This window comes from Meles meles, chromosome X (genome assembly GCF_922984935.1).
Source record: "Meles meles chromosome X, mMelMel3.1 paternal haplotype, whole genome shotgun sequence".
Classification (NCBI taxonomy): domain Eukaryota; kingdom Metazoa; phylum Chordata; class Mammalia; order Carnivora; family Mustelidae; genus Meles; species Meles meles.
In genome coordinates this window covers 71,007,293-71,295,650 of record NC_060087.1, presented here as the reverse complement: position 1 = coordinate 71,295,650, position 288,358 = coordinate 71,007,293, and the positions used below count along the sequence as shown (strand labels likewise).

At 37.6% G+C, this 288,358-nt stretch overlaps 1 protein-coding gene across 1 annotated transcript; it reads left to right on the top strand.

The window, feature by feature from the left end:
* The first annotated feature begins 104,665 nt into the window (after positions 1-104,665).
* On the top strand, positions 104,666-275,624 carry RPS6KA6 (ribosomal protein S6 kinase A6). Its single transcript, XM_045995522.1, has 22 exons — positions 104,666-105,085; positions 172,195-172,254; positions 184,890-185,006; positions 196,300-196,381; positions 197,055-197,135; positions 198,606-198,685; positions 230,497-230,603; positions 230,916-230,953; positions 238,086-238,228; positions 241,281-241,351; positions 241,587-241,675; positions 242,536-242,594; positions 245,358-245,460; positions 246,315-246,445; positions 247,261-247,383; positions 248,075-248,164; positions 249,179-249,337; positions 253,071-253,232; positions 257,326-257,402; positions 259,251-259,368; positions 273,694-273,834; positions 275,499-275,624. Exons 1-22 carry the CDS (start codon positions 105,008-105,010, stop codon positions 275,622-275,624), a joined length of 2,235 nt encoding a protein of 744 aa, XP_045851478.1. The 5' UTR covers positions 104,666-105,007.
* Positions 275,625-288,358: the final 12,734 nt, after the last annotated feature.

Here is a 288,358-nt window from a genome sequence, read left to right as displayed (position 1 = left end):
GGCATGATGGCAGAGAAGTAGGATACCTAAATATTGTGGGGTCCCAGGAGTTCAGCTATATAGTTGTCAAACCATTCAGAACACCTACAAACTCAACAGAAGGTCAAAGAGAAGAAGAGCAGCAATTCTAGGAAGAGAAAAATGACCACTTTCTGGAAGGTAGGATGTGTGGAGAAGTTAATCTGAAGTAATACATGGGAAGATAGACCACTGGGGGAGGGGCCTGTTTCTGGGAAGTGGTAGAGCAGCAGAGCACAAAGGTCTCTTTTAGACTTTTAGAAGTTTGTTCCACTGAGGGACATCACTCCAGAGGCTGAGCAGGGGTTGGAGCCCTTGCCCGGACAGTGTGGCTTCAGGATGCACAGGGTCACAAAAAGACCATGGTGGGTATCTGAGTGTGGCAGAGCTCCCAGTTATCGAGCGGGGAAGGCAGCTGCAGAGACAGAGCCCAGGAGTGGGCTCTCAGCTCAGGGTTACCTTAAACCATGATCTGAGGCACAGTCAGGCCGCTGCTCCTTGAGCAGGGATCCCACAAGTGGCAGGTCTGTGGAGACACCCTCCTTTCTCCTCTGGGAAGAGTGGCACAGGAGCACACTGCAAGAATCTGCTGAGTATGGAGACTCCAAATGAGGCCATGCACCAGATAGAAATACTCGGTCACAGGCTGGGTGAGCACGGAGCCAGAGACCAGGGAGAAGGGAGTGACTGACTGCTTTTCTCTGAGGGTGCACTGAAGAGTGGGGTCCTGAGCTCTCAGCTCCTATAGGGCCAGAGGTTGGGAGCCACCATTTTCATTCTTGTCTTCCAAAGCTGTACGGAAAGTTTTCAGGAAAAAAAGTCACCAAGAGCAAAACCGAGAAGATTACTTAGCCTGGCCCCTGGCAAAGGTGATGTAATTCCTCCTTGGGCAAAAACATTTGAGCATTACTGCAAAAGGCCCTCCCCCAGAAGATTAGCAAGAACATCCAGCTAAGACCAAGTTCACTAATCAATGAGAACTGTGGAACTCCAGAGCTAGGGGAAAGCAACACATAGTATTCCTGGCTTTTTTCTGCATGATTCTTTATTCATCATCATTCAAAGTTAAATATCTTTTTTTTTTTTTTTTAAAGATTTTATTTATTTACTTGACAGAAAGAGGTCACAAGTAGGCAGAGAGGCAGGCAGAGAGAGAGAGAGGGAAGCAGGCTCCCTGCTGAGCAGAGAGCCCGATGCGGGACTCGATCCCAGAACCCTGAGATCATGACCTGAGCCGAAGGCAGCGGCTTAACCCACTGAGCCACCCAGGCGCCCCTCAAAGTTAAATATCTTTAAATTTTATTTTTTCTTATTCTATTTTTTTAAATTTTCCCTCTCTCCTATTATAACCTTTTTAAACTATTTTATCTTATCAATACCTCTTTAAAAAATCTTTTTAAAATTTTTTCCCCCAAATTTTATGGTATTTTTTCAGTGCTTCAAGATTCATGTTTATGTACCACACTCAGGGCTCCATGCAATTTGTGCCCTGCATAATGCCCACCACCAAGCTCACCCATCCCCAACCCCCTCCCCTCTAAAACCTTCAGTTTGTTTCTTGGAGTCCACAATCTCTCATGGTTCATCTCTTCCTCTGATTTCCCCCACTTCACTTTTCCTTTCCCTCTTCTAATGTCCTCCATGTTATTCCTTATGTTCCACAGGTAAGTGAAATCATATGATAATTGACTTTCTTTTTTTTTTTTAAAGATTTTATTTATTTATTTCACAGAGAGAAATCACAAGAGAGGCAGGCAGAGAGAGAGGAAGAGAAGCAGGCTCTCCGCTGAGCAGAGAGCCTGATGTGGGACTCGATCCCAGGACCCTGAGATCATCACCTGAGCTGAAGGCAGCAGCTTAACCCACTGAGCCACCCAGGCGCCTGATAATTGACTTTCTTTTCTTGACTTATTTCACTCAAGATAAACTCCTCCAGTCCTGTCTATATTGATACAAAAATTAGGTATTCATACTTTCTGATGGCTAAGTAATATTCCATTGTATATATGGACCACATCTTCTTTATCCATTTGTTTAAGGGCATCTTGGCTCTTTCCACAGTTTGGCCATCGTGGACATTGCTGCTATGAACATTGGGGTACATATGGCCCTCATTTTCACTAAATCTGTATCTTTGTGGTAAATAACCAGTAGTGCAATTATAGGTCCATAGGAAAATCTTTTTTAGTTTTCATTTTTGTAGTCATATTCTATCCCTTCATTGTATTTAACCTAATTTTTTTGTGTGTGTATATGTATGTATATGTATGTATATGTATGTGTGTGTGTGTGTGTGTGTGTGTGTGTGTGCGTGTGTGTGTGTGTGTCTTTAAAATTTTGGGATACGGTTTCTTCTATTGGGTCAAAATATACCATAAATCTAGTATGTAGCTTTGTTGTAGTCTCCAGACTGATCACATTCTTTCCCCTTTTTTTCTTTTTTCAACCAACTTATTATCTTATCAATTCCTTTTTAAGAATCTTTTTAAATGTTCATCTTTACATTCACAATCCATCCCTTCATCATGTTTACCCTTATTTTTGTATATACATAAGTTTTTCTTCCTTTAAAATTTGGGAGGCAGTTTCTTCTAACAGACCAAGGTACATCCAAAATCAAGTGTGTGGCTCTGTTCTATTCAACAGCATATATATGTATATATATATATACACACACACACACACACATATATATATATATATATATATATATATATATAATGTTCTTTTCTTCTCACTTCCCCCTGTCCCCTGGTTTTGGGTCTCTTCTGATTTGACTAGTGTATATTTTTCTGGGGTCATTTCTACCCTTTTAGTATTTTAGTATTTATTTTTTAAAGATTTATTTATTTATTTATTTGACAGACAGAAATCACAAGTAGGCAGAGAGGCAGGCAGAGAGGGAGAGGGGAGGAAGCAGGCTCACCACCCAACAGAGAGCCCAATGCAGGGCTCGATCCCAGGACCCTGAGATCATGACCTGAGCCGAAGGTAGAGGCTTTAAACCACTGAGCCAGCCAGGCATCCCAGTATTTTAGTATTTAGTATTTTGTTCTCTCACGCATCAAATTACAAATTACAAGGTAGAAAAACTCACTTCAAAAAAAATAGAGAAAAAAAAGAAAAAGAGGCAATATAATGGCTAGGGACCTAATCAATATGGACATTACTAAGATGTCAGAACCAGAGTTCAGTATGACAATTATCAAGGTGATAGCTAGGCTCAAAAAAAGCATGGAAGATACTAGAGAATCCCTTTCTGAAGAAATAAAAGAACTAAAATCTAACCAACTTGAAATAAAAAAAAAGTTTTAATGAAGTGCAATCAAAAATGGAGACTCTTACTGCTAGGATAAATGAGGTAGAAGAGAGAATTAGTGATAAAGAAGACCAAATGATGGAGAATAATGAAGCTGAGAAAAAGAGAGATAAACAACTACTGGACCACAGCGGGGATAATTTGAGAGATAAGTGATACCATAAAATGAAACAATATTAGAAAAATTGAGGTCTCAAAAGAGGAAGAAAGAGAGAGGGAGGCAGAAGGTATATTGGAGCAAATTATAGAAGAGAACTTCTCTAATTTGGGGAAGGAAACAACCATCAAAATCCAGGAGGTACAGATAACTCCTTCAAAATCAATAAAGCCAGGTCAACAACCCATCATCAAATAATAAAACTTACAAGTCTCAGTGACAAGGAGAAAATCCTGAAAGCAGCTCGGACAAGAGGTCTGTAACATACAATGGTAGAAATATTAGATTGGCAGCAGACCAATCCACAGAGACCTGGTGGGCCAGAAAGGACTGGCATGATTTATTCAGAGTACTAAACAAGAAAACTATGCATCAAGAATCCTATATTCAGCTAGGCTGTCATTGAAAAGAGAAGGAGAGATAAAAAGCTTCCAGGACAAATAAAAACTAAAAGAATTTAAAAACACCAAACTAGCCCTGCAAGAAATAGCGAAAGGGGTCCTCTAAGCAAAGAGAAGGCCTAAAAGAAACAGACCAGAAAGGAACAGACAATGGACAGTAACAGTCACCTCACAGACAATACAATGGCACTAAATTCATATCTCTCAATAGTTACCCTGAATGTAAATGGGCTAAATGCCCCAATCAAAAGACTCAGGGTATCAGAATGGATAAAAAAACAAAACCCATCTATATGTTGCCTACAAGAAACTCATTTTACACACGAAGACACCTCCAGATTTAAAGTGACGGGGTAGAAAACAATTTACCATGCTAATGGACATCAAAAGAAAACTGGGGTGGCAAACCTTATATCAGATAAGTTAGATTTTAAACAAAAGACTATAATAAGAGATGAGGAAGGACACTATTTAATACTTAAAAGGTTTGTCTAAAAGAAGATCTAGCAATTTTAAATATCTATGCTCCTAAAATGGGAGCAGCCAATTATATAAACCAGTTAATAACAAAATCAAAGAAACACATCAACAATAATACAATAATAGTAGGGGACTGTAACACCCCCTCACTGAAAAGGACAGATCATCTAGTGAAAGGTCAACAAGGAAATAAACCTTTATTTTTTAAAGATTTTATTTAATTATTTTACAGACAGAGATCATAAGTAGGCAGAAAGGCAGGCAGAGAAAGAGGAAGGGAAACAGGCTCCCTGTTGATCAAAAAGCCCAATGTGGGGCTCAGTCTCAGGACCCTGGGATCATGACCTGAGCCAAAGGCAGAGGTTTTAACCCACTGAGTCACCCAGGTGCCCCGGAAATAAAGGCTTTAAATGACACACTGGAACAGATGGACATCACAGATATATTCAGAACATTCCATCCCAAAGCAACAGAATACACATTCTTCTCTAGTGCACATGGAGCATTCTCCAGAATAGATTACATCCTGGGTCACAAATCTGGTCTCAACTGGAACCAAAAGATTGGGATCATTCCCTGCATATTTTTAGATCACCATGCTCTGAAACTAGAACTCAGCCATAAGAGGAAAGTTGGAAAGAACTCAAATACATGGAGGCTAAAGAGCATCCTTCTAAAGAATGAATGGGTCAACCAGGAAATTAAGAATTAAAACAAATCATGGAAACAAATGAAAATGAAAACACAACTGTTCAAAATCCTTGGAACTCAGGAAAGGCAGTACTGAGAGGAAAGTATATAACAATACAAGACTTTCTCAAGAAACAAGGTCTCAAGTACACAACCTAATCCTACACCTAAGGGAACCAAGAAAGAACAACCAAAAAAGCCTAAAGCCAGGAGGAGAAGAGAAACAATAAAGATCAGAGCAGAAATCAATGCACTAAAAACCAAAAGAACTGTAAAACAAATCAACAACTAGGAACTGGTTCTTTGAAAGAATTAATAATATTAATAAACCCCTGGCCACACTTATCAAAAAGAAATGCAATATGACCCAAATTAATAAAATCATGAGTGAAAGAGTAGAAATCACAACCAGCACCAGGAAATAGAAACAATTTTAAGAACATGTTATGAGTAACAATACACCAGCAAATTTGACAATCTGGAAGAAATGGATGCATCCCTAGAGACATATAAACTACCCATACTGAACCAGGAAGAAACAGAAAATCTAAGCAAACCCATAACCAGTAAGGAGATTGAAGCTGCCATCATAAGTCTCCCAACAAACAAGAACCCAGGGGCGATTGGCTTCCCAAGGGAATTCTACCATACATTTACAGAAAAATTAATATCTATTCTGAAACTGTTTCAAAAAATAGAGTTGGAAAGAAAACTTCCAATCTCATTTTATGAGGACAGCATGACCTTGATCACAAAACCAGACAAAGACCCCATTAAAAAGGAGAATTACAGATCAATATCATTGAAGAACACAGATGTAAAAATCCTCACCAAAATACTAGCCAATAGGATCCAACAGTACATTAAAAGGATTATTCACCACAACCAAGTGGAATTTATTCCTGTGCTGCAAGATTGATTCAACATCCACAAATCTGTAAATGTGATACAGTATATTAATAAAAGAAAGAAAAAGAACCAACTGATGCTCTCAATAGATGTTGAAAAAGTGTTTGACAAAGTACAGCATCCTTTCTTGATCAAAACTCTTCACAGTGTTGGGATAGGGGGTACATACCTTGATATCATAAAAGCCATCTATGAAAAACCCACATTGAATATCATTCTCAATGGGGAAAAACTGAGAGCTTTTCCCCTAAGGCCAGGAACATGGGAAGGATGTCCACTATCAACACTGCTATTCAACATAGTAGTAGAAGTCCTAACCTCAGAAACCACACAACAAAAAGAAATAAAAAGCATCCAAATTGGCAAAGAAGAAGTCAAACTCTCACTCTTTGCAGATGATATATACTTTATGTGGAAAACCTAAAAGACTGCACTCCAAAACTGCTAGAACTCATACAGGAATTCAGTAAAGTGTCAGGATACAAAATCAATGCACAGAAATCAGCTGCATTTCTATACACCAACAGCAAGATAGAAGAAAGAAATTAAGGAGTCAATCCCATTTACAATTGCACCCCAAACCACAAGATAACTAGGAATAAACCTAACCAAAGAGGCAAAGAATATGTACTCAGAAATCTATAAAGTACTCATGAAAGAAATTGAAGAAGACAAAAAAAATGGAGAAATATTCCATACTCATGGTTTTGAAGCATGTGAACATTGTGAAAATGTCTATACTACCTAGAGCAATCTACACATTTAATGCAATCTCTATCAAAATACCATCAACTTTTTTTCAGAGAAATGGAACAAGTAATCCTAAAATTTATATGGAACCAGAAAAGACCCTGAATAGACAGAGGAATGTTGAAAAAGAAAACCAAAGTTGGCAGCATCACAATTCCAGACTTCAAGCTCTATTACAAAGCTGTAATTATCAAGACAGTATGGTATTGTCACAAAAACAGACACATAGATCAATGGAACAGGATAGAGAGCCCAGAAATGGACCCTCAACTCTATGGTCAACTAATCTTTGACAAAACTGGAAAGAATGTCCAATGGAACAAAGACAGTCCCTTTAACAAATAGTGTTAGGAAAATTGGACAGCCACATGCAAAAGAATGAAACTAGACCATTTCCTTACACCACATACAAAAATCGACTCAAAATGGATGAAAGAATTCCATGTGAAATAGGAATCCATCAAAATTCTTGAACACAGGCAGCAGCCTCTTCAAACTCAGCTGCAGAAAATTCTTCTTAGAAACATTGTCAAAGGCAAGGGAAGTAAGAGCAAAAATGAACTACTGGGACTTCATAAGATAAAAAGATTTTGCACAGAAAATAGTCAACAGAACCAAAAGACAACTGACAGAGAAGATATTTGCAAATGATATATCAGATAAAGGGCTAGTATCCCAAATCTATGAAGAACTTACCCAACTCAATAGCCAAAGAACAAATAATACACTCAACAAATGTGCAGAACACATGAAAAACATTTCTGCAAAGAAGACATCCAAATGACCAATAGACACCTGAAAAAGTGCTCATCACTCAGTCTCAGGGAAATACAAATCAAAATCACAGTGAGATACCACCTCACACCAGTCAGAATGGCTAAAATTAACAAGTCAGAAAATGACAGATTTTGGCGAGGATGTGGATAAAGTGGAACCTTCTTACACTTTTGGTGGGAATGCAGGCTGGTGCAGCCACTGTGGAAAACAGTATGGACATTCCTCAAAAAGGTGAAAATAGAGTTACCTTATGATCTAGTGGTCGCAGTACTGAGTATTTACCCTAAAGATACAAATGTAGTGACCAGAAGGGGCAAGTGCACCCACATGTTAATAGCAGCAATGTCCACAACAGCCAAACTATGGAAAGAACCTAGATGTTCATCACTGGACGAATGGATAAAGAAGATGTGGTGTATATATGTGATGGAATACTATGCTGCCATAAAAAAACCCCAAATCTTGCCTTTTGCCGTGATGTGGATGGAACTAGAGGGTATTATGCTAAGTGAAATAAGTCAATCAGAGAAAGACAATTATCAGGTAATCTCTCTGATATGAGAAATTTGAGACACAGGACAGAGAGTCATGGGAGCAAGAGAGGGGAAAGAATGAAACAAGATGGGACTGGGGAGGGAGACAAACCATATGAGACTCAATCTCATGAAACAAACTGAGGGTTGCTGGGGATTGGGCGGGGCAGAGATAGGGTGGCTGGGTTTTGGATATTGGGGAGGGTATGTGTTGTGATGAGTGCTGTGAATTTTGTAAGACTGATGATTCACATACCTCTACCCCTGAAGAAAATAATACATTATATGTTAGTTTTAAAAAGAAGTGAAAGGGTGAGATTCCCACCAAGAGTGTAAGAACATTCCCTTTTTCCACATCCTTGCCAACATTTGTTATTTCCTGTCTTATTAATTTTAGCCATTCTGACTAGTGTAAGGCGTTATCTCACTGTGATTTTAATTTGCATTTCCCTGATGACAAGTGATGTGGAGAATTTTTCCATTTGTCTGTTGACCATTTGTATGCCTTCTTGCATAAATGTCTGTTTGTGTCTTCTGCCCATTTCTTGACTGGAGTCTTTGTTTTTTGGGTGTTGAGTTTGATTAAGTTCCTTGTAGATTGTTGGACTCTAGTCCTTTATCTGATATGTCATTTGCAAAAAAGTATCTTCTCCCATTTAATAGGTTATCTTTTAGTTCTGTTGATTGTTTGCTGTGCAAAAGCTTTTTATCTTGATGAAGTAACAACAGTTCATTTTTGTTTTTGTTTTCCTTGCCTTTGGAGACATGTCTAGGAAGAAGTTGTTGCAGCCAAGGATGAATGGGTTGCTGCCTGTGTTCTCTCTCAAGATTTTGATAGATTCTTGTCTCATGTTCAGGTCTTTCATATATTTAGAGTTTATCTTTGAACATGGTGTAAGGATATGGTCCAGTTTTATTCTTCTGTATGTGGCTGTCCAATTTTTCCAACACCATTTATTGAAGAGATTGTCATTTTTCCACTGGACATTCTTTTCTGCTTTGTTGTAATTGATCATAGAGTTGAGGTTCCATTTCTGGGTTCTCTATTCTGTTCCATTGATCTATGTGTCTGTTTTTGTGCAAGACACAAAATTTTGTGATGATTGCAGCTTTGTAATGTAGCTTGATGTCTGTCATTGTGATGCCACTGGCTCTGGTTTTCTTTTTCAACTACCTCTGGCTATTCGGGGTACTTTTTGGTTCCATACAAATTTTAGGATTATTTGTTTGCATTCTGTGAAAAATTTCAATGATTTTGTTGGGGATTGAATTGACTGTATAGCTTTCTCTGCATAGCATAGACATTTTAACAATGTTTATTCTTCCAATCCATGAACATGGAATGTTTTTCCATTTCTTGGTGTCTTCCTCAATTACTTTCATAAGTGTTTTGTAGTTTTTAGAGTATAGATCTTGTACCTCTTTGGTTAGATTTATTCTGGGGTATCTTATGGTGTTTGTTGCAACTGTAAATTGTATCAATTCTTCATAGCCACTGTGGAAAACAGAATGGAGTTTCCTCAAGAAGTTAAAATAGAACTACCCTACAATCCAGCTATTGCACTAATAAGTATTTACTCCAATGATACAAATGCCGTGATCACAGGGAGCACATATACCCCAGTGTTCATAGCAGCCATGTCTACAATTGCCAAAAGTGGAAAGAGTTGAGATGTCCAGTGACAGAAGAATGGATAAAGAAGCTGTGGTATATATGTACAGAGGAATATGACTCGGTCATCAGAAAGGGTGAATACTTACCATTTACATCAACATGGATGGAACAGGAGGGTATTATGCTGAGTGAAATAAGTCAATCAGAGAAAGACTATCATATGGTTTCACTCATATGTGTAGTATAAGAAACAGCACAGAGGATCATAGGGGAATGGAAGGAAAATGACTGGGAAGTCATCTGAGAGGGAGACAAACCATGAGAGACTCTTAACTATAGGGAAAAAGCTGAAGTTTTCTGGAGGAGAGGTGGATGGGAGGATGGAGCAATTGGATTATGGGCTTTGAGGAGGGCACATGATATGATGAGCACTGGGTGTTAATGCAACTGATAAATTATTGAACACTATATCTGAAACAAATGATGTACTATATGCTGGCTAACTGAATTTGAATTAAAAAATTCTCTACTACCCAATGCAATCTACATATTTAATTCAACCTTACCACAGAATTAGAATGGAGCAAAAGTTGTATGGAGCAAAAAGAGACCCCCGAATAGCCAATGGAAGATTTAAAAAGAAAGCAAGACTGAAGGTATAGCAATTCCAGAGTTCAAGTTATATGAAAACTGCAGTAATCAAACAGTATGGTAGTGGCACAAAAGTATACATATAGATTAATAGAACAAAATAGAAAATTCAGAAATAAACCTACAACTATATGGTCACTTTGACAAAGCAGAAAAGAATATCCAATGGGAAAAAGATAGTCTCTTCAGCAAATGTTGTTGGGAAACTGGACAGCTACATGCAAAAGAATGAAATGTACCAATTTCCTACACCATACACAAAATAAACTCAGCATAGATTAAAGCCTTATATGTGAGACCTGAAACCACAAAAATCCTAGAATAGAATGCAAGCAGTATCTTCTTTGGCATGGGCCATAGTGGCTTCTTTTTCTATATGTCTCTTAAGGCAAGGGAAACAAGAGGAAAAATAATCTATTGGAACTTCAAAATAAAATATCAAAATCAAATAAAAATATCAAAATAAAAAAATAAAAATATTCTGCACAGCAAGGAAACACACACACACACACACACACACACACACACACACACTACAAGGTAATCTATAGTGTGGGATAAGATATTTCCAAATGCCATATCATTTGCACCCAAAATCTATTAAAAACATATTAAACTTAACACAAAACACAGATAATCCAATTTAAAATGTGCAGATGTTATGAACAGACGTTTTTCCAGAGAAGATGTGGAGATATCTCACAGACATATGAACAGATATTCATCATCCCTTACCATCTGGGAAATGCAAATCAAAACTACAATGAGATATCATCTCAGACTCATCAGAATCCCAAAAATCAGCAAGACATGAAACAATAGGTTTGTTAAGGATGTGGAGAAAGGTCACCCCTCCTGCACTGTTGGGAATGCAAACTGGCAGAGCCTCTGTGGAAAATAACATGGAAGGTCCTCAAATTGTTAAAAATAGAACTGCTCTATGCTCCAGAAATTGCACTGCTTACTATTTACTGAAAGAATACAAGAACACTAATTAAAGTGATGTTTGCACCCCTATGTTTATTGCAACATTATTTACAATAGTCAAGATATGGAAACAACCTAACTGTCCATTGACAGATGAGTGAATAAAAGAGAAGTGGTAAAAGAATGAATACTGTTACGCTGAAAAAATAAATCAAATGGGAAAAAAAATAAAAAAAAAAGAGAGAAGTGGTATATACCTATAATGGAATATTATTCAGTAATGAAAATGAATGAAACCTTGCCATTTGTAACAACATGTGTGGATCTAGCAAATATGGTGCTAAGATAAATATGTCAGAGAAAGAGAAATACCATTTGATTTCACTCATGTGTGTAATTTAAGAAACAAAACAAATTAGTGGGTGAGGCAGAGGGAGTGGGAGAGAAAGAATCTCAAACAGACTCCACTTTCAGCAGGGGGCCTGACACAGGGCTCAATCCCAGGATGCTGAGATCACAACTAGAGCCAAAACCAAGAGTCAGATGCTGAACCCACTGCATCGCACATGGAACCCCTTCAAAGACCTTTCTTTGGGCTGATGGCAATGAAGACATAGAGGAGGAATGTATTGGAAAAAAATACCAGACACAAATGATAAGACTTGACAAGTAATTATTTGTAGGTAGCAAGAAAGAGAAAAACTGAAAGAAGTCACCCTGCCCAGGTTTTGACTTGAAGGAGTAGACTATAATGTCAATAACTGACAGTGGGACATCAGGAGAAACTAGTTTAGAGAAGAAAATCCATTATTTCAGAACATGTTGAACTTGAGGTACTAGAAAGATACCTAAGTGAAGTATGCCTAGGGCTTCAAATGCATCTAACATTATCACCACTGTGTGCCAGATGCTGGATGTAGTTACATTCATTTACAGAAGTTAAGAGATAAATATTTAGGATTTGTCAGTCTGGAAGTAATGATGTTTGAGAATGGAAAAGAAGGGACAAATATGAAAGATCCCACGAGGGAAGAAACTATTAGATTAATAAGTGCCTGGATTTGGAGAAATACTCCAAAGTCCCAGGCCTAAGTGCCTGGGTAAACAATGGTGCTATTGACATTGACAAAGAAAAATACTACTACTTTATATTTGCACTTGTCCTTATAGATGTCAAAGCACTTTTCTCACTTTAGTTGGGGCTAGCTTGAAACAGAAGATTATGAATCTGATTAGATGTTTGATAGGTTTAAAGTGGTGTCAGAAAGTTGTGGAAATGTCCAGGAAGGAGCTATGATACAGAGTTGGAGTTAGTGTGATAGGATAGGACTGCAGATATAGATTTGGGAGTTGTCCAGAGAGATGTGATAGTTGAAGCTACATTAGTGGGCAAGGTCTTAAAAGTAGAGAATGTAAAGGGAGAATGGCTCCCAAAATAATCCTTGTCTTCACCAGTGCTCCCTGCTTTTGTGGTATATTAGCCAAAGTCATGAAATTCTCTTCTGGAATATTTTTCTCTGGTAGTAATTTGTTATTTATGACCCTGAAATTAATATACCCAAGTGTTTCGTACTTGAAAGTCAAGACTTGCTCAATTCTCAGTAGATTTAGAGCTTCTTTATACACTGTTATTTGTTACTAATTTTTACAGAGCTGGCCTCCCCTAGCTATTGGAAGATAATGCCCATTTTACCCCTGGAAAATTTATTAGATCTGAAGCTATGTGTTTCTACTAGTCTTTAGTTTCACTTTTTTTTTTAAAAGATTTTTTTAATTCATTTGAGACAGAGAGAGAGAGAAAGAGCATGAGAGAGAGAGAACGAGTGGGGAGGTAGGGGCAAAGGGTGAGGGATAGGGAGAAGCCAGCTCTGCTGAACAGGGAGTCCAACACAGGGCTCGATCTCAGGACCACAGGATCATAACCTGAGTTGAAGTCAGACTCTTAACTGACTGAGCCACCAGGTGCCCCTAGTCCTCAGTTTCCTGATAGAAATACTAGGCTCTTCTCTCCCTCTGACCTATGGCTCAAAAGCTATTGATGCTATACATTCCTCCTTCTTCCTAATGTTGCTAAGAAAAAAACATTGGCAAGACATTGTCCTTTCCATTTGTGAAAGAACTGACATGGATTTTTTGGTTCTGTTAACATAGAGCTAAAACAGAATATAGAGGTTAATCCAAAACCCTTACTTTTATGAATGTGAGAACTAAGGTTTGATAAAATGTTTAAAGCAGTAACATTTCATTCTGCTTAAAAGTATATTCTCTGGAGTCAGATGGACCTGAGTTTGTACGCTGGTTCTAATACTTACTAGCTCCTTGTACTTCAGTTCTGAAACCCTGTAAACCCCTTAGACTATACGCAACTTTGAACAATTTTTTCAACCTTCCTGAGCTTCAGTTATCAAAACTGAAAAGTGATGATTATAACTATTTTTATCTCTATTATAGGGCTGTTGTAAATATTAAATGTGATAGGGCATATATAGTGTTTCTTTCATTCTTGGAACATGGTAAATAATAAACTGTTGTTGTTGTTGTTGTTGTTGTTGTTGTTTTTATATACTGGGGGAGAAGAAAAACTTGCCCAAAGTTACACAGGAATTGAGCGACACATCTGGGACTAGAATGCAGATATCAACTCCTAGTTCAGTGTTCTTTTCTCTACACCAGGCTGTTCCTCCACCAGGAGTTTCTCCAAGGAATCCCCAAGTCCTCCCCAACACAATTGCATTATAGTAGTCAATGTTGTTTTTATTATATAGAACATTCTAAGTGTAGACAGTTCTTACCATATGGTAGATAAAATATGGAAGAAGGCATACCTTTCACGCCTCCATGATGCACAATTGAAACAAAGAAAAACACCATTAAAAACTAGGAAATCTAGAAAAATAGTAAAAGAGAAGGTGGAGATTTTTTTTCTCAGTATTTGGATTTGATCTTGATTCTGTCCAGTCTTTCCTGTCAACTTGGTATTTTTGGGTTTACAAATGAACTATGGTCAAGGGCATCCTGAAAGATCCAGGTTGAAAATGACTTTAGAGAAAGTGAGTAGCTGTAGATCTGTGAGGCCAATCAAATTTTCAGGGAGCTAAGGCAAGGGCAAGAAATAGGGAATGAAGATTGGGCAGGAGGGGAGGAATAGTAAAACAGGGAAAGAGAAACTTCAGCATGGAAAATTCAGCAAACAGCAAAATAGAAAGAGTGGGCTCTGCAAAGAGAGAGCCAAAGGTTTGGCAAAAAGATGGGGAAGACCTTTAAGTAACTACTCTTTTCACTTTCAGAGATGGGACTTGATGATGAAAAGGTATGGGAGTGATTCTACCGTGTCTCTATCCTTGGCTTTCCGGTAAGGGCAGAATTTACCTACAGCCTTCTTAATTTGTTCTGGATATGATCTACACCTGTAAAACCACACCCAGCAAATAGGTTAAAATCTAGCAGAAACAAATAGATGCTGTCCTCAGATTAAAGCTAATGGACCCTGCACATCTTTGATCCTCTTGACAACTGTTAGACCTCTAAGACTCTAGACCCTGTTTTCCTCCAGAACCAGCCTATGCCCTAAAATAGGCCTGCACATTTCTCTAGCATCTTCTTTTGCTTCCAGAAGCAAGACATATTTAAAAATTGGAATATTGCTGATTGGGAAAGGAGCTTAAGTTGAATTGAATCAAGGGAATTTAGAGAAATAATCATTGACTTTAGAAACCCATGGATATACCCCCTCTTTTTTTTAGCCATTTTTTTTATAAAAACAACTTTTATAGTCACATTAACAAGTTGAGGTATAGTTCTGTTCCAGTTTAAAAAGCTTTGATTTATTTCCACATTTGATTGGTTGATTTCTGCTTTCCTCAATTGCCCTCTAATCTCAGTGGGTCTTAGATGGTTTCCCCATTATGCTGTAGAAAATAGTTGTATATAACTGATGCTTTAAATTATAAGAGAGAAAAGTTAAATATCAGCTATATAAAATTACTTCTGAAAGTAGTTGATTCAGTATAAGAAGAACTTTACTACCTTACACCCTTAAATTCCACATAGGAGGAAAATTATATGACATTTTTCTTTCTCTGACATTTTTTACTTAGCATGATACTCTCTAGCTCCATCCATCTCATTGCAAATTTTAAGATTTAATTCATTTTTATGGCTGAGTAATATTCCATTGTATAATATGTACCATTTCTTCTTTACTCATTCATCAGTCGATGGACATTTGGGCTGTTTCTGTAATTTGGCTATTGTTGATAATACTGTTATAAACATTGGGGTGATTGTATTCCTTTGAATTAGTGTTTTTTTATGCTTTGAGTAAATACCTAATACTATGATTGCTGAATATTGGGTAGTTTTATTTTTAACTTTTTACAGAACCTCCATACTGTTTTCCAGAGTGGCTTTAACAGCTTGCATTCCCACCAAGTGTGTAAGGAGGGGGGGGATGCCTGGGTGGCTCAGTGGGTTAAAGCCTCTGCCTTTGGCTCAGGTCATGATCTCAGGGTCCTGGGATCGAGCCCCGCATCGGGCTCTCTGCTCCGCGGGGAGACTGCTTCCTCCTCTCTCTCTGCCTGCCTCTCTGCCTAGTTGTGATTTCTCTCTGTCAAATAAATAAAATATTTAAAAAAAAAAAGAGTGTAAGAGGGTTCCCCTATTTCCACATCATTGTCAACATATGTTGTTTCATATGATCTTAATTTCAGCTATTCTGACAGGTGTGAGGTAGTGGTTCATTGTAGTTTTGATTTGTATTTCCCTGGTGATAAGTGATGGTAAGCATATTTTCATGTGTCTGTTAGCCATTTGGATGTCTTCTTTGGAAAAATGTCTATTCATGTCTTCTGCCCATTGCTTAACTGTATTAGTTTGGGGGGGTGTTGAGTTTGATAAGATTCTTATATATTTTGGATACTAACCTTTTATTAGATACACCATTTTCAAGTATCTTCTCCCATTCTGTAGACTGCTTTTTAGTTTTGTTGATTGTTTCCTTTGTTGTGAAGATTTTTACTTTGATGTAGTCTCAAAAGTTTTGGTTTTTTTTCCCCTCTTGTTTCCCTTGCCTAGGAGACATATCTAGAAAAAAAAAATGTTGCTATGGCCAATGTCAGAGAAATTACTGCCTGTGTTCTCTTTTAAGATTTTTATGGTTTCAGGTCTCACATTTAGGTCTTTCATCCATTTTGAGATGTTTGTTTTTGTATTATGAAAGTGGTCCACTTCAGTTTTCCCAACACCATTTGTTGCAGAGACTGTCTTATTCCCATTGGATATTCTTTTCTGCTTTGTCAAAAATAAATTGACCATATAGTTGTGGATTTATTTCTGAGTTTTCTATTCTGTTCTATTGATCTATATGTCAACTTTTGTGCTGCTACCATACTGTTTTGGTTACTACAGTTTTCTAATATAACTGAAGTCCAGAATTGTGATACCTCCAGCATTCTTTTTTCAAAATTACTTGGGTTATTCAGGGTTTTTTCCTTTTCCGCTTCCATACAAATTTTAGGACTATTTTTTCTAGATCTGTGAAAAATGCTGTTGATATTTTGATAGAGATTACATTAAATGTGTGCATTGCATTGAGAAGTGTAGATATTTTAACCATATTTTTTATTCCAATCCATGAGCATAGAGAGTTTTTTTCATTTCTTTGTTTTGTCTTCAATTTATATAGTATTATGCCTTCTGCAGATAATGAAAGTTTTACCTCTTCCTTACAGATTTGGATAGCTTTATTTCTTTTCTTCTCTGATTGATATAGCAAGAATTTCCAGTACTATGTTGAATAAAAGTGGTGAGAATGGATATCCTTGTTGTTTTCCTGACTTTATGGGAAAAGCTCTGTTTTTCCTATTGAGGATGATGTTCTCTGTGTTTTTTTCATAGATGACCTTTATTATGTTGAGGTATGTTCCTTCTGAACTTACTTTTTTGAGGGCTTTTATTGTGAATTGATCATGTAATTTGTCAAATGCCTTTTCTGCTTCTTTTGAGATGACCATATGGCTTTGTATCCTTTCTTTTACTGATACGATGTTATCATTTTGAGTGATTTGCAAATATTGAAGCACACTTGTATCCCAGAAAAAAAATCCCATTTGATGATAGTGAATATTTTTTTCCATTTTATTTATTTTTTTTCAGCGTAACAGTATTCATTCTTTTTGCACAACACCCAGTGCTCCATGCAAAACGTGCCCTCCCCATTACCCACCACCTGTTCCCCCAACCTCCCACCCCTGACCCTTCAAAACCCTCAGGTTGTTTTTCAGAGTCCATAGTCTCTTATGGTTCGCCTCCCCTTCCAAATTTTTTTTTTAATAAACATATAATGTATTTTTATCCCCAGGGATACAGGTCTGTGAATCGCCAGGTTTACACACTTCACAGCACTCATGATAGCACTTACCCTCCCCAAGGAGGATAGTGAATAATTTTTAAAGTATTGTTAGATTCTTTTTGCTAGTATTTTGTTACAGATTTTTGCATTTATACTCAACAGAGATATTGGCCTCTAGTTCTCTTTTGTGGTGTGCTAATCTGATTTTGGTATCAAAGTGATACCTGCCTCATAAAATGAATTTGGAAGTTTACCTTCTTCTATTTATTTAAATAGTTTGAGAAGAATAGGTATTAACTCTTTTAAATATCTGTTAGAATTTGCCTTTGAATCCATCTTGTCCTGGACTTTTGTTTATTGGGAGTTTTTTTTTTAATTAATTAATTTATTTTTATTTGCTTATTTACAGCATAACAGTGTTCATTGTTTTGGCATCACACCCAGTGCTCCATGCAGTACGTGCCCTCCCTATTACCCACCACCTGGTTGAGGGAGTTTTTGATTACTGATTCAGTCTCCTTGTTGGTGATCGGTCTGCTCAAATGTTCTGTTTCTTCCTGCTTCAGTTTTGGTAGATGATGTATATCTAGGACTTTATCCATTTCCTCTATGTTGCTTAATTTGTTGGCATACAGTTTTTCATAATATTCTCTTACAATTATTTGTATTTCTGTGGTGTTGTCTATTTTTCCCCTTTCATTGGTGCATTCATCTATTTGAGTCCTTTCTGTTCTCCCCCCCCTTTTGTTTTGTTTTGTTTGTTTGATGAGTCTGGATAGAGGATTGTCAATTTTGTTGATCTTTTCGAAGAACCAACTCCTGATCATTGATGTGTTCTATTGCTATTCTATTGCTTTGAGGTTTGTTTCTGTTTCTGTTTGCTTGTGAGGTTTTTTTTTTTAAGTTTTCTATATAATTTATTTCTTCTCTAATCTTTATTATGTCCTTTGATAGTTTTGGGTTTTGTTCATTGTTATTTCTTAACTCCTTTAGGTGTAATGTTAGGTTTATTTAAGTTTGTTTTGCTTTGTTCTGTGTTTTTTTGTTTGTTTGTTTTGCTTCATAAGGTAAGCCTGTATTTCTATAATCTTCCCTTTTAGAATATCTTCCACTGTATCCCAGAGGTTTGGGACCATTGTGTTTTCAGTTTTGTTTGTCTTCACACACTTTTTGATTTCTTCTTCATTTTCTTTTTACCTACTCATTGTTTAGTAGCATGTTATTTAACCTCCATGTATTTGTGGCCTTCCTGGATTTTTTTCTTGTGGTTGATTTCTAGTTTCATAGCATTGTGATTGAAACATGATTTTGATCTCTTTTAATTTATTGAAGCTTATTTTGTGGCCTAATATGTGATCTATTCTGGAAAATGTCAATATACACTTTAACCAAATGGAGGGTTACAGAAGGGAGGGGTATAGGGATGGGGTAAGTGCATGATGGGTATTAGGGAGGGCATATGTGGTGATGAGCACTGGGTGTTATACACAACTGATGAATTGCTGAACACTATACCAAAAACTAATGATGTACTATATGCTAACTAAACATAATTATAAAAAAAAGAAAAAGAAAATAAAATAAACATGTATTTGGCTGTTTTAGGATGGAATGTTCTAAATATATCTGTTATATCCATGTGGTCTAGTGTGTCATTCAAATCCAGTTTCCTTGTTGATTTTCTGTTTGGATCATCTGTCTATCAAGGTAAGTGGGGTGTTAATGTCCCCTAATACTTTGTATTACTATAGATTATTTCTTTTATGTTTGTTATTAACTGTTTCATGTATTTTGGTGCTCCCATGTTCAATTCACATATATTTACAATTGTTATATCTTCTTGTTGGATTGTCCCCTTTACCATTATATAATATCCTCTTTGACTTTTTCTACAGACTTTGTTTTTTTATATTTTTTATTAACATATAATGTATTATTAGCCCCAGGGGTACAGATCTGTGAATTGCCAGGTTTACACACTTCATAGCATTCACCATAGCACATACTTTCTCCAATGTCCATAACTCAATCACCCTCTCCCTAACCCCTTCCCCCAGCAATCCTCAGTTTGTTTTGTGAGATTAAGAGTCTCTTATGGTTTGTCTCCCTCCCAATCTATCTTGTTTCATTTATTCATTTCCGACCCCCAGACTTTGTTTTAAAGTCTATTTTGTCTGGTATAAGTATTGCTACCCTGACTTTCTTTTTCTTTCTCTTTTTCTTTTTTAATTTAATTTCTTTTTTTCCAGTGTAAATTCATTGTTTAGGCACCACACCCAGAGTTCCATGCAATACATGCCCTCCATCATACCCACCACCAGGCTCACCCAACCCCCACCCCCCTCCCCTCCAAAACCCTCAGTTTGTTTCTTAGAGACCACGGTTTCTCATGGTTTGTCTCCCCCTCCGATTTCCCCCAACTCACCTCTAGACAACCATTTGCATGATAAATATTTCTCTTTCCCTTTAGTCTACAATCTGTAGACTGTAGATTGTAGATTGTAGAACCCACAATCTGTAGGTGTCTTTAGCTCTGAAATGAGTCTCTTATAAGCAGCATATAGATGGGTCTGAACTTTTTATGCACTCTGTCACCCTATGTCTTTTGATGAAGTATTTTCTCCATTAACATTCAATGTAATTATTTATAGATATGTATTTATTACCATTTTGTTACTTGTTTTGTGGTTGTTTTTGTAGTTTTTCTCCAATTGTTTCTTCTTTCTCTCTTTCATGGTTTGCTAGTTTCTTTAGTGATATACCTGGATTCTTTGCTCTTTATTTTTTGCATATCCATTACTCTTATTTGATTTGTGGTTACCATTCCATTTATATGTAACATTTTCTGCATATACCTGTCTATATTAAGCTGATGGTCATTTATTTTTGAATTCATTCTTTACTCCTTTCCCCACCACATTTCAGATATTTGGAATCATCTTTTACATCCTTTTATTTTACCTTCTTATTTTTCATACTCTTACTTATGTTTTTTCTTATTATGTTCAGTTAGCCACTTTATAGTACATCATTAGTTTTCAATGATTCATTAGTTACATATAACACCCAGTGCTCATTACGACATGTGCCCTCTTTAATACCCATCACCCTGCCCTCAACCCCTCCCCTCTGAAATCATCAGTTTGTTTTCCAGGGTCCATAGTCAATCATAGTTCATCTCCTTCTCTGATGTCTTCTTCTTCATATTTCCCTCCTTTCCCCTATTGTCCTCCATGCTATTGCTTATGTTCCACATGTCAGTGAAACTATATGATAATTGTCTTTCACTGCTTGACTTACTTCACTTAGCATAATTCCCTCCAGATCCATCCATGTTGATGCAAATGGTGGGTATTCATCCTTTCTGATGGCTGAATAATATTCCATTTTATATATGTACCACACCTTTTTTATCCATTCATCTGTTGAAGGGCATCTTGGCTCCTTCCACACTTTGGCTATTGTGGACATTACTGCTATGAACATTGGTGTGCATATGCCTCTTCTTTTCACTACATCTGTATCTTTGGGTTAAATACCTAGTAGTGCAATTTCTGGGTCATAGGATAGCTCTATTTTTAACAGCTTGAGGAAACTCCATACTATTTTGCAGAGTGGCTGTACCAGCTTGTGTTCCCACCAACAATGTAAGAGGGTTCCCCTTTCTCCAGATCCTTGTTAATATTTGTTGTTTCCTGCCTTGTTAGTTTTGTCATTATAACTGATGTAAGGTGGTAGCTCATTGTGGTTTTGATTTGTATTTCCCTGATGGCTAATGAAGTTGAGAATTTTTCATGTGTCTGTTAGCCATTTGTATGTCTTCTTTGGAAAAGTGTTCATGTCTTCTGCCAGTTTTTTCACTGGGTTATTAGTTTTTATGGATCTTGGTTAGTTTTATGGATCTTGGATACCACCCCTTTATCTGTAATGTCATTTTTAAGTACCTTCTCCCATTCCATGGGCTACCTCTTAGTTTTGTTGACTGTTTCTTTCACAGTGCAAAAGGCTTTTATCTTGATGAAGTCCAAAAAGTTCAATTTTGTTTTTGTTTCTCTTGTCTTTGTAGACATGTCTTGAAAGAAGACATGTTGCTGTGGCTGATGTCAAAGAAGTTACTGCTTATGATGTTCTCTAGGATTTTGACTGATTTCTGTCTCACATTGAGGTCTTTCATCCATTTTTAGTTTATCTTTGTGTAGTATGTAAGAGAATGGTCCAGTTTCATTCTTCTATATGTAGCTGTCCAATTTTCCCAGAACCACATACTGAAGAGACTGTCTTTTTTCCATTGGATTTTTTTCCTGATTTGTCAAAGATTGGTTGACTATAGAGGTGAGGGTCCATTTCTGGAGTCTCTATTCTCTTTCATTGGTCTATGTGTCTGTTTTTGTGCCAATCCCATGCTGTCTTGGTTATCACAGCTTTGTAATATAGCTTGAAGTGTGATGTGATGCTCCCAGCTTTGTTTTTCTTTTTCATCATTCCCTTGGCATTTTGGGGTCTTTTCTGGTTCCATAAAAATTTACTTGTTGTTTTTATTTTCCACTCACAGAGTACCCCTTATCATTTCTTGTAGGGCTGGTTTAGTGGTCATAAATTATTTTAACTTTAATTGTCTTCATCTCTCTTTCTATTCTGAATGATAGCCTTGTTGGGTAAAGTATTCTTGGCTGCAGATTTGTTTCTTTCATCTTTTTGAATTCATGACACCACTCCCTTTTGGCCTGTAAATTTTCTTTGAACAATCAGCTGATAGCTTAATGGGGTTTCCTTTGTATATGTCTTGTTTTCTCCTACAGTTTTAAAAATTCTTTTTTTATCAGGTTTTTTTTTTCCTATTTTAATCACTGTGTGTCTTGGTGTAGACCTGATTGTGTTTAATTTGTTTGAGGATTTTTGTGCCTTCTGAATCTGGATCTCTCTTTCCTTCCAGGAAGGAGAAACTTCTCAGGAAGTTTCTAGCAATTATTTCTTCAAATACATTGTCTTCCCTCCTTTCTCTCTCTTCTCCTTCTGGGATCCCTATAATGAGAATGTTTTTCTGTTGATGGAATCACTGAGTTCTCTAAATCTATTTTCATTATGTACTATTTGTCTCTCTCTTGTTCAACTTGATTGCTTTGCATTACTGTGTTCTCTAGGTCACTGATATATTCAACGAATTCCTGTAGCCTACTATTTATTCTTTTTATTACATTTTCAAATTTTATATAATGAGTTATTCTCTGGTATGTTATTTTTTTAACTCTTTGTCAGGGATCTCACTGATGTCTTTCACCCTTTTCTGAAATCCAATGGTTATCTTTATGATCATTACTTTATTTTTTCTTTTTTCTTTTTTTTTTATTTTCAGCATAAAAGTATTCATTGTTTTTGCACCATACCCAGTGCTCCATGCAATAGGTACCCTCCCTATTACCCACCACCTGGTTCCCCAACCTCCCACCCACCACCCCTTCAAAACCCTCACGTTGATTTTCAGAGTCCATAGTCTCTCATGGTTCATCTCCCCTTCCAATTTCCCTCAGCTCCCTTCTCCTCTCCATCTCCCCATGTCCTCCATGTTCTTTGTTATGCTCCACAAATAAGTGAAACCATATGATACTTGACTCTCTCTGCTTGACTTATTTCACTCAGCATCATCTCTTCCAGTCCCACCCATGTTGATACAAAAGTTGGGTATTCATCCTTTCTGATGGAGGCATGATACTCCATCGTGTATATGGACCACATCTTCCTTATCCATTCGTCTGTTGAAGGGCATCTTGGTTCTTTCCACAGTTTGGCGACCGTGGCTATTGTTGCTATAAACATTGGGGTACAGATGGCTCTTCATTTCACTACATCTGTATATTTGGGGTAAATACCCAGCAGTGCAATTGTGGGGTCATAGGGAAGATCCATTCTTAATTTCTTGAGGAATCACCACACTGTTCTCCAGACAATTAGCTGCACCAACTTGCATTCCCACCAACAGTGTAAGAGGGTTCCCCTTTCTACACATCCTCTCCAACACACATTGTTTCCTGTCTTCCTAATTTTGGCCATTCTAACTAATATGAGGTGATATCTCAATGTAGTTTTATTTTGAATCTCCCTGATGGCTAGTGATGATGAGCATTTTTTCATGTGTCTGATAGCCATTTGTATGTCTTCATTGGAGAAGTGTCTGTTCATATCTTCTGCCCATTTTTTGATATGATTATCTGTTTTGTGTGTGTTGAGTTTGAGGAGTTCTTTATAGATCCTAGATATCAACCTTTTGTCTGTACTGTCATTTGCAAATATCTTCTCCCATTCCGTGGGTTGCCTTTTTGTTTTGTTGACTGTTTCCTTTGCTGTGCAGAAGCTTTTGATCTTGATGCAGTCCCAAAAGTTCATTTTCGCTTTTGTTTCCTTTGCCTGTGGAGACATATCCTGAAAGAAGTTGCTGTGGCTGGGGGCACCTGGGTGGCTCAGTGGTTTAAGCCTCTGCCTTTGGCTTAGGTCATGATCTCAGGGTCCTGGGATTGAGCCCCACATCGGGCTCTCTGCTCAGTGGGGAGCCTGTTTCTCCCTCTCTCTCTGCCTGCCTCTCTGCCTACTTGTGACCTCTCTCTCTGTCAAAAAAAGAAATAAATTTAATTTAATTTAAAAAAAAGAAGTTGCTATGGCTGATATTGAAGAGTTTACTACCTATGTTCTCCTCTAGGATTCTGATGGATTCCTGTCTCATGTTGAGGTCTTTTATCCATTTCGAGTTTATCTTTGTGTATGGTGTAAGAGAATGGTCGAGTTTCATTCTTCTACATATAGCTGTCCTGTTTTCCCAGCACCATGTATTGAAGAGACTGTGTTTTTTCCATTGTATATTTTCTCCTGTTTTGTCAAAGATTATTTGACCATAGAGTTGAGGGTCCATATCTGGGCTGTCTACTCTGCTCCACTGGTCTATGTGTCTGTTTTTGTGCCAGTACCATGCTGTCTTGGTGACCACAGCTTTGTAGTAAAGTTTGAAATCAGGTAACGTGATGCCGCCAATTTTGTTTTTGTTTTTCAATATTTCCTTAGCAATTCAGGGACTCTTCTGATTCCATACAAATTTTAGGATTATTTTCTCCAAAAATACCGGTGGAATTTTGATGAGAATGGCATTAAAAGTATAGATTGCTCTAGGCAGTATAGACATTTTAACACTGTTTATTCTTCCGATCCAAGAGCATGGAAGGGTCTTCCATCTTTTTGTGTCTTCTTCAATTTCTTTCATGAGTGTTCTGTAGTTCCTGGAGTACAGATCCTTTACCTCTTTGGTTAGGTTTATTCCGAGGTATCTTATGGTTCTTGGTGCTATAGTAAATGGAATCGATTCTCTAATTTCCCTTTCTGTATTTTCATTGCTGGTGTATAAGAAAGCCACTGATTTCTGTACATTGACTTTATATCCTGCCACATTACTGAATTGCTGTATGAGTTCTAGTAGTTTGGGTGTGGAGTCTTGTTCACAGTGTTAAGGCAGAACTGAAAGCCAACAGGGGTGATGTTCAAAATGCTCTCAATGAATTTCAATCCAATCTAAATTCTCTAAAAGCTAGGGTAACTGAGACAGAAGATGGAATTAGTGATCTGGAGGACAAACAGATAGAGAGGATTAAGAGGAAGCCTGGAACAAACAGCTCAGAAACCATGAAAACAGAATCAGGGAAATAAATGATGCCCTGAAACATTCCAACATCAGAATTATTGGAGTCCCTGAAGGGGAGGAAAAAGAAAGAAATCTAGAAGATATAGTGGAAGAAGTTGTCTATGAAAATTTTCCCAATCTCACGAATGGAAAAAATGTTCATGTACTAGAGGCAGAACGGTTTCCCCCCAAGATTTTAGATTCTTGAAAGTCCTCACAACACCTGATAGTTAGAATGAAGAATTACAATTCTAGACAGACCCTCTTGAAAGAAGCTAGGACAAAGAAGCTCCTTACATGCAGAGGAAAACCCATTAGAATAACGTCAGACCTGTCCACAGAGACCTGGCAAACCAGGAAGGGCTGGCAAAATATATTCAGAGTACTAAATGAGGAGAACATGCAGCCAAGAATACTTTATCCAGCAAGACTGACATTCAAAATGGATGGAGAGATAAAGAGTTTCCAAGACCAGCAAGGCTTAAAAGACTATGCAACCACCAAGCCGACACTGCAGGAAATATTAAGGGGGGGTCCTATAAAAGAGAAAAAATCCTAAGAATATCATTGAACAGAAATATAGAAACAATCTACAGACAGAAAGACTTCAAAGGCAACACGATGTCAATCAAAAACTATCTATCAATGATCACTCTCGATGTGAATGGCCTAAAAGCGTCCATAAAACAACACAGGGTTGCAGATTTGATAAAATGACAGGCCCCATCCATATGTTGTCTACAAGAGACCTATTTTGAACCTAAGGATACACCCAGACTGAAAGCGAAGGGATGGAGAAGCATCTTTCATGCCAATGGGTCTCAAAAGAAGGCCGGGGTAGTGATTCTCATATCAGATACATTAGATTTTAAACTAAAGACTATAGTCAGAGATACAGAAGGACACTACATAATTCTTTATTTTTTTGTGTTTTTTTTTTGTTTTTTTCCCTAGAATCCATTTCCCATTTTTTTTAAATTTATTTTTTTTTCAGCGTAACAGTATTCATTGTTTTTGCACAACACCCAGTGCTCCATGCAATACTTGCCCTCCCTATTACCCACCACCTGTTCCGCCAACCTCCGGCCCCTGCCCCTTCAAAACCCTCAGGTTGTTTTTCAGAGTCCATAGTCTCTTATGGTTCTCCTCCCCTTCCAATTTTTTTTTTATAAACATATAATGTATTTTTATCCCCAGGGGTACAGGTTTGTGAATCGCCAGGTTTACACACTTCACAGCACTCACCATAGCACATACCCTCCCCAATGTCCATAACCCCCTCCCCCTCTCCCAACCCCACCTCCCCCCAGCAACCCCCAGTTTGTTTTGTGAGATTAAGAGTCATTTATAGTTTGTCTCCCTCCCAATCCCATCTTGTTTCATTTATTCTTCTCCTATCCCGCTAATCGCCATGTTGCATCTCCATGTCCTCATATCAGGGAGATCATATGATAGTTGTATTTCTCTGATTGACTTATTTCACTAAGCATGATACCCTCTAATTCCATCCACGTCGTCGCAAATGGCAAGCTTTCATTACTTTTGATGGCTGCATAGTATTCCATTGTGTATATGTACCACATCTTCTTTATCCATTCATCTGTTGATGGACATCTAGGTTCTTTCCATAGTTTGGCTATTGTAGACATTGCTGCTATAAACATTAGGGTACACGTGCCCTTTTGGATCACTGCGTTTGTATCTTTAGGGTAAATACCCAGTAGTGCAATTGCTGGGTCATAGGGTAGTTCTATTTTCAACATTTTGAGGAACCTCAATGCTGTTTTCCAGAGTGGTTGCACCAGCTTGCATTCCCACCAACAGTGTTGGAGGGTTCCCCTTTCTCCGCATCCTCGCCAGCATCTCTCATTTCCTGACTTGTTAATTTTAGCCATTCTGACTGGTGTGAGGTGATATCTCATTGTGGTTTTGATTTGTATTTCCCTGATGCCGAGTGATGTGGAGCCCTTTTTCATGTGTCTGTTGTCCATCTGGATGTCTTCTTTGCAGAAATGTCTGTTCATGTCCTCTGCCCATTTCTTGATTGGATTGTTTGTTCTTTGGGTGTTGAGTTTGCTAAGTTCCTTGTAGATTTTGGATACTAGCCCTTTATCTGATATGTCGTTTGCAAATATCTTCTCCCATTCTGTCACTTGTCTTTTGGTTTTGTTAACTGTTTCCTTTGCTGTGCAAAAGCTTTTGATCTTGATGAAATCCCAATAGTTCATTTTTGCCCTTGCTTCCCTTGCCTTTGGTGATGTTTCTAGGAAGATATTGCTATGGCTGAGGTCGAAGAGGTTGCTGCCTGTGTTCTCCTCAAGGATCTTGATGGATTCCTTTCTCACATTGAAGTCCTTCATCCATTTTGAGTCTATTTTCGTGTGTGGTGTAAGGAAGTGGTCCAATTTCATTTTTCTGCATGTGGCTGTCCAATTTTCCCAGCATCATTTATTGAAGAGGCTGTCTTTTTTCCATTGGACATTCTTTCCTGCTTTGTCAAAGATTAGTTGACCATAGAGTTGAGGGTCTATTTCTGGGCTTTCTATTCTGTTCCATTGATCTATGAGGACACTACATAATTCTTAAAGCGACTATCCACCAAGATGATCTAACAATTGTAAATATCTACGCCCCCAATATGGGAGCAGCCAATTACATAAGAAAACTATTAATCAAGATAAAGAGTCATATTGATATGAATACAGTAATAGTAGGAGATCTTAATACACCTCTCTCAGTAATAGACAGATCATCAAAGCAGAAAATCAATAAAGAAATAAGAGCATTGAATGAAACATTGGACCAAATGGACCTTATAGACATATACAGAACATTCCACCCTAAAACAACAGAATACTCATTCTTCTCAAGTGCGCATGGAAACTTCTCCAGAATAGACCACATACTGGGTCACAAAGCAGGACTCAACCGATACCAAAAGACTGAGATGATTCCCTGCATATTCTCCGATCACAATGCTTTGAAACTGGAACTCAATCACAAGGAAAAGTTCAGAAGGAACTCAAACGCCTGGAAGCTAAAGACCACCTTGCTTAAGAATGCTTGCATCAACCAGGAGATCACAGAAGAACTTAATTCATGGAAACCAATGAGAATGAAACACTTCAGCCCAAAACCTATGGGATACAGCAAAGGCAGCTCTCAGGGGGAAATACATAGCCATCCAAGCCTCCCTCAAAAAAATGGAAAAATCCAGAATACACCAGCTCTCTCTACACATTAAAGAACTGGAGAATCAACAACAAATCAAACCAACTCCACATGCAAGAAGGGAAATAATCAAGATTAGAGCAGAGATCAATGAGGTAGAAACCAGAGATACAGTAGAACGTATCAATGAAACTAGAAGCTGGTTTTTTGAAAGAATCAATAAGATCAATAAACCATTGGCCACACTAATCCAAAAGAAAAGAGAGAAAGCCCAAATTAATAAAATTATGAATGAAAAGAGAGAGATCACAACTAACACCAAGGAAATAGAAACAATCATCAGAAATTATTACCAACAGTTCTATGCCAATAAGCTAAGCAACCTAGATGAAATGGATGCATTCCTGGAAAACTATAAACTCCCAAAATTGAACCAAGAAGAAATTGACAACCTGAATAGACCGATATCTAGTAACGAGATTGAAGCAGTGATCAAAAACCACCCAAAAAACAAGAGCCCAGGACCTGACGGATTCCCTCAGGAATTCTACCAAACTTTCAAAGAAGAAATAATACCAATTCTCCTGAAGCTGCTTCAATTAGCAGAAGGAAAACTTCCAGACTCTTTTTATGAAGCCAGCATTACCCTGATCCCCAAACCAGGCAAAGACCCTACCAAAAAGGAAAATTTCAGACCAATATCACTGATGAATATGGATGCTAAGATTCTCAACAAGATCCTAGCAAACAGGATCCAACAGCACATTAAAAAGATTATCCACCATGACCAGGTGGGATTCATTTCTGGGTTACAAGGATGGCTCAACATTTGCAAATCAATCAATGTGATAGAACAAATCAATAAGAAAAGAGAGAAGAACCACATGGTCCTCTCAATGGATGCAGAAAAGGTATTTGACAAAATCCAGCATCCATTCCTGATTAAAACGCTTCAAAGTATAGGTATAGAGGGAACATTCCTGAACTTCATAAAATCTATCTATGAAAGACCCACAGCAAATATCATCCTCAATGGGAAAAAGCTTGCAGCCTTCCCGTTGAGATCAGGAACACGACAAGGATGCCCACTCTCACCACTCTTTTTCAACATAGTATTCGAAGTCCTAGCAATGGCAATCAGACAACAAAGAGAAATAAAAGGTATCCAAATTGGCAATGAAGAAGTCAAACTCTCTCTCTTCGCAGATGACATGATTCTTTATATGGAAAATCCCAAAGACTCAACCCCCAAACTACTAGAACTATGACCATTACTTTAAATTTTGTATCAGATATATTATTTCTCTTTTGCTTAGATCTCCTGCTATGGCTTTGTCTTGTACATTCATTTGGGATATATTTCTCCATTTTCTCATTTTGTCACCTCTCTGTTTCTGTTTCTGTGTGTTAGGAAGGTGAACCATGTCTTCTGCTCTTGAAAATAGTGGCTTTATGAAAAACAGGTCTTGTAATGCCCTGTAGTGCAGAGTCCCTTGTTCACCAGAACCTGGCATTTCAGAGGAGTCTCCTATGGGTGTTGCTTGTGTCTGAGTTGCTTTTTCTTTCATTTCAGAAGTCTGCATCGATCATTTGCCTATTTTTGGCTATGCTTGCTCTCTATGATGTTAGTGAGATCTGGGCAGGCAGACTCTGAGGCAGCATGACAGCTGATGGGCCCAAATTTGCATTGAGCCACTAGTCCCAGGCTGATTTCCCTCAAAGTGGCAGAAGCCCAGGGCATAGTGCACATCAGGAGTAGAGGGCATGGGCTTGTGGTGTCTGTGGGAAGGGCAGCTGAGCCTGGTGTCTGGGGGTCAAGCATGGTGGCTGGGCAGGGTATGTATAGTGATAGCAAGATTTGCACTGAGCCACGAGTCTACAAAATGACACTGAACCCAGGGCAGAAGCCAGCAGACCTGGAGTGGGCAAACCCTCAGAACTTGTGGATGGGCACACTATTAGCTGGTTAGGTAGTAAGTGTCTGGGCAGCTCCACCTCCAAGAGGTGGCTCTGTGTTTATGCTTGAGGGTGGGAGGGGGAGAAAAGTGGTGAAGGCTAGCTCCTTTGTTCCCAGAGAATTCCCCCAACAGGCTCTGACATCAGCATAAACATATCTCCCTCCCTCCTGTGGGAACTGTGGCTTTTATGTTGCTTCTCTTTGGGCTATTGTATCTTTAAGGGCTGAGACCCAGGTATCACTTGCCCTTCTAGCTTGCCCAGCACGGAGTCACCTGACTTTTAAAGCTCCAGGCTCCAAGTCCTGCTGGTTATACAAATTCAGGGAATTCAGCCCCTCCGGTTTTCAAGGCCAGACATTGTTAGGAGGATGTGTGTGCTCCCTGGTGCTTCCCCTTTCCACCACTGCAGTTCCCTCCTTCCTGCACACAGCTGCCAACCACCACTCTGTCTTTTCAAACTTCTCAGAGGCAGCTTCTTCTCCAGAGTCAGTGGTAGAGTTTGTTCTATCAGTATTTGGATCACTCTCAGGTTTATTGACATAGATGTCAGTGATATCTTGTTGTAAACATGGGAAAGGATGAGCTGATACTCCTCCTACTCCACAATCTTCCCAGCACCCCTCTGTCTTGCTGCTTTAGTGTAGAACTTATGATTCATACATTCAAAACCATTTATCAAATGCCTACTATGTGCCAGGTTTAGAGCTAAATACGTTTTATACCAGTTACTACGAAGAAAACTTCATGTGGGGATTAATTTCAGATGGAGTCACTTGAGAACAGACTAGTTATCTTCCCGTGATTCTCTTTAAACAATCTATTCCATCATCTGTCATCATTTCAGAATTTCAACCCTTGGTACAGTATCTTGTTACCACCTGGGCCTTACTCTGCCAAGTGCTCTTTACCTCTTCTCACTTCCATGAAGAATAGGGAGGCTTATAGTTGTTTTTGTGAATGAGAAGCATGGTCTCAAACAAATATAGTCCCTAGAAACCTCTGGTAGATACCAGTTTTGCCATGGAAAATCCTTCCAAGAGTTAACATAATTTTTCTTGCTGTTTCTGTTTCCTATGGCCATTGACATGCAGTGAGGAGTAAACTTAGCATAGCAGACCTCTTTCCTGGCATAGTATAGCAATTCCTGAGTTATATTTTGAAACAAACTATCTTAAAAACTTAGAATAAGTTTGAAAGTAAATGGACAAGAAATAGTAGAGAGAATAAAGGAAGGAGAAGGGAAGTATCTTCCTTATAAGCCATCCAGGACTGAAGATGAATTGAGATACCCTAATATTTAAACCAAAAAGGCAATTTATATTCTAATTAGATAGGGCATTTTCTCCAAACTTAGTGAGATTCAGTATAGTAATCCAGAGCCCTTTTCACTGCTTGAGCTTCAACTCTGAAGCCTTATATGGTTCTACCTCCTTCTCCAAAGTCCTTATTGTGGAGGTCAAGAAAAGCAAGGCTGTACCCATCTCGAGTCTAGCCCTGACGTAAGTGCAGCCATCTTGAAACCCCTGGACTTGGCTGCCTCTGACTTTCATAACTCTCCTATACATTCCCCAACTGATCAATGCTGACCCGAGTAGGTAGGGACAACTCTACACCCCTACTCAGCAGGAAGAAGTTACAGAAGATGAGACCTTCCACCTTCAACAACCTTAAAGATTTAAGGGTCAGAATTGTTCAGGGGGAAATGTGAAGGCCGAGAAAATTAAGGCTATCCCACCTCAGGTTTAGCTTTAGCAGAAGTACAGCCATCTTGGCAAAGCAAAAGCTGGCACCTTGCACCCCCTCTCCACCCACTCCCCTCCCCTCGGTAGTATGTGTGACATTCCTCAGCCACCCCTGGCTGCCCTAGGGGAAAAGTAAATAGTTAACTTGCAAAGATCACAATCCTGCAAGGCAGGAGTCTCCCTTGGTTTACAAATGTCCTAGAGATTTACAACAAAGAAGCTATCTTAACAATAGCCCAATTTCCAGAAGCAAATAACTCAGTTCCTCAAGCCCTAAATAAAGTTAAATTTCTCCTAACCTAAATCTCACTAACAAGGACACTTGATAGGAGAAATGTGAAACTTTATCTCTAAACCTCCAAGATAGTGTCAGCGATCATTCCCAAGCATATGGCCCACTGATATACATCTAAAGGGTCTCACAAGAAGATTTTTATTATTGGTAATGAATAACCTTTTCCCCAGACAACAGCTAGCCCCTCAAGGTCCTGGAGACCTGCTTCCAAAATTCCTTAGAGACTTACATCATCCATAACCCCCTTTGTCCTTACCCACTGCAGAGTCCACCCCTCCTCTGCCTTTAAAAACTCTGACTGTAATCTGGCTCGGGGCCCAAGTACTACTCCGCTGTGTCGAGTATACTTGGGCTCAAGCTTAAGCTTGTCAAATAAACCCTCATGTGATTGCATTGGTGCTTGGCTCCTTGGTGGTCTCTCAGACGCGAAAACTCGGGCACAATACTTATTTTTCTATACCAGGTGACATGCTGAAAAGTTGGTACTCTCAGCCTAAGAATTTCAGACATACTATGACTTCTGTACTCTAGGGGTATATTTGAGTGTACCAGAACTTAGGGCACTATTCTTGGGCTCTATACCTGAGCCTGTTTTACCCATGTATCTTATCTTTAGACTCTATTTCTATCCACACTAGTTGGGATGTTGAGTTACCAAATTCTGCTTGAATGTTACGACACTGCTTTGGTATGTGCTCTTGTGCCAAGCCTGGAACTGTAAGGGTTAAAACCAATGTCTATTGGGGTGCCTGGGTGGCTCAGTGGGTTAAGCCGCTGCCTTCAGCTCAGGTCATGATCTCGGGGTCCTGGGATCGAGTCCCACATCGGGCTCTCTGCTCAGCGGAGAGCCTGCTTCCCTTCCTCTCTCTCTGCCTGCCTCTCTTGTGATTTCTCTCTGTTAAATAAATAAATCTTAAAAAAAAAAAAAACCAAAACCAATGTCTATTTTAATTGTGTCCATATCCTATTCCCTCTGTTTTAATGTGACTGATGTTAGTTTTTCCTTTTGGAGCCATTATACAGCTGAACCCCTTGTTTTGTAGGATTTGACCTCTCCTCTATTCTCCTCATGTTGCTTATGAGTAAGATTTGTTCTCCAAAGTATTCTTTCTGCCTTACTGGCACACATAATTGTCTGTGAGAACTGGGGGACCCAGGTACAGGATCTGGACAGCAGGCATGAAATAAGAGCTTCTTAATTTTGAGGCTAGGTCCTCTCCCCAGTTAGGAAGTCAATAACACTCATAGTGTTTAATCAGACATGACCAAAAATTTGAGAATTCTAACTTATGATTGGTAGGGACAAAGATTCTGGAGTACTGCCACTCCCAGAGTCTATAAATGGGCAGCACTGAATTAGAATCTTCACAGGTGGTAGAGAGAAGACAAACTCAGAGTGGCCAACGCAGGCCCAGGAACAGGGAGCAGAAATCAGGTAAGTTTTCTGATTGCTACATATGCTAGTCCATACAGTATATGGACTAACTTGAATTAGTGCATGTGTGTGTGTGTGTGCGTGCACGTGCATGCTGCAATTACTGAAAGCCTGTCAAGCAAGTTTTACTCAAATCACAGATTTCTCCCTTGGACCTCTACATTGCTCCAGCTTTCTCTCTTCCTTGCTTGACACTTACCACATGAGTAGACTATGCCTGGTCTTTGGTGTTTATAGAAGGGAAGAGTCTTCCTGAGGAAGACTGGATCTCTCGGGGAGAGACTAGAGTTGATGAAAAATAACTATGTTCATCTGGCCTCATTAAGGAGGCAGCTGGCAAGAAACGGGAGGGTGCAAGCTCCTGTTTCCATGCCAATAGGATTTGGAGGGAGCAATCAAGGAGCTGGGAATCCTGCATTAAAGTGGAGGAGGCCTTGAAGCTGCTATCAGAAAGGTTGGCATATGATACTTGACTCTCTCTGCTTGACTTATTTCACTCAGCATAATCTCTTCCAGTCCCATCCATGTTGCTACAAAAGTTGGGTATTCATCCTTTCTGATTGGAAGGGGAGATGAACCATGAGACACTATGGACTCTGAAAAACAACCTGAGGGTTTTGAAGGGGCGGGGGGTGGGGGGTTGGGGAACCAGGTGGTGGGTAATAAGGAGGGCACATATTGCATGGAGCACTGGGTGTGGTGCAAAAACAATGAATGCTGTTACGCTGAAAAGAAATTTTTAAAAAGTGAAAAAAAAAGAAAGGTTGACATAAAATCTATTTTAATAATAATCCCTCACACATGTGCAGTACTCTTTGCTTTGCAAAGTACTTCCATGTCTGTGATTTCACTGGGTTCTTGTAGCACCAGTCAGATTTGGGAGGGGAAGGAACTTGCTCAAGATCACAAAACAAGTCAGTGGCAGAGGTGGAACTAAAAACCAGGGTTCCTGCTTCCTTGTTCTGTGCCCTTCCACTGGAGAAGACTGGACACCTCTGAATGCATATAAAGGACCAACTCTGTGGTGGGTAGTTTTTCAAGAGTGTTTTAGAATAGGCTAGTAAGCCCCAGAGTGAAGGATTAACTTGTCACTGTTTATCCTGGGGATTGGGACTCCTTTGTTTCAGTATAATTGAAGAGCTTTCAGAATTTGTTTTCTTTACCAGTCATTCTCTTCCCTCTTTTCTAACAGATAGTTGCTGGTTATTGCTTTCTTAAATAAGAAAATGTTGATTTCTGCTGTTCAAGCTAATAATCTTGCTGAATTCATTGATTTTTCTTCTTGCAGAGCACTGGAGAGAAATAGCTGGGAATTATACTCTAGAGGAATTGACTGACATTACCCCATTTACATGGGTCTCATGTTTCAGTTATTAAAACACTGAAAGTGCTTTTGACTGATGATTTAGATATTTGCCTTATCAAAATGAGAATAAATCCATCTATATTTCACAGACTTTAAAACTTCTGAAAGTTTCTACTAGGTATACAATCCTCTTCCCCACCTCCTAGAGTTCTTAAAGATGATTTTCTGCCTTTGTTTACATAAAATGTGTGGATGTCCTTCTCCAAACATGCCCCCTCCAATATTTACACACTGGATATATTATGATCATTCAGAGAACTGTGTAACAGTTTGATCTGGACACTGTACTATTTTAAATGGCATTAGCCTTGTTTTAAATTGCATGGCCTTTGTTTTTTTTTTGTGGTGAAGTTCTTTTTTTTTTTTCCCTTAGCAGCCATCTTACACTACTGGCTTATTGTGCTTATGATCAACAACAACAACAACAAACTTCCAGTAACTACTTTATGTATACTGTTTTTAAGGAATGTGTTCTTTTAGTTAATTTTATGAACTAAATTAAGATATTCTTCATTAATACTTTTTACATCTCTTGTGGCCAGATTTTACCCATCCTCTCAGATTGGCACAGACTGGGGTGTTCTTCCTTCTCATTTTGTCATCTACCAATTTAAAAATTATTCCATTTCTATTTTTATTTGAGATCCTGATAACAATATGAATAAAGTAGGAGAGACTTATAATTTTCCACTGTTGTCAATGACAAATTAATTAACACATTTGGTAGCATGATAAGTTAACCTCACTATAAATCTTCCTGTTACTTCAGGCCACATTTTGTCTGTCCTAACAATGGAAGACTGTTTGTTCAATTCAGATATGCTAGCTATAAGGTAGTCAGTCATCTGATCTTTCAAGCTATTCACACTATCACAAAAGGAAATGAGGCTAGTTTGGCCTGACTTGTTATCTGTGAACCCATGCTAACTTACTGAAGATGAAATGGTCTTGGGCATGCCAGTTGAAGTTATCTTGACTCAACAAAATAAATTACATGCTCTCACACTTCAGAGCCCATGTACTGGGCTGACCAACTCTAAAAGTGGAACTCAAATTCCAACTGACAGAACTCTTGTTTCAGAAACAGCCATTTTTAACACAAGTCTGGCCCAGAAATTAGTAAAGTAGGCATAAATAAAAGCTGGAAAAATTGAGAGATAGAAAAGGATCTTTGTTAGGATAGAAAAGGAAATAAACAAGAGAAATATCAGTCTGCCACTTTTTCTATTCATTTTAAGCAATCTTGTTTCTTTCATCCTTGCAGTTTGTATTAGAGACCAGGTAGAAATTTAAAGAATGTGTGTTGATAGAGTATTGAAGCAGCCTTGTAACAAGCAAAAGGATTTAAAGCAACTGTGGTAGAATAAAAGAGAATATTTGAAGTAAAAGACTGGACTCAAATCTGAGCTTTCTAGCACATATTGGCTAAGTAACATTGGGTAAGTCATTTAATTCCTTTGAGCCCTGGTTCCTGGGTTTTTGCTTTTTTTTTTTTTTTTTTTTTTTTCCAGATTGATGTTACCTGATGAAGTTGTAGTGAAGGTTAAAATTCTTCCTTCACAAAATATAAAATCAAAGAAAAATCTTGCTTAACAGGGATTCAATTTCCTGCTGTTCTACTTTGGGGGATGGTCTATTTTAAGAGGTTTTAATCTGCTATTTTGTGAAGTTTCCTTAGTGCAGTGTGGACATGGAAACTGTCAAGTATATTGGCCTCTCCCTACCCTTTGAATGATGCTAAAGCTATAAAGATAGGGATTTGTTAATTATGGGCAATTTACTATTGTTTTTTTTTTAACCTTAGAAATACCAAGTGTGTTTTCCCCTATAACCTGAATTCCTTATCACTAACTTGGGTCAGACAAATCACTATTCTTTCTTCATTTTTCCAAACAGAATGACAAGGTGTATCTAAATTGCTTAGATAAGTGGTCTCCAACATGGACTGTGCAAAACAAGCTATTATAGTATGGGAAGGAAAATAGTATAACTATTTATAATTACTTTTAACTCATTCTTTTACATTTTCTACTTTTTGTGTATATTTTATTATATATGTAATTAAATTGATACATTAATATAGTTGACCTACAAATACTGAGGACACATATCCAAAATTTACAATAAGGGTCACAAAGTTTAGGTATTGCTGGTTTGGAGGATGACAGAAATAGGATAGAGGACTTTTGTTAGAAATTTATCATGCCTGAAATCAAATGCCTTACTTTCCCCTGTGAAGCTGTTCTTCCTTTTGACCTATTTCTGTGAATGATATTATCATTCTCCTAGTCACCCAAACTGGGAACTTGGGAGTCATTCTTTGCCTTCTCTGGTTCATCATATGACATTCGTTGCCAAGTCCATTTGTTCTAAAACATCTTTTGTATATGTCTCTCCCTTTGTAATTCTATTGCCACCACACTAACTTATGCTTTAATTTTTTTAATTAAAGATTTATTTATTTTGGAGAAAGAGAGAAAGCATAAGCAGGAGGGGCAGAGGGAATGGGAGAGAGAATCTCAAGCAGATTCCATGTTGAGCATGAAGCGCAATGCAAGACTTGATTTCACAACCCTGAGATCAGAACCTGAGCCAAAACTAAAAGTCAGATGCTTAACAAACTGTGCCACTGAGATGCCCTTATGCTTTAAGGTTTTAAGATGGGTTACCATAGTATTGTAAGAGCTTCCTAACTGCCTCTTTTCTCTTGACTCAATTTAACCTACCTAATTTTTTTAAATGTATGCACATATTTTTCCTACCGTTGATAAGAATATGGGCTACTTAAAGGCAAGCAGGCATGAGCACTGTCTTTTATCTCTCTATCGTGCCTTACATATAGTAGGCACTCAAATATTTATAAGCGGATAACATTATATTAAGATTTGCTTTTCTGTCTGGAATCGAGACTTAGAGTTCAGGCCTTGGGGCCTAAAGCTCACGAAATTCTTTCTAATTTCTGGAATCAAGTAAGATTAGAGTTAATCTGGTAAGTCTAAAATCGGATTCCTAAATTTGTAGTCAGGTATTAATTTATTCTTATTAGCTACTCTGTAGAATCTCACTTTATCTGAGAAAAGTGTTTCATGAAGAAACTTATATTGTGGTGAAATGCCACTCTCTTTTTTCCTAAAACATGTTTCACAGACATGCTCACAGGGAGCATTCTCTCTCATTCTTTTTCTTTGCCTTGGGAGTCAGAGTTGAATTCTCGGCTGTATTTTAACACCAACTTCCTATGATTACTGCTGTGAATTGTTACAAGTCATATAAGCTTGCTCTGTCTATAGAAATAATCAGGCCTGCCATTCCCCTTTCCCTACCTCTTCCTACCTACCTTTGGCTACTTCATAGAGATGGAACAGATGTGATCCTACATCTGACCTAATTTAGGATTCTTAGAAAAAAAAAAACCTTTATAAATTTAGGGCAATGATATAAAGTTGCCTCTTGGGAAGAGAGGGGAATTAAACTAAGATCTAACTGGCTTATTCCCATATAATTATAGACTTGTATTGTTAGCTTGTTCAAAGACCTTCTGAAATGATGTGTATCAGGTAGTCTCGAAGCAAAGGGCTTACTGAATGACTAGATAGCACCATCACGATTCTCTTATGTATGTTACGAATATATTCTCTCTCCTCTTCCTCCACCTATCCAGCTACCAGCTCTAGCATTTTCCTTTGAGTTCCCCATGACAATTCCAAGTCACTTCTCTATGGTATTTAGAATATAAATCATGTTTTTCTACAAATCTTTCCTGTTTTTATCTTAAGAACCAAGTCACCAACATATTTAATATACACATAATTCATTCCTAGCTGTGCGTTTCAAGTCCCAAGGCTTCTTTTTAGTTTTATCAGAATGTGTCAGCACCATAGAAACTCACCACTTAAAAAAAAATTTTATTTATCTATTTGACACAGAGAGAGTATAAGCAAGGGGAGCAGCGGGCAGAGGGAGAAGAAGTTTCCCTGCTGAGCAAGGAGTCCGAGGTAGGGCTGGATCCCAGGACGCTGGGGTCATGACCTGAGGTGAAGGTAGACACTTAACCGATTGAGTCAACCAGTACCCTGAAACTGACCACTTAATGCTGATATTGGCACCAGTGGCTTCTCCATGTTTTAGGCTGATTATAGTCAATCCTTTTAGTATGACAAAGAGGCTGCTAACATCCCCATTGATTGCTGTTTCTCCCATGCCAAAGCAATCTGTTAAATCAGTGCAACTTGAAGCTGCAGGGATGCAATTTGTATCTAAGTTGCACATCAATTGGATACTTAAAAAGTCGTTAGTGAACCTAGCTGTAATTCATGGAGGTGCCACCCATGTGATTAGATGATATGTTCTATCTACGTACATTTTTATCTTGAGGGCCATATAAACATGTGCAGAATTTTAAAATGCAGGGAATTATACCACACTGTGTGGGCTACTTTATGTAGATTACTTGTGAATCACCCCAAAGCAGTTACTAAATCAAATTTCTAAGAAATGCTAAACTGTTGGAGAGGATATGTTCTTTTGATCATTTCAGGCTGAAAAAAAATCCCGGAGACTTTTTTTTTTTTGAACAAGCTTCTAGTTTGGTGATTACATTGGCGTTGATCTACTACTTTTAGTAGTTCCAATTGAGTGAGATATTATTCCCTGGGGTCCTTAGGGCCTCTATAATTATCTCCATTCCACATTTCCTTTTTTATTCCCCATTCCACATTTTCTATCCAGGCTTATTATATCAGGTTTTCTGAACTTCAACTCTGTCAAAGGTAATCCAATGCAGAACTAAATTTGTTACAAAGATATATGAACAAATTTTTACAAGTGTCATGGTTTTTCTGTTTTTTTAATTTTTTTAAATTTTTTACAAGTGTCATTGTTTTTTAAAGAGTTCTTGATTCCGGGAAACAACTGAGGGTTGTAGAAGGGAGAGGGTGGGGAGTGTGGTAACTGGGTGATGGACATTAAGGAGGGCACATGATATGATGAGCACTGGGTGTTACATGGAACTAATGAATCACTGAACACTACATCAAAAACTATGATGTAGTATATGTTGGCTAATTGAATTTAAGTAAAACGCACACACAAACACACAAGGGTTTTGAGGCTTTGGAGTGTACAAATATCTTCATAATATTGAGAAGGATGGGATTTCAGTTTCTTTTAAGTACTGAGATTTTATGAAACTGTAATTCTTGTTGGAAATAGGGATTTACTTCTTCATACAGATTTTCCATGTGTATATGCAGGGGAAATTGGAAAGATTCATATGATGGTAAACTAACAAACAAAAAATTTCAGAAAACTAGGGGACAAAATTAATTTATTCCAAAACTTGACCCCAAAATCTTATGAGAGCAGACCCAGCTTTACGTGAGGCTGGTTTTTGAAAATATTAAACTTAACTAATGACAGAAAAGTGCACAAATTGGTCCTGATTGACATTCCATCCTACTCTTGTTCTCATGACCTGCATGGGTTCTTAAAGCAGAGGCCTTGTTTAAGGCTCCCATACTTCATGTTCTCTTCAGATCAATTATACTCATTGCCACTACGTTCACAAGGAGAGGGAGCACCTTAGTTCTGCCTCTCCTACCTTGTCTCTATGCTCAATGGGGTGTCTCTTCTCCAATCCACTAAGAATTAATTTCATAAAAGTAATAAATTAATCAATTAAGAGTTAATTTTATATCCCCCCAAAAGAGTTAATTTTATAAAAAATGACATATTACATGGAAGGTATTTTAATCTAAGTTACAGCCATTTATCCACACTATAATTCCCTTTTTACAGTCACAAATCCCTAAGGTCCCAAATTAATAAAAGGCAGAATTGTTATTGGAGCCTGTGGTTCCCTTGAATTATGACTGATAAGACTCAAAGAACTTACCTCTATTTGGACCCAAATACAAGCACCCAAAAAGAAGGCATGTCCTAAGAGATGCTTTTGATTACTGCTAATCTGGTGTGAGTTCTTCATAACATGAAATCAGTTGTCCAGTATTCTTATAGTGATTTGCTTTTGGATTAGAAATATCCTGATTAACTTGAAATAGTGTCCATAAATGCTACCTTGTACATTGTCACTGGGACAATGATCTATAACCAGGATTTGTCAACCCTCTCTAGTTACCAAGCTGTTGCCTGGAAATTTCTCTCCCCATTTGCCAAAGCTACATCCTTTAATTACCTGGTCTATGCAAGATTTTTAAAAATGTACCTATTGGAGACAACTATGGAACAACAGAGTGAGAGGGACTTAGAACCTGAAGGTCAGGTTTCACATTCTGGCTCTGTTCCTGACTTGGACAACCTACTTAGTTTATGGGAAACTAATCTTAAATGGGTGATTGTGATGACTTGCCACTTCCTGATGGCACACAGGAGAAGAATGAGGCACAAACAAGCCAGCTACAACAGAAAGAGACCAGGGGTCGACAGTAGAAAAGACGGTCACCCTGAACAACTCCTCAGTGTCATATTTATTGGAAAGTAGGTAACAACCAGCAAAGAAGCAGGAGTAGGTTACACATTGACCATGAGTCTTACAGATATGTAAGAAGAAAGGCAAAACGTGTCTGGTTGTGTAGTCCATGACCTGTAGCGAGCAAGCCCTAATTAGCCCCCGGTGGTCTCTGGAGTAGGGGCGATAACAGAAAAAAGAAGCAGGCGGCATTCGCCCTAAGCAGGCTGGTTGTTCCCAGCTGCTTGGCTTCAAGGACGTGTATCGTCCTCTCCCCCAGAGGCCGGTTGCCGGTACCTGTTCTTAAGGCTACATCTAAGCATGCTTGGTAACTAGTATAAATTCTCATGGGTTATATTTTAAGCAGCACGTTGTTCTGAGGGACGGTTACAAGGACTAATAGAGACAGTGTTTGTGAAAGGCTTTGTAAACTGAAAGCATATAAAATTTAGACTGCAAGCATAATAGCTACCACTGAATGTTTCACTGTGTTAGAGGATTTGCTTAATGACCCAATTCTTCATCTTCTGGACAGACTTTGTTGGTTTGGTGTAATAGTTTCTTTTCAGTGGGTCTTATGCTGATGACTGAAAATAGCCATAAAATTATTTAGTCAGCTTTGAGAGCTAATTGCTGCTGAACCAAATGTGGAGACATCTTACCACTTGTTTTACATCAACTCTGTTTCTCATGTGTCAGTCATTCTTAATTTTCTGGTGAATCCTAGGACCATTGCTCTTATGTTGACCAAATATAACTTATGAATTGCCACATATATTTCCTATTTAAATATATACCTCAATCACTCTACCTTTTAAAAACAAAATGGTATTTTTTAGTTTTCTAAATAATGTATAGTATTTTGTTTTTCATGAATTTCCTGAGAAATTGACCCAAGTGTTATTTTTTTTTACATTTAAATTCAATTAGCCAATCACCAAACCCTTCAGCACCACTGAGCAAGCTATGTTTTTGACCTTAAGCTAATTTAATGTTTTAGTTTAAAACCCTTGGCTAACCCAATATAACTCAGAGTAGTGAAACCCAATTTTCATGGCTGATTTTACTATTAGGTTGTTATGGTATAATCAAGGAACAAGAATGCCAGCTCTTATTTTTCATTTTAGCCATATAGTGCTAGTCATTTCCCTGATACTCTTATACAGATATGATCATACTCTAAAAGGTTTACTCCAATTGTGGCAGTTTGGGGGAATTTAAATTTTCAGTATTAATTGTTCCTCTTTTCTGTCTCCATGTGAAAAACCTATGGTTCAATTGAAGGTTTCAGGTGAGATACATGATATTTTGTCATTAGTATTCCAACCCTTTTTTTTGTTCATTCCTGTAACTAGGTAGTCAAGTGTCACCAGAAGAAGTTGAGATTCTTTATAAACCTCTCTCACATTTTGAAATGATTACTAGTATCCTTAAGTCCTAAATTCAAACTTTGCCCTTATATCTTTCCATTTCAGTAGTCTTTTTATTGACATTGCCCAGTAAATGTTTGTGTAAATGAGACATGTCTCTTCTCTCCACCTCATATCTCTATCTTTCCAGTCTCATTTTCTCACATCCTCTTCTGTTTATAGAATAAGTATCCTTTGTTTACATTGCTAACCCCTAGTACCCATGTCTTTAATTCTTTTTTTTAATTCAAATTCAATTAGACAACACATAGTACCTCATTCGTTTCAGATGTTGTGTTCAGCGATTAATCAGTTGTGTATAAAGCCCAGTGCTCATCGCTTCACATGCCCTCCCTAATGCTCGTGCCTTTCCTTCTACACTTATTCTATCTTTACAGGAATTTTTCTTCATCTGATGTTCAAGTCTATAGACAGGACCTACATTTGGACCAAAAACAAATAACGTAAGCAAAGTTTTTCTTCCCCTTTACTTTATTTTAACATCTTCTCTGGCTATAATCTAGCTCTAGAGACCCTTTCCACCATATAGTGTACTTCTCTCAAGTAGTGGTCATATATGCAAATGCCCTCATCAGTTTGAGCGAGTATTCTCTAGAATTATTTGGTATGTGCAAATGTATCCATGGTGGAATTTAAAGCAAGTATGGCTAACGCTGAATTTTACCACTTACTAAGAAATATTTAGCAGTAGTTCCGGGTATTGGCATGAGCATCTTGTATTAAAAATTCTGCAGCAGTTCAAAGCCCAGTACTTTCAGATGGCTAATGGGATTTGAATAATAAACTTTTGTCCAGATAGTCTAGTTGGTAATATTTGAATAATTTTCTGATGAATAGTTTCCTATTTTGTTTAAAGTATGTTGTTTCAGTGCTATTATATTTTGTTGATTTCCAAATGCTTGCCTAAAATTCCAAAATCTTCTGTTGAGTGCCCATCCTCCTAACATTCAACTTGGAGCAATTATGATAAGGATAATTTATATTTTAGTTCTTTTGGAAATCCTTATTAAATTTATCATATAAATATCTTTTTGAACAGGTGACTTGTCTTCTTCTGCCCAGCTTAGTTCCTACTCTTTGAGGCTGGAGCTTGTGTAAAATCTTAATTTTCATGAAAAATTTGTTAGTACACATCTTGTAAACAGTGTTGTGATGTCCATAATCTCTACTATTATGAAACACAGCTTTTCATATGTGGGCTTTAGGCTAGGCTGTTCTTCTTTTTGTATTGACATAACCTTTAAATAAATACTTAAACACGGAATAACTAGAGTTCAAAATAAATTCACTTTGCTTTCTTTAGAATACTTCTTATACGCAACACATTTGATGATAGGAAGTGTATCACTGGAATTCTACCCAATGGAGTTTTAGTATCTTTAAACAAATTCATGATAACATTAAGATGGTTTTCTATTATGTCAAACATTTATAGATTCATTCATTTGCAGGCACCGTTTGCTCTTTGTTCATCTTTCATCATCTCAAGCAATGGCTTTATCTTTTGATTCATCAGCTGTAGGAGCCCCTTCATTTGTTGTTTAAGCCCCCACTCTCCTGGTTAATGACATTGATGTTAGCTGCAGTTGACACATTTTTGTCCACAATGGCCTGCTACCAATCTATAATATTTTGTTCATTTTACCTACTTGACTTTTCTGAATGAAAGTGCAAAGCAGGGGGTTCCAGGGAGCTTTAGGGGTCCATCCTTGCTGGCCTATCCTCTGTTTTGTCAGTTTCCATTTGAGTGGTTTAATAAGAAGAGCAAAATTCTACTTCTTTTGTTTAGTTAAAGTGAGTCCTGGGAAATGTGACTGAGTGATTGGTTGAAATACAAGTCAATCAATCACCCAGTATTTCCCAAACCTCTCTGAGACTATTGTCTTGGTGGCCTTTGAAATCTTTTGTAGTGCCTAATCACTGTGTAAGAATAATATTTCCACTATCTACAATTTGAGATGGACTTTTGGTGAAAACAATGACCTTCACTTTTGCTTTACCTTATTTTTTTGGTCACAGTTATCAAGACTTCAATGAATGAGCCCTCAACATATTAATTTTAGTTACTATCTTTTAAGATTTTCAATAATTGTAAAAGGAATATAATGACAACCATTTCTTGAGGTAGAGCGATTTGTATTTAACTGATGTTGTGTGATTGTTGCAAGACTGCAGGGGAACATGAGTTGCTAAGTTAAAGGAGTAGTTTTCCCCTGTACCACATTGTTGCATGACATTTTCCTACACTGGACCTTAGAGAGGAACATGTAATTGGGAAAGCTGCCCTACATGTCACCTTTCAACCTTTGAGCTGCGTGGCTTGGAGACCACAGAAGGAAGACTTTGAGATCTACCAGTAAATCATTATCTAATTGTTGGGGGACAGCTAACCTAGGCTGATTGAACCATAAGATGTCATACTTTGAATGAACTGTTAACTAGTGGTATTATTAATGACTAAGAATCCCACTAAGAAAGAAAAAGCAGAAGGAAAAGGCCATTAGGGAATTTAAAAAGGGGCATATTGACTCGTTCTGTTCTACTCCATCTGCTCTTCATAAGGGATTGTGACTGATGATACAAAATAAATGGTATAATATAACTCTGTAAATGTTGACTAAGATAATATCTCTAGAAACCTTTATCATTCTCTTTCTAACCAGGGATTCAGCCAAAACTTACTAAAAAAATTTTTAAAGTACTTTAAAAATCGTCTTTGCTTTCTTTTTTTTAAAAATTAGTTCTTATTTCAACCAAATGAGTTTGCCTACATTATGTCAGCAAAGGAGTCATGAAACTCCTGAGTTTTGATAAACCATCAAAGCTTGACATTACAGATAATAAAATGTGTAGTTTGCTTTTCTTGTGATGCTTTTGTTTGGCTTTGTTATCTGGGTAATAATTGGTCTTATGGAATGAATTGGTAAATCTCCTAGATGTTGCACTCTTTTGGAAGTGTTTCTGAAGGTTTGATATAAAATTTTTATTAAATATTTGGTAGCATTCACCAGTGGAAAAAAAAAACCTAGGAGGATTACAAGGGTGGGAAAAATAAGAAATAGAAAGGATTGTTGCAGAAAAATGTAAAGATAAATAATAAGGTTTCTAAGAACAACAAAGAGAATGATTGTCTGTAGGGGAAATATAGATAGACATTTATTGCCAGTTAGAGATTTCTAAATAAATACATAGATATAGATATAGATACAGATAAATATATAGAATATAATATATGTAACACAATATATTTATATATAAAAATATTTAGAGAGAAAGAGAAAGAGTTTAAAGAAGAGAGAGAAGAAAATAAAATATCGATGTTTTCTCTCTATTTATCCCTCCTCCTCCAAGTAATTTTTTTTTCTGGAAGAAAGGAGAAAAGAAATCTTTATTCAAAAAGAGAAAAAAGGAAATGAAATCTCAAAGCTGTTAGAATTCAAGGATTATGGACTAAATTGCAAAGGGACTTTGCAAGCTTTTATTTGAATGAGAAGAAATTAAAATTGAAAATCAACCTGGGCTAAATGAGTGATGGGAATTCAGGAGAGCACTTGTGATGGACACCACTCGTTAAATGTAAGTGACGAATTACTCAATTCTACTCCTTAAACCAACATTAAGCTATGTGCTAACTGAAAAAAACAAAAACGAAAATCAAAAAGGGTGTGAGAGATATTAAAACTAAGGGACAGCAAATGGAGTGGATGGAAAGCTATGGTAGTGCCATGTCTTGGGGCAACACTGTTCAAGAGGAGAGTGAACAAGAGAAAAAATAATAGCTTCAAAGTTATTATTAGACAGGATGAATTTTTATAACATCTGAAATCTTTGGGCTCAATGCAAAACTTTACACTGCTTAAAAACTCATCAAAACTAACTACTTCTGAGGTTTTGAACTTTTTATTTAGGCTCACAAGAAAAATAAATTCTCAATTAGAATCTTAGTTAAGAGCAATTTACTCGCCTGCACAGCATTCACTTAGCATAGCATAGCCCTGAACAAGCATTGAATATGTGTTGAGTAGCCCTGGTTTTCTACTGACTCAACCACTGGTAGTAAAAGTGTGCCCTTTTTAATGACTGCCTTAAGTGATGAATAATAAACTGCTTTGTCTACCTCTCTCTATACCTTCAAATCTGGTCACGACAAACTGTGCTTTTAGGCATATCCAGAAACAAGGGATTCTGGCTTGGGGACTGCTTTATCCTTAACCCTCTTGCTACTGTTCCTTTACAAGTATGAAACATTTTATTTTTCCTAAAGTCCTAGAGGGTGGACTCTATTTGTAATTTGAGAAGACAAAGCTAGAGGGGCAACATGGCCATGTGAGGATTCATTTTGGAACTCGTGATTTCCTTTGAAAATTGGCACTGTTGTCACATAATTATTGAACACTTAATGCAGACTGGACTTTTTAAAAAGTGTTTGGTTAAGACGTGGAATATTTTCTTCTTTTGCCGGTTTATAGAATGTGAAGTAGCAAGCATAGTGCAGTTTAGTGATTTTCTTTCATTACTCTGCAAACAGAGGAGAAGAGGTAGGAGGTAGGGGTTGTGAGTGAATCTGGTTTTCCTGTTTTCAAATATTTCCTACGGTGCCTCTCTGTTTCTCACTTCAGAATCCTGCCTTTTTTTAAAAAAATATTTTATTTATTTGACAGAGAGAGGGAGAGAGCGAGAGAGGGAAGACAAGCAGGGAAAGTGAGAGAGGGAGAAGCAGGCTTCCCGCTCAGCAGGGAGCCCCATGCAGGGCTGGATCCCAGGACCCTGAGGTCATGACCTGAGCCAAAGGCAGATGCTTAAGGACTGAACCACCCAGGCACCCCCAGAATCCTTTTAAGTTAAAAGCTTTTAAGTTAACCCAGGGACTACAGTCATAGAAACAATAAATAAATAAAAATAACAATAAATACATAGAAACCAATTAAACATTACATCTATCCCTCAAATAACTGTTCCTTCTGAAACCACAACAATCTCTGGCAGCCTGGATGCTCAAAGCCTCCAGATAAAAGGCAAACGTGAAACTTACCTGTTACTCAAATAGAGAAAATCTTGGAGTACATGTTTGTGTATGCACTGAACCAATTGGGTTAAAAGTTTGAGTCATGCAATCTATAGGTTTTGTAAAGTATTTGTCAATTCAGAGCTTACATCAAGTTTTTAATTTTGATTGGAATCTAAGAGATTTTACAGTTGTATGAATATTTCTTAAAGGGAGACAATAACATTTACATTCATGACCAAAATCTTCCCCAGGAGTGTTGAATAGGTTATTAATTTTAAAGAATATTTAGTTTTAAATCAGTACATATATCAGTAAATGATTCCACAGAGCCTGACTTGGTATATACTCTTCAGAGGGAAAAAAAATTTTTTTTACTCATTTGTGCATTAGAATTTTCATTTTTACTGCAGTGATACAATATTTCTTTTTCTTGGTACTGAGAAATGATGCTGCAAAATGTACTCTTGATCTCAGGTAAAAACCTGCATCAGTAAATGATCCCACATAGCCTGAGTCAGTGTATGCTGTTCAGAGGGGGAAAAAAAAAACCCAAAAACATTACCCATGGGTGCATTAGCATTTTTAATTTTACTGCAGTGATCCCATATTTCTTTTTCTGGATACTGAGAAATGTTGCTGCAAAATGCACTCTGGATCTCAGGTAAAAACCCACAGCTGGCCTTTTAAGAAGCTGCTCATTTAGACACGAATACCAACTAAAAGCCAAGGACAATATGATTAATCATTTCCTGCCACTTTCTTCAGACTCTCTCAAGAGAATTGACACCTTCTGCTTCTTCTGTATTATTACTTATTACAATTTCTGATGCAATGGTTGACCGATAATTGGGCAGATGGGAAGGAATGGTTTTAGAACATCTAGCTGACACTAATGACTCAGAAAAAACAACTGTCATTTGTTACTGCAGCTGCAAATAATGACCATTTAGTCTTTGACAGTGTGGACTATGAAAGAATGTGTAGGTGTGAGTGTGAGGGAAGAAAGGGACCTAGAGACAGAAAGGGAAATGGAGAGCTCATAGTGACTCATGGCAAGTATAAAGACAGAAATAATATTAAAAGCAATGGTTTGTAAAATAAGCCCATTTGGGATGCCTGGTTGGCTCAGTTGGTTAAGCCGCTGCCTTCGGCTCAGGTCATGATCTCAGGGTCCCAGGATCCAGTTCTGCACTGGGCTTCTTGCTCAGTGGAGAGCCTGCTTCTCCCTCTGCCTCTGCCTGCTGCTCTGCCTACTTGTGTTGTCTCTCTCTTTCTCTCTCTCTCACAAATAAATAAAATCTTTAAAAAAAAATAAAATAAGCCCATTTAATTCATCACTAAGGAGAAATCATTGTGCTTAATGCTACCAAATATTTTTCCTTCAAAAACCCTGTTTGGATGATTTATATGATTTTTTGTTTTAGAATTTTTTGATAAGTATCACGTAAGCCAGAGCTCAACCCAGATAAACCTTGAGTGAGGTAATAAAAAAATAAAAATAAATTTTAAAACATTTTCGCATCCACTGTTTTTATTAATAACATCAAGGAGAAAATGAATTTTCTTCACTTGAAATAAAAAGAGCTTTCAGAATTGTGTTTATCGGAAATAATTAAACATACTTTGAACTTAAGTGCTTTCAGTTGAGAATATGAGTTCTCCAATGGGTTTGGATTTTCCCATGGTATTAACATTCTAAAATGCCATCCCTAGCATGTATTTAAGTAAGTCACAGAGTGTAACCTGACAGTATAACCTAAAAACCTGCAAGAGCTACACAGAGACCCGGCTAGGCACGTTCCCATTTGGCCTTTCCTTGCAATGTACAAGCCTAATTATTTATAGCCAGGAATGTGGGATTGAAAGGGGCACTGAACCCAGAGTGTCTATTTGCCCCAAATACTAACCAAGATGGTCCTTTTACTGGTTAACTTGTTTCAGTTTATAAAAAGAGCCTATTGCAGAGGCCCCTGCATGCATATATGTCACTAATTAACACAGGCTTCTTCGTCCAGGCACTTAAACACTTGATAAACCGGGGAAAATCACAATATTAATGAGGGGGAGAAAATGAGATATCTCTTTAGACAACATTTGATCAACTATAGAGGTCCTTTATTTTCACTGATTATATCTCATAGGAAATTGGGGTTTGATAGTTAAGAAAAAAAGTGAGAAAGAGAGAGAAAGGAAACTAATAGAAGCTCAAAGGATTCTGATTGGCATCAATGGGATGACCTAAGGGGGCGTGGAAATGGCCACAAATCTATCTCTGCGACATCTTACACAGTGCCTGAAAGTAACTTTGGTTAAGAAGATATGCAAAGCTCTTACTCTTTTTGGTGTTTAAATCGTTTCTGTTGCTCTATTGCAGAATGACTTTGAGGTTAGACAAGAAGATAATGTTTAAAAGAATTTCCTTTGTGGGGCGCCTGGATGTCTCAGTGGGTTAAGCCTCTGCCTTCGGCGCAGGTCATGATCCCAGGGTCCTGGGATTGAGCCCCACATTGGGCTCTCTGCTCAGCAGGGAGCCTGCTTCCCCTCCCTCTCTCTGCCTCTCTGCTACTTGTGATCTCTGCCTCTCTCCATCAAATAAATAAATAAAATCTTTAAAAATAAAAAAGAATTTCCTTTGTAAAGTTTTGTTCTTGTGGCAGAAAGCTGAAGGCTTGGTTTGGGGGGTGTGCATGTGCGTGTGTGTGATCATGAATGCACAGCTAAAAAGACCCTCCGTGCTACGTTCTTGGGCGGCAGAGGTGACTGTCTTAGCTGACTGGACGTTAAGTTAGAAACGAGAGCCCTTCCTGGGAGAGCATTATGAAGAAACAGTCAGTGTCAAACACTGGCTAATGGATTATGCAATCTTATACTGACATCTATTAATTTCCTTTGTTTTCCCTATGTTTACAGTTCTGAGGATTGCCTCTTTAGAGCGAGGTTTCTCGGTGAGAATTCTCCTGTGTGCCTGCTGCAGGGAATCCAAGCACATCTTTGTTCCTCTTCCACTGAGTAATTTGTGAATTTTCTGCTTAGGGGTCTGGGCGATGGTGTATTTGTGTTTACTTTTCTAAGATTGTGACTAGCAGCCCCTGTTTTTGCATCAGAGTAACTGCTGTTTGATTTAATTGCAGAGTTTGTACGATTGCTGTAATAAAGTTTGGTTTGCTTTTACAGTCATATGCAGGGATGCCCGTTGTTCTCTGTGCTGTGACTGCTGTAAAAAGGTTTATAGGAGACTTAAAGTCTTGATATTGTGAAGCAGAGGTTATTTTGTCAAAAGAGTGAAAGGATTTTGTTGGCATCTGGTTTCATATTGTGTGTGTATAGGTGAAGTTGAGCAGAGGGACAATGATGTTAGTGCTGTAACTGCAACAAAGATACCTTCCTGATAACATTTATAAGTACTTTATATTTTACATAATAGCATGTTTCATTGTGATTAAAAGCTACCAAAGGAATTTTGATCATGGTAGAAGTGTTTAAAGCATTTTTTCCTTGGGATATACCAAGTTTATATAATTTAATTTTGTGCTATATCATTAAAAATGTCTCCCTTTTTGAAACATGTGTGTTTAAAATATGACATATTGAGTAATATTCCATTGTATATATATGAATCTTGGAACACTGGAAAAATAAAATAAAACTTAAAAAATATGACATCTTATGGGTTTCCATATGAAAATCTTCACCCTTGAAGTATCATTATTTCTATATTTGTAAATTTCATTTGTCAGTTCTATAATATGTGATCTGTAAGACCAAATAGAATTCTGCTCCTTTTTTTAAAAGATTTTATATATTTATTTATTTGGCAGAGAGAGAGATCACAAGTAGGCAGAGAGGCAGACAGAGAGAGAGGAGGAAGCAGGCTACCTGCTGAACAGAGACCCGATGTGGGGCTTGATCCCAGGACCCTGAGATCATGACCTGAGCTGAAGGCAGAGGCATAACCCACTGAGCCACCCACGCGCCCCTAGATTTCTACTTCTTAAATTTTACATTCATTGTCTCTAGAAATTGTTAACCTTGGAATTTAATGTAGATTTAACTCTGAATAAAATTAGTTTAATTGCCCTTAAAAAAAGAAAAGATGTGAAAGGCTCTTATCACAGTCCTTTCTTTTTCTTTCTTTCTTTCTTTCTTTTTTTTTAACCTCAGAGCAGAAACCCATTAGGCTTTTGTCATCTATTAATATCTTAACATAGGTTATTTCCTCAGATCAGTTTCAATCACATAACAAGTCCTTGAGATGAAAAAACACAATATAACTGAGAATTGTTAGTAAGAAACAAGAGGAGGAAAATTCAGAGCATGGATGGCTACTCTAGCCAAACGGCTTTTTGTGGAGGAACTTGAGTAGTTGAGGGGATAATATAAAGACCATAGAGGCCTGGTTATCACATGGACAGGGGCTGGAAGAGAAGAGGTAGAGAAACAAGACTTAAGTACAAAGCCAAAAAAAACTCCTCTCCCTCTTATAGCTTAACTGAGGCACTAGCCTAGTTTAATGCACTGTCCCCTGTCTATGGCATCTATTTTTTTTAGGCTTTGTTGGGCAGAAAATAGCCATGATAGTGAAAGAAGACATTTAATAACCACAGGTCTCCTCTTCTACCTCTTTGGTCTTTTCCTTTCCAGGTTCACAAACAAGGAAGAAAAAGATAAAGCAGCTTGGCTTACAGAAATCTGGGATATTGTACTTCCCTACAGACCATGAGTATAAAGCTAAGGAAAAAATTCTTGAGAAAGAGTGAAGTATAATATCAGTTAAGATTTTGGGGCTGGTGAAGAGACTTTTTCGTAAAAAGCCATGTATGAAAGTTTGTGAAGTTATGGAAAATTTTTGTCTCTATGGTATATAGGTGGCTATGAAAGTTAAGGAAAAAATGTCAGTGTCAACCCAGTAAAGTGAGTCAGTAGGAAATCAGTCAGTTTGCAGAAATTTCTTATTATTACTCTTTAAAATGTTGTCTTCACATGGAATCTGGCTTTGAAGAAGAAGTCCTTGTTAAAGAGCTAGAAATTGTATACCATGAATAATTAAGTAGTGGGTTTTTTGTTTGTTTTTTAAACCATTGAACACCTTCATTTTCAGGCATGACTTAGTAAGAAAAAAATGAAGACTGTGGTTCTAAATAGAGGATTGGAAATGATAAGCATTCCTGATGTTCTGTTAAAAATGCAGGTTTGCATCCTCTAAGCTAGATATCTCTTTTATTACTATGAAATTGGTCTTTAGCTTAATCACTTTTTGGAAATAGCATTTTATGCGGTTTAGGACTGTAAAACACTGGAGGCACTGTCTAGAAAATGAACCCAAATAATCAACAGGATGGAGGCTAGGCCTTAACTCAATTAAAACTATTCTGTCTGGAGAAGAGAAGAGTAAGGGATAATGTAATTTCTGTCTACAAGAAAATGAAGGGGGCTTATGTAGAGAAAAGGGAGATGCTAATTACCTATCTTCTATGACCTTGAAATAGTTTGCCAAGGAAAATAAATCTGAATTTTAAACAGAACACATTTTAGTTGGCGAGAAACAACTTTTTGAACCTTAGGTTAAAAAAATCCATGGTAATGAAGACTATGTGAGAAAATTTGGGGAGTCTCTAAGAGTTCTTGAAGAATAATAATCATGGACATATAGAAATTCCCTATAAAATCTTTGCAACTTTTTGTTATAAAGATAATTTAAAATAATAAGAAAGAATAATGACATCATTATAGAAGATTATTTTCTTTTTTTTTTATTGTGGTCTGTTAGTCACCATACAGTTCATCATTAGTTTTTGATATAGTGTTCCATGATTCATTGTTGGCATGTTACATCCAGTGCTCCATGCAAGACATGCCCTCCTTAATACCCATCACCATGCTCACTCATCTCCCCACCCCCTGCCTTCTAAAACCCTCCATTCATTTCCTGGAGCCCATAGTCTCTCATGCTTCATCTCCCACTCCGATTTCATTTTTCCTTTCCTTTTCCTAATGTCCTCCATGCTGTTCCTGATGTTCTACAAATAATATGATAGTTGACTTTCTCTGCTTGGCTTATTTCACTCAGCATAAGCTCCTCCAGTCCCATTCATGTTGACACAAAAGTTAGGTATTCATTCTTTCTGATGTCTGAGTAATATTCCATTGTGTATACGAACCACATCTTCTTTATCTATTTGTCTGTTGAAGATCATCTCGGCTCTTTCCACAGTTTGGCTATTGTGGACATTGTTACTATGAACATTGAGGTATTGTTCCCTTTTTTATTATCATTATTTCTTTTCAGCATAACAGTGTTCATTGTTTTTGCACCACACCCAGTGCTACATGCAACACATGCCCTCACTAATACCCACCACCTTGTTCCCCCAACCTCCCACCCCCCGCCCCTTCAAAACCCTCAGGTTGTTTTTCAGAGTCCATAGTCTCTCATGGTTCATCTCCTCTTCTAATTTCCCTCAACTCCCTTCTCCTTTCCATCTCCCCATGTCCTCCATGTTAATTTGTTATGCTCCACAAATAAGTGAAACCATATGAAAATTGATTCTCTCTGCTTGACTTATTTCACTGAGCATAATCTCTTCCAGTCCCGTCCATATTGCTACAAAAGTTGGGTATTATCTTTTCTGATGTAGGCATTATACTCCATAGTGTATATGGACCACATCTTCCTTATCCATTCGTCTGATGAAGGGCATCTTGGTTCTTTCCACAGTTTGGCAACCATGGCCATTGCTGCTTGTTCCCTTTTAAAAAAAAAAAAATCTGTATTTTCTGATAATCCTAAGTGAAGACTATATTTTTATAATCAGATGAAAAGTGATTAAAAAGTGTTAAACCATGAGAGACTCTGGACTCGGGGAAACAAATGAGGCTTACAGAAGGAATGGGGTGGGGGTGGGATAATGCGTGATAGGTATTAAGGAGGATGTGTGTTGTGAAGAGCATGGCAGAAAATTTAAGGGGTTCTCATAAGATGGTTTTGAATGTCACTACACAACAGAAAGTGACATTATCTGAAGAGACTTTGGAACAATGGGGAGCTACTGCTTAATGGGTACAGACTGGGGGGATAAAAAATTCTGGGAAAGGTGGTGATAGTTGTACAACATTGTAAATGTACTTAATGCCACTTAATTGTACACTTAAAGATATACAGTGGTTAAAAAACTCAAAAAAGGAAACTATGGAGCAGAGGGCTGTTTGTGGTTGGTGAGTAAAAAAGGTTTGAGATGCCTATTAAAAGAGAGGGAGATAAGAGGATGACGATGGCATTGAAAGCAAGTAGAGATTAAAGAACAAGAATTTGCATTAGACCAATTTACAGTTTTCTCTAAGAACACCCAGGAGTTCAATATAGTAAGGCCAAAGAGGAAGACATTTGGACTCATATATCTTTGGAATTTATCATGTGGATGCTACCTAAGGACAATAAATAAGAAAGGTGATGGAGGGGCGCCTGGGTGGCTCAGTGGGTTAAAGCCTCTGCCTTCGGCTCGGGTCATGATCCCGGGGTTCCAGGATCGAGCCCCGCGTCGGGCTCTCCGCTCAGCGGCGAGCCTGCTTCACCCCTCTCACTCTGTCTGCCTCTCTGCCTACTTGTCATCTCTCTGTCAAATAAATAAAAAAAATCTTTAAAAAAAAAAAGGTGATGGAATTGGCAAGAGAACAATTGAAGTGAATGAAATGAAATCTAGGCTGAATTGAGCAGTTAAGACAGGGATAGTCTCTTGACTACTCTGCTTTTCTCCTCATTGTATTTTCAGGGGAGTTGTAGTTCAAAAAAGCAGACAGGCAGTGGAATTATGCAGTTTCTATATTCTTAAAATATGTCAAAACATTAGTAATGTTTATTGCATAGCATAGCCACTGGACATGCTGTATAGTCTTATTGTAAGAACTAAGAAAGAAATTATGTCTTGGAAAGAAATGAATATTATACCTAAAACACTACACCTTCAAAACTAAGACTTTAATGGGAAGGGCTTAGCAAATAGCAAATAAGAGTGGTTGATATGCAACAATCTTGTATAACAGAGTAAGTATTATAGCAAAAGCATGATATTTAGACGTAAATTCCTGAGACCTGAGACAAAATGCTGGTGGTAGTTTTGTATGTCGTTCAAGCTCTGGCTTGGCTGGGTATGTCCAGTTGACATAAAGGCATATGAACATTAGGAAGAGTAGAATTTGATAGGACTTGGTGGGAGATATAATAAAATGGGTCGAAGAAAGTAATGATTCATAAATGGAAGAATGTTACAATTGAGAGAGAGAGAGAGAGAGGGCAAAAGATAGGGAAGTAGGGGCACCTGGGTGGCTCAGTGGGTTAGGCCTCTGCTTTCGGCTCAGATCATGATCTCAGGGTCCTGGGATCGAGCCCCACATCAGGCTCTCTGCTCAGTGGGGAGCCTGCTTCCTCCTCTCTCTCTGCCTGCCTCTCTGCTTACTCGTGATCTATCTCTGTCAAATAAATAAATAAATAAATCTTTAAAAAAAAGATAGGGAAGTAGAGTTATGGGGAAAATATGTGAGTTCTGTTTTGGAATCTTGTAGTAATGATTAACAATCATGCAAACATTTCAGTAATAACTTGGGAACTAGTTGTTGCCTGAAGATCTCACTTTAGCTATCATCAACAGAGATGTGATAGAAGCCATGAAAATCCTTGAAATTTCTAAGGTGAAGAATGAGAAAAAGACCTGGGGCACTAAAAATTAAAGTCCACAGAAAGATTTAGAAAAAAGAATAGCCAGTGAAGTAAATAAAGAATGAATATATAAGGAAAGACAAGGAATCAAAATAGATACTGTTATGAAGGTAAGGGAAAAAGACTCTCGAGGAGGTGATGGGCTACAATGTGCTGTGGAGAGACAATGCGGATTTCCTAAAAATTGAACCTTGAGAAAGTAGTTGCCCTAATGAAGTAGAGTGCAAGTAAAAATTGAAGCGTTATAATAGTGTTAATAGTGTTATTCCTATATAGGGAAGAGATTGCTTAGAAAAAGGAAAAAGCTTGCATGGACCATTTGAAAAGTTCGAAGATGAATGGAGAAAAAAGAGATGGTATTTGCTGTGAGCTTTTCATAGATGTTTTTATGATATTGAGGAATGCTCCTTCTATCCCTGTATTCTGAAGTTTTAACCTGGGACAGGTGTTGTATTTTGTCAAATGCTTTTTCTGTATCAATTGAGAGGATCATATGGTTCTTGTCTTTTCTTTTATTGATGTGCTCTACCATGTTGATTGATTTGCAAATATTGAACCACCCTTGCATCCCAGGCATAAAACCCACTTGGTGTGGTGAATAATCCTTTCAATGTACTGTTGGGTCCTATTGGCTATTATCTTGTTGAGTATTTTGGCATCTATGTTCATCAGGGATATTGGTCTGTAATTCTCTCTTTTGTTGGGGTCTTTGCCTCGTTTTGGGATCAGGGTAATTCTGGTCTTATAGAAGGAGTTTGGAAGTTTTCCTTCTGTTTCTATTTTTCAGAATGAATTCTGTAGGATAGGTATTATTTCTTCTTTAAATGTTTGGTCGAATTCTCCTGGGAAATCATCTGGCCCTGGATTTCTGTTTTTTGGAAAGTTTTTGATTACAGCTTCAATTTTGTTACGGTTATTGGTCTATTCAGATTGTCTATTTCAGTCTTGGTAGTTTGTAAGTTTCCAGGAAGGCATCCATTTCTTCCAGGTTGCTTAATTTGTTGGCATATAGTTGCTGGTAATAATTTCTAATAATTGTTTCTATTTCCTTGGTGTTAACTCATGATTTCTCCCCTTTTATTCATGATTTTATTAATGTGAGTCCTTTCTCTTTTCTTTTGGATAAGTCTGGCCAGTGGTTTTTCAATTTTTTTAATTCCTTCAAAGAACCAGCTTCTAGTTTCTCTTAAGATCAGGAACACAACATAGATGCCCATTCACTTCTCCAAAGAAGTGCCCAGACACTTCTCCAAAGAAAACATACAAATGCCTAACAGACACATGAAAAAATGCTCAACATCACTAACCATCAGGGAAATACAAATCAAAACCACAATGAAATACCACCTTATACCAGTTATAATGGCAAAAACTAACAAATCAGGAAAAAACAAATGTTGGTGGGGATGTGGAGAAAGGGGAACTCTATTACACTGTTGGTGGGAATGCAAGCTGGTGCAGACACTCTGGAAAACAGTATGGAAGTTCTTCAAGACATTAAAAATAAAGCTACCCTATGACCCAGGAATTGCGCTACTATGTATTTACCCCAAAGATACAGGCAGAGTGACAAGAAGGAGCATGTGTACCCCAATGTTCATAGCAGCAATGGCCACAATAGCCAAATAGTGGAAGGAGCTGAGATGTCCTTCAACAGATGAATGGATAAAGAAGATGTGGTACATATATACATTGGAATATTATTCAGGCATCTGAAAGGCTGAATACCCACCATTTGCATCAACATGGATGGAACTGGAGGCGATTATGTTAAGTGAAATAAGCGAAGAAGAGAAAGACAATTATCATATGCTTTCAGGCATATGTGGAACATAAGCAATAGCATGGAGGACCATAGGGGAAGGGAGGGAAATCCAAAGAGGGGGAGATCAGAGAAGGAGATGAACCATGAGAAACTATGGACTATGAGAAACAATCTGGGGGTTTCAGAGGGAAGGAGGGTGTGAGAGGGGGTAATAGGGTAATGGATATTGAGGAGGCCACATGCTGTGATGAGCACTGGGTGTTATACTTAACTAATGAATTGTTGAACACTACATTAAAAACTAACAGTGGCTAACTGAACATAATAAAAATAAAATAAAATAAAATGTTAACTATTCAATAAAAAAAGAGAGATTGTGGGTAGAGGGAGCAATAGGATTATATAATAGTTGTTTTCCAGGTTGAGTTTACTTATGCTTCCAGAAATTTGCTAAAGAATAAAATATTTGATTATTATTACATGCATGTTCTGCTTATAAAATCTAGTTATTCACTAAATTCGTCAAGCCATCAACCAATGTACAAAGCCAATAGATCTTCAGTTGGTTGTGCATTACTACTAGAATACTAGTGCTACAGACATGTCTGTTGATGTTTTATCATTTATAATATATTCTGACAATATTTTTCCTTAATTGGATTTTTAGAATAGATTTGCAAGAGTTTAAATGGCAGTGTAAATGATTAGATTATAAACACACAGACTAAGTTTGAGCATTTGAAATATGAATGGTATTTAATGCTTAGAAATAACCGCTCCAAGGCTTAATTCACAGAATTCATTTTACTGACCCTAATTTCTGAACCCAGGAAAGCAAAAATCTGCATTAATTTTTATAAACATAGTTTATTGAGACATAGTTCAGCTCTGTAAATATATTTTGGAACTGAATAGTGAAACCGTATTTTCCCCTTATTGTTCAGTCAGAGTAGAGTAGGGGAGAAAGTGATGAGTAGCTGCTCTGTTGGAATTCAGCTTTTGTTTTTGTCTCATTCTTCATTGTGTTTTTCCTGTACCAGAGTAATGGGTAGTGGAAAAGGCACAGTCTTTGGGCTCAGATTTCAATTCCAGTGTGAGCTGTGCTGTTATTTAGTGGGGGACTTCACTTCTGTAAACTTGTTTTCTTACCTGCAAAATAGGAATGACATTTATTTTACAGAATTGTGAGTATTTAATGAGGTAACTTATGTAAAACATCTAACTCATTGCCTGCCCTCTATTTTTTTCTTTTCTCCTTACATATTCTTCTTCAAACCTAACTACTCTTGTCTATAAAATTGGTACTATTTTCATTGTTTTACTCATATCAGATATAATGCTTATCACTAATTTTTAATCCAGTCCAAGGTCACTAAAAATCATGAATTTGAGGGTCTTGGTAATTGTTTTTTTAAAGATTTTATTTTTTTATTTGTCAGAGAGAGAGAGAGAGAGAGAGGGAGAGAGGGATCACAGGCAGACAGAGTGGCAGGCAGAGTCAGAAGGAGAAGCAGGCTCCCTGCTGAACAAGAAGCCTGATGTGGGACTCGATCCCAGGACACTGGGATCATGACCTGAGCGGAAGGCAGCTGCTTAACCAACTGAGTCACCCAGGCATCCCTTGGTAATTGATTTTAACAGCTAATATAAAGAAATGTTTTGAAAGTGTACCTTTGAAGAATAAGAAAAAAGGACAACATCATATGGTATTCATAATATTTACTTCTAATAAGGTAAAATCTATTTTTTTCTAGCATATTACACTGTTGGAGTAGGTTGAAAGGGAAAGAGGTAGAGACACATTAGGTTGTTGGAGAAGAATGTTCTGTCACCTACCCATTCTTTAAAATAAAGATCTGCCCTTTTCAGTAATACACTTTGCAATACTCTTCATCAGTAAATGTTTCTTTTTAAAAAGGATAAAGCCTGTTTCAATCTACTTATTTATGGGCATTTAAGTAAAAATAAAAATAGAACATTTTTTCAAAGATTTTATTTATTTATTTGACAGAGAGAGATCACAGGTAGATAGAGAGGCAGGCAGAGAGAGAGAGAGGGAAGCAGGCTCCCTGCCGAGCAGAGAGCCCGATGCGGGACTCGATCCCAGGACCTGAGATCATGACCTGAGCCGAAGGCAGCGGCTTAACCCACTGAGCCACCCAGGCGCCCAAAATAGAACATTTTTAAATATTTGAATGAAATTCTTTTATAATAATTGGTGATAGCCCAAAATCTTTTTTAGAAGTGGACTATAAATTTAAATAAATAAAATAAAATTTCAATTCCAGGTATCCTCTGTCCTATATAAATCCAAGTGCTTAAAATTGCAAATTAACTTTACCTGCATCTATACTAATGAAACTAAAGTACTAAGTCTCTTTTCTATTGGCAAATATTTTAATCTTCCCCAACCCTTAATACTTTGGTGTAATCTATTTTAAGTTTCACAAGCTTACATTAACATAGCAATACACTGGTTTATTATAACTTAATATGTATTGAATGTTAGCAGCATAATAGATGCTGTCGACTTAGTTCACAGTCCAAGTTAATTACTTAAGTTGATATTTGTAGCATCTAAATTTTGTATAATTAGAGACTATCTAATTATTGATAGAAAGGTTATGACCAGTTGGCTGGTGGCCCAGAAGGTCTGAATTGAGGTAAAAGAGTATCTTTATACCAGTAACTGCCCATGGATTAAAAAAAAAAAAAGTTCTGAAATGGGAATGCCAGGAATTTAAGTGAGAACAAGTAAGTGAAGATCCTAGGAGAATATAAAGGAAAAGAGAATAACTCAGACTATTTTCTCCTTCCATACCTGAGGGATATGTGAAGCTTAGGTTTCGCAGGGTGTGGGGACTCTCTACCTTTGTTCTACATCCTCTTCCTTGTGTCCAAGAAAAATATTTGATCTAAAATTTCCATTATTTTTTAAAATTATTGTTGCAGTCAGTGTAATTTGCAGTGAATGCAGTCAGTTTCAGCCTGCATTCCAAGAGAGCTAGAGTGAAGGTAAGATCTATTCTGGGAAGCTTTTCCCCCATTCCTTCCCCTCCTCATCCCCATTTATTGAATTACCATATTTTCCTGCTCCACCATTGTTCCACCTCAAGTCATGTGCTTTTCGTTTTTTGTTTTTTTTCAGGCTATACTCCAGGCATAACACACTTAGAAACAGCTTCCATTGTGAGGCATAATGAATTCTAGAAGGACACAGTGTAGAGCATGTGGCTGTAGGGACAACTCCAATTTAAGCCTGTGTTGTTGACTTTCATTCTTCAAACATCAGCAGAGATCTGAGAATAAGGTAAGAGCTTCTAGTAACAAGTCTTTGGGTTTTATTATGCTATGATTAAGGGGCAGAGGAGTGGGAAATGTTGAAAGTCTTAGTGTCTTGACTGTGGGCGGATCTACTAAATAGGTGTATCTTGTTTGAAGCTTTCTCTAAGAGATTATACCAGTCCAAAGAATTCTGCCTTTGTTCATGTGGCTGATTAGGGAGGTGGGATAGGATTGGGCATTCCGAACAACTTTGACAAATTGAAGTTGGTAAAAATAATGAACAAGACTAGATCTATTAAAGGCAAGTTGACTTACAGATGAATATCAGATTACAGAAATGAGAACAAGGTGGCACTAGATTGGTTATGTATAAGTATAGCAAATAAATGCCTTGGGACTGTGGGAGTCATAGGTCAAAAATGCCTGTAATAGAATGCCATATGGTTGAAAATGGTAAACATTAACTCATATATAGACATAAATAGATAGGTATAGATATATTAACAGCATTAAGAGACTGAGATATAATCTTCTTGGTATATTCTGAATTAGTTAGGTTTTTATCATGTCTTCCATGTGGAATAGTATATTATTTCATTATCTATGACTTAAATGAGATGTAGAGTATTTAGAGAAGGGTCAGGGTAATCTAGCCAAAGTGATTCTTTTGAAAGATGTAGAAAATTGCCCTATAAAAGAAACCTTAAGAGAACTGAGGGTTAATTTAACCACAAGTCTAAAATAGCTGGCAAGATACCATAGAAGAAGCTGAAGGAGTGGATAAGGCAGCTGTTCAATATATCCACTCAAGTCAAAACAGGAAGAGATGAGATTTAATTATAGTGGGGCAAATCAGAAATTTGTTTTCATGTAACCCTTCTCTTCACTCTACAGTACTGACAAGTAACATTCTTTAGAAATAAAGATAGAATTAAAATTTTCCCTTTAACATTTCTCTGAATAGGGCAAATAGCTGACTTTATGAAATGACTATTTCAGATTGCCCACAGGGCAAATGAATATATTAGCAGATTTTTATAAAGCATTTTAAATAATAGAAATCTGTTAAAGTTTATTCACCTTGGTTTCAACAGTTCAAAGAGGAAAATTGGATTCCTAAACATCCATTTTGTTTCTCATTATAATTATGATAACATTTGCCTCAGGGCTATCTTAGTTTCATAGATGTTATGATTTCCCAGACCTCTTTTCCCAACCTTTTTTTCCAGTTCTCAGTATGCTTACACATTTGTCATTTATTTATTCTGATCTCCTAGCCTGTGTGCTAGCAACAAAAAAATTGTATATGTGAAAAATATTGTGTTTAATCATATTTCTAGTTAATCAGATTATTCTAGTTATCACTTAGTTTCTACCCTTAGAATTTCTCTCCATGCCCAAAAGTAGATGTTTGTGACAATTGGCTGAAATGAAGTGAGATGCTAAGCTGCCCCTCAACTCATTTTTTATTATGTAATTACATAAATTCTCATAACACAAACTTATTTAAAGAGATAAAATGAGATATTGGAGAAAAGTAAGAATTTTTTTTATATTTTATTTATTTATTTGACACAGAGAGAGTTAACAAGTAGGCAGAGAAGCAGGCAGAGAGGGGGAAGCAGGCTCCCTGCTAAGCAGAGAGCCCGATGTGGGGCTCGATCCCAGGATCCCGAGACATTGACCCGAGCCGAAGGCAGAGGCTGAAAAGTAAGAATTTTTAATGTGCTCCTGACTCACTGAGTATATCCGATTGGACACTGTGGTAGGCCCGCTCAAGGAATATTTCTTTTTCCTTACTCTAATTTTACCACAGCTTTATCTAAGTGCACCAAGGTTGGATAACCAAATAACTTGTAATCTCAGGCAATTAGCAACTTGTTTGGAATTAAATATACTTAACACTGTTTTTTTAATTTAATTTTATTTTTTATTAATATATCACAGCACTCACCATAGCACATACCTTCCCCCATGTCCATAACCCAACCACCCTCTCCCTACCTCCCTCCCCGCCAACAAGCCTCAGTTTGTTTTCTGAGATTAAGAGTCTCTTATGGTTTGTCCCCCTCCTGATCCCATTTTGGTTCATTTTGTCCTTCCCTACCCCCCAAACCCCCCACATTGCCTCTCAACTTCCTCATATCAGGGAGATCATATGATAATTGTCTTTCTCTGATTGACTTAATTCATTCAGCGTAATATCCTCTAGTTACATCCACATTGTCACAAACGGCAAGATTTCATTTCTTTTGATGGCTGCATAGTATTCCATTGTATATATAAACCACATCTTTCTTATCCATTCATCTAGGTTCTTTCCATAATTTGGCTATTGTGGACATTGCTGCTATAAATATTTGGGTGTTAACACTGGTTTTGCTTAAATTTTTTCACTGAAATTTTCAGTGGCAATTTTAATTAATTCATTTCCTCATCCAATGTGGAGAATTGGAGCAATTATCCATATGATTTAAACAAAAAGATGACCTCTTTGACTTCAATTATAGTACCTGAATGTTTTAAACAAGATGTGAATTTTGCTTGAAAACTGGAAAGAGAGTGGTGTTAAATATTTGCAAAATGTAATGTTTGTTCAGAAAGCTGCCTAGACGGGGCACCTGGGTGGCTCAATGGGTTAGCCTCTGCCTTTGGCTTGGGTCATGATCTCAGGGTCCTTGGATTAAGCCCCACATCAGGCTCTCTGCTCAGTGGGGAGCCTGCTTCCCCCCTCTCTCTGCCTGCCTCTCTGCCTACTTGTGATCACTCTCCCTCTGTCAAATAAATGATTAAAAGCTTAAAAAAAAGAAAGCTGCCTAGATAGTAAACTTCTGAGTTGATTTATATGTGTTTGAAAAGTAATTACAGTAGTGCTAATTAATGCAGTACATAGTGTACTGATCCCTGACTAGAAAGTCATTGTTTGAAGACAAATACAAATCTAAATTATACTTGTGAAAACAAGTTTATTAGGAAAGGAGAAAAGATGATAGAGATCCTAAGCTGTCTCTCATAGTTACGGGTGTGGTATTATACAAAAACTGTGTAGTAAGGAAAACAGAGATTCTAAAATTCATATTTGAAGTAGCAACAAGTCAAATAATGCAAAGAATACTAAAAAGTGGCTACAAACACTGGTGGCTGAATAGTTAGAGAATCTTTTCTCCTCTACAAATACTCATCTTAATTCCTACATCAGTTAATTAAAACTATGAGCAGAAGCAAGGTAACAATAATCTTTTATTGCTGAACAGTGCTTTAAAGTGATAGAAAATGCCACATAATTAATCATCATTATTTAGTAAGTCAGGAAAACAGGAAAGCAAATCAACCTAGGTAGTGTGACTATGAACTTGTAGATTCAACAAATTTGGAATTTTGAAATTGAAGGTATCTGTATAATCACAAAACACAGACCATAAGACTATTTGAATTCTGTTTCAGTGTGATTAATATAAATTAATAACAGAATAGATATACATTGCAATAATTAACTATTAATATGGCACCCTCCATCCCCATCTCCCCCAACTCCAAATCCTAGTAGGCATTTTCATACATTATCTTCTATAATCCTCACAACTACTCTACCAGACAGGTTTAATTTCATAAATTTAAAAATTGAGGAAATGGAAGAGAGTTTAAGTTACTTTCCCAAGGTCACAAAGCTAACATTTAGTACAAGCCATGATTAAAATCCAAGTCTGTAAGATGGTATATCACACTGTTACTTGTTGGTGAGTGCAAAGATATATAGAGAAGTAACCATTAAAACAATTCTTGGTGAATATATGTCATGTTTACAAATACATTTATTGTGTTATGAAGGTTTATTTGGAATCCAATTGTAATATTGTTAGCCGAATGACTTCAGGCAAGTCATTTTAATCTGGGCCCACTTTTCATCATTTATAGAAAAAAAATGTAAAACTATTAAGCCTTTCCTTGACACTTCCATGGATATAATGTGTGTGATTTAATCAAAGCCTTTCTGCTTTCAAGATAGCAAGAGGCAGGGGTGCCTGGGTGGCTCAGTGGATTGGGGCCTCTGCCTTCAGCTCAGGTCATGATCCTGGGGTCCTGGGATTGAGCCCCGCATCAGGCTCTCTGCTCAGAGGGGAGCCTGCTTCCTCCCCTCTCTCTGCGTGCCTCTCTGCCTACTTGTGATCTCTGTCTCTCAAATAAATAAAATCTTTTAAAAAAAAGATAGCAAGAGGAATATACATGTACACAGATAAGTACAATAAAAGAGTTATGGGTAAGGTAATGATGTAACACAAGGGATCAGTATTTATTCATCTGAACATTTACTGAGGAGGTGTTATATACTGGGCACTGTGCTGGATGATAGTGATATACAGTGGTGAGATAAAACAGACATGGTTATGCCATTTTATAGCTTGAATTTTAGTGGGAGAATCAGATAATAATAAAATAATCCCACAATAAATGTATGTATACGAGTATAAGTGCTATGAATCAAAGGTATGTGATGTTATCAAAACAAAAATAGGAAGAATTTGATCTAATCTGTTAAGAAGGCTTCGGAGAGAGGGGGTTGTTTCAGTAAGCTATGACAGAAACTTAGGGATCATTGAGTAGCTAAGGAGGGGAAGTGGGAAGTACAGAAATGGCTTATACACATAAGTTTAAGCAACATGGCATAGGAGAAATATAAAACATAAATGGGAAATTATCAGAAGATGAGGCTAGAGAGATATAACACTACCAGTTTATTGAAGGTCTTTAATACTAAATTTAGATTTAATTCTGAATGTAATGGGCAGTCACTGGAGACTTTTAAGCCAGAAGATGACAGAATTATGTATATGTGTTTGGAAGATCATCTCACTTTTCCTTCAAGGCCCAACTTAAATCTTAAATTCTAAGAAGGTTTCTTTGGTTTTCTCATGTTCTAGTAAGAATGCATCTTTTCGTTTTCCATACTGACAGCATAAAATCTATTTTCTATTAATATTACTGACCTATGAGTCTGTCTCCCCACATTACCTTGCAAGCTTCTGAAGATCAGGAATTGTCTTGGTCTTCTCTCTAACACATCTGGCATGGGGAGATGCATGTGGGGAGGCAGAGAGAGAATAAAAAAGAAAATTCTCAGAAGACTTACAAGCTAACTTCCCTGCACAGATTCAGAAAGCAAGTTAAGACTACTTGAAGGCTCTTAAAATGATCTAGATGGGAAAAAAAACCAACATTGAGTAATGGAATTGGAACCAGTAAAAGGAGGAATAGAAAGGAAGGAACACATCTAAGAGATTCATTCATACATGCATTAGTTCTTTCACAAATATTTACTGAGCACCTTCTATGTGCCAGAAACCAGTTTAGCTACTGAACATACAACATTGAACAAGGCAGGTATAGTTCCTGTCCCAAAGAAGTTGGATACAGTATAATAATGTGGTTCAAAGCACTGGCTCTGTAATTGTCCACATTTGAACCCAGGTTCTACACTTCCTTAGTTGTATGACCTAGGACAAGTTACTTAACCTTTCAAAGTTTCCTTATCTATTATATAGAGATACAAATGTCACCTGTCTTATAGCAATTTCTCAACAGATATCAGTAAAATTATGCTAGTAAAAATTATTATTAATAACTGATAGAAAAGTAAAATATAGTGCTTTGAAAGTGCTTTGGACATGTCAGGAGATTCTAATAGTGGAAGGAGTGGAGTCAGAAAAAGGCTTTTTAAGGAAAGGAAGGAGGCAATTACATTGGGAACCCACAGATGAATAGAAATTAGCTAAGCAAAATTTGATACATGGGGAAGAAGGTGGGGAAAAGATCAGTGTGGCTAGAATTTGGTAGTAAAATGAAGCCAGAGGGGATACATAAAATCTGATAGACCACTGAAAGGCATTTGGATTTTATTTTAAGGACATTGAAGGTCCAGTGAAATTTTATCAAGAAGAGAGATAGGTCTCATTTGCACAAAACTGACAAAACCAATCTTGACACCTGGATGTGGGAAATGAGGACAGTGAAGGAGTTAAAACAACTACAATGTTCCTAGCACAAATGACTATGCAAGATGAGATCATTAACATAGCTAGAGTACACAAGACCAATAGTAGGATTTTTATGATGGTGAGAAGTAATGAATTTGGTTTGTGACATATTGAATTTGAGGTGACTGAGGAATTTTATGCAAAGATGTTTAGCAGGCATTGAGAGATTATTTTTAGAGGCCAGAACAGTGGCCTGACTGAGGCTATTGATTTAGAAGTAGCAACATCTTCCTAGGAACAATGGCAAAGGCAAGGGAAGCAAGGGCAAAAATGAACTGTTGGGATTTCATCAAGATCAAAAGCTTTTGCACAGCAAAGGAAACAGTTAACAAAACCAAAAGACAACTGACAGAATGGGAGAAGATATTTGCAAACGACATATCAGATAAAGGGCTAGTATCCAAAATCTATAAGGAACTTAGCAAACTCAACACCCAAAGAACAAACAATCCAATCAAGAAATGGGCAGAGGACATGAACAGACATTTCTGCAAAGAAGACATTCAGATGGCCAACAGACACATGAAAAAGTGCTCCACGTCACTCGCCATCAGGGAAATACAAATCAAAACCACAATGAGATATCACCTCACACCAGTCAGAATGGCTAAAATGAACAAGTCAGGAAATGACAGATGCTGGCGAGGATGTGGAGAAAGGGGAACCCTCCTCCACTGTTGGTGGGAATGCAAGCTGGTGCAACCACTCTGGAAAACAGCATGGAGGTTCCTCAAAATGTTGAAAATAGAACTACCCTATGACCCAGCAATTGCACTACTGGGTATTTACCCTAAAGATACAAACATAGTGATCCGAAGGGGCACGTGTACCCGAATGTTTATAGCAGCAATGTCTACAATAGCCAGACTATGGAAAGAACCTAGATGTCCATCAACAGATGAATGGATCAAGAAGATGTGGTATATATACACAATGGAATACTATGCAGCCATCAAAAGAAATGAAATCTTGCCATTTGCGACGACGTGGATGGAACTAGAGCGTATCATGCTTAGTGAAATAAGTCAATCGGAGAAAGACAACTATCATATGATCTCCCTGATGTGAGGACATGGAGAAGCAACATGGGGGGGTAGGAGATAGGAGAAGAATAAATGAAACAAGATGGGATTGGGAGGGAGACAAACCATAAATGACTCTTAATCTCACAAAACAAACTGGGGGTTGCTGCGGGGAGGTGGGATTGGGGGAGGGGGAGCGGGCTATGGACATTGGGGAGGGGAAGCGAACCATAAGAGACTATGGACTCTGAAAAACAACCTGAGGGTTTTGAAGGGTCAGGGGTGGGAGGTTGGGGCAACCTGAGGGTTTTGAAGGGTCAGGGGTGGGAGGTTGGGGGAACAGGTGGTGGGTAATGGAGAGGGCACGTTTTGCATGGAGCACTGGGTGTTGTGCAAAAAGAATGAATACTGTTATGCTGAAAAAATAAATAAAATGAGAAAAAAAAAAAAAGAAGTTATCAATGTATAATAGGATGGTCAAAGCCATAGAAGTAGATGATCAATGGAGATTGATAGAGAAAGAGAGGGAAATGAAAGGGAAAATGCCGTCTTTGAGAGGTTCTCAGAAAAAGAACTCAGTCTTCTCAGAGAAGACTGAAGAAAGGTCAGAAGTCTATAAGGGAACCTAAAGGGTATATTGGGAGAGAAGCTAAGATGAAATATAATAAAGCATAAACATGTTTTAGAGCCTTCAGACATAATCTGAAATGGATTATCCTATGAATGTTCTGTGTGAGCATTTTCACATAAACATTTATAATACATTTTATCCTGATGAAATCTGTAATTTCCAGCTGTCTTTCAAAAGTCGGATCAACTCCAAACTCAACTTTCATTTGTTCTATTCTGGGAAATTGCCATTAATTCTTGAGAAAATAATTTTTCTCAATTGAGTGCTAAGTATTGCTAGTCTCTATAATTTAACTACCTGGATAATTATATGTGGATGGAATAACACAGGGGAAGGATAGAACAGGAGACCTACCAAAGAAAATAGTCAAATTGTCAGAGTAGATTTAATGGACAGAAGCAATGGCATACTTTTTAGAAACATTATGTACAATGCATGAAAAGCATGCATGCATATACATACAAAGTCAACTTTTGCTCCAATACAAAGAAACTATATTTAGTTTCTGCAAAGCAACAGGATTTCTCATCCCTAAGGAATTTTGCACATGTTGTTCCCTTTGCCTAGAATATCCTTATCTCCACTAATTTTCCTCTCTTCCTCCTCTCTCTCCTTCATACTCAGGTCACACACACACACACCATGTCATGCAAATCCCCATTTCCTCTTAAAGACTTATCTCTTGGGTGGAGGAGTTAAAACGGTGGAGTAATAGGGGGAACCTGGGCTTGCCTCATACCTCGAACATAGCCAGAAAAACATCAAATCATTTTGAATAACTAAGAAATTGATCTGAAGATTAAGAAAACAGTATGCACAATTGGAGGGAGACAATGTTGCAGATGTGAGGTTTGGAGATGTGAATTGGGGGAAAGAAATACTGTTGCTATGGAGGGGAGGGAGCCAATGGTGTGGAGCAAAGTCAGGGAGAAAAAGAGTGGGAGAGAGAGTAACATACGTTTCATGCAAGAGGCCATGGTGTGGGGACCCCCAGGTCACACTGGGAGAGAATGCTCCCCTTCCTGGAGTACATTTGGAAGAGGGTATGTTGCCTCTCCATAAATGAAAAGCCCACCGGACCACATTGAATGGCCATTCAACAGCAGGAGACAGAGGCACATGCAAAGAGTAGATAACCTGATCACAGCTTTTCACTGTACTTCACCATAGACTCCTGGCACCTGCATGGCTGTATGACTGCTTTTTGGGACAGAACTGTGCCAGACTCACTGCTGCAAGGCTCTCCTCCAGGGAAGGGGAGGGGGTCCACAACTTGCCAGTCCTTAAAGATTTGGTGTTTTGAATCAGAGCTACCAGCCAGAGATAAAACACAGGAGAACTGTGGCGCTGGTGTGCCAGTTGCCTGGACACAGACAGGTTGAGGGTAGAGATCTGACAAAAGTCTGGGCCACAGGAGGGGAGATTGTTTGCATTTCTGTAAAAGCCTCCTGAACAGCAGCGGCCACAAGGTCCATTCTCTGGGGACAAGAGGACAGGATGATGCCATCTTCCAACTCCCAGCCCCCCAACTCCCTACCCACCAGCACAGTTGGCCTTCAGAGAGAAACACAATACATGCAGTGGAAGCTGGAGTCACTTACACGGGAACCACCCTCCTGTGCCCTGAGGGAACATCTTTATGAGGGCAGGTCTGACCGAGAGCCACTGCAGCAGGCCTCTTCCTCAGAAGACCAACACAGGCCCCCTGCATGCACCAAGTCTACGGATCATAGAGTGCTCCAAAGGGTCAACTTCAGTTCTGGTGGAAATAGGACTTATTTTATTTATTTTATTTTATTTTAAAAAATCTTTTTCTTGGATCAGGCTTATAGTTTCTTGTACATTTGTTGTTTCTTCTTTTTTTCCTTTTCTTGTTTTTTGGATCAAGCTTTTTTTTTTTTTTTTTTTTTTGCTTTCATTCATTTTCTTCTCTTTTTCTTTAGAATTAGGCTTATAGGTTTTTGTTTGGTTTGATGTCTTGTTCCTTTTCCTTTTCTCTTTTCTTGAATCAGGGTTTAAAAAATCAGGTTTATCTTAACAAAAAAAATCAAGACACACCTAGCTCAAGGTCCAAACACTCCCCACTAAAAGCAAGGAGAAAATCTACAGAGGAAAGGCTTCTGGGAAAGAGCAGCTATAACACAACAGCAGAGTACACACTGCATACACTAGAAACACTTCCTGAAGTGCCAGACCGTGGACAGGGTATGAGCACTTCTTTTCTATTTTTTAAATTTTATTTTTTTTTTTGGAAATTAAGTTTCTTTTTATTGGTATATATATTTTTAATTTAATTTAATTTTATCAGTGTTCTAAGATTCATTGTTTATGCACCACACCCACTACTCCATGCAATACATGCCCTCCTTAATGCCCACCACCAGACTCACCCAACCCCCTAATGCCCTCCCCTCCAAACCCTTAGTTTGTTTCTCAGAATCCACAGTCTCTCATGGTTTATCTCCCCCTCCAAAAGTGAATTGGGGTAAATCAGAGGGGGAGATGAACCATGAGAGACTATGGACTCTGAGAAACAAACTGAGGCTTTTTTTAATATTTAAAATAGACTTTTGGGGCACCTGGGTGGCTCAGTTGGTTAGCATCCCACTCTTGTTTTCATCTCAAGTCATGATCTCATGGGTCCTGAGATTGAGCTCCACATCAGTCAGTGGTCAATGGGGAGTCTGCTTGATATTTCTCTCCCTGTACCCCTCCCTAACTCATGTTTGTGCTCTCTTTCCAAAATAAATAATAAATAAATCTTTAAAAAATTTTAAAAATGGAGGAGGGGCAAGATGGTGGAAAAGTAGGAGACTCTGTTTCAACTGGTCCCCTAAAGGTAGCTAAATATCTACCAGAACACTCTGAACACCTATGAAATCATCCTGAGATGTAAGATTATACACTTCTGGATCTCTACAGGAACAGAAGATGCCAGTGTACAGGTGAAGACACCAGTGGACAGATAAACCGGAGTGGAAATGCTCAGACTGATATTGAAGGATAAACAGAAGGGGGAGGGAGCCACCAGAAGTGACCCATTGGAAAGTAATATCCCAATGTGAAAGTGTCCTGTGTTTGGGGACCAGCGTTAACTTGGAGTCTGGTTAAACACACTTGAAAAAAGCAAAAGATCTCAAGGGGCAACTGGTGGAGTCGGATGGTCACAGTCACGGGACCAAGTCCATGAACCCAGGATGGCCACTGCCGGTGACCATCCATGCCAGAGAGAGTGTGGCAAAGCTCCAGGCCATGGTCCCTGAACCCCCGGCTTTCCACTGCTTGCACCAGCTTTGGGCTAGGCACACTCCCGCTGGCGCACATGAGGGAGTCTGGTGTGGATGCCAGCCTGTGCTCTCTAGAACTACAGCCTTTTGTGTTCTACACACACTGAGTGACCAGGGTCTGACCCACTCCTCACCTGCACCTGAGAGAGCTCTGTGTGGCCACTAGCTGGCAGTCTCTAGGGCCTGCCAAGGGTCTGGATACTCCCAGCCCTAGCCTGAAGGAACTCAGCGCCATCTCTGGTCAGGACAACTGTGAGGTCTGGACCACAGATAGCTGTTCTGGCAAAGGCAGCCACAGGAAGGGAGCTCCTTGGATCAATATTGCTTGCGGTTTTAGTGGCACAGGGGTGCAGAGAAAAGCAGGGCCTGGGGCTATCACTGAGATGGTGGCTAGGGATGTGCACTGTCTGTGCGAGGTCGACGGCTCAGCGGAGGTAGCAGAGGGGAAGTCTGTGTGTTCTGGACCGCCCAGAGGGGAGCAGACTGAGGCTTCTCTCTGAAGCAGAGGTCTGGGCGCAGTTTGCTTTCCACTAACCTCCAAAAATCCACAAAAGGCCACCAAAGAACAAAACCTCCAGAGAACAAAAGCCTGAAAAACCAGTTTCCACAGAGCCCAGCTCCTTGATAAGGAGCAGGAAGACTCAACCTGAGCAAGACTGACTGAAAAAAAAAATGTGGCAGATCCCTCCAGACAACCAGCCAAAAGAATGAGAGGACAACCACCACAGGGTCCCCATAAAACTATAAAACTCCAATGTAGGGGAAAAGAAGATATTAAATCCCAGTATTATCCTAAAGCCTGAATATTTCATAGATACAACTTTTATTTTTAATTCGATCTCACTATTCTTGTTCTTTTTAATTTTTTTAACCTACTTACCATTACAACTAGAGGTTTAATATAACAAATTCCATAATAACCTTTTATTTTTTTTATTTTTTTTATTTGTTTATTTACAGCATAACAGTGTTCATTGTTTTGGCATCACACCCAGTGCTCCATGCAGTACGTGCCCTCCCTATTACCCACCTCCTGGTTCCTCAACCTCCCACCCCCCCGCCCCTTCAAAACACTCTGGTTGTTTTTCAGAGTCCATAGTCTCTCATGGTTCATCTCCCCTTCCAGTTTCCCTCAACTCCCTCTCCTCTCCATCTCCCCATGTCCTCCATGTTATTTGTTATGCTCCACAAATAAGTGAGACCATATGATACTTGACTCTCTCTGCTTGACTTATTTCGCTCAGCATAATCTCTTCCAGTCCCGTCCATGTTGCTACAAAAGTTGGGTATTCATCCTTTCTGATGGAGGCATAATACTCCATTGTGTATATGGACCACATCTTCCTTATCCATTCATCCGTTGAAGGGCATCTTGGTTCTTTCCACAGTTTGGCGACCGTAGCCATTGCTGCAATAAACATTGGGGTACAGATACACTACATCTGTATCTTTGGGGTAAATACCCAGCAGTGCAATAGCAGGGTCATAGGGAAACTCTATTCTTAATTTCTTGAGGAATCTCCAGACTGTTCTCCAAAGTGGCTGCACTAACTTGCATTCCCACCAACAGTGTAAGAGGGTTCCCCTTTCTCCACATCCTCTCCAACACACGTTGTTTCCTGTCTTGCTAATTTTGGCCATTCTAACTGGTGTCAGGTGGTATCTCAATGTGAGGAACGGATGCTGGATTTTGTCAGATGCATTTCTGCATCAATTGAGAGGACCATGTGGTTCTTCTCTCTTCTCTTATTGATTTGTTCTATCACATTGATTGATTTGCAAATGTTGAACCAACCTTGCAACCCAGGGATGAATCCCACCTGGTCATGGTGGATAATCTTTTTAATGTGCTGCTGGATCCTGTTTGCTAGGATCTTGTTGAGAATCTTTGCATCCATATTCATCAGTGATATTGGTCTGAAATTCTCCTTTTTGGTAGGGTCTTTGCCTGGTTTGGGGATCAGGGTAATGCTGGCTTCATAAAAAGAGTCTGGAAGTTTTCCTTCTGCTTCAATTTTTTGAAGCAGCTTCAGGAGAATTGGTATTATTTCTTCTTTGAAAGTTTGGTAGAATTCCTGAGGGAATCCGTCAGGTCCTGGGCTCTTGTTTTTTGGGAGGTTTTTGATCACTGCTTCAATCTCGTTACTAGATATCGGTCTATTCAGGTTGTCAATTTCTTCCTGGTTCAATTTTGGGAGTTTGTAGCTTTCCAGGAATGCATCCATTTCAGCTAGGTTGCTTAGCTTATTGGCATAGAACTGTTGGTAATAATTTCTGATGTTTGTTTCTATTTCCTTGGTGTTAGTTGTGATCTCTCCCTTTTCATTCATAATTTTATTAATTTGGGCTTTCTCTCTTTTCTTTTGGATTAGCGTGGCCAGTGGTATATCTATCTTATTGATTCTTTCAAAAAACCAGCTTCTAGTTTCATTGATAGGTTCTACTGTATCTCTCCTTTCTACCTCAGTGATCTCTGCTCTAATCTTGATTATTTCCCTTCTTGCATGTGGAGTTGGTTTGATTTGTTGTTGATTCTCCAGTTCTTTAAGGTGTAGAGACAGCTGGTGTATTCTGGATTTTTCAATGTTTTTGAGGGAGGCTTGGATGGCTATGTATTTCCCCCTTAGAACCGCCTTTGCTGCATCCCATAGGTTTTGGACCAAAGTGTCTTCATTCTCATTGATTTCCATGAATTGTTTAAGTTCATCTTTGATCTCCTGGTTGATGCAAGCATTCTTAAGCAAGGTGGTCTTTAGCTTCCAGGTGTTTGAGTTCCTTCTGAACTTTTCCTTGTGATTGAGTTCCAGTTTCAAAGCATTGTGATCTGAGAATATGCAGGGAATAATGTCAGTCCTTTGGTATCGGTTGAGTCCTGCTTTGTGACCCAGTATGTGGTCTATTCTGGAGAAGGTTCCATGTGTACTTGAGAAGAATGAGTATTCTGTTGTTTTAGGGTGGAATGTTCTGTATATGTCTATGAGGTCCATCTGGTCCAATGTTTCATTCAATGCTCTTATTTCTTTATTAATTTTCTGCTTCGATGATCTGTCTATTTCTGAGAGAGGTGTATTAAGATCTCCTACTATTATTGTATTCATATCAATATGACTCTTTATCTTGATTAATAGTTTTCTTATGTAATTGGCTGCTCCCATATTGGGGGCATAGATATTCACAATTGTTAGATCATCTTGGCAGATAGTCCCTTTAAGAATTATGTAGTGTCTTTCTGTATCTCTGACTACAGTCTTTAGTTTAAAATCTAATTTATCTGATATGAGAATTGCTACCCCGGCCTTCTTTTGAGGCCCATTGGCATGAAAGATGTTTCTCCATCCCTTCACTTTCAGTCTGGGTGTATCCTTAGGTTCAAAATGGGTCTCTTGTAGACAACATATGGATGGGTCCTGTCGTTTTATCCAATCTGCAACCCTGTGTCATTTTGTGGGCGCATTTAGGCCATTCACATTGAGAGTGATTATTGAGAGAGAGGTTTTTATTGACATCGTGTTGGCTTTGAAGTCTTTCTGTCTGTAGATTGTTTCTATATTTCTGTTCAATGATATTCTTGGGATTTTTTTCTCTTCTATAGGACCCCCCTTAATATTTCCTGCAGTGTCAGCTTGGTGGTTGCATAGTCTTTTAAGCCTTGCCGGTCTTGGAAACTCTTTATCTCTCCATCCATTTTAAGTGTCAGTCTTGCTGGATAGAGTATTCTTGGTTGCACATTCTTCTCATTTAGTACTCTGAATATATTTTGCCAGCCCTTCCTGGCTTGCCAGGTCTCTGTGGAAAGGTCTGACGTTATTCTAATGGGCTTTCCTCTGTATGTAAGGAGCCTCTTTGTCCTAGCTGCTTTTAAGAGGGTCTCTCTTGAAACATAATTCCTCATTCTAACTATAAGGTGTCATGAGGACTTTCGAGAATTTAAAATCTTGGGAGGAAATCTTTCTGCCTCTAGTACATGAACGTTGTTTCCATTCGTGAGATTGGGAAAATTTTCATCGACAACTTCTTCCACTATATCTTCTAGACTTCTTTCTTTTTCCTCCCCTTCAGGGATTCCAATAATTCTGACGTTGGGACATTTCATGGCATCATTTATTTCCCTGATTCTGTTTTCGTGGCTTCTGAGCTGTTTGTTCCAGGCTTCCTCCTGATCCTTTCTCTCTATCAGTTTGTCCTCCAGATTACTAATTCTATCTTCTGTCTCAGTTACCCTAGCTTTTAGAGACTTTAGATTAGATTGGAACTCATTGAGAGCATTTTGAACATCATCCCTGGTGGCTTTCAGTTCTGCCCTAACATTGTGAACATCATCCCTGGTGGCTTTCAGTTTTGCCCTAATCAATTCTGTTTGGTCATCCATGGCTTTCTCCAACCTAGCTATTGCCTGGATAATTGTTAGTCTGAATTCCTTTTCTGACATATTGTCTATGTCGATAGCCATTAGCTCTGTTGCAGAAGGCCCATCCTCTGTATTTTTCTTCTGTTGGGTATTCCTCCTCCTAGTCATTTTGGTAAGAGATGACTGAACAGATGCAGCTGGACTTATCGATTGTGGTGCAGTCAAGGTGCACCCTGGAACTCTTCTGTGCAGTCAGGATTCCCCACCCAAATGAGAGAAAAAAGAAAAGAAAAAGAAATAGAGAAGAAGAAAGAAAAAAAGGGGGAAAGAAAAAAGGAAAAAAAAAGAGAGAGAGAGAGAGATAGGAAAAAAAGGGAAAATAAAAGAGAAGGCTCAGCCCAAATGGGCCTCAAGGTAAGATTTGTGAAGTAGACAAACAAAAAGAGTGATAAAAGTATATGACAAGAGAAAAAAATATGTATATATAAGCAAAAAAAAAAAAAAAAGGGAAGAACCTCATCAGAAAGAACCCCAAGTATAAGATTTATATGTTATCAGGACAAACACAAATTCACAGAAACACTGACAGAAGGAAAAATTGGGAGAGTGGTTATAAATTCTCAGTGTGGGTGAGGAAGGTTATTTTGATTCTTCCTGAAGGGATCTTGATGTTTTTGTTAAGGGACTCAACTTTCCTAAGTTACAGGGGGATTAGAAACTGGTTTGCCTATAGGGGTAGCATTGATTGGGGAAAGGGGATTACCTTGAAGTTTAACTCTATATGTATAGTAGAAAATAAAAATTAAAAAAGAATAAACTAGACTAAACTAAGTTAAAATTAAAAAAGAATTTAAAAAATAGAAAAGCAAAAGAAAAACACCGGTGTATGTATCAAAAAGTTCAGGTTAGAAGGTTATTAAAGAATTTGATGTACTGGACATCTCAGTGTGATGGTAAATAGGTTAAAAAATTATCTGTATGTATAAAAAAAAAAGAACCAGAATATTGGTAAAGAGTTAAAAATAAAAGTTTTATTTATGAAGTAGTGGTGGTTGTTTTCTTGTAGTCTTTTTTTTTTTTCTTCCTTCCTGGTTGGTTTTCTGGGGGAGGGGTCTGCCCCGTGGGTTTTCAGACAATGATGTTCCCTGAGTTAGGTCCTCCAGCTCCCCTCAAGGGAGGTGAGCTCTGAGGAAACTGTTTTTTTCAGCCTTTTGTTCTCTGGGGGTTTTTATGTTCTTTCATCTGCTTTCTCTCGCCTTGACAGCTTTTGATGGTTTTTGGAGGTTTAGAGGAGAGCAAACTGCACCCCGACCTCCCTCTTAGAGAGAAGCCTCAGAATGTTTTGCAAAAGCTGCTGGCAGAATCAGTTCTGAGTCACTGTCCCTGGGGATGCAGGAGCTCCTCGTTGTACCCAAAACCAGGGCAGCTGTGGCTGTCTAGGCAGCTCCAGACCGCCAGAGAGGTTCCGAGCAGAGATCGCACACTGAGCTTTAGGCTAGGGCCTATAAGCACCTGTCTCAAGGGAGGGTGTGGGACGCGCGCGTTTCAGGATTGCCGTCTGGCCAGGCTCCCAGCCCCTCCTGGGAGCCAGACCCCACTCTTTCTCGGGTGCGCTGGCGTTCAGGTGCACTGGCGTCTCAGGGACGGAGACCTGATTTCTCCTCAGCACTCTCTCTGGCTCAGCGCCAGGGGAGGCTGTCCTGGGTCCGGGGACTTGGTTCCCTGACCCTAACCGCCCAGGTTCCCACTATTACCCCCCGCGATCCTTTGCTCTTTGTTTTTTGAGTGCTTTCAACCAGACTCCAAGTTAATGCTGGTCCCCAGACGCAGAGCACTCTCGCGTTGGGGTATTACTTTCCAATCGGTCACCTCTGGTGGCTTCCTCCCCCTTTTGTTTATCTTCCGATATCAGTCTGATGCTCCCTGTCTGCTTTACCTGCCACTGGCGTCTTCTGCTCCTGTAGAGATCCAGACGTGTATAATTCTGATCTCAGGCTGATTTCATGGGTGGTCGGAGTTCTTTGGTAGGTAATCAGCTCACTTTAGGGTACAGGTTGAAATGGTGCCTCCTCCTACTTCCCCGCCATCTTGACTCCCCATAATAACCTTTTAATTTGAACTTTTTTCATACAAGTACCTGTGTTTTTCTTTTTCTTTTCTAATTTTTAAATATGCATACAGCTATAAGCTTCAAGGTAATCCTCTTTCCCTAATCAATACTGCCCCTATATATAAAGCAGTTTTAATCTCCCCTTATCTCTGGAAAGTTGAGTCCTTTAACAGTGTTATCAAGATACACCCAGGAAGAATCAAAATAACCTTCCTGGCCCACACTGAGGATTTATAACCACCCTCCCATCTTTTTCTTCTGTCAATGTTTCTGTGTATTTGTTTTTGTTCTGGTATTACATAAATCTTATTCTTGGGATTCATTTTGGTGGGGTTCTTTTTTTTTCTTGTCATTTACTTTTGTTGGTCTGTTTGTTTGTCTGGTTTTGTTTATACATCTTATAGATATTACCTTTGAGGCCCACTCTGGCTGGGTCATCTCAATTTTTTTTCCCCTGTCTCTCTCTTTCTCTCTCTCTTTTCTTCTTCTTCCATTCTTTTTGGTGGGGACTCCCAATTGCTCAGAAGTGTTCCAGGGTGCACCTTGCCCAGACTGAGGTTAATACATTCAACTACACATTCCCTCAGCCATCTCTCACCAAAATGACCAGGAGGAGGAATGCTCAAAATTCAGAGGAAAAATTCAGAGACTGTGCCCTTTCCCAGAGCTATTGGATATGGACATAAACAGTATGTCGGAAAGGAATTCAGAGTAACAATTATCCAGGCAATGACTACGTTGGAGAAAACCATTAGTGACAACATGGAATCTCTAAAGGCAGAAGTGAAAGCCACCCAAGAAAAAGTTAAAAATGCTATCAATGAAATCCAATCTAACCTAAATACTCTAACAGCTAGGGTAACTGATGCAGAAGATAGAATTAGTGATCTAGGGGACAAACTGATAGAGAAAAAGGATCAGGAGGAGGCCTGGAACAAACAGCTTAGAAGACATGAAAACAGACTTAGGGAAATAAATGGCACCATGAAACATTCCAATATCAGAATTATTGGGATCCCTGAGGGGAGGAGAAAGAAAGAAGACTAGAAGATACAGCTGAACAAATTCTCCATGAAAGTTTTCCCAATCTCAGAAATGGAATCAGTGTTCATGTCCTAGAGGTAGAAAGACCACCCCCAAAACCATGAATCTAGAAAAACCTCAAAACACTTGATTATGAGACTGAGGAATCATAATGTTAGACAAGAGCTCCTGAGGGCAACTAGGGGGAAGAGATTCCTTACGTACAGAGAAAGGACCATCAGAATAACATCAGACCTGTGCACAGAAACCTGGCAAGCCAGAAAGGGCTGGCAAGACATATTCAGGGTACTAAATGAGAAGAACATACAGGCAAGAATACTTTATCCAGCAAGGTTGACATTCAGAATGGAAGGTGATATAAAGAGCTCCCAAGACTGGCAAGGTTTCAAAGAGTATGTGACCACCAAGCTGGCACTACAAGAAATATTAAGGGGGGAGTTTCTATAAATGAAGAAAAACCCAAGAGTAACATGGAACAGAAATTTACAGAGGCAATTGATAGAAACAAGGACTTCACAAGCAACATAATGCCAATAAAAATACATTTTTCAATAATTATTCTCAACATGAATGGCCTAAATCCTCCCATAAAACAACACAGTGTTGCATATTGGATAAAATGACAGGACCCGGCCATATGCTGTCTACAAGAAACCCATTTGGAACCTAAAGATACATCCAGACTGAAAGTGAAGGGAGGAAGAAGCATCTTTCATGCCAGTGGCACTCAAAAGAAAGCTATGGTAGTGATTCTCCAATCAGATAAATTAGATTTTAAACTAAAGACTGTAGTCAGAGATAAAGAAGTACACTACATCATTCTTAAAGGGTCTATCCACCAAGAAGATCTAACAATTGCAAATATTTATGCCCCCAATATGGGAGCGACCAACTACAAAAGCCAATTGTTAATCAATATAAAAAGTCATAGTGATATGAGTACATTAATAGCAGGGGATCTTAACATACCACTCTCAGTAACAGAGCATCCAAGCCAAAAATCAATAAAGAAACAAGAGCTTTGAATGACACATTGGAGCAGAGCTCATAGATATATACAGAACATTCCACCCTAAAACAACAGAATACTCATTCTTCTTGAGTGCACATGGAACTTTCTCCAGAGTAGACTACATACTGGGTCACAGATCAGGGCCCAACTGACACCAAACGATTGAGATTATTCCCTACATATTCTCAAACCACAATGCTTTGAAACTGGAAATCAACCACATGAAAAAGTATGGAAGGAATTCAAACACTTGGAAGCTAAAGACCACCCTGCTTAACAATGTTTGGATCAACCAGGAAATCAAAGAAGAACTTAATTCATGGAAACCAATGAGAATGAAGACATTTCAGTACAAAACCTATGGGATATGGCAAAGGTGGTCCTAAGAGGGAAATACATAGCCATCCAAGCCTCACCCTGAAAAATTGAAAAATCCTGAATACACCACCTCTCTTTACACCTTAAAGAACTGGAGAAACAACAACAAATTAAGCCAACCTCACACACAATAAGGGAAACAATCAAGATTAGAGCAAAGACCAATGAGTTAGAAACTAGAGATACAGTAGAACACATCAACAAAACCAGAAGCTGGTTCTTTGAAAGAATCAGTAAGATTGATAAACCACTGGCCAAACTAATCCAAAAGAAAAGAGAAAGGACACAAAATAATAAAATTATGAGTGAAAAGGGAGAGTTCACGACTAACACCAAGTAAATAGAAATAATCATCAGAAATTATTATCAGCAATTATATGCAAATAAGTTAAGTAACCTAGACAAAATGGATACATTCCTGGAAATTTATAAACTTCCAAAACTGAATTAGGAAGAAATTGACAACCTGAATAAACCGATGTCTAGTAACGAGATTGAAGCAGTGATCAAAAATCTCCCATAAAACAAGAGCCCAGGTCCCGACAGATTCCATGGAGAATTCCACCAAACATTCAAAGAAGAAATAATACTTATTCTCCTGATGCTGTTTCAAAAGATAGAAACAGAAGGAAAACTTCCAGGCTCTTTCTATGAAGCCAACATTACCCTGATCCTCAAACCAGGCAAAGACCACACCAAAAAGGAGAATTTCAGACCAATATCCCAGATGAATAAGGGTGCCAAGATTCTCAACAAGACCCTAGCTAATAGGATCCAACAGTACATTAAAAAGATCATCCACCATGACCAGAAGGGATTTATCTCTGAGATGCAAGGGTGGTTCAACATTCCAAATCAATCAATGCAATAGAATGAATCAATAAGAGAAGAGAGAAGAACCACATGGTCCTCTCAATTGATGCAGAAAAAGCATTTGACATGATATAACATCATTCCTGATTAAAACCCTTCAAAGTGTAGGGATATAGGAACATTCCTCAACTTCATAAAATCTACCTATGTAAAACCCACACCAAATATCATTCTCAATGGGGAAAAGCTGAGAGCTGTTCCTTTGAGATCAGGAACACAACAAGGATGCCCACTCTCGCCACTGTTGTTCAACATAGTACTAGAAGTCCTAGAAACAGCAATCAGACAACAAAAAGAAATAAAAAGTGTTCAGATTGGCAAAGAAGAAGTCAAACTCTCTTTGCAGATGATATGATACTTTATATGGAAAACCCAAAAGACCCCATCCCCAAACTACTAGAACTCATACAGCAATTCAGTAATGTGGCAGGATACAAAATCAATGTTCAGAATTAGTTGCTTTCTTATACACTAACAATGAAAATATAGAAAGGGAAATTAGGTGGTACATATACACAATGGAGTATTATGCCTCCATCAGAAAGGATGAATACCCAACTTTTGTAGCAACATGGATGGGACTGGAAGAGATTATGCTGAGCGAAATAAGTCAAGCAGAGAGAGTCAAGTATCACATGGTCTCACTTATTTGTGGAGCATAACAAATAACATGGAGGACATGGGGAGATGGAGAGGAGAGGGAGTTGAGGGAAACTGGAAGGGGAGATGAACCATGAGAGACTATGGACTCTGAAAAATAACCAGAGGGTTTTGAAGGGGCGGGGGGGGGGGGAGGTTGAGAAACCAGGAGGTGGGTAATAGGGAGGGCACGTACTGCATGGAGCACTGGGTGTGATGCCAAAACAATGAACACTGTTATGCTGTAAATAAACAAATAAAAAAAAAAGAAAGGGAAATTAGGGAATCAATTCCATTTACTATAGCACCAAGAACCATAAGATACCTGGGAATAAACCTAACCAAAGAGGTAAATGATCTGTAATTGAGGAACTACAGAACACTCATGAAAGAAATTGAAGAAGACACATAAAGATGGAAGAGCATTCCATGCTCTTGGATCAGAAGAATAAACATTGTTAAAATGTCTATACTGCCTAGAGCAATCTATACTTTCAATGCCATTCCAATCAAGATTCCACCAGCATTTTTCAGAGCTGGAACAAACAATGCTAAAATTTGTATGGAACCAGAAGAGACCCCGAATTGCTAAGGAAATGTTGAAAAACAAAAACAAAACTGGGGATCACGTTCCCTGATTTCAAGCTTTACTACAAAGCTGTGATCACCAAGACAACATGGTACTGGCACAAAAACAGACACATAGGCCAGTGGAAGAGAGTAGAGATACCAGATATGGACCCTCAACTCTATGGCCAAGTAATTTTTGACAAAGCAGGAAAAATATCCAATGGAAAAAAGATAATCTCTTAAATAAACAGTGCTGGGAAAATTGGACAGCTATGTGTAGAAGAATGAAACTCAACCACTCTCTTACACCATACACAAAGATAAACTCAAAATGGATTATAAGGCAGAAATCCATCAGAATCCTAGGGGATAACATAGGCAATAACCTCTTCGACATCAGTCACAGCAACTTCTTTCAAGATATGTCACCAAAGGCAAAGGAAAGAAAAGCAAAAATGAACTTTTGGGACTTCATCAAGATCAAAAGCTGCTGTACAGCAAAGGAAACAGTCCACAAAACAAAAAGGCAACCCATGGAATGGGAGAAGATGTTTGCAAATGATACTACAGACAAAGGGCTGATATCTAAGATCTATACAGAACTCCTCAAACTCAACACCCACAAAACAGATAATCATGTTAAAAAATGGGCAGAAGACATGAACAGACACTTCTCCAAAGAAGACATACAAATGGCTAACAGACACATGAAAAAATGTTCATCATCACTAGCGATCAGGGAGATTCAAATCAAAACCACATTGAGATACCACCTTACACCAGTTAGAATGGCCAAAATCAACAAGACAGTAAACAACAAGTGTTGGAGAGGATGTGGAGAAAGGGGGAACCCTCTTACACTGTTGGTGGGAATGCAAGTTGGTGCAGCCACTTTGGAAAACAGTGTGGACATTCCTTCAGAAATTAAAAATAGAGATACCCTATAACCCAGCAATTGTACTACTAGGTATTTACCCCAAAGGTACTAATGTAGTAAAAAGAAAGGCCATCTGTACCCCAGTGTTCATAACAGCATGGCCACAATATCTCCAAACTGTGGAAAGAGCCAAGGTGCCCTTCAATGGATGGATGGATACAGAAGATATGGTCCATATACACAATGGAGTATTAGGCCTTCATCAGAAAGGATGAATACCCAACTTTTGTATCAACAGGGACAGGGCTGGTGGAGATTATGCTGAGTGAAATGAGTCAAGCAGAGAGTCAATTATCATATGGTTTCACTTACTTGTAGAGCATAAGGAATAACATGGAGGACATTAGGAGAAAGGAAAAGTAAATTGGGGAAAATCGGAGGGGGAGATGAAGCATAAGAGACTGTGGACTCTGAGAAACACACAGGGTTTTGGGGGGAAGGGGGTGGGATGGGCCTGGCGGTGGGTATTAAGGAGGGCATGTATTGCATGGAGCACTGGGTGAGGTGCATAATCGATGAATTTTGGAACACACAAAAAATTAAATTAATTTTAAAAAGTAAAGTACTTTTTATAGCAGTTGTAAGTTCACTGCATAGTTAAACAGGAAATACAAAGTTCCTGTATATTTCTTGCCTGTACAGGTACAGCTTTCCCTACTATCAACATCTCACACAAGTTTGTACACTTTTTATAATCAGTGAATCTTTTTAAATTCCTGTGTATTTAATAGATAATGTTATATTAGTTTCAGGTATACAATATATTGATTAATATTTCCATATATTCCTCAGTGCTCATCAAAATAAATACACTCTTGATCCCCTTCACCTATTTCACCCATCCTCCCACCCACCTCCTGTCTGGTAACCATCTATTTTCTACAGTTAAGAGTCTGGTTTTTTTCCCTTTTTTGGGGGGGGTCATTTTGTTTCTTAAATTCTGCACATGAGTAAAATCACTTGAAATTTGTCTTTCCCTGACTGACTTATTTCACTTACCATTATATTCTCTGGTCTAATCCATAAACTTAACCAAAGAGGTAAAATATCTGTACTCTAAATACTATAAAAGACTGATGAAAGGAATTCAAGATGATATAAAGAACTGGAAAGACATTCTATGCTCACGGATTGGAAGAACAAATATTTTTTAAAATTTAAAATTTTGTATTACACAAAACAATCCACACATATAATGCAATCCCTACTGAAGTACTAACAGTGTTTTTCAAAGAACTAGAATAAAAATTCTTAAATTTATAGAGAACAAAAAAAGACCGTGAATTTCCAAAGCAGTCTTGAAAAAGAAAAGCGAAGAGGCATCACAGTTCTAAACTTCAAGCTATATTACAAAACTGTATTCATTATTAATTGGATCCTTTTTTGTTGAAGATATGGAATTCTTTACATATTCTGGGTACAAGGCCTCTGTCATATATGTGATTTCCAAATATTTTCCCTAATTTTAGTTTATATTTTCATACTCGTGATAGGATCTTTGCAGAACAAAATATTTTAATTTTGATGAGATCTAATTTATCAATTCATTATTGCATGGATCATGGCTTTGGTTTCATATTTAAGAAATCTTCACCTAAGACTTATGATGCTAAGTCAAAGATGTTTCCTGTCTACTTTTTAAAGTTTTACAGTTTTTAGTTGTATTTTATTTTTAAAGTTTTTATTTACTTAGAGAAAGAGATAGTGAGCAGGGGACAGGGAAAGAGGAGAGGGAGAGAGAGTAGCTCAAGCAGATTCTGCCCTGGATATGGGGGCTCAATTCCATGATCCTGAGATTGTGACCTGAGCCAAAATCAAGACCACCCAGGTGCCCCTATAGTTTTTTCATTGTATAATAAGATTTATGATCAATTACTTTTCTGTCTCTTTTTATTTAGTACATGCTAGCATGGTAGTGTGACAAGGATGTTTCTCTTCTGTCCCAATTCAGCTTCAGTTTTAGGTAGTCTTCTGTCCCTGGTTTTCCAGAATGTTTTCTCAGTGATACTGCCTCTCCTCTACGCGGCAGTCAAATTTTATCTTATATCTTTGTGAGTCTTTGAGGGAATTATTTCACCCATTCCCATTGGTAAGAAGGCTCTAATTATCAATTATCTGTGTCTAGGATGGTTTTCTTTCCCTCTCCTAAGAAATAGAAAATTTTTTTTCTTTTACCCTTCCTTGGAAGCAGTGGGTGTTTACAAGATTCCTTAGAGGCAACCATGTGTGCTACCCCATTCTCCCACCTCCAATCAGTGACATTTGTGCAGTGTTTTGCTTTTCCAGCAATAATGGCTGTCCTCCTCTTCCAGGCCTGTGATGTTTGGGGAGACTTTATCTGATATTTTGCCCTGCCATCCTTCTTTCCCATGATCAACAGATGTAAGTCTGTGGAGTAAAGCCCGAGAGTGGAATGCCGACTTCCCTTGTCTTTGCAACTCCACGAAGTTCTATGATGTCATGCTATTCTACATTTGGCTCTAGGCAATTCATTAAAATATTTATCTCAATTCTCCTTACTGCTTTTTTGCACCTTATGTCTTGTACCCTGGTGTTCTGCTATAGGGGAACCAATTTGTATTCTGTCTGTCTTTGGAAATTTTGTCTTTGTATTTGAGACTATTTTGCTGCCCTTTGACATCAACTCTTATGGGTTCAAGAAATGTTATGATTTTATTCCTTATTTGCCTAAAGTGATGCTCTTTCCATCTTTTCTATATCCTAGGTTGAAGTGGAACTTTGATTGATATCTTTTAAGTAATAAATTTTGCTTAAAGAATAGTGAAGGAGAGGATATATATGAGTTTCCTTTGGTATCATACTTCCTTGTATATAAGCACAATTATTTATTCTAGGTCTAAGGTGTATTGCAATGTTAGTATTTTATTATTTTTAAGAAGCTGAAAAATCTCCCCAATTTAATTTATAGTATTTGTGTTTTTAATATGTTTTTCTCATTTATATGTCATAGATATATAACAAGGTGTATTTAGGATATTGTATTAGAGTCAGTTTGAATACTATCTGTTTAAGACTAACTTATTTTCTTCAAATGGACTAAAATTCATAAGATAAGAAATACCACTGATGGACCTTCAAGTAAGCATAGAGTTCTAAAAATAGAACTACCACATGATCCAGCAAGTTCTTTTCAGGATATATACCCAAAAGAAATGAATTCAGTACTTTGAAGAGATATCTGCCTTCCCATATTCATTGCAGCATTATTCATAATAACCAAAATATAGAAATAGCCTGTCAATCAGTGAATGAATAAAGAAAATGGGATATTTGAATATTATCTAATTATGAAAAAGAAGGAAATCCTGCTATTTGTTTTGACATAGATCAAGTTGTTGGAAATTGTGCTAAGTGAAATAAGCCAGACACAAAAGAAAATACTGGGTGTTCTTACATGTGGAATCTAAAAAGTCTAATACAAAGAAGCAGAAAGTTGATTGGTATTTACCAAGGACAAGGAGGCAAAAGAAATGAGGAGATACTGAGTGAAGAATGCAAAGTTACAGTTATATAGGATGCATAAATCTAGAGATTATCTACAGCATGACTATTGTTAATAATACTCTATTTGATACTGCAAATTTGCCAAGAGAATAGATTTCAGGTGCTCTCATAACACAAAAAAATGGTAACTGTGAGGAAATGATATGTTAATCAGCTTGACTATAGTAATCCATATATATCTATATCTATATCTATATCTATATCTATATCTATATCTATATCTATATATATACAAACACACACACACATATATATACCAAATCATATTGCACACATTAAGCATGCACAATTTTTTGTTTAAAATAGGTTTTAATCTTGCTTTAATTAAATTTCTATTTAAATATACTAGAAGTTGTAAAAAGCAGAGAAGTTAGGTAGATGCTATGTTGCCTTTAAGAACTTCCAGTGTTTATATAGGCTGTGTTTTCTAGGAACATGTTAAGAAGTTGTAAGACCAGGGGGCGCCTGGGTGGCTCAGCGGGTTAAGCCGCTGCCTTCGGCTCAGGTCATGATCTTGGGGTCCTGGGATCGAGTCCTGCATCGGGCTCTCTGCTCGGCAGGGAGCCTGCTTCCCTCTCTCTCTCTCTCTCTCTGCCTGCCTCTCTATCTACTTGTGATCTCTCTGTCAAATAAATAAAAATCTTTAAAAAAAAAAAAGAAGTTGTAAGACCAGGGGAGCCTGGGTGACTCAGTGGGTTAAAGCCTCTGCCTTCGGCTCAGGTCATGATCCCAGGGTCCTGGGATCCAGCCCCGCATTGGGATCTCTGCTCCATAGAGAGCCTGCTTCCTTCTCTCTCTCTTCCTGCCTCTCTGCCTAGTCGTGATTTCTCTCTGTCAAATGAAAAAAATATTAAAAAAAAAAAGAAGTTGTAAGACCATTTTGTATTGTATTCACTGTGAAAACCTATTGAGGGGTGCCTGGGTGGCTCAGTGGATTAAAGCCTCTGCCTTCGGCTCAGGTCATGATCCAGGGTCTCTCTGCTCAGCAGGGAGCCTGCTTCCTTCCTCTCTCTCTCTATGCCTGCCTCTCTGCCTCCTTGTGATCTCTCCCTGTCAAATAAATAAATAAAATCTTAAAAAAAAAAAAAGAAAACCCATTGAGACTACATTTTAGGTCAGTTCAATAAATAATTTAGGAGTGAAATGAACTCTGAATCACTAAATACAGGAAGGAAATAATGAAAATGATTCTTAATTTCAGGATGAAACCCAATTCTTAATTTGAACTGTCTTGTTTTATCTACATGTGTCTAGACCCTTACATAGATCTCCTTGGGATTATGGCTGTTTTTGTTACTTCATCTGATAGGGAGGCCAAATATTACTTAGGAAATTTAAACAATCCTCCACCCCCTAGTACATAGGGACTAAACATTATTCAAATAAGTGGCCTCCTTGAACATTCAGAATTCTAACAAGGAGTGGGGTGCTAAGTAGAAAAGAGGCTTACTTAGGTAAGATTAGGCTTAGACTCAAAACAACTCTTCCAAGGAACTATCCAGGGTACTACATCACATCTACTGAAGTTGGCTTGATCCTTTTCTTCCGTAGCCATCTTAAAATTTCCCATTTTCCTACTTGACTACCTAAAACAGGGCATCAGTCAAAAGCCACTTTTTATTATAATCAACTCTGTACACTGTATTAACATGCCAAATGTTTTTTTTTTTTATATGGTCTTAAAATGTCTCAATAAGGTTTGTAACTTCAATAGGTTCTCCTTTGGAAATTTTCCAGAGTGGTTGCACCAGCTTGCATTCCCACCAACAGTGGAGGAGGGTTCCCCTTTCTCTGCATCCTCGCCAGCATCTGTCATTTCCTGGCTTGTTAATTTTAGCCATTCAGACTGGTGTGAGGTGATATCTCCTGGTGGTTTTTATTTGTATTTCCCTGATGCCGAGTGACGTGGAGCCCTTTTTCATGTGTCTATTGGCCATCTGGATGTCTTCTTTGCAGAAATGTCTGTTCATGTCCTCTGCCCATTTCTTGATTGGACTGTTTGTTCTTTGGGTGTTGAGTTTGCTAAGTTCCTTATAGATTTTGGATACTAGCCCTTTATCTGATATGTCATTTGCAAATATCTTCTCCCATTCTGTCAGTTGTCTTTTGGTTTTGTTAACTGTTTCCTTTGCTGTGCAAAAGCTTTTGATCTTGATGAAATCCCAATAGTTCATTTTTGCCCTTGCTTCCCTTGCCTTTGCCGTTGTGCCTAGGAAGATGTTGCTGCGGCTGAGGTCGAAGAGGTTGCTGCCTGTGTTCTCCTCAAGGATTTTGATGGAATCCTTTCTCCCATTGAGGCCCTTCATCCATTTTGAGTCTATTTTTGTGTGTGGTAAGGAAGTGGTCCAATTTCATTTTTCTGCATGTGGCTGTCCAATTTTCCCAGCACCATTTATTGAAGAGGCTGTCTTTTTTCCATTGGACATTCTTTCCTGCTTTGTCAAAGATTAGTTGACCATAGAGTTGAGGGTCTATTTCTGGGCTCTCTATTCTGTTCCACTGATCGATGTGTCTGTTTTTGTGCCAGTGCCATGCTGTCTTGATGACGACAGCTTTGTAATAGAGCTTGAAGTCCGGAATTGTGATGCCACCAACTTTGGCTTTCTTTTTCAATATTCCTTTGGCTATTTGAGGTCTTTTCTGGTTCCATATAAATTTTAGGATTATTTGTTCCATTTCTTTGAAAAAATGGATGGTATTTTGATAGGGATTGCATTAAATGTGTAGATTGCTTTAGGTAGCATAGACATTTTCACAATATTTATTCTTCCAATCCAAGAGCATGGAACATTTTTCCATTTCTTTGTGTCTTCCTCAATTTCTTTCATGAGTACTTTATAGTTTTCTGCATATAGATTCTTAGCCTCTTTGGTTAGGTTTATTCCTAGGTATCTTATAGTTTTGGGTGCAATTGTAAATGGGATTGACTCCTTAATTTCTCTTTCTTCTGTCTTGTTGGTGTACAGAAATGCAACTGATTTCTGTGCATTGATTTTAGATCCTGACACTTTACTGAATTCTTGTACAAGTTCTAGCAGTTTTGGAGTGGAGTCTTTTGGGTTTTCCACATATAGTATCATATCATCTGCAAAGAGTGATAGTTTGACTTCTTCTTTGCCAATTTGGATGTCTTTAATTTCCTTTTGTTGTCTGATTGCTGAGGCTAGGACTTCTAGCACTATGTTGAATAGCAGTGGTGATAATGGACATCCCTGTCGTGTTCCTGATCTTAGCGGAAAAGCTTTCAGTTTTTCTCCATTGAGAATGATATTTGCGGTGGGTTTTTCATAGATAGCTTTGATAATATTGAGGTATGTGCCCTCTATCCCTACACTTTGAAGAGTTTTCATCAGGAAGGGATGCTGTACTTTGTCAAATGCTTTTTCAGCATCTATGGAGAGTATCATATGGTTCTTGTTCTTTCTTTTATTAATGGGTTGTATCACATTGGTTGATTTGCGGATGTTGAACCAACCCTGCAGCCCTGGAATAAATCCCACTTGATCGTGGTGAATAATCCTTTTAATGTACTGTTGAATCCTATTGGCTAGTATTTTGGTGAGAATTTTTGCATCTGTGTTCATCAAGGATATTGGTCTGTAGTTCTCTTTTTTGGTGGGTTCCTTGTCTGGTTTTGGGATCAAGGTGATGCTGGCCTCATAAAATGAGTTTGGAAGTTTTCCTTCCATTTCTATTTTTTGGAACAGTTTCAGGAGAATAGGAACTAGTTCTTATTTCAATGTTTGGTAGAATTCCCCTGGGAAGCCGTCTGGCCCTGGGCTTTTGTTTGTTTGGAGATTCTTGATGACTGTTTCAATCTCCTTACTGGTTATGGGCCTGATCAGGTTTTCTATTTCTTCCTGGTTCAGTTGTGGTAGTTTATATGTCTCTAGGAATGCATCCATTTCTTCCAGATCATCAAATTTGTTGGCGTAGAGTTGGTCATAGTATGTTCTTATAATTGTCTGTATTTCTTTGGTGTTAGTTGTGATCTCTCCTCTTTCATTCATGATTTTATTGATTTGGGTCCTTTCTCTTTTCTTTTTGATGAGTCTGGCCAGGGGTTTATCAATCTTATTGATTCTTTCAAAGAACCAGCTCCTAGTTTCATTGATTTTTTCTATTGTTTTTTTGGTTTCTATTTCATTGATTTCTGCTCTGATCTTTATGATTTCTCTTCTCCTGCTGGGTTTAGGGTTTCTTTCTTATTCTTTCTCCAGCTCCTTTACGTGTAGGGTTAGGTTGTTTACTTGAGACCTTTCTTGTTTCTTGAGAAAGGCTTGTACCACTATATATTTTCCTCTCAGGACTGCCTTTGCTGTGTCCCACAGATTTTGAACCGTTGTGTTTTCATTATCATTTGTTTCCATGAATTTTTTCAGTTCTTCTTTAATTTCCTGGTTGACCCATTCATTCTTTAGAAGGATGCTGTTTAGTCTCTATGTATTTGGGTTCTTTCCAGCTTTCCTCTTGTGATTGAGTTCTAGCTTCAGGGCACTGTGGTCTGAAAATATGCAGGGAATGATCCTAATCTTTTGATACCGGGTGAGACCTGATTTGTGACCCAGGATGTGATCTATTCTGGAGAAGGTTCCATGTGCACTAGAGAAGAATGTGTATTCTGTTGCTTTGGGATGCAATGTTCTGAATAGATCTGTGATGTCCATCTGGTCCAGTGTGTCATTTAAGGCCTTTATTTCCTTGTTGATCTTTTGCTTGGATGATCTGTCCATTTCAGGGAGGGGAGTGTAAAGTCCCCTACTATTATTGTATTATTATTGATGTGTTTCTTTGATTTTGTTATTAATTGGTTGATATAGTTGGCTGCTCCCATGATAGGGGCATAGATATTTAAAATTGTTAGATCTTCTTGTTGGACAGACCCTTTGAGTAGGATATAGTGTCCTTCCTCATCTCTTATTATAGTTTTTGGCTTAAAATCTAATTGATCTGATATAAGGATTGCCACCCCAGCTTTCTTCTGATGCCCATTAGCATGGTACATTGTTTTCCACCCCCTCACTTTAAATCTGGAGGTGTCTTCGCGTCTAAAATGAGTTTCTTGTAGGCAACATATAGATGGGTTTTGTTTTTTTATCCATTCTGATACCCTGTGTCTTTTGATTGGGGCATTTAGCCCATTTACATTCAGGGTAACTATTGAGAGATATGAATTTAGTGCCATTATTAGCCTGTAAGGTGACTGTTACTGTATATTGTCTCTGTACCTTTCTGATCTACTACTTTTAGGCTCTCTCTTTGCTTAGAGGACCCCTTTCAATATTTCCTGTAGAGCTGGTTTGGTGTTTGCAAATTCTTTCAGGTTTTGTTTGTCCTGGAAGCTTTTTATCTCTCCTTCTATTTTCAATGATAGCCTAGCTGGATAGAGTATTCTTGGCTGCATGTTTTTCTCGTTGAGTGCTCTGAATATATCATGCCAGCTCTTCCTGGCCTGCCAGGTCTCTGTGGATAAGTTTGCTGCCAATCTAATATTTTTACCATTGTATGTTACAGACTTCTTTTCTCGGGCTGCTTTCAGGATTTTCTCTTTGTCACTAAGACTTGTAAATTTTACTATTAGGTGACGGGGTGTGGACCTATTCTTGTTGACTTTGAGGGGGGTTCTCTGCATCTCCTGGATTTTGATGCTTGTTCCCTTTGCCATATTAGGGAAATTCTCTCCAATAATTCTCTCCAATAGACCTTCTGCTCCCCTCTCTGTTTCTTCTTCTTCTGGAATCCCAATTATTCTAATGTTGTTTCGTCTTATGGTGTCACTTATCTCTCGAATTCTCCCCTCGTGGTCCAGTAGCTGTTTGTCCCTCTTTTGCTTGGCTTCTTTATTCTCTGTCATTTGGTCTTCTATTTCACTAATTCTTTCTTCTGCCTCATTTATCCTAGCAGTGAGAGCCTCCATTTTTGATTGCACCTCATTAATAGCTTTTTTGATTTCTACTTGGTTAGATTTTAGTTCGTTAATTTCTCCAGAAAGGGCTTTTATATCTCCAGAGAGGGTGTCTCTAATATCTTCCATGCCTTTTTTGAGCCCGGCTAGAATGTTCAGAATCGTCATTCTGAACTCTTGATCTGACATATTACCAATGTCTGTGTTGATTAGGTCCCTAGCCTTCGGTACTGGCTCTTGTTCTTTTGTTTGTGGTGATTTTTTCCGCCTTGTCATTTTGTCCAGATAAGAGGATATGAAGGAGCAAATAAAATACTAAAAGGGTGGCAAAGACCCCAGAAAAATGCGCTGTAACCAAATCAGAAGAGACCCCAAATTGTGGGGGGGGAGAAAGGGGATAAAAAGAGGTTCAGAAAAAAAAAGAAAAAAATTTTAAAAATAAAACAAATAAAGAAAAAATATAAAAAAGAAAAAATATACATATTTAGGTAAACTAGTCTAAAAACGTTAAAAAAGAAAAGGGTAAAAGTTTTTAAAAATTTAGGAGAAGAAGAAAAAAGAAAAAAAAGAAAAAAAATTGAAAAAAAAAAAATTGAATTAGCCGCAAGACTAATGAATCATGGAGAGAAAGCCATGAGTTCCGTGCTTTGCTTTCTCCTCCCCTGGAATTCCGCTGCTGTCTTAGGAATTGAACCTGCTTTCCTTGATAGATGAACTTCGTCCTGGCTGGATATTTTGTTGATCTTCTGGGGGAGGGGCCTGTTGTAGTGACTCTCAAGTGTCTTTGCCCGAGGCGGGATTGCACCGCCCTTACGGGCGGCTTGACTAAGTAATAGGCTCGGGTTCGCTTTTGGGAGCTTCTGTTCCCTGAACGCTTTCCGTAGAGTTCTGGAGGACGGGAATGAAAATGGCAGCCTCCTGGTCTCTGGCCTGGAGGAGCCAAGAGCCCAGGGCCCCACTCCTCAGTGCGCCCCCAGAGGACAGCACCCAATCACTCCCGTATCCCCAGCCTCCAGCTGCGCTCCGAGCTCACCAAGGCCGCGACCAGTTCAAGGTAACCCCGAGCTGAGAGTTCAGTCCTTGGCTCTGTCTCTGTAGCCGGCTTCTCTGCTCTAATACCTGCGAGCTCTGTGACACTCCGACACCCCCGATCCTTCTGTGACCCTGTGGGACCTGGGGCCACGCTGACCCCGCATGGGCTTCACCCTGGTTTAGCCTCTGGAGCAATGTCCCTCAGTGGAACAGACTTTTAAAAGTCCTGATTTTGTGCTCCTTTCCTCCGCCGCTTGCTGGGAGCCGGCCCCTCCCCCCGCAGTCTATCTTCCCGTCGTTTTAGATTCACTTCTCCGCCAGTCCTACCTTTCAGAAAGTGGTTGATTTTCTGTTTCTAGAGTTGCTGTTCTTCTTCTCTTCGATCTCCTGTTGGATTTGTAGTTGTTTGCAATGTTTAGATAAGCTATCAAGCTGATCTCCTGTTACCTGATGTAGTCTCAGCCTGCTACTTTTCTGCCATCTTGACTCCTCCGCCCTTTCTTTTTATTTCTAAATCTCTTCAAACATGTCAACATATTTGGTTATAATGCTATTTTCTGCGGGGGGTGGGGGGGGACCATTGATCTTACTAGTGGGTTTGCCAAGATGATGGAATGACAGGAAATTAATTCCAAGGCTGATGTAAATAAATATTACAACCAATCAGAGTTGACAAAATGGATATTTTTATAAACCAAAGGAATATGCCACTTGTAAAGGCAATCTGGCTGCTAATGTCCTTCACAGCATTGTTCACAAAAGTCAAGTTAGCTGATCTGACAAGTTATTTGATGTTTCTTCACTAACTCACAATTTTCCACTGGGTCCCTAACGAATCTTGGAAGCTTGTTGAGGAGAGTTCCTTCTGAGATAAAGTGAGCATTCACAGATTAAGAATATGGGAGTAGCCACAGGACGCATACAAACTTCAAACATGCTCACTTGCTCATAAATCTGTAAAGCAATTAAAATATATAAATGTGTGCAACTACCAATTTAATTACCTTCAGGGTGTCCTTTGCATATAATTCACAAAATTGTTTTCACCTACAATAAAATATGTGAAGTAATGATAAAAGGTTTCCCTTGGCCCAGCCATACCTGTTTACTAGGTTCTCCACATATTTAAGGTTTCTAAATAAAATTTATATTTTACCAGATAATTTTAGGCTTATCGTCATGGTCTCATTAACCGCACACTCTTTAGTCACTGGTAAGTATGCATCAGAATTTTCTGCAGGGCTTTGTCAAAACACAGATTGCTGACCTCCAGTGTTTCCAGAGTGAAAAACAAAAACAATACTGGCGGCATCACGTTACCCGATTTCAAGCTTTACTACAAAGCTGTGATCACCAAGACAGCGTGGTACTGGCATAAAAACAGACACATAGACCAGTGGAACAGAGTGGAGAGCCCAGATATGGACCCTCAACTCTATGGTCAAATAATCTTCGACAAAACAGGAAAAAATATTCAATGGAAAAAAGACAGTCTCTTCAATAAATGGTGCTGGGAAAACTGGACAGCGGTATGTAGAAGAATGAAACTCGACCATTCTCTTACACTGTACACAAAGATAAACTCGAAATGGATAAAAGACCTCAACGTGAGACAGGAATCTATCAGAATCCTAGAGGAGAACATAGGCAGTAAGCTCTTCGATATCAGCCACAGCAACTTCTTTCAAGATATGTCTCCAAAGGCCAAGGAAACAAAAGCGAAAATGAACTTTTGGGACTTCATCAAGATCAAAAGCTTCTGCACAGCAAAGGAAACAGTCAACAAAACAAAGAGGCAACCCACGGAATGGGAGAAGATATTTGCAAATGACAGTACAGACAAACGGTTGATATCCAGGATCTATAAAGAACTTCTCAAACTCAACACACACAAAACAGATAATCATATCAAAAAATGGGCAGAAGATATGAACAGACACTTCTCCAACGAAGACATATAAATGGCTATCAGACACATGAAAAAATGTTCATCATCACTAGCGATCAGGGAGATTCAAATTAGAACAACATTGAGATACCACCTAACACCAGTTAGAATGGCCAAAATTAGCAAGACAGGAAACAACGTGTGTTGGAGAGGATGTGGAGAAAGGGGAACCCTCTTACACTGTTGGTGGGAATGCAAGTTAGTGCAGCCACTTTGGAGAACAGTGTGGAGATTCCTCAAGAAATTAAGAATAGAGCTTCCCTATGACCCTGCAATTGCACTGCTGGGTATTTACCCCAAAGATACAGATGTAGTGAAAAGAAGGGCCATTTGTACCCCAATGTTTATTGCAGCAATGGCTATGGTCGCCAAACTGTGGAAAGAACCAAGATGCCCTTCAACGGATGAATGGATAAGGAAGATGTGGTCCATATACACAATGGAGTATTATGCCTCCATCAGAAAGGACGAATACCCAACTTTTATAGCAACATGGACGGGACTGGAAGAAATTATGCTGAGCGAAATAAGTCAAGCAGAGAGAGTCAAGTATCATATGGTCTCACTTATTTGAGGAGCATAACAAATAACATGGAGGACATGGGGAGATGGAGAGGAGAGGGAGTTGAGGGAAACTGGAAGGGGAGATGAACCATGAGAGACTATGGACTCTGAAAAACAACCAGAGGGTTATGAAGGGGCGGCGGGGGTGGGGGGGAGGTTGAGGAACCAGGTGGTGGGTAATAGGGAGGGCACGTACTGCATGGAGCACTGGGTGTGATGCCAAAACAATGAACACTGTTATGCTGTAAATAAAAAAATTAAAAAAAATAAATTAATTAAAAAAAAAAAAACAGCATGGAGGTTCCTCAAAATGTTGAAAATAGAACTACCCTATGACCCAGCAATTGCACTACTGGGTATTTACCCTAAAGATACAAACATAGTGATCCGAAGGGGCACGTGTACCCGAATGTTTATAGCAGCAATGTCTACAATAGCCAAACTATGGAAAGAACCTAGATGTCCATCAACAGATTAATGGATAAAGAATATGTGGTACATATACACAATGGAATACTATGCAGCCATCAAAAGAAATGAAATCTTGCCATTTGCGATGATGTGGATGGAACTAGAGGGTATCATGCTTAGTGAAATAAATCAGTCGGAGAAAGACAACTATCATATGATCTCCCTGATATGAGGACATGGAGAAGCAACATGGGGGGTTAGGGGGATAGGAGAAGAATAAATGAAACAAGATGGGATTGGGAGGGAGACAAACCATAAATGACTCTCAGTCTCACAAAACAAACTGGGGTTTGCTGGGGGAAGGTGGGATTGGGAGAGCGGGAGGGGGTTATGGACATTGGGTAGGGTATGTGCTATCATGAGTGCTGTGAACTGTGTAAACCAGGCGATTCACAGACCTGTACCCCTGGGGAGAAAAATATATTATATGTTTAAAAAAAAATTGGAAGGGGAGACTATGGACTCTGAAAAACAACCTGAGGGTTTTGAAGGGTCAGGGGTGGGAGGTTGGGGGAACAGGTGGTGGGTAATAGGGAGGGCATGTATTGCATGGAGCACTGGGTGTTGTGCAAAAACAATGTATACTGTTACACTGAAAAAATAAATAAATTAAAAAAAAAGAAATAAAAAGAAAATAAATTTTACTACTTGATATTTTCCTTATATGTGATACAGTGGAATGCCTTTGTAACCTATACCCTTATAACAATTTAATGAGTTGAAGTTAAATCATGAAGTGTAAATACCTTTCATAAATATCTTGAGTTAGACTACAAATGATGGTTACTACTCTTCCTAGTGTCTAGTATTATTAAGGGATTTCACTTTTCATGTACTATAAAATTTGTTACTGTTCAAAGAAGAACAACTATTAAACTATGATCATATTTATCATTTATTTATTGCTTAATCTCATTAATTTCAACAAAAAGGGAATAATGAGCTTACATTTGATAAGTATAATTTGTTTCCCTTTTGAAATTGATTTGTAGAAGGCCTTAAGTTATTTATTATCTATAGAGAATGAAAGTTCTCTGGCACTCCTAAGGAATTATCTAAAGATTATAAGTATTTATTAAAAGTTAAACACTTAAAACTTTCCTATTTGTGTACATGAATCCATTTTTATAATTTATGTTTGAACACCTTCAAAACAAATGTTTGAATATTTTCCTGATAGTGATTTTATGTTCTTTGTTGGCTTACCATTTTCCAGCTATTTGGGTTATAAACTTTGGGGAAATAAGCATAGAATACTGAGTGATTAAGTGTCTCTTTCTATAATTATACACTATATAAGCATTACTTTGTAAATGCTGCAGTTTAGAAATCAAAACCATAGTGTAGAATCTGTGGGTGGTCTGTGATCTGCTGATCAAAGGATCTTAGTTCATATTTTACATCCCTTTAGTGGGGTCAAGAAGGTTTTTATCTCCATATGGGTCAGTTAACTTTATTCAGTTAAATTACACGACCATTTATTTTCCCTTTGACCCTGGTAATCCAATGTATATCATTTATCACAGGGTAAATAAGTCACTTTGAACGTTTAAGTGTACCTTTTCCTTAGTCCTGAAAATACTCAGGACACATGTTCCTAATGGTGGTGGAGCCCAACTCATTACCTTTTGTGATGAACAATATATTATATAGAAACTGAGTATAGTACATCCCAGCTCAGAGCCACCAAAATATTACTAAATCTTGTGTAAACTTCTAATGTCACGCTCCAATAATTGGAAATCCAGAGATACATAGGCATACAGAAAATTTCAGGCTAAAAATTTCCTAAAGACTAAAGAGAAAGCAAGAATCTCTGCTATGTATACTTTGCAGAAGACTGAAACTTGAGTCCTCCTTAATACCTGTCTTTGTGCTGAAGTAAGTCATCATGTTTTTCACCAAGAATCTAAGGACCTCTGAGCTTGTCAAAATTGTGTATATTAGTTTCTGGTCACTAGTAACTTAAAATCAGACACTATGTCTTTGATAAAGGGAATCAACATTAAAAGTCTGCAGAGTTAAGTACTGTCATACATTTTTATATTAGCCCACAGCTTTAAGACAGTGTCTGGCTAGAGTAGAAAAATATTTTTTGTCCATCCAACGTATTGAGCACCAGACATATGCTGTGCGCACAGAGATTAATAAGTTAATTCACTAACATCAAAATCTCAAAGTTTATTAGTAAAGAAAATTAAAGAAGTGTTGAAATAAGGATATGGAAAATATTTTATGGAAGTAAATTGAAATGGGTGGCTAATTTTCCCCAGAGATGAGTGTAAGGAGGGTATGGAGAGGGGAGGGTAATATCAGAGGGCTTTCACAGAACAGTGGGTTAGAAGTTTTGGCATCAGGCAGAAGTAGTTTTAATTCTAGAATTTCCATTTAATATCTTTGAGATCTTGGTAAAATCACTGAACCTTTTCTAGGGTCCGTTTCCTCATCTGCAAAATACAGATAATATAAATTTTTACAAATTGTTATAAGGGCTAAATGAATTCATGAAGAGCATATGCTTGGAGCATAGTGGGCTCTCAGTAAATAGTAGTTATTAATGACCGCTATTAAAAATAAGTTGCTTAGGAAGAGTAGGATGGGGAAGACACAATAAGATGTGCATAGATCTTACTGGAATATGAGGTGGTAGATGAAGCTGGAAAGATAGTTAGAGGCCAGTTGGTGAGAACATTTGCATTCAGAGCTAACAAGTACGGATATTTTACTAGAGAATATGGAGTATCATTGAGGAATTTTTATTCCTGGGCTGCCAGAGAGGAAGATGGACTGGAGAAAGAGTATAAATTTAGAGTGAGAAAGACAAAATAAGAAGAATCGTTAGTATCACTAGTTCATATTCTATGAGCTAAACTGAGGCAATGACAGTGGGGGGAGATGGAGCAGACATTTAAAAAATATTTGAGAATGGGGCGCCTGGGTGGCTCAGTTGTTAAGCGTCTGCCTGCAGCTCAGGTCATGATCCCAGGGTACTGGTATCGAGCCCCACATCGGGCTCCCTGCTCAGCAGGAAGCTCAGTTCTCCCTCTCCTACTTCCCCTGCTTGTGTTCCCTCTCTCGCTGTGTCTCTCTGTCAAATAAATAAATAAATAAAATATTTGAGATAGACATCAAGGGACATGTTAACTGAAAGAACTGAGAAACAGGAATTTATTAAAATCCTTAAGTTGAGGGAAGGGTTTTGATTTTTTTTAAATGAGAGCGGTGTATGCATGTTTGTAAGCTAAGAAGAATGTAGAATGAACATTTATGAAGTCTAAATTTAATACAGAAGCAAATACATTCATAGTGAAATATTACTCATCCATAAAAAGATGGAGAGGAGAAGGAAGTTGAGGGAAATTGGAAGGGGAGGCGAACCATAAGAGACTATGGACTCTGAAAAACAACCTGAGGGTTTTGAAGGGGCGGGGAAACCAGGTGGTAGGTAATCGGGAGGGCAGGTATTGCATGGAGCACTGGGTGTTGTGCAAAAACAATGAATACTGTTACGCTGAAAAAATAAATTAATTAATTAAAAAAAATAAAAAGAATGGAATCTTGCCATTTGCAACAACATGAATGGAACTAGAGAGTATAATGGTAGATGAAATAAGTCAGCCAGAGAAAGACAGATACCACATGACTTCATTCATATGTGGAATTAAAAAAAAATGAACATAGGGGAGAAAAGAGACAAACGAAGAACAGACTCTCAACTAGAGAACAGATGGAGGGTAACTGGAGGAGAGGATGGGTTAATAGGTGATGGGTATTAAGGAGGGCCCTTGTTGGGATGAGCACTGGGTGTTGTATGTAAGTGATGCATCATGAAATTCTGCACCTGAAACTAATATTACACTGTATGTTAACTAACTGGAATTTAAACAAAAATTTGGAAAAAGAAAAAAAAGAAATACATTCACAGTGAGGAAGCTTCTTGATATAGTTGATGTGGTGTATTTATCAAATGCACAAAACAATAATAACAAAGAACATATTAATTCATTCAGCAAATATTTACTGAGCTCCATTTTGTTCCTGAGAGTATGCTAGGTGCTGGCATACTCTCTGGAACATTTACTTATGGGAATAATGAAACAAATATAGACCATATGTTGATTGCCGTTATGAAGAAAAAGCAGGGAGAAGTTAGAGAGTTATGGGAATTGTGTTGTAGAAAGGACAGTCATAGAAGCACTCTGAAGTGATATTTGAGCAGCAAGCTAGGTGGACAGTAGAGGTCATTAATTGCCTGGAGAAGTCGAGACAAGGAGCACATTGGTTGGGGTTGAATCAAGAACTCAGTTTTGAATAGATTGAGTTTGAGATACCTATTAGATCTGAGTAAAATAGGCAGTTGCATGTACAAGTCTTGACTTCAAGAGTTTGTGGCTGGAAATAAAATTTGAGCTCTCAGCAAACAGGTGATATTTCAAGCCATGGAACTGGATGGGTTATGGAAATACCTAGGCTGTTGGGAAAGATAGGGGTGGAGAATGGAACCCCAAAGTTTCTACTTCTAGAGACTGGGGAAATGAGGGATTGTCCAGCAAAGGGCACTGGGAAGAAATGGCCAGTGATGTAGGAGGAAAATGAACAGTTTTGTTCTGGAGAACGAGTGAAGAAAATGTTTAAAGAAAGAGGGGGTCAGGGACGCCTGGGTGGCTCAGTTGGTTGAGCAGCTGCCTTCGGCTCAGGTCATGATCCCAGCGTCCTGGGATCGAGTCCCACGTTGGGCTCCTTGCTTGGCGGGGAGCCTGCTTCTCCCTCTGCCTCTGCCTGCCACTCTGTCTGCTTGTGCTCACTCTCGCTCCTCTCTCTCTCTGACAAATAAATAAAATCTTAAAAAAAAAAAAAAAAAAATTTAAAAAAAAAAAGAAAGAGGGGGTCATAAAAAAAAAAAAGGAATCATGAACTGCATCAAATGTGAATGAGCGGTTCAGCAAGTTAAGGTCAGTAACAATGCCTTTTGGGTGATGGGAACGGCCCAGTAGAGGAACAAAGATATTTGATTCTAAAGGGGTGGTAGTGGAGAATTGTAGAACAGAGTCTTTGGGCTGCAAGAGGGGATGAGATCCAATGCTCAAAATGGTGGGCCTTATTTAAGAACGCTGCCAGTTCAGCCAAACAGGAATTTGTGCAAGTGTGTGTACATGCACATTTTCACAGTTTATAGCTCCATGCACCTTCCACTTTGAAAGTTTTCACCTTCACAGAATCGTATTTACAAAGTTCACTCTTTTCTCTGGAGTTTCAAGCAGTGTATGTGGGAGGGCACATTTAGTGATCCTTGTTTGCAATTCAGTGCCAACCTCTGGTGTGCTTTTTACTCACATAGTGCTGGACTGCAGATGGGGAAATGAATGGAGGGCATAGTTCAGTGTTTCCTCGGGCGCAACACAGCAGCACTGGGTGTAGTACTGGGGAAAGTACGCTTGTGTTTTACGTTGACTGCTAGAAACCTCTCCAAAGTACTGAGCCACCTTGTCGCCGTGACCTTTGCTATTTTAAGTCTCTTTGAAGTGTCAAAGGTGGAATCACTTTTTTACGATGTGTGCCGAAGTGTTTCGATAAAGATCTTGATCATCACCCGGGTATGAGACTGTATTTATCTCAGTTATATCGCTAGCTCCTACTACAGTGAGTGGCTCGGAGTAGGAAGGCAGTACAGATTCCACTGGAAGAAGACAGAAAAATGATTATTACTTTCACTACAGGCCCAATATCTTCAGAGCGGAGTGGGGGGTGAAATTAGCTTCATACATTCTGCCTTCAGTGTCACAAGTAGAGTCCAAAACGTGGCACATTTGTGTGCATGTGTGTGTGTGAACACTAGAAACACTGCGTGTCACCAGTACTATGGAAACGCTGAGAGGGATGGGGCTGGAAGAGTTAAGAAGTTCAGGCGTACTAGTTTGTTTTAAATGCATTTTCGTCAGGCTTCCAGCTTTTAGAAACCCAGTGTACACTGGACTGAAATCCCGGCCCCACTATTCATCACTATACACAAATGGGTGTGGCTCGGTGTATAGGACGCCTGCTTTTGTGAGCCCTGCAAGCAGATATTCCTGGAGTCCTCCCCTGACACTGACTCCTCCAACGCTATAGAGCGTTTCCAGTTGCCACATTCGTTTTGGGAATCTTTCTGCCGGTAAGCCGGCTTCGCAGACTTGAGAGGGCCTGCTGAGCCTGTGTGAAGGCGACGCGCATGCTCCGTGTAGTGGGCAGGTTTACCGCAGCGCAGGGGCTTTTACTACTCCTCTCCCGCCCCCCTCGCCCTGCGCGTCTTCATCCTCTGTCACACAACCCCCAACCACGCGGTTCTCCGTGTTCACCCCGCTCTTCCCCACCCCACACCCCTCCTTTAACCCAGGCTGGGGAATCTCCGTTGACGTTCGGGTGACGCTCCCGTGCTGCCGCCGCTGGGCAGGGAGGGGGGGGTTCCCGGCGCCGCACAGGTATCGCCGCCGCTGCCGCCATATTGACGGAGCTGGGTACGCGGAGGGAGCCCTCGGAAACCGGGTGGGGGACGGAGGCAACGTCGAACTACTGTCCCGCGGGCGGCAGTGTGAGCACCAGCCGTGCGGAGCCCTCCGCGCGGCAGCACAGTTTTGTCGTCTAAGGGGAGCCGCTGCTCACGGCGGCGATCCTTCTCTCCCAGCTGCTGAGGGCACCCTGCAGCTAGGGCAGCGGTTGCTGAAGGAGGGGCTGGGGGTTCCGCGGGTGGTGGCGGCGGCTGGCGAGCTCCAAGGACGGGATGCGCGGCTGGGCCAGTGGCCGGCAGCTCCTGCTCAAGTGCTCCTGAAGGGGCGATGCTACCGTTCTCGCCTCAGGACGAGCTCTGGAATCGAGAAATGGAGGTTTTCCGAGGCGGCGCGAGCAGCGGCGAGGTTAGTGCGGTGGCCGAGTGCTGGAGCCACTCCCCTCCTTCCTTCAGGACCCTGGCTGGAGGCCGGACGGAGAGGGTCGTGGGGCTGACGGGCGGGGTGCCCAGGCGGGTTCGCTGGGCGGCGAAGCACGCGCTGCCCCAACTGTGCTTTCGCTCGGGAGACAGCGGGCTGGGGCGTGGGGAGTCGGACCCGCCTGGGCCCGGGCTCGGTCTCAGAAGGAGCTCCCGCCTCTTGGGACATACTGGAACTGTGATATAAGTTCCTTCACTCTGAGACCTGAAGTGAGACTGGGGAACGCGCTGGTGCTGCGCCAGGTTTGCTCTCTTGGACCACTTTCGCAGACAGGGCTGACTCCAGCTAGCTGCTGAACCCGGGCGCTTTTGGAACCTAGCGCAACAAAAACACGCCTCGGTGACAGAGTAACTCTGGGGACATTGGCTTATAGGGATGTGTACTCCTTACTTAGTTTTCTAGTTTCTTCATGACATGTTGTGGGTTTTGTAACAACCCCAGTGGAGATTAACTGGCGCCCAGGTTTCTTTGTTGACATTAAGGTGGTGGTCTGGGGTCACCTCAATTCTACTATCCTCTTCCTCCTGTTCTTCTTTCCCCAACTGCTGTCCCCACCCTCCCCCGTTGGTCGGTAAAAGAAAACAGAGTAAACCCTAGCCCGTACAAGATAAATCTTTGGAAGACTTTGAGATTCAACCAGAATATTCTGGTTCTCCTTTCTTCCCGCTCTTCTGAGATTGTTCTGGTTGGACTTAGGTCAGCGGTGCGGTGAAAACTTAGATGTGTACAGGTATTCTGTTTCAAGTGTTATTACTGTTGTTGTTAGAAGCGGGCAACATTTAAACTCTAAAAATGAGCCTTTTGGGAAAGTCAGATCCTTTTTTTGATAACTTAATGGATGGACAGCTTTCTACTCCAGTGGAGGCCCACAGTAGACCTCATAAAAAGTCTGAATGCCAAACTAATTGGCATTTTTAGGTAGACTGGCAATCCCAATCCTCCACCTCTCAAGATGCTAATTTGTGTTCAAGTACTTGCTCCATCTTTTAAAAAAATTCTTTTTTCTTTTCAATGTTCAACTAAATTGGGGTTAAAATTCCATGCCAGGATAACATTTAATAAAAAATGTAAAAGAAAAATTCAGAAGGAGTCTAAAGTTGAATCCTCTCCACTGTAGTAAATATTTTACTAGTAAACTAAGCAGTTCCAAAATGTATTTTAATATTCTACATCTCTTAAAAATAGGATAAGTAAAGAAAGCTAAATTTCTTCTTGGACTATAGGGATGTTTCATACTTGCAAGAATTTTCTAGCAAGACCATTCGGAGGGAGAGGTATTTTATTTTATTCACATATGTAATTGGTTGACATAGTTTCACGTATATGGTATATAAAAACAGTTACATGCTTGTATATAAGGATGGGGTGGGAGATGGAGAGCCTTTTACATGCTTCCCATTTTATTATTTTTGTTAAATTAGAATGGAGAAATGTTTTGAATCATAATTACCACATAGGGTGTTTTATTGTTTGCAGTATATTTTAGGTATAATAGAGATTTAACAATGCATCTCTCTAACTCATCAATTTGGAAAAATACTCAAATGTAAATTCTTAAATCTTGTAAAACAAACGGTGACTGTTAATGTGAAGATGGTATTGCTGCTGCCTTTGTCTGAAATAGTTAGGATCAACGAGATTTGACTATGATGCTTCAAGTGACTTACTTAAAAATATTCTAGGTGAAAACTAAATACTACATTTGAACAGAGACCTGTTTAACAGGTAAAAGAGGTTCTTTTTTCACAAGAAGGAAACAAGTTTACTGCTCAGACTATATTTTTAAAGTTTTTTTAAAGATTTATTTGAGAGAGAGAGAGAGAGAGAGCGCACGTGAGCACAAGCTACAACGGGGCAGAGGGAGTGAATCTCAAGTAGATTTCCTGCTGAGCACGGAGCCTGGCTTGGAGCTATCTCATGACCCAGAGATCATGACCTGAGCCAAAACCAAGAAGCGGACATTCAACCAACTGAGCCACCAGGGGCCCCCTCCCAGACTTACTTACTTTTTTTTTCTTTTTTTTTTTTAAATTTTTTATTTCAGAGTTAGAATTTAGTGATTCATCATTACATATAATAGTGTACCTTACGTCAACTGCCTTCCATTTTAATCTCCCATCACCCAGTTACCCTATCCCCGTATCCACCTCCCCTCCAGCAACCCTCAGTTTGTTTCCTATAGTTTAGAGTCTCTTATAGTTTGTCTCCCCGTGTGATTTTCTCTTATTTTACTTTTCCTTCCCTTCCCCTATGTTCATCTTTTTGTTTCTTAAATTCCACATGTGAGTGAAATCATAGATTTGTCTTTCTCCAACTGACTTTTAATTACATGTTTGTTGATATTGGCTTTAGAAATGTTAACCCTTCAGCATGAACTTTGCAGCCCCAATCATGATAGTTTTTAGGACTAAGAGTGTTTTCATTGTAGAATATGTTTTTTGAAAATGTGTTGGAATCCTTAAAATGTGAGTGAGAATGTGTAACTTTAATGTCAAAGAAAGTAATTTCCGTCAGTTTTTGTGTGTGTTGAATCCTGGTAAAATTAAAGATTATGTGCACTATTAAATACTGTGGAGTCTTTTTCAGTATCTATCTTTTACTTGTCTTATTTCATGGGCGATTGTTAACCTCTGAATTATCATTCAGAAGTACGAGGATTATTTGTTTGAGACTCTGATCGTGCTTTCTCACAGTTACTGAGAGTTACATTTTTAGACCAAGACACAATAGGGAGTTATAATGATGCAGAGCCTTACCCTGTTTGTAAAATTGTCCTGTGAGAAATGTGTTGGAGGTTTGAAATAAGAATTAGCTTTGTTCCACTGAGAGGTAGAAAATGGGCCGTAAAAGGGGAAATATGAGTTCTTTTGGCTACTGGGAAGAAGGTTCTTGAGGGCGGGAAATAAGGAAGAGGCTTTGGCTGTGAGAGCCCTTGCAGGAACTGTCTCGAATAGGTATACTAGGAATAGGGCCTTCAAAGAGCATTGCCCCGCAGGAAGAAACGATTTTAGCTCTTGACTGGATTTTGTCAGGCTGAGGAAAGAGGTGTTACTTGAGATGTTACTGGGTATTGGGCATTCCTGGATAAGGGTTGTAAAGAACAGCCTGATGTATTAAAGTGAACTTCTCATGAGTTAACTGCTCTGTGCCTTACAGTATGCATTTGGTTAGTTGGTTGGTTTTTTGGTGAGAGAGTACTTGCTTCCTGAAGGAGGAATTGATTATAGTTTTCAAATTGCATGTTATAGCCCATCAAATTATATTGTAATTGGTACTTTTATTTGTTCATTTTTCTCCCAAATTTTTAAATTCCAATTACTTAACATTCAGTGTATTATTAGTTTCAGGTATAGAATTTAGTGATTTAGCACTTACGTGCAACACCCTGCACTCATGCCAAGTGCCTTCCTTAATCCCCATCAGCTATTTAACCTGTTGCTCCACCCACTGTCCCTCCGGTTTATTCTCAGTTTATCAGTTTATTCTTAATAGTTAAGATTCTGTTTCTTGGTTTTCCTCTCCTTTTTACCCCCATATTTGTTTGTTTCTTAAATTCCACATGAGTGAAATCATATGGTATCTGACTGATTTCACTTAGCATAATACTCTCTAGCTCCATCCTTGTCCTTCCAAATTCTTTTTATAGCTGATAAATATTTTTATAATGTTTTATATTTTATAATATTTTGTAGCTGAGAAATATTCTAATATATCTACATATATATGTATATATATTATCCACTCATCATTCAGTGGATATTTGGGCTGTTTCCATAATTTGGCTCGTGTAGATAATGCAGCTATAAACATCAAGATTCATGTATCCCTTTGAATTAGTATTTTTGTATCCTTTGTGTGAATACGTAGTAGTGTAATTGCTGGATCATAGGGTAGTTCTATTTTTAAGTTTTTGAGGAGCCTCCATACTGTTTTCCAGACTGGCTGCACCACTTTGCATTCCCACCAGCAGTGTAAGAGGGCTCCCCTTTCTATGCAGCCTCACCAACATCTGTTGTTTCCTGTGTTGTTGATTTTAGCCATTCTGAATGGTGTGAGGTCATAGCTCATTGTGGTTTTGATTTGTATTTCCCTGATGATCAGTGATGTTGAGCATCTTTTCTGGGTGTCTGTTGGCCATCTCTATGTCTCCTTTGCAAAAACGTGTATTTATAAAAAAAAAAGTCTTATTTGTGTTTTCTGCTCATTTTTTAACTGGATTATTTGTTTTCTTGGTATTTAGGTTTATAACTTCTTTTTTAAAAAGTATTTTTATTTATTTATTCGACAGAGAGAGAAATCACAAGTAGGCAGAGAGGCAGGCAGAGAGAGAGAGGGAAGCAGGCTCCCCGCTGAGCCGAGAGCCCAATGCAGGGGCTCGATCCCAGGACCCTGAGATCATGACCTGAGCTGAAGGCAGAGGCTTAACCCACTGAGCCACCCAGGCGCCCCCAAGTTTTTTTTTATTTTTTAAAGGTTTTGTTTATTTATTTGACACAGAGAGAGAGAGATCACAAGTAGGCCGAGAGGCAGGCAGAGACAGAGGGGGAAGCAGGATCCCTGCTGAGCAGAGATCCTGATGCGGGGCTCGATTCCAGGACCCTGAGACCATGACCTGAGCCGAAGGCAGAGGCTTAACCCACTGAGCAACCCAGGCACCCCTATAAGTACTTTATATATTTTAGATACTAACCCTTTATCAAGTACACCATTTGCAGATATCTTCTCCCATTCCCTAGGTTGCCTTTTAGTTTTGTTGCTTATTTCCTTCATTGTGCAGGAGCTTTTTATTTTGATGACATCCCAATTGTTTTTTTCATTTGTTTCCCTTGCCCAAGGAGACTTATCTAAGTAAGAAGTTACTACAGCTGATGTCAAAGAGGTGACTGCCTATGTTCTCCTCTAGGATTTTAGAGGTTGCCTGCCTCACAATTAGGTCTTTAATCCATTTTGAATTTTCTTTTTGTATGTGGTGGAAGTAAGTGATACAGTTTCATTCTTCTGCATGTTGCCCAGTTTTTCCAACCCCATTTGTTGAAGAGACAATCTTTTGCCCATTGGATATTCTTCCCCGCTTTGTCAAAGATCAGTTGACTATGTAGTTGTGGGTTCAGTTCGGGGTTTTCTATTTTGTCCCATTGATCTGTGTCTGTTTTTGTGCCAGTACCATATACTGTTCTTGATCCCTACAGCTTTGTCATATGACTTGAAGTCTGGAATTGTGATGCCTCCAGCTTTGCTTTCCTTTTTCAAGATTGCTTTGGCTATTCGGGGTCTTTTGGGGTTCCATACAAATTTTAGGATTGTTTATTCTCCCTCCATGAAAAATGTTGGTATTTCAATTAAGATTGTATTAAATGTGTAGATTCCTTTGCCTCGTATAGACATTTTAGCAGTGTTTGTTCTTCAAACCCATGAGCATGGAATGTTTTTCCATTTCTTTATGTCCTCTTTGGTTTCTTTCATCACTGTTTCATAGTTTTCAGAGTACAGGTCTTTTGCTTCTTTGGTTAGGTTTACTCCTGGCCATCTTACGGTTTTTGGTGCAATTGTGAGTGGGATTGATTTCTTGATTTCTCTTTCTGGTGCTTCATTATTGGTGTATAGAAATGCAACAATTTGCTGTATATTGATTTTGTTTCCCATGACTTCACTGAAGTCCTGTATCCATTCTAGCAATTTTTTTTTGGAGTCTTTCAGGTTTTCTGTACAGAGTATAATGTCATCTGCATGTAGTGAAATTCTGAATTCTTCTTTGCCAAGTGGGATGCTTTTTTATTTCTTTTTGTTGTCTGATTGCTGTGGATAGGACTTCTAGTAACATGTTAAATAACAATGGTAAGAGTAGACATCCCTGTCTTGTTCCTAACCATAGAGGAAGAGCTCTCAGTTGTTCCTATATGACCTTTATTATGTTATGTTCCCTCTAACCCAACTTTTTTGAGGGTTTTTATCAATGTATGTTGTACTTTGTCCATTGCTTTTCCTGTATCTATTGAAAGGATCATATGGTTCTTATCATTTCTTTTATTAATGTGGTGTCTTACGTTGATTAATTTATGAGTATTAAATGATCCTTGCAGTCCAGGAATAAATCCCACTTGATTGTGGTGAATAATTCTTTTAGTGTACTATTTAATTCAATTTGCTAGTATTTTATTGAGAATTTTGCAACCATTTTCATCAAGAATATTGGCCTGGAGTTTTTAGTGGAGTCTTTGGTTTAGGAATTAGTATAATGCCAGTCTCATGGAATGAATTTGGTAGTTTTCCTTCCATTTCTATTTTTCGGGATAGCTTGAGAAGAATAGGTATTGATTCCTTTAGCATTTGATAGAATATTCCTGTGAAGCCATCTGGTCCTGGATTTCTGTTTGTTGGGAGATTTTTGATTTCTGATTCAATTTCTATGCTGGTTATTGGTCTGTTCAGTTTTCTACTTCTTTCTGCTTCAGTTTTGGTAGTTTATATGTCTCTATGAAGTTAACCATTTCTTCCACGTTGTCCAATTTTGGCATATAATTCTTCATAATATTCCCTTGTAATTGTTTGTCTTTCTGTGGTATTTCTTATTATTTCTCTTCTGTCAATTGTAATTTTATTTATTTGGTCCCTTTCTCTGTTCTTTTTTATAAAGTCTGACTAGATATTTATCAATTTTACTAAATTTTTTTTATTTATTTTTATTTGTTTATTTACAGCATAACAGTGTTCATTGTTTTGGCATCACACCCAGTGCTCCATGCAGTACGTGCCCTCCCTATTACCCACCTCCTGGTTCCTCAAACTCCCACCCCCACCCCCCGCCGCCCCTTCATAACCCTCTGGTTGTTTTTCAGAGTCCATAGTCTCTCATGGTTCATCTCCCCTTCCAGTTTCCCTCAACTCCCTCTCCTCTCCATCTCCCCATGTCCTCCATGTTATTTGTTATGCTCCTCAAATAAGTGAGACCATATGATACTTGACTCTCTCTGCTTGACTTATTTCGCTCAGCATAATTTCTTCCAGTCCCGTCCATGTTGCTATAAAAGTTGGGTATTCGTCCTTTCTGATGGAGGCATAATACTCCATTGTGTATATGGACCACATCTTCCTTATCCATTCATCCGTTGAAGGGCATCTTGGTTCTTTCCACAGTTTGGCGACCGTAGCCATTGCTGCAATAAACATTGGGGTACAAATGGCCCCTCTTTTCACTACATCTGTATCTTTGGGGTAAATACCCAGCAGTGCAATTGCAGGGTCATAGGGAAGCTCTATTCTTAATTTCTTGAGGAATCTCCACACTGTTCTCCAAAGTGGCTGCACTAACTTGCATTCCCACCAACAGTGTAAGAGGGTTCCCCTTTCTCCACATCCTCTCCAACACACGTTGTTTCCTGTCTTGCTAATTTTGGCCATTCTAACTGGTGTTAGGTGGTATCTCAATGTTGTTTTAATTTGAATCTCCCTGATCGCTAGTGATGATGAACATTTTTTCATGTGTCTGATAGCCATTTGTATGTCTTCGTTGGAGAAGTGTCTGTTCATATCTTCTGCCCATTTTTTGATGTGATTATCGGTTTTGTGTGTGTTGAGTTTGAGAAGTTCTTTATAGATCCTGGATATCAACCTTTTGTCTGTACTGTCATTTGCAAATATCTTCTCCCATTCCGTGGGTTGCCTCTTTGTTTTGTTGACTGTTTCCTTTGCTGTGCAGAAGCTTTTGATCTTGATGAAGTCCCAAAAGTTCATTTTTGCTTTTGTTTCCTTGGCCTTTGGAGACATATCTTGAAAGAAGTTGCTGTGGCTGATATCGAAGAGGTTACTGCCTATGTTCTCCTCTAGGATTCTGATAGATTCCTGTCTCACGTTGAGGTCTTTTATCTATTTCCAGTTTATCTTTGTGTACGGTGTAAGAGAATGGTCGAGTTTCATTCTTCTACATATCGCTGTCCAGTTTTCCCAGCACCATTTATTGAAGAGACTGTCTTTTTTCCATTGAATATTTTTTCCTGTTTTGTCGAAGATTATTTCACCATAGAATTGAGGGTCCATATCTGGGCTCTCCACTCTGTTCCACTGGTCTATGTGTCTGTTTTTATGCCAGTACCACTCTGTCTTGGTGATCACAGCTTTGTAGTAAAGCTTGAAATCGGGTAATGTGATGCCGCCAGTTTTGTTTTTGTTTTTCAACATTTCCTTAGCAATTCGGGGTCTCTTCTGATTCCATACACATTTTAGGATTATTTGCTCCAGCTCTTTGAAAAATATCGGTGGAATTTTGATATTTATCAATTTTACTAATTTTTAAAAAGAACTAGCTCCTGATTTCTTTTATCTGTTTTATCATTTTCTTAGTTGCTATATCATTTATTTCTCCTCTAATTTTTATTTCCCTCCTTCTGCTTGCTTTGGGCTTCATTCATTTTTCTTTTTCTAGCTCATTTCTGTGTAGGTTAGGTTGTCTACTTGAGATTTTTCTTCCTTTTTGATGTAGGCCTGTACTGCTATATGCTTCCCTCTTACAACTGTTTTTCCTGCATCCCAGAGCTTTTGGAACATTGCATTTTCATTTTCATTTGTTTCCATGTATTGTTGTTGTTGTTCTCATTGTTTTTTGATTCCCTGTTTCACCCATTCATTCTTTGGTAGCATATTTTTTACCTCTGTGTATTTGTTGCCTTTCCAGATTTTTTCTTGTGGTTGACTTCTAGGATCATAGTGTTGTGGTCAGAGAACATGCATGGTATTATCTCAAACATATTTTTTTGAGGCCTGTTTTGTGACATAATATGTGATCTAGTCTGTAGAATGTCCCATGTACACTTGAAGACAATGTATACTCTGCTGTTTTAGGATGAAATGTTCTGGATATATCTGTTAAGTACATCTGGTCTACTGTGTCTTTCAAAGCCATTGTTTCCCTGTTGATTTTCTGCTTAGATGATTTGTTTATTGATGTAAGTAGAATGTTAAAGTCTTCTACTATTATATTATTATTATCAATGAGTTCCTTTAAGTTTGCTACTAATTATTTTATATATTTGAGGTACTCCCATGTTTGGGGCATAGTTATTTTTTTTATTTTTATTTTTTTAAGATTTCTTATTTATTTATTTGACAGAGAGAGATCACAAGTAGGCAGAGAGGCAGGCAGAGAGAGTGAGAGGGAAGCAGGCTCCCTGCCGAGCAGAGAGCCCGATGCGGGACTCGATCCCAGGACCCTGAGATCGGCTCGGGGCATAATTATTTTTAATTGTTAGTTCTTTTGGTTGGATAGTCCCCTTTATTATGATATAGTGCCTTTCTTTATCTTTGGTTATAGTCTTTGCTTTAAAATCTAGTTTGTCAGATAGAAGTATTATTACTCTAGCTTTCTTTTGACATCCATTTGCATGATAACTATTTTTCCATCCTCTTATTTTGAGTCTGCTGGTATCCTTAGGTCTATAATGATTATTTTGTAGGCAGCATATAGATGTGTCTTGTTTTTTTCATCTGTTTTAATAATTCTTGAAGGCTGGTTTAGTGGTTATGAACTCCTTTTGGTTTTGTTTGTCTGAGAAACGTTTATCTCTCCTATTGTGAATTAGAGCCTTGCTGGATAGAGTATTCTTGGCTGCAGATTCTTCCAATTCAGCACTTTTTTTTTCCCCTTTTTATTAATTTTTTCAGCGTAACAGTATTCATTCTTTTTGCACAACACCCAGTGCTCCATGCAAAACGTGCCCTCCCCATCACCCACCACCTGTTCCCCCATCCTCCCACCCCTGACCCTTCAAAACCCTCAGGTTGTTTTTCAGAGTCCATAGTCTCTTATGGTTCGCCTCCCCTCCCCAATGTCCATAGCCCGCTCCCCCTCTCCCAATCCCACCTCCCCCCAGCAACCCCCAGTTTGTTTTGTGAGATTAAGAGTCATTTATGGTTTGTCTCCCTCCCAATTTTGAATATATCATGCCACTATCTTCTGGCTTCCCAAGTTTCTTTTGTGAGACCTGCAACTAGGCTAATGGGTCTTCCTTTGTAATTTAGACACTGCTTTTGTTTTGCTGCTTTTAGAATTTTGTCTTTATCATATTTTGTAAATTTAATCACATTATGTCTTGGTGTTGGCTTGTTCTTGTTGATTTTGATGGGCATTCTCTGTGTCTCCGATCTCTGGATATCTATTTCCTTTCCCAATTTAGGGAAGTTTTTACTTTATTTTATTTTTTTCAGTGTTCCAAGATTCATTGTTTATGCACCATACCTCGTGCTCCATGCATACATGCCCTTCATAATACCTACCACCAGACTCAACCATCTCTCACCCCTTTCCCCTCCAAAACCCTGTTTGTTTCTCAGAGTCCACAGTCTCTTATGCTTCATTTCCCCCTCCGATTTTCCCCAATTTACTTTTCCTTTCTCCCAATGTCCTCCATGTTATTGCTTATGCTCTACAAGTAAGTGAAACCATATGATAATTGACTCTCTGCTTGACTCATTTCACTCAGCATAATCTCCACCAGTCCTGTCCATGTTGATACAAAAGTTGGGTATTCATCCTTTCTGATGGAGGCATAATACTCCGTAGTATATATGGACCATATCTTCTTTGTCCATTCGTCCATTGAAGGGCACCTTGGCTCTTTCCACAGTTTGGTGATTGTGGCCATTGCTGCTATGAAAATTGGGGTACAGATGGCCCTTCTTTTCACTACATCTGTATCTTTGGGGTAAATATCCAGTAGCGCAATTGCAGGGTCATAGGGTAGCTCTATTTTTAATTTCTTAAGGAATGTCCACACTGTTTTCCAAAGTGGCTGCACCAACTTGCATTCCCACCAATAGTGTAAGAGGGTTCCCCTTTCTCCACATCCTGTCCAACACTTGTTTACTGCCTTGTTGATTTTGGCTATTCTAACTGGCGTAAGGTGGTATCTCAATGTGGTTTTGATTTGAATCTCCCTGATGACTAATGATGATGAACATTTTTTCATGTGTCTGTTAGCCATTTGTATGTCTTCTTTGGAGAAGTGTCTGTCCATGTCTCCTGCCCATTTTTTGATGTGGTTATCTGTTTTTTGAGTATTGAGTTTGAGGAGTTCTTTATAGATCTTGGATATCAGCCCTTTGTCTATAGTGTCATTTGTGAATAATTATACCATTCTGTGTGTTGCCTCCTTGTTTTGTTGACTGTTTCCTTTGCTGTGCAGAGGAAACAGGTTTTTTATTAATTTTAAAAAATTTTTTATTAATTAATTTTTTATTATTTTTTATTATTTTTTATTAATTTTTTAAAAGATTTTTTTAAAGATTTTTTTTCATTTATTTGACAGACAGAGATCACAAATAGGCAGAGCGGCAGACATAGGGGTGGGGAAGAAGGCTGCCTGCTGAACAGAGAGCCCGATAGAGGGCTTGATCGCGGGACCCTGAGATTGTGACCTCAGCCAAAGGCAAAGGCTTAACCCACTGAGCCACCTAGGCAACCCAGAAGCTTTTTATCTTGATGAAGTCCCAAAAGTTCATTTTCGCTTTTGTTTCCTTTGCCTTTTGAGACATGTCTTGAAAGAAGTTGCAGTGGCCGATGTCAAAGAGGTTACTGCCTATGTTCTCCTTTAGGATTTTGGTAGATTCCTGTCTCACGTTGAGGTCTTTTATTCATTTTGAGTTTATCTTTGTTTATGGTGTAAGAGAATGTTCAAGTTTCATTCTTCTATACATAGCTGTCCAATTTTCCCAGCACCGTTTATTGAAGAGACTTTTTTCCATTGTGTATTTTTTCCTGCTTTGTCGAAGATTATTTGATCATAGAGATGAGGGTCCATATCTGGGATCACTACTCTTTTTCACTGGTCTATGTGTCTGTTTTTGTGCCAGTACCATGCTGTCTTGGTGATCACAGCTTTGTAATAGAGCTTGAAATTGGGTAACGTGATGCCGCCGGTTTTATTTTTCTTTTTCAACATTTTCTTAGCAATTCGGGGTCTCTTCTGATTTCATACAAATTTTAGGATTGTTTGCTCCATCACTTTGAAAAATGCCGGTGGAATTTGGTCAGGATGGCATTGAAAATATAGATTGCTCTGGGCAGTACAGACATTTTAACAATGTTTATTATTCTGATCCATGAGCTTGGATGCTCTTCCATCTTTTTGTGTCTTCTTCAGTTTCTTTCATGAGTTTTCTGTAGTTCCTCGAGTGCAGATCCTTTACCTCTTTGGCTAGGTTTATTCCCAAGTATCTTATGGTTCTTGGTGCTTTAGTAAATGGAATATATTCTCTAATTTCCCTTTCTATATTTTCATTGTTAGTGTATAAGAATGCTGCTGATTTCTGTGCATTGATTTTGTATCCTGCCACATTACTGAATTGCTGTATGAGTTCTAGTAGTTTGGGGGTGGAGTCTTTTGGGTTTTCCATATAAAGTATCATATCATCTGTGAAGAGAGAAAGTTTGAATTCTTCTTTGCCTACTTGAAAACCTTTAATTTCTTTTTGTTATCTGATTGCTATTGCTAGGTCTTCTAGTACTATGTTGAACAACAGTGGTGAGAGTGGGCATCCTTATTGTGTTCTTGATCTCAAAGGGAAGGCTCTCAGCTTTTCCCCATTGAGAATCATATTTGCTGTGGGTTTTTCATAGATAGATTTTATGAAGTTGAGGAATGTTCCCTCTAGCCCTATACTTTGATGAGTTTTAATCAGGAACAGATGCTATATCTTGTCAAATGCTTTTTCTGCATCAGTTGAGAGAACCACGTGGTTCTTCTCTCTTCTCTGACTGATTTGTGCTGCCGCATTGATTGATTTGCGAATGTTGAACCACCCTTGAATCCTATGGATATATCCCACCTGGTCATGGTCGATAATCTTTTTAATGTACTGTTGGATCCCATTAGCTAGGATCTTGTTGAGAATCTTGGCATCTATATTCATCTGGGATATTGGTCTGAAATTCTCCTTTTTGGTTGGGTATTTTCCTGGTTTGGGGATTAGGGTAATGCTGGCTTCATAGAAAGAGTCTGGGAGTTTTCCTTCTATTTTTATTTTTGAAACAGCTTCAGGAGAATAGCTATTATTTCTTCTTTGAATTTTTGGTAGAATTCCCCAGGGAATCTGGCAGGTCCTGGGCTCTTGTTTTTTGGGGGGTTTTTGATCACTGCTTCAATCACGTTACTAGATATTGGTCTATTCAGGTTGTCATTTTCTTCTGATGCAGTCTTGGAAGTTTATAGGTTTCCAGGAATGCATCTATTTCTTCTAGGTTGCTTAACTTATTGGCTTATAGCTGTTGATAATAATTTCTTATGATTGTTTCTATTTCCATGGTGTTAGTCTTGATCTCTCCCCTTTCATTCATAATTTTATTAATTTGCATCCTCTCTCTTTTCTTTTGGGTTTGTTTGGCCAGTGGTTGATTGATCTTATTGATTCTTTCAAAAAACCACCTTATCGTTTCGTCGGTGTGTTCTACTGTATCTCCAGTTTCTAACTCATTGATCTCTGTTGTAATCTTGATTTCCCTTCTTGTGTGTGAGGTTGGCTTAATTTGTTGTTGATTTTCCAGTTCTTTAAGGTGTTACGAGTACTGGTGTGTTTGGGATTTTTCAGTTTTTTTGGGTGAGGCATGGTTGGCTATGTATTTCCCCTTAGTACTGCCTTTGCTGTATCCCAGAGGTTTTGTGCCAATGTGTCTTCATTCTCATTGGTTTCCATGAACTATTTAAGTTCTTCTTTGATTTCCTGGTTGACCCAAACATTCTTGCTTAGGATGGTCTTTAGCTTCCAATTGTTTGAATTTCTTCTAAACTTTTTCTTGTGGTTAGGTTCCAGTTTCAAAGCATTGTGGTTTGAGAATATGCAGGGAATAATCCCAATCTTTTGGTGTTGGTTGAGCCCTGATTTGTGACCCGGTATGTGATGTGGTCTATTCTGGAGAAAGTTCCATGTGCACTTGAGAAGAATGAGTATTCTGTTGTTTTAGGGTAGAATGTTCTGTATATATATCTATGAGGTCCATCTGGTCCAATGTGTCATTCAGTGCTCTTGTTTCTGTATTGATTTTCGCTTGGATGATCTGTTTATTATTGAGAGTGACATGTTAATGTCCCCTTCAATTAATGTATTCATATCAATGTGACTATTTTGATTAACAGTTGGCTTTTGTAGTTGGTCGCTCCCATATTGGGGGCATACATGTTTACAATTGTTAGATCTTTTTAGTGTACAGATGTTTTATGAATGATGTAGTTTCCTTCTGTATCTCTGACTGTAATCTTTAGCTTAAAATCTAATTTATCTGATAGGAGAATTGCTACCCTAGCTTTGTTTTGAGACCCGTTGTTATAGAAGTTGGTTCTCTATCCCTTCACTTTGAGTCTGGATGTATCTTTAGGTTCCAAACCTGTCTCTTGTAGACAGTATATGGACAGGTCTTGTCATTTTATCCAATCTGCAACCCTGTGTATTTTATGGGAGGATTTGGGCCATTCACATTGAGAGTGATTATTGAAAGATAAGTTTTATGGATAAGTATTATTCGCCTGTGAAGTCCTTGTTTCTATAGATTGCCTCTGTAAATTTCTGTTCTATGTCACTCTTGGGTTCTTTCTTCTTTTATAGAACCCCCCCCCCCCCAAATATTTCTTGTAGTGCCGACTTGGACCAAGTAATAGTGCCAGAACCTTGCTGGTCTTGGAAGCTCTTTATCTTTCCATCCATTCTGAATGTCAGCCTTGCTGGATAAAGTATTCTTGGCTGCATGTTCTTCTCATTTAGTGCCCTGCATATGTCTTGCCTGCTCTTTCTGGCTTGCCAGGTTTCTCTGGACAGGTATGCTGTTATTCTGATGGTACTTTCTCTGTACATAAGGAATCTCTTCCCCTTAGCTGCCCTTAGGACCTCTTGTCTAAAATTATGATTTGTGAATTTCATGATTTATTGTCTGAGGACTTTCTAGATTTGTTGATCTTAGGGAGTGTTTTTCTGCCTCTAGGACAGGAACACTTGTTCCATTCCCCAGATTAGGGCAACTCTCATCCAGAATTTGTTCAACTGTATCTTCTAGTCTTCTCCCTTTCTGTACCCACTCAGGGATCCCAGTAATTCTCACATTGAAATGTTTCATGGTGTTATTTATTTCCATAATTCTGTTTTCATGGCTTCTAAGCTGTTTTCTCCAGGCCTCCTCCTCATCCTTTATTTCTATTAGTTTGTCTTCTAGATCACTAATTTGATCTTCTCCCTCGGTTACCCTAGCTGTTAGAGTATTTAGATTAGATTGGATCTCATTGATAGCATTTTTAACTTCTGCCAGATTGGCTCTTACTTCTGCCCTTAGAGATTCTATATTGTCACTAACAGTTTTCTCCAATGTAGGCATTGCCTGTTTGTTACCCTGAATTCCCTTTCCGACATATTGTTTATCTCCATATCCAGTAGTTCTGATGGAGAGGGTACAGTCTCTGAGTTTTTCCTTTTTTGGGTGTGCCTCCTCCTAGTCATTTTGGTGAGAAGTGATTGAGGGGATATATAGCTAAAATATCAACCGTGATCTAGGCAAGGTGTACACTTGAAGGTTTTGGAGGAATCAGTAGTCACCATTAAGAAGAAAGAAAAAAAGAGAACGAGAAAGAAGAACAGTGAACCCCACCAAAATGAGCCCCCAAAGTAAGATTTATAAGGTACATAAACAAAAGTGAAGAAACAAAAAGACTAACAAAGTAAATGACAGGAGAAAAAAGAAGAACTTAGCAAAATCAACCTCAAGAATAAGATTTATAGGGGGCGCCTGAGTGGCTCAGTGGGTGAAGCCTCTGCCTTCGGCTCAGGTCATGATCTCAGGGTCCTGGGATTGAGCCCTGCAATGGGCTCTCTGCTCAGCAGGGATCCTGCTTCCTCCTCTCTCTCTCTGTCTGCCTCTCTGCCTACTTGTTATCTCTCTCTCTCTCTGTCAAGTAAATAATATATTTTTTTAAAAAAGAATAAGATTTATATAATACCAGAACAAAACAAATTCACAGAAACACTGAGAGAAGAATAAGATGGGAGGGTGGTTATAAATCCTTGATATGAGTGAGGAAGGTTATTTCCGTTCTTCCTGGGTGTATCTTGATATCTTTGTTAAAGGACTCAACTTTCCAGAGATGCAGGGAAATTAAAACTGGTTTATATATAGGGGTAGTATTGAATAGGGAAAAAAGGATTACCTTGAAGCCTATATCTTTATGTATATTAAAAAACTGAAAGAGAAAAAGAAACACGGGATATGTATGAAAAAAGTTCAAGTTAAAAACTTATTATGGGGGGGCCTGGGTGGTTCAGTGGGTTAAGCCTCTGCCTTCAGCTCGGGTCATGATCTCAGGGTTCTGGGATGGAGCCCCACATCGGGCTCTCTGCTCAGCAGGGAGCCTGCTTTGTCCTCTCTCTCTGCCTGCCTCTCTGCCTACTTGTGATCTCTCTCTCTGTGTCAAATAAATAAAATCTTAAAAAAAAACTTATTATGGAATATGTTGTATTAAACCTATGGTAAATAGGTTAAGAAAATTAAAAGAACAAGAATCATGAGAACAAATTAAAAAAAAGGAAAGAAAAGTTGTATCTATGAAATATACAGGTTTTAGAGCATTACTGGGAGCATAATATATTGTTTTCCCCTGTTGTGGGTTTACAGTTTTATGGGGACCCTGTGTTATTTGTCCTCTTGTTCTTTTGGCTTCTCTTCTGAGGGAGGGGCCTGTTACATTGTTTTCTCATCAATCTTGCTTGGGTTCAGTGGCCCTGTGGGCTATCAAGGGCCTGGTTTTACAGGCTTTTGTTCTCTGGAGGGTTTTGTTCTTTGGTGACTTTTTGTGACTTTTCATAGGCTTAGTGCAAAGTCAAGTGTCTGTACCCAGACTTCCGCCTCAGAGAGAAGCCTCATACTGTTCCCCTCTGGGTGGTCCAGAACACACAGACTCACCCCTCTGCCACCTCCGCTGAATACTGCAACCTTCCCAAGTAGGTGTGTACCCCCTGCCACCATCTCAGTGGTCGCCTGAGGCCCCTGCTTGTCTCTGCACCCCTGTGCCACTAAAACCATGAGCGATATTGGTCCAGGGTTCCTGCTTTCATTGGCTGCCTTTCCGGAGACTGCTGTCTGGAGTCCAGGTTTACGCAGGGTGTGCTCAGATCCTGCATCCTTGCAGGTCTCGGAAGGCTGCAGGTGAGGGACTCTGACCAGAGACAGCTCCGGGTTCTCTGAGGCGTGGGCTGGGAGCACTCAGACCCCTCAGCCAGTCTCGGAAGGCTGTGGTCCTAGAGACTGCCGGCGGGCACCCACACCAGGTTCTCTCAGGTGCAGTGGGTGTGCGCCCAGCCAGAGTGGTGGTGTAAGCAGCGGAAAGGCTCAGAAACCAGGACCTGGAGGCTCCACTGCACTCTCTCTGGCATGTGTGGTCGCCAGCAGTGACCATCCTGCGACCCTGGGCATAGGCCCGTGCTCATGACTGCCTGATTCCATCAGTTGCCCCTTAAGATCTTTTGCTTTTTTTGAGTGCTTTTAACCAGACTCCAAGTTAACGCTGGTCCCAGTTCCCCAGTCACAGGGCACTTGTATTGGGGTATTACTTTCCAATGGGTTGCTTCTGGTGGCTCCCTCCCCCTTCTGTTTATCCTCCAATATCAGTCCAAGCATTCCCACTCCACTTTACCTGTCCCCTGGAGTCTTCTGTCCCTGTAGAGATCCAGCAGTGTATAATCCTACATCTCAGGCTGATTTCCTGGTTGTGATGTGAGTGTTCTGGTAGATAATTAGCTCACTTCAGGGGTCCGGTTGAAACAGGGTCTCCTACTTCTCTGCCATCTTGTTTCTCCCCACATTAGGGAGGTTTTCAGCCATTATTTCCTGAAATAAATTTCCTGTCCCCCTTTTTTTTTCCCTCTTCTTCTTCCAGGACTCCTGTTCATGGAGTCAGAGTTCCCTAGTCTATTCTCATATTCCATAATTCTCTCTTTTATTCAGCTTCATTTTTTTCCTTTTCTTTTCTTTTCCTTTCTTTTTTCCTTTCTAATCACTTATTTATTCCTTTATTGCTTCTTTGTGTTCTCTTCATCTAGTCTGTTTCAGATCTCGGTTACTGAATTTTTCATTTCTGGCTGTTTTTTTTTAAATTTTTTTTAATCTCTGCATAATGACCTCCCTAAAGTCTATCATCCTTTTCTCTAGCCCAGCAAGTATCCTTATGTTTTAAATTCTCCATCAGGCATGTTATGTAAACATCTGTTTCACTTAGATCTTTTGCCATGACCTTATCTTGTTCTCTCATTTGGGATAAGTCTTTGTCTCTGTCTTCTCTGTGTTAGAAAAGCCTTTTATGTTTCCTGATCCTGAGAGTAATGTTTTTATGCAGAAGAGTTCATATTGTGTCCAGGGTCTGGTACTTTAGGGATTGTCTCTGGTGTGTGCTGTATGTGCTCTGCTGGTGTGTTTTGGCTGCTGTTTCATTACTGTCTGCAGAGGCTCTCCTTGCCTGCAGTAGGCAGTGTTTGGTCCTTGGCCCATGTGTGTTGAGTTTTAACTAGGTGTGCTCTGGTCTGCTTGATAAATGAGTCCTGATGCTACTTCTAGTAATGAAGTCTTGCAAATCTCTCTGGTTGGTTGGGGCACCTGGGTAGCTCAGTAGGTTAAAGCCTCTGCCTTCGGCTCAGGTCATGATCTCAGGGTCCTGGGATCGAGCCCTACATTGGGCTCTCTGCTCAGCAGGGAGCCTGCTTCTTCCCTCTCTCTCTGCCTGCCTCTCTGCCTACTTGTGATATCTCTCCCTATCAAATAAATAAAATATTTTTTAAAAATCTCTCTGGTTGGGAGAGGAGGTGGGTATGGGCAGGGATTTCTTTTTTTTTTTTTAAGATTTTATTTATTTCTTTGACAGAGAGAGAGATCACAAGTAGGCAGAGAGGCAGGCAGAGAGAGAGGCAGAGAGAGAGGCAGAGAGAGAGGATCCCAGGACCCTGAGCCGAAGGCAGCGGCTTAATCCACTGAGCCACCCAGGCACCCCTGGGCAGGGATTTCTGCTGGTCTTCTGGAGAAGAGGCCCACTGCACTGGGACAGAGGCAAACTTTACCTTAAAGGTCTGTACCAGCAGAGTAAGGGGTGTGGAACCTGGTGTAAACAAGTTAGACCACGGGTATTGTCTCTGTGGTACAGAAGGTGGTCCTCTGTTTATGCTGAGGAATGGCGGAGGAAAATGGTGTCCTCCAGCTCCTTTGTTCCTGGAGTGGGGTCTCTGTGCTTGCTGCTTTCAGGGAGTCACCCCAGGAGGAGCAAATACTCTCCTTGCTGTGTGTCCCATGTACCCCTGCAGATCGCTATCTGCGTGCTGTCTGTTTTGGAGCTGTTTTACTGCCTTCTTTCCAGAAGCAGTAGAGACTCTAGGTTCTATCCCAGCCAACCCTGGGGACTTTCAGAACTCCAGGCTCTAGGGGGATGATGTCATCAGTGGTCTGTGTCAGCCCTCTGGGAGTGTTTCATTGTGCTGGGATTGAGGGAGGCTTGACCTGAAAGTGCAGTTGTGCCAGAGTACGGGGTGGGGGGCCAACTGCCCTCGGCAGGTGGCTCTGTGTTTATGCTGAGGGATGGGAGAGGAACATGGAGAGGAGGCATGTCTGCGAATGCTATCTCTCATGGGCTCCTAGAAGAGCTGATAATCTCCCCAATGTATGACCCAGGCAGTTCCTCAGCTCACTCTTTCCACTTTGTCTGCCCCTGGGATTGTTTGCCTGCCTCTCTCCAGGAGGAGCATAGCATCTTCAGGGCTTTATCCTAGACTAGACTGCTGACCTTTAAAACTCCAGTCTTCAAGTCCTGCTGGTTGCAAAAACTCATGAACATCAGCTCCTCTCGTTTTTCCAGCCAGTGGCTTCGGGGAAGTGTTTTCCTTATGAGTTCCCCTGTGTGCTCCACTCTTTCTCTCACCTTTCTCTAGTACCATGGTTCCCTCCCCTACACAGCACCAGCAATCTGTTTCTCCCATAAACCATGTCTTCTGACTTCCTCTCTTCTTCTTTGATGTGGCTTCTTCTCTCCCTTCCATTGTAGAGTTCTATCATTCTTCAGGTTGTTTTTCTGGGATATTCAGAATGACTTGATAGTCATTTAGTTGTGTTCTAGGGAGGAGACAAACCTAGGGTCTTCCTACTATGCTACCATCTTCATTTTTGCAATTGGTACTTTTATATTATTTCTTTAGCCTAAACACTACCTTTGTTTAAAGAAGTTAATTTTGAGAGTAAAAAGTTCGCTGATAAAAAAAAACCGGTTTGGGATTAAAGGCAAAGAATCGAAATATTTAACCAGAATGGCAAATATATGGCAGATTAGGAAAAAGGGCTAGTTTTAATTTAATGAGACTCTATAGTAATAGAGGAAAGAACGTGGGATTTGTAGGTTTATTAATCTGGGTTCTAGTCTCACTTTCAAGTCATACTAGGTATGTGACCCAGGGCAACTTACCTAACTTCCTTGAGGCTAAGTTTCTTCATCTGTAAATGGGGAAGAAAAATCCTCAAGCATTGTTATGTAAACAAATTCATTCATTACTGGGCTTAATACAGTTATTTGTTTTGTTTGTTTTTTAAATATTTTATTTATTTATTTGACAGACAGAGATCACAGGAGGCAGAGAGACTGGCAGAGAGAGAGGAGGAAGCAGACGCCCTGCTGAGCAGAGAGCCTGATGTGGGCCTCAATCCCAGGACCCTGAGATCATGACCTGAGCTGAAGGCAGAGGCTTTAACCCACTGAGCTACCCAGGCGCCCCTGTTTTGAAAACAAAACAAAATGAAACTGTATCAGTACAAAAAATGAGGGCAGGGGCGCCTGGGTGGCTCAGTGGTTAAAGCCGCTGCCTTCGGCTCAGGTCATGATCTCAGGGTCCTGGGATCGAGTCCCGCATCGGGCTCTCTGCTCAGCAGCAAGCCTGCTTCCCTCTCTCTCTGCCTGCCTCTCTGCCTGCCTCTCTGCCTACTTGTGATCTCTCTCTGTCAAATAAGTAAATAAAAAATCTTTAAAAAAAATACAAAAAATGAGGGCATATGTCTTCCATGATGCAATTGTTTTATAGAAGGGTGGAAATAAATTCATTGTTATTTCAGCTCAACCAGCAAATTTTGTTTTTAGTTTTTATAGCAGTATGATGCATAAATAATTAGCCTTTGATGCTTTGGGTTTTTTGTTCAGATGAGGGTGTGTAGGATAGCAACAGAAATGTGTCTAGCTTAATTTCTTGGACAAGATAGTCTGTTCAATTACAAAATTCTGGGAGTTGTTTTATAGGTAGTGAATACAATTTAACTGAAAAGGGTATAACTGTCTCATCACATTAACCATGACTATTTTTGTTTTAAAAAAACTCAAAGTTAACAATAAATAAGAGGTGCTTTGCCTGTAGTAGGTCTCTAGTACATAGTAGGTCCTTCTCTTTTCCCATAGTCGTCATAATTCCCCTTTCCCTCCTTTCCCTGCCCTTAGACTCTGAATTATTGTCACCTATATCAAAACCTTGGGATTTAGATAGCCACGGTCATAGCCCCCAGCTTATGAGCAGTGTTTTTAAGACTTCTTTCCTGTATCTGAGCATTTCATTGAAGTATAGTAATCATATTTGCAACCACAGATAGAGTGATTCAGGGATAAAATACGAAGTTAGGACCACTATGAGGAGTAAGAGACAATTCCATTTGCTGCAACTGGCTTTTGAAGTCTGTCATCAACATTTACTTTTTACTTTTTTTTTTTTCCTTTCAGAACTTTTGCCATGGTAGGAATCGGTTCAGCTTATCAAGTGTTTGTAGGTTACAAGGCAGTGCAGTACTGTAATAGGAAATGTCTAAAGATGTACCACCCTGAGTCTCAGCCTACTCCCATGGGTTTACATGTAGGTAGGCAAGATATACGTGTGTGGAAACTCATTCTTTGAGTTACAAGACAGTAACGATGAGGTGGTTGTGGTAATAATTTAGGGGTAGATCTGGCAATGCCTTGTTAAAAAGGTGGAATTTGAACAGGGCATTAGAGACTGGATAATAATTTCCAGACAGATGAATATATTTCAGGCGGATGGGGACAATATAAGCAAACACATGGAGGCATTCTTGGGAGGAATGAAAAAATCTAATATTGCTAGCATATAAGTCTGATACGAGAGTGAAGACATAGTATAAAGTGAGGTAGGGGATGTACTGAAGGTAGGCTTATGTGGGATTTTTGAAGCTAGTTTAGGGGTTCAGTGCTAATTTATAAAGAGGAGCTACTAAAGTTTGTCAAGGCAATGAGTAATATAACCAGATCTATGCTTTGAGAAATAACTGATGTCAGAGTGGAGGATAGGTTAGAGTGGAGGAAAGGCTGAAAGTGGAGAATACCAACTAGGAAGCTATTGTATTAGTAGAAATAATAGTGAGATTTTAAAACTAGGGCAAAAGGGGAAGAAAAGAGAGGACTGATGGGCTAGAACTTGCAGAGATAAACTAATTAGAACTTAGCAACTGATTAGAAGTAGAGGGAAGAATAAAATGACAGGTATCAGGAGTGTTTTGATAGGACTTAATTTAACAGACATTTAATGCATGCCAGCCAATCTAAGTATCTGTGTTAGCCACTGAACTAACACCAAGATAAGTAGATCTTTGTAGCATAGGGAGATAGCTAGATGAACTTTCTCCTCTCTTGAGGAGAATATTGTCTTGAACAAGAGAAAACCACTCTTTCTTTGTGTGCATAAAATTTTTATTACTACAGGCAAATTTATTAATTACTTATCAAAGGGGGGGACCTTTTCACGCTTTTAAAATGATCCTTGGACCTGTAATTCTTGCTTCGTCAATATTCATTTTCAATAGTCGGCAGCCCCTGGGTGCAGAGGGCTGTTCTGAAAATAGTGGTCAGTGTTGCTTTCTGGGATGTAGAAAAGAGAATAAGGACACCTTTATTTCTTACAGGCTTTCACCAGGTTTATTTGGAATAGGAAGGGGAAGGGGCCAAAAACGTTTTGCTTGCTACACCACAGGTACCTTCCCAGTTTACTCCAAAGCTGTTTTCCTTTAAACCAGTCTGGTCTGGAAATATTCCAGTTAGTTCCTTCAGGAAAGGACCTTTTATTTCCCTACCTTGATTATTTCATCAAGAGAGCTAATAATTAGGCCTAACTTAGTGCTGTTGCTATTGTGGACCATATTGTTGTTTCAATACCATCCCTCTTTATAGTCTCCTTGATCTATAATTTTGAGAAGGAAACAGAAGATTTTTTGCCCTTCCTGAAAATTTCTTTATTGGTGGATGCTGTCATTGTCTTTAGCAGCAGTTCTGAAGATCTGGTAAGCACTTGGAGTATAGAGGTAAGCCTTTTAGTACTTTGTCAGAATTTGTTATATAATGTTTACACATGTATGTTATTTTCAAATATTATTTACTATTTTTTTAATATTTTTTATTTATTTGACAGAAATCACAACTAGGCAGAGAGGCAGGCAGAGAGAGAGGAGGAAGCAGGCTCCCTGCAGAGCAGAGAGCCCCATGCGGGGCTCGATCCCAGGACCCTGGGATCATGACCTGAGCCGAAGGCAGAGGCTTTAACCCACTGAGCCACCCAGGCGCCCCTTATTTACTATTCTTACTGCTAGTTTTCTTTCTTTGTGTATTTTGTTTTCTTCTGGTTTGTTTTTAGGTGAGAAGTAACAAAGGAGTTGGAAGGGGGAGAGACTTAGAGCTAAGCTTAATGGGGTTTTTGTAAATAATAGAAATGTTTTTTGAATTGCCCTGGAAGCATTCTATGTAACTGATTTTGCTGCTAGGTTTCAACTTGTGTCTATACATAGGTTCTGCTGTGTGTGTGTGTGTGTGTGTGTGTGTGTGTGTGTGTTGGTGTGTGTGCATCTGCATGCACGAGTGAGAGAGAATTTTACTTATACTTTACTTCATTTCACAAAATTTTTGAGATGGTTTATAGGAAATATTATCCAACAACAAAACTATTTTGATATTCAGGATAAGGAAAAACATAAAGTGAGAGATGTATGGAAAGGACAGAGAATGGGGTTGGAGAGTGAAATAGAAGACAGGTAAACAGGCTGTAAGGGTCTATTATACACTTAAAATATAGTTGAACTGCAAATTTGGCTTTGAGTTTCCCTGGAATGATAGTACTCGACTCTGACTGTATGTCATACATACCTGGGAATTTTAAAATCATTGTCCATGCTACTGCCTCGGAGAGACTGGTATTTTACTGATCTGGTGGGGGCCTGGGCATCATTCCCCAGATGATTATGGTGTACAGCCAAGGATAAAGAACCAAAGTAAAAAGAGAAATAGTCATATTGTTCTCATTATCCAACAACAACAATAATAAGCAATATCAGTTAAAAGCTAGCAGTTAGCTCTAAAATAAATTTTCCATTAATTTTAAGGCTTTTCTGTACATTTCATTTTGTTGTTTTAAGGTATGGCTGGCGTATTGGGAATATTTTAGCTGTCTTGTATGCTCTTGCTGTGTAGTTTTGAGGAACAAGCTTTCCCACAGAGGAAAAACAAAATATAAGTGTCCTAGCTGATTTTTGATATTGCTTAGCCTTGATGTGGAGGTTAAGTGATCTGTGTACCTTATTAGCAGCTAAATCAGAAGATATTGACTCTATTTTAAATAAAATATCCCAGTAAATATTCTATAAATATTCTATAGGCCTTGGATATTCAAAGGTTTTGGATAATTATTCTTACTATAGGATTTATTTGCTTCTCCTATAAAGTGGTTGGAGACAGACTTTAAGAGGAAATATAGCAATTCTAACACCTAATGCAGTTTTTTTAACCTGAAAAGACATTGAAATCCATTCCATCTTAAATGTTTTTAAACTTAATAGAGAAAAATATGACATTTATTGAACATGTATTATATCTTCAGTTGTATTCACTTTTCAAAATAGCTTAGTAAGAAAAAAGGCGTCTTTTTAACAGATAAGAAAAATACATAGAAATTAATGGGAGGCATATTTGGAATTTGAATGTAGATCATTTTAATAGTTTCATGCCCTTTCCTCTGTGCATTGTTGTCTTTCCCCACCATAAGGACAATATTAAAGATAAGCAGAGGATGTAGACAAATTGTTGGTCATCATATCAGATCGGTAAATCAGATCTGATTTAATAACCATATATACTCAAAATTATACAGGACTTAAAATATCTAAAACATTTTGAAAATGAAGACTAAAATGTAAGAAATCACTCTATATGGGATTTTAAGGTTTACTGTATTATTGCAAGTAATTAAGACAGTGTGAGATTGATGAAAGCATAGATGCATAGATCGATAGAATAAAATAGGGAACCCAGAAATAGGTCCACACAAATATGCTTAACTTAAATCAGAGAAAATTATAGAAACCAATTAAGGTCTTCAGTTTCCTCATATATAAGATGGAAAGTAATGTATATCTGATTATTTTGAGAAGTTAAATGGTTGTGCTTTGTACATAATGTTTGAGAAGAATAATAAAGTTTTGTTGCTTTAACAAAATGATTCTAAAATTTAGGTGTCCTAAACAAAGTACTTTTTTATCCTGATAAATAAATCAATGGACATTTTAAACTTGTTTCACATTTCTGAAGGTATTATTTTAATGAAAGTACATGGACCTCATATATCTATAAGAGGTTATTACAATGAGAAGATTACTACCAAAGAATGCCATGTTACTGACATGTCGTGTCTATGCATGCATTCATCTGTACATATATATGTATGTATCCTTTGAAAGTAGACTTTCCAAAGCTTATGGTGTAGCTCATACGAGATTGGCAAGATGGCCAGTGTCTTGGCATTGGGAATACGGTGGAGCTATTAAAAACTATCAAAGTCACTGGCTCTGATTTCAACCAATCAGGGTAAACATATTCCTGCCTGGATAGTAACTAGGGAATCTGTTTCTCTGTCACCGAACCAAAGTTTTAAAAATTCAAATGTTTCACAAATACATTCTAATGTGTATATAATAGTGATATGCTTAGTTCAACTCATAATAATTTATCATTTGCCAAACTTAAAGCATGATGGTAAGGAGATTGGCTTTAATTAGTTCTAAATATGTTTTGCATGCATTTATTAAGCAGATTATTTTAAATGCCTGTTTATATGTAAGGTGTTACGTTTGTTACTAGATATGGATCATTTGATTCATGTTCTAGGTTTCCACCTTGATAACTGAAAACCAATTAACTGTATACATCCATTCTTGCATAGTCATGAGGAAATATCTGAAAGGACCATAGGTCAAAAAGACCAACAAATTTAGGCTTGTTGAAAGCTTTTCTTAAATTTCATCTTTCTGGGATATTAATGTTTTAATTCTATACTCCTAGGGTATTATTACTTAGATTAACTGATAGTTCCTTTCCACACTGCTTCTTAAAAAGATTGATAGTTTAAAAAATATTAATATATTCTCTTGTATTTAAATCAGTTGTCAAGAATCAAGTCACAGTATGTATGACAGTTCAGTTCATGTCTTATTCTTGTTTTAAGTACCTTCTCTTACTCCTGGCATTTGATTATGGCAGTTGGAGAGGATTATTATGTTTGGGTATATGTCCCTCTTTTATTTAGAGTTCTTCTAAAATCATTTTTGCTATATGTGAAAGAAGCTTACTTTTACTAATGGATTGTCTTTGGATTTGGGTATCTTAATTTTTTGAACTTGCTGCATTGGTGTTAAAATAATGAGGTTTCTAGAGGTTGGTTTTCTCGGTTAGCAAGTCACCCTTCAAGCTGCCAGTGATAGCTCTCAATTCAGTGATACTTGATTTTGTATATTTAACTTCCAACTTGCTGATTTGTATGCTCAAATATGGCAGAAGATATAAATTGGTATTGTAGTGATAGTAAAATTTTAAAACTAGGCCTTTTCTCATTATTTTCATTGAGATTGTTCAGAATAGCAAGATAAATAATAACTTATGTGACAGTTTTAACAGAAACATATTAGTAGTCCCTGTGAAACATGGGTTTGACTAGATAATGTAAAGCTGACTTCAGCAGTTTTATTGAAACTACCAGGTTCTGTGTTATAGAGGTATTATTAAGAGGACTCTAGCATGGCTGTTTTTCTAGAAATAACAGCATCTCTGAAGAGAATGACATTTAATTAGGCTGTTGGCTTGGGGACTAATCCCAAATGAATAAATTTTATAACTTTAGAGTCTATCTCTTTAATCTGATAGAAACAAAATATCCAAAGAAGTCAAACTCTCACTCTTTGCAGATGATATGATACTATATGTGGAAAACCCAGAAGACTCCACTCCAAATCTTCTAGAACTTGTACAGGAATTCAGTAAAGTGTCAGAATATAAAACCAATGCACAGAAATCAGTTGCATTTCTTTATACCAACAACAAGACAGAAGAAAGAGAAATTAAGGAGTCAGTCCCATTTACAATTGCACCCCAAACCATAAGATACCTAGGAATAAACCTAACGAAAGAGGCAAAGAATCTATACTCAAAAAACTATAAAGTACTCATGAAAGAAGTTGAGGAAGACACAAAGAAATGGAAAAATGTTCCATGCTCCTGGATTGGAAGAACAAATAATGTGAAAATGTCTATGTTACCTAAAGCTATCTACACATTTAATGTAATCCCTATCAAAATACCATCCATTTTTTTTAAAGAAATGGAACAAATAATCCTAAAATTTATACGGAAGCAGAAAAGACCTCGAATAGCCAAAGGAATATTGAAAAAGAAAGCCAACGTTGGTGGCATCACAGTTCCAGACTTCAAGCTCTATTACAAAGCTGTCATCATCAAGACAGTATGGTACTGGCACAAAAACAGACACATAGATCAATGGAACAGAATAGAGAGCCCAGAAATGGACCTTTAACTCTATGGTCAACTAATCTTCGACAAAGCAGGAAAGAATGTCCAATGGAAAAAAGAGAGCCTCTTCAACAAATGGTGTTGGGAAAATTGGACGGCCACATGCAGAAAAATGAAATTGGACCATTTCCTTACACCACACACGAAAATAGACTCAAAATGGATGTAGGACCTCAGTGTGAGAAAGGAATCCATCAAAATCCTTGAGGAGAACACAGGCAGCAACCTCTTCGACCTCAGGTGCAGCAACATCTTCCTAGGAACATCGCCAAAGGCAAGGGAAGCAAGGGTAAAAATGAACTATTGGGACTTCATCAAGATCAAAAGCTTTTGCACAGCAAAGGAAACAGTTAACAAAACCAAAAGACAACTGACAGAATGGGAGAAGATATTTGCAAACGACATATCAGATAAAGGGCTAGTATCCAAAATCTATAAAGAACTTATCAAACTCAACACCCAAAGAACAAACAATCCAATCACGAAATGGGCAGAGGACATGAACAGACATTTCTGCAAAGAAGACATCCTGATGTCCAACAGACACATGAAAAAGTGCTCCACATCATTGGGCATCAGGGAAATACAAATCAAAACCACAATGAGCTACTACCTCACACCAGTCAGAATGGCTAAAATTAACAAGTCAGGAAATGACAGATGCTGGTGAGGATATAGAGAAAGGGGAACCCTCCTACACTTTTGGTGGGAATGCAAGCTGGTGCAACCACTCTGGAAAACAGCAAGAAGGTTCTTCAAAAAGTTGAAAATTGAGCTACTTTACTACCCAGCCATTGCACTACTGGGTGTTTACCCTAAAGATACAAACGTAGTGATCCGAAGGGGCACGTGCACCCAAATGTTTATAGCAGCAATGTCCACAATAGCCAAACTATGGAAAGAACCTAGATGTCCTTCAACAGATGAATGGATAAAGAATAAGTGGTATATATATACAATGGAATACTATGCAGCCATGAAACGAAATGAAATCTTGCCATTTGCAATGGTGTGGATGGAACTAGAGGGTATTATGCTTAGCGAAATAAGTCAATTGGAGAAAGACAATTATCATATGATCTCCCTGATATGAGGAAGCAGAGATGCAATGGGGGGGTCGTTAGGGGAGTAGGAAAAGAATAAATGAAACAAGATGGGATCGGGAGGGAGACAAACCCAAGGAGACTCTTAATGTCACAAAACAAACTCAGGGGGGATGGGGGAGAGGTGTAGGGAGAGGGTGGTGGGGTTATGGACATTGCGGAGGGTATGTGCTATGGTGAGTACTGTGGAGTGTGTAAACCTGGCGATTCACAGACCTGTACCCCTGGGGCTGATAATGCAGTATATGTTTATTTAAAATAAATAAATAAACAAAACCCCAAAATGTCATCATCATTTCAGTTTTTACATTATTAGGTTGTACATTTTTTTAAGGAACAGTGTGTTTGATTTTCTTTATTTTAAAGCCTTGTAACACTTAGTATGACTAAAATAAATTATTGGGAAATTTTGGCTGTATTATGTAGGTTTCAGAAATTGAGCTGAATATTTTTTTTTAAGGTTGCTAATCAGCTGATTTTTTTTATTTGTTTATTTTCAGCATAACATTGTTCGTTGTTTTTGCACCACACCCAGTGCTCCATGCAGTACGTGCCCTCCCTATTACCCACCACCTGGTTCCTCAACCTCCCACCCCCCCCGCCCCTTCAAAACCCTCTGGTTGTTTTTCAGAGTCCATAGTCTCTCATGGTTCATCTCCCCTTCCAGTTTCCCTCAACTCCCTCTCCTCTCCATCTCCCTATGTCCTCCGTGTTCGTTGTTATGCTCCATAAATAAGTGAGCAGAGAGAGTCAAGTATCATGTGGTCTCACTTATTTGAGCTGAATATTCTTACCCATTAAATTCTTTTTAAGATTAACAGCATCCATAATCTAATTCTTTATGCCTTCAGAGAGGAGTTTTTCATAACTTTCTGCAAATAAAATTCTTGGTTTCAAAACAGCATAAAAATAAGACACCGTTTTGTTGGCTTTTTTTTTTTTTTCAATTTTATGAGAGTACAAGGGATGTTGGAGTAAAAGTAAGTTGCATATACAGGTTGAAAAAAATAAAAAAAGAAAATACAGGGTGACAAGAGGTACACACCAAGAAACATAGGACTTAAAATGGCAAAAATCGTGGTAATTAAAGAATTTTAGAGGTTGAAAGAGAAAAAAGACAGTTACATACAAAAGGAACACTAAAAGGCTATCAGATTTCTCAGAAGCAACTTTGCAGGCTAGAAGGAAGTGGCATGTTATATTCAAAGTGATGAAAAGGAAGACTCTGGGAGCACCTGGGTGCCCAGTTAAGCCGCTGCCTTCGGCTCGGGTCATGATTCCAGAGTCCTGGGATCGAGTCCCACATCGGGCTCTCTGCTCAGTGGGGAGCCTGCTTCTCCCCCTCTCCCTCTCCCTCTGCCTGTCTCTCTGCCTGCTTGTGATCTCTGTCTGTCAAATAAATAAATAAAATCTTTAAAAAAAAAGGAAGACTCTGCAGCCAAGAATACTACTCTTAACTAGCAGGGATATCATTCAGAATATAAGGAGAGATAAAGAGAGTCTCAAACAAATAAAAACTAAAGGAATTTATGACCACTAATCTAGCCCTATGAGAGATACTAAGGGGACTATTTGAGTGGAAAGCAAATACCATCAGTGAGAGTAGAGAAATTAAAAAACATAAAAACAGTCAAAATAAGTATTTTTGTAAAAATAAGTCAAGATATTCATAAAATAAAAGAATGTAAAATGATAACAAATATCTGAAATGGGAGGGAGAGGAGTAAAGAATGAGTTCAACCTTAACTGACCATCAGCCTAATATAGACTGCTATATGTAGAAGATGTTATATATAAACTAAACAGTAACCACAAATCAAAAAACAGTATTAGATATGCAAAAACAAAAGGAAGAAACCACATATATCACTAAAGAAAACCAACAAACCATGAAAGAACAAAGATTCAGAATAAAAGGCTACAAAACAACCACATAACAAGTAACAAATGGCAATAAATACATATGTAACAATAATTAGTACAGCCACTCTGCAAAACAGTACCTGAGGTTCCTTAAGATGTTAAAAATAGAACTACCCTACAACTTTGCAATTGCACTACTGGGTATTTACCCCAAAGATACAGACATAGTGAAAAGAAGGGGCTCGTGTACGCCAGTGTTCATAGCAGCAATATCCGCAATAGCCAAACTGTGGAAGGAGCTGAGATGCCTTTCAACAGATGAATGGATAGGAAAGGTGTGGTACATATATGCAATGGAATATTATTCAGCCATCAGAAAGGATGAATGCCCACCATTTGCATGATTTCACTCATGTGCAATTTAAGAAACAAAACAAATGAGAAAAGGAAAAAAAAAGACAAATCAGGGGACAGATTTAATGGTAGAGAATGAAGTGATGGTTCCTGCCGGAGGGGTGGGGAGCAATGAATAAAGTGGGTGATGAGTGTTATGGAATGCATTGTTGCAATGTGCAGTGGGTGATGTATGGAACTGTTAAATCACTACATCTGAAACTAATACGACAGTGTATGTTAACTCTTCTGGAATTAAAATTTTAGAAATGAAGAAAAAGAATGTGGTTTGTGAAGTTAGGTTGGACTAATCTTGCTGACAAAATTTGTGGTTAAGAATTTAACTGAAAAAAATAACCCTTTGAGATAATTTCCATGCAAGATATGAAATATCAAGAATTTGTAAGATACTTAAAAATATGAATGATCCAAGCTATGTATTTTTATTTTAAAGATTTTATTTGTTTATTTGACACAGAGAGAGAACATAAGGCAGCAGGCAGAGGGAGATGGAGAAGCAGACTCCCTGCTGAGTAGGAAGCCCAATGTAGCACTCAATCCCAGGACCCTGGGACCATGATCGGAGTTGAAGGCAGATGCTTAACAGACTGAGCCACCCAGGTGCCCCTAAGCTATCTGTTTTTAAAATGATTTTGAAAGAGCTGAATTTCTATTGGCTCTGAGAATTTAAAATTAAGAGTTAGAAATGATAAGCAAAATGACTTACCAAGGGGCACCTGGGTGGCTCAGTGGGTTAAAGCCTCTGCCTTCGGCTCAGGTCATGATCTCAGGGTTCTGGGATCGAGCCTGGTATCGGGCTCTCTGCTCAGCAGGGAACCTGCTTCCTCCTCTCTCTCTGCCTGCTTCTCTGCCTGCTTGTGATCGCTCTCTCTGTGTCAAATAAATAAATAAAAAAAATAAAAAATCTTTAAAAAATGACTTACCAAAAATACTTTATGGTTAAATTTTAAAGTTTATTTTAAATATTTCAAGTAAGAAAATAAAATCTAAGATAAACTTATCACAGTTATTTTTTATTGGTTATTTTTGCATTGAGTTCATTTAGAATACAAATTCAGTCATTCCATTACAGAAATACTTTTCCATGATCTACTATATTTTAGGTAATATGGAATACACTGGGGTTATGAAGATTTGTAATCCATGATTGATTTACTCAGGGAGTTTACAGCCTGATAGAGGGATGGAACAAATAATAATAAGATAATAAGAACACGTATATTAATAGATAAAAATCTGTGTCTGGTAAGGTGGAAGGAAAAAGGGATGGTGTAACATTGAGTCTTGATAAGTTGACATTTGATAGCACAGGTAACCCAAAGTGGGAAACACTTCAAACACCATTCACATTTAAATTGGGACTGTTTTTATGCTTTATCAATGTATGTATTTTATATTAGAACCTCACATACCTGTTTTTAAATCCCTGACTTAGAAGGATAATAGCTTGGAGTTGGTATACTCTTGCTTATCCTGAGACTCTTTTTTTTTTTTTTTTTTAAGATTTTATTTATTTATTTGACAGAGAGAGAGATCACAAGTAGGCAGAGAGGCAGGCAGAGAGAGAGGAGGAAGCAGGCCCCCTGCGGAGCAGAGAGCCCCATGTGGGGCTTGATCCCAGGACCCTGAGATCATGACCTGAGCGGAAGGCAGCGGCTTAATCCACTGAGCCACCCAGGCGCCCCTATCCTGAGACTCTTTAAAAAACCACTCTTTCAGGTTGATTTGAAATAGAATTGTCCTTTCTTAAAACTGCCCCGAAGCAGTGACAATGGTTAGGTGGGTGTTTCAAATGACTAAACTGTTGGGATAAAAATGACAGGAATATTGTATAATTAGAAAACCAAAATAGGTCCTGCAAATCATTTTAAATGAATATTGTAGGTGCTATTGAATTTTCTGTAAGTAGTATGTTGACTATAAAATTCAATCTAAAAGATTTAAAAAAATAGTCTACTGGGGAAATGGCTGTTAACTTCTTTTATGGCCATAACTATGAATATGACCTTGAAAATATTTTGTAGTTTAAATCTCAATGAATAAATGATACCCCCCATGTAGAATTGAAAACAAAAAAGATCTGTTCTTGGAAATGCCCAAGTAAAAGACTTAGTGGAATTGATAAAGTATATTATAGTAAAAATATACAAAGATACTTTTCACTTCTCTCCAATTTGTGATTCTTAAAGCAAGATGTATATTCATGAGTATGTATATACTTTTATGGTTTGGAAGATGCTTTTCAAGTTGACCAAAAATGATTCCATCTTTATTTTAAAAGTCATCTTCCCACGATTGTATGACATGTTGAAACTAAAACTGTTAAATCACTAGCATATCGTGAGGTAGTAGTAAGTTTTCATTCACAAATGTTATTTTGTTTATAGGCACCATCATTCGTCTTCGGTAAATTATTAAAATGTTTCATATACTTTTTTGTTTTCTTTGTGGCAGGAAAACATTCACACATCAGGCATTTATTGAGCACATGGTGGACACTGCCACCTGCTTTAAGACGATTATAGCAGTCCTAACAACCCTAAAGTGCTTATTTTACAGTTGAAGAAATTGAGACTTAGAAAGTTCAGGAAACCTTAAGGCAATGGAAGAGTTTTAGAATAGGAATCTAGATGCTTGACATTAAAATATACTACTATGCCTCTCTCATGAATAAATCATGGCATCTGCCTTCAAAAAGCTTTAATTATAGATAGATAGATAGATATGGCAAGAATTTTATCTGTTATAGTATAATTATTATTTTCTAAATATATATTTATTATCCAAGGCATTTTTATTTTTTATTCATTTTTACTTTTAAAATAATTTTTTATTATGTTAGTCACCATACAGTGCATCAATAGTTTTTGATGTAGTGTTCCATGATTCATTGTTTGCATATAATACCCAGTGCTCCATGCAATACATGCCCTACTTAATACCTGTCATCAGGCTCACCCATCCCTACCTCTTCTCCCTTCTAAAATCCTCAGTTTGATTCCTGGAGTCCATAGTCTCTCATGGTTCGTCTCCCCCTCTGATTTCTCATCCTTCGTTTTTCCCTTCCTTCTCCTAATGTCCTCCATGCTATTACTTATGTTCCACAAATAAATGAAGCTATATGATGATTTATTTTAGAGAGAGAGAACATGCATGCATGCACTTGAGCAGGGGATAGGACACAGGAAGAGGGGCAGAGAAAGTCTTCAAGTAAACTCCCAGCTGAGCATGGAGTCCAACATGTGATCATGACCCTGAGATCATGACCTGAGCTGAAATTAAGAGTTGAATGCTTCACCAACTGAACCACCCAGGCACCCCTATCTTATTATTATTTTTATAGTATTTAAAAATTGTTACACAACAGAACATTTATGATCTTAACCAGTTTTAAGTATATAGTTCAATATTAAGTACATTCATTTTGTTCTGCCATTGATCTTCAGAAATCCTCATCTTGCAAAGCGAAACTCTTTAATCATTAATTACTTGCCCTTGTCCTCTCTTCCCAGCCCCAAGCAACCACCATTCTTATTTCTGTCTCTCTGAATTTGATTACTCTAGATATCTCATATAAATGGAAGCATATAGTATTAGTTTTTTTGTGACTGGCTAATTTCACTTAGCATAACATCTTTAAGATTCATCCATGTGGGGGCGCCTGGGTGACTCAGGGGGTTAAAGCCTTCGGCTCAGGTCATGATCCTAGGGCCCTGGGATCAAGTCCCACATCGGGCTCTCTGCTCAGCAGGAAGCCTGCTTCCTCCTCTCTCTCTGCCTACTTGTGATCTGTCAAATAAATAAATAAAATCTTAAAAAAAAAAAAGATTCATCCATGTGGTAGCATGTGTCAGAACTGACTTCCCTTGTAAGGGTGAATAATATTCCATGGTATGTATGTACCAAGTTGTTTGTTGATTCATCTGTTGGTAGACACTTGGGTTGCTTACACCTTTTGGTTTTTATGAATAATGTTGCTTTTATCATGACATAGAAATACCTCTTTGAGATCCTGTTTTCAATTCTTTTGGGTCTATACCCAGAAGTGGGGTTGCTTGATTTTATAGTCATTTCATTTTAATTCTTTTTTAGGAACTGCTATACTATTTTTCATAGCAGCTGTACAGTTTTACATTGCCATTAGCAGTGCTCAAAATTTCCACAGTCTCACCTGTGGTAGAATTACTTTGGAAGAGGAAATCCTAGGATATGTTCTGGGGTCATTGCATTTTTATTTTGGTAATTTCTTTCATAGCAACAAAGCTGCGTTTTTGATAATTTTTGTTCAAAGGGATAGCTCCTAATACCCTAAAATATTCATGATTGTTAAAGGAATATGTCATTATGTTTTCTATACTGTGCTTGTTAAATTAATAATTAATTTTTCAGAAAACAGGTTTAGAAGATAAAAATATAACTGTTCAATCTGAACTAAAACCAAAATTAATTAGGTAGCCCTATTGGTCATGTTCTCCTTAACAGGAATTTGGCTCTACTTGGTAATTTTTCCTAGGTCATTTACTAGCATGTAGTTTGCAGTTTTATATCTATCAAATGAGAACAAAGACATGAATTTAGTAAGTAACAATATAGTCTAAAGTAATAAATAGTAAAATTTTTCTCTAGAAAAGTTTAGGGGAGAATTTTAAATCATATATACTTTTGTCCAATAGTAATATTGACTTTATTAAATATCTATTGTTGCATAACAAATTCCCATAAACTCTGTAGCTTAAACCAAGACACATTTATTATTTCACAGTTTATGTGGGCCAGATGCCCAGCCATTGCTTAGCTAGGTCTTCTTCTTAGGGTCCCACAGAGCTTTAATGAAGTTTTCAGTTTTCTTATATTGTTATCTGGAGGCCTGACTGGGGAAGAACCTGATTGTAAACTCCCTCAGATTTTTGGCAGAATTCCTTTCCTTGCCATTGTAAGACTGAGGACCCTGGCTTCTTCTGGGATGTTAACTGGAGGCTGCTCTCAGCTCCTAGAGGCTGTCATACTTTATGGGCTTCCTCCACATGACCACTTATTTCAATCAAACAATCAATGAAGGCCTCCAGAGTCTTATATAATGCAACACAGAGGTGAAATCCCATCAAGTTTCCATATTATGTTGATTAGAAGCAAGACACAGGTCCTGTCCACTCTCTAAGGGATGAGGATTATACAAGGGCATGAACCACAAGGAACATGTGGGCCCATTTTAAATTCAGTCTTCCCCATTGATCAACTGGGAGGTTTCTTTTTTTTATTTTATTATGTCATGGGCTTGATTCAATCTATAGACATACTTTTATTCTAAGCATATATGGACCACCTCTAAATTTAGATCTAATTTACTGGAGTTAGGTAAATTAAATGAAAAAATAAAAAGAACACTTCTTTCCAAATCTTTTAGTGGTTAACCTATAAAAGTGAAGCTTATTTGATAGAGAAAATTTTCTTTAGATGTGAACTTCTTAAATTTTAACACTAGATACCACATAAATGTAATGCTTTTGTTTACTATGTGGAATTTGGGGATCCTGTAGGCTACTTGAAAGTTTTATAATACTATTAAGTTTGTTGTGAAGACTAGTGTCCTTTGTATGTTTTGTTAAACATTTACATCATCCATATTTCTCTTCACTTTGTAATTTGTTCTTTCTTACTTGATTATCTCTCCATTTCCTTCTTCACTGTATCTTTAAACACCAAGCCATGAGCTCTGTTAGTCCTGAATTTAACTCTGTGAAACAGGTATATGCTTAGTAGGGTTATCATGGCTGCATAATAACTCTTAGAAGACTATACGTACTGATATGTTCATTTTCCCATACCACCTCCAGTTCTAAGGATCTGAAGGGAACGGTATATTTTTCTCAGTTCAGTTTTCCGTGATGAGATGTTTCTGTCACTAGTTATAAGAAATGTTTAGTGTGAGATGACCCATGTGATTTTCTGAGATCAGATGAGTACTGCAATTCAGTTTAGTATTACTGTTTTCCCAGAATATTTTTTTCTCCAGAATCTTTTAAAGAGATCTGTTTAGTTATTTTCTGAGAAAATGAAAATAGTTTTACTATTTTCAGTTTACTAGGCTCTGATATGAGAGTCTGTTTACTTGAGTTTTGGAGTATCTGAATAAGTTGTTACCTTATTGTTGCTAAGCTTTCCAGAATTTTCTATAGAAAATGGTTTCTTTCCTATTTGGCTCTTAATTGGTGGAAATAGCATGTCTGGTTATCTTTTCAAATAACAAATTTTATTTTTGAAATAAAAGTTTGTTATCCCAGAGAATTCTGAAAATATTTTTGTTTTCATACTGGTGGAATGAGTTAAATTTTAGTAAACATTAAATATTTAGTAAATATAGGAATAAATATTCTTATATTGAAAACCTAGTACCTTGTTGAAGGTAGATGAGGTGAGAGTAATGGAATTTTCTGTTGTTAAAGATTTCTGTAGACGGAAATGATTTTTAGTATGCAGTGATCTCTTTGATTCATTTGGTTTAATTTTACTTCAGCTTTTTCAGACCTACAAATTCGTGGTAAATTTGTTATAAGATGGTCTGAAAAAGAAGTAACCAGTAATTAAGCTAACAGAGGAAAGCAGTATTACCCTTTCTATGGATAATCCTGAGAGTCATTTTGTAGTAAAATTTCACTTATCAGGACTCTGCCTTAATATTGGTTTGTGAGTTGTCTTGCTGAATATGCCTCTTCCTGTATGTTAATGATGAATCAGTCACAGTTTTTTTTTTCTTTTCTTCTTTTTTTCCCCCCATAGTATTATATGTGCCTTTGAGGTAAGATAGTAGATGGTGGTACTGTCTGAAATAAAGCAGATTTTTATGTGTATTTGTGTGGGGGTATCACTTTTTTGTATTTGTTGTTTTTGAGAAATGTGAGATAAGCATGTGGAAATGTCAAATAGTAGATATATGGATCAGGAGTTCAGGAGAATAGTCTCTGAGAAAATGTGAATCATGTCAGTAAGTTAGATGTCTGGGGAAAGAATGTAGAGTGAAATAAGAAGATGACCCAAGTCCATTTCCCAAGGATCTACAATGTTTCATGGATACTGAAAAAGAACAAAGAAATGAGAGTAAAAAATAATGAAAGTGTGATATCACAGAATCCATAGACTCAGATAGGAAAAAGTGGTCAACTGCAACATCAGATAAGATAAGGACTGATGAATCTATTAGCAAAATAGACAGCATTGGTGACTGTCTGATAAATCTATTAGCAAAATAGACAGCATTTTGTTGTTTTAGAAGAAAGATGCTTTGTCCAGGGCTCCTAGGTGGCTCAGTCAGTTAAGCGTCTGATTTTGGCTCAGGTCATGTTCTTAGGGTCCTGGGATCTAGCCCCATGTCAGGCTCCCCACTCATCATGGCGTCTGTCCCTCTCTCTCTGTCTCTGCCCCCCGATCCCCTGCTCATGTTCACTCTCTCTCTCTTTCTCTCAAATAAAATCTTTAAGAAAAGACCAAACAACAACAACGACCCCACAAAAGAAAGATACTATGTCCAGTTTAAGATGGCAACATAAGAAGATCCTGAACTCACCTCCTCCCATGGACACACTAAATCTATAATTACACAGGGGCGCCTGGGTGGCTCAGTGGGTTAAAGCCTCTGCCTTCAGCTCAGGTCATGATCCTAGGGTCCTGGGATCAAGCCCCGCATCGCGCTCTCTGCTCAGCAGGGAGCCTGCTTCCCTTCCTCTCTCTCTGCGTGCTTCTCTGCCTACTTGTGATCTTTGTCTATCAAACAAATAAATAAAATCTTAAATAAATCTATAATTGCACATGGCATAATTCCCACTGAAGAAGAACTAAGAACTAGCTGAAGAGCTTCCTCTACAATGAGAGATAAAAGTGCCACATTAAGACAAATAGGAGAGGTAGATATGGGGTCTGGCCCAAAACCCCATCCCTGGTACAGCAATGAACAATAGTGAGGGGTCTCACAGGCCCAGAGCCTCTCCCTGGTGAGTGAGGGGTTTGTGCCCCACATTGGGCATCCCAACCTTTGGGACATGCACCAGAGATAGGGTCCCCAGAACATCTGGCTTTGAGAACCAGTGGCACTTACACCCAGGAGACCAGGGGGTTTGTGAGGATCTGAGATACTCTTTTAAAGGTGATTGCTCATGGACTCATTTATCCTAGGAGCCAACACAAAGGAGCTTGAGAGAGGAGTGGATTATATGTGAAGGTGATTCAGTTGCTAATCTTAAAATGTCTGCTGCAGAGGCAGGAATCAGTTGGGATTTTCCTCCAGGATAGAAATGCGGGAGAGCACTTTTTTTTTTTTTTTTTTTTTGCATTCTTTCATTACTTAGTATAGGTGGTATGTGGATACAACCTTGCTAAAGCTAAGGACATGTGTTCTTCTGCAGCATTACTAAATCATGCATATTCCCTACTGCTAGTTCTCTTTTCCTGTCTTGCTAAATCCACGGGATGCTACACACGGATTTTATACTATCACTAAAACTGTAGGCATGCCCTACTTCCAACGTTCTTTCCTGGCTTTAGTAAAGCCATAGAAAAGCATAGTAAAGGCGTGCCCTCCTCCACTTCCTCAGTGCTCCTGTCAGGACTTCATAAAACCATGGACATACCCCATGACTAGGGTCTCTTTTCCAGCATCCTAAAGCTGTGGGCATGCCCTGTTCCCAGCACTCTTTCCTGGCCTCACTAAAGACATGGGCATACTCTGGCCCCAACACTCCCCTCTAACCTTGCTAAGGCTGGTGGGTGAGTGTAATCCACACAGGGGATTCTCTTGATTCCCTGGCTCTGGTGGTCAGAGAAGATTGTACTCTTGGGTCCTGCAGCATGATAACAATCTGAGAGATGGTTCTGGGAAGGATACCACACCCAGGGGACTATATAGACAGCAGACTGAAATACACATCTAGTCTGCACATGAAAGAGACTCATTTCATTGCCCTGACACTTCAATGGAAGGACAGGCTTTAGGTTGGCCACATTTCTAAAGGCTACAGAGGCACTCTCAAGGAATGCAGGCTAGGGGACACGATCTGTGAGCCCTCCCTTGGCCCACAGCTCACTGGTGCCTCCAGAAATGAGCTTATACACTTCTCTGAAGCCTCAATTCTCACAACATTCACACAGGGACATACCCAGATCTCCTAGTCTGGAGGTGTGTAGGGTCTCTGAGTGTGGTCTGACTGTATATATTTGAATACTTTAAATGCTGCTGCCTGAAGAACTGGCTAGATTCAGTCAGCCTGAATCTAGGTGTTGAATGAGATCACTTCTTTTCAGAAATTTTCAGGTTTTAGTACACTCTCAACAAGTGTGACACATTAAGATAAATCAGGCTACTTAGATAATCACAGGTTTGAAAGATAGTCAAAAACTAGGGCAAGATTCGATGACAATGTTCATCTTCTATATAAAGACACTCCTTCAAGACTGGGAAAAGTAGCTGTTTTGCCTAAAGCATAAACAAGTCAAGCAAAATGAGGAAGCAGAATGTATTCCAAACAAAAGAACAACACAAAATCTCAGAAAAAGACCATAATGAAATGGAAATAAGTAATCTTCCTGATAAAGTAGTCAAAGTGATGATCATGAAGATACTCACTGAACTTCAGGGAAGAATGGATGAACACAGTAAGAACTTCAATAAAGAGATAGAAAACATAACAAAGTATCGAATGGAAGTCACAGAACTGAAGAATACAATGACTGCTCTGAAAAATACATGAGAGGAGTTCAATAGCAGACTGGATAAAGTAGAAGAAATCATTGGCTTGGAAGATAGGACAGTAGAAATAACCCAAGTAGAGGAACAACAACAAAAGTACAGATAGTTTAAGAGACTCATGGGACAAAAAATGGAACAATATTTACATTATAGGGTTCCAGAAGGATAGAGGGAAAGTGGCAGAAAATATACTTGAAGAAATAGAAGCTGAAAATTTTCCTAACCTTGGGAAGGAAAAGACGTCTAGGCCCAGGAAGCCCAGAGAGTTCCAAGTAAAATGAAACCAAAGAGGTCTCCAGAGACACAATATAATTAAATGTCAAAGTTAGAGAAAAAGTAAAAGCTTCAGGAGAAAAGTTAGGTGCAAGGGAACCTCCATAAGTCTGTGGGCTGATTTTTGGGCAGAACTCAGCAGGCCAGAAGGAAATGGCATGATATATTCAAAGTGCTAAAAGGAAAGAACTTCCAACCAAGAATACTTTGCTCAGCAAGGCTATAATTCAGAACTGAATGAGAGAGAAAAAGTTTTCCAGAAAAAAAAAAAAAAAAAGCAGCTCAAGGAGATCATCACCAATGAACTGGTCTTAAAAGAAATGGTAAAGGGTCTTCTCTAAGCTGAAAAGAAATGACACCAAAAATGATAAAACATGTGAAACTAAAAAAATCTCCTTGGTAAAGGCAAATATATAGTAAGGTAGTGGATTAACCACTTAAATAAAGCTAGTATGAAGATTAAAAGACAAAAATGGTAAAATTAACTGTACAATAATTAAGGGTTACCCATAATAAAGATATAAAATGTGATAATATAGTATGGGGGGAATAAAAATGTAGTTTTTACAGTGTTAAAATTGACACCTGTGTATAAGGCCCATTATATGTGAACGTCATGGTAACCACAAGGAAAACACTTACATTAGATACACAAGAGATAGTGATAAAGGAATCTAAGCATAACACTAAAGAAATTAATCAAAACCACAAGGGAAGAGGGCAAGAGAAGAAAGAAGAAACAGAGGAGCCACAAAAACAGTCTGAAAACAACAAAATGATAAGTAAATTCCTATCAATAATTTCTTCAAATGTAAACAGACTACATATTCAATAAAAACAGTGGATGAGTAGATTAAAATACAGGATTCATCTCTATATTGCCTACTGGCTATTCATTTAAGTTCTGAGGACTCACACAATCTTCCAAGTGAAGGGATGGATAAAGAAATGAAAACCAAGCTGTTTTTAACTATATACTATGAGACAAAAAAGACTTGAGACAAATACTATAACAAAAGTCAAAGAAGGGCATGAAATAACGATAAAAGGGGTCAATCCAACAAGAGGATATAACATTTGTAAAGATTTATGCACCCAAATTAGGAGTGCCTATATATAAAAAGCAAATACAAACCTAAAGGGAGAATCATAGCACACAGTAATTAGTAGGGGACTTTAACACCCCACTTCAAAGGATAGATTATCTAGACAGAAAGCTCAATGAGGAAACAATGGCCTTAAAAGACACATTAAACTGGTAGGGTATAATAGATACATATGGAACATTTCATCCAAAAGCAGTAGAATACACTTTCTTCTCAAGTACATATAGGATGTTCTTCAGGATAGATTACATTTTAGGCCACAAAACGAATTGCAGTAAATTTAAGAAGATTGAAATCATAGTAATCATCTTTTATGACTAGAGTGGTATGAAACTAGAACTCAGTTACAAGAAAATGGGAAAAATCATAAATATGTAGCCATTAAACTTTATGCTACTGAACAACCAATGGGTCGCTGGAGAAATTAAAGAGGGAAAATTGAACAAATGAAAATGGAAATACAACTTACCAAAATCTATGGGAGATAGCAAAAGCTTTGCTAAAACAGAAGTTCATAGTGATACAGGCCTACCTCATGGAAAAAGAAAAGCCTCAAGTAAATAATTGAACTTTCACCCAAAGGAAATAGAGAAAGAGCGAAAAAGCCAGAAGTTAACAGAAGGAATTAAATAATAAAGATCAGAAGGGAAATGAATACAGACAAAAGAACAATAGAAAAGAACAGTGAAACTAAGACGTGCTTCTTTGAAAGGATAAATAAAATTGAAAAACCACTAGATAGACTCACCAAGAAAAAAAGAGATAAGGCTCAAATAAGTAAAATCAGAAATGAAAGAGATGTTACAACTGGTACCACAGAAATAAGAAAGATCCTAAGAGACTAGTATGAATAATTACTACACCAACAAACTGGAAAAGGAAGAAATAAACAAGTCCTTATAGCATAGAATCTTCTAAAACTGAATTATGAAGAAATAGGAAATCTGTATAGACTGTTTACTAATAAGGAGATTGAATCAGTAATCAAAAACCTCCCCAAAACCAAAAGTCTAGGACTAGAGAGCTTTGCTGTTAACTCTACCAAATATTCAAAGATGATTGCAATATTCAAAAAAACTTATGAATGAAACCTATGTTAAAACCTGGCCTTCTCAAACTCTTGCCAAAAAATTAAAGAGGAAGGAAAGCTTCCAAACTCATTTTACCAGGCAGGCATTACTCTGATACCCAAAACAGACAAGGACGTGAAAAAAAAAGAAGAAGAAAATGAAAACTAAAATATCCATAATGAACATAGATGCAAAAATCCTCAGCAAAATATTACCAAATAGAGTTAAAAATACATAAAAAAAAAGAATCATACACCATGATCAAATTGAATTGGGGCCAGGGATGCAGGGCTTGTTGAACATCTGCAAATCGACACAATACACCACATTAACAAAATGAAAGATAAAAATAATATTGTTTTCTCAATAGATACAGAAAAAAACATTTTTTAAAAATCAACATTTATATATGAGAAAGACTCTCAACAATGTGGATATAGAGGGAATATACCTCAGTATAGTAAAGGGTGTGTATGGTGTCAGAAACCACAGCTAGCATCATAGTCAGTGATGAAAATCTGTAACCTTTTCCACTAACATCAGGAACAAAACAAGGATACACACTCCTGTCACTTTTATTCAACATAATATTGGGAGATTTGTACATGGCTATTAGGCAAGAAATAAATAAAAGGAATACAAATTGAAAGGAAGAAGCAAAACTGTCTCTATTTACAGATGGAATAATGCCATCTATAGAAAACCCTAAAGACTCCACCAAAAAAGCTTTTAGAACTAATAAATTTGGTAGAATTATAGGATACAAAAGCAATGTGCTTTTCACTCTGTTTCTATACACTAATAAACTGCTAGAAAGAGAAATTTTTTAAAATCCTATTTACAATGAGATCAGGATGAAATACCTAGGAATGAATTTATCCAAGGAAGAGAAAGACCTGTACATTGCAAACTACAAGATATTGATGAAAGAAATAGAAAGCACAAATAAATGGGAATATATTTTGAATTTGTGGATTGGAAGAATTAATATTGTTAAATGTCCATACTACCCAAAAATATCTATAGACTCAGTGCATCCTTATCAAATTTTCAATAGTATTGTCACAGAACTGAAACAAATAGTATTAAAATTTATATGGAATCACAAAAGATCCTGAATAGCTAAAGCAATCTTGAGAAATAACAAAGCTGGAGGAATCTCATTCTTTGATTTTAAACTATAAGACTATAATGATCAAATCAGTGTGATATTACCATAAAAACAGATATATAGATCAACGGAACAGAATAGAGAGCCACTAAATAGACCCATACATATATGGTCAATTAATTTATGACAAAGGAGCCACGAATATACAGTGGTTCAAGGACAGTCTCTTCAATAAATGGTTTTGGGAAAACTGGACCAACTATATGTAAAAGAATGAAAGTAGACCCCTGTCTTCCACCATATGCAGAGACTAACTCAAGATGGATTAAAGTCTTCAGTGTGTGACCAGAAATCATGAAACTCCGGGGAAAATAGGTGGTAAGCTCCATGACATTGCTCTTGGAGATACTCATTTGTATCTGGCTCCAAAGGCAGTGACAAGGAAAGTAAAAGCAAATGAGACTACATCAAACTAAAAAACTTCTGCACCGTTAAGGAAAACATCAACAAAAAAGGCAACTTTTTGAATGGGAGAAAATATTTGTAAATCATATATCCAGTAAGGGGCTAAATATCCAAAATATCTAAAGAATTCATACAACTCAAAAAAGAGAACAGTTTGATTAAAAAGTGGGTATAGGATCCAAATAGATTACCCAAGAATGCATACTGATGGCCAAGAGACACACAAAAAATGCTCGGCATTACTAATCAGGGAAATACAAATCAGAGCGCCACAATGAGATATCTCATACCTGGCAGAATAGCTGTTATCAAAAAAGAAGGATATAACATGTGTTGGAGAGATGGTGTTGATAAGGTAATCTTGTACATCCTCAGTGGGAATGTAAATTGGGATAGTCACTGTAGGAAACAGTATGGAGATTCCTCAGATTAAAAATAAAACTACCATATTAGCCCAGTACTCCACTTCTGGGTATTTATTCAGCAGAAACAAAACATTAATTCAGAAAGATATACGCACCCCTATGTCCATTGCAGTGTCATTTATAGTAGCCAAGATACAGAATCAACCTGTGTCATCTATGGATGAATGGATAAAGAAGATGTGGTATATATAACACCTTGGAATACTGCTGAGCCATAAAAAGAAGGAAATCTTGTAATTTGTGACAACACGGATAGACATTGGTGCTACTATACTAAGTAAAATAAGTCAAAGATAAATCCACATGATTTCACTTGTAAGTGGGATCTATAAAACAAATGAATGAAGCAGGGGCGCCTGGGTGAATCAGTGGGTTAAAGCCTCTGCCTTCGGCTCAGATCATGATCTCAGGGTCCTGGGATCGAGCCCCGCATCAGGCTCTCTGCTCAGAGGGGAGCCTGCTTCCTCCTCTCTCTTCCTGCCTCTCTGCCTACTTGTGATCTCTGTCTGTCAAATAAATCTTAAAAAAAAAAAAAAACGAGTGAAGCAGAATTCATAGATACAGAGAAAAGATTGTAGATTATCAAAAGGGAGGGATTTGAGGTGTGGGCAAAAAGTATGAAGAATGCCAGTTACGTGATGATGGATGGGAGCTAAACTTATTTTGGTGTTCATTTTTGTAGTTTATGCAAGTATATATTTGGTGTATATCTGGAACTAATATAATATGTACCAATTTTAGCTGGTTAAAAGGGAAAAAAAGAAAGATGGTAATCAAATAAATAATGCTTGTGCCATTGTGGATTTTTTTGTCATTTAATTCTTAATAAATGAAATAAGAATATTCTTATTTCGCAGGATATAAGAATTCTTAATTATTTTGTCATTTAATTCTTAATAAACTTATTTTAAAATTTATGTATGGTAAAGTTGACTCATTTTCTTGTATATTTCTGAGTTTAGACAAATTCGTAGAGCTGTGTAACCGCAACCAAAACCAAGACTTTGAGTAATCCATCACCCTCCAAAATTCCCATTGCTGCCTCTTTTTAATTCACCCCACTCCTAACCTCTGACAACTGTTAAGTCCTGCTCTATACCTTATACCTTTGCTATAATGCCATGTCAATGGAATCGTACAGTATGTACCCTTTTTGGGGTGTTTTTTTTTCTTTTATATTAATGTATTTGAGATTTATCCTTGTTGTTGAATATATCAAATAGATCATTCCTTTTCATTGCCAATTAGTATTTCTGTTCGTCTTATTTATTTCTCCTAGAAAATAGTGGTATGAATTCTTTCCCTACGGTTTTGCACTTTTCATTGTGTCATATATAGTTGTAAAACATTTAGCTTTTCGGGCCTGGATTCAAAGCATTTAAGAGTTAACCATGTTGTTGAAAGAATCAATAGCTCTTCCTTTTTATTGATGAGTATTCTTTCTCCACCTACCAACTGAAGGACATCTGAATGATTCTGTGTTTTGACAGTTATAGGCAAAGCTTCTATACACAATCATGTCTGTATTTTTGTATTAACACAAGTTTCTAAATATCTCAGGTAATATATTTCTGTTTCTGAGCAGAGGCTCATAGAACAGACTGAAACACAACCTCATTCTTCCTGTATAAAGGCCTATTTACTTAGCCTAGAGTTTCAGCCTAAGGAAGAGGTTTCTGGCTACCCACATATGTAGAGGCTAAGGGGGCATACCCAGGGAATGTAAGCAGGAAGGCACCATCTTGCACACCCCATTGGCTTTGCTACAGCTTGACTAGACTTCCCAGAAAAGACCTTATACACTCATCTGGAGCCCTGATTTTTGCAACTGTCATCCAGGGGACACCTCCAGATCACCTGGTCCAGAAGCCAACGGATTATGGTTATGGCCCCACAGAACTGTATGTATTTACTTATATTAAAAGCTGCTTCCTGGGAGTCTGGCTTTCAGTAAGCCTGAAACTAGGTGCTAATTGAGGTTCATCCACCTGATTATTGACAGGTCATGACATATTTTCAGGAATCGGGGATATCAAGAATAAATCAGGTGGTTTAGATGATCATAAAGGTGCAAAAGACAAGAGCTAGGACAAGGTTGAACAAGAAGGATAATCACCTACTCAAGGCCACCTCTGTAAGGCTGAGAGGGGTGGCTGTTACACCTAATACATAGAAAAACACAAAAGTAAACTGAGGATACAGAGAAGTATGTTTCAAATGAATGTAAAGGACAAAACCTCAAAAAAAGACCTATTGTAATGGAGATAAGGAACCTACATGACAAAGAATTCAAAGTAATGTACACAAAGATGCTCACTGATTTTGAGAGAAGAATGGGTGAACACAGAACTTCAGCAAAGAAATAGAAAACAGGTACCAAACAGAAGTCACAGAGCTGAAGAATACATTAACTGCACTGAAAAGTACATGAGAGTGGTTCAGTAGCAGACTAGATAAAATAGATAAGTAAGCTGGAAGGTGAGACAATGGAACTCACCTGGACGGAGCAGGAAGAAGAAAACACAATAACAACAAATATGAAGGTAGCTTAGGAGACCTCTGGCAGAACATCAAGCAGAATAACATTCACATTATAGGGATCCCAGAAGGAGAAGAGAGAGAGAAAAAGGGGCAGAAAATTTATTTGTATAAATAATGGCTAAACATTCCCTAATGTAGGGAAAGAAACAGACATCTAGATCCAGGAATCCCGGAAAATTCCAAGTAGAATAAATTCAAAGAGAGCCTCACCAAGACACATTATAATTAAAGTGTCTAAAGTTAAATATAGAAAAGAATCTTAAAAGCAGCAAGAGAAAAACAACTTGTTACATACAAAGGAAATCTCATAAGGCTGTCATCAGATTTCTCAGCAGAAACATTGACAGCCGAATGGAATTTCGAAGTGCCATATTCAAAGTGCTGAAAGGAAAAAAAAAATGCAAGTAAAAATATTCTACCCAGGAAGATTATCACTGCAGCTTTGAAGGAAAGATAAAGAGTGTTCCAGACAAGCAAAAGCTAAAGGAGTTCATTACTTATGTTATCAGACTTACAAGAAATATTAAAGGAACTTCTTTACTCTGAAAAGAAATGGCAGTAGTTAAGAACAAGAAAACATACAAAAGTAAAAATCTCCTTGGAAAAAACAAATATAGAGTTAAGGTAATGGTGAAGTCGCTTGTAAATTTCTATAAAGATTAAAAGGGAAAAAAACTGGTGAAATTAAAACTATGATCATTAGTTATGGGATTTATAAAATAAAAGGATGTTAAAAGTGACATCAAAACCATAAAATGTGGGGAGTAAAAATGTAGTTATGGAATGTGTTTAAATTTAGTTGCTATCAACTTAAAATAGACTTATATACATAGGATCATATATGCGAACCTCATGATAACTACAGTGCAAAATCTGACAAATGAAGTTTTCACCTTTTAATGTTTGTGAGGCTGGATCCTAGGCTCCCAGGGAAGCTATACTTCAACATTTACCAAGGTCAAAATGATTTGGCAAAACCTCAAAGCATGGGTTCTATTTCTGGCCTAATCACACATTATACATCTGCTTCAATAAAGAAAATAACCAAAAAGGAGCATTCTAAACACAAAAGATAAGATGAAGTCAGAAATTTCTTTGATCCCCATAGATTAAAAGCCATACAGTCCAGCATATACAAGAAGCTAAAGGTCTACAACTCACTGAAATGTTCTTTGTGTAATAATTTATAATGTTTATGTAAAAAATGTATATAACTGTACACTAAATAGTCCCACACTGAAGTAGTCTTTTCTTTGTAAGGAAGATTGTGTATACCAGACAGTCCTAACTTGAGCTCGAGTAAAACTAACTTTCTTTCTTTCTTTCCTTCTTTCCCTCCTTCCTTCCTTCCTTTCTCCCTTCCTTCCTTCCTTCTTTCTTTTTTAGAAATTCTAAAAGGGTTGTTTATTTTGTGTTAATAAAAAACCACAAAATGTAGTGTAGGGAGTAAAAATGTAGACTTATGGAATATGTTCAAATATAAGTTGCTATCAACTTAAAATGGACTTATTTACATAGAATCATATATGTGAACCTATTGATAGCCACAATGCATAACTTTATAATAAATACACTAAAGAAAGTGAAAAAGGAATCTACACATTAACACTAAAGAAATTCATCAAGCCACAAAGGAAGAAAGAAGAAAGGATCACCGGGGAATTACAAAAACAACAAGAAACCTTGGAACAAGATGGCAGTAAGTATGTACCTATCAATAATTACTTTAGAGGAGACAAGATGGTGGGGAAGTAGGAGGAGGCGCCATTTCAACCTGTACCCTAAAGTGAGCTGATTGCCAACCAAAGAACTCTGATCACCCATGAAATCAGCCAGAGATTAGAATTATACACTTTTGGTTATCTACGGGGGCAGAAGACGCCAGTGGGCAGGTAAAGCGGAGTGGAAATATCGGACTGATATCAGAAAATAAACCAAAGGGGGAGGGAGCCACCAGAAGCAACCCATTGGAAAGTAATACCCCAATACGAGAGTGCCCTGCGATTGGGGACCATCATTTACTTAGAGTCTGGTTGAAAGCACTCAAAAAGAGCAAAGGATCGTGGGGGAAATTGTGGGAATTGGGGCAGTTAGGGACAGGGGCTTAAGTCCCTGGACCCAGGACAGCCACCTCTGGCGCTGAGCCAGAGAGAGTGCAGCAAAGAAACCAAGTTTTGGTCCCTGAGCCGCCAGCGCGCCTGAGAGTGTTTGGGTGGCAGCTCCCATGAGGGGCAGGGAGTCTCGCCAGCCAGCCAGCAGAAACACAGCATTTTGCACTCTCCACCCACGCACCGTGCTACCAGAGTCTGAGTCAGCACCGTGCTACCAGAGTCTGAGTCATGCCCCACACCTCCCCCGAGAGAGGTGCATGCAGGCACCAGATGGCAGAACCACAGCCTTTTGCACTCTCCATGCATGCGCCGTGTTACCAGAGTCTGAGTTGTGCCCCACATCTTCCCCTGAGAGAGGTGCGTGCAGGCGCCATCCAGCAGAACCACAACCTTTTGTATTCTCCTCATGCTGCACTACCAGAGTCTGAGTCGCACCCCTCACACCTCCCTGAGAGAGGTGCCTGCAGGCGCCAGCCCATGCTCTCTGGGACCCGGAGAGTATGAGCACTCACAGCCTGGGCCAGTGGGAAAATCTCCATGCACTATCGCTGTGCCCAGACAGCCGCAGCTATTGTGGTTTTGGGTACAAGCAGGAGTTCCTGTGTCCACAGAGACTGTGACTGGGAACATGCTCTGCCAGCGGCCGAGGGGAAATTTATGTGCTCTGGAGCAAGCAGAGGGGAACAGACTGAGGCTTCTCTCTGAGAGGGAGGTCTGGGTGCAGTTTGCTTTCCTCTAAACCTCCAAAAACCATCAAAGCTGCCAAGGCAAGAAAAAACAAACAAAAAAACCTACAGAGAACAGAAGTCTGAAAAACTGGTTTCCTCAGAGCCCACCCCCTTGATGAGGTCAGAACTGAACTCAGGGAACAGTGCCTAAGAAAACTTGAGGCAGGCCCCTCCCCCAGAAAGCCAACAACAGAAACAACAACAACAAAAGAAAGACAAGAGAACAACTACCACTACTTCATGGTTACAACTTTTATTTTTAATTCGTTCCCACTATTCTGGTTCATTTTTTTTTTTTTAATTTGACAGAGAGGGATCACAAGTAGGCAGAAGGGCAGACAGAGAGAGAGAGAGGGGAAAGCAGACTTTCCGCTGAGCAGAGAGCCCGATGTGGGGCTCGATCCCAGGACCCTGAGATTTTGACCTGAGCCGAAGGCAGAGGCTTAACCCACTGAGCCACCCAGACGCCCCCTGGTTCATTTTTTTGTAAGGAAAAATTTAACCTATTTACTATCACAGTGAGATTTCCAGTATATCAAATTCCATAATAACCTTTTAACCTGAACTTTTTGATACATATACCTGTTATGCTCCAGTTTTTGCGTCCGAGAGACCACCAAGGAGCCAAGCACCGATGCAATTGCACGAGGGTTTATTTGAAAAGCTTAAGCTTGGGCCGAAGTATACCCGACACAGTGGAGTAGGTACTTGGACCCCGAGGTGACATGCTTAAACTTGGGTCCAAGTATACCCGACGCAGCAGAGTAGGGACTTGGACCCTGAACCAGATTACAGTTAGAGTTTTTAAAGGCAGAGTAGGGGCGGACTCAGCGGTGGGTGAGGACAAAGGGGATTAGGGATGGCGTAAATCTCTAAGGAATTTTGGAAGCAAGGTCTCCAGGACCTTGAGGGGCTAGCTATTGTTGGGAGAAAGGTTATTTATTACCAATAATAAAAATCTTCTCGTGAGACCCTTTAGATGTATATCAGTGGGCCATATACTTGGGAATGATTCTCAACACTATCTTGGAGGTTTAGAGATAAAGGAATTGTTAAAGTAGATTTATAGGATCCTGGTCAGACCTGTTGGGATAGGGGTTGGTCAGGCTAGGATTGTCCTTTAGCAAAATCTCAAGGTGAGTGCAGTTAAGTCCCCAGGGGAGAGCCACTCTGTCTGTTTCAAGGGCTTGTCAGTAGGTTAGGAATTTTAATGATTTTCTTCTGCCTCTGTTTCCCACATCAGCTAAACTTGAGGTGGGATGGCCTTAATTTTCTTGGCTTCCACAATACCTGTGTTTTTCTTTTGCTTTTCTATTTTTTATTTTTTAAATTTTTTTTGTTTATTCTTTTTTTAATTTTTACTTTTTAATATTCATATAGAGTTAAACTTCAAAGTATTCCCCTTTACCCAATCAATGCTACCCGTATAGGTAAACCAGTTTTTAATCCCCCTTTATCTTAGGAAAGTTGAGTCCTTTAACAAAGATATCAAGATACTTCCAGGAAGAATCAAAATAACCTTCCTCACCCACACTGAGAATTTATAACCGCTCTCCCATCTTTGTCTTCCACCAGTGTTTCTGTGTATTTGTGTTTGTCCTGGTAGTATATAAATTTTACACATGGGGTGCTTTTTGACGAGGTTCTTTTTTTGTTTTGTTTATATATATATATATATTTTTTTTTTTTTCTCTTGTCATCTACTTTTACCAGTCATTTTGTTTGTCTGTTTTTGTTTGTATACTTCATAAATCTTACCTTGGGGCCCATCTGGGCTGGGCCTTCTCTTTTATTTTATCTTTCTTTTATTTTCCTCTCTCTCTCTCTCTCTCTCTCTTTTTCTTTCATTTGGGTGGGGACTCTTGATTGCTCAGAAGCATTCCAGGGTGCACCTTGCCTGCACCACAGTTGATACATTCAGCTACATCCATTCAGCCATCTTTCACCAAAATGACTAGGAGAAGGAATGCCCAAAAGAAGAAAAATTCAGAGGCTGGGCCTTCTGCAACAGAGCTAATGGCTATTGACATAGACAATATGTCGGAAAGGGAATTCAGGCTAACAATTATCCAGGCAATAGCTAGGTTGGAGAAAGCCATGGATGACGAAATGGAATTGATTAGAGCAGAAGTGAAAGCCACCAGGGATGATGTTCAAAATGTTCTCAATGAGTTCCAATCTAATCTAAATTCTTGAAAAGCTAGTGTAACTGAGACAGAAGATAAAATTAGTGACCTGGAGGACAACAGAAAGGATCAGGAGGAAGCCTGGAACAAACAGCTTAGAAGCCATGAAAACCGAATTAGGGAAATAAATGACACCATGAAACATTCCAACTTCAGAATTATTGGAATCCCTGAAGGGGAGGAGAAAGAAAGAAGACTAGAAGATACAGTTGAACAAATTCCCCATGAAAATTTTTCCAATCTCACTAATGGAACCAGCATTCATGTACTAGAGGCAGAACGGTCTCCCCCAAGATTATAGAATCTAGAAAGACCTCAAGACACCTGATAGTGAACATGATGAATCATAATTGTAGACAGGACCTCTTGAAAGCAGCTAGGACAAAGAAGTTCCTTTATACAGTGGAAAGCCCATCAGAATAACATCAGACCTGTCCACAGAGACCTGGCAAGCCAGAAGGGGCTGGCAAGATGTGTTCAGGGCACTAAATGAGAAGAACATGCAGACAAGAAGACTATCCAGGAAGACTGACATTCAAAATGGATGAAGAGATAAAGAGTTTCCAAGACTAGCAAGGTTTAAAAGAGTATGCGACCACCAAGCCGACACTGCAGGAAATATTAAGGGGTGTCCTATAAAAGAGTAAAAATCATAAGAATATCATTAAACAGAAATATATGGAGACAGTCTACAGAAAGACTTCAAAGGTATCATGATGTCAATAAAAATGTACCTCTCAATAATCACTCTCAATGTGAATGGCCTAAATGCACCCATAAAACAACACAAGGTTGCAGATTGGATAAAAGAACAGGACCCGGCCATATGCTATCTACAAGAGACCCATTTCCAACCTAGGGATACACCCAGACTGAAAGCAAAGGGATGGAAAAGCATCTTTCATGCCAATGGGCCTCAAAAGAAGGCCGGGGTAGTGATTCTCATATCAGATAAATTAGATTTTAAACTAAACACTGTAGTTAGAGATACAGAAGGACACTACATCATTCTTAAAGGGACTATCCACCAAGATGATCTAACAATTGTGAATATCTAAGCCCCCAATATGGGAGCAGCCAATTACATAAGAAAACTATTAATCGGGGCGCCTGGGGGGCTCAGTGGGTTAAAGTCTCTGTCTTCGGCTCAGGTCATGATCTCAGGGTACTGGGATCGAGCCCCGCATCAGGCTCTCTGCACAGCGGGGAGCCTGCTTCCCCCTCTCTCTCTGCCTGACTCTCTGCCTAGTGTGATCTCTGTCGAATAAATAAAGAAAAATCTTAAAAAATAAAACTATTAATCAAGATAAAGAGTCATATTGATATGAATACATTAATGTAGGAGATCTTAACACACCACTCTCAGTAATAGACAGATCATCCAAGCAGAAAATACACAAAGAAACAAGAGCATTGAATGACACATTGGGACAGATGGACCTCATAGATATATACAGAACATTCCACCCTAAAACAACAGAATACTCATTCTTCTCAAGTGCACATGGAACCTTCTCCAGAATAGACCGCATACTGGGTCACAAATCAGGGCTCAACTGATACCAAAAGATTGAGATTATGTCCTGTGTATTCTCAGATCACAATGCTTTGAAAGTGGAGCTCAATCAAAAGGGAAAGTTTGGAAGGAACACAAACACCTGGAAGCTAAAGACCACTTTGCTTAAGAATGCTTGGATCAGGGACGCCTGGGTGGCTCAGTGGGTTAAAGCGTCTTCCTTCAGCTCAGGTCATGATCTCAGGGTCCTGGGATCGAGCCCTGCATCGGGCTCTCTGCTCCGCAGGGAGTCTGCTTCCTCCTCTCTCTCTGCCTGCCTCTCTGCCTAGTTGTGATTTCTCTCTGTCAAATAAATAAAGTATAAAAAAAAAGAATGCTTGGATCAACCAGGAGATCAAAGAAGAACTTAAACAATTCATGAAAACCAATGAGAATGAAGACACTTCGACCCAATGGGATACAGCAAAGGCAGTCCTAAGGGGGAAATACATAGCCATCCAAGTCTCCCTCAAAAAAATTGAAACATCCAGAATACACCAGCTGTCTCTACACCTTAAAGAATTGGAGAATCAAAAACGAATTAAGCCAACTCCACCACAAGAGGTAAATAATCAAGATTAGAGCAGAGATCAATGAGATAGAAACTAGAGATACAGTAGAACACATCAATGAAACTAGAAACCGGTTTTTTGAAGGAATTAATAAATTGATAAACTATTGGCCACACTAATCCAAAAGAAAAGAGAGAAAGCCCAAATTAATAAAATTATGAATGAAAAGGGAGAGATCACAACTAACACCAAGGAAATAGAAACAATCATCAGAAGTTACTATCAACAGTTATATGCCAATAAGTTAAGCAACCTAGCTGAAATGGATGCATTCCTGGAAAATTGTAAACTTCTAAAATTAAACCAGGAAGAAACTGACAACTTGAATAGACCAATATCTAGTAACGTGATCGAAGCAGTGATCAAAAAACAAGAGTCCAGGACCTGACGGATTCCCTGGGGAATTCTACCAAACATTCAAGGAAGAAATAACACCTATTCTCCTGAAGCTGTTTTAAGAAATTGAAGCAGAAGGAAAACTTCCAGACTCTTTTTATGAAGCCAGCATTACCCTGATCCCCAAACCAGCAAAGATCCCACCATAAAGGAGAATTTCAGACCAATATCCCTGATGAATATGGATGGTAAGATTCTCATCAAGATTCAAGCAAATAGGATCCAACAGTACATTAAAAAGATTATCCACCATGACCAGGTGGGATTCATCCCTTTGTTGCAAGGATGGTTCAACATTCATAAATCAATCAATGTGATAGAACAAATCAATAATAGAAGAGAGAAGAACCACATGGTCCTCTCAATTGATGCAGAACAAGCATTTGAAAAAATCCAGCATCTGTTCTTGATTAAAATGCTTCAAAGTATAAGGATAGAGGGAACATTCCTGACTTCATAAAATTTGTCTATGAAAAACCCACAGCAAATATCATCCTCAATGGGGAAAAGCTCACAGCCTTCCTGTTGAGATCAGGAACATGACAAGGATGACCACTCTCATCAGTCTTGTTCAACATAGTATTAGAAGTCCTAGCAACAACAATCAGACAACAAAGAGAAATAAATGGTATCCAAATTGGCAAAAAAAGAATTCAAATTCTCCCTCTTCACAGATGACATGATACTTTATGTGGAAAACCCAAAAGACTCCACCTCCAAATTACTAGAACACATACAGCAGTTCAGTAACGTGGCAGGATACAAAGTCAATGTACAGAAATCAGTGGCTTTCTTATACACTAACAATGAAAATACAGAAAGGGAAATTAGAGAATTAATTCCATTTACTATAGCATCGAGAGCCATAAGATACCTGGGAATAAACCTAACCAAAGAGGTAAAGCACCTGTACTCGAGGAACTACAGAACACTCATGAAAGAAACTGAAGAAGACACAAAAAGATGGAAGATCGTTCCATGCTCTTGGATTGGAAGAATAAACATTGTTAAAATGTCTATACTGCCTAGAGCAATCTATACCTTTAGTGCCATTCCGATCAAAACTCCACCGGTATTTTTCAAAGAGCTGGAGCAAATAATCCTAAAATTTGTATGGAATCAGAAGAGACCCTGAATTGCTAAGGAAATGTTGAAAAACAAAAACAAAACTGGCGGCATCACGTTACCTGATTTCAAGCTTTACTACAAAGCTGTGATCACCAAGACAGCATGGTATTGGCATAAAAACATACACTTCGACCGGTGGAACAGAGTAGAGAGCCCAAATATGGACCCTCAAGTCTATGTTCAAATAATCTTCGACAATGCAGGAAAAAATATACAGTGGAAAAATGCCAGTCTCTTCAATACATGGTGCTGGGAAAATTGGACAGCTATATGTAGAAGAATGAAACTCGACCATTCTCTTACACCATACACAATGACATACTGGAAATGGATAATAGACCTCAACATGAGACAAGAATCCATCAGAATCGTAGATGAGAACATAGACAGTAACCTCTTCGATATTGGCCACAGCAAATTCTTTCAAGATATGTCTCCAAAGGCAATGGAAACAAAAGCAAAAATGAACTTTTGGGACTTCATCAAAATCAAAAGCTGCTGCAGAGCAAAGGACACAGTCAACAAAACAAAGAGGCAATGCACAGAATGGGAGAAGATATTTGCAAATGACACTACAGACAAAGGGCTGATATCCAGGATCTATGAAGAATTCCTCAATGTCAACACATACAAAACAGATAATCATGTCAAAAAATGGGCAGAAGACATGAACAGACACTTTTCCAATGAAGACATACAAATGGCTAACAGACACATGAAAATATGTTCATCATCATTAGTCATCAGGGAGATTCAAACCAAAACCACATTAAGATACCACCTTACACCAGTTAGAATGGCCAAAATTAGCAAGACAAGAAACAACGTGCGTTGGAGAGGATGTGGAGATAGGAGAACCCTCTTCCACTGTTGGTGAGAATGCAAGTTGGTGCAGCCACTGTGGAGATTCCTTAAGAAATTAAAAATAGAACTTCTCTATGTCCCTGCAATTGCACTACTGGGAATTTACCTCAAAGATACAGATGTCATGAAATGATGGGCCATCTGTACCCCAGTGTTCATAGCAGTAATGGCCACAGTCGCCAAACTGTGGAAAGAACCAAGATGCCCTTCAACAGACGAATGGATAAGGAAGATGTGGTCCATTTACACTATGGATTATTATGACCCCATCAGAAAGGATGAATACCCAACTTTTGTAGCAACATGGATGGGACTGGATGAGATTATGCCAAGTGAAATAAGTCAAGCAGAGAGAGTTGATTTTCATATGGTTTCACTTATTTGTGGAGCATAACAAATAACACAGAGGACATAGTGAGATGAAGAGGAGAAGGGAGTTGAGGGAAATTGGAAGGGGTGATGAACCATGAGAGACTATGGACCCTGAAAAACTATCTGAGGGTTTTGAAGGGGCGGGGGGTGGGAGGATGGGGCAGCCAGGTGATGGATGTTATGGAGGGCATGTGTTGCATGGAGCACTGGGTGTGGTACATAGGCAATGAATTGTTAAACTGAAATGAAGTTAAATTAAAAAAAAACTTTAAATGTAAATGGACTAATTCCTCTAATCGACAAAATAAAAATAAAAAAAGAGTGGCTGAATATGTTAAAAAAGCAAAAAACACAAATCAAAAAAACATATCTATATACTCCCTATTCGAGATTTATTTCAGAGGTAAGGACTCACACAGACTGAAAGTGAAAGGATAGGAAAATATTTTTCATGGAAATGGAAATGAAAAGAAAGGTGGTATAGATACACTCATATCAGACGAAAGAGACTTTGAAACTGATTATAGTGAACAACAATGGAAAGTCTCTACAAAATGAAAAAGGCATCAAGAAGATCCAATACTTAAAAGTATATATGTATCCAAGGTTGGAGCACCAATATATGTAAAAGCAGATGTTAACAGGGAATCATTATTAAATGAAGAAACTGACAGCAATGCAATAATAGTAGGGATTTTAACATGCCAGTTACGTCAATGGATATATTATATCCAGACATATATGAAACCTTGTTTCAGTAAGAAAACATTAATCTCCAATGATCATTAGACTAGATGGACTTTAATAGATATATGTAGGGAGAGAACACTCCATCTAAATGCATCAGAATATATATTTTCTGAAGTGCACATGGAACATTCTCCCAGATAGATTACATATGAGGCTACAAAACAAGTCTCAATAAATTAAAGAAGGATGGAATATATGAAACATCTTTTCTAATGACAGTGGTGCAAATCTAAAAATTAATTACAAAACATAACTGGAAAAACTACAAATACATGGAGATTAAGCATGTTACTGGACAACTACAGGGCCATAGGAAAAAAATTAAGGAGAAATTTAAAAGTCTAGAGATTAATGAAAACAGAAATATTATATACCAAAACCAATCAGATGCAGCAAAGAACTAAGAGGGAAAGTTATAGCAGTAAAGGCCTACCCCAAGAAAAGAGAAATCTCCAGTAAGCAATTTGACTTTATACCTAAATAAACTAGAAAAAAATCCCAACGTTAGTAGAAGGAAGGAAATGATAGAGGAAATAAATGAAATGGATATGAAAAAGATAACACTAAAGATCAATTAAGAGCTGATTCTTTGAATAGATAAAATAAATTAAGACTTTAGATGTGCCAACAAAAAGAGAGGGCTCAAATAAGTAAAATCAGAAATGAAAGTAAAGCTTTAGGTGTTAACAGAAATAAAAGGGTCATAAGAGATTATTATGAAAAATTATAATAAGATCAGCTTCTAACTGATACCAACACCAGACACATAGACTTAAAATTATAGGCCAATATCCCTAATGGAATGAGATGCCAAAAACCTCAGCTGTATATTAGAAAGCGAATTCAGTAATACATTAAAAGGATTATGGGGTGCTTGATTGGCACAGTCAATTGAGTGTCTGTTCCTGGTTTCTGCTCAGGTCATGATCTCGGGGTCATATGATTGAACCCTCTGTCCATCTCCATGCTTCATGCAGAGTCTGCTTAAGACTCTCTCCTCTGCCTCTATCTCTCTCTGTCAAATAAATCTTTGTGATGCCTGGGTGGCTCAGTTGGCTAAGCATCTGGCTTCATCTCAGGTCATGATCCCAGGGTCCTGGGATTGAGTCCCACGTTGGGGTCCTCGATTTGGCTCAGGTCATGATCTTGGAGTCCTGTGATCAAACTCCATGTTAGACTCTCCACTCTGGGAGAGTGTGCTGGTCCCTCTGCCCCTTCCCTTGCTCCTGCTGTCACTTTCTGTCTCAAAATCTTAAACACACACACACACACACACACAGGGCTTTTACATCATGACCACATGGAATTGGTTCCAAGGATCCATGGATGATTCAGTATCTACAAATAAATCAACATGATAAACTGCATTAATGTAATGAAAGATAAAATCATATGATCCTCTTGGTAGATGCAGAAAAAACATTTGACAAAATTCAACATTGATTTATGATAACTCTCAACAACATGGGCATAGAGGGTATGTGCCTCAATATAATAAAGGTCATATATGACCAATTGACAGCTAATACTCAGCAGTGAAAAGTTGAAAGCTTTTCCCTTAAGATCAGGAATATGACAAAAGATGCCTATTATCCTTACTTTTATTCAATATAGTATTGGAAATTCTAACCACAGTGAGTAGGCAAGTAAGAGAAATAAAATCATTCATATTGGTAAGAAAGAAATGAAAGTGTCACTATTTGTAGATGACATGGTACGATGAATAGAAAACCTTAAAGACTCCACCACAAAACTAATAGAGCTAATAAGAAAGAAATCAAGGAAACAACTCCATTTTCAATTGGACCAAAATGAATAATACAGGAATAAATTTAACCAAAGAGGTAAAGACCTGTACACTGAAAAATAGCAGGTATTGATGAAAGCAATTGAAGAAGAAACAAATGGAAAGACATTCTGTGCTCATGGATTGGAAGAATTAATATTATTAAACTGTCCAAACTACCCAGATAAACTACAGATTCAATGTAGTCTCTATTAAAATTACATTGAAATTTTGTACAGAACTAAATCAATTGTAAGATCTGTATAGAACCACAAAACCCTGAATAGCCAAAGCAGTCTTGAAAAAGCTGGAAGTATCATGTACCCTGCACCCTGATTTTATTTTATTTTATTTATTTAATTTTATGTTTTTCCCACCTATGAGAGAGAGAGAGAGAACGAGTGGTGGAGCGGTGCAGAGGGAGAGAAAAAGAAGCCGACTCCTTGCTGAGTTTGAAGCCCAACACAGGGCTTGATCCCAGGACCTGGATATCATGACCTGAGCCAAAGGCAGATGCTTAACTGACTGAGCCACCCAAGTGCCCTCATGCACCCTGATTTTAAACTGTATTACAAAACTCTAGTTGTCAAACAGTATGGTATTGGCATAAAAATAAACACATTGATCAATGGAATAGAATAGTGAATCCAGAAGTAAAAGCACCAATATATAGTCAATTTATTTAAAATGGTGTTACTAAACTTGACAGCGACATCCAAAGAATGAAATTGGAACATTCTCTTGCACTCTATGCAAAGTTAACTCAAAATGGAATAGAAACTTGGCTATAAGACTAGACACCATAAGGGGTGCCTGGGTAGCTCAGTGGGTTAAAGCCTCTGCCTTCAGCTCAGGTCATGATCCCAGGGTCCTGGGATCGAGCCCCACATTGGGCTCTCTGCTCATCAGGGAGCCTGCTTCCTTCTCTCTCTCTGCCTGCCTCTCTGCCTACTTGTAATTTCTGTCTGTCAAATAAATAAATAAAATCTTTAAAAAAAAAGACTAGACACCATAAAAATCCTAGAAGAAAACTCTTTGATCAAACAGTTTTAGCTATATGTTTTTTGGATGTGACTCCAATGGCAAGGGAAGCAAAAGCAAAAATAAACAGATGGGTCTACTTCAAACTAAAAAGTTTCTGCACAGCGAAGGAGAAACAACAAAAAATGAAAAAAAGAAAAAACCTACTGAAAGGAAAACATTTTTGCAAATCATATAACTGGTAATGGATTAATATCCAAAATATAGAAAGAGCTCCTACAACTCAATTATAAAACCAAACCAAACCAAAACAGTTTTAAAAATGGTCAATAGAGCATGCACCTCCTAATCTTGGCATTGTAAGTTCAAGCCCCATGTTGGGTGTAGTGATTATTTAACAAATAAAATCTCAGAAAATTTAAAAAAGACACAGAGAGGAAAAAAAAGACACACAGAGGATCTCAATAGACATTTTAACAAAGAAGATACTAATGGCCAAAAGGTATATGAAAATATTCTCAACATCACTAATTCAGCAGGAAATTGCAAATCAATACCATAGAGATATTTCCCAACACATGTGGGGATGGCTATTGTTAAAAAGATATCCAGTGTTAGGGAGAATGTGGAAAAAAACAGAAACCTCATGTATTTTTTGGTGGGAATATATATGGGTTCTGGATCTATGGAAAATAGTACTGAGGTTTTTCAAAAAATTAAAAATAGATATACTGTAGGTAGGATCCAACAATTGCACTACTGGGTAACATTGCAAAGAAAATGAAAACATAATTCATAAGGATATTTCCAATTTTGTGTTTACTGCAGCATTATTTAAATAGGCAAGTTATGGGAGCAACCTGTGTCCATTGATGATGAATGGATAAACAAGAAGTCATGTATGTATGTACACACACACACACACACACATGCACACAATAGAATATTACTCATCCATAAAAAAGGGATGAAATCCTATCATTTGCAACAGCATGAATTGAGCTTAGGGGTATGATACTAAATGAAATAAGTCAGACACAGAAAGACAAATACTGCATGATGTACATGTGGAATAAAAAGGTAATGGAGAGGGCACGTTTTGCATGGAGCACTGGGTGTTGTGCAAAAAGAATGAATACTGTTACGCTGAAAAAATAAATAAAATGAGAAAAAAAAAAAAAGATTTATTTATTTGACAGATAGAGAATACAAGTAGGCAGAGAGGCAGGCAGAGAATGGGTGGCTCAGTCTTTAAGCATCTGCCTTGGGCTCAGGTCATGATCCCAGGATCATGGGATAGAGTCCCACATCGGTCTCCCTGCTTATTGGGAAGCCTGCTTCTCCCTCTCCCACTCCCCCTGCTTGTGTTCCCTCTCTTGCGCTCTCTCTCTCTGTCAAATAAATAAATAAAATCTTAAAAAAAAAAAAAAAAAAAAAAAGTAAGATTCAGGAGATCATCTCTGGGTTTGATACCTGGTCCTATCTATATCTCGTGACTTTGACAAAATTGTTTTAATGTGCTACAGCTCAGTTCACTCATCTATACATTGAAGATAGGAATAGTCTCCTATTTAATTATATTGTTATAAGTACAGTGTTGCTAAGTGTGCTTAGATCAGTGTTTGCTGTACAGAATTCACTAGTGTTAATCATGATAACATTCTAGAGTATTCTTTAAGTGTTAAGTTAGTATTGTTATTAGACAAGAACTACTACCAGAAATCTAAATAATGCAAGATATTTGGGTTCATACTCAGAGAGATAAAATCTAGGAAAAAAATAAAGAGGATGTTTAAATCTATGCTGTTAATTTGTGTACCACCAGTTAAATGAAATTCAACTTTCACAGCTGAAAATTCATATTTGCTTGATTTTCCACATATACTATTTAATTTCTTATTTTTCTCAAAATAAAAGACAAGTTTGGTTCCGTGTAAAAAAAAAAAAAAAAAAAAATAAAAAAATAAACAAAACCCAGATTCATGATACAGAGAACAGATTGGTGGTTGCCAGAAGGATAGGGCACTGGGGAGATGTAATTGTTGCAGGAAATTAAGAAGTACCAACTTCTAGTTATAAAACAGGTAAGTCATGTGTATACGGTGTATAGCTTAAGATATATAATCAGTAACATTAAATTTGTAAGGTGGTAGATGATAACTAGACTTATTTTGTTAGCTATCTTGCAATGTATGTGAATGTGAACTCACTATGTTATACAGCTGAAATAATGTACTTTATGTCAGTTATATCATAAAAACTAAAACACTTATACACAACAGAATATTAGTATATTTACAGATATGCACAGCTATTGCCACAGTTTTAGAACTTTATCACATCATAAAGAAACATTTTACCCTTTATCTGTTACCTCCATTTCCTTATCCCATACCCCTAAGCAACAACTAGTTTACTTCTTGTCTCAATAGATTTTTCTCTTTTCAAAATTTATATGAATAGATTTGCCATTATTTAAGTAATTCTGTATCTCTCTTATTTTCTGGGATATTAATGATATGGATTTTAGATCTTCTCACATTCCACATGTCTCTGAGGCTCTGTTCATTTGCTTTTATTTTTTTTCTTTATTTTTTTAAGATTATTTATTTATTTATTTGGCAGAGAGAGAGAGAGAGAGAGCGAGAGAGGGAACACAAGCAGGGAGAGTGGGAGAGGAGAAGCAGCTTCCTGCTCAGCAGGGAGCCCGATACAGGGCTCCATCCTAGGATCCTGGGATCATGACCTGAGCTGAAGGCAAACACTTTAATGACTGAGCCACCCAGGCACCCCTGTTCATTTGCTTTTATTCATTTTTCATTTTCAATATCAGTTCGTCTTTCTCTTTAAGATTTTATTTATTTGCTGGAGATAGAGCAAGAGCGCACAAGCAGGGAGAGTGGCAGGCAGAAGGAGAAGCAGACTCCCTGCTGAGGTAGGAACCCAGTGTTAGATTCAATCCCAGCACCCTGGGATCATGACCTAAGCTGAAGGCAGACACTTAACTGACTGAGTTACCCAGGTGTCCCCATTTTTCATTTTCTTCTTCATATTGGTTAATTTCTGTTGCTATATCTTCAAGTTTACTATTTCTTCTGCCATCTTCATTTTCTTATTGAGCCAATCCAGTATTTTTTAAAATCAGCAGGGGATGTTGTATATAAACAATGAATCTTGGAACACTGCATCAAAAACTAATGATGTAGGGGCGCCTGGGTGGCTCAGTGGGTTAAGCCTCTGCCTTCAGCTCAGGTCATGATCTCAGGGTCTCTGGGATCGAGCCCCGTATCGGGCTCTCTGCTTGGCAGGGAGCCTGCTTCCTCCCCTCTCTGGCTGCTGCTCTGCCTACTTGTAATCTCTCTCTCTCTCTCTCTATCTGTAAAAAAGAAAAAAAAAATTAAAAAAAAAAAACAAAAAAAAAAACTAATGATGTATTTTATGGTGACTAACATAACATAGTTAAAAAAAAAAGAAACATTATTTTTGTCCAAAATTATTTACATTTGTTTTTTATGGTTAATATTTTTGCTGATAACTTTACCATTCTGTTCAAGTATAGTTTTTCAAGCCTTTATTTTTATTTATTTAAAATTTAATTTATTTATTTGACAGAGAGAGAGAGAAAGGGAATACAAGCAGGGGGAGTGGGAGAGGGAGAAACAGGCTTCCTGCTGCCAAGCAGGGAGCCCGATAAGGGGCTCGATCCCAGGACCCTGGGATCATGACCTGAGCTGAAGCCAGATGCTTTAATGACTGAGCCACCCAGGTGCCCCTGAAGTATGTTTATTTTTAACCAAAGAGCATAGTTATAACAGCTGCATGATCTTTGTCAGGTATTTCAACATCAGAGTTATCCTGGAATTGATGCCCATTAATTTTGACTGTTTAAGCATACAATCTGCCTGATTAGATTCAAGTTCTATCTCACCCTCTCTGTGTGACAGTTCCAGCATTAGTTATGTCTTCAGATAATTTGGGTCAGAACTCTCCATGTCCTAACTTAGTAGTTAGTTTTAGGCCTGATCAGTGGTTTATGTTGCAGTTCAGTTTTCAAGTCCTTTGTTAGGCTTCTTTGATTCTATTCCACACACATGCAGTTTGTGGTTGAGACCAGGTATTGTGTCTGTTCAGATGCAGAATTAGGGGATCTCCTTTTCCTGTTGTATCTTTTCCATGATATATTCTGTGGATTCTCCAATTCCCATAGGTTCTTTTTTTTTTTATAATTTTTTTTAAGATTTTATTTATTTATTTGACAGAGAGAGATCACAAGTAGATAGAGAGGCAGGCAGAGAGAGAGAGGGAAGCAGGCTCCCCGCCGAACAGAGAGCCCGACGCGGGACTCAATCCCAGGACCCTGAGATCATGACCCGAGCCGAAGGCAGGGGCTCAACCCACTGAGCCACCCAGGCGCCCCTCCCATAGGTTCTTTATCCTGATTCTTCCGACGAGAACTGAGTTTCTTTCAGAGTTTTAGTCTTTCATGATGTCACACAGGTTTGTACTGTTTGTACCTTGGGATGAAGTGAAGGAGAGCATGAAAAAAATAACAGGAAATACCTCCCCTCACACACACTTTTTTTTTTTTTTTTTAATCATATGAGCCTCTTTTCCTGGTCTCTTTGATCAGATACATTTTCTCTTGATTGGGTCTTGTCTTGGAGCAGGACTAGAAGTCAAAAGAGAAAAAGAATTGGGAAAAAAAAACAAAACCTTTAATTCTTGGGGTGCCTGGGTGGCTCAGTGGATTAAGCCGCTGCCTTCGGCTCAGGTCATGATCTCAGGGTCCTGGGATCGAGCCCCGCATCGGGCTCTCTGCTCCGTAGGGAGCCTGCTTCCTCCTCTCTCTCTGCCTGCCTCTCTGTCTACTTGTGATCTCTCTCTCTGTCAAATACATAAATAAGATCTTTAAAAAAAAAAACCTTTAATTCTTATGTTCACCAGCTTAAAAATGTGTCTTTTACTGTTCCTTTTTCCAGAAATGAGGTTTTTCTTGGAAATATTTTTCATTCCCACTGTGTAGTTCCATGAATCAGTCAGTTTCTTCTTGGGTCAATGTCAAGAGATAAAGTTTTGAAATAAACCCAGGAAACTCACCATAGTGCTGGTTATTCTTTTTTTTTCCGTTTTTAATTTATTTTTTCATCATAACAGTATTTGCTGGTTATTCTTTGAACTTTGTCATACTTCCTTAATCTGCTTACTATTATTTAATTTTCAGAGTCCTCCCATAGTTCTGCCCCATTTTCAATTGAACTGTTTTTTTGTTTTGTTTTGTTTTTTGGTGTTTGGCTGGGGACATAGGTCAAGCACAAAGGTCATATGTTTACTGTATGTTAATAAATCATAGCAAAGTTCTAAATAATATGAGATGAAAATACAGTTCTGAAAGTTACGGATTCTCAAGAACAATCTGGAAACCATATTAATAATGTTCCTTTTCTAAGTACCTATGTGTTGTTTGTGTTGTTTTTGTGTCTATGTGTTGTTTGACATTTGGTGTTTCAGTAACTATAGATCTTGCTAAATCATGATGGGAAATGCCTGGGGTTCTATTATTCCTAGTTCTTACCCTTGTTCTAGTAATCCCGAACTTCAGTGTTTGCACAATATTTTTCAGGTGAATGGTCTTCAGATTGTTGATGAGCCAATGGAAGAAGGAGAAGCAGATTCTTGCCAAGTAAGTTCTTTCATTAACAGGTTGTGCTACATTGTTAAGATATAAGAAATTTATTTCTTATCAATTAAATTTCTTGTCAATTAAAGAAATTTATTTAGGTAAGTTAATAATAAGCAAATTCAATTATTAATAAAACAATACCTTAAATATAGACAGTTTTTGTCAGAAATTTTTATATGAAAATTTTAAATCTTTTAAACTTTATTGATGTATAATCTATATGCCATGAAATTCTTAAGTGTGATTATGAATGAAATTTTTACTTGCTACTATATGAGTAACTGGGTTACTTAAATACAGAATCCTCTGTAAATAAGATTACCTTCAACTTTAAGTTAGAAAAGAGAGCTAGTGCAGAAATATTTGACCTGAGACCATTTAAAATGCATTTCCTGGCTTTGAAAAAATATTACATTAAATTATTTCAGAATTTCTAACTAATTTTATTTTACTTTATTTTATTTTATTTTAAGGATTTTTTTATTTGTTTGACAGAAAGAGAGCGAGGGAGAAAAAAGCAGGCTCCCCAATAAGTAGGGAGCCTGACGCAAGACTTGATACCAGTTCTCTGGGATCATGACCTGAAATGAAAGCAGATGCTTAACTGACTGAACCACCCAGGGACCCTTCTAACTAGTTTTAAAGACCATTTGACTATTGGGCCATTCTATGCTAGACCTATGTACTAGTCCCTTGTCCTCCAAGCTCTAGTTTTATAGAAGAGTGTTAGAAGATTAGAAGATTAGAAGTTAAGAAGATTTCTTAAAATCTTAAGATTTTAAGAAGGTCTAAGTTGTACATCCACATTTCTTTTGTTATTTTATTATTATTATTTCAATAATATTTTCCTGGAATTATGGATTGTTTAAGCTGGAAGGAGCCTCAGAGACAATATTTTTTAATAATCCCATTGTAGTGGTAAATCTGTTGAGACCTGGAGAGGTTATGATATATACTTGTTTGTCAAATTAACAAGTAGCAGAAGTGAGACTTATGACCCAGTGTTTATCACATTGAGTCATCTGTGTATTGTGTAGACTAAAAAGAAGTGGAAAATAAGAAAAGCATAATCCTCCTCTTATTTAGTTACGGATAAAATCAACCTTGATGTCCTTTTTTTCCCCCGAAACTGTCATGACGTAACAGTAACCTTAGTTCTGGTTAATAGATAAAATGTCATTATTTCTTTTGTAATTTACTTAATACAAATAACTTGTGTTAACTATGAGTTTAAATGTAAGCTTCTATCAAAATCATCTAAAGTTTTCTCTACAGATCATATGTACTAAGAGGCATAGTATTTACATTAGTAGTTTATAAAATATAAAGTGTAGGAAAATACAAAAGCAATGGGGAATGATATATTTGAGAATTAATAAATTGATAGAGAAATACTATGCCCCATACCACAGGAGGCAGAAAAGGGTATGTGTGTGCATGTGCACATATGTACATGTGTAGCCAACATAAACACATAGATATATATAGAGAGAGGGTTATTGTCAATATTTACCTTCCCAGTTTAAAAATAATCAGGAAGTATACTTTTAATGGAAAGACAGCAAAAATACACAGTGATGATGCTAATGTGATCTAAATTAGTCACCTTCAGTGGTTAGAAAGGAAATCTGAAGATTTGGAGAATCAGGGACCTAGAATCACTTCTAAGGGTTTTAGTTTTTTTATATATATATTTTTCATTTATTTGAGTTGGCAGAGAAGACACAAATAGGGGGAATAGCAGGCAGAAGGAGAGGGAAAAGCTCCCTGCTCAGCAGGGAGCCTGACATGGGGCTCAATCCCAGGACCCCGGTATCATGACCTGAGCCAAAGACAGACGCTTAACTGACTGAGCCACCTGGGTGCTCCAGGATGTGATTTAGTTTATAGCCTGAGTTATATGAACTTAAAACCAAGTACATTTGCTGTGTAATGGTTTAGGTACTCATCTGATGTCAGTTAAATTATGAGTGATAAGAAACACTAAACATAAATTTATCTCTTTGTTTAATGTTTTTCATTTATAGGATTTTTAGGGATATGGTTACCTATTCCATGCTGGGAGATGTGTGTTTTTTGTGATTGGATTTTTTTTTCTTTTTAATAGTGGAGAGTTATAGAGATTGCTCTGTGATGCATAGATTCTTTAAGCAGTATTCTTTAAATCTGAACTTAAGAATTGCCTATGTTGCCTGATGCTGTTTTGTTATTGATTGATTTAGACAGCTAATCCACTTCATCTCAGTTATTGTAGCTTTGGATTTTCATGGTCATCTGATCACTTTTCATCAGTTAAAATAGGCAGAACTAGGTAAATTTCTTCTCATTCTCCAGATATCTATATTTATATCTATGCATGTCTATATATATATATATAGCATATGATTAGTAAAACTAAGTTATAGTTAGTATAATTTTAATATGTCCAGATTAGTAATAATGAATTTTTCTTTTTCTCAAGACAGTGTTACTATTTGGTAAGCATTAAGTAACAGGTCAGCGATAAAAGAGATATTGTATTTCACCAATTAGTCCCCTATTTCTCCCAACAGTGTCCAGGTTAGAAAAAAAAATGTTATGATTCTTTTTTAATAGATTACTGACATGAATTAATTATTTCATGGTGTCAAAATAAGTAGAGATATCTTATATTTGGTAGATTATGATCAATTCATATTTACTTTTAAAGTTTGTATGCAGTGGTTAATACTACCTCAAATAAAATACACATTATTAATGCTACCAAAGTTTTTGGAATTTCAAAAAAAGAATCACTTAACAATTAGATTTTGTTCACTACAGTAGTACAACATTAGCAGTATGTTTAGTCTCTAAATTGATATATATTTTTATTACCCAGAAATATAAAGGTTACATTTAACTGAAAATATACATAAAAAAATGATTTCCTGATAGTTTGATGCCCTATGTTTCTAATTTTTGAAACCATTCTTGACATGTGTCTGTCTTAAGAATCCTTTAAGAAATATTCTTTTACAAGTGTTTTACTTAAACTTATGTATAGCTATAAGTAAGAAGTTCCTTAAGTCGGGGGGACCTGCTTCTTATAGGGTGGATTTTTTCCTTCCTTTACTTCTCTTTCCATTCTGGATATTTTTCCTTGCTACATTTCAATGTTTTTCTTCCCTTGCAAAGTTGGTCCTTACTTCTCCTTTTTATTCATTTAGCATTAAAAAAATTGAACCCTTGGAAGTGAAGGTTGCAGAGTAATAGGGGGACCCTATGCTTGTTTCATCCATTAAATACAACTAGATAAATATCAAATCATTCTGAACACCCAGGAAATTGATCTGAGGACTGAGAGAATAATCTGCACAACTAGAGGGAGAAAAGAGGCCATATTACGGAGGGTGTGAAATGTGGAGGTGTGATTTGGGGGAGAAAAGAATCATGGTGCTGCAGAGGGAAGAGAGGAGAGAGAAAGAGTGAGGTGGGGGGAGAGAGATAGAAAAAATGGGCACAGGACATTGCACAAAAACCACTCCCCCAAACAATTGATGTTCTGGGAAAAAAATAGAGGCTGATTGTGGCAAATTTTTGCAAGCAGTGGAGCTCAAGTTCTGATGTTTTGGAAGTCTGTGCCATTACCAGTTTGGAGCCTATTGGGCATAGAGGTGCTCCTGTGGAGAAGGAGTGGAGAGGGCCAGGAGTGGACAGTGTGGTCTGAGGATCCTCTGAGTCACACTGGGAGGGACAGTTCCCATTCTTTGAGTGCATCTGGGAGAAGTGGCACTGCCTCTTCAGGGACAAAAGAGCCAGTGGGCAATATTGAGCTGGCCTGTTCATTAGTATGGGAATAGATGCACCTACTGAGCGCAGCTAACCTGGATGCTGGCTTTATGCTGTGGTTTAACATAAATTCTAAGCTCCTACATGTTCCTGTGACTGACCTTTTGGGGAGAAAAAAAAAACACACCAACCACGGCTCAGTGAAACCCTCCCCCAGAGGATCAGCATGGGTCCATGCAGTGCCAGGTCCCTAAAATTTGGAGTTTTGAAACCCAGCTGGCATGCCTGAGATAAAACACAGGAGCGTTGTGCTACCTGGTGGGCAGAAGGCTCAGACACAGACAGGGTAAAGACAGGGATCTTAGGGATGCCTGGGACAAAGTAGGGGAGGTTGTTTGCTCTTCTGAGAGGGCTTCTGAATAGGCAAGGCATGAAATCCCCTCTTTAGGGATGAGAGAGCCACCTGATGCCATTTTTACCCCTTCCCACCAGCAAGGATGGACTTCAGTGAGCAGCCCAGCGCCCAGGGTGGAAGCTTGCACCTCTTACACCAAGCCCTACTCCCCTGTACTCTAAAGATACTTTTTGTTTTGTTTTGTTTTGTTACTCTGAGGCAAGTGTGCCTGAGACTCAGAGCATCAGCAGGTCCCTCCCCCAGAGGACCAGCACAAACCACCCAATTGTACTATCTTCTGACCACAGAGGGCTGCAAAGCTGTAGCTCTAGGGGAAATAAGATCTAGCTTCTTTTAAAAAGCAGACTAAAACACACCTAGTTAAAACTTGCTACACAGTGGGCAATATCCAAGCACTCCCCATTGCAGACAAGGAGAGAGTCTGCAGGGGATTGACCTAAGGGAAACAGCAGCCAAAGCACAAGAGCAGTGTGTACACAGCATACATCAGAAACAATTCCTGAAGCACCAGGTCATGGACAGAATATGACCTCTTCTTAATATAGCCATTAACTCTCAGGATCAGGAAACATAACAGACTTTCCTAACACGAAGACAGAGAGCTACACAAAATGTCAAAATGGAGGCATTCATCTCAGAAGAAATAACAAAAAGTCAAGGATAGGGATTCCATCAAAAACAGTTATAAATAATATACCTGAATAAGAATTTAAAACAACGGTCATAAGGATACTAGCTGGGCTAGAGAAAAACATAGACAATGCCAGGAGTCCCTCACCACAGGGACAAAAGACTAAAATCTAGTCCATCCAAAATAAAAATGCTATAGCCAAGATGTGAAATAATAAAGGTGAGAAGAGGAAAAGAAAATATTGGCTCACTAGTGTACACTTAGGGAATTCAGCAACTATATGACACATAATAACATCCATATCATAGGAGTTCCAGAAGAAGAAGAGAGTAAAAAATGGGCAGAAGGTTTATTTCAAGAAATTATAGTTGAAAACTTCCCTAATCTTGCGAAGGAAAGAGATATCCAGATCCAGGAGGCACAGAGAACTCCCATCAAAATCAACAAAGCAAGCTAACACCAAGATATATCATAGTTAAATTTGCAAAATGTATCAATAAAGGTAAAATCCTGAAAGGAACAAGACAAAAAAGAAGTCCCTAACTTACAAGGAAAGCCAAATAAGGCTTGCAGCAGGTCTCTCCACAGAAACATGGCAGGCCAGAAGAGAGTGGCATGATATTTTCAACATATTGAACAGGAGGGGGGATGCAGCCAAGAATACTCTATCCAGCAAGGCTGTCATGCAGAATGGAAGGAGATATAGCTTTCCAGAGAAAAACCAAAGGAGTCCATGACCACTAAACAAGCCCTGCAACAAATATTAAAGGGAACTCTTTGAGTGGGAAAGTAAGATCAATAGCAACAAAGAATAGAAAGGAACAGAAAAAATTTCCAGAAACACCAACTTTACAGGTAATACAATGGCACTAAATTCCTATTAATAATCACTCTTAATGTAAATGAACTAAATTCTCCAGTGAAAAGCTATAGGGGGTCAGATTGGATTAAAAAAAAAAAAGACCCATCTATAAGCTGCCTCAAAGAGACTCATTTTAGACCAAAAGTGTTGATTGAAAGTGAGGGGATGGAGAACCATTTATCATGGTAAAGAATATCAAAAGAAAGCAAAAATGACCATGCGTCTTTCAGACAAACTAGATTTTAAACCAAAGACTGAAACAAGAAATGAAGAAGGGCACTGTATCATAATAAAGGGGTGTATCCAACAAGAAGATCTAATAGTTGTAAATATTTATGCCCCCAAATTCAGAGCACTGAAATATATAAATCAAATAATAACAAACATAAGGAAACTCATTGACAATAACACAACAATAGTGGGAACTTCAACACCCCACTTATTTCAATGGACAGATCATCTAAGCAGAAAGTCAAAAGGGAAGAGTGGCTTTGAATGACATGCTGGACCACATGGACATAACTGATATATACAAGACATTTCATCCTAAAACAGCAGAATGCACATTCTTTTCTTGTGCACGGGAAACATTCTCCTGCAAAGATCACATACTGGGTCACAAATCAAGCCTGAACAAGTGAAGATTGAGATCATACCATGTATATTTTCTGACCACAATGCTATGAAACTAGATGTCAACTAGAACTTTTCTAGTCAAACTGGAAAAAATTTGGAAAGACCACAATTACATCGAGGTTGAAAAACATCCTACTAAAAAAGGAATGGGTTGGAGAAAAATGAATGGGTTAGCCAGAACATTAAAGAAGATGTAAAGAAGTACGTGGAAGCAAATGAAAATGAAAACACAATGATCCAAAACCTTTGGGATGTAGCAAAAGCAGTCATAAGAAGGTAGTATATAGGAATGCAGGGGTACCTCAAGGAGCAAGAAAAGTCTCAAGTACACAGTCTAACCTTACACCTAAAGGAGCTAGAAAAGGAATAGCAAAGATAAGCCTAAATCCAGCAAAACAAGAGAAATAATAAAGATTAGAGCAAAATTAAATGATATAGGAACAACAACAACAACAAAATGGCACAGATCAATCTAACTCAGAACTTTCAGATTCTTTGAAAGAGTTAATAAAATTGATAAATCCCTAGAAAAAACTTATCAAAAAGAAAGAGAACATACCCAAATAAATAAATCATGAATGAGAGAGGAAAGATCACAACCAACACCACCAAAATATAAACAATTATAAGCGAATGTTATGAACAAGTATATGCCAAAAATTGGCATATACCTGGAACAAATGGATAAGTTCCCAGAAACAAATAAGCTACCCATGCTGAAAAACACTGAAACAGAATAAATAGAAAATATGAACAGACCTATACCCAGAAAAGCAATTGAATCATTAATCAAAAATCACACAACAAAAAAAAGTCCAGGGCCAGTTGTCTTCCCAGGGATATTCTACCAAACATTTGAAGAATTAATACCTATTCTTCTCCAGCTATTAAAAAAAAATAGAAATGGAAGGGTAACTTCCAAACTCTTTTTATGAGGCCAGCATTACCTTGATTCCAAAACTAGGCAAAGGTCCCACTAAAAACAGTTATAAGCCGATATCCCTGATGTACATGAATGCAAAAATTCTGAACAAGATACTCACAAATTGACAATATCCAACAATACATTAAAAGAATTATTCACTGATATTAAGTGGTATCTATTTATGGCTTCAAGGTGGTTCAGTATTCACCAATCAATCAGTGTGATACACCACATTAATAAAAGAAACCTGTGATCGTCTCAATAGATAAAGAAAAAGTATTTGATAAAATGCAGCATCCATTGTTTATTAAAAAAAATCTTCAACAAAATAGGGGAATAGGTAATATACTTCAATGTCCTAAGGCCATATATAAAAGACACACAAGTTATATCATTCTCAGTGGGAAAAAATAGCATTTCCACTATGGTCAGGAAAAACACTGGTATGTCCACTCTCACCATTGTTATTTAAAATACTACTGAATGTCCTAGCCTCAGCAATCAGACAACAAAAAGAAATAAAGGGCATCCAAGTCAGCAAGGAAGAAGTAAAACTTCCATTCTTTGCAGACAACATGATACATTATGTAGAAAACCTGCAAGATTCCATCAAAAGTTGTTAGAACTGATATATGAATTCATCAAAGGCACAGGATACAAAATCAAGCACATTTGCATTTCTATACACCAAAAATGAAGAAGCATAAATAGAAATCAAGGAATTGATCCAATTTACAATTGCACCAAAAACCATGAGATACCACAGAATAAGCCTACCCAAAGAGGTAAAAGAACGTTACTTTGGAAACCATGAAACTCTGAAAGAAATTGAAGATGGCACAAAGAAATGGAAAGACATTTCATGCTCATTCATTGGAAGAACAAACATTGTAAAAATGTCTATATTACTGAATGCAATCTACACATTTAATGCAGTCCCTATTGAATCCCACCAGTGTTTTTTACAGAGCTAGGACAAAGAATCCTGAAATTTGTTTTGTTTTTGTTTTGTTCTGTTTTGTTTTGTTTTTTATTTTTATTTTTATTTATTTAAAATTTTTTTTTATTTCTTTTCAGTGTAAAAGTATTCATTGTTTTTGCACCATACCCAGTGCTCCATGCAATACGTGCCGTCCCTATTACCCACCACCAGGTTCCCCCAACCTCCCACCCCGCGCCCCTTCAAAACCCTCAGGTTGTTTTTCAGAGTCCATAGTCTCTCATGGTTCATCTCCTCTTCTAATTACTCTCAACTCCCTTCTCCTCTCCATCTCCCCATGTACTCCATGTTATTTGTTATGCTCCACAAATAAGTGAAACCATATGATAATTGACTCTCTCTCTTTGACTTATTTCACTCAGCATAATCTCTTCCAGTCCCGTCCATGTTGATACAAAAGTTGGGTATTCATCCTTTCTGATGGAGGCATAATACTCCATAGTGTATATGGACCACATCTTCCTTATCCATTTGTCCATTGAAGGGCATCTTGGTTCTTTCCACAGTTTGGTAACCGTGGCCATTGCTGCTATGAACATTGGGGTACAGATGGCCCTTCTTCTCACTACATCTGTATCTTTGGGGTAAATGCCCAGTAGTGTAATTGCAGGGTTATAGGGAAGCTCTATTTTTAATTTCTTTTTTTTAAGATTTTATTTATTTATTTGACAGACAGAGATCACAAGTAGGCAGAGAGGCAGACAGAGAGAGAGGAGGAAGCAGGCCCCGGCTGAGCAGAGAGCCAGCTATGGGGCTTGATCCCAGGACCCTGAAGGCAGAGGCTTTAACCCACTGAGCCACCCAGGTGCCCCTCTATTTTTAATTTCTTGAGGAATCTCCACACTCTTCTCCAAAGTGGCTGCACCAACTTGCATTCCCACCAACAGTGGAAGAGGGTTCCCCTTTCTCCACGTCCTCTCCAACACATGTTGTTTCCTGTCTTCCTAATTTTGGCCATTCTAACTGATGTAAGGTGATAACTCAATGTGGTTTTAATTTGAATCTCCCTGATGGCTAGTGATGATGAGCATTTTTTCATGTGTCTGATAGCCATTTGTATGTCTTCATTGGAGAAGTGTCTGTTCATATCTTCTGCCCATTTTTTGATATGATTATCTGTTTTGTGTGTGTTGAGTTAGAGGAGTTCTTTATAGATCCTGGATATCAACCTTTTGTCTGTACTGTCATTTGCAAATATCTTCTCCCATTCCGTGGGTTGCCTTTTTGTTTTGTTGACTGTTTCCTTTGCTGTGCACATTTTATCTTTGTGTCCCCAGTGGGTAGTGCAGTGCCTAATACATAGCATGTGTTCCATGAATATTGTTGTTTTTTCTGAATGAATGAATAAAGAGAAAAGACAGTATATATGAGAAGATTATGTAATATATCACAACTTTATTATACCAGGGTAGAGAAAATTTTTTTGAAGATGATTCACCTTAGGAGAAAACAAATGGATTACTGTCTTATTTCAGGCTAGAATGCTGCCAGTCTAAAGCTTTTGGAATGGTGCAGAATCAAATGAAAGTGAAGTAGAGAAAGAGGGGAGGGCTGCAGATGACACAAAAATAATGTTTTAATAATAAACACCCATAAAATCAAACACTATTGTAGTAAGCCTTAGTAATGCAGAGATGAATGTGATGATACCTGAATTCAGGAAGCTCACAATCTAGTGGGGGATAAAGACAAGGTAATGGGTTATTAGGACACAGTGTAACAATGTTATGGTGGCTATTCACTGGGGAAAGTAGTCTTTTCTAATCTAGAAGCATTTTTGTGTTAGAAACTATTTATGGTAATGCTGCCCAAAATTGAAAGACATATTATATTTTTAAAGGATGGGCATCTGTGGATTTTAATTAAGAGAAGAAGAGGCATTGGGCAGACACTTCATTTGGAAGACATTCTTCGGTTTGGTGAAACTACCTATAGTATAGATGTTTCCTTGGTGACAGTAACAAGAATAGAGGATGGTTGTTTCCTAGCTCTGAACATTTCTAAAAACCTAATGTCATCATGTCCCATGTTTATAATGTTGATCTTAAATGTCAGAAACTTAAGTACTTAAAATAAAAATGCTTTGCTGTGCTCAGCATAGAATCACAGACTTGTGGGAACCTTAAAGATCCATCTAGGGGCGCCTGGGTGGCTCAGTGGGTTAAAGCCTCTGCCTTCAGCTCAGCTCATGATAAGCCCTGCATCGGGCTCTCTGCTCAGTAGGGAGCCTGCTTCCTCCTCTCACTCTGCCTGCTTCTCTGCCTACTTGTGATCTCTGTCTGTCAAATAAATAAAATCTTTTAAAAAAAAAAGATCCATCTAATATAACCTGCTTGTCATGTGAGAACAATGAAGGAGAATAGTTTGTTATTTGGGCTAAGGCTGATTATCTTAGCGCATGGCAGAACCAGGAACAACATTTAGTCTACCAACCCTTCTACCAGTGTTCTTTTAGGTGGAGAAAAATGCCAAGATGTGTTTTTATTATATGCTCTGAAGACCAGTGGTACATTCACAGCATGTGGTGAAAACCCAGTTAACCGTCATATTAAGAGTATATAGTCTGCTGTTGCTTTTGGTATACACATACTCTATTGCAAAGGTGCATACAGATACGCTGTACTTTCATCCCAACATGGTAGCTGCAAAGCATATGTATTTCCATTAAAAAAAGTTTTTTACATTTTTGGGGAAACTCACTCTCATAGCTACTTAGGAGTCTGCTGAAATACTATTTTTTTTTAGAAGATTGTATTTATTTATTTGACAGAGAGAGATCACAAGTAGGCAGAGAGGGGGGGCAGGAAGCAGGCTCCCTGCTGAGCAGAGAGCCCGATGCCGGGCTCAATCCTAGGACCGTGGGATCATGACCTGAGCCAAAAGCAGAGGCTTAACCCACTGAGCCACCCAGGCATCCCTGAAATGCTATTTTAATGTATAACAAACATCCATGGACATGCTTTGAGAGCTGATTCTTCATTTCTGGCTGATTAGTGGTTATAGATACCTGAAGCTAACATTCCTTGAAAGAGTGAATATTTGACTACTTGTGTAACGTGGAAGTTATTTTAGCTGCCATGAAGTCTAGTTTACTTGGCATGGGGTTCATGCCCACTTTGGCCATAGTCAGTATTTATTAATCAGTCAATTAGCGTATGAATTGATTGAGAATATGCGTGCCGTCGAGACCGGAATTAATATGGTGTTCTGGAAAGCTACCAGGACTTCTAGACATTGTGATTAACTGGTCATGTGAACTTAAACTCTGTGGGCCTCAGTTATTTCCTCTATGCAGTAAGAATGTTAGATATTATATCCCAGCTCTTGTTATTTTGTGATATGTAATACATTTGAGGTTTTTTTTTATCCTGGCTACTGTGCTTTTCTAGGGACTAGAATTACACATCACTTGAGTATAATCTTCACAGCTGAATAGAGTCCTACATCAAAAAGCAGAAACTCCCCCGGGATGACTTCTTTTCTGCCTGACCCAGGTGGTAGGAAATCTGGCATATAATTTATATACAAAGTTTCAATAAAAATAAGGTCATAGCCTGAAAACATTTGTTTGGGCTTTGCAGATTTTGTTTGCCTATACCCAATTTTTCTTTTCAACGATGTAATCAGTTAGACATTTAAACATTTATGTATCATTAACTACTTAAAAGTCTACTGAAATTCCATTTCAAAGAACTTTTGAAGCTTGCGTGTTTTGCCATGGCCTATAATTTACAAGGTTTTATCCATCTCTTGACTTTCTCTGCAGCCACCTCATAATTCATACTCTAGGGGGGGTCTTTTTTTTAAGGAGGCACCACACCCAGCGGGGGCCTTAAACTCATGACCCTAAGACGGAATCACATGCTCTATGAACATTAAGAACTACATGCCCTTGGGGCGCCTGGGTGGCTCAGTGGGTTAAGCCTCTGCTTTCAGCTCAGGTCATGATCTCAGGGTCTTGGGATAGAGCCCCACATTGGGCTCTCTGCTTGGCGGGGAGCCTGCTTCCCCCTCTCCCTCTGCCTGCCTCTCTGCCTACTTGTGATCTCTCTCTCTGTCAAATTAATAAATAAAAATCTTAAAAAAAAATAAAAAGAACTGCATGCCCAGCACCCCTCCAGGGAGGGTCTTACAACTGCTGTTGATGTTTGTCTTCTGTCACTACCTAGTTGGACCGGAAACCTGAAGCATAGATTTTATGTGTTTCTATTTATATGCACTTATATAATAGGAGAGATGGTGTATCTCTATTTGTTAGAAAATAGGGAAGTGAATTTACCAGTAGCCCATATAACTCCGTGTTAAGGTGAAAGGGTTGGATGGTCGGTTAATTTCTGGTGAGATTTTGGTTCTAAATAGGGCTAATCATTAGATGTTGCAACTGGATTTGAGTGTTGTGTGGATTTCTTTTTACAGGATGAAGGAGTTGTTAAAGAAATCCCTATCACTCATCATGTTAAGGAAGGTTATGAGAAGGCAGATCCTGCACAGTTTGAGTTGCTCAAGGTTCTTGGCCAGGGATCCTTTGGAAAGGTAATAAATGGTTTATTCCACATTTTTTTTCTCTTCTAAACATTTAACCAAAAAATGTACACATAGACAGAAATTTGGAAAATATGCCATTTCTGAATTTGTCAAGGATACACACAGAACTCTTTAACTTTACTCCTTTTATTTCTGTTGTGCTTTAGTCACATGTCTTTATACTTGTCTCTAATAACCAGCATTTGCGAGCACTGTGGGCTTACTCATTTCTTCCGGACAAAATACAGCATGCTATTTATTAGCTGCCTAAGTCAGTGTACTTTGATTTAAAAAAAAAAAAAAAAAGCTTCCTTGTTTCTCTGTTCATACGCTGGCATGATCACAGCTTGCTTTTTCCTAGTGATTTTACCTCTATTCCTTAGCTCTATCACAAAAGTCAGAATGTAGGTACCGACTCACATATGAGTGCATGCATTCACCTATCCTTGCTTAAATCAGTGTGTATATACATTACAGCAGGGGCAGGTACTGGGTGACATATGGGTGACGTGAAGCTCTTGCCTTCAAGGAGCTTAAATTTCAAGGGAGAGAGCAAAATTGAGAAAGATTAACCCTGAAATCATTATTAAAACTGTTTATTAAGTGCGTACTGGCATATGATTCTCAGAGGTGTGTAGGTCTAGCTCTTGACTTTTGTACAGCTAGCATCTAACACACGAAAGTTGCTGCACACACACAATCATGAACAGCCCTTAAGAAAACAACAACAACAACAAAAGAAAACAACAACAACAACTTGAGGGGAGAGGGATAAGGGTAAACTGTTCATTTGAAGGTGACTGAGATTTAGTTTCAAAGGGGAAAAGTAAGGCAAATGAACAGTGATTATTATGATCTGAATCATTTTAAAAGAAAGATGTGTATTGAACACCCAGTATGTACACTGCATTTGTAAAAGCAGTATTAGTGAATATAAAATTGACATTGTCTTAAGGTAACATGCTATCTATGTGGTGCAGAATGTAACATATGAGATAGAAATGTTTTCAGGACACAAAAAAGACAAACGAGGGTAGATTATGGTTTGACAGTAAATTGATATGGAAGATATTTGAAGACTAGGAGATAAGACCTGAATACTTGTACTGGGGAGAGTAAAACTAGAAGGAGCGTTTAACAGATTGTGTGTGTGGGGTCTGCTTATAGAACTGACCTGTTCATTCTTCATACCTATATATTTTGTTAATTTCTAAAAGTACAATATTCTCTTAATTATTTTGCATTATATTTTTATTATGTTAATTTTAGAGGAGCAGAGATGAAGTTCTTTTATATCACAATTGTGTAAATGCTTAAATATCAACTTTAAAATTTCACCAAACATTTCAAGCCATTGAAAGTCATTGTTTTTTTTTTCATTTGATGTGTATATTCATATGTATATCTGTTTATATCCAGCTTTCTCCAGAAAAGATTTAAGTTTTCAATAGATGAATACCAAATAAAATAAGATTGAAAATAAGTGGAGAAGATGATTACAGCAGGAGAGATTAGATGAAGCCAGTGATATAATCTTGTCATTTACAAGTGCGTGACATAAAAGCCTGGAAGTCTTTTAGAAGTGGGACTAAAATGAAGACTTAAAATTTCTGGCAGCTATTATAAAGAAGTTGATACTTTTCTTTTTTTTTAAGATTTTATTTATTTATTTGACAGAGAGAGATCACAAGTAGACAGAGAGGCAGGCAGAGAAAGAGGAGGAAGCAGGCTTCCCACTGAGCAGAGAGCCCAATGCGGGGCTCGATCCCAGGACCCTGGGATCATGATCTGAGCCTAAGGCAGAGGCTTTTTTTGTTTGTTTGTTTGTTTGTTTGTTTACAGCATAACAGTGTTCATTGTTTTGGCATCACACCCCGTGCTCCATGCAGTACGTGCCCTCCCTATTACCCACCACCTTGTTCCTCAACCTCCCACCCCCACGCCCCTTCAAAACCCTCTGGTTGTTTTTCAGAGTCCATAGTCTCTCATGGTTCATCTCCCCTTCCAGTTTCCCTCAACTCTCTCTCCTCTCCATCTCCCCATGTCCTCCATGTTATTTGTTATGCTCCACAAATAAGTGAGACCATATGATACTTGACTCTCTCTGCTTGACTTATTTCGCTCAGCATAATCTCTTCCAGTCCTGTCCATGTTGCTACAAAAGTTGGGTATTCATCCTTTCTGATGGAGGCATAATACTCCATTGTGTATATGGACCACATCTTCCTTATCCATTCATCCGTTGAAGGGCATCTTGGTTCTTTCCACAGTTTGGCGACCGTAGCCATTGCTGCAATAAACATTGGGGTACAGATGGCCCTTCTTTTCACTACATCTGTATCTTTGGGGTAAATACCCAGCAGTGCAATTGCAGGGTCATAGGGAAGCTCTATTCTTAATTTCTTGAGGAATCTCCAGACTGTTCTCCAAAGTGGCTGCACTAACTTGCATTCCCACCAACAGTGTAAGAGGGTTCCCCTTTCTCCACATCCTCTCCATCACACGTTGTTTCCTGTCTTGCTAATTTTGGCCATTCTAACTGGTGTCAGGTGGTATCTCAATGTGGTTTTAATTTGAATCTCCTTGATGGCTAGTGATGATGAACATTTTTTCATGTGTCTGATAGCCATTTGTATGTCTTCGTTGGAGAAGTGTCTGTTCATATCTTCTGCCCATTTTTTGATGTGATTATCGGTTTTGTGTGTGTTGAGTTTGAGAAGTTCTTTATAGATCCTGGATATCAACCTTTTGTCTGTACTGTCATTTGCAAATATCTTCTCCCATTACGTGGGTTGCCTTTTTGTTTTGTTGACTGTTTCCTTTGCTGTGCAGAAGCTTTTGATCTTGATGAAGTCCCAAAAGTTCATTTTTGCTTTTGTTTCCTTGGTCTTTGGAGACATATCTTGAAAGAAGTTGCTGTGGCTGATATCGAAGAGGTTACTGCCTATGTTCTCCTCTAGGATTCTGATAGATTCCTGTCTCACGTTGAGGTCTTTTATCCATTTCGAGTTTATCTTTGTGTACGGTGTAAGAGAATGGTCGAGTTTCATTCTTCTACATACCGCTGTCCAGTTTTCCCAGCACCATTTATTGAAGAGACTGTCTTTTTTCCATTGAATATTTTTTCCTGTTTTGTCGAAGATTATTTCACCATAGAGTTGAGGGTCCATATCTGGGCTCTCCACTCTGTTCCACTGGTCTATGTGTCTGTTTTTATGCCAGTACCACTCTGTCTTGGTGATCACAGCTTTGTAGTAAAGCTTGAAATCGGGTAACGTGATGCCGCCAGTTTTGTTTTTGTTTTTCAACATTACCTTAGCAATTCGGGGTCTTTTCTGATTGTTAAAATGTCTATACTGCCTAGAGCAATCTATACTTTTAATGCCATTCCGATCAAAATTCCACCGATATTTTTCAAAGAGCTGGAGCAAATAATCCTAAAATTTGTATGGAATCCGAAGGCAGAGGCTTTAACCCACTGAGCCACCCAGGCGCCCTGAAGTTGATACTTTTAATTGCATGATAATTACAATATCTTTAAAGTTGTAAACAGATCTAACAGACCAGAAAATTTTTTTCTCGTGGGGTTTCATAAAGAGAATACAGTGTAACATAATGTAATGTCTTCAGTAACATCTTCACATTAAATATAGCACATGTGAACAAGTTGTCAATGTAGTCCTTAAATTCAGGAAATAGCTTTGTGCAGGAACTTCAGTTTAACAGGGATATCATAGAAGCCTTTTTAAAATTTGGAATACTTAAATACAAATTGATGATCTTCATGCAGTTCATCAACCAAAGAAATATTAAGGAGGTGGCTCATTTTTTTCCCTAGGATGTGAACCTACCTGATTCAGTATTACATCATTTGCTGGGCATTGGATGGATGTGACTTGTTATAGCTGAACCTATGCAGGAATTTGACTAAGGCTTCAAATCAGGGAAGTGTAGGAGAAATTCCAAGACACTTTGGGCTGCAGCCTTATTTAGTTGTCTGCAAAAGTTCCATTGTTAAAATACAATAAATGGAATTTGGGCCTATATAAAGCCTTGAAGTTACATATCTTTATAGCATATTTAATGGTGGAAAAACACTACTAAAATATTTTAAAATTGTATTTTAAAGAAGTTTGCATTATCATCATGAAATAAGCATGTAAAATTCTGAACACACTGAGTATAATGCTATTAATGATCATTAATGTATGAATTGAAATGTAGTATACCAAACAACTTACATTTTTTAATATATTATTTCTTTTTTTATTAATATTTTTATTTTTTTATAAACATATAATGTATTATTAGCCCCAGGCGTACAGGTCTGTGAATCACCAGGTTTACACACTTCACAGCACTCACTATAGCACATACCTTCCCCAATGTCCATAAATATATTATTTCTTTATTTGACAAAGAGAGACCCAGTGAGAGAGGGAACACAAGCAGGGAGAGTGGGAGAGGGAGAAGCAGGCTTCCCAACACCAAACAGTGAGCCCGATGTGGGGTTCGATCCCAGCACCCTGGGATCATGACCTGAGCCAAAAGCAGACACTTAACAACTGAGCCACCCAGGTGCCCCTGAACAGCTTACATTAATTATTTTAGAACACAATCAAATAAGAGAAATTCAAACAAGTCTGAAATTGTCAGACTAACTTTCCTTGTATTTCTCATGCCAAGTAATATTTATACAAACATACCTTTTAACATACAGGATTATATATATATATTTTTTTACTGATGTGATAATACAGTATGGGACTTAAAAATGAATTTTTAAAAATATTTATTTATTTGAGAGAGAGCTCATGCACATGCATGCAAGTCAGGGGAAGGGCAGAGGGAGAGAATTTCAGACTTTCTACTGAGTGCACCACCCATGAGCTGAAATCAGGAGTCAGATGCTCAACTTCTTGAGCCACCCAACTGCCCCTAAAAATGATTTTTTGAAAATATTAAACCCTTGCCCTCTTGAGTAATTTTCAAGACATAGTTTTAAAAATATGTTTACATCTTAAAATTTCTTACATTTTTTTTCTCTTCAATCAGTGTTAAAGCTGCGTGATCTTTAAGTTCACCTGTACAAATATTACTGAGTACTTCTTAGTGGAAAATATAAAATTCCATATGACGAAAAGAGGTATATTGGAGTAACTCACCCACTCATTTCTTTTCTGAACTGTTTCCAAGAACTGGATTAGGGTGACTGAAAAGAAACCTCTGATCAGGATAGGTATGTTTTTTGATACAGTAGTTTGAAGCCATGCAACTTCTTCTGTAGTTGATCATGAGAAGAGAGCAGAGTGAGAGGATATTGTCTTGTGCTAATTCAGTCCATCTAAGATCTGAAGAGAACAAATCAGGTGATGAACAAATAAACAGTTCTTTCTCTAGACTGTAAATAATGGTTTCCGTTAGATGCCATATTAGGATACTAGTAGTGAGTGTTAGAAGAGCTAGGGGGAAAGTGACTGCTTTGTGCAAGCAAGTGTCTTCTAGAATATCTGGACCATTTTTTTTTTTCTTTTTTGATTCTTCTTTTTGCCCACTATATTTCATTCTATTCAAGCCTACCAAGAGCTATGTTTCAGAACAGTAGTTCTCAATGTGTGGTCTGTCTACACCTGAGCATCCATAAGACACTTCAGGGGTTGATCAAGGTCAAAACTATTTTATAGTAGTACTAAGATACTATTTGTAAAACTTCTGGCGCCTTGGCACAACCAAAGCAGTGACTACAAATTATGTCAGTAGTCATTGTATTCACTACTGTGCAGTTTTAAAAAAATGCAAGTTTTACTTCAAATGTCCTTGATCTTTAGTTAGGTTTATTCCCAGGTATCTTATGGTTCTTGTAAATGGAATCGATTCTCTAATTTCCCTTTCTATGTTTTCATTGTTAGTGTATAAGAAAGCAACTGATTTCAGTTCATTGATTTTGCATCCTGCCATGTTACTGAATTGCTCTATGAGTTCTAGTAATTTGGGGGAGGAGTCTTTTGGGTTTTCCATATAAAGTATCATGTCATCTATGAAGAGAGAGTGACTTCTTCTTTGCCAATTTGAATACCTTTTATTTTTTTTTTTCGTTGTCTGATTGCTGTTGCTAGGACTTCTAGTACTGTGTTGAATAGCAGTGGTGATAGTGGACAGCCCTGCTCTGTTCCTGACCTTAGGGGGAAAGCAAAAAATTAGCTTTGGACAATTTTTGACACTGAATTTGACATCTTAGTACTCAAAAAACATTTCTGATGAGATCACTATTGTTCAGCATTTGGAAGATTTGCATAACTCAGTGAGGCAGTATTTTTGAGATGACTAACACATGATATCAAATTAGATAGTACAAAATCCATTCAAAGTGTAAGGTAGACCAATAGACTATTATGTAACAAAATATGGACAGTTAATTGATAATGTGTCAAATTCTGTATTGAAACTAACCTCTACACACACACACGCACACACACATATAGGTATATATATGTACATGGACACACACATAATATTCCATTGTGTATATATATTTGTGTTTATATGTGTGTATATATATACACACACTCACCCCCCTATATATATATACACATATGTACTGAATGTACATACACATATGTACTGAATGTACATATATACACATATGTACTGAATGTACATATGTGTATATATATATTGGGGGGTGAGTGTGTGTGTATATATATATGTATACATATGTGTATGTATATATATATTGGATGTGTGTGTGTGTGTGTGTGTACCAAACTTTTTTTTTTTGCATCTAGGGTTAGGGTTTGGTTTAGGGCCAGAGTAAGGTTTAGGTTTAGGGTCGGGGTGAAGTTATGTGCCTCTTATCCTGCAGTTCAAAGACCTCTCCAGAGAGATAAGTTTAGGGTTCATGTTAGGGTACAGTTAGGGTTAGGGGTTAGGGTTAGTGTTTGGGTTAGGATTAGGTCTTCACTTAGAATAACACTCTCTGCCTTGATCCATGTCTTTGCAAATGGCAAAGTTTCATTTTTTATGACTGAGTAATATCCTATTGTATGTATGTACCAAATCTTCTATTTCCTCAGATCAAGGATTAGGGTTCAGTTTAGGACTAGTGTAAGGGCTAGGGTTAGTGTTAGGGCTAGGGTGAGGAGATGTGCCTCTCATCCTGCAGTTCAGAGACCTCTCCAAGTGATCCATTTTGGATTAGAGTTAGAGTTGGGAGTTAGTAGTTAGCAGTTAGGAGTTAGGGATAGGATTTGGGTTAGAGTTAGGTTTAGAGCTAGTGTTAGGGTTAGGATGAGGCTATGTCCCTCCTATCCTGCAGTTTAGGAACCTCTCCAGAGTTTACATTTAGGTTTAGAATCAGATTAGAGGTAGAGTTTAGTAGTTATTGGTAAGTGTTGGGTTATGTATAGGGACATGGTTAAGATTAGGGTGAGGGTTAGGGTTTGTGTTTGGCATCCTGTAGTTCAGAGACCTCTTCAGAGAATAACCTTAAACTTATTTTGGGATGAGAATAAACATGGCCACCATCCACAGAGCTGAGGTCATGAGGGGACTTGTTGTTCTAAGTACTCTTTAAGTGGAAATTCAATTGGTTGTTCTGTTTTTGTTGCTTTTGGGTCCTTTTACCTCAAGTTTTTATTTAAATTCCTATCAGTTAACATACAATGTGATCTCAGTTTCAGGTGTAGAATTTACTGATTTAGACTTATATACAACACCCTGTGCTCCACACAACAAATGCCCTTCTTAATCCCCATCACCTTTTTAATCCATTCCCCTGCCCACCTCCCCTCTCGTAATCAGCGCTTTTGTCTCTGTTACTTTAGAGTCTGTTTCTTGCTTTTTCTTTCTTTTATTCCCTCTATGTCTATTTGTTTTGTTTCTTAAATGCTACTTATGAGTGAAGTCATATGGTATTTTTATTTCTCTGATTTATTTTGCCTACCATAATACTCTCTAGCTCTAGCCACGTCATTCCAAATGGCCAGATTTCATTTGGTTTTATGGCTGAGTAATAATCCCTTGTATGTATATACCACCTCTTCTTTATCCATTCTTCAGTTGATGGACATTTGGGCTCTTTCCATAATTTGGCTATTGTTGATAATGCTGCTATAAATGTTGGGGTGCATGTATCAATTCAAATCAGCACTTTTGTATCCTTTAGGTAAATGCCTATTAGTGCAATTGCTGGATCATTCTATTTTTAATTTTTACTGGTGGTTCTATTTTCAAGTTTTTGGTGGACCTCCATACTCTTTTCAGAGTGGGTACACTAGTTTGCATTCCCACCAACGTTTAAGAGGGTTCCCCTTCCTCCAAATCCTTGCCAACACCTGTTGGTGTTGCAACACCTTACTTTTAGCCATTCTGACTGGTGTGAGGTGGGATCTCATCATAGTTTTGATTTGTATTTCCCTGATGATGAGTGATGTTGAGCATTTTTTCATATGTCTGTTGGCCATCTTGATGTGTTCTTTGGAAAAATGTTTATCCATGTTTTCTGCCCATTTCTTAACTGGATTGTTCTTTTTTGGGTGTTGATTTTTATAAGTTTGTTATATACTTTGGATACAATCTCTTGCAAATGTCTTCTCCATGTCACAGTTTACCTTTTAGTTTTGTTGACTGTTCCGTTCACTACGCAGAAGCTTTTTATTTTGATGAAGTCTCAACAGTTTATTTTTGCTTTTGTTTCCCTTGCCTCAGGATCATATCTAGTAAGAAGTTGCTATGGCTGTCAAAGAGGTTACTGCCCTTCTCTAGGATTTTGATGGTTTCCTGTCTCATATTTAGGTCTTTCATATGTTTTGAATTTATTTTTGTGTATGGTGTAAGATAAGGGCCCAGTTTCATTCTTTTGCATGCTACTCTTCAATTTTCCTAATACCATTTTTTGAAGACATTGTCTTTTTTCCATTGGATATTCCTTCCTGATTCATGGAAGATTAATTGGTCATAGAGTTGTTGGTTCATTTCTGGATTTTCTGTTCTGTTCTGTTGATCTATGTGTCTGTTTTTGTCCCAGTACCATACAGTTTTGATCATTACAGCTTTGTAATATAACTTGACAAAGACCGGATTTGTAATGCCTCCAGCTTTGCTTTCCTTTTTCAGGATTGCTTTGCCTATTCAGGGTCTTTTGTAGTTCCACACAAATTTTAGGACTATTTGTTCTAACTTTGTGAAAAATGTTGGTGATATTTTGATAAAGATCGCATTAGATGTGTAGATTGCTTTGGGTAATTCAGAACATTTTAAAAATATTTCTAATGCGTTTCCCTTTTATTGTATCCTCTTCAATTTTTTTCATCAGCGTTTCATACTTTTCAGAATAGAGATCTTTACCTCTTTTTTTTTTTTTTTTTTTTTTTTTACCTCTTTTGTTACATTTATTCCTAGGTATCTTATGGTTTTTGGTGCAATTGTAAAGGGGATTGATTCCTTGATTTCCCTTTCTGCTTCATTGTTATTGGTGTGTAGATATGCATCAGTTTTCCATATGTTGATTTTGTATCCTATGACTCTACTGAACTTGCTTATCTAGCAGTTTTTTGGTGGCGCTTTTGGATTTTCTACATAGAGTATCAAGTCATCTGCAAATAGTGGAAGGTTTATCTTTTTGCTGATTTGGATGCCTTTTTATTTCTTTGTGTTGTCTGATTGTTGTGGCCAGGACTTCCAATACTAAATTAAATAACAGTGGTGAGAGTGGGCAACCCTTATCTTGTTCCTGGCAGTAGAGGAAAGTTCTCAGATTTTTCCCCATTAAAGATAATATTACCTGTTGGTTTTTCATATATGGCCTTTATGATTTTGAGATATGTTCCTTCTAATCCTACTTTGTTGGGGGTTTTATCATGAATGGATATTGTACTTTGTCAAATGCTTTTGTCACATCTCTTGAAATGATCATATTGTTTTTAACCTTTTTTTAATTCATCATTGTTAAGTAATCTCTGCACCCAACGTGTGGCTTAAATTTACCCGCCTAAAATCAACAGTCACATGTTCTACCAACTGAGCAAGACAGGCACCCCTGATTTTTTTAACCTGTTGTGGATTCGTTTTACTAGTATTTTAGTGAGCATTTTTACATCTGTATTTATCTGCGATATTGACCTGTATGCTTTTTAGTGATGTCTTTATCTGGTTTTGGTATCAGGGTAATATGGGCCTCATAGAATGAATTTGGAAGTTTCCCTTCCTTTTCTATTTTTTGGAATAGTTTGAGAAGCATATGTATTAATTTGTCTTTAAATATTTATTAGAATTCGCCTATGAAGCCATCTGGTCCCGGACTTCAGGTTGCTGGGATTTTTTTGATTACTGATTCAATTTCATTGTTGGTAATCAATCTGTTCAAATTTTCTATTTCTTCTTGATTCAGTTTTTTTTGTTGTAGTGAGCGACTTTTACTAACTTTTAAGAATGAAACATCCCAGGGCACCTGGGTAGCTCAGTGGGTTAAAGCCTCTGCCTTCAGCTCTGGTCATGATCTTAGGGTCCTGGGATCGAGCCCCACATTGGGCTCTCTGCACAGTGGGGAGCCTGCTTCCCTTCCTCTCTCTGTGGGTCTCTCTGCCTACTTGTGATCTCTGTCTGTCAAATAAAAAAATCTTTTAAAAAAAGAATGAAACATCCCTTTACTAATAAAAATCTCCTATAAAATTTTAATCCATTCATATTTATTTTCATGACTGAGGCTTTTTAAAAACTGTTTATAATGAGTCATAATCCTAGTTTGAAAATATGAGGTAATATTACTCAAGTTTGCTCATTAATCTTAAAGAGTTTAATTTGTTTATTGTGATAATTTGCCATCTTGATTCTTCAACCTGACAGACAGACATAATTGCCTCTGATTTCTTATTAGAACATAAAATATCTGGTAACTTCTAAAATGGACCAATAAGGAAGTAGAAATGAAGGTATAAAATTAACAGTCATTATATTTCTTTGGTCTTTAAAGGTAACAAAAAGATGCTTGGGTCTTAAAAGTAGTTCCCTTAGATCAAATTGCCTTTCATTATGTTGCTTATCTCATACAACACAAACTTCTTAAAGTCATGACCATGTCATCTATTTAAAAAATTTTCTTTCCTACAGTAGTATGTATGATAGTGTGATTTACTAAATGAATGAAAATGAGCAAACATTAACCAAGAATTTAATTTATAAAAGAAAGGTATATATTTATAAAATTAGAGAAAATGCATGGACTTATATATATACATGTGCTAATGTGTATGGCAAGAATGTCTTCAAATATGAATTTTACTTTAAAAAAAAATTCCTCTGTTAGGTTTTTCTTGTTCGGAAGAAGACCGGTCCTGATGCTGGGCAGCTCTATGCAATGAAGGTGTTAAAAAAAGCTTCTTTAAAAGGTAGAAAATTACAAAGCTTATTAAAATAGAATTTGATAAAGCTCATTTTAAGAAATGTGCTTTGTATTGCTTGTATAAGTTGAGTAGACTTAGTTTCCTTTAAACGCGTTAGTCAGTGTTACAGTTTTCTAGCCTGCAAGTGATATTTCTATGTTTGATATCGGCATATGCTCTAATTTAGTGAGACTGTACCCTGGCAAAAATTTAGTTGTATAAAACGTGACACATTTTATTTAACATAAAGTGAACTTATTTTAGTAAGCTATATTCTTTTATTTTAAGACTCTTATTTTTTTCTGTTCCATCTGTGTTGGTTTTGCATATTGATAAAGCACAAGCACCTGGGTACACTTACATACACCATCTTCTAGGCTGTCATAGAAATAACACTGTGCTCAGTTTTAATCAGTAAACTCATTTGAACAATTGGAGACCAATATATAATAAACACATATTAGCCAAATATCTACTTATGTCACTTCAGTCCATCTAGATCTAAACAATTTGTTGGCTTTCTGAGAATATGGTAATTACTGTCTTGGAATATATAGATTGCATATTTAAACACTTAAAATGTTATATTTTCACATTTTTGTGGGGTGAATTATTGATGGGATCTCTACTGAAATATTAGATAGAAGAGTAATATATTCTACCCTTCTATGATTTTTAGTCCGAGACAGAGTTCGGACAAAGATGGAAAGGGATATACTGGTGGAAGTAAATCATCCATTTATTGTCAAATTACACTATGGTATGTAATTTTTTAAAAATTTATAGAATTAGAGAATTAAGATTTCCTTTCAAACAATAATATAACAGAGAATAAATACTTCAGAATGATTTAATATACTCAATTATATAAATATATTTATCTGAAATAATAAGAATCAATATCCAATTTTGAATTGTGTTTTCTGTATCTATTGGTTAATTTGTCTATGGTATTAAGATAGTATCTTCTGGTTACTTGTCCAGTAGTATTTCTTGACTCTGCTAGTCTGTACCTTTAATGATCTTAGGCTATAAACTGTGATAATTTATTCAAAACATCTGATGTTTGGATATGTTCCTCTTACATGTTCATAATGAGCATATTAATTTATTTCCTAGCTGTTGAAGAGGACCATGTGGTTATATTAGTCCATTTGATTTATTCTTTCTTATATTTGGGGGAAGAGGAATACCAATAAGAAGCGGTAAATGTAATGGAAAGAGCATGCGTTTGGAGTCAGGCAGTTCAGAGTTTGAATCATGGTTCCATTGATAATTTAATACATGCATGGGATTGTGAAGTGTGGCCTTCCTGGAGAATTCAAAGGTATACACATGATTAAATCACTGATCTATTCTATGATGTCACTTTAAGTTTTCAAGATCTAAAAAAGTAGCAGCTATTGATTTTATTCTTAGGAAATTTTGAAAAATAATGCTTTAAAGTATGTACTAAATTATTTGTATAAAAAATCTTCAAAAATGCCCACCCATTATTCTTTCACTCCTTGTTACCTGAAACAGAAAGTAGTAGTATCTAATGTCCCACTTCCTTGAATCACCAGGATGGCATTACATTGATCAGTAAATACCAATTGTGTGCAAAATACTCCATTGAATGCAGTAGGCTCTAGAGGTGAAACAGTCTCTGACTTAAAAAAACTTCTAATCTATTGGAACACAGACATATAAACAAATTAATTTTACAAATCAAAATGGAGTGAGTGCCATAAGAGAGACATAAATAAAAAACAATGAGATCTCAAAAGTAGTAGCAGGTAGTTCTTACGGAGACGAGGGTAAGGATGCCATATGAAATGTGAAAAGAGAGAAATCCTTTAATAGAGGAAAGCTTGATGGAGGAGGTGCCATTTTTGTTGAGCTTGAAAGAATTAGTAGATTTTCAGTAGGTAGGGAGGTGGAGTTCTGGCAGTTTGCAGTAGAGCGTGATGCTCCATAAATCAGAACGATGGTGGTGGTAGAAGTTTCTGAGGAGCCACATGGGGAGTCAGATATGTTCTAGGAAGGGATTTACAGCTATTTCAACACTAAATTCAATTTTGAGATAATATTATCCAATAACATTGGACCATATGAATAAATGGTTAATTCCTTTATAATATTTATTGATAAAACTCTAAACATATACATTAATTAAAAGTTATACTAAGGTTGTTAAGCCTTTAAGATTCTGTTAATGTTCTGTTACCACATCCTAATTTGTAATTAGCCTTTCAGACTGAAGGGAAGCTGTATTTAATACTGGATTTTCTCAGGGGAGGAGATGTCTTCACAAGATTATCCAAAGAGGTGGGTATCTGTTTGTAAATTTTTACCATATTTTTATTGAAAAATGAAAGAAAAATCATTTGTGTTCTGCCAATTAATTTTTTTCTATAGAAATTTTAAATAATTATTGTTTGTTTCACTGAATACTCTTTAGTTGTTGTGGCAGTTAATGGCATTTTCTGTCTGCCTGTCATTTAGATCATCTCAGTGTGCTACTCATTATTCCCTTAGGCACAAGATCAGCGTAAATAACTGGATCAAGTACATGGGGCAAGCCTAGGATTTTGGCTACTCAAGCTACCAGAATTCTTCTGGGAGCAGTGTTTAATGTATTCTAAAACAGCTTTATGAAGGTATTAATTGACATAACTGAATTGCACATTTTAGAGTACATACGTTGATAAAATTTGACATTTGTATATACCTGTGAAACTGTCATCACAATCAAGATAGTAAGTTTATCCATCACCCCCAACCAGTTCCTGTGCACCTTTGTAATGCCTCCCTTCTGCCCTGCCCCTACTGAATCTGCTTTCTGTCATTGTTTGGTTTATATTTTCTAGGACTTTATATAAGTGGAATCATATAGTGTCTATTCATTTTCTGTCTAGCTTATTTAACTCAGAATAATTATTTTGAAATTTAGCCATGGTGCTGTATGAATCAGTGGTTCATTCACTTTTATTGCTGAACGGTATTCCACTGTATGGATACAGTGCCATTTGTTTATGCATTAATTTACTGATGGGTATTTGGGTTGTTTGCAGTCTTTGGGTATTACTAATAGAGCTGCTACAAACACTCATGCACAAATTATTGTATGGACATATGTTTTCATTTTCATGGTTATGTTTTCATTTTTTGTGATTAGATACCTAGGAGTATAATGACTGGGCTATTTCATTTGTGTATGTTTTAACTTATTTTAAAGACACTTATCAAATTGTTTTCTAAGATAGGATTGTAATTTTTACATTCCCAGCGGCCACGTGTGAGAGTTTTAGTTGCTTCACATCCTTGCCAACCCTAAATATGGTCAGTAGTCTTGTTTTGATTTTGGACATAATTGTGTAGCTGCACCTTATTGTGGTTTTGAATTGCATAATCCGAATGACTAATGATGTTGAGCATCTTCTCATGCACTTACTCAGCATCTATCTTTGATAAAATGTCTGTTTAAATCTTTGGCTCGTTTTTTATTAAGTTGTATGCTTTCTGAGTTTTGAGGTATACCTTTTGGATGGTAAGTCCTTTCTCATATGTTGCTTGCAAATGTTTTCTTCTGGTCTGTGCTTTGTCTTTTTGTTCTCTTTAATACTGCCTTTCAAAAGCAGTTCTTGATTTTGATGAATTCCAGCTTATATTTTTTTATGAATTTGTTGTCCTATTTAAAGAATATTTGCCTAATCTCAGGTCACAGATTTTCTGTGTTTTCTAGACATTTTTTAAATTTTGCATTTAAGTTTATAATTCATTTTGAGTTTATTTTAGTGTATGGTGACAGGTATGTGTTGAAGTCCTTTTCTTTCTTTCTGTCTTTCTTTTCTGTCTTTCTTTCTTCTTTTGCATATACATATCCCAGTGTGCTAACATGGTGATTAAAAGTCTATGCTTTCTTCATTGAATCACCTTGCATTTTTGTTGGTTATCAATTGACCATGTATGTGAAGGTCTATTTCTGGACATTCTGTTTTGTTCATTGATATATTTGTTTATCTTTATTTCACTACTACTTGATTTCTTATTTACCATACCCTTATAATATGTCTTAAAGTAAGTTAGTGCAAATCCTTGAGCTTTGCTCTTCTTTTTCAAAGTTGTTTTGCCTCTTCTGGGTCCTTCATATTTCCATATCAATTTTAAAATCAGCCTTTCACTTTCTACAAAAAAGCTTGCTGGGATTTTGATTGGGATTGCATTGAATCTATAGGTTAATTTGCAGATAATTGCCATTTTCACAAAACTGAGTCATCAATCCTTGAATGTGATTTTTTCTCCAGTTTTTGAGTCTCCTTTAATTTCTCTCAGCCATGTCTGGTCTGTATAGGTCTCGCACATTTTTTTTTATCAGATTTATCTCTAAGTATTTCCTTTTATAAAATGACATTGTAAATGGAGTTCTTTCTTATTAAGTTCATTTTCAAGTTGGATGAAAATGCAGTTGTTGTTTTTTTTTCATATTGAACTTGTCTCCCACAATTTAACTGAACTTACTTATTACACCTAATAGCGTTTTTTAGTAGATTCCATAGAATTTTCTATTTATAACCTACTAACAAGGAGTTTTTGCCTTTTTTTTCTTTATGAAAATAATTTTTTTCTTTTATTTGTCCTTGTTGCAGTGGTTTGACTCTCCAGTCTCCAGACCTTCTTGCCTTATTTCTAATCACAGGGGGGAAAAACATTATTTTAGCATAAATTAAAAAGTTCAGTATTGGTCTTTTTACATGTTCTTTATCGGGTTGTGAAAGTTCTCTTCAGTTGCTAGTTTATTGCATTTTTATCAGGTATGTACATTAGGTTTGTAATATTCTTTTAGTGCAATTATTAAGATAATTATGTTTTTTCTTCTTTAATGTTTTCACAGGTGAATTACATTGATTTATTGTCAAATGTGGAAGCAGTCTTGCTTATGGATGAATCCCCCATGTAGACATGGGGTATTATCTTTTTTGTATATTGGTGGATGATATTTACTAAATGTTTTCAGATATTTTATATTTATTTTTATAAGGGATATTTGACTTTAGAATTCTTATATTTTCTATGTCTAGTTTTAATGCAAAAACAATTCTGGTTTTATAGAATGAGCTGGGTAGTGTTTTCTCCTGTTGAGTTTTCTAGAAGAATTCACTGTAAAACTGTTATTAAATGATTGGTAGAATTCACCAGTGAAGCTATCTGGGCCTGAAGTTTTTTAATAGTGAGGTGTTTTGACTACAAATTCAATTTATTTAAGAGACTTGTAGATATTCAGTTTATCTTTCTTTTTTGAGTGAACTTTGTTATCTTGCTTAACAAATTTATCAAATTCATTGACATGAAATTGTTCATAATCGTCCCTTAATTATCTTTTTATAGCAGTAGAAACATTATTGATATTTGTATCATTCCTGATGTTGGTATTTTGTATCTTTTCTCTTTTTTATCTTGCTTACCTTTGCTTGAGGCTTATCAATTTCTCTTATTTTTTCTCAAAACCAACTGACTTTTGGTTTCATTGATTTTTTTTCTATTGTTATTTCCATTTTTGATTTCATTGTTATCCACTTAATTTGTATTACTTCATTTTTTCTGCTTACTTTATGTATCACTATCTTCTCTGGTTCTTAAAATGGAAGCTGAAATTATTGATTTGAGACCGTTCATCTTTCCTAACATAAATGTGTAGTGTTATAACTATCCTTCTAAATACTGTTTTAGCATTGTCCCATAAATTTTGATATATGATGTTTTAATTTTCCCTCAGTTCTACATACTCTAATTTCCAGATAAATTTCTGTTATTGATTTCTAATTTAATTTAATTTAATTTAATCTAATTTAATTTCATAAACCATAGTTTATATTACTTGAATTCCCTTAAGTTCACTTATAATTATTTTATGCTCCAGAATATAGTATATCTTAGTAAATATTCCATGTGCGCTTGAGAGGAATATGTATTCTGATTTTGCATAGTGGAAGGTTCTATAAATGCCAATTAGATTGTTGGCCGAGAGTACTATTGAGTCAACTACATTCTTCCTAAATTTTTGCCTACATGTTCTATAAACTTTTGAGATATAGAAAATCAATCTGTGGGACACAGCAAAGGCAGTCCTGAGAGGAAAATATATAGCGGTACAAGCCTTTCTCAAGAAACAAGAAAGGTCTCAAGTACACAACCTAACCCTACACGTAAGGGAGCTGGAGAAAGAACAAGATTATAGGCTTTCTAACAGATGTGAGGTGATAACTCATCGTGGGTTTGATTTTTTTTTTTTAAGATTTTATTTATTTATTTGACAGAGAGATCACAGGTAGGCAGAGAGGCAGGCAGAGAGAGAGGAGGAAGCAGGCTCCCTGCGGAGCAGAGAGCCCGATGCGGGGCTCGATCCCAGGACCCTGAGATCATGACCTGAGCCGAAGGCAGCAGCTCAATCCACTGAGCCACCCAGGCGCCCCGATGTGGGTTTGATTTTTATTTCCCTGATGATTAGTGATATTTCCTTCGAAAATATGTCTACTCGGATCCTCTGCTCTTTTTTTTTAAATTGAATTGTTTGATTGTTTTTGGTGATGAGTTGCAGGAGTTCTTTTTATATTTTGGATAGTAATATCTTTTTTTTTTTTTTCGATGCTATTGTTTCTTTTTTTTTTTTTATTTTTTTTTCCATTTTATTTATTTTTTCAGCGTAACAGTATTCATTCTTTTTGCACAACACCCAGTGCTCCATGCAAAACGTGCCCTCCCCATTACCCACCACCTGTTCCCCCAATCTCCCACCCCTGACCCTTCAAAACCCTCAGGTTGCCCCAACCTCCCACCCCTGACCCTTCAAAACCCTCAGGTTGTTTTTCAGAGTCCATAGTCTCTTATGGTTCGCCTATATTTTGGATAGTAATATCTTATCAGATATGTGACTTGAAAATGTTTTCTTCCATTTAGTACATTGTCTTTTCATTCCATTGATGTTTTTCTTTTCTTTTTAGTTTGATGTGGTCTCACTTGTTTATTTTTGTTTTTGTTACCTTTGCTTTTAGATCAGTTAAAAAATCAAGACTGATGTCAAGTCATTTAATTCCGAAGTTTTCTTCCAGGAGTTTTATGGTTTCAGATCCTATATTTTAACTCTTTGATCCACTTTGAGTTAATTTTTGTGTATGGTATAGGATAATTGTCTAGTTTCATTCTTTTCATGTGGCTGTCCAGTTTACCCAATTCCACTTTTTTTCCCAATTCCATTCATTAAAGAGACTATTTCACCTCTTGTGTTTACTTATCTCCTTTGTCATAAAATAATTGACTGTATATGTGTGGGTTAATTTCTGGGCCTTTAGTTCTGTTCTGTTGAGGTATATGTCTGTATTTATGCCAATATCATACTGTTTTGATTAATATAGCTATGTAATATAGTTTCAAATCAAGGGAATTGATGACTACAATTTTTACTTTTTCCTTTTTTAAGACTGGTTTGGCTATTTGGGGTCTTTTATGATTCCAAACAGATTTTAGAATTGTTCGTTCTATATTTTTTTTGAAGATTTTATTTATTTATTTGACAGAGAGAGAGAGATCACAAGTAGGCAGAGAGGCAGGTAGAGACAGGAGGAAGTAGGCTCCCTGCTGAGCAGAGAGCCCCATCCGGAGCTCGATCCCAGGACCCTTTGATCATGACCTGAGCTGAAGGCAGAGGCTTAACCCACTGAGCCACCCAGGCTCCCCACGTTCTATAATTTTTGAATAATGCCACTGGAATTTTGGTAGGGAGTACATTGAATTTGTACATTTTTTGGTAATATGGACATTTTAACAATATTAATTCTTCCAGTCCATAAGTTTGGAATGTTTTTCATTTATTTGTGTCTTTTACAGTTTTTTTCATCAGTGTTTTATGGTTTGTATAGATTTTTCACTCCTTTGGTTAAATTTATATATAGATATTTTATTCTTTTTTAATTCTAATTTTTTATTATGTTCATTTAGCCAACATATAATACTTGATATAGTGTTCAATGATTCATTAGTTTCATATATAATGTAAATGGATACTTTTCTTAATTTCTGTTTCTGATAGTTCATTATTAGTTTATAAAAATGCAAATCCATGTTGATTTTGTTCCTTGCAAGGTTACTGACTTTGTTGATTAGTTCTCACATTTTTTTTAATGGAGCCTTCTGTGTTTTCTATACACAAAATGATGGTGTCTACAAATAGTGACAGTTTTACTTCTTTCCAATGTGGATGCCTTTTTATTTCTTTTTCTTGTCTAATTGCTCTGGTTAGGATTTCTAATACCTGTGTGGGATAAAAGTGGAGATAGTGGACATTCTTATCTTGTTCTTGATCTTAGAAAGCTTTTCACTGTTGAGTATGATGTTAGCTGTGGACTTATTATGTTGAGGTTTGCTCCCTATACACCAACATTTTTGAGATGTTTCACCTAAATGGATGTTGAATTTTGTCATGCTTTTTGTGCATCTAGTGACATGATCATATAATTTTTATCTTTTACACAGTTAATATGGGGTATCATGTTGTTTGATTTGTGGAAGTGGAATCTTTGTTATATCCCTGTAATAAATCCCACTCCATCATGAGACATACTAATTTTAATGAATTTTTAAATTTGTTTACTAATATTTTGTTGAGAATTTTTGTATCTAAGTTTATCAGGGATATCTATGCTTTTCTTTTTCTTCCTTTTGATTTTTTAGTGTCTTTGTATGATTTTGTTACCAGGATAATGCTGATAGCACAAAATGACTTTGGAAACTTTGCCTCCATTTCAATTTTTTGGAAATAGTTCTAGGATAGGTATTACCTCTCTTTAAATGTTTTGTAGAAATCACCTGTCAAGGTATGTGGCTTTGTTTGTTGAGACTTTTTTTTATATAAAAGATACAATTTTATTTCTACAAATTGGTTTGTTCCAATTTTTTTCTCTCTTCTTGATCTAGGCTTAGATTATGAAAAGATTCCAGAAACTTACCATTTCTTCTAAGTAGTCTAATCTCTTGGCTTGTAATTATTCGTAGCAGCCTCTTATAATGTTCCATATTTCTGTGTTAACAGTTGTAATATCTCCTTCATTTCCTTTTTTGTTTTTGTTTTTGTTTTTTGTTCTGTTTCTGTTCTTGTATTTTTTTAAATTTTGTTGTGCTCAAATTCAATTAATTAACATGTAGTATATCATTAGTTTCAAAGGTAGAGTTCAGTAATTCATCAGTTGAATGTAACACCCAGTGCTCGTTATATTCGCATGCCTTTCTTAATGTCAACCACCCAGTTACCCCTTCCCCCTACCCACACGCCCTCCAGAAACCCTCAGTTTGTTTCCTATAATTGAGTCCTCAGGCTTTTTCTCCCTCTCCAATTTAATCTTATTTTATTTTCCCTCCCTTCCACTGTGATCCTCTGTTTTGCTCTATAAATTCCACATATGAGTGAAATCATATGAAAATTGTCTTTCTCTGATTTATTTGCTTAGCATAATACCCTCTAGTTTGTATTCTTTCAGTGAATACCTAGTAGTGCAGTTGCTGGGTCATACCGAAGCTCAATTTTTAATTATTTGAGGATTCTTCATGCTGTTTTCCAGAGTGGCTGTACTAGCTTCCTTTCCAACAGCAGTGTAATAAGGTTCCCCTTTCTCTTACATCCTCGCTAATGCCTGTAATGACAGACTTGTTAATTTTAGCCATGCTACCCAGTGTGACGTGGTATCTCATTGTGGTTTTGATTTATAGTTCCTGAAGCCATGTGATGTGGAGCATTTTTTCACGTGTCTGTTGGCCATTTGTATGTATTCTCTGGAGAAATGTCTGTTCATGTCAACTGTCCATTTCTTGACAAGATTATTTGTTTTTCTGGGTGTTGAGTTTGTAAGTTCTTTTACTTCTCAGATACTAGCCTGTTATTTGATGAGGTATTTCAAATGTCTTCTCCCATTCTGTAGCTTGTCTTTTGATTTAGTCAACTGTTTCCTTCGCTGTGCAAAAGCTTTTTATCTTGATGAAGTTCCAACAATTCAGTTTTGCTTTTGTTTCCCTTGCCTTTGGAGATGTGTCTAGCAAGAAGTAGTTGTGGCCAAGGTCAAAGAGGTTGCTGCCTGTGTTCTCCTCTAGGATCATGATAGATTTCTGTCTCACATTTCTGTCTCACATTTATCCATTTTGAGTTTATTTTTCTGTATGGTATAAGATAATGGTCCGGTCACATTCTTCTATGTGTGGCTGTCCAATTTTCCCAACACCATTTGTTGAAGAGAATGTCTTTTTTCCATTGGGTATTCTTTCCTGCTTTGTCAAAGATCAGTTAAGTATAGGGGGTACCTGGGTGACTCAGTGGGTTAAGTCTCTGCCTTTAGCTCAGGTCATGATCTCAGGGTCCTGGCATTGAGCCCCACATTGGGCTCTCTGCCTACTTGTGATCTCTCTCTTTCTCTCTCTCTGTCAAATAAATAAATAAATAAATAAATAATAACATCTTCCAAAAAAAATAGTTAACTATAGAGTTGAGGGACCATTTCTGTGTTCCCTATTCTGTTCCACTGATCTATGTGTCTTGTTCCAGTACAATACTGTCTTGATGACTGGAGCTTTGTAATATAGCTTGATGTCTGACATTGTGATGCCACCAGCTTTGGTTTTCTTTTTCAACATTCCTTTGGCTGTTTGGAGTGTTTTCTTGTTTCATACAAATTTTAGCATTATTTGTTCCAGCTCTGTGAAAAATGTAGATTTCTTAAGTTTAAATTCAATTAGCCATCATTACTTTCAGATATAGTGTTCAATAATTCATCAGTTGCATATAACACCCAGTGCTCATCACATCATGTGCCTTCTTTAATGCCTATTACCCCACTTGTTGATGGTATTTTGATAGGGATTGCATTGAATGTATAGATTGCTCTAGGTAGCATAGACATTTTAAAAATATTTGTTCTTCTAATCCATGAGTATGGAATGTTTTTACATTTTTTTGTGTTTTCCTCAATTTCTTTCACAAGCGTTCTATATTTTTTTCAGAGTATGGATTCTTTACCTCTTTGGTTAGCTTTATTCCTAAGTATCATATGGTGTTTGGTGCATTTGTAAATAGGATCAATTCATTGATTTCTATTTTTTTTTGGTCTCATTGTTAGTGTGTAACAGTGCAATTAACTCTTTGCATTGATTTTATGTCCTATCACTTTTATGACTTCCCATGTGAGATCTAGCAATTTTTAGGTGGACTTTTGAGTATTCCACATAGAGTATCATGTCATCTGGGAAGAGTGACATTTTGACTTCCTCTTTGCCACTGTGGATGACTTTCTTTCTTTCTTTCTTTCCTTCTTTCTTTCTTTTTTGTGTGATTGCTGAGGATAAGACTTTCAGTACTATATTGAACAACAGTGATGAAAGTGGACATCATTTTCATGTTTCTGCCCTTAGGGGAAGGTCTCAGTTTTTTCCTGTTGAGAAGATACTTACTGTGAGCTTTTCATAAATGGCTTTTATTCCTTCTATCCCTACAGTGTGGAGAAGTTAATCAAGAAAGGATGCTGTATTTCATCAAATGCTATTTCTGAATCAATTGAGAGGATCACATAACTCTTACCCTTTCTTTTATTAATGTAATGCATCATGTTGATTGAATTGTGAATGTTGAATGTGATAAATAAATGCAAAATTTCTTTTTGATAAGTCTGACAAGGGAGTTAGCAGTCTTACTAATTCTATCAAATAACCAGCTCCCAGTTTCATTGATCTGTTCTATTGTTCTCACTGTTGAATCAAATCTCATTGATTTCTACTCTAATCTTTATTGTTTATGTCCTCTGGCTTGATTTTTGGTATTGGTTTGGTATTGTTTATTTCCTCTGGCTTGGTTTGCTGTATTTTTCCAACTCCTTAAATGTGATAGTAACTTGTGTATTTGAAACCTTTCTTGTTTCTTGAGAAAGGCCTGTATTTCTCTATACTTCCCTCTTTGGACCACATTTGCTGCCTCCCAAAGGTTCTGAACTCTTGTGTTTTCATTTTCATTTGCTTCCATGAATTTTTAAAAATTTTCTTTAATTTCCTTGTTGACTCATTCATTGTTTTGGTGTTGCTTTTAACTACCATGTATTTGTGTTCCTTCCAAATTTCCTCTTGTGATTGAGTTCAAGTTTTAAAGAATTGTGGTCTGAAAATATGCAGGGAATAATCCCAGACTTTTGGTACTGGTTGAATACTGATTTGTGACCAAGTATGTAATCTGTTCAGGAGAATGTCCCATGTGTATTTGAGAAGACTGTGTGTTCCGTTACTTTAGGAGAAAATGCTCTGAATATATCTGTGATGTCCATCTGGTCCAGTGTGTTATTCAAAGCCTTTTTTCCTTATTGGTATTTTGCTTAGATCATCTGTGTTATGGTGAGTGGAGTGTTAAAGTCCCCTACTATTATTGTATTATTATCTGTGTGTTTTTTTTTTTAATTTTGTTATTAATTGGTTTATATAATTGGCTGATTCTAAGTTAAGGGCATAAATATTTAGAATTGTTAGAACTTCTTCTTGTATCAGACCTTTAATTATCATATAGTATCCCTCTTCAGCTCTTATTATAGTCTCTGGCTTAAGATCTAATTTGTCTGATATAAGGATTGCTACCCCAGCTTTCTTTTGATATCCATTAGTCTTAGAAATGGTTCTCCACCCCCCCACTTTCTATCTGGAGGTATCTTTAGGTCTGAAATCAGTCTCTTGTAACAGCATATTGGGTCTTCCTTTTTTAACTGATACCCTGTGTCTTTTGATTGGAGCATTTGGCCCTTTATATTCAGAGTAATTATTGAAAGATATGAATTTATTGCCATTGTTTTACCTGTAAAGTCACTGTTTCTATAGATTGTCTCTGTTCCTTTCTAGTCTTTGTTATTTTTGGACTCTCTCTTCACTCAAAGTATCCCCTTTAATATTTCTTGTAGTGCTGGTTTAGTGATCACAAATTCTTTAGTTTTCTTTGTCCTGGAACCTCCTTCTCTCTCCATCCGTTCTGAATGAAAGCCTTACTGGATAAAATATTCTTGCCTACATATTTTTTCTCACTTAGCACCTTGGATATATCATGCCAGTCCTTTCTGGCCTGCCAGATCTCTGTGGACAGGTTTGCTTCCAGCCTTATGGGTATACTCCTTTAGGAGAAGGACCTCTTGTTTTGAGCTGTTTTCAGGGTTTCTCTTTATCTCTGAAATTTATAAGCTTCACTTTTATATGTCAGAGATTACATATTTCCCTATTTTTTTATTTCTTTTCAGCATAACAGTATTCATTGTTTTTGCACCATACTCAGTGCTCCATGCAATACATGCCCTCCATAATACCCACCACCTGGTTCCCCCAACCTCCCACCCCCCCACCCCTTCAAAACCCTCTGGTTGTTTTTCAGAGTCCATAGTCTCTCATGGTTCACTTCCCCTTCCTATTTCCCTCAACTCCCTTCTCCTCTCCATCTCCCCATGTCCTCCATGTTATTTGTTATGCTCCACAAATAAGTGAAACCATATGTTACTTGACTCTCTCTGCTTGACTTATTTCACTCAGCATAATCTCTTCCAGTCCCGTCCATGTTGGTACAAAAGTTGGGTATTCATCCTTTCTGATGGAGGCATAATACTCCATCATGTATATGGACCACATCTTCCTTATCCATTCGTCCGTTGAAGGGCATCTTGGTTCTTTCCACAGTTTGGTGACCGTGGCCATTGCTGCTATAAACATTGGGGTACAGATGGCCCTTCTTTTCACTACATCTGTATCTTTGGGGTAAATACCCAGTAGTGCAATTGCAGGGTCATAGGGAAGCTCTATTTTTAATTTCTTGAGGAATCTCCACACTGTTCTCCAAAGTGGCTGCACCAACTTACATTCCCACCAACAGTGTAAGAGGGTTGGTGCAGCCACTTTGGAGAGCAGTGTGGAGATTCCTCAAGAAATTAAAAATAGAGCTTCTCTATGATTGTGTTTCCCTATTTTTATTGATTTTGATGGGGCTTCTCTGTGCCCCCTGATCTTGAATGCTTGTTTCCTTCCCCAGTTAAGGACGTTCTCAACTATAATTTGTTCAAGTAAACCTTGTGCCCCCCTCTCTCTTTCCTCATTTTCTGTAACCCGTATTATTCAAATATTATTGTGCTTTATGGTATCACTGATTTCTTAAAGTCTCCTCTCATGATCAAGTCATTGTTTTTCTCTCTTTCAGATTCCTTACTTTCTTCATTTTGTCTTCTCTGTCATTGACTCTTTTGCCTCATTTACCCTAGTAATTAAAGCTTCCTTTTTTTACTGCATCTCTGTAATAGCATTTTTAATTTCAGCCTGCTTAGATTTTAGTTCTTTTATTTCTGCAATAAAGGATTCTCTAGTATCTTTTATGCTTTTTTAAAGCCCAGCTAGTATCTTTATAATCATTGTTTTGATTTCTATTTCCAACATCTTATTTACATCCATATTGATTAAATCTATGGCAGAGAGTACTACCTCTGGTTCTTTCTTTTGCTGGGAATTTCTCCTCCTAGTCATTTTGTCCACAAAAAATACAAGGAAAGAAAGAGAGGGGAAAAAAAGGAAAAGAAAAGAAAACGAAAAACAGCAATGACAGCAGTAATAATATAAACAACATCAAGAATATCTCCAGGAAATGATTCTGGTGTATGGTGTGTACACTCCGCTGTTTTGTTTTGGCTGCTCTTTCACACTGGTCCTTCTTCTGCAGAGTTCCACCTTGCTTGTAATAGGGAGTGTTTGGTCCTTTAAGTAGGTATGCTTTGAATTATTTGTGGAATTAAGCCAGAAGCTGATGTTTTGGAGCATTTTTAATCAGTGGACTTGATATATATTGGGGTTTATGTTGGTCTTCTGAGGCAGAGGCCTGCTCTGCTGGCACACAGGCTGACTTGCCCTTGTAAAGATGTTCCTCTCAGGCCAGGGAATAGGTTTCGATGTTTGGACTCTAATCTTTACTGGAGGTGCTGTGTTTCTCTCTGGAGTCCTACTGTGCTGGTGGGTGGGAGGTGAGAGTGGTGGTGAAGGTGGTAGAATATGGTGCCACCTCACCCTCTTGTCCCTGGGGAGGGGAAGTCTCCTGTGTCCTGGGCCCTCCTCAGTTTCCTGACCTAACCTGTCTATATCTGGGTAGTTGGCACACCCAGAGCCACAGATCTCCTGTATTTAATCTCTGGCCAGTGACTCACTTTAAATGGCCTGTTGGTATGCATTCCTACTCCTGTCCCCTGGCTGGGAAGCTCAGAGCATGCCCAGCACTATCCTGTCCCTGGAAAGCATAGTGTGTGTGCAGAAGCTTGAGTTTATTGTAATGCTCAGTGAAAAATTTGAGCCAGGTTACTAGTCACCTGCACTTGACTCAGTCCCCTACTCCTCTTTGTCATATAAAAGCCATTGCAGAGGCTTGACTCTATGGTGGCAGACAGCAAAAAGTGACAGCAAGGTTATCCACATTCTGCTCTAGTGGTCTGGTCATTCAGTCCTAGAAAACCAACTGTTTGGCATGCACACAGAGTTTTGAGCCTGTGTGTTCACATCATAAAATTAAGTTTTTTACCCTCTACATGCCCCTCTGACCCCAAAGCTGAGCTCCACTCAATGGCTCCCTTTTTCTCTGGAGAGGACAAATATGCTCCTCCAAATGCCCTTCAGAAAGGGGAGCAGTCTCTCCCTGAGCAACCCAAGGATCCACTCGCCACAGCTTTTTGTGTGGTTACAAACCACTGCAATCTTTCCAACTTTCTCCCTCTTCCAGACTTTGCTCCATGAACTGTGCTTTCTCCCCTTCCCAGTTGTGTGGTTTTCCAGTCCCCCTGTCCAAGTTTCTGAACCTCATCTCTGCCAAATTCTCTCACTCCAACTGTGCAGATTGTTTCTGTACTCCTCAGATCCTCTTCCTAGTTGTTCAAAATAGTTGAAGTTTGATCTAGCTGTATTCAAAGGATAAGGCAATTCAGGGTCCCCGTCTACTCCACCATCTTGGAATACCCCCCTCACCTTCATTTCTGATTTTATTTGAGCCATTTTTCTTTATTTCTTGGTGAGTCTAGCTAAAAGTGTGTCAATTTGGGGCACCTGGGTGGCTTAGTCAGTTAAACCTTTACCTTTGGCTCAGGTCATAATCCCAGGGTCCTGGGATTGAGCCCCACATCAGGCTCCCTCCTCAGTCGGTAGCCTGCTTCTCCCTCTCCTGCTCCCCCTGCTAGTGTGCTCTCTTTCTCTCTCTGTCCAATAAATAATAAAATCTTAGAAAAATAAAAATATGTCAATTTGCTTTATCCTGTAGTTGCAAATGGCAGGATTTTATTCTTTTTTATGGCTGAATAATATTCCATTTTACAAATATATACCACATCTTCTTTATCCACTTATTTATTGATGGACACTTCCTTCAATAATTTGACTATAGTAAATAATGCTACAGAGGGATATAATATCCCTTTGAATTAGTTGTGCGTGTGTGTGTGTGTGTGTCTGTGTGGAAATAACCAGTGTTGAGATTACTGGATCATAGGGTAGTTCTATTTTCAACTTTTTTTGAGGAACCTCCACACTGTTTTACAGATGGGTATCAATTCTATGTATATTTTCAGTACTAGCCCTTTATAGGGTACATCATTTGCAAGTATCATCTCCCATTCATTAGGTTGCCTTTAGTTTTGTTGATCATTTAATTTGCTGTGTAGAAGCTTTTTATTTTGATGTATTCCTGATAGTTTGTTTGATCTTTTTTCCCTTGCCTCAGGAGATGTAGCTAGCAAAATTTTGCTACAGCCGATGTGAGAAAAATTACTACCTTTACCCTCTTGTAGGATTTTTATGGTTTCAGATCTCACATTTAGGTCTTTAATTCTGTTTGTGTTTATTTTTTGTGTATGGTATAAGAAAGGGTCCAGTTTCATTCTTTTGCATGTAGTTGTCCATTTTTGCCAACATGATTTGTTGTAGAGACTTTATCTTTTTCCCATTGTGTATTCTTTTCTGCATTGTCAAAGACTAATTGCATAATTGTGGGTTCGTTTTGGGCTCTCTGTTCTGTTCTAGTGATCTTTGTGTCTGTTTTTGTACAACTACCATCCTGTTTTGACTAGTATAGCTTTGTAATATAACTTGACATCTGGAATTGTGATACTGTGATGCCTTAGGGGTGTGTGTGTGTGTGTGTCTGTGTGTGTTTGTGTTTTCCAAGATTGCTTTGGCTATTCAGTGTCCTTAGTGGTTCCATACAAATTTTAAGATTATTTCTTCTAGTTCTGTGAAACATGCTTTTGGTATTTTTATAGGGATTGCATTAAATTTGTAGCTTTCTTTGGGCAGTATAAAAATTTTAACAATATCTGTTCTTCCAATCCATGAGCATAGAATGTCTTTCCATTTCCTTGTATCATCTTCAATTTCTTTCATCAAAGTTTTATCATTTTCAGACTACAACTCTTTTACCTCTTTAGTTGATTCCTAGATATTTTGTTTTTGGTTTAATTGTAAAATGGACTATTTTATTAATTTGACTTTCTACTGCTTCATTATTAGTGTATAGAAATTCAACACATTTCTTCACATGTATTTTATATCCTGTGACTTTACTGAATTTCTTTTATCAGTTCTAGTCATTTTCTGGTGGAGTCTTACAGGTTTTCTACATAGAGTAACATCTCAACTCCAAATACTGAAGTTTTATGTCTTCCTTCTGATTTATACTCATTTTATTTCTTTCTGTTTCCTGATTGCTGTAGCTAGGACTTCCAATAATATATTGAATAAAAGTGGTAAGGATGGACATTCTTTTCTTGTTCCTGACTTTAGGGGAAAAGCTCTCAGCTTTTCCTCATTGAGTAATGTGTTTGCTGTGAGTTTTTGCATATAAGCCCTTTATTATGTTGAGGTATGTTCCTTCTAGACCTAATATATTGAAGTTTTCTTTATCATGAATGGATGTTGTAATTTCTCAATTGCTTTTTCTCCATATATTGAAAGGATCATATGGTTCTTATTTTTTCTTTTATTAATGTGGTGTATCACATTGATTGATTTTTGAATATTGAACCATGCTTGCAACCTAGGAATAAATCCCACTTGATCATGGGGAATGATTTTTTTTAATGTACTATTGGATTCGATTTGCTAGTATTTCTTTGAGAATTTTTACCTCCATGTTCTCCAGTGATATTGGCCTATAGTTCTCTTTTTTAGTGGAGTGTTTATCTGTTTTTTGTATCAGGGTAATGCTGGCCTCATAGAATCAATTTGCAAGTTTTCATTCCATTTCTATTTTTTGGAATATTTTGAGAAGAAAAGGTATTACCTTTCCTTTAGTTGTTTAGTAAAATTCACCTGGGTAGCCATCTGGCCCTGGACTTTGTTTGTTGGGAGATTTTTGATTACTGATTGAATTTCTTTGCTGGTTATCAGTCTGTTCAAATTTTTTATTTCTTCCTGTTTAGTTTTGGTAGTTTATATGTTTCCAGGATTTTTTTCACTTCTTCCAGGTTGTCTAATTTGTTGGCATATAGTTTTTCATAATATTTTCTTATGATTATATTTCTGTAGTATTATTTCTCCTCTCTCATTTGTGATTTTATTCATCTTGATCCTTCTGTTTTCTTTTATATAAATCTGGCTAAGGGTTTATCAATTTTATTTTTTCAAGGAACCAGCTCCTTGTTTCATTGATCTATTTTATTTATTTATTTATTTTTACTTCCTGTATCATTTATTTCTCCTCTTATCTCTTATTTCTCTTCTATTGCTGGCTTTAGGCTTTGTTTGTTGTTCTTTTCTAGCTCCTTTAGTTGCAAGGTTAAGTTGTTTATTTGAGACTTTTCTTGATTCTTCGCATACATAGGCCTGTATTACTAGATCTCCCTCTTCAAAGTGTTTTTGCTACATCTGAAAGGTGTTGGACTGTTGTGTTTTCATTTTCGTTTGTTTCCATATAATTTTAATTTTTTCATTGATTTCCCAGTTGACCCATTCATTCTCTAGTAAGATGTTCTTTAACCTCATCTGTTTTTGGTCTTTCCAAATTTTTCTTGTGGCTGACTTCAAGTTTCATGGTGTTGTGGTGAGAAAATTAACATGGTATGATCTCAACCTTTTTGTACTTGGGAGGTATGATTTGTGACTCTGTATGTGATATCTTTTGCAGAATGCCTCATTTGCCCCTGAAGAGAATGTGTATTCTGCTGCTTTAAGTTGGAATGTTCTGAATATTTCTGTTAAGTCCATCTAGTCCAGTGTGGCACTCAAAGCCATTATTTCCTTGTTGATTTTCTGCCCAGAAGATCTGTCCATTGATGTAAGTGATGTGTTCATATTCTCTACTGTTATTGTATTATTATCAGTGAGTCCCTTTATGATTTGTTTGCTTGTTTGTTTGTTTGGGGGGCAGCAAAGCAAGGTTTATTGAGTGATAGTAAAGCAAAGTGTATTGAGTGATAGTAGAAAGCTGTGAAAAGGAAGGGGACCCAAGACGGTTGCCCTTTTATGTTTGTTGTTAGTAGCTTTATATATTTGGGTGTTCCCAAGTTGGGGGCATTAATACTTATAATCATTAGATCTTCTTGTTGGATAGTCCCTTTTATATGATATGGTGCCCTTTTTCATATCTTGTTATAGTCTTGTTTTAAAGTCTAGGTTTTCTGATATAAGTTTTGCTAGTCTTCCTCTCTTTTGACCTCCATTTCTATGATAAACATTCTCCATCCCCTCCCTTTCAATATTTGGTTGAAATCAATGAGTTTCTTGTAGGCAGCATATTGATAGGTCTTGTTTTTTTAATCCATTCTGACACCATATGTCTTTTGATTAGAGTTTGAATCCATTTACATTCATAGTAATTATTGATAGATATGTATTTATGCCATTTAATCACTTGTTTTCTCGTTGTTTCTGGAGATTTTCTCTGTTCCATTCTTATCTTTGTCACCTTGGTCTTTCCTTTCCATTCAAAGAGTCCCCTTTCATATTTCTTACTGGGCTGGTTTAGTGGTCACAGTGTCCTTTGGTTTTTATCTAGTAAACTCTTTATCTCTCCCTCTATTCTTAGTAATAGCCTAAATGGATAGAGTATTCTTGGCTGCAGATTTTTCCCCACTCAGGCCTTCAAATATATCATGTCTTTCCCTTCTGGCTTGCTGTGTTTCTGCTGAGAGATCTGCAGCTAACCGTAAGGGTCTTTCCTTCTGATTTAGGGACTGTTTTTGTCTTGCTACTCTTAGGATTTTTTTCCTTATCACTGTATTTTGCAAATATAATTACAGTATGTCTTGATATTGGCCCACTTTTGTTGATTTTTTGCAGGAGTTCTCTATACCTCCTGGATCTGGCTATCTGTTTCTTTCCCCAGATTAGTGATGTTTTCAGCTATTATTTCATGAAATAATTTTCTGTCCCTTTTTCTCTCTCTTCTTCTCCTAGGACTCCTATGGTATAAATGTAATTATGTTTGGAGTCATTGAGTTCTCTAAGTCTCTACTTGTGTTCTAAATTCCTCATTATCTCTTTTGTTCAATGTGATAATTTTCCATTATTTTATCTTCCATATCACTAAAATGTCCCTCTGCTTCTTTCATGCTTATTTTCATTGCATCAAGTCTGTTTCAGATCTGTTACTGCATTTTTCATTTCTGACTGTTTTTGACTCTTTATCTCTGCAGCAAGGGCCTCTCTGATGTCTTACATTCTTTTCTCAAATCCATCGAGTATCCTTAGATTGTTGCTTTAAATTATTTATCAGGCTTGTTACTTATACCTGCTTCTCTGAGAACTCCAACTGTGTCCTTTTCTTGTTGTTTCATTGGGATGAATTCTTCCATCTTGAAGTTTTTCTACATCTCTGTCTTCTATGTGTTAGAAAAACCTGTTATGTGTCCTGCTTCTGAGAGTAAATGGCTTTATGCAGAAGAGGGCATGTAGTGTACAGGGCCTTGTGCTTCAGGGAGTGTCTCTGGTATGTTCTACATGTACTTTGTTACTGTGTTATAGCACCCTGTCCTTCAGGCCAGTCATTTGAAGAGGCTCTCCTTGTCTGCAGTGAGCAGTGTTTGGCCCTTGGCTAGAATGTGGTAAATTTCAAATAGGTGTGCTCTAGTCTGCTTGATAAAGTCCTGATGCTACTTCCACTAGAACTGAATCCTTGCAGAACTCTCTGGTTGGGAGACGGGTGTGAGCAGGGGTTTCTGCTGGTCTTCTGGGGAAAGGATCCTCATCCTTGGGACTGTGGCTAACTTGACTGTGAGGGGCAGGACCAGCAAAGCTCAGGAGTGTGGTTCTTTGTTTAAGCAGGTTAAGCAGCCTGTGTTGCAGTTTTGTCACCTAAGGTGGTTCTGCGTTTATGCTGAGGGGCAAGGGAAGCAAATGGCACCAGTCAGCATCTTTGTCCCTGAGGACGGATCTCTGTACTTGATTCTCTCATGGAAGCACTGAGAATAGTGAACATTCTCCTTTCTATGTGTCCCAGCCACACTCCAGATCAGTGTCTTCATGTTCTCTGCCTCTGAACTGTGTGCCTGCCTTATCTCCGGGAAAAGAGCAGAATCTTCTGGGCTTTAACCAAGCTCTCAGATTTCAAAACTCTCTAAGGAGGTATTGGCTGAGGCCTGCAAAGGTTCTCCTGAAGAGAGTCTTGCCCAGCTGTGACTGAGGGAGGCTAGAAAGGTGGTAGTGCCAGAGTGCAGGGTTGTTGAACTGGAACAAGCAGGCTAGGTAGCAAGCATAGGAACCAAGCTGACTCTGTCAGGTGGCTTTTCCTTTATGTTAAGAGGCAGGAGAAGGATGTGACACCTGCTAGATCCTTGGTCTCTGTAGAGGCATCTCCCTGAAACTACCTATCAGAGACATGTCCAGGGTAAGCGAATAATCTCCTCCACTCTGTGTCCCAGTAGTTCCTCAGATTGTTCCATCTGCCCCCAGTTGTTTGCCTGACTTATTTCCAGGAACAGGGCAGCATCCTCAGGGCCATATCGCAGCCAGGACTGCAGAACTTTAAAACCAGTGTTCAAGCCTGCTGGTCCCCAAAACTTAGGAAAATCAGCCCCTCTCATTTTCCCAGCCAGTGGCTTTAGGGAAGTGTTCTCACTATGCATTCTACTGTGTGCCCCTCTCTGTCTCCCCTTTCTCTTGGTTTCCCCCGTTTTCATAGTTTTCTCTTACAATTCTTTTTAATTCTTTGATATTGGGTGTTATTTCTCCTCTTTCATTTGTAATTTTGTTTATTTTGGGTTCTCTCTCTTATCTCTCTCTCTCTCTCTGTTTTGTTTTGTTTTGTTTTGTTTTGTTTTGTTTTTCTTTTTTGATGAGCCTGATTAGAAGTTTAGCAATTTTCTTGACCTTCTCAGGGAAACATCTCCTGATTTCATTTATATGTTATATTGCTTGTTGGGTTTTGTTGTGTTTTGTTTTTTTGGTTTCTATACCATTTATTTTCTTCTAAAATCTTTATTATTTTCTTCCTTATGCTAGTTTTGAATTTTGTTTGTTCTCTTTTTCAGGCGTTTTAGGTGTAAGGTTAGATTGTTTATTTGAGATTTTTCTAGCTTCTTTCAGTACTCATCACTTAGGCATTTTATCATCTCAAATCATCACAAGAAAAAGGGTGAGTGCAGTATAGTAATTATTTTGAGAGAGAGAGAGAAACTGCATTCATGTAACTTTTATTACAGTATAATGTTATAATTGTTCTTTTTCATTATATGTTATTGCTAATCTTTTGCAAAAATTAGGACTTTGTGCCCTCCTTCAGCCTTGCTACAGCTCACTGGTACCTCACAGAAATTAGAGCCTGTATGAAGCTCTAATTTCACTCAGTTCACTCTATGTGCGTGCTCTCTCTCTCTCTCTCAAATAAATAAATAAAATCTTTAAAAAAAGAAAGAGACCTGAAAACTAGGTAAACAGATTCTTCACAAGAAATGTTAAAAGGTCCACACATTTAGAAGTTACAGAGTGAGGGGGAGAGTACGGGCAGGGGGAGAAATAGGGGCAGAGGGAGAAGCAGACTCCCCATGGAGCAGGGACCTGGGAGCCTGATATGGGGCTTGATCCCAGGATTCTGGGATCATGACCTGAGCCAAACGTAGATGGTTAACTTACTGAGCCACCCAGGCACCCCTAAGGTCTCTTTCAGAGGGAACTTTTCCACATGTAGCCGTAGATTTTCTGTGTCCATAGGAGGAAGTGAGGTCAGGATCTTCCTGTGGCACTATCTTGGAACCTCCCCTTTATTGCCTTATTTTTAATTTAACTGTTTTTATCTATAATACTTTTCTGTGATACCTTAGTAGTTGTTTAATATTTATGGTATAAATTTGTAACTCAGGAGTCAGAATCTGTAGTTTCAGGCCAAATATGGCCAGTTGCTTATTTCTGTAAATACAGTTGTATTGGAACACAGCCACATCCATTAGTTTAAGTATTGTCTATGTCTACTTTCATGCTTCAATGGCAGTGAAATTGCCTGGTAATTTTTTTCTTGTAGCAAACATTGTGTAGACCTTATGAATTTATTTTTCTTATATTCTGGATACTATTATTTTTTTGTTTTTCCTAAAGATTTTATTTATTTGATAGAGTGAGATAATGAGAACACAAGCAGGGGAGAGGGAAAAGGAGAAACAGGCTCCCCTTTGAGCAGGGAGCCTGACACGGGGCTTGATTCCAGGGTTCTGGGATCATGACCTGAGTTGAAGGCAGACACTTAACCAACTTAGTCACCCAGGAACCCCCTATTGTTTTCTTGTAAGTAGTATTTAGCTTTATTCTTGGCTGCAGTTAACCTTTTGAGTCTTGTTTTTAAGCTTTGTTATGTGGGACCAGAGCAGAATTTAGTCTAGAATTAATTTTTCCCAATACTGAAGCATGACCCTTCTTAGTACTCTAAACCAATACCCTGTGAATTATGAAATGTTTCACTCTCACTTTTGAGAATAGGACCTATCGGGTTACTTTGTGAATTCTGTGAATTCTTGTTTTTAATCCCTTAGGATTACCTGACCTCAAGTAGTTTCCTCAATCCATGATTGGCAATTTTTTATTGAATGGCAGACTTTCTGAAATTTATCTTGTGAGGTGATCATAGTATTGTATTCTTATTTTTTATTTATTATTTTTGTATTCTTACAAATATTGAGATTTGTTCTGAAATATAAAACTAGTTTGATTTTTTCAGTCTTAAGCTGGAGCACAACTAATGAGAGACGAATTTTGCAGCACTCTGAAGCAAAACACTTTGGATTACTCTGTCCAATATCCTGTGAATTATGAGATTTTCTGCTGTGATTAGAGGGAACAGGAAGTATTCTTGGTCCTGTGTAAGTTCCATAGACTAGTCCTCTAATCCTTTCATTGATTGTTTCCTAGCTCAGGATAATTTCCTCACTCCTGTGTCGTAAACATTTCTCTTCTAAATCCTTGAGGGAGACCTCTGCATAACTCTATAGTTCTCTTTCTTTCTCTGAAATTCTCCTTTCTGTACTCTATCCTGTGATTTCTATCCTTCTTGTCTCCCCAGCCTCTTATTAACTCAGGGAGTCTTATGGGCTTTGCCTGACTTGGGCCTCCTTACACAGCTGCTTAGAAACTCTAGATAGTAAGGTAGGACAGCTGTAGGCTTACCTTGTTTGTTTCCCATTTTTCACTATTCATTGTCCTTTGTTGACTGATGGCTAATATCTTGAAAAGTGTCATTTCATAGCTTTTGTACTGTATTTTAGTTGTTTCAGGCAGGAAATGTATCCTGTCCTTGTCTACTTCATGTTGTCTTAAAGTGGTAGTCTGAGAATAGCATTTTAATTGGGTGATAGTGTTTCAACATCTCACTTCCAGAATTAAGATGTTGAGTGTGGGAAAAGTATTATTGATTCCCAGAGCTCTGGAACGTGCTGTGAAAATAACTATATGCTAGCCAGTGCTTAATTGGCTAAGGTCTCTGGCTTGTATATGTCTACATCCAGTACAGTACATGCCATGCATGAACATAGACTGTGATCTTGGTATATTTTTAATTACAGAACAGAATTCACTTTATGGTAGAGTCTATTTAGGACTCCTTTCCAAGGATGATTATAAAGGACCTTGTTAAAAGCTGCACTCAAGACAACAAATGGCAACTGTGAAAGGCCCCAAAATTCATGATTTCTTGTGTTATACTGTAGAAATTTCAAGAATGTGTTTGAAAAATTTTTACTTGTAGTCATTTCTAATTTTCTTTTAAACTCTTCAAACTTTCATGCTCGATGTGGGACTGTCTAAACCCATACTAGCACAGAGATGCAGTCAGTAAGTTTTGATTCCTAAGTCTAGAATATTAAATTAGAGCAAGCATTTTAAATGCATTCCCCAAAAGACAATAAATTAGTATATTCATTGAACAGGCTTTTAGAAAATGATTTCTTACTTCTATAGACAGCTTATTAATAAGAAATTATTGTTTGATTATACTTCACTTGTGTATAGAAAAAAGACTATTATGTCATCCAAACTGAGGTCATATTCTTCATGCCTTAGTAAAAGACTTTAAAAAGTACATTTGTGTGTGGGTTAAAGAATATTATACTGTATGTCATATATATTTCCAAGGGAACAGTACCTCTCCAGATGGCTCTTCCACAAACACCTCCCCCCCAAAAAGCCATGTTTTACCTTGCTAATATTAAGAAAATATATCTGGATGAATGGCTGATAATTATAAAGCCACCAGTTTTCCCAGAATTAATTTATAGGTTTAAAATGTTTTTTTCAAAGGGGAGAAGCAAGAGGAGTAGGAGACCTAAATTCCATCTGGTCCCAGGAATTCAGCTAGATAGTTATCAAGCCATTCTGAACACCTACAAACTCAACAGGAGATCAAAAAGAAGAATAGCAGCAATTCTATGAACAGAAAAGCAACCACATTCTGGAAGTGAATATTTTTCTGGGGTTGTTGTTACTGTTTTAGTATTTTGTTCTCTCATTCATCTGTTCTTCTCTGGATAAAATGATAAGGTGGAAAAATTCAGCCCCCCCCCAAAAAAAAGAACGAGAGGCAATACTGACTGCTAGGGCCCTAATCAATATGGACATTAATAAGGTGTCACAACTAAAGTTCAGAATGATGATTATAAATATGCTAGCTGGGCCTGAAAAAACCATGGAAGGTACTAGAGAATCCCTTTTTGGAGAAATAAAAGAACTAAAAACTAACCAAGTTGAAATAAAAAAAATCTATTAGTGAGGTATAATAAAAAACAGAGGCTCTAACTGCTAGGATTAATGGGGCAGAAGAGAGAATTAGTGATATAGAAGACCAAATGATGGAGAATAAAGAAACTGAGAAAAAGAGAGATAACAACTACTGGGCCATGAGGGGAGAATTCAAGAGATGAATGATACCATAAGATGAAACAATATTAGAATAATTGGGTTCCAGAAATAGAAGAAAGAGATGGGGCAGAAGGTATATTGGAGCAAATTATAGCGGGAATTTTGCTAATTTGGCAAAAGGAACAAGTATCAAAATCCAAGAAGCACAGAGAATCCCCATCAAAATAAATAAAAATAGGTCAACACCCCATCATTTAATAGTAAAACTTACAAGTTTCAGAGACAAAGAGAAAATCCTGAAAGCAGTTTGGGACAAGAGGTCTGTAACCTACAACAGTAGAAATATTAGATTGGCAGCAGACCTATCCATAGAGACCTGGCAGGCCAGAAAGGACTGTCATAATATATTCAGAGTACTAAACAAGAAAAAATTTGCAGCAAAAAAACAAAAAAATAGTATATCCAGCGAGGCTGTCATTGAAAATAGAAGGAGAGATTAAAAAGCTTCCAGGACAAACAAAAACTAAAAGAATTTGCAAGCACCAAACCAGCCCTACAGGAAATATTGAAAGGGGTCCTCAAAGCAAAGAGAGAGCCTAAAAGAAACAGACTAGAAAGGAACAGAGACAATATACGGTAACAGTCACCTTACAGGCAATACAATGACACTAAATTCATATCTTTCAGTAGTTACCCTGAATGTAAATGGACTAAATGCCTCATTCAAAAGTCACAGCATTAAAAAAAAAGACCCATTGATATGCTGTGTGCAAGAAACTCATTTTAGACCCAAAGATACCTACAGATTTAAAGTGAGGGGGTGGAAAACAATTTCTCATGCTAATGGATGTCATAAGAAAGCTGGGATGGCAGTCCTTATATCTGTCAAATTAGATTTTAAGCCAAAGACTATAATAAGAGATGGGGAAGGACACTATATCATACTTAAAGGGTCTGTCCAACAAGCATATCTAATAATTTTAAATATCTATGCCCCTAACATGCAAGCAGCCAATTTTATAAACCAATTAATAACAAAATCAAAAGCATATTGACAATAATACAATAAGAGTAGGGGACTGTAACACCCCCCTCACTGAAATGCACAGATCATCTAAACAAAAGATCAACAAGGAAATAAAGGCTTTAAATGACACACTGGACCAGATGGACATCACAGATATATTCAGAACATTCCATCCCAAAGCAACAGAATACACATTCTTCTCTAGTGCATATGGAACATTCTCCAGAATAGATCACATCCTGGGTCACAAATCAGGTCTCAACCGGTACCAAAAGATTGGGATCATTCCCTACATATTTTCAGATCACCATGCTTTGAAACTAGAACTCAACTCAAGGAAAGTTGGAAAGAACTCCAATACATGGAGGGTAAAGAGCATCCTACTAAAGAATGGATGGGTCAACCAGAAAATTAAATAACTTTCAAAAAAATGGAAACAAATGAAAATGAAAACACAACTGTTCAAAATCTGTGGGACACAGCAAAGGCAGTCCTGAGAGGTAAGTATATAGCAATACAAGGCTTTCTCAAGAAACAAGAATGGTCTCAGATACACAACCTAATCCTACATCTAAAGGAGCTGGAGCAAGAACAACAAAGAAAGCCTAAACCCAGCAGCAGAAGAGAAATAATAAAGATCAGAGCAGAAATAAATGCCCTAGAAACCAAAAGAACAGTAGAACAAATCAAAAGAACTTAGGAGCTGCGTCTTTGAAAGAATGAATAAGATAGATAAACCCCTGGTCAGACTTATGAGAAAGAAAACTGAAAGGACCCAAATTAATAAAATCATGAATGAAAGAGGAGAGATCACAACCAACACCAAGGAAACACAAACAATTATAAGAAAACATGATTAAGTATATGAAAACAATTTAGGCATTCTGAAAAGTATAGAACATTCATGAAAGAAATTAAGGAAGACAAAAAGAAATGGAAAAAAATATTCCGTGCTCATGGATTGGAAGAACAAATATTGTGAAAATACATATGCTACCTATAGCAATCTCCACATTTAATGCAATCCCTATCAAAATGCCATAAACTTTTTTCAAAGAAGTGGAACAAATAATCCTAAAATTTATATGAAACCAAAAAAGACCCTGGATAGCCAGAGGAATGTTGAAAAAGAAAAAGAAAACCAAAGTTAGCGGCATCACAATTCCAGACTTCAAGCTCTATTACAAAGCTGTAATCATCAGACAGTATGGTACCAGCACAAAAACAGACACATAGATCATTGGAACAGAATAGAGAGCCCACTAGATTAGATTAGAGTCAACTAATCTTCGACAAAGCATGAAAAAAAATGTCCAGTGGAAAAAGACCATCTCTTCAGCAAATGGTGTTGGGAAAATTGGACAGCCACATGCAGAAGAATGAAACTGGACCATTTCCTTACACCACACACAAAAATAGATGCGAAATGGATGAAGGACCTCAACGTGAGAAAGGAATCCATCAAAATCCTTGAGGAGAACACAGGCGGCAACCTCTTCGACCTCAGGTGCAGCAACTTCTTCCTAGGAACATTGCCAAAGGCAAGGGAAGCAAGGGCAAAAATGAACTATTGGGACTTCATCAAGATCAAAAGCTTTTACACAGAAAAGGAAACAGTTAACAAAACCGAAAGACAACTGACATAATGGGAGAAGATATTTGCAAATGACATATCAGATAAAGGGTTAGAATCCAAAATCTAGAAAGAACTTATCAAACTCAAGCCCAAAGAACAAATAATTCAATCAAGAAATGCACAGAGGAGATGATCATACATTACTCCAAAGAAAACATCCAGATGGCCAATAGACACATGAAAAAGTGCTCCACATCACTGGGCATCAGGGAAATACAAATCAAAACCACAATGAGATACCACCTCACACCAGTCAGAGTGGCTAAAATTAACAAGTCAGGAAACGACAGATGCTGGTGAGGATGCAGAGAAAGGGGAACTCTCCTATAGTGTTGGTAGGAATGTAAGCTGGTGTAGCCACTCTGGAAAACAGCATGGAGATTCCTCAAAAAGTTGAAAATAGAGCTACCCTATGACCCAGCAATCGCACTACTGGGTATTTACCCTAAAGATACAAATGTAGTGATCTGAAGGGACATCTGCACCTGAATTTTTATACCAGCAATGTCCACAAGAGCCAAACTATGGATAGAATCTAGATGTCCATCAACAGATGAACGGATAAAGAAGATATAGTGTGTGTGTGTATATATACACATACACACACACATACAATTGAATACTATGCAGCCATCAAAAGAAATGAAATCCTTAACAAGTCAGGAAATGACAGATGCTGGCGAGGATGCGGAGAAAGAGGAACCCTCCTACACTGTTGGTGGGAATGCAAGCTGGTGCAACCACTCTGGAAAACAGCATGGAGGTTCCTCAAAATATTGAAAATAGAACTACCCTATGACCCAGCAATTGCACTACTGGGTATTTACCCTAAAGATAGAAACGTAGTGATCCGAAGGGGCACGTGCACCCGAATGTTTATAGCAGCAATGTCTACAATAGCCAAACTATGGAAAGAACCTAGATGTCCATCAACAGATGAATGGATAAAGAAGAAGTGGTACATATACACAATGGAATACTATGCAGCCATCAAAAGAAATGAAATCATGCCATTTGCAACGACATGGATGGAACTAGAGGGTATCATGCTTAGTGAAATAAGTCAATCAGAGAAAGACAACTATCATATGATCTTCCTGATATGAGGACATGGAGATGCAACATTGGGGGTTAGGGGGATAGGAGAAGAATAAATGAAACAAGATGGGATTGGGAGGGAGACAAACCATAAGTGATTCTTAATTTCACAAAACAAACTGAGGGTTGATGGGGGGAGGGGGGTTGGGTGATGGGGGGGTTATGGACATTGGGGAGGGTATGTGCTATGGTGAGTGCTGTGAAGTGTGTAAACCTGGCGATTCACAGACCTGTACCCCTGGGGATAAAAATACATTATATGTTTATAAAAAAATAAGAAATAAATAAAAATTATTAAAAAAAAAGAAATGAAATCTTGCCATTTGCAATGATGTGGATGGAACTGGAGGGTATCATGCTGAGTGAAATAAGTCAATCATAGAAAGACAATTGTCATATGATCTCCCTGATATGAGGAATTTGAGAAAAAAGATAGAGGATCATAGGGGAAGGGAGGGAAAAAAATGAAATAAGATGAAGCCAGAGAGGGAGACAAAAAATGGAAGAGACTCTTCATCTCAGGAAACAAACTGAGGGTTGCTGGATGGGGCGGTGGGAAGGATGGGGTGGCTGGATGATACGCTTTCGGGAGGGTATGTGCTATGGTGAGTGCTGCAAATTGTGTAAGACTGATGAGTCAAAGACCTGTACCCCTAAAACAAATAATACATTAAATGTTAATTAAAAAACTGGGTTTTCAAATAAAGTCCCCAATAGGAATTTTTGTTTGTTTGATTGTGACAGAATAATTTTACCAGCTTATCTAGAAAAGTGAACAAATTAAAAAAAAAAACTTATACATTTTGAGAACAACACCCTTTTCTTTTTTTTTTTTAAAGATTTTATTTATTGGGGCGCCTGGGTGGCTCACTGCGTTAAGCCTCTGCCTTTGGCTCAGGTCTTGATCCCAGGATCCTGGGATCCAGCCCCGAATCGGGCTCTCTGCTCAGCAGGGAGTCTGCTTCCCCCTCTCTCTCTGCCTGCCTCTCTGCCTACTTGTGATCTCTCTCTGTCAAATAAATAAATAAAATCTTAAAAAAAAATTAAAAAATAAAGATTTTATTTATTTATTTGACAGACAGGGATCACAAGTAGGCAGAGAGGCAGGCAGAGAGAAAGGAGGGGAAGCAGTCTCCCCACGGAGCAGAGAGCCCAATGTGGGACTCGACCCCAGGATCCTGGGATCATGACCTGAGCCAAAGGCAGAGGCTTTAACCCACTGCGCCATCCAGGTGCCCCAAGAATAACACCCTTTTCTTACCCTACCTCTTGTTTAAAACTTGTAAAACTGCTGCTATAAGCCGAACATCATAATATCAACACAAGTTTAGACACACACTGTAAATCCCCCAAATATTCATGTATATATGACTTACTATAGGTTATTATGATAAAGGATGAATCACAAGTTAATGTCAAAGAGATTGATTATTCAGTCAGTGGTATATGATACATTGGTTAGATTTCAGAAAAAGATCACTTAAAATTTTCATCTGTACCATACAAAGATACATTTTACTTAAGAGTTAAATCTGGAAAACAATTGTTCTAAAAGAACATGCAGCCAAATGTGTTGTTGACCACTTAATGGAGGTTTCTCCTTAATTGTTAAAATAATGAAGGAAAATCATACAGAAAGGATACATAAATTTGACTGCATAAAATTAAGAATTCCTGAATGTCAAACATAAGCACAGAATGGTGAAACTATTTGCAAGTAATGTGATGGAGAAGTGACATTTTTAAAATTTGAGGTACTTGTACTGATTGAAAAAAAAACACAGTAAGTAAATAATGGAAAATAAGCAAAAATATTACCGAGAATTCACTTACAGATAGAAAGGCCTAAAGGACATGGAAAAATGTTTTAGCTTAGATATCAAAATTTAATTTAAAATGATTGGTGGTTGTGTAAGACTGATGAGTTACAGACCTGTACCCCTGAAACAAATAATACATTATATGTTAATTTAAAAAAATAAAACAATTGGTGGCCTTCTGTATCAAATTTAAGAAAATATTTTTGAAGAGTGCTATTGTGGATGTGGTAAGACAAATGCTTTCATAAATTGCTGATGGGAGTAGAAATTATTGTAAAATTTTTGGAAAATAGTTTTATTCTATATGTCAAAATCTTGAACTGTTTATTTTCAGAGACCCAGTATTTCTTGTTTTATTTCTTAAAAATCCTTTTTGGGGAAATAATCATAAATATAAATAACACATATGCATATTACAGAGTTATTTAAAATAATGATAAACTGAAAATACTCCAAATGAACACTTAGGTAAATTATGGTAGTCTATTGATGTTGTGCAGCTACTGAAACTGTGAATAAGTTGTAAAGATATGGCAGAATGCTTATGTTATAATATTAAGTGGGGAAAAAGGAAGCCACTGAAATAATATATACTGTGATCTTAAATATGCTAAAACACACATGCATTCATACATACATAAATGATTTGAAGAGCAGACAACAAAAGACTAGCAATGCTTACCTTACCAGGTGCTAGTGTTTAGATGATGTTCTTTCATGGGTTCATTGGTGATAGGATGATTAGTAAATAGGAACGCATTAATAGTAGTGAAACGAAAAATAAGCTGAAACATAACATATGGTGGAAGTGGCTTCTGTGGAAGAGGTAGTTCTTAGAGATAAGTATTCCTAAATTCAAATTGTAGGCCTGCTTCTTATTAGCTATATTATTCTAGCTATTCTGATTCTGAGTCCCTTTCTCCAGAGGTAAAGTAGTGATAATATATATACCTGAGAGTGTTGTTTGAAAGGTTGTAGTAACATAATAACTGTAAAGTTACTGGCACATAATTTCTACTTAGTAGGTTTCTTATTTGTGTCTATTATGAGGCTTTTCACAGAGACAGCTTCATGACAAAATAATATGCTTGCCATAAAACTGTAACCTGGGACACCCGGGTGGCTCAGTCAGTTAAGCCTCTAACTTTGGCTCAGGTCATAATCTCAGGGTCCTGGGATCAAGTCCTGCATCAGACTCCTTGCTCGGCAGGGAGCTTGCTTCTCTCTCTAGCTCTGCCTGCCACTCTGCCTGCTTATGCGTGCACTCTTGTCTCTCTCTCTCTGACAAATAAATAAATAAATAAATAAATAAATAAATAAAATCCTTAAAAAAAAAAAAACTATAACCTGGGCAAAGCTGCTTTTCATAGTTCGAAAGATTTTTGTTTAGGATTTTATGTGTTAGGTTTAAATGAAAATTTTGATTAGCCTTTCTGAGAAGTTAAATAAGTAACAAATATTTTTATTTTTAATAAGGTATCAAGTGAAAATTATGTTTTTATAACTTTACCATTATAATATTCAAATGAACTCCCTGAAATTTAGATAATGCACGATCTTTGTTTTTCTATAGCTCATTTAAAAAAGCAGGTAGAGTTTCAAAATTTACCTTTAACTGCTCATTCTCTGCAATTTTACTAGTAACCAGAGTTTGTATTATGTAATTGAAGTGCCATAATTCTAAACGGGCAAGTCAGTTATAAGGTTTCATTCAAATTTTGAGCTTTCCTAATAATTCAGATATTTTTGTAGTGAAAATAACCAATTTCTAGACAAGTTATTTGTTTTGCCCATCAGAAGCCTTTGATAAGTCTTAAAAATTATATCCAATGGGAAAGAAAATCTAATGGTTGAGTAGTGCCTGATTTTCTGTGTAAATTTAACACTCACTTATGAATGAATATAGACATAAATCTATAATAAGTATACCTCATGGTTACACGCATAGTATTTTATAGTTTACAATGCTTTTTTTCACATAAACTATTTTGACTCTTCAGTGTAGAAGATATGTAAATTCCATAAAATATATTAGGAAAATTTACATTAAAAACAGTTAATATTGAAGGAGAGGATTCTTAAAGAGTTTAGTTTCATCTGTCTACTTTTTTTGTTTTTTACTTTCCTGGATTTGTCTGTTTATTGGTTTTTTAATGACATAAGTTTTAAAAGTACAATATTGAAAAAAAGGATCAAATGTTAAATTATTATATTCTAGGTTCTGTTTACAGAGGAAGATGTGAAATTCTACCTTGCAGAACTGGCCCTTGCTTTGGATCATCTGCACCAATTAGGAATTGTATATAGAGACCTGAAGCCAGAAAAGTAAAGCTATATTCTCCTTATGAATCCCTGTTACCAGTATTTCTGTAACTACTTTTTTCTCCATTAAGTCTTTTATTTTATTTATAAATTGTATGAAAATATGAGCTATACAGTTATATGAAACTTACTTATGAAAAGTAATCTTTATGTCATACCCATTGATTTTATTTTCCCATTGATTTTAAATTAATCATTTACATGCTTTCAAGTATATCAAATAAATATTATTTTAAAGTATATGATGATTTTTGTGTAAATGTTTTATATAAAATATTTTATTCCATCTTCTTGTATATGAATTTTGATTTACAGCATTCTGCTTGATGAAATAGGACATATCAAGTTAACAGGTATGTAAATTTCCTTATTTTACCCTAAGCCCATTTGATATTTTTCTATAATATATGTTTGTCTAAGCCTGTTTTCTTTTTTCCTTGACTTGTATTTTATTCATCTCTTTAGTGAACTAGAATTCATATAAAAGATAGGTAAGATAGCTCTCAATATGTTCTAATTGTAATACCAAAAAATTATACCAGAGAGTTACTATCCTGATTAACAAATGACATTTGGCTTTCTAGATAAAAATATATCATCTTATAAACATATAATGTATTTTTATCCCCAGGAAAAAAAAATACATCATCTTAGTTTAGTCTAGACTGAAAGATTTATCATAAGTAGTTATCACATTTGAAATACAGTGAATTATAAACTTTTAAACCAAGTGTTTCAGAATCAGAGGTTCATTTTTTTATTTGTGAGAATATTTTATTTTTCTTTATTTTCAATATTGTGGGTTTACTATAACACAAGGTGCTAATCCTCACAGGATTCTTAAGTGTAAAATATCTTTATTATACCATTTTTAAAAACTTATTTTTAAATAATTATAGACTCACAATAAGTTGCAAAAATAGAACTGAGAGGTCTTGTCTACCCATCACCCAACTTTCCCCAATGGTGACATCTTATAAACTATAGTGTATTATCAAACCCCAGAAATTGATTTATATAGTACAACTCACTGGACCACATACTTGGATTTCACTAGTTTTTGCATGCATTTTTTTGTTTGTGTATAATTCTGTGACTTTTTATCACATGTACAGATTTGAATACCACCACCACAAATCAATATACAAAGCTGTTTCACAACTACAAAAGAACTCTGTTGTGCTGCCCAGTTACAGTCTCTTGTGCTGCCCATTTTTTATAATCATGCCCTCCCCCACCTCCCCTAACTCCTGGCAAAGACTTATCTATTCTACATCTCTAGTGTTGTTATGTTGAGAATATGATATAAATAGAACCATACAGTACCCATCCTAGACATTTTTCCTAGAGAAATAAAAACTTATGTCCACATAGAAACCTATACATGAATTTTCATAGCAGCTCTATTTATAATAGCCAAGACTGGAAATGTCCCAAATGTCCTTCAAAGAATGAATGGATAAACAAACTGATACAACCATACAATGGAATACTGCCCAGCAGTAAAAAGGAAAGAATTCTTGATATATGCAGCAACTTGGATGGATTCAAGGGCATTATGCTGAGTGAGCCAATCTCAAAAGGTTACTTATGTTATAAATAGATAGTAAAATCTTTATTTAATTATCAGAATGTTAAAATGAAGATGTGGTCTTTACAGAGAATTTTGGACCAGTACACATTAAAGGTAAGTTGCTTTAAATTCCTAAGTATACTGCTTCAATGTAAAAATAAAGTATAAAGCTGTTAACTTGAAAGCTCAGGCAAATGTGACAAAGTTCAAATAAAGTTTAGTAAATCTTTTTGATTCATAGCTTGCTTCTCTTTTTCATATATAAAGGAAGCAACATAGGTTTAAAGGGATTGTAAAAGGATAAGGAAAGAAATAATAAGAGAGAACAGTAGAATTTTAAGATGTTATATATTATATAATTTTTATCTTACAGCAATCAAGTTTTAGATGCAAAGTAGGGGTGCCTGGGTGGCTCAGTGGGTTAAAGTTTTAGATGCAAAGCTAAAGTAATTAAATTAGAATTTAATTCTTTTCATTTTAAAAAATAAATTATACCTGTTTTGTCAGGGGTTAAGAAAGGGAGGTGGGGAAAAAGTAGAATAAATCCTACCTATATCTCTTTTCTGCAGTAAGATTAATTGGGTGAATAATGATGTCAAATTGTTTTATATTTAGTCTTGTAATGTAAATTCTGCTTTTATAGCTTTTGGACTAAAACTAGCTGAGGAGGAAGGATTAATTAGAATACATGTAAACTTAAAAGCAAAGAACAGATGCTTATAACAAGAAGAAAATGTGATACATATATATATATATATATATACACACATATATATATAAACAATCTATTTTCCTTAAAATGATGTAAATATTTTTTTAAAGAAATTATACAATAGTAAATATTAGTAATTTACACTATTTTATAATTATAGCCTAATCCAAAGTTGTGTAATGAGTAATAAATGTATGGATTTCATCTCAAACCATTCCTGTAAGGTCGGTTAAAGTGTTAACTATTCACGGCAAATATTCTAATACTTTTTTTCTCATTATTCCCTTTAACTTATTTTCTTTTTATCCTTTCTTCCTTTCATTCTCTTTCTTTTCTTTTCTTCCTTTTCTTTCTTTTTCTTCCCTTTGTTCCTTCCTTTCTTCCTTCCTCCCTTCTCCTCGCCCTGTTTCCCTCTTGTCCTTCCTATATTCTTCCTTCCATTTTGAATACTACAGTCAAAAGTACCAGATTGATTGCTGTTTGTCATTGATACTTGTGGGCTATAGTGATTTAGGAATGTGTCATCTAAGCAGGGTCTTCCCCAACATTGTTTCTTCTTAGGCTTAGGAGGAAGAATTAGGAGGTTTTCCTTAATCATAGGAGAGGAGAATATCTTTCTTTTTACCTGTGCACTTTAAAAATCATCTAGATAAAAAGAATAGATGCAATATTTAACAGGTTACTCTAGAATGGCAGCGGACTATACAAATGTTTCTTGGTATGACTATAGTTTGAGCATAATTGACCTCATACTGAGAATATGATTGTATAGCAGAAGATCAACAGAATGAGAGTGAATACCCCCCAAATATCTGCATTAAGTGTCAATATATTATTCATATTGTTTTTGTGTCTTTTTTTTTCTGTAACACCCCACCTCATAGTCTATACAGTTGATATCAACTATCTGTGGTTGTTATAATGTGTTTTTGGAGCGACATAATTCAGGGTAATTTCTATAAAGAGAAGGGAGAAAAAATATACATTGTCAGAAATTTATATCACACAGTACTTGAGCTGGATATTTAAGAGAAAATGTATGCCTAAAATAATTTTAATAATTTTTATGGTTATCTGCAAATTAGTCACTGAGATTACTTTTACCCATACTAAATACTCATGAAATTATTGTTTTCTAGGCATGCTTTTAAAATTTGAAGTCTTAGAGTCACTTAAGGTTACAAAGATACACTGTCCCTCCCCACTCCCGAAAAAAAAAAGCCTTTGTAGAGCTGATTTCTGTATTTCGTTTTCAGATTAGTGGCTTGGAAAAATCTCTGGTTAACATATCTTATTTAATCTTGTAGCTAATTCTTACTGTAAATTTTTTGTCAATTGATTGCTGAGCAAATTCTAGTGTTAAATGTCAGTTTTGTCAGAGAAAGTACAGCAGAGGACCTCTGTGGAGTGGTATAAATCTCTGAAAGGTAATGGAGGATAAGAAAATTCTCTTCCTTTTCTCCTCCTCTCTGGAATGGCCAAAGAAGCCAGTGTTCTTCTCTACAAGGTATGTTGCTTTATTCAGCTGAACTGACCTCGAAGGCTAACTTTTATTACATCTAATCTTTGACATGGAATGTGCAAGAGTTTAAAAGTCTCAAAATGGAGAGAAATAAAGTAAAAGTACATTGAAAAGATTTTTTTAAATTGTGGAAAAATCACAATGCATTCGAGTTATTATACAAGGGTAAGTGATTTTTAAATGAAAATATTGAGTATGGTTAGAAAATTAATTTTGAGAGACCCTAAAATTAATATTGATATTTTAAGAGATCCATATAGGACTTATGGCTTTATTTTCATTTATAGGATTAAGGTATAATTTACATCAAGTAAAATTCATTCTTTGGGTCTTTGTGGTGATGGAATTTTTCTTTATCTTGACTACATCCTTGTCAATATTGTGGTTGTGATATTGTAATATAGTTTGTAAGATGTTACCATGGGGGAAACTGGGTAAAGGGTAAATGAGATCTCTTGTAGTATTTCACATAACTGCATGTGAATTTGCAGTTGTCTCAAAATATAAGGTTTAATTTTTAAAAATCACTTTTTCATCTATAGTTCTGTAAACTTTGACAAATACATTTAGTTTTATTCCCATCACCAACATAAAGATATAAAACAATTCTATCACCCTCTACAATTTCCCCATTATAAGTTAATCCTCCTTTTTACCCTAGACAAATATCAATCTAATTTCTGTCCCTGAGGTTTTGCCTTTTCCATGATGTAATGTTAACAGAGGCATACAGTATATAGCCTTTTGAGTCTGGCTTCCTTTACTTGATATAGTGCATTTGAGATTAATCTATATTGTGTGTATCAATTTTTTTTTATTGCTGAATAGTGTTCCATTTTATCATGATGCCATGGTTTGTCTAATCCCCAATTAAGGGGTATTTGGCTTGTTTCCAGTTTTGGGCAGTGATGAATAAAACCACTGTAAATATTCATGTGCAGATTTTATGTGAACATAAATTTTTATTTCACTTGAGTAAATACTGAAGGAGTGGAATTGCTTGGTCATATGGTAAGTGTATTTTTTAACTTAGTGAGAAACTTCCAGAGCGTCATCCAAGTGGTCGCACCATTTTACATATCCAGCAGTAACATGTGAGTGCGCTAGCTGCTCTGCATTCCCGTCATTACTTGGTATTGTCAGTATTTTTATTTTAGCTATACTAATAGACATGTAGTAGTATTCACTGGGGTTTTAATTTGAATTCCCCTAATAATTAATGACAGTGAGCATCTCTTTGTGTGTTTATTTCTTTGGAGAAGTCTCTGCTTAGATCTTTTGCCCATTTAAAAAATATGGATTGTTTGTTTTCTTACTATTGAATTTTGAGGGTTTTTTTTTTTGAGTTTTTAAAATATATTGAGTACAAGAGCGTTACCAGATATGCAGCTTGCAAATATTTTCTCCAGTCTGTAGCTTCTTTTTTTTTTCTTCTCTGAACAGTGTCTTTTGAAGAGTTTTGATTCTGATAAAGTCCAGTAATCAACTTTTTTTCTTTTATGAATTATGGTTTTGATGTTGTATCTCAGAAACCCATGCCTAATGCAAGATCACAAAGATTTCCTCCTTTTATTCTTTTGGAAATTTTAGTTTTAGGTTTTACGTTTAGTTCTATGATTCATTTTTAGTTAATGTTTCTTTATGTTATGAGGATGTTTTTGTATATTAATATCCTGTTGTTCTGGCACCAAAGAAAAGAACTTAACTTTCTTCATGGAATTGCTTTTACACCTTTATCAGAAATCAGCTGACAATATATAAGCAGTTCTAATGCAGCATGTGGGATCTTAAAAAAAAAAAATCACTCCACTATGAATAATTACATAATGAAAAGTACAGGGCTTAATGGGAAAAATGGGGCTAGTGGTTTAATACTCAAATATATAACCAGACAAAAGAAATATAGGAAATTGATAAAAATGAAAGCATTGTTTTACACATTCTAAGTGTTTAAGAATATATAAATTCTAAAATAAGTAAGAACCTTACTTTGGAAAAAAATCCTGAAATTTGCTTGTAGAATTGTTGTCAGAAGGGTTACAGTTTGTTGGTTCTTGTGAAGTAGTAGAAGATAGATTCTCTGGAATTGGGAGGAAGGTTGTAACACTACAGGTGGACAGGAGTGGTTCATAATACACATGGTGAGCTGAAATAGCTGACCGATGTGTGGGGTATGTGCTTGCTTCAGCTAGGTACAGTTTTGTAGTGTTTCACCTAGTATTCTCTTGTAGACAAAATTGCGCATAAGCCACACATAAGCCAACCCCATTTGAAATTCACGTTATGTTCAAATTGTTCCCTAATGTATCAATCACATTGGAACAAATTTACATTTTCTTTTAATTTAATTTAATTCTTTTCAGTGCTCCAAAATTCATTGTTTATGTACCACACCCAGTGCTCCATGCAATACATGCCCTCCTTAATACCAAAACAAGCACTATAGTAGAACTGTATGTGTTAGTCTATTCTTGGATACTGTCCTTTTGCATTGATATACATCAATATGTATGTCAATATATAGTGTCATATATGTGACATATATATGTCTAGCCTTTCTCCAATGCCACAATTTCTTGATTACTGTAGCTTTATATTAAGTATTGAAGGTGAGGTAGTGTAAGTCATTCATTGTTTTTTTTTTTTTCCTCCAAAATTACTCTGGGTATTGTATTTCCTATAATATTTTTATGTAAATTTTAAGTTTAACTTTTTGATTTTTACAGAAGAAATCTTGCTGGGATTTTTATTAAAGTTTCATTGACTCTAAAAACAGTTTCATTGAAAAAGATCTGTAGATTTTTTTTAAGATTTTATTTATTTGATAGACAGAAATCACAAGTAGGCAGAGAGGCAGGCAGAGAGAAAGAGGGGGAAGCAGGCTCCCTGCTGAGCAGAGACCCTGATGCGGGGCTCGATCCCAGGACCCTGAGATCATGACCTGAGCCAAAGGCAGAGGCTTAACCCAATGAGCCACGCAGGCACCCCTGTAGATCAGTTTTTTAGGAGAGCTGATACTTTAACAGCACTGAATCTTCCAAACCATGCATATCATCTGTCTCTGCCTTTATTTAGATCTACTTTGATTTCTTTCAGCATTGTTTCTAGTTTTCAGCATACAGGTCTTACATATACTTTGTATATTTATACCTGTGGATTTTATGTGGGGGATTTTGGTGGTATTATAAATGGTACCTTTTGAATTTCAGCCTCCAATTTTTCATTGATAGTACATAGGAATAAGATTGATTTTCATATATTAGTACCTTTAGCTCTTGAAAGCCTTAAACAAAAATGGAAGCTCACCAAAGCCAAAGCATAATTTGCTTTTTCAGTGTTTTAAAAAATGTAAGTTACTCTTTCCTTCTTGTCTTAGCCTGATTTAAAACTTAGATCACTATGACAGCTTTGATTTAATTGTTGACCTCTCAAAGTTGATGAATGATATTCTAGTATAGACATGAAAAGATGTATTTTGATGATGAAATTTAACTGAGCAATCAAAGAGTATATTATGAAATACAGGCTGCATTCCATTGTCTCACAGGAGAGTTTTCTGAAAAGTAATTATAGGCTATCCATGAATTGTTTTAAGGCCTAACACAATTTTATTTCTTTTGGTATTTTCTATTTTCTGAATATCTTCAGATATATTTTTGTGTCATATTGTCATTATAGATTTTGGACTCAGCAAGGAATCAGTAGATCAAGAAAAGAAGGCTTACTCATTTTGTGGTACAGTGGAGTATATGGCTCCTGAAATAGTAAATCGGAGAGGCCATTCCCAGAGTGCTGATTGGTGGTCATATGGTGTACTTATGGTAAGTAGTGTTATTTTTTAAAATTATGCCAATATAAAAGTAATATTATTTATAATTTTAATTTAAATTTTGGAATGTGTCAGGTGAGAATAGAGTTTTGACAGTTCATGATTACTAAAAAATTTGTGACTGGCTAGCTGTTACACAGTAAGAATTAAGGTTTTGGTATTCTGGTTTCTTTTAAAGTTCCTAGATGAAAAAAAGGTAAATGACACCATTCTTTTATAAGCTATTCAAGTTTAAAACTTAGAAAAAGGCTTTCCAGATTTTAGGTTTCAGAATACTATGTTTAGCTGTCACATGATTTTTAATTAGGTATTACAGAATTTAGCACTTTACCATAAACTATCTTATTGTCAAATTGTTTCATGTATGTACCTAGAAAGATTGAAAACTTCTTGAGGAGAGCAATCCTGTTTCCTACTACTTTTCATCTTCCATGGGTATACACACTGACTAATCTGATATAAATTAAGGATAGAATTTGCAGTATTAAGTAGGGTGATAAATGAATGGCTATTGAATCAATTTGCTTGTGTAAGCCATCTTTCTGATAATCCATTTTGCCTATTTACTAGTGAATAACATACTATATGACACATTAATATATTAGTAACTATTACAAACCCGGCATTTGGAGAGGGTAGTGGGGTAGGGATAAACTGGAAGTGCAAATATTTGACATTTTTCATCACCTAAGAAGGCATACGGTCTGGTTGGGGAAACTGGATCAGCTCAGTCAACTGACAATATACCTTAGGAATTCAGGCAAGAAATCACATACATTCATTTAGGAGGTGTAGAGGAGGTAAAACTTAAATCCTGAAGCATGGATAAAATTTAAATAGCTCCAAGTCAGGAAGTACAGTGTTGTGAAGTACATTATTAGCAAAGAACTGGAGAACCAATTAGAATATTAGAATAGTAGTGGAGAGTGAGGGTGAAGGTGGAGGAAACAAGACTATAAGCCTGTAAACATATATACATGTGATTCTCTGGAGTAGTAGGAAAGTTTTGTAGATTCTTTAAAAAGGTGGTAATTAGAGCAAAAATGTATTTCAGGAAGGAAGGAAGAAATGTCTGATCTTAATACCTGATTTGATGTCACATATGAAAGCAGAAGGAAAGGGTCAAAGATAAAGATACCTTTAAAGTTTATGAACTTTAGGGAATTGAAAGAATGGACATTCAGTAGAAAAGAGATAGTTGGGAAGGAGAGCTGGTTTTGGAAGTGGAGAAATAATTTATTTATAAAATATTACATAGGTTACTGTAGGTTTGTGGCTAACTCCTTGATGATAATAAATTAGGAGAGGGAAGTGGAGAGAGGATCAAAATCATCTGAAGACAGGGGCTCCTGGGTGACTCAGTGAGTTAAAACCTCTGCCTTCGGGGCGCCTGGGTGGCTCAGTGGGTTGAGCCGCTGCCTTCGGCTCGGGTCATGATCTCAGGGTCCTGGGATCAAGTCCCGCATCGGGCTCTCTGCTCAGCAGCGAGCCTGCTTCCCTCTCTCTCTCTCTCTGCCTGCCTCTCTGTCTACTTGTGATCTCTCTCTGTCAAATAAATAAATAAAATCTTTAAAAAAAAAAAAAAGCCTCTGCCTTCAGCTCAGGTCATGATCTCCAGGTCCTGGGATCAAGCCCCACATCGGGCTCCCTGCTCACTGGGGAGCCTGCTTCCTCCACTCTCTCTGCCTGCCTCACTGCCTACTTGTGATCTTTCTCTGTCAAATAAATAAATAAAATCTTTAAAAAAATCATCTGAAGACATAAAAAAAAAGACATAGTACTCAGTCAGCCAACATACAGTTTAATTTAGGGGGGAGGTGTGATTCCAGTATAATATCCTTCTTCCTTTCGTCTTTGCCATTACCACCTCTACTCCTCCAGTCCCCAGTAGAGAACCATACCTTTAGGTCTGGACACAGGGGACTGGAACTTGAGAACAATGATCCCTATATACTATAATTTCTTTTTTCTTTTTTCCCTCTCTGTGGTTCCTACCTCTACTTCTTCAGTTTCCAGTTAAGAAACATTACTACAGATTTGGGAGGGATGACTGGGGCTTGAGAGAGATTGAGGCTAGAACAGATTTGAAAGTCATCAGTGTATAGGAAAGAGTGGAATGGTTAAGCTAACTAAGGTTAAGAATTCAGATAAATGAGCAGAGGACTGAAGCAAAAGCCGTTGTTGAATCCAAGTTCAAGATTTAAATGTTAGAGATATATGTTGGCTTACTGAACATAATAATTAATAATGAATGAAAAAAAAGATTTAAATATTAGAGATATAAAAAGTTTTCTCTTTCGTGAACTGTAATCTTAATTTTATGTCTAGTCTTTCTTACGGCATTATTTAATGTTCTAATTATTTACATCACAGTTAGCTCTCTTAGGGAAATTGTTTTTTATGCCATGTACAATGACCTCAAAAATTCTTTTTTAAGATATTGGTGTGTGTAGCTTCTTGTTCTTTTTTTGATTGCTTTGGCAGGGGGAGCAGTGAGGAGAATGAGAATGACTAAATCTTTTTTTCTTTTTATTTCACTAATGACTAGTGATGTTGAACATCTTTTTCATGAGATTATTGGCCTTTTGTAGAAATTCTTTGAGTTTTTATTTAAATTCCAGTTAGTTAATATACATTATAATATTAGTTTCTGTTGTACAAAGCATGTATCAATTTGAAATGTCTCAGTGCTAATTTTTTTTCCATTCATTGTTAAATGTTTGCTTTAAATATGTTTTAAAAGAAGATGCTATGTATCTATTTTCAGATTGCTTTGGTTTTGGGACCTTAGCCAAATTAGACAAGACTGGAATAAATTGGTTGGTTTCATTTCCTACGGTTCACCTGTCAGTTGGGCTGTGTGTAGGGGGGTACCAGAAGTGTAGGCCCTTATTGGACTTAGTTTTCTGGTCCTATATTGACCTATCATGTAGATCGTACATGATTTGATGATCATGTATTACCTGTCTCAATTTTTTTCCTAAAGAATTTTATTATATATTCTAAGTTCTGCTAAATTATGTGTTACTTTCTATTTGTTTTAGTTTGAAATGCTTACTGGTACTCTGCCATTTCAAGGTAAAGACAGAAATGAGACCATGAATATGATATTAAAGTAAGTGTGAACATTATTTGTTTTCTTTTGGGAAAAATTCCTTGCTTTCAGTTTTGAGATACTTGTTTTCAGTTGACACAAAAGAACATTTTTTCACACTCTCTTGTTTTGTTCTCCTACCATAAAAGGGACACTGTCTGTTATTGTTAAAGAATTCTTTTAAATTCTTTTTAAGATCTGTCAATTTAAAATATGGCTCGATTTAAGTGAAATTTTCTAAAATCTTCTTTTTCAGAGCAAAACTTGGGATGCCTCAATTTCTTAGTGCTGAGGCACAAAGTCTTCTAAGGATGTTATTCAAAAGGAATCCAGCAAATAGATTGGGTATTCTTCATTGCCTTAGCTTTTATAACAATGCATTGCATGCTTTGGGAGGATAATTGTAACTTTGTTTTCTGGCTAAGTTTATTTATTATTGCTATATATTTATACCTAGAAGTTTGCATTTCATATGTACATAGATCCAGTAAACTCTATTGTGTCTATAATTTAAAAATGGAGTGGTCTAGTTATTCAGAACTTTCGTTTAATATCTATCATTATGTATATCATCTGGATTACCTCTTGTAAAATTTTTACAGAATTATCCCTTATATAGGTAATCCTGTTAGATATTTGAATGTAATTATTTTGTCCCTTCCAGTACTCTTCAAGGTAAATGTGTCCCTAGTCTCTCATTATTTGGCTACTTACTGGTAACCTTTCCCTGGATCCAGATATGATCCTATTGTTTTATTTATGCACTTGTGTTAAAATTTCAATGTGACTTTATTCTGTTGCACTTTTTAATTTGGCCTTGAGATACAAGGTTGTAAGTTGAATTGTGAAGGAAAAAATAAACCTCGATTTTAAAGAGGTTTATTAGTTATATGTTATATGTTAACATATATGTTATGTTAATTTTAGTTATATGTTATATGTTACTCAATTTTAGTTATATGTTAAATATTACTCTGATTTAACTTGCAAGGCATTTCATTTTTTCATGATACTTTATGTGCTTCAGTGTGAACATCAGCTGTACTTTATCATTAAATCAAAAACAGTAAAATATCAGATAAATCATAAAATTTTCACTGCAAGGAATCTATGAAATGTGCATACTCTTACACAGATAATAGCAGAGAAGCCAGGTAGAAGGCTTAAAAAATTATACCAGTAAAAAATTATTTCTTTTTTTATAGGTTCAGAAGGAGTTGAGGAAATTAAAAGACATCTTTTTTTTGCAAACGTTGACTGGAATGTAAGTTCAGTAGAAACTTTGTTACTAAGTGACTTTAATATGAACTAACACTGAAGAATAAAATGGTTATATTTGGACTTTGTTGATAAACTTAATGTAGTTTTTGGGAGGGGTATGAGGTTTTTACTTAGATGTCATTTTATGTAGATGTCATGGCAATTACCTTGAACCAGTAAATGTGTGGATGATATTTAGTAAATTTTTGTTACTCATATGTTTTACCTATTGAGTGTGGTTACTATTCTCCCCTATTCTCAGTTGGGGAATGTGAAGGAGGGAGAGAAAGGGGTAAGGGGGTAAATGATAAGGCAAAATCTTTTTTTTTTTTTTAAGATTTTATTTATTTGACAGACAGAGATCACAAGTAGGCAGAGAGGCAGGCAGAGAGAGGGGAGGGGAAGCAGGCTCCCTGCTGAGCAGAAAGCCTGATTCGGGGCTTGATCCCAGGACCCTGGGATCACGACCTGAGCTGAAGGCAGAGGTTTTAACCCACTGAGCCACCCAGGTGCCCCGATAAGGCAAATTCTTAAAGAAAATGAATTCTAATTCATTTCTCTTCTTCCTTCACATTCCCCAACTGAGAATAGGGAAGAATAATCACACTTAACAGGTAAAAAGCTTCTGTACAGCAAAGAAAACAATCAACAAAACTAAAAGGCAACCTACGGGAATGGGGAAGATATTTACAGATGACATATCTGATAAAGGGTTAGAATCCAAAATATATAAAGAACTTATAAAATTCAACACCCAAAAATGAATAATCTAATTATAAACTGGGCAGAAGACATGAATAGACATTTTCCCAAAGACATACAGATGACCAGCAGATACATGAAAAGATGTTCAATGTCACTTGTCATCAGGGAAATACAGAACTACAATGACATATCACTGTATATGAGTCAGACTGGCTAAAATTAACAACACAGGAAACAACAGGTGTTGGCAAGGATGCAGTGAAAGGGGAGCCCTCTTACACTGCTAGTGGGAATGCAAACTGGTGTAGCCACTCTGAAAACAGTATGGAGGTTCATCAAAAAGTTAAAAACAGAACTACCACATGACCCAACAGTTGCAGTATTAGGTATTTACCCAAAAATACTCATTCAACGGGATACATGCACTCTGATCTTTGTAACAGCATTATCAAGGATAGCCAAATTATGGAAACAGCCCAAATGTCCATCAACTGATGAATGGATAAAGAAGTGATATATAGATAGATATCTATCTATCTATATATATTAGAATATTACTCAGCCATCAAAAAGAATGAAATCTTGCCATTTGCAATTATAAAAATGGAACTAGAGTGTATTATGCTAAGTGAAAAAAGCCAGTCAGAGAAAGACAATTATATGGTATCACTTACATGTGGAATTTAAGGGACAACACAAATAAACATAGGGGAAAAGAAAAAGAGGCAAACCAAGAGACAGACTCTTAAATATATAAGAGAAAAAATTGAGAGTTGCTGGAGGGGAGGGGCATGGGTGGGAAATGGGTTAAACAGGTGATGGGGATTAAGGAGGGTACTTGTTATAATGAGCATCAGGTATCATGTAAGTGATGCCTCACCAAAGTCTATACCTAAAACTAATATTGCACTGTATGTTAACTAGCTGGAATTTAAACTAAAAGTTGGAAAAAATGATTTTTAGAATTGTACAACTGTATAACATAACCCATTAGTATTAATCCCTGAAAGGCCACTCAGTAGACATACTACATGGGAGTCTGCCCTGAGTCATATGTGTGTGCCTCCCTTTTCTGGTGTCCTTGTATCCCATTGTCATTTTTTTTTCCTAATCTTGTCTACTCTTCCTTTCTCCTCAACTAGACAACTGCAAATTCCTTTTTTCCATCAGTCAGTTTATGTTCATTGTTCTTAATTTAAATAACAAAAGAGTTGATTGTTTATATATTTCAATAAATGAAAATCAGAGTAATTATTAATTTCCCCCCACTTTGGGACTGTGACCTTTTAAGAAAGCAGATTTTTGTAACAGGGTAATATATTTTCATATATTTTAAGATGTTTTAAATGTCTTTCAAAAACTTGTTTTAGAAAGTTAAATTGTTAGACAAGATTATATTTTTAGATTATATAATAAGAGCCCTAAACATATATTTAAGACATATTTTATGTAACAACAAAATATTTTAGGTGAAATTATACTTCTTAAAGATAATCTAGGGGCACCTGGGTGGCTCATTGGGTTAAGCCTCCGCCTTCGGCTCAGGTCATGATCTCAGGGTCCTGGGATCAAGACCCGCATCATGGTCTCTGCTCAGCAGGGAGCCTGCTTCCCCCTCTCTTTCTCTGCCTGCCTCTCTGCCTACTTGTGATCCTTCTCTGTCTGTCAAATGGATAAATAAAATCTTAAAAAAAAGATAATCTATTAGTTTTGAAAATCTTGAATGTTATTAGTTACTTCTGTATGGTCACATTGTGATACATTGCACATGGTTATTTTACCAGTGAGAATTCAAGTCAGTTTTTGATATCCAAAACTGAGCATCATTCCTTGTGACTGTAACTTTTGGCATCATTGTTGTGTTTCCTGGTCTCATTTGACTGTGTATATTTTCTCTCCAATTTTTGGAATTTAGTTAACAGGTACCTGAAGCCTGTCAAAATTTTATTTATTAAATTGTGAGTTTTATGTTAAGGACTGTGAAACTTATGTTCTTTCTCTTAGAAAATATAATAATTTTAAAATGTTAATATGCTTTTGTGTTATCCTGTTTTTTTTCTAGAAATTATATAGAAGAGAAGTTCAACCTCCTTTCAAACCTGCTTCTGGAAAACCAGATGATACCTTTTGTTTTGATCCTGAATTTACTGCAAAAACACCTAAAGGTAATGTATGTTTATATGTAACATTAGGGCTGTCATTCAATTAGATTGTTAAAAACAAACTAGCTTCTTAGGTAAAAACTAAATGAATTTTAAGTTTGCAGAGGGTTGGTTTGCCCTATTTGAAAGTGTGGATCTTATCTACAGCATTGCTTGGACATCTTTCAGAGGATTTAAATAGGAAGTATTTATCAGGGAAGCAAGGGCTAGAGGAAAGGGTAAAATTTTTTCCTTCTTTTTAAAAAAATATTCTTTATTTATATTTTTGAGAGAGAGAGAGAGAACGAGAGCGAGCACAAGCAGGTAGAAGAAAAGAGGGAGAGGGAAAAGCAGACTCCCCGCTGAGCGGGCAGTAGCACACAGGGCTCCATCCTAGGACCCTGGGAAAATGACCTGAGCTGAAGGCAGATGCTTAACCAACTGAGCCACTCAGGTGCTCCAGGTTTTTTCATTCTTGTTTTTAAAGTCCTTTGACATGGTAATGTTTAACAGGATAAGGAGTAGGAGATAAAATGAGATATATCACTGACTCTTACAATTTATAATTTAATGAGGTCTACTTATAATAGCATCTATTTCATATATTAATTCAACAAATATTGAATACCAACAAATATTGAAGGTACTAAGCAGTGAAGATGCAGCAGTGAGCAGAACAGGCAAAAATTACAATCTATGGAACTTGCATACTAGCTAGCATGGGGAGATAGCTCATCTGCAGTAAATCAAACACATGAAATACTATGTCTGTTGGAAACATTTAATGGTTTCTTTTATAAATATAGATAAAGAAATGTAACATTTCATATCACAGAATTCTGTGTAGTTCTAATTAAATTTAATTATTTGGACATTAGATTCTCCTGGTTTGCCAGCTAGTGCTAATGCTCATCAGCTCTTCAAAGGATTCAGCTTTGTTGCAACTTCTATTGCGGAAGAATATAAAGTCACTCCTGTTACAAGTGCAAACGTGTTACCAGTTGTTCAGGTAAATTCCACTTAATCAGATTATTTGGTGTAGGGATAACTATTTCTTTCAGTTATTGCTAATGGACTTACAATAATTTTAAGTGATTTTAAAAATTTATTTATTTTTATTATGTTCAGTTAGCCAGCATATAGAACATCATAAGTTTTTGGTGTAGTGTTCAACGATTCATTAGTTGCATGTAACACGCAGTGCTCATCCCAAAAAAATGTTCAACATCACTAGCCATCAAGGAAATACAAATACAAATCAAAACCACGATGAGATACCACCTTACAGCAGTTAGAACGGCCAAAATTAAGAAGACAGGAGGCAACAAGTATTGACAAGGTTGTGGAGAATGGGGAACCCTCTTACACTGTTGGTGGGAATGCATCTGGTACAGACACTCTGGAAAACAGTAATGAGGTTCCTGAAGACATTAAAACTTTTAGGTGATTTTTAACTTCTTAATTTATCTCTGTGTATAATATGAGTTAAAGATGTCTCCTCCGTATGTTTTGGAAAAAAGCAGATAGTATTAATTTTTTTAATTGTATTTTTTATTGTATTTTTTAATTGTATTTATGTATCTCTTCTGGCAAGAAAAAGATAATGGCGATGTCTAAACTAGTTGTTTTATTGTTTTGGCTTTGGGATCTCAAAACCCTAAAATTTAAGATCAGCAAAGAATCTTCTTAACCCATTTATAAATACTGATAAAAATTCTCTATAATGAATTTTTTTAAAAAAATTTCAGATTAGTGAATATTTAGGAGACAAGATAAAAACCTGAAAATATTTCATTCTCTTTAATATTTTACTTTAAAAAACAGATAAATGGAAATGCTGCACAATTTGGTGAAGTATATGAATTAAAAGAAGATATAGGTGTTGGCTCCTATTCTGTTTGCAAGCGATGCATTCATACAGCTACCAACATGGAATTTGCAGTGAAGGTATTATCTCTGAGCCTAACCTGTTTGTTTAAAAATATATATACATTTTATAAGTTTTATAAAAATATATAAATTATAAGTTATTTATAAGTTATATATATATTATATATATAAAGTTACATGGTAACTGACACATTTTTCAGTGGAGCAAGTAGAGATAGCAAAGATAAGATTATAGGGGAATTTTTTTTCCAGTTTTTAAATTCAAGTTAGTTAACATATATGCTAAAATTAGTTTCAGGTGTAGAATTTAGAGATTCATCACTTACATATAACAGCCAATACTCATCATAGGTAGGGGAAAAGTCTTAACACTTAATATTTTCATTTGAATTTCTTTATAAGACTATTTTGGAGGAATGGTATATTTCATGAATGTCTTATTTTAAATAGTTTTATTGTTACATGTTAAGATTGTGCAATTGTGACAATTACTGTTACATTTTGATCACATTATCTGTTGGTATAGTTTCAGTTAAGTGGAATATAATGTTAAGAAAAATGTTCTGGTTTTTTTATTGTTAAGTTTCAGTTATAGGAAAATTTTAAATGTTAAAATATTGTAAAACAAGCATCACTCTCGAGTTTTCAGTGTTTACTTAAAATATAACCAAATTGAAAATATTTCATTCATTTTTAGACAAAGCAAATAATATGGTTTTCTCTGAGATTTTTCTTGACTTATTCTTAGATCATTGACAAAAGTAAGAGAGATCCCTCAGAAGAAATTGAAATTTTGATGCGCTATGGACAACACCCCAACGTCATTACTTTAAAGGATGTAGGTGTTCAAAATCTATGTATCAGCTAAGCTAATGGAGTTCTGACTTGACACTTTATTTCCTTTTTGAAACTTTTCATGTTTATGGTATATTCTACTTTTAGGCCACAGAAATCTCAAAAATCTTATATTAGCCGCTTTAGTTCTTTTCTTTTTTTCCCCTGTGATTCTGTACTCCTATACCACATCAAAAAGGAACTACGATGGTTGGTAAATGACAGTGTCCTGATGGCTTGAATGTATTCTGACTGGTCAACTAATCAACATCATAACCAGCACCATTTATTATTCTGTAGTACTGTAAGTGTAGAAGATATAGGAGATTTGGAATCTGCCGAATCCTCAAATAGGTTACTTTCTTGATTATATAGCAAATGGCTATAACATTTTGGATTGTTCGTTGAGTGAGATAGTATTATGCATTTAAGATTTGTAATCTTTAAGCAGAATTTGTTTTGTATATATATATGCACACATTTACACACACACACACATACATACACACACATCTGTGTACACTAACACCTCACATGCCCTGAATTGAAGGGTACACATATTTTTCTTATTTATTCTCCTTAACATAGTATTTGAATTCAACAAATATTTAAGATACCATATTGGATAATGGACTGTGAGGGCAATATTTAAAAACAATACATTTACTGCCAGAAGGAAGCTTATTATTAATAGGAAAGAGAAGTGGCTATAATATAATAAAAAATGATATAGGTGCTATGTGAGAGACACAGAGTTCTGTCATTCCACTTATACCATTTGTGAAGTATAATGTACAACTTCAAGAGTTAATACAATCATGTGTTTAACATGGTCTTGAAACTGTGTAGGAGGTTGTTTAGTCATTTTAATCTTCAGTGTAGCCTGTACTATATTAACAGTAAGGGGTTAATGTCCTTTTTAAATAATAGAGGTTCACTAGAAAAGGAAAGTAAATATAATTTCAAAATTTCAGAATTATAATTATAAATAATAATATTTAAAAAATTTTTTTTTTAGGTTTATGATGATGGTAGATATGTTTACCTTGTTACGGATTTGATGAAAGGAGGAGAACTACTTGACCGTATTCTCAAAAAAAAATGTTTCTCAGAACGGGAAGCTAGTGATGTACTGATTGTAATAACTAAGACAGTTGACTATCTTCATTGTCAAGGAGTAAGTTGTAGTTATATTCTCCCCTTCAATTTTGAGACTTCTATATATCTTCATAAAATTATATTTAGGAAATGCAACCCAAAATGAATTTTCCTGTAACATATATTTCTATAGAGAATATCCTAATAAAATTCATAATGTAGTGAAAGTTACAGATTTAGGAAATTGGGTAATACTTTATTAATTCTCTTCACTCTGCCTGTTGCCCTGATTTAAGAGCATATTAGTTTTAAGATGGTTTGAATTATATAAATATATCTAACTTTGATTTTGAAATTATTAAACCTAGTCAAACTTAACAGTCAAAATAATTATCCAAGGACATGTGAATATTATTCAAATTATGCTGTATCTGACATATAAAGTTCTGGCAGTAAAAGCACTGTGTATCGTTTTTGAGGGGTATAGTTGACATACAGTGTTACATTAGCTTCAAGTGTACCACATAGTGATTCAACAACTCTCTACATTATATTGTACTCACCACAACAGATGTAACTACCATCTGTCACCGTACAGTACTATTACATTACCAGAGACTGTATTCCCTATGCCATACGTCTTACTCCTGTGACTTACTCATTCCATACCTAGAACTCTATTATCCCTTCACCCATTTTGCTGATACTTCTACCTGCTCTCCTCTGGAAGCCATCATTTTGTCTCTGTGTTTATAGGTCTGAGTCTGCTTTTTGTTTATTTTTCATTTGTTTTTTAGATTCACTTGAAAGTGAAAGACAATTTGTCTTTCCCAGTCTGACTTACTTCACTTAGCACAATACCCTCTAGGTCCATCCATGTTGTTGAAAATGGCAAGAACTCGCTTTTTTATGGCTGTGCACTAATACCCCATTTTAGACACACACACACACACACACACACACACACACACACAAACACATCCTATCTTCCTTATCCATCCATCTGTGGATGGACACTTAGGTTGCCTCCATATGTTGGCTATCGTAAATAATGTTGCAGTAGACATAGGGGTGCCTATGTCTTTTTTAGTTAGTGTTTTTGTTTTCCTTGGGCAAATTCTCAGTAGTGAAATTATTAGATGATATGGTAGTTCTATTTTTAACTTTTTGAGGAACCTCCATACTGTTTTCCACAGTGGCTGCACCAGTTTACATTCCCGTCAGCAGTGCTCTACGGTTCCTTTTTTCCACACCCTTGCTAGCACTTGTTATTTCTTGTCTTTTTGATTCTAGCCATTCTGATAGTGGTAAGGTGATACCTCATTGTACTGATTTGCATTTTCCTGATGATGAGTGATACTGAACATCTTTACATGTGTCTATCACCCATCTCTATGTCTTCTTTGTAAAGATGTCCAGAGGACTTATATCATGACCCTTGACAGCCTCTCCTCCAAATACAGTAACAAATTCGGATTCTAAGCATTTGAAATATTAATATATTAAATTTTTGGTGGAGGAGCAGTCCTGTTATTTTACTTCCCATGTCTTCATAAAGAAAGCAAGTGAATTGAGTTATGAAAAAAGTCAATTTTTATTATATACAGTTATACAAGGAAACAAAGTCACAAGTAATTTAAAATTTTAAGTTTGAATCAGTTGTAATAGTACATATGTACTCACTTAAGTATAAAGAATTTAAAAATGAACAATTCAGAATTGGCACAGTGAAAATTCTATAGGGACCCTTCTTTTAATTAAGATAAATAAGCCAATACGTAGTGTGTGTTTTAAGAGAGTATATTTTAAATATTTTGAAATATAAACTGTATAGTGCTAAATTTGATTCCTTGACTGTCTTCATCAACACTCTCTAAAATAAAGGTTGACCAGGGTTTCTGAGAAAAGTAAAATAAGTATTTTTTTTTATTATTTTAGAAACCTTCAGATTCTTACAGCAATTAAGTCAATGACAGACATATATTGAGTATTTCTACATGCCAGGCATTGTAAAAGGTATTGCAGATTCAAGCATGAGTAAGACTTGGTCCTCGTCTTTAAAAAACTTTTAGTGCAGTAAAATGCTGATTAAAGATAGGACTAGAATAAACAAAGATGATAATATTAGTAGGAAAATCATCACATAGAGAATTTCAGAATATTTTCTATTTGCAGCATTTCATTTGGTTCTCACTGCTTTTCTTCTGAGTTTCATGCATTGTGAACATGTTTTTGTTTTACTTCATTGGTGTAGTTGTTATAGCCACTTAATTTTTAATATTTCTTTTATAAATATGTATTATTTGAATTTTGAACAGTACTTTTTATTGAGATATAATTGGCATATAACATAGGTAAGTTTAAGGTGTACAGCATGTTGCTTTGATACATTTATATAATGCAAAATGACTTATGTATTGCAAAATGTACAGCATAGTTAGCAATTTCATCACCTCACATGAATAATGGCCCCTTTAAAATCCTTGTCAGGGGGCGCCTGGGTGGCTCAGTGGGTTATGCCACTGTCTTCGGCTCAGGTCATGATCTCGGGGTCCTGGGATCAAGTCCTGCATCGGGCTCTCTGCTCAGCAGGGAGCCTGCTTCCCTCTCTCTCTCTCTCTGCCTGCCTCTCTGTCTACTTGTGATCTCTCTCTGTCAAATAAATAAAATAAAATCTTAAAAAAAAAAAAAATCCTTGTCAGGGGGGCGCCTGGGTGGCTCAGTGGGTTAAAGCCTCTGCCTTCGGCTCAGGTCATGATCCCAGGGTCCTGGGATCGAGCCCCACATCAGGCTCTCTGCAGGGAGCCTGCTTCCTCCTCTCTCTCTGCCTGCCTCTCTGCCTAGTTGTGATTTCTCTCTGTCAAATGAATAAAATATTAAAAAAAATAAAATCCTTGCCAGGTCCAATGTGGTTCATCTTGGAGTTGGAATTGATTTTCTCTTTTCGTGAACTGTGTTCCATTTTCTTGGTTCCTTGTATATCAGACATTTGATTGTTAAGTTATGGAGGTTTTCATATTATTATTTTTCCTTCAGTGATTATTTTGTTTTGGTGGATAATTTTCTTGGCAGGTTTGTACTGAAAACTCTGCTTTTTGGGCAGCAGCTCTGGTCTCTGTATCTTTTATCTTTGTTTGAATTACATTGCCCTTCTTCTATATATATATATATTTTGATTCAGGGGTCATTTCTGTCTCTTTTCCTAATGGAATTCATCCCAAGCATTCACGGTTTCTTAGCATCTCTTTTCCATTCCTCCCAGCCAGAAAGACTGTGGGCTTTTCCACATGTGTTTTCACCATCACTGTGTGACATAAGAACTGCATTTAACCCTAGGCTAAAAGCCACAGATATGGGAACCTTACTTATAGCTCCCTGTATTCCCTCCCTCAATGAAGTGTATACATCGCATCAGAGTCTGACTGCTTCTGTTCATTCTGCTATACCTTCAGGTAGTTGATTTTTTAATTATGTTCAAGTTTTAGAGCTATTTACTGTGGAGAGGAAAATGTTAAATGGGCTCTTAGTCCGTGATTTCCAGAAGTGAATTGAGAATTGAGTTTTGATATTTTGAGGTTGGAAATGATTAACAAAACTTATGGTTTGAATAGGAACTGGAACATTTATTGGACAGAGATAATTTCTTCTATATGCTTCAGGCTGTCAAAGCTTTCGTGGTTGGAGAAATTGTCATTTTCAAAATTTTATGATTTAGGAAGTTCCTTCTCCTGGAAATTCTTTAACTTAAAGTGTTTCATTTCATAGATGTTTAGTTCACTATAGAAATGTATTTTTTTTCTTTTATGTTCAAGGTTGTTCATCGTGATCTTAAACCTAGTAATATTTTATATATGGATGAATCAGGCAACGCAGACTCCATTAGAATCTGTGATTTTGGGTTTGCAAAACAACTTCGAGGAGAAAATGGACTTCTCTTAACTCCATGCTACACTGCAAACTTTGTAGCACCTGAGGTATTTGTTAAAACTTAAAAGTATTGGTTTTTTGTTATTTTTCTTTAGTTGAATATGTATGATGTCATGTATATGTTACAATTGATAGGTAAAAGCTGAGTTATCGCATCCTTTCCCAACTCTAAAGCTCTTTAAATCAGTGAATTCTGATAACCTCTAACATAAATATTCAGACTAGTAACTAGCATCTGAAAACAGCCTGAATGTATAATCATTAGACTACTCTTTTTTGTTGGGTTATGTACTAGCATCAGAATCATATACTTTTAGAGCTGGGAGGGCGAATAGAGATAACCCTATCTTCAACATATTAAATGTTCTAAGTGAAAAAATTGAAGCTCAAAATACTTCAAATAAGTTTTCAAGACCTAGCATTCACTTTTTAATAAAGCCAGGATAGATTTTCAGGTATTTCAGTTTGGGCTGAGCAAGAGGTAATTTATATTGTTTAACATTATACATGACGTATAAAGGCAGTGCCATCAATTGTCTTTAAGATCTAATTCCTGGAGAAAACAGCCTCATAGGGATTTTTATAAGCTGGGGGATTTTTCTTGGAAACTAACATTTATATGTAGATCTTACAGGGAAGAGTTAGGAAAGGTGAGTCTGGGGAGGTTAAGGGGTATAGATTTCACATTTGTCAGTTCTAATACTGGAGATGGGAGCTTTAACAGTAGCAACTCCCACAGGAGTGAAAGTATGATTGATCAGAAATGAATTGGAGGCTGCCTGGGTTGCACAGTCGGTTGGACATCCAGCTCTTGGTTTCCTCTGGGGTCGTAATCTCAGGGTCGTGGCATTGAACCCCAAGTCAGGCTCTAGCTCAGTAGGGAGTCTGCCTAAGACTCTCTCCCTTTGCCTCTCCCCCTCCTCTCTCTCTAAAATAAATTTTAAAAACTGAATCAGGATAGGAGAAGAATAAATGAAACAAGATGGGATTGGGAGGGAGACAAACCATAAATGACTCTTAATCTCACAAAACAAACTGGGGGTTGCTGGGGGGAGGTGGGATTGGGAGAGGGGGAGCGGGCTATGGACATTGGGGAGGGGAGGCGAACCATAAGAGACTATGGACTCTGAAAAACAACCTGAGGGTTTTGAAGGGTCAGGGGTGGGAGGTTGGGGGAACAGGTGGTGGGTGATGGGGAGGGCACATTTTGCATGGAGCACTGGGTGTTGTGCAAAAAGAATGAATACTGTTATGCTGAAAAAATTAATAAAAAGGGAAAAAAAAACTGAATCAGGGATGGCACTGGCCATATAATGTCTTTGTTTATAAATTAGTAACTGTTCTTATATGTTATGAATAATGCTAACCCGTATGAGTTACCATATGTTCAGCACAAAACAAAATACACAAAAATCTTCAGGTTTGAAAACTTAAATTTTCCAAGTCAGAGAAGAGCAGTAAAATAATTTGAGGATAAATTCCTATATCATATGCATGTTTTCTGATTTTTTATGTCAAATACTATCCTTTTTAGGATAATAATTCATATCAGGTATAACAAGATATTCATATTTAAATATCAACAAATCTGTATTTTAATAAGTATATATTAGAAAAATATTGTTTTGTATTTCATTGTGTTATGTTAGTCACCATACAGTACATCATTAATTTTTGATGTAGTGTTCCATGTCTCATTGTTTGCGTGTAACACCCAGTGCTCCATGCAATCCATGCCCTCCTTAATACATATCACCAGGCTCACCCATCCCCACAACACCTTCCCTTCTAAAACCCTCTGTTTGTTTCCCAGAGTCCATAGCCTCTCATGGTTTGTCTCCCACTTCAATTTATCCCCCTTCCTTTTTCCCTTCTCCTAATGTCCTCATTGCTATTCTTAATGCTCCACAAGTAAGCAAAACCATATGATAATTGCCTTTTTCTGTTTGACTTATTTCACTCAGCATAATCCCCTCCAGTTCAATCCATGTTGATGCAAAAGCTGGGTATTCATTCTTTCTGATGGCTGAGTAATATTCCATTGTGTATATGGACCATATCTTCTTTATCCATTCATCTGTTGAAGGACATCTTGGCCCTTTCCACATTTGGTGACTGTGGCCATTGCTGCTATGAACATTGGGGTGCATATGGCCCTTCTTTTCACTGCATCTGTATCTTTGGGGTAAATACCCAGTAATGCAATTGCAGGGTCATAGGGTAGCTTTATTTTTAATTTTTTGAGGAACCTCCACACTGTTTTCCAAAGTGGCTTCACCAACTTGCATTCCAACCAACAGTGTAAGAGGGTTTCCCTTTCTCCACAACTTCTCCAAAATTTGTTGTTTCTTGCCATGTCAATTTTTGCCATTCTAACTGGTGTAAGGTAATAACCTCAATGCAGTTTTGATTTCAATTTCCCTGATGGCTAATGATGATGAACACTTTTTCATGTGTCTGTTAGCCATTTGTATGTCTTCTTTGAAGAAGTGTCTACTCATGTCTTCTGCCCATTTTTTGACTTGATTATCTGGTTTTTGGGTGTTGAGTTTGAGGAGTTCTTTATAGATCTTGGATATCCACCTTTTGTCTGTACTGTCATTTGCGAATATCTTCTCCCATTCTGTGGGTTGCCTCTGTTTTGTTGACTATTTCCTTTGCTGTGCAGAAGCTTTTTATCTTGATGAAGTCCAAAAATTTCATTTTTGCTTTTGTTTCCCATGCCTTTGGAGACGTGTCCAAACTTCCAAAGAAGTTGCTGTGGCCGATGTGGAAGAGGTTACTGCCTATGTTCTCCTCTAGGATTTTGATGGATTCCTGTTTCACATTGAGGTCTTTCATCCATTTTGAGTTTATCCTTGTGTATCGTGTAAGAGAATGGTCGAGTATCATTCTTCTGTATATAGCTGTCCAATTTTCCCAGCACCACTTATTGAAGAGACTATCTTTTTTCCACTGGATATTTTTTCCCACTTTGTTGAAGACTAGTTGACCACAGAGTTGAGAGTCCATATCTGGGCTCTCTATTCTGTTCCATTGGTCTATGTTTCTGTTTTTGTGCCAGTACCATGCTGTCTTGGTAATCACAGCTTTGTAATAAAGCTTGAAATCAAGCAACATGATGCCACCAACTTTGTTTTTCTTTTTCAACATTTCCTTAGTTATTCGGGGTCTTTTCTGGTTCCATACAAATTTTAGGATTGTTTTTTCTATCTCTGTGAAAAGTGCTGGTGGTGTTTCAATTGTATTAAGTGATTGCATTAAGTGTGTAGATTGCTTTGTATAGTATAGAGTTTTTTATAGTATTTGTTCTTGCAATCCATGTCATCTCTTTATTTTTTAACTAACTATTAACTTCATAGAGAAAACTCACATGAATATATAATAAAAATATGACTAGATATCATTTATTACTGGCTCCAAGACACAGAACAGCTACCTAAACAATTGCATGAAAAATTAATGAAACCATTCAGAATGTATCAAATGTGTTTTTGTGATCCAGAAGTATAATGCTCTTCCCGAAACATATTAGGCTTGGATGTAAAATATAAATTCATCTTGCTTCAATGAGAGCATATATTATCTTACCATCTTTCGCTTAGTAACGAGGCGGTTATCATAGATATTAAAAACACAATCTCTAGCATACTTCTTACTAGTTTTGTTGGGCAAATTGTATTATACCTGCCTTAGTTTCCACGTCTTCAAAATAGAAATAGTAATATCTAGTTCAAAGAGTCAGTGTCAGGATGAAAAGACAGCATTCTGTATAGTACACATTAGGCTCTCTGTACAATAGTCATCTTAAATTCTGATGTCTGTGTCTGGTTTTTCTAAGAGGAGGAGTGAAAACTCATTGGGGTCAGGGATCATATCTTCAAAGTTTTGGGTTTTTTGGTTTTTTTTTAATGACCCATGTTACTCAGTCACCTTATTAATGGCCATTTACTCAATGCTTGCTAATTGTAAACGACTTTGCCTTTGACATTACATGAATCTATTACTGAAAAAATTTAAGTGATCTAAACTTTTAATTGTGAGCAGTTATGAGATTATTGGATATACAACAAGTGTCTTTTGGATAATAAAGCTGAGTTTATACTAAGTAATACCACATAATGTGTATTTCTTTCTCAGGTTCTTATGCAACAGGGCTATGATGCTGCTTGTGATATTTGGAGCCTGGGTGTTCTTTTTTACACGATGCTGGCTGGGTAAGAAACTTATATATTCAAAATAATACACATCGTAATTTGAATTTCATCTTTATATTTTTATCTGTAAAAAAATGGACAGATGAAAATAGCCTTAATAAAATTCTATCAACATTTTAAAATATCCCCTATTGTTTATTTATAAAATGTGAAAACATGAAGTGTTTGATGAGGCTCTAGTCAGACATATAAATTAAAAGAATTTCAGCTAGCAGTAAAACTTTTAAAAATAAAAGCACATACTTTTTTGATGTTTTACTTTCAATTCATTAAGGTTTGAAAATGTTTACTTGAACATAAAATAATTTCTTCCTTCAGTGGTGCTTGCCCACTGAGCTTGTTGATACTTATTTAAAATTTTTTAAAGTATTTGAATTCTGGCTCTCCTGACTGAGCTTTATAAATAGCAACAGAATACTAAACTACAGAAACATACAGAGCAGCCTTCTCTTAAAAAGATAAATACTAAAAAATATATAATAATTGGATTATGTTAATGTTGGTAATTTACAAAAAATATAAGAGCTGTTTTACTCTTAAGGAATAGAACTTTTATTTAGGAATAAATATTTATTATTTATTAATAAATATTTGTAGAAATATTTAGAAAAAGACTAGGTTTAGCAGTCTATTGCATAGACTAGAATTTGAAGAATTATAATGCATTATATATGATACTTAGATGTGACTTTTTAAAGAAGCCATTTAGTATAATTTAAATATTCTTGACATAACAGGAGCATTATAAATATGAATGTTGTGACTGAATTATTTATTGAGTTGGTAATTACATATATCAGTATATTCCAAATACTTTCAGATATATCATATACTTATATAAAATATTTAGTTATAGACTATAGGAAATATTAAAACTAAGAGTAGTTAACATTTGTATATGAATTTAGGTTAGCCCTATTGTTTTCAAACCATGGGCTACCATTTCTAAATGCTGCTTTCACATATTTACTTTGTGACTAATAAAAAAGGATTTTGTGTGTGAGTGTATGTATAGGTGTTTAGTGTTATCTCTACTTAATTGTTGCATAAGAGAATTAAGGTATTAACATATTAAGATATCTTCCTCATACTTCTTTTTTTTTTAAGATTTTATTTATTTATTTGACAGATCACAAGTAGGCAGAGAGGCAGGCAGAGAGAGAGGAGGAAGCTCTATCCCATGCGGGGCTCTATCCCAGGACCCTGAGATCATGACCTGAGCTGAAGGCAGAGGCCTTAACCCACTGAGCCACCCAGGCGCCCCCATAATTAATTTTTAAACTACTTTAATTTTATACAGTCCATTTGTCCTTCAACTATAGAGGTTTCTTATCATATTGATATAAATATTTAGCCAATTGTTGATAGACATTAATTAAAATATTGTTAATCTGTTCCCATGGATAATACTGATTAAATGCTAATGATAAAATTTGAACTAATCAATGAATACATTCTAAATATATAAAATTGATAGTTTCTTCATAGTAGGTATATTTGGTTTGCTAACTTATGCCTAGGAGAATACAAAATTTACATTTTTTATTCTGGTCCAATTTTAAGCCTATAGCTTTACATGAAATGCTGCCTTTATTTTATTTTACATTGATTAACTGATCAAAGGGAAAAAATAATGATGTAGGCAAGACTCTCTGTTAAATAATTTGGATTAATTTCATTGAAATATAAAATTTTATATGAAAAGTAAAGGAAAATATGGAAAATATTAGATGATACTCTTCATTTGCTATAGTAAATATCTGCATGTTGTCTTCTACACTTTACTTTCAGTCAGATTTAATTTGTATGTTAGACCCTAATGTCTGTTAAAATCTATTTTATTAATAGCTATACTCCATTTGCTAATGGCCCCAATGATACTCCTGAAGAGATACTGCTACGTATAGGCAATGGCAAGTTCTCATTGACTGGTGGAAACTGGGACAATATTTCAGATGGAGCAAAGGTATAAATCATAAATATCTTTGGTTTTGTTGCATCCTTGTTAAATTGCTGAAATCGTTAAGTTATAGCCTAGTCTGTATTTGCAGAGTATCTGATGGTGTTATATGTCAGTATTTGTTTTTAAGTCAACTCACATTTATATGTGGATTGAACAAGATGAAGGCTGACTTTTTTTCTGCCATGCTTCTGGGTGATATTTCTCTCATATCAGTTCATATGTGTTCAAGAAATATAATATACTGAAATATAAACTATTTTCAGTATTAACCAAAGCTAAAAATATTAAATCTACTGGGGAAAAATACATATTTAAAGCCAACTAGAACTGATTTCTGCATTTAGTGTATTTTTACACCTCATTTCTTCTTTAGCACAGACATTGACTTGTGATTATGCAGGCAGTTTTTAATGTTAACTTTTTATCAGTAATGCCTAGATATTTATTATTGATAACTTAGAGCTGTCCAATGGAAATATAATGTAAGCGACATATGTATTTTAAAAATTTCTGGTAGCCACAATAAAAAGACCAAAAAAATAGTTGAAATTAATTTTTTTTAAATTTATTTATTTTTATTTGTTTATTTACAGCATAACAGTGTTCATTGTTTTGGCATCACACCCAGTGCTCCATGCAGTACGTGCCCTCCCTATTACCCACCACCTGGTTCCTAAACCTCCCACCCCCCCCACCCCCCCACCGCCCCTTCATAACCCTCTGGTTGTTTTTCAGAGTCCATAGTCTCTCATGGTTCATCTCCCCTTCCAGTTTCCCTCAACTCCCTCTCCTCTCCATCTCCCCATGTCCTCCATGTTATTTGTTATGCTCCACAAATAAGTGAGACCATATGATACTTGACTCTCTCTGCTTGACTTATTTCACTCAGCATAATTTCTTCCAGTCCCGTCCATGTTGCTACAAAAGTTGGGTATTCATCCTTTCTGATGGAGGCATAATACTCCATTGTGTATATGGACCACATCTTCCTTATCCATTCATCCGTTGAAGGGCATCTTGGTTCTTTCCACAGTTTGGCGACCGTAGCCATTGCTGCAATAAACATTGGGGTACAAATGGTCCTTCTTTTCACTACATCTGTATCTTTGGGGTAAATACCCAGCAGTGCAATTGCAGGGTCATAGGGAAGCTCTATTTTTAATTTCTTCAGGAATCTCCACACTGTTCTCCAAAGTGGCTGCACTAACTTGCATTCCCACCAACAGTGTAAGAGGGTTCCCCTTTCTCCACATCCTCTCCAACACACGTTGTTTCCTGTCTTGATAATTTTGGCCATTCTAACTGGTGTTAGGTGGTGTCTCAATGTTGTTTTAATTTGAATCTCCCTGATGGCTAGTGATGATGAACATTTTTTCATGTGTCTGATAGCGATTTGTGTGTCTTCGTTGGAGAAGTGTCTGTTCATATCTTCTGCCCATTTTTTGAAATTAATTTTTTTTCTTTCATTTTATTTATTTTTTCAGTGTAACAGTATTCATTCTTTTTGCACAACACCCAGTGCTCCATGCAAAACGTGCCCTCCCCATTACCCACCACCTGTTCCCCCAACCTCCCACCCCTGACCCTTCAAAACCCTCAGGTTGCCCCAACCTCCCACCCCTGACCCTTCAAAACCCTCAGGTTGTTTTTCAGAGTACATAGTCTCTTATGGTTCGCCTCCCCTCCCCAATGTCCATAGTCCGCTCCCCCTCTCCCAATCCCACCTCCCCCCAACAACCCCCAGTTTGTTTTGTGAGATTAAGAGTCATTTATGGTTTGTCTCCCTCCCAATCCCATCTTGTTTAATTTACTCTTCTCCTATCCCCCTATCCCCCCATGTTGCTTCTCCATGTCCTCATATCAGGGAGATCATATGATAGTTGTCTTTCTCCGATTGACTTATTTCACTAAGCATGATACGCTCTAGTTCCATCCACGTCGTAGCAAATGGCATGACACAATGGAATACTATGCAGCCATCAAAAGAAATGAAATCATGCCATTTGAAATTAATTTTTTTAAAGATTTTATTTATTTATTTGACAGAGAGAGAGAGATCACAAGAAGGCAGAGAGGCAGGCAGAGGGAGAGGGGAAAGCATGCTCCCTGCTGAGCAGAAAGCCTGATGAGAGGCTCAATCCCAGGACCCTGAGATCATGACCTGAGCAGAAGGCAGAGGCTTAACCCACTGAGCCACCCAGGCACCCCGTGGTGAAATTAATTTTAAGAATGTTTTATTTAACCTGGTATATCCATAATACATCATTTCAATATCTAATCACTATAAAAATTAGTAATATATTTTATATTCTTTTTTTATACTAAGTCTTCAGAACCTGGTGTGTAGTTTATACTTAGAGGCCCTGTAAATTTGGACTACCCACATGTTTACCCACTTTGTCATTAATTTTTTTATTTGTGTGTATTTGACACACAATGTTACATTAGTTTCAGATGCAGCATAGTGATTCAATAAGTTTCTACATTATGCTATACTCATCACAAGTTGTACTACCCACATTTTAAAAGATTAATAGCCACATATGGCTAGTGGCTGCCGTAGTAGGCAGTAGAGTTTCAGTGTAACTGCCCTTATTTAATTTAGGGAAAAAAACATTGATCAAACCTTGACTATGAACTCTTAACATTAATAATTTTAAAATTTTGAGTTTTAGGACAAAAATCCAAAGGATGTCAGCATGTGGCTTATAGGGTCCTAAAGCTTTTAAGTTGCAGTTTGAAGTAGAAAACAATTTAAGACTAAAGGAATTGCTTATATTTAATATTTGCTAATTATAAAATGTAACTGTCTCAAGAATAGTAGCTTATCTGTAGAGTACATTATGGAGTAAATCTCATATCTTAATTGTTATAGAGTAAGTAAATCAGGGATTTGATTGTAATTGCCTTTTAAACATTAGAAAAACACAGAAGGGATTCTGTTTGGATCTTAGCTATGACACAATTGTACTGTGTGGTATAGTAGAGAAAACACCTGATTGGAAGCCAGGAATACTATTAGTGTTTGATCTGTTGACTAGCTGCTCTAGTTTCTCATCCATAAAATTTGGGGACTGAATTCTCCAAAATTCCATTTCTTTGCAGCTTGGTTTATTTATAATTTGTCATATTTCTCCATGTAAAGTGATTGAAACTACTAGTATTATTCATTAAATACATGTATGTTCTTGTCAGCCAGTTTGTGTGTCAGAAAATGCATTTTCCCAAGGAGTAATTCCACTGTTTAAAGCTATAGATATGATCCTCTTGCATTTCTTTTAAAAAATAACTAAGCAGGGGCGCCTGAGTGGCTCAGTGGGTTAAGCCTGTGCCTTCAGTTCAGGTCATGATCTCAGGGTCCTGGGATTGAGCCCCACATCGGGCTCTCTGCTCAGCAGGGAGCCTGCTTCCTCCTCTCTCTCTCTGCCTGCCTCTCTGCCTACTTGTGATCTCTATCTGTCAAATAAATAAAATCTTAAAAAAAAAATAACTAAGCAGTGAATGTAATGCTGAAATAAAGATTCATATGACAATTATGCTTAGATTTCAGTTTTCCATGTTCCGTGTGTTTTATGTTTGAGTCTGTCTAGTGCTTAAGGAGTAATAATACAAGGGCACCTGGGTGGTTCATTCTGTTAAGCGTCTGCCTTCGGCTCAGGTCATGGTCCCAGGGTCCTGCGATCCAGCCCCACATTGGACTCCCTGCTCAGCAGGAAGCCTGCTTCCCCCTCTTTCACTCCCCCTTTAAAAAAAAAAAAGAAAGAAAAATAATAATACATATTAAAATTAAGTTTTGTTCTCACCTCCTCTTTTAATGTGATATTCTAGAGTAATTAATACAGGAAAAGATATTGGGGGATAGTGAAATATTTCACAAGGTCTTTCATGTATTCCCTTTTTATGGATCAAGTCACTAGTTCTATCTTTGAAACTTCTGCAAATGGTGGCAAATGCTGAGCAAAGAACTATGTGAACCTTCTAAAAAACTATCTCTTGTACATTTTAGCAGTTTGATTTATCTTTGTTTGTTTTAAATTAGTGATAAAGGTAGACTATTGTTCAGTTGCCCATAACTCCTTAAACTAGTACGCCTCAGTTGTGGGAGTTGTGGCATCTGCTAGCATTTCTTTTCTTTTCTTTTAATTTAAATTCAGTTAGCCAGCATGTAGTTGACATCATTAGTTTTTGGTGTAGTGTTCAGTGATTCATTAGTTGCATATATCACCCAGTGCTCATCGCATTACGTGTCCTCCTTAATGTCGATCTCCTAGTTACCACATCCCTCCACCCACTTACCTTTCCACAACCCTCAGTTTTTATTTCCCCAGAATTAAGAGTCTCATGGTTTGGCTTGCTATCATCTCTTGACAGTTGCTTTACTTAATTGCAGTTCATTACAAGCTACTTTTTTCCTTTAAATGCTCTGGCTATGGGTGAATGCCACTGCCAGAACTATATAGAAGATGATTCTGTCTGTCCATGCAGAGTTCATAAACTTTGTTCATTCCGTTAAATGGGGCGGGGGGGGGGGGCTTGTTGAAGGGTGTTAGTTTTGTGTGATTCATTGCTACAACAGTTTCAGCTAAGTCCTCACCTCCAAACTGCAGGCTTCAAGAACACTGGCATTTTACTACAGGGAAGACAAGAAGTATCTTGTAAACAAAGCAAAGGTAGAAGAGGCAAGAGTAATTAAAATCCTGTGGTGTCACCCCATATAAACTCACTAATACCTGATTAATAAGAAGACTGTTCTATCTAAATTTTCTAATATTTTAAGTTAACAATGTGTTACTTATTTCAAGTACATAGACTTTTAACCAATGAAGAACTGACCAGTAGAATTTCTTTTTTTTTTTTAAAGATTTTATTTATTTATTTGATAGATATCACAAGCAGGCAGAGAGGCAGGCAGAGAAGGGGGGGAAGTGGGCTCCCCACTGAGCAGAGAGCCTGATGTGGGGCTTGATCCCAGGATGCTGGGATCATGACCTGAGCTGAAGGCAGAGGCTTTAACACACTGAGCCACCCAGGTGCCCCGACCAGTAGAATTTCTTATGGGACAATTATGTATGACCTCTTCCCTTGCCTCCTGTAAAAAAAGTAATTTCTACTTTTCTTCTATTGTGTTCGCATTACTATGTTGTATGTACTTTATTAGAGCACTTAACACATTCTCCTTTGTCTGTATTTGTGTACATTTTTATTCTTCCCCTCCTCAGTGTTTAAATGTCATACTCATTTTTACATTTCCTAACACACTTAGCATAATAAATACTTAATTGAATACTTTTTCGAAAACTAATCTTTTCTTCAGATACATCTTCCATTGTTAATTTACACAGTAAGATTTTTATGTCCATATACAAAGATAAATATTGTCCTATTATGAATGACTGTAAATTTTCAATAAGTGGCCAAGTTTTACATAAATATTTATTTTTCATTTTGGCTTGAACATTCTTTAAATATAAGAGCCTTTGTGTATGTATTTATAAGTCATAGATTTCTGGAGCTGGAAGGGATCTGGTCCATCATTGTGTAGTTAGATAAACCAAGGTGTGTAGAATTTATATTACCCATGGTCACAAACCAACAAATGGCAGAGCTGGAATTGATTTTCAGTCCAGCATTCTTTTCATTCTACTACACATTAGAGAATATTTTCTAGAGAAAGAAAGGCTTTATTAGCTTGCCTTATGTGAGGAGAATGAAAAGAGAGGTCTATGAATCTTTAATAGTAACAGCAAAGGGGGCGCCTAGGTGGCTCAGTGGGTTAAGTCTCTGCCTTAGGCTCAGGTCATGATCTCAGGGTCCTGGGATCAAGCCCCACATGGGGCTCTCTGCTCAGTGGGGACCCTGCTTCCCTCTCTCTCTCTCTGCCTGCCTCTCTGCCTACCTGTGATCTCTCTCCCTATCAAATAAATAAATCTTTAAAAAATAAAATAAATAATAACAGCAAAGGTGTTCTTATTCACACAGTTCTTTTACATAATATGAAATTTAAGTATACTAAAACTTACCTTTACCTGATCTATATTGCAGAACAGCTTAACACTTAAAAAATTATAATGAAATTCTTCTAGAACTTCTAGTACCATAGCTTTTATTTTGTTCTATTTTTTTTTTTTTGCCAAACATATTCCTTTATTTTTTGTTAAATTTTTGTTTTTGTTTTTGTTTTAAGTCCAGGATAGTTAACAGTGTTATCTTAGTTTCAGGTGTACAATATAGTGCTTCAGCACTGCTATACATCATTACTCAGTGTTCATCATTATATGTGTAATTTTAATGCCTGTTTCACCTATCCCCCAACTCATTTCTGCTCTGATATACTTTGTTTTAAACGAGTACCTTCAGTTACTTTTTTTTTTCAACAAAAACATTTTTTACTTGACACATACTTCACCATAAGTTGTTCTAAAAGATACAGATAAAACCTTCCATCTAAGAAAAGTAGAATACACATTTTCTTCAAGTACAGAAGAATCCCCTGGTTAAATCACGTAAAGAGAGACAGAACAAATATTATAAATTTAAGATGGCTGAAACCTTACCAAGTATATTCTAACCACAATGGTACAAAACTAAAGATCAACAATAAAACCAAGCTGGAAAATCTACAATGTCAGTATTAAATGTTTAATATGTAAATATTAAATAACACACTACTGCACAAGCAATGGTATATTAAGAGATAAAACAGAAAATTATATTTCTTTAAACAAAAGAACAAGAAAACATAATAAACCAAACTTGTGGGATGTAGGAAAAGAAGATATTAGATTAAGATTTCTTCTATAAATGCTTGTATTAAGTAAAGTTCAGCTCTGCCCGAGGACCAAACATTGCCCACTACACACAAGGAGAGACTCTTCAGATGACTGGCCTGAAGGATAAAACAGCCAGAACAGAGCAGCGCTGTGCCTGCAACACACACTAGAGACACTCTCTGCAGCACCAGACCTTGGACACTATATGACCTCTTCAGTGTAAAGCTAATCTCAGGAGCAGGACACATAACAGGCTCTTCTAACACAGAGAAGAAGACAGAGATTTAGACAAAATGCCAAGACAGAGGAATTCATCTCAAATGAAACAAGATAAGGTCACAGCCAGATATCTAAGCAAAACTGATATAAATAATATGCCCAATGGAGAATTTAAAGCAACAATCATAAATATACTTGCTGACTTTGAGAAAAGAATGTAAGACTTCAGGGAGACCCTTACCAGAGAGATAAAAGAGATTTTAAAAAATGAAAAATGCTATAAATGATATTTGAAACAGACTAGATGCAATGAACACAATGAAGGAAGAGGCAGAGGAACAAAAATTGATACAGAAGAAAAAGTAGTGGAAAATAATGAAGCTGAGCAAAAGAGAGAACAAAGAATTGTGGAACACGAGAATAGACTTAGGGACCTCATTGATTCCACCAAATATAATAACACTCATATTATAGGAGGCCCAGAAGAAGAAGAGAGAGAAAAGGGAACATAAAATTTATTTCATTAATAATAGCTTAAAACTATCCTAATCTGGGGAAGAAAATAGACATCCAAATCTAAGAGGCTCAGAGAAATCCCATCAAAATCAACAAAAGCAGACCAAGACCAAGACATAGCATGCTTAAATTTTCAAAATAAAGCAACAAAGAAAAAAATCCTACAGGCAGAAGGCAGAAATCCCTAACTTACAAAGGAAGGCACTACAAGTGAGCTGCAGGTCTTTCAATGGAAAGTTGGCAAGCAAGATAAATTCATGTGCTGAATGGTAGAAATCTGCAGGCAAGAATACTATCTTCAGCAAGGCTATCATTCAGAATAGAAGGAGAGACAGTTTACCAGACAAACAAAAATGAAAGGAGTTTGTGACTACTAAACCAGCCCTCCAAAAGACACTAAAGGGGACTCTGCGTGGAAGGGAAGGATCAAAAGTGAAAAAGACTAGGCAAGAACAGAGAAAATCTCCAGAAACAGTGATGAAACAGTGATAAAATGGCACTAAATACGTATCTATCAATAATTACTTTGAGTGTAAATAGATCAAATACTCCAACCAAAAGACATAGGGTATCAGAACGGATTAAAACACACACACACACACACACAACAAGACCCATCAACATGCTGCCTGCAAGAGACACATTTTAGACTGAAAGACACCTGCAGATTGAAAGTGAGGGGATAGAGAAACGTTTACCATTGTAAATGGACACCAAAAGAAAGCTGGAGTAGCCATACCTATATCAGACAAACCAGAATTTAAACCAAAGACTTTAACAAGAGATGAACAAGGGCACTGTATCAATATAGTGACTGTCCAACCAGAAGATCTAACAATTGTAGATATTTTTGCCCCCAAGTTGGGGACATTCAAATATATAAAATACTTGATAACAAAAATAAAGGAACTTCTTGATAATAATAGTAGGGGACTTTAACACTCCACTCAAAGCAATGGACAGAGCATCTAAGCAGAAAATCAACATTGAAACAATGACTCTGAATGATACCCTGGAACTAATGGACTTAACAGGTGCATTGAGAACATTTCATCTGGAAGCAGCAGAGTACAAATTCTCTTCAAATGTACATGGAACGTTTTCCAGAATGTTACATTCTAGGTCTCAATCCAGAAAAAATACAGAAAGCTTTGGATCATGCCATGCACATTTTCAGACTACAGTGATAAGAAACTTGAAGTTAACCACAAGAACAAAAAAAATGAAAAGACCACAAACACGTGGAGGTTAAACAACATGCTACTAAACAATGAATGGGTAAGCCAGGAAGTCAAAGAAAAATAAAAAAATAAATAGAAACTAATGAAAATGAAAACACAACAGTTGAAAAACCTGTGGAATGCAGCAAAAGTAGTCAAAGCAGGAAGTATAGAGCAATACATGTCTATATAAAAAAGTATGAAAAATCCAAAATAAACATCATAACCGGGGTGCCTGGGTGGCTCTGTGGGTTAAACCCTCTGCCTTTGGCTCAGGTCATGATCTCAGGGTCCTGGGATCGAGCCCCACGTCGGACTCTCTGCTCCGTGGGGAGCCTGCTTCCTCCCCTCTCTCTCTCTGCCTGCCTCTCTGCCTACTTGTGATCTCTGCCTGTCAAATAAATAAATAAAATATTATAAAAAAATCATAACCTTACACCTAAAGGAGTTAGAGAAAGAACAAGAAAAAAGCCTTATCCAGAGGAAGATGAGAAATAATAAAAATTAGAGTAGAAATAAATCATATAGAAATGAAAAACAAAAAACCAATAGAAGAGATTAATGAAATCAGGACCTGATTCTTTGACAAAAGTAATGAAATTGGAAAAAACCCCTAGCCAAACTTAACAAAAAGAGAAGAGGAAGGGCCCAAATGAATAAACTCACAAATGAGAGAGGAGTAATAACAACCAACACCACAGAAATACAAACAATTTAAGAGAAGAGTATGAAAATTGTATGCCAAAAAATGGAACAACCTGGAAGAAATGGATGGATAAATTCCTGGAAACATAAACTACCAAAACTGAAACAGGAAGAAATAGAAAACTTAAAGAGACTGATAAGTAGCAAAGAAATTCAGGCAGTAATCAAAAATCTCCCAACACAAGTCCAAGACTAGGGGAATTCACACATGAATTGTACCAAAAATTTAAAGAAGAGGTAATACCTTTTCCTCTCAAACTATTCCGAAAATTAGAAATGGAATGAAAATTTAACAAATGCATTGTAAGAAGCCAGCATTACCCTGACACCAGTACCAGATAAACGCTCCACTAAAAAAAGAAAACTATAGGCCAGTATCCCTGATGAAAATGTATGCAGAAATTGCAAACAAAATGCTAGCAAATCAAATCCAATAGTACATTAAAAGAATCATGCCTCATGATCAAATGGAACTTTTTTCCTGGGTTATAAGCGTGGTTCAGTATTCACAAATCATCAATTTGAGACACCACATTAATAAAAGAAAGGATAAGATCCATATGATCCTTTCAGTAGATACAGAAAAAAAAATTTGACAAAGTAGAACATCCTTTCGTGATTAAAACCCTCAGCAAAGTAGGTTTCATCTTCAATTTCTTTCATCAGTGTTTCATAGTTTTCAGAGTGCAGGTTTTTCACTTCTTTGGTTAGGTTTATTCCTAGGTATCTTATGGCTTTTTGTGCAATTGTAAATGGAATCAACTCCTTGATTTCTACTTCTGTTATTTCATTATTTGTGTACAGAAAAGCAACAGTTTGCTCTCTGTTGATTTGTATTTTGTGGCTATACTTAATTTGTCAGTTCTAGCAATTTTTTGGTGGAGTCTTTTAGGTTTTCTATATATAGTATCATGTCATCAGCAATTAGTGAAAGTTTGACTTCTTCCTTGCAGATCTGGATGATTTGCATTTCATTTTTCCTGACTCCTGTGGCTAGGACTTCAGTAACCGTTAAATAGCAGTGGTGAGAGTCGACATCACTGTCTTGTCCTGACTGTAGAGTAACAACTTGGAATTCTTCCCCATTGAGGATGATACTAGCTGTCCATTTTTCATATGTAACCTTTATTGGGTTTGGTGCTGGGAAATTTAAAAAAAAACAAAAAACCTTTATTGGATTTGGTATGTTCTGACTAACCCTACTTTGTTGAAGGTTTTTATCATGAATGGATGTTGCACTTTGCCAGATGCTTTTTCTGCATCTACTGAACTGATCATGTGGTTCTTAGCCTTTCTTTTTATTAATGTGGTGTATCATGTTGATTGATTTGAGAATATTGAACCACCCTTAAAACCCAGGGACAAATCCCACTTGGTCATGTTGTGTGTTCTTTTTAATGTGCTGTTGAATTTGGTTAGCAACTATTTTGTTGAGAATTTTTGCATGTATGGTCATCAATGATAGCAGCCCGTACTTTCTTCCCTTGTAGTGCTTTCATATGGGTTTAATATTGGGTACTGCTGTCCTCATAAAACGAGTTTGGGAATTTTTCCTCCTCTTCAGTTTTTATAAGAGTTTTAGAAGGGTAGGCATTAATTTTCTTAAATGTTCGATATATTCACCAGTGAAGCCATCTGTTTGGGATTTTCTATGTTAGGAGATTCTTGATGACTGCTTCAGTCTCCTTACATATTACCTGGTCTTCTTTTTCTTCACTTTTGGTAGGATACGTATACCTAGGAATATATGTATTTCTTTTAGGTCATCCAGTTTGTTGACATAAATTTTCATAGTACTCTCATGATCCTTTTTATTTCTCTGGCATCATTTGTAACGTCTCCTCTTTAATTTTGTATTTAATTTGAGTCTTCTTTTTTTCTTAGTCTACCTAAAAAGTTTGTCAGTTTTATTTATCTTTTCTAAAAGCCAGCTCTTAGTTCTCTGGATCTTTTCTATTCTTTTTCTGCTCTTTATTTCATTAATTTCTGCTTTATTATGTCCTTCCTCCTGCTCTGGGGCTTTGTTTTTCTTTATTTTCTAGTTCCTTGAAGTATAAGGTTGAGTTGTTTGAGAGCTTTCTTGTTTCCTTTTTCTTTTTTTGAGATTTTTTTTTCGTACTGTAGGCATTCATTGCTATAAACTTTCCTTCTTAGACCTGTTTTTGCTGCATTCCATAAGTTTTGGCATGTTTTATTTCTGTCTTGGTTTATTTTAATTTACCACTTGATCTTTTTCTTTGACCCTTTGGTTGTTCAGGAGTTCTGCTGTCTTATTATTTGATTTTTTTAAAAAAAGATTTTTACTTATTTATTTGACAGAGAGTACAAGTAGGCAGAGTAGCAGGTGGAAGGAGAAGGAAAAGCAGGCTCTCCTCGAGCAGGGAACCCGATGTGGGGCTTGATTCCAGGACCCTGGGATCTTGACCTGAGCTGAAGGCAGCCGCTTAACCAACTGAGCCACCCAGGCGCCCTGATTTTTTTTTTTTTTCCTGACAAGAAATCTTCTATCATTCTGATCACTTTTTTCACTATATGTAACATGTCTTTTTTTTAAATCTTTATTTGCTTTTAAAGTTTTCTCTGCCTTGGATTTTAAGAAACATGGTTTGGTGTCCTTGATATAATTTTCTTTATTTTTCTTGTACTTGGGCCTCACTGAGCTTTTTAAATCTATGGGCTTACGGTTTTTGTAAAATTTGGAAATTTTGGAAACATTATTCTCTCACATAGTTTTTCTTCCTTTCTTTCCTTTTGGGACATCTATTGCATTTGTATATTATGCTGCTTAAATTTATCTCACAGCTCTGTTCTTTTGTTTGTTTTATGCTGAGTTCGTTTTTGATAGTATCTATTGCTATGTCTTTACCAGTCTTTTTGCCTACCATATCAAATTTTCATTCATTTTACTTTTTTGTCTCACATTTTAGTTTTTATCTCTAGAATTTTGATTTGTGACTTTTTACATCTTCTATGTCTCTATATTTTAATACATGGAATGGAGTTATAACTGTTTTAATGTCCTTATCTGCTAATTCTAACATATGTATCAATTATGGGCCAAATTTGATTGGTTGGTTTCTTCTCATATGTTATTTTTCTTCTCTTTTGTATGCCTGACAATTTTTGATAAGAAGTCAGACATAGTGAATTTTACCTTAATGTATGCTGGACACTTTTGTATTCTTATAAAGATTCTTCAGCTTTATTCTGGGGCACAATTAAGTTAGGTGAAACAATTTGATAATTTGGGGTCTCCCTTTTAATATTTCTTAGGCAGGACCAGAGCAGTGTTTACGGCTACACAGTACTCAGGCAAGTTACTTCCAAGTACTCTACCAAGTACTCCATGAATTAGGAGATTTTTCCAGTCTGGCTTGTGAGAACTGGTAATATTGTCAGCCCTGATGAGTTCTGATTTCCCTCCAATCCTTTCAAATAGTTTTTCCCACAGATGTCCTTTTACCAATAATCTGCTGAATAATTGAGGAAAACCCTCTACAGGTCTCTGTAGTATTTTCTCTGCTCCTTTCACCACTCTAGTAGTCCATCCTGCTAACTCTGCCTTGGTCTCCCTGGCTCTTCGTTCTGTCTCACCACTCAAGGAAGCTACCAGGCACTGCCTGGGTTTCTCTTATCTATACAAAAGCCTGAGAACACTCAAGATAGTAAGTTTGGGCAATCATAAGGCTTACTTGATTTGTTTCCCATCTCTTAGGGATCACTTATCTGTGTTGCTTAATATCTGATCTGTGAAAAACTGTTGTTTCCTATATTTTATGGGGTGTGTGTGCGTGTGCGTGGTGTGTGTGTGTATGTTGGGGAGTGTTGTTTCAAACAGGTGGGTGAATCCAGCCTCTAGTATTCTATTTCAGCTAGAGGTAGAAGTCCTTGGACTATTGAACTTTTATCATTTTTTATGAATATCAGTTAGGTCTGTTTTATTGAAGTAATTCACTGTTGTTTTCTAAATTACTTCCCCATTCATTTTTTTTATATTTGTCCTTTTTCCAGTAGGTTTTTTTTTAAATTAATTTATTTATTTTTATTTGCTTATTTACAGCATAACCAGTAGGTTTTTTACATTGTTTTATTCTCCTACATACTTTGATTATTCTTCAAATTCTGATGTTACTACATAGAGTCTTTAGTTTCACTGCTTATGCTATTGATGAAACATTCGCAAATGATGACATTTTTTAGATGATGTTTGTTAAGGAGAGTTTATTTTTCCTTTTTCTAAAAGATGTTTGGTAGAGATAGTTTCTATTTAAAATTGTGTTTTATTATCAAGTTGTATTATACTTACAACTTGTTATCGTAAGAGATAAAGTAAGTATATTTACAGTTAGTCTGCAAGAAACTTATGATACTCTAACCACTAGAATGCTAGCAGTCAGCTGCCAACCTTGGATTTATGTTTGCTTTTTTTAGTGTTTTATACCTAAACCCTCAGCTATTGAGTGTATTAACAACATGGGATCTTCCCTTCTATGTTGTATGAGTCTACACATACCTGTGTATTTTAGAGCCTAGCTTATCAGCAAAGATCAATGCCTCTCTTCTCCTCGACTATTCAGCACATTCCAGGATAACCCTTGCTACTTTACATTTTCTTCCTCCCTCACTAACTACATTCCAGTTCCACAGATTTGGTATCTTCTGATTTAGAAATGACAGCTAAGAGTTTACCATATATCAAAACTCTGTTTGAAGATTCTGACAGTTAACTATGCAGAGTATAAGTGTGGTTTTCCCTGCGTATACATCAAACAAAACAGATCACAAAGCTATTGATGCTTTCATATATCAAGAAAATGTGAAATAATATATTTTACTAAAACCTTTGCTGGTATATTGTTTCATATATGTGTATATATGTATTTTTCATTTTAATTTAGGATTTGCTCTCCCATATGCTACATATGGACCCACATCAGCGGTACAATACAGAACAAGTATTAAAACATTCGTGGATAACCCACAGAGACCACTTGCTGAATGATCAGCCAAGTAGAAATGATACAGCAGATGTCATTAAGGTAAAACAAACATACTTTTATGCATCTCCTAAATACTTAATAAAGCCTGCATTCCATTCACTGACAACACATATAATTACCTTAAATACCTTTATTTTTCAAAAATATATTCATAGATTTGTTTTTTATTTTTGTTTTTAGATAACCACCATGGATTCTTTTTTTTTTAAGATTTTATTTATTTATTTGACAGACAGAGATCACAAGTAGGTAGAGAGGCAGGTGGGGGTGGAGTGGAAGCAGGCTCCCTGCTCAGCAGAGAGCCCAATGCGGGACTCAGTCCCAGGACCCTGGGATCATGACCTGAGCCGAAGGCAGAAGGCTTTAACCCACTGAGCCACCCAGGTGCCCCCACCATGGATTCTTGTCACTCTTCTTCTCTACCTATTACCTTTCTGTTGATAAATAAAAATTCTTTGATTGCATTTGACTTGCTCTTGAGACACTGGGACTAGAAGTGTACTAAATGCAAATTTCATGTGGAAAGAAAATATTGTTATTGGTTCCTAAATTAATAACCATTGGCATAGATTTCCATATTTATAGACATTGAACCTTTTTAAAATTTTAGTATTTTATGCATTTATCTGTTGATACATACTTAGGTTCTTTCCCTGTCTTGGCTGTTATGAATAAGGCTGCACTGAAAAGGGGAGCACAGAGATCTCTTTGAGGATAAATGACTAGTGCTGTACATACATACAGTGGGATATTATTCAACTTTAAAAAAGGAGATCCTGCCATTTGCAACACCATGGATGGCCCTGGAAGACATGCGAAATGAAATAAGCCAGACACAGAAAGAAAAATATATATATATATAATCTCTCTTAAATGTGGAATTTTTAAAAAGTCAAATATATAAAAGCAGACAGCAGAAGAGTGGTTACCAGTGGCAGGGAAAAGGGAAAAATGGGGATATATTGGTCAAAGTTCAAAGTTGTAGTTATGTAGGGTGAATCAGTCTAGGTATCTAATGTGCAGCATGGTGACGATAGTTAATAATACTATATTAAATATTGGAAATTTGACAGAAGTAGATCTCACATGCTTTCATCACAAAAAATGAAAACTATGTAAGAAGAAGATATGTTAGTTGACTATAATAATCACTGGACTATGTATATGTACATCACATTATGTTCCATGTCTTGTATAAAAACTTCTATTTAAAATTCTTAAAATGTTTAAAACAAATTATGTGCATGATGAAATGCTGACAGAAAGAATACATTTTAATGTTTTAAAATATGTAAGAAGCATAATCATTGAAATAAAAAAATATACAAGTAAGCGGGTATTAATTCATGAAGGGAACGTTAATGCATAGATCAAGTATATGCAATTATTTTCCTCAGAAATAAAGTTATATTCTAGTTAAATCTCTCATTTGATATACAATATGGAATTTGGGGGCACCTGGGTGACTCAGTCGTTAAGCGTCTGCCTTCGGCTCAGGTCCTAATCCCAGGATCCTGGGATCGAGCCCCGCATTGGGCTCCCTGCTTGGCGGGAAGCCTGCTTCTCCCTCTCCCACTCCCCCTTCTTGTGTTCCTCTTGACTATTTCTGTCAAATAAATAAAATCTTTATAACCAAATAGTAATATGGAATTTTTTACATCCAAATATTGTTATTCAATTTGTCTTATTTCTCATTCTTTTAGGGAGCAGTGGTCACCACATATTCTGCCCTGACTCACAAGACCTTTCAACCAGTCCTTGAGCCTGTTGCTGCTTCAAACTTAGCTCAGCGACGGAGCATGAAAAAACGAACATCAACTGGCCTGTAAGATTTCTAGTTGTTCCTCAGCCATCCTGGATGAAGAAAAATTATCTGTGGCTTTTTGTCTAATCTTATATCAAAAGCATCATATTCTGCTACATTACTTGAATATTCTGTTTAAACCTCCTCTTTTAGGGAGATGAGATAAGAAAAAACACAGGTCCACAGTAGTTATACAATATTGTTTTGCGGTAGTGTCCAAGTGTTTAAGTATGGTGTCTACAAAGTCCTAACAATTTTTCTGCACACTAACTTGCAAAGTTCCTTTCAAATAAAGTTACTTTGTTAGTTTTCTGGTCTCATAAAATAATGATTTGGGGAATCATTACCAATAATCAGGAGGCAAATATAATAGCATAATGCCAAGTAATGCCAATATTTTTTAACACCAGATCCTGAAGAATAGGCTTTTTTGAAAAGAAAAACAAACAAGAAATGTATTGTAGAAGCTTGTTATTGTGTACAACCAAAAGACTACATTCATTTGTGCTAATATATGAACTCCTGATATGGTTGGTGCCAAAGTTTTTACAGAAGAATTAATTCACAAATTATGTGTGCAAACAGACCTGTATATTACCATAAATGTCCTTATCTAGAAATAGTGGTTTCCATAAGTCCTCTGTAAATTTTACATCTAATGGAACTGTAGTGCAATTGAGGAATTTTTTAGACAAAGGCTTTATGTTGGTGTTGTAATCTATTAAGTGGGTCATAGTTAAGCCTTTGAAAATAAAATACATGTGTTGCTACTACCTTCGTCACACATGGGCTGGGTTTCAAGTTAATCAGTTGGATTTAATCATCTTTCTCTTTTAGAATGCACTACACTGTTGTTTTTTGTACTTCCAAAATTGAATCACAGTATAGCATATTAATTTACCTTGAATCCTTTGGCAATATAGTTTAAATTTTATTGTAGTGGACTTAGCACACATGGTACAGCAAAATGCATTTCAGTAAAGTTTAGACAATGCTACAAAGAGATAAACTGACATTTTGAAAAGAAAGCAATATTAATGGTTAACACAAAATCTGAACACATTTTTAATCGTATTTATAAAAAAAGTCTGACAGATTCACTCTTATTATTAAATTTATGATTCAGAACCATTGGGTAATATATATTGTTTTCTCTAAATGATGGAATTTTAAAGAATCTTTTCATGTTGTTGAAAATACCATTACTATTACTATTACTACTACTACTGACAGAAATTCATGAATGTAAACTGGAGGATATTACAGTTTTGTTTAGCAAATATAAGTGAACTATTTGTATGTGCTAAATGTACTATTTGCTGTGTGTTTTATTTTGTTTAATTCAGAGAGAAAGTTAATTACTGAGCACTGAAGTATACAATTCAGGCTAGAAAACTTATAACTTCAGTGTTCAATAAGGAAACTATACATATTCTCTTTATAATGTAAGTGATATATATTCCATGTACAAAAATCTGTTTATTGGGTGTGATGTATAAAAGTATATACCCTTAATTTGAGGTGTCTTTTTGCAATAATAATGTCTTTTGAAAGACAGTAAAAAAAACATCTAATGCCACATGGAAACAGTACTTAGAAATAGACTGGTATCATATCTTGTGGATTTTTACTTCCCAGTTTGGCCTTTTCTTTCCTCATTTTGCTTTATTACTAGAAGTACTTGCATGTCACAATTTGTGTCCATATCGTCTGACTTACTTTCCTCTTGTCATCTTGTTTGTGCTGTTATGCTTCTTCTTATCAGAATTAATATGACAAACTAAGAGGTATGATTTTGGTGTTGAACTTTTCAGAACAGAGATACTATTTCCATGTAAGCTTTTCTCGTAATAGCATTAGGGTAAGTGAAATTGGAAAGTGAAAAATTATCACAAAATAACTTCAGTCTGTCCATAATCAGTAGCTTTTAAAAATAGCTGATCTTACTTAATGTTTCAGTGAGGTTACTGAAGGGTAATATTATACAGTCCATTCATGAAAGGAACACGGAAGTAAGCAATGAACAACTTGATTCTTCATCGCTCAGTGAGGACTAACAAATTATAATAAAAGACACATATATGCTCATGTATTTTCCCAGTAATTGTGTAAACCATTTCTGCTGGAAAGCTCAAAGTAGGTTAAAAACAGCATAGGGACAACCCTATTGTAAGGGAAGTCTTTAAACCATATACCCTCATTTTATAGAAGGAATCCATGAGGGGATGCCTCATCATGTCCGTTTTGGCTAGAGCAAAAAATGCAAATATGAATGGGAGCTTTTTGGGTGGGGCTTCTATAAATGCTTAACCACTGAATCAAATCCTTTCTATAAAATTTGAAGATATTATGGTTTTTAATGGATTCATGAACAATTAATTTGCTTTGCTTTTCTTTCTGGTTGATGGTTCTTACTAGTATTTAATGATAGCACAGTTTGGTGTTTTTATTTCTGGAAGGAAGAGGATATTATATTTTTTTTCCTCAAAGGGAAAACACCAGGTTTGCCCAGATAGACTAATACTAAATTTATTATCCTAAAGCACATATTATCATGAATAAATGGAGGAAACCATTGGTAAGATAATTAAGATATAGTGGTGGTGATTTTGTGGAGGAAAATGGTTTCAGTTATTTCATGAAAATCAACCTTGAGCCTATTTTATTAGACCCAGAAATGCCTAAGCTTTAATTTTTGTAATTTGTTGCCATCGGTAATTAAAAATAGTGAAACATTTTGATAGACCCCTGGTTAACCCAAAGGGATTTCTTATGTGTAGGCAACCCACAAACATAAGAACAAATGCTTGGTGTTTCCAACATCTCCTCATCGGAACATCATGTTAAGATAGTACTGTCTGTAGAAAGTTACTCATACTGATTGAATAGTATTTTCCTGGTAGTATGAGGCCCTTCGTATATGAAAAAGGAAAACTTCTTAATTTGGCCTTAAGATCAACTAGAAAGTTTAGGATTTAAACTAGGCAAAGTGTGTCTGTGGCATTCTGTATATTCTCTTTCCCTGGCTTTCCAGTCCCCACATGCTATTCTACTTGAGGACCTCAGAGAGGACTCCATGATTAAAGCTTAGTCCAGAAGGATTCTCTGCCCCAAAGCACCTCACACCCTTCCCCTTCCCCAAATCAGAACTTCTGTTCTCACAGAGCAGCTATATTCAGCTAAAAGGGTAAAAGGAGAGTGATCTCACTTAAGTTCTCTCTCTCTCTTTTTTTTTTTTTTTTGGTCAGTAGCTAATAAATAATTGGCACTTTTTAAGGAAGGTGTCCATTAATCTAATGAATTTCCACTTGCTGGATTTTTAGGCAGTCTAACCAGACGAGAACAACTCTTTATCAGTTATTATCAGGGAAACTATTTCTGGACAAGGAATTTACACAGTATGCCCCAGGATCAGATTATCTCATAAACTGCTGCATTTATACCTTTTTTTCCTCCAAGAAACTTCCAAGTTCTTTAATCACAATGAACTTACATGATAGAATGGTGTGCAGGGAGACAGTTGTTAAGTGCGTATTTGTCTGCATTCTTGTTCCTCTTAGTACGTAGCCTGTAACATAAGGAATCTCCAGCTCCACCAGCCTCTCTTCCTCTATTCCTATCATCCTGCTACACAAGAACATGGAGCAGTTGAACACAAGCCACCAGTGGAGTCCAAGTCTGCAGACCCTTTGTCTACATTTCAGGACACAGAGAGCCTCAATCCTCCCACAAGAATGCAAGTCGTATTAAGTTAACTGCAGTTAAACTCCTTTAGAACAGTTTCTTAGATTTCAAAACTTACTAGGTATGTTTGGTGTGTATCTCAACACAATGATTGCTGAAATTAGCAGCACCACTCAGGAGTGTGCTGTCCGCCTTCCTGTCCAGAGTGCAGGCCACTGACTGTGATTACTCACATGTCAGTTACACTTACACATGCACTGTTCCTGGTTTTATTCGTAACAATACAGTGAAGTCATCTGAATAAAATGATAATGCTTGATCACCTCAAATTCCGTTTGGTTGCTAATACTTGAATGTATGTTAGTCCTAAATTTTAAGGATAAGTTTCTTGGAAATATGAAGAAAAATACAAAGGGAGTATTTTGAAAATACAGAAATTCAAGTTTGTTTGCATATATTCCACAAATTATGTACCTTTTGATCAACCAGCAAGAAATCTTAGCTAAATGCTTATAAATAAACATCTCTGTGACTGGCAAGGTAGGATGTGTTCTATATTCACATTTCTAAACCTTGGACAATAGGACTTCTTTGGATTACTGTTTAGCTTTCATACTATTTGTCTAATTATGTGAACTAATTTACTCTCCAAAGGGTATTAAACACCTAATTTTATGCGGAACAGTTCTAGAGAACATACCAAGTGCATTAGTTTATTAATAAATTGTCATAATGTGACCAAATGGATTTATTTGCTTTTTTCTTTCCTAACAAACTAGTATTACTCAGATCACATTTGAGTTCTCTTTTCAAATTCACTCTGAAATTGATACCACTAATAGCAAAAAATGTAAGTTTGTCTTTTAGTATAATAAAATTATTTGTAACATCACAAAAGCATTCTAGCAAAAAAAAATCCATTCTAAAAGTTATATAAGAAAACTTAATTATCCAAATGCCAGCATGGTTTGGAAATGAGAATTTATTTTGCATTAAATTCCACAGTACAAAAAGAGAGAGAGAATGTGGTTTTTCTGTATCTGATTAAATAAAAAAACAAAACAGCAAGTACTGTTGGTAGTTGTTAGTTATATAGGGTTTATGCAGAAAGAATAAAGTTTGGGGCTATAGTTAACAATAAAAAAATGCCTTGCCAGCACTTCCCATATACTTCGGGATTCCCAAACTTATTTTCTGATATAGAAAATATATTTACTGGCATTTTATTACACTTCTCAAGGCAGAAATTGTGTTAAATGGAAATTGTGTGTACTTAAAAACTTAAAAGTTGCAATTTAAAAAAAGGTCCCAGTTGTTCAGATAACTGTATTTTCTTTCGCTACATTATGGAATTTATACCATCATTTATTTTATAAGTGTTTTATTTAAAGCACTATTTCTTTTAACATTATCATTTTCATTGTATTTCATTTTTTCTCTGTAAGACCAAACCTCATAGTGCATTTTACAGTGTTTCTTTCCCTCACAGTGCTGCTAAAGAAATGGCTATAATTTTGAATTTACAACATGCCAAAGATGACATAGAAATTATATTTATTTTTGTTCTTGTTAAAACTCTGTGAGCAACATTTATCACAATATCATGTTAAATTACTGGCATTCTCTGGGTACTAAATAAAAAGGCTGCAACTTTCTAACATTTTACAGTTGACCTTGCTTGATCATTTATAGATGTAAAACTGTGTGCTTTTATAAACACATATAGCTATTTGCAGATTTCATTAAAAGCTGTTAAATATTTTTTAGGAGCCAATTGTAGAAGTTTTTCAAGATATTTGTTTATGAATTTGCCTTGATATTTCCTGAACTTTAATATTTCCCACTTTAGTGGGAATATTAGGTAATTTATGAAAACGAAGATGAAAACTTACAATATTTGTAGGACTTATCAGGAGAATACATTTCTCTGCAAGTTAGTTGAGGTGACAACCTTTTCTACAGTGAAACAAATTAAAACCTTAGTCTTTGGATATTGGAAAAATAACTTGATACTTGGTATCAAGTAGAATAACATAAATTCTTCCCCCCAAAAGTCATACATTTCTAGGCCATGTTAGGTTGTACCAGCTATGCATACATATATAGAAATGATTTTGTATGAGGTTCAAAATGCTTTTGGACCCCCCTGGCAATCAAAATCTCTGTACTACTTCTATTTTTCTAAATTTCTTAAAGGTAGGCAGGATAGACCCTAGGGCAACTTTAGGAAGTCTGCAATAATGGCATTCCCATTGGCCACCTCCTTTGCATCTATCTTCTGCTTTTGCTTCTTTCATCCTTCCCGTCCCTCCAGCCCCTTAATAAAATATCTGATAACCATATATACATCACTATACTTTAAGCAGCTTATTCTTCCTAAAATATTACTTCTTTTCTCATTCTCCATTTAAGCATTAGCTACCAAGATAAGAAATGTAATTTTTGGCCTGTGCGGCCCTGAAATAATTCAGGCTTACCAGGCTAAAGCTTATTTAATCTTCTTAAGTTGATCTGGAGGATATCTTAAGGAATAAAAGAAGCAGACCACATTTTGTTTCTTCCATGATTCCCCAGTGTCCTTCTATTTTCTTGGAGACACTGCAAATATTGGAGGAGCTCATTTTCAATGGCTTTTCTAAACTGTGCCTATAACCCTGAGAGGTCTCCACTCCTTTAAACCCTGTGCCCTCGGATACTAGAAGTATCTTCATAGGGAATCCTATCTGTGTACATTTGGTCTGGCCAGAGTCGGCCCTGCCCTTCCCTTCCCCTCCCTTTCCTTCCCTTCTCTCCCCTCCCCTCCGCTTACTTTATTTCCTTTCCTTTCTTGCCTCCCTCCCTCCCTTTCTTCCTTTCTCCCATCCTTCCTTCCTTTCTCTCTTTCTTTCTTTTTTCCTTTCTTTCATTCTTCTCTTTCCTTCTTTTTCCTTTCTTCCATTCATCCTTCCATCCTTCCTTCCCTTTCCCTCCCTTCCCTCCCCTCCCCTACCTTTTCTTTATTTCCTTTCTTTCTTTACCTTTCTTCATTTCCTCTCCTGAGAATTGGCCAGCATTCTGCAGCAATTCCAGCCACACTCATGCCCCTGTTGACAATGCTTTCTGGCTAGTTGCCTTTTGCGACCTTCCAGGAACTCCAACCAGGGACGCAGGGCTCCTCCAAGGGCCCCAGCTGAAGGGAGCTTTAAGGGGCCAGAGTGGAGGGAGGGACTCCTGCAGAACATCACTCTCCCTGTTGGTGGCCTGGCAGGGCACAAAAGGTGGGTGTAGCTTCCGGGGGGCATGCAGCTTTCTTCCACTCTGAGGGTTCCACACAGCTCCAAATAAAACAGTTAATACATGGGTTGCAAGCAGGCTTCTGGGGTTTAGCAAGGGGGACAGGTCACTGGGGACAGAAGCCTGAGAACCCAACCTAGGTTTCGGGTTAGGGCCTAGAGGAGATGAAGTTCTAGAACATAGGTGAGGCTCGGGGGGTATGGTCCAGAGCCAATGACCAAGAAAGAATTCTTGAGACATCTTTGGTGCAAAACGGTGGTTTATTAAAGCCTGGGGACAGGACCCCTGGGCAGGAAGAGCTGCTGCCCTAATATCCTGAGGAGTGGCTAATTATATACACAGGAGTTGGGTAGGTGAAGACAAAGTGGGTGTTCAGAAGGGCTGTCACGGTAAAGAAGACTGTCAGGATACTGGAGGCCCGGTTATTGTCAAGCCAAGGCTGTTTTTCCCTCTAATGAGGCACTAACATGAAGACAGTTGGGAGTTTCCTGGTGGAATGTCACATTCCTCCTATCACACATCCTTGTCAATGAGCTTTAGGTTTAGAAGAAATTTAAATTTATTTACATTTCCTTCCCCCTCAGCCTCCTTCAGTTTTAGGGAGGGGAGGGCATTGTTAGGGCTTTAGGAACCGGAACCGGGTTACTTGTCTCAGGAAGTTAGGCTATTGATAAGATAGCTTCTTTGTTGTGAATCACTAGGATATTTGTAAACCAAGGGAGAATCCTGTTTTGCAGGATTGTGATCTCTATAAGTTAACTATTTGTTTTTCTTTTAGGGCATCCAGGAGTGCCTGAGGGATGTCACACATATGACCATGGGTGGGTGAGAGGAGGTGTAAGGCAACGGCTTTTGCTTTGTGCTCAGTCAGTCTTTTGCTCCCTCATTAGGGGAATGGCAGCTCTGCCCATACTGAGGTGGGCTTCCCAGGGGGCTGACTTGAGGGCAGGGGTCAGGGAGTGCATCAGATACCAGATGGTTGTCAAACAGCCACTGAAACTGGAAGTGGCCTCAGGGGGTATACAGGGTTCTTCCCCTTGGAAGGTTCTGCACAGCTCCAAAGGGCACAGTTTCCTCCTGGGTGGCAAGCGGAGTCCTGTGGTGTGCAGCAGAGATCCCCAGTCTGGTGGGCATGGGGGCCAGGCTTCTGGGGACAGAAGCCTGTATTCCGTCCTAGGGTTAGGGTTAGGGCCTAGGGGCATGGCAGTCCCAATCTGCCAGCTCTGAGACAATCTCTCTGGGCCCATGTTCGGGGTGGAGCAGGTGGCATGACAGAACCAGGGTTCATGGCCAGGGGTGCCACGCAATGTGGAGGTGCCTTTGGGGGGGGGTATGCAGGTTTCTCCGCTCAGACGGTTGCGTGCGGCTCCAAATGGGACAGTTTTGTCCAGGCTGGCAGACAGAGTCCTGGCCTGTGGCTCAGAGGTTCCCAATCAGGAGGGCTTGGGGGCCAGGACTCTGGGGACAGAAGACTGATAACCAAACCTAGGGTTAGGGTTAGGTCCAAGGGGCATGGCAGAGTGGATATGCATGCATTGAGACCAGCACCCCAGAAGGCTGAATGGAGGGAGTGCTTGGCCACACGTGGGCCTGCCTTTTAGACCACTTTCAAGCACGGTTCCGACCGCCAACACTCAAGACCTCAAGCCAGTTCCTAGAGGATCTGCTGAAAGCATGTGCAGGCAGAAGGGAGGGAGTTGGCCAGGTTTCCACCCAATTCTCACCAGGTCTCTGCCCAAATTGAGATCTGTTTGAGGGATATGCGGCTCTCGTGAGGGCCCCAGCTGAGGGGAGCTTTCTGAGGGCAGAGATGACTGTAGACTCTGGCTGACCATCACTCTCCATGTTGCTGGCCTGGTGGGGCTCCGAAGGTGGGGATGGCCTCCGGGGGAAGGGGGGTAGTCATGCAACCGTTCCCCGCTCTCAATGTTCTGTGCAGCACCAAATGGGACAGTCCCCATGTGGGTGACAAACAGACCTCTGGGGGTTGGCTTTGGGGTCTGCACTCCAAAGGGCAAATGGAACATGCCCTCAGGGATAGAAGCCTGTGAACCCAAACTAGGTTTCCACTAAGGGCCTAAGGTCATGCCAGCATGGATCTACAGATACTAAGGTGTTATACCTTGCGGGGCTGAGTTGAGATCCAGAAAATTGATCAGACTCAGCGAGCCAACTCCCTTCCAGCTACCTGGGCATTTAGCGGAGCCCCATGGGCCTAGTTCGAGGTCCCGAGTGGTCACAACTTGAACCCTGCAAGAAAGCACTATAAAACCAGGCACAGGATTGGCCAATCGCTGCCTCTTCACAGCCTTAAGGTGAGCTGGTCTCAAAGCAGGCAGATTAAGCCTAGACCCTGCACTAATCCTAGGATACATAATCAAGCTTCCTTCCCAGAGGCCTGCCCCAAGCCCACAAGATTGGGGACCAGTGTGTCACACACAGGAATCTCCATGCAACCCAGAAGGAAACTGTGCCTTTTGGAAACTGCGCAGACCCATCGGAGCTCAGAAACCTGCATGTGGCCACCAGAGACCACCCCCAACATAGTCGCCCTAGCATGCCACCAACAAGGAGAATGACCATCAGCCAGAGTCCCTCCCATATCTCTGCCCTCAGAAAGCTCCACTCGCTGGGGACCTCACGGAGCCACGTGACCCCTACCAGGGTTACACGAGGTCACAAAAAACACAAAAAAGGATGCTGAACACGAATCCAAAGTGTGGCCCAAATCTTGGCAGATCGACAGACAAGTCACAGGAGCTCTCTGCCTAAACGAAACCGATTTGGGCACAAAGCTCCTGAGAATTGGCAAGAACCACCCTGCCAACTCAGGACCAGCTGCACGGACTTCAAGCGGAACCCCCTGGGTCCGGCTTGAGGTCCCACGTCATCCTGGGCCAAACCGCCCCAGAAAGCCATCTCGAAGCCAGGCACACGCAGGGCCAGAACCCCCCTCTTCTCAGCCTTCCGCTGAGCTGTTCTCAATGCAGGCAGATCCAGCCTGCCTGGTCCCGCGGCCCTGCCCCAAGCCTAGGCTGTATTCGCAGGCTACTGGCGCCAGAGGCCTGGCCCCCAAGCCCTCCAGACTGGGGAGCCCTGAGTCCCACGCCAGGACTCTGCTTGCCCTCCAGGAGGAACCTGTGCCTGTTGGAGCTGCGCGGAAACCCCGGAGCGGGAGAAAGAGGCGTGGCCCTCCCCCACCTGCCCGAGGCCACTGCCATCCTCCTTGTCCCACCAGGGCAACAGCAGGGACAGGGACACTCCTCCGGGGTCCCTCCCTCCCTCGGCCCTCACGGACCTCTCCTCAGCTGGGGCCCTCCCGGGAGCCGGAGGGGCCTCGAACGTGTTCCCGGAGGGTGGCAACGTGCACCGAGCCAGAAAGCGCCCGCCCCAGTGGACGCGAGTGGGGCCCGAGTGGCCGCCTGAGGCCGGTCGATTCTCACCAGCTTTCTACACCAAAGCCATCTGCATTTGGGCAGAAAGCTGGTGACAATTGGCCGGAAACCCCCGGCCAGCTCCTTTGCCGGCTACGCGGGCTTTCAGCGGAGTCCCCTGAAACTGGCCAGCGGTCCCGAGTGGTCGCGGTCGGAGCCCTGCCAGAAAGCCGGGTACAAGCCGGGTACAAGCCAGGCGCACGCGAGGACCAACCCTCCCTCACCTCAGCCTTCTGGCTTGCTGTGCTCAGCGCAGGCAGATCGGCCCTGCCATGCCCCTTGGCCCGAACCCCAACCCGGGTGTGGGCGATCAGCCTTCCGTGCACAGAGGCCTAGGCCCCAAACCCTCCAGACTGGGATCGTCTGAAACCCACGCCAGGACTGCGCCTGCCACCCAGGAGGAAAGCCTCTCCCGTTCGGAGCTGCGCCTCACCCTCAGACCGGGAGAAACCTTCATGCCCCCAGAAGGACACCCCCACTTTGGGCAGCCCATCTGGCCGCGAACCCAGCGACCGATGGGCCGCCTGTCCCCCGCCCTCAACACCGGCCCCCAGGGAGACTGCCTCAGCGCTGGCAGGGTTGGCCTGCCACGCTCCTGGGCCCTAACCCTACCCCTAGGATGGGATACAGGCTTCCGACCCCAGAAGCCTGGCCCCCCAGGCCTCACTCCGGGCACCTCAAGGCTAAACCCCAGGACTCTGCTTGCCACCCAGGGGGAAGCGGTGCCGTTGGGAACTTGGCGTAACCCGGAGCCCGAGAGAAACCTTCAGGACCCAATAGGGTCACCGCCACATTGGGCGGCGCCGCCGGCCACGAGCCCGGGTTGCCATGGCCCGCCTGCCCGCCTCCTCCACGCCGGCCCCGGGGGAGATGGCCTCCATGCTGGCAGATGGGGCCTGCCATCCTCCTCGGTCCCAACCCCAACGCCAGGATGGGACACAGGCCTCGGTCCCCGGGAGCCTAATCCCCAAGCCCTCACTCTGGGCACCTCTCGGCTCCACCCCTGGACGTCGCTCTGCCACCCAGGGGGAACTGGTGCCGTTGGGAGCTTCGCGGAACCCGCAGTCCGGGAGAAACCTTCAGGCCCCCACAAGGTCACCCCCACCTTGGGCGGCACCGCCGGCCACGAACCCGGGGTCCGACGATGCTCCTCGCCTTCCGTGCCGGCCCCCAGGGAGAGGGCCTCAGCGCTGGTTGACAGGGCCTGCCATGCTCCGAGGCCCTGACCCTAACCCTAGGAGGGGAGAGAGGCTTCCGTCCCCAGAAGCCTGGTCCCCATGCCCTCAGCACGGGGCACGTGTCAGCTGCACCCCAAGACTCCGCTGGCCACCCAGGAGTGGGACGGTGCCTTCCGGGCCTGCGCAGAACCCTTGCAGCCGGAGATAGCTGCATCCTCCCTGAGGCCACGCCCTCAGCTTCAGGGGGCCTCTTGGCAACCACCTAGGTGCCTGAGGCACCGCCTGGCCCTAGCCTTCCACTCAGCCCCCCAGGGAGCGTGCCTCAGCCCCGGCCCCGGCAGATCCCTGCTGCCATGGCCCTAGGCCCGGACCCGAAACCTCGGGGTGGGGGTGGTGGGGGTGGGGTGTGCTGACTCAGGCTTCTGACCGGGGGCCTGACGCCCGAGCTCTGCCCCGTGTGGTCCCCGAAGCCCAAGCCCAGAGGTCTTCCTGCCAGCCCCACGGAGACAGTGCCATATAGAGGGCCGCAGAGCTCTCAGAGCGGGAGAAAGCTGCATGCCGCCCTCATAGTCCACCCCCACCTCGTGGCCCCAGCGTGCCCCCCACACGGAGAGTGACGGGCAGCCTGAGACCCTCCCACGTCTCTGCCCTCAGAAAGCTCCCCTCAGCTGGGGCCCTCAGAGCGCCACGTGTCCCCGACCCTGTAGCCCGATGGTGGCCCCCACACACCTAGCCAGAAAGGGCTCTCTCCAGGGGGCGCCAGGGGGGCCCGAATCTTGGCGCCTCGTCGGCCGATTCTCCCGAGCTTTCTGCCCAAATGGAGATCGATTTGGGCACCAAGCTCATGAGACTCGGCCGCAAAGTCCCGGCCCAGTCGCGTCTAGCTGCGCGGACTTCCAGCGGAGCCCCCTGGGCCCGGTTTGAGGTCCCACGTCGGCCTGGGCCAAACCGCCCCAGAAAGCCATCTCGAAGCCAGGCACACGCAGGGCCAGAACCCCCCTCTTCTCAGCCTTCCACTGAGCTGTTCTCAATGCAGGCAGATCCAGCCTGCCTGGTCCCGCGGCCCTGCCCCAAGCCTAGGCTGTATTCGCAGGCTACTGGCGCCAGAGGCCTGGCCCCCAAGCCCTCCAGACTGGGGAGCCCTGAGTCCCACGCCAGGACTCTGCTTGCCCTCCAGGAGGAACCTGTGC

Excerpts from the sequence above, each read along its gene's own strand:
- RPS6KA6 (XM_045995522.1), top strand. The coding sequence starts at position 105,008 with ATGCTACCGTTCTCGCCTCAGGACGAGCTCTGGAATCGAGAAATGGAG. Across the intron at positions 230,604-230,915 it reads AGAGACCTGAAGCCAGAAAA|CATTCTGCTTGATGAAATAG; the intron begins GTAAAGCTATAT and ends TTTGATTTACAG. Across the intron at positions 230,954-238,085 it reads AGGACATATCAAGTTAACAG|ATTTTGGACTCAGCAAGGAA; the intron begins GTATGTAAATTT and ends TTGTCATTATAG.